Source organism: Dendrobates tinctorius, unplaced genomic scaffold, assembly GCF_039654945.1.
Source record: "Dendrobates tinctorius isolate UK_male_01 unplaced genomic scaffold, ASM3965494v1 ptg000133l, whole genome shotgun sequence".
NCBI classification, from domain to species: Eukaryota; Metazoa; Chordata; class Amphibia; order Anura; family Dendrobatidae; genus Dendrobates; species Dendrobates tinctorius.
In genome coordinates, this window is record NW_027361801.1 from 13,639,552 (window position 1) to 13,927,909 (window position 288,358).

The following is a 288,358-nucleotide window of genomic DNA, read 5'->3' on the forward strand; positions in this document are numbered from 1 at the left end:
TAATGACCCTTTCTATGCTGGTCAGAAAGATTCAGCTCCATTTTAACTGCTTCTGATCTGGTCGTTACCTCTCCCTATAAAACCTGGCCAGACCTTCTCTTCCTTGCCAGCGAAAGCTTTGCTTACTAGCTCATTGGAGACGCTGTTCTGATTTGGAGATCACTATGAATTATTTTTGGGTGTATGCCTTCCTCATTTACCTATTTTCATTTGGTTGGTACATTCCTATCCCTCCCTATATACTTTTCTACCTTTGTGGTGAGTATATGTTTGTAGCTTTCGTTTATCCCTGTCTGTCTTACATGTTGCTACACTATAATTTCTGTCCCAGTCCTCCTGGGGGCGGTGCAGCTTAGGCAATAACCGAAGAACAGTAAGACTGGTGGCCCAAACCTCCTCACTCTTTAAAAGGTACCTTTTGGGTGCAGGAATAGTTAAGGCTCCGGTCCTAGGGAAAGAGGCCCTGAACCGTCCCAATCATGAACAGTTACAGCATGACAAAAATACAATGTAAATAGCCTGAAGAGCAGCTAAATATAACTTATGGGCAGGATGTGGATCTTTTTTTTTCCAAAATACACAATAGCAATCTACTTTGATTATCCTTTTTTGAGTATTTTTTAAATTAACCCCTTCATGACCTTGCGATTTTCTGATTTTGTTTGTTTTTTCCTCCCCTTCTTCCAAGAGCCATAACTTCTTTATCTTTCTGTAAATATAGCCATATTAGAACTTTTTTTTTGGGTGACTATTTGTACTTTTGAATGACACTATTGATTGTACTGGAAAATGGGAAAAAACTGCGGTGCGGTGAAATTACAGAAATGAAAAATTGAATTTATAAAAGTTACATTCAGATTCCTTTTCCCCATATAAATATCAGAAAACGTAATCTTTGTTATATATTTTTTATTGTTCACGTTTCATACCAAGCAACCTGGTAAAATAATTCTCCAGGTTGTTACGGTCGTGTGGATACCAAATAATATGTAGGTTTTTAATTTTTTTTTTAATTTAATAAAATGTATTTAAAATGATAAAGAATTTTTTTTGCATTTATTTTTCCATAATTTGCCCCCTAATAAGACAAAGGAATCTAGGGAACATTTTTTCCCACCGTAACTGGGTCAGCCATAGGTGCCCCAGTTGCAGAAGAAAATAGCTCTCTTTTGTGACTGAAGTGCCAGAGCTGATCTTTATCTGCTAGTACCAAACAACTCTGCTATGCTGGGCAGAGACTCTCGTGATCGACAGGTCCTAGATAAGTGTTCGCCACGCCCATTGAGCTTTATTTAGGGGATGAAATAGAAGCGGTAATAAACAGCTTCTGCTGTCACGAAGCGACTGGCCTTGCGTGACACGACCCAGCAAGCGGTCGGTCACTAAACAACAAACAAGGGGACACCGGGGACACAATTACAACAGTGGGCCCTGTGATAGGGAACGGGGAAATGGACACCTCCTGCACTCTCCTGAAGCGGTGTCCTGGACTATCCTGACGTCCCTATACGGCTTTTTTCAAACCGTCGCTTAGCAGTATACCTTAGCTCTCGCTTTCCCTGCACCTATCCCTCAGTAGGGAATTGGCAAGTGCGGACACTGGTCCCATCGCTGCACTAATACAACACCAAGGGAAGAAATAACAGACAAGGAAAAAAAAAACAACACTTAGCTTTCTGCTGCAATGCACCGAACAGCAGATGTAGGCACCAGATCACAGCATTCAGCTGTACCACCACTGCACTCAGCCAGCTCCTGACTCCTGCTTGGTTGGACTCCAAAGAGGAAAAGTATCACCAACAGTTAGCTGCAGCACCTGGTGACCTTTTAAAGGAAAGGGGAGTGGTCACCACCTGCATAGCAAACAGACCAGCCATGTAATTACACCAGCAGCCACCGGGGGGAAAAACTTATATTAACCCCCGATGGCCTGAAAGGAAAAAAAGGTTTAATATGCAAAGCAAAATCTGCCATAGGTCAAAAAATGGATCGTGATATCTGTCTTCTCAAGATACCCAGTTATAGCTGATAGCCGGGCACTCGACCTGCTTCTGCTAGACTGCAAAAGAAAAATGAGAGACAAGTGCACAAAGGGTGATGCAATATGTGGAAAAGGAAGGAGGTGAGAGGGGTACGCACCTGACCAGGTTGTGCATGTCGCTACCCCATTATATGCCCGAAGAGAGGGTGCAATTGCTGCAGCCCTGCCTGTGGATAGAAAGACATCTTCATCTGCAAACATATTGAGAAGTAAAAGGAGATGGATGTTTCCAGTTGATAGCGCTGATTCTGGAAAAGTAGTAACTCCACACAGTAGTAGTATTTAATAGTAGCTTAATTACGTGTTTCAAGCTTGTACCCGACTTTAAAAAAAAAAAAGAGACTACATAAAGTTTAAAATACCGTAAGACATATTACAAAGTTTGTTACTGCGACAATGACTGCACGTAGGGGATCTCCTTAATAGGAAAACAGCTCCGGTCTGCTATTATGGCTAAAATAGGCCGCTTTTTGAAGGGCCACAACCGTGGTATTAACCTCTTCACTACCAAGGGTGGTTTGCACGTTAACTCCCGGGCCAATTTTTACAATTCTGACCACTGTCCCTTTATGAAGTAATAACTCTGAAACGCTTCCATGGATCCTGGTGATTCTGACAATGTTTTCTCGTGACATATTGTACTTCATGTCAGTGGTAAAATTTAATTCATATAACTTGTGTTTATTTGTGAAAAAAACAGAAATTTGGCGAAAATTTTGAAAATTTCGCAATTTTCCAACTTTGAATTTTTATGCCCTTAAATCACAGAGATACGGCACACAAAAAACTTAATAAGTAACATTTCCCACATGTTTACTTTATATCAGCACAAATTTGGAACAAACTTTTTTTTTGTTAGGAAGTTATAAGGGTTAAAAGTTGACCAGCGATTTCTCATTTTTACAACACCATTTTATTTTTACGGACCACATCACATTTGAAGCCATTTTGAGGGGTCTATATGATAGAAAATACCCAAAAGTGACACCATTCTAAAAACTGCACCCCTTAAGTTGCTCAAAACCACATTCAAGAAGTTTATTAACCCTTCAGGTGCTTCACAGGAATTTTTTGAATATTTAAAAAAAAAAAATGAACATTTAACTTTTTTTCACAAAAAAAATACTTCAGGTTCAATTTTTTTATTTTACCAAGGGTAACAGAAGAAATTGGACTGCAAAAGTTATTGTGCAATTTGTCCTGAGTACGCTGATACCTGATATGTGGGGGGGAACCACTGTTTCGGTGCCTGGCAGAGCTCAGAAGGGAAGGAGCGCCGTTTGACTTTTTCAATGCAAAATTGGCTGGAATTCAGATCGGATGCCATGTCACGTTTGGAGAGCCCCTGATGTACCTAAACAGTGGAAACCCCCCACAAGTGAACCCATTTTGGAAACTAGACCCCCCCAAGGAACTTATCTAGATATGTGGTGAGAACTTTGAACCCACAAGGGCTTCACAGAACTTTATAACGTACAACGGTACAATTAAAAAATCATTTTTTCCACAAAAATGATCTTTTCACCCCCAATTTTTATTTTCCCGAAGGTAACAGGACCCTAAAAGTTATTGTGCAATTTGTCCTGAGTACGCTGATACCCCATATGTGGGTGTAAACAACTATTTGGGTGCATGGCAGAGCTCGGAAGGGAAGCAGCGCCATTTGACTTTTTTGGCTGGAATTGAGATCGGACACCATGTTGCGTTTGGAAAGCCCCTGATGTACCAAAACAGTGGAAACCCCCCACAAATGACACCATTTTGGAAACTAGACCCCCCCAAGGAACATATGTAGATGTGTGGTGAGCACTTTGAACCCCCCCAGTGCTTCACAGAAGTTTATAATGCCAGGGCGTGAAAATAAAAAAATCGTATTTTTTCCACAAACATGATCTTTTAGTCCCTAATTTTTTTATTTTCCCAAGGGTACCAGGAGAAATTGGACCCCAAAAGTTGTTGTCCAATTTGTCCTGAGTACGCTGATACCCCATATGTGGGAGAAAACAACTGTATGGGCACACGTCGGGGCTCGGAAGGGAAGTAGTGACGTTTTGGAATGCAGACTTTGATGGAATGGTCTGCGGGTGTCATGTTGCGTTTGGAGAGCACCTGATGTACCTAAACAGTGGAAACCGCCTACAAATGACACCATTTTGGAAACTAGACCCCCTGAGGAACTTATCTAGATGTGTGGTGAGCACTTTGAACCCCCAAGGGCTTCACAGAAGTTTATAACGCCCAGGCATGAAAATAAAAAAATCATATTTTTTTCCGCAAGGAGAAATGATACTTCTTGGATATCGGTCAGACACCTCTCTCACAGCCAAACCAGATCTCACACTTTGCACTGACGAGGGGCAAAGTTTCCTGAATACCTTGAGTGCTGTCTCTTGGCCTTAAGGCATTGCCACTTCAGTGGCTTAAGCCGGTCGCTGCTTTTGGGAGATAGCCAGGAGGATTTGGGAGGAGATCCTTGGAGCTGTGGATGATGGGAGTCCAACTTCAGTTCTCTGGGACCGGTGATAGCCAGGTCAAAAATGGATTCAGGATTGACATCGCTGAAGATAACAAGTTGCATTTTTCTCTGGGATATTTGGTCAACATGGTGTTTTATGACATCCTGAAGATTTGGAAGTCTGATATAATATGCCTGCAGGAGTTTAGGAGGGAAGGCAGGTATGTACTGGTGCTATCTTCTATGGCGGCTTGCCAAAATTTTACTGCCCTGAAAAATGCAGTTGCAAATCCTTTGCTGGAAGGTCTTACCTTTACTGTGCTGTACTCTAAGGGAGATATCCCTCTTGTAGTTTTCATGCACAACCTTTTTGTTTCCCTGGAGGACATTACTTTATTTTTGAAAAGACATTGCATCTATGTTCAGTACTCCCACAGTGTCCTGAATGAAGAAGGGCTCTGGACTGGGAATTACACATTTTTTGTGAGATTTGGGATGGATCCCCAAGGTCCGGGAGGCATCCATTACCCCCTCTTAATTTTTCAATTGGGAAAAATAGTGGGTTTTTGTTCTTTCCAGATGCCCCAATGTATTGCAGGAGGTGTAAAAATTTCAGGCATACCCAGGATAATTGCAAGGAGATGCCAACTTGCAGGAATTGCAATGCTTCTGGCCATATGGCAAAAGACTGCACAAATCCTCTTATGTGTAATGCTTGTGGTGAGGAGGGCCATAAATATCAGGACTGTAACGTCAGGATCAGTCCTAGGTCTTACGCTGGGGTCTCAGGTGGGGCAGCTGCCCCCTGCGGCTGTTGTTGGCATTCCACAGGTTTCAGACCCCGATCTTATTGAGGAACCTGAAATCATGGATGCACATGAGGATGCCCTGCCCCAAATGGAGTCTCCTAGCCCAGAGGTGGCAATTTTGGAACTTGCTGATGTTGAATGTGAGCTCCCTCATCAGTCTGATGTCTGTGGGGAGGGGGAGTTGGAGGGTACTTCACTCTTGCAAGGTCCTCTGAGGATGAGGAGCCTGGAACTTCCGGTAAGAAGTCCAGAACGGATTGAGTAGACCCCGGTGAAGTTGGCTTAAGTCCGGTGAGTCAACGTAGTTACCCTCTGAATGTCTTCTCTCCTGACACCAAGGCTTTTTTAGGCATTCCCGAAGACGTAAACAGATTCAGGGAGTTGCAGTTCCAGATGGAAGACGAAAACGGCTGAAGAAGAAGTGGTGTGTTTGTCATCATGTAAATAACACAGTCATGTTATGGCTCCCCAAGGTGGTTGGGGCATTGCGTCCCTGAATGTCAGGCAAATTAGATCCAAATTCAGGAGGGCAATCGTTCTAGATTATATTAAACAGATGAATGCTCTCATCTTTTGTCTTCAGGAATGTGGGATATTGGACTCTCCAAGTGATAAGGACTGGCCTTACGGAGAGCATGTATGGTCTGGCTCATGTGTTAATATGAATGATGGTGTAGGGATATTAATGGGTAACAGGGAGATTAGTTTAGTTAGCTACACGGTGGTAGAGGTGGGCAGATGTATAATTGCACATGTTAGCTATAGGGGGTGGCGGGCTAGAATTATTAATGTGCACTGTCCATCAGGACACGACAAGAAAAAGGAGCGTCTGGCTCTTTTGGAAAAATTAAGTTTATTCCTTCCGTGAAAAATGCCTACAGTTTTAGTTGGAGACTTTAATTGCGTCACAGAAGGGAATTGTGACATAACTGGTAAAAAGTTATCCAATCTTATTTCTGACTTTTCCCTTCTAGATGCGGCTGCTCTGAAATTTGGCATCCCACCACCGCCAACGTACCACGCTGATAGGGGTGGTATTGCATCCAGGATAGATAAAATGTTGTTTTCCAAAAATATGTTGTGTAGGAATCTTGAACAAAATGCTGTACCTTTTTCTGATTATGATTGTTTGAGAGGTGTGTTTAGTGCGATTGATGACCGTGTGTATGGGGGTGGGGTTTGGAAGCTGAATGTAAGATTGTTAGAAGATGAGGATGTGATGAATGAATTAAAAATAAAGTATAAAGAGTGGAGAGTATGTAAGAGGGATTTTGTGTTTGTGCTGGAATGGTGGGACTGGGTTAAGGTGTGTTGCAAAAAATTAAAAAAATGGGGCTATAAAAAAGCTGCTATTTATCGGAGTAGATTTAATTATTTAAACAGGCGTTTAGACTGGATAAGGAAGTGTGGAGAAAGTGGGATGGATGTGTCTGATCTGCTAGCTGAGACAAAGCGTGAATTAAAGAGTGTTATGGATGAAAAAGGGAAAGAAATCATCTATCGCACCAAAATAGAACATCATGAGAAAGATGAAAAGTGCACAAGGTTCTTTTTTAAGAAAATGAACGAGAGAAAGGTTGATATGGATAAAATCCTGGATAGGAACGATTTGTGCGTGTCAGGTGAGAATGTGATAAAGGAGGTGAATAGGTTCTATAGCAAGTTATATGATAAAAAATGGATTGATTCTGGTCTTGTTTCAGAAGTGCTGAATGGGTTAGAGAACAAGCTGAATAGTGGAGAATGTGATATTTTGAATGAGGACGTAATTATGGATGAAGTAGAAAACGTGATGAAGAGTGCTAAAAAGAATAAGATTCCAGAGAAAGACGGATTGCCGGTAGAATTCTATGTGAAGGCGTGGGATTTTCTAGGTGCTGATTTGACTGAGATATGTAAGTATATGCGGGAGAGTGGTAAGTTGTGTGAATCAATGAAAGAGGGGGTGGTTCTGCTTGTGCATAAGAAAGGTGAGAGAAAGCGTTTAGAGAATTGGAGACCTATAACATTGCTGAATGCAGATTACAAAATCTATAGCAAATTGTTGGCGAATCGTATGCGTGAGGTGATTGGTAGTGTTGTGGATGAGGATCAAGTGTGTGCTGTGCCTGGAAGAAGTATGAGTGATAACTTATTGTTATTAAGGGATTTGATTGGAGACTGCATGGGAAGGAAATGGAAGTGTATGGTTCTGTCAATTGATTTTGAGAAAGTGTTTGATAGGGTCTCGCATGTGTTTTTGTTTAAAGTTCTGGAGAGAATGGGATTTCCTCAAAAATTTGTGAATGGGATAATGTCTTTGTATGATTGTGTGTCAAGTGAGTTTCTTGTTAATGGGTGGTTGAGTGAGAAAGTGAATATTAAGTCTGGTGTAAGGCAGGGGTGTCCCATGTCCCCTGTCTTGTTTGTATGTGTGATTGAACCTTTGTTGTGCTTGATGAGATGTGATAAAATGATGCGAGGTTTGTTGGTACCTGGCAGTGGTGGAAAGCATGTGAAAGTTCTTGGATATATGGATGATGTTGTGGCTATGAGTGAAAGTGTTGCATCTATGAATACGGTTAAGTTGCTTCTGGAGTTTTTCTTTGGTGCATCTGGCTTTAGAGTGAATTGGAATAAATGTAGTTGTAAATGTTTTGGGGATGACAGGGTTAAAATGGAGGGGGTAAAGTGTGAGGAGGGTGCTATCAAAGTGCTGGGAGTATTATTTAATAAGGACTTGGAAGGTAAGGAGAGCTGGGAGGAGTGTGGATTGCGCATAGAGTGTAAAGGTACTGTCACACTTAGCGATATCGCTCGCTATATCGCTATAACTTGTGACGCAGCAGCGATATTGCTAGCGATATCGCTGTGTCTGATACTTACCTACGACCCGCTCCCCCGCTGGTTATCGCTGATCGTGCGAGAACGTCCAGGACTGTTTCTCGTCGTCAGCTTCCTGTGGCGCTTCCTGTGGAGCGATGAGCGTGGAGCCGGGAGGGAGGACGTCAGGATCGCCTCGTCTGACAGGTAAGTAGCGGCCCCCAACCCCTGCAATGTCGCTAGTGAGATCTGCCTGTGTGGCAGCTCACTAGCGACCACTTAGCGATGTACCAGCGATCCTGACCGCATCATATCGCTGGTCGGGATCACTGGTACATCGCTAAGTGTGACAGTACCTTAAGTTAAATTTTTGGCGACTGAGAGACTTGACCTTGAGTGGTAAGATTTTGGTCATAAAAGCGGTGATTCTTCCGATTTTGGTTTTTATTGCAACAGTTTTTCCACCGTCATGTAGGAAAATAAAGAGAGTGGAAAAGTTAGTTTTTACTTTTTTCTGGAGCAGTAAAATAAAGAAACTTAAGAGAGAAAGTCTTTTTAAGGCGAGTCACCATGGTGGCATGGCCTTTCCAAACATTGAGATTTTTCAGGGGCTTCAGTATATCAAAACTGTTGTTATTTTGCTGAATAAAGGAAACAAGGGAGTGTATATGGCAAGCTATTCTGCTGGTTGGATATTATATGGCTTGTGTTGGAGAAAGAGGGATGCTAGAGTGCCTGTTGCTTTCCAGTGTCCGGTCTGGTATGGGGTGATTGAGAAGTTTGTGAGAAAGCATGATTTAGGGCAGTTTCACACGTCAGTGTCTCCGGTACGTGTAGTGACAGTTTTCTCACGTACCGGAGACACTGACACACGTAGACACATTCGAACGAATGTGTCTATGGAGATGCCAGCGTGTTTTCACGGACCGTGTGTCCATGTGCAAAACACGCTGACATGTCCATTTTTGTGCAACAGCACGGATCACACGGACCCATACAAGTCAATGGGTCCGTGTAAACACGTATCGCACACGGATGCTGTCCGTGTGCAATCCGTGTGCATTTTTAAAAGTCAAAGGGTTAACATTGAAAATTTTTCAAAAACACGGACAGCACACGGATGGTACACACGGATAGCACACGGATGGCATATGTATGCACACGGACACAAGGACACGGATAGCTCCGGTACCGGTTTTTCCGGTACCGGAATTATCTGGACGTGTGAAACTGCCCTTACTGAGTGTGCCAATGAATGATTTTAGAATGGCTAAGAATGTGATGAAAATAATATGTAAGAATGATGTGGAATGTAATATTGTGGGTTTGAGAGGGAATGAAGTTTTGGTTGCATGGAAGAATTTGGGAACACACGGGATGTCTAATAGACAAAGGGATATTGTATGGATGTCTTTGCACAATATTTTGCCTGTGCGACAGATTCAGAAGAGACGAGGTCTGACCAGAACTGATGTGTGCCCGAGGGAAGGATGTGGTGGATGTGAGACTGTGTGGCATACTATGTGGGACTGTGATTACGCCTGCAGTGTGTAGGTGGGTTGTGTAAGGAGTTAGCGGGTGTGAGTTTTATGGACTGGCGTGTTGCAATGTTTGGAATTGGTGCATGTGGTCGTGTGAAAAATAGAATCCTATGGTTAATTATGACTTGTGTGATGCAGAGTTTGTGGGATGTGAGGAATTTAGGAATTTAAGTGTGTCGGGCTGATCCTTTCTAGATTATACTTGATTTATAATTTAGATAGCGAAGGCGGTGGTGGTTCTGATGCAGAGGGTGTCTGAAAATTTAAAAAATGGCAGCACCTGATCAAATATCAGTGAATTTTAGTGATGTTTATTGATGTTTAGGATGTCTTTGTGTATACCCTTGGTTTGCTATACTAAAATAAATATGAACCATGATGATGAGAGTTGAAACAGCGACGTTTAAGTTGATGAGCTTATATTGAGTTGTTTATAACTAACCTGAGTGGTTTACAAAAGAAAAAAAAAAGCACAGTGTCTGCAAATTGAGATTCTGGTTTGGCTTTTATCCCAAGTCATGTAACAAGGCTCGTTAAAGGGTCAACATTGACTTTTAGGCTGTGTGCACACGCTGCGGATTAGGTGCGGATTCATCCTCGCGGATTTTGTAAAATCCGCAGGTGAAACCGCCGGTCAAAATACCTGCGGTTTTACCTGCGGATTGCTCTGCGGTTTTGCCCTGCGGTTTTTCATCTCCTCAATGGAGGAGATGGCAAACCGCAGCAGAATCCGCAGAAAGAATTGACATGTCAATTCTTTCTGCGGATTGAAAACCGCAGATAATCCGTGTGGAAAATTCCGCACCGTCTGCACTGCGGTTTTTGATTCCCATAGGGAATCATGGTCCTGTACACCGCAGCAGAAACTGCTGTGGGTCCGCAGCGGCCAAAACCGCTATTGTCTGTAGAGACAATTTGCATAATTAGGATATCTGAAATACTGCTTATTGGAAAACTGCAATTATTTCTATCCTTATTTTTAAGATGCAGGAATTCTCGATGGTCTTCATTTCCTGCCTTTTATCATTGCTGTCACAGTTGCAAGAAACCCTGTCACCAAAAACATAATGACAGGTCAATGACTCCAACAAGACCAAGACCCTTCTATGGCTGTCTGCTCTGTCCACTTCCTGCATTTTTGACAGAGAATAATGCATAGTGCAATTAGGGCAGTCTACAGGATGTGCAAATGTTGTGAAAACTGCAGGACTTTATCGTGAGCTTTATTATACCATTTTTGCAATAGCAAACAGAAAATTCAGACTCTGTAGGATACTTTATAAATAGTTACTTTATTTGCATTCAGAAAAAAAGCATTTTTAATCAAGTTAAAACACAACACACATTTCCCTGGGATTAGTTAAAAGGTTACTCAAAAAAAGTATCACTTATCGCAGTGATAGGTAATAACTTGCAGGTCAGTGGGTGTCTGATCACTGACCCTTTCATTGCTCCAAAGCCCTTGATGCACATGAGATTAAAGTTGGCTGAACCTGATGATATCGAGATCGTGTCACAGTCTATTATCTTTGTGGGCTTTTAGGAACAGTGGCAGTGCCAACAGTAGGTCACCCAAGATGTCAAGTTATTACCTACCCTGTGGATAATGGTGAGTTCAGCTGAAAAATGTGGAAGAAGTCCTCACCATCATCTGTCAGGAGATGGAAGGATTCGGTCGTTGACATTTCAAGGGCTGATCTTTTTATTAGGCCTCTTTCACACATCAGTATTTTTGATCAGTATTTCATCAGTATTTGTATGCCGAAACCAGGAGTGTCTCCAAAACAAAGAACAGACATCAGTCTTTCAATTATATTTTTTTCTTGGTAGGTTCCATTCCTGGCTTTGGCATACAAATACTGACCAAATACTGACGTGTGAATGAGCCTTTAGGCAGAGAGGTAATCCATGGCCAGAGGAATCTGGAAAAGGCTCTCAGGAAGATGGCAGTTGTCTAATGGGCTTTAGGGCTCATTCAGACTTCTGATTTTCATGTACAAGTGCTATCCTTTGTCATGAATAGCACTCGTTTCTGGGATGGTCTATGGGGCCATTCACATGCCCAATTTGTTCCTTGGACCGAGTGGCGGGGGAAAATATCAGAAACATGGGTCCATGAAAAAAAATCAGATTGCACTCGAATGACATCTGAGTGTAATTTGATTTTCAGAGACTGTATGGAGAAGAAGAATTTTTTTTTTTATTTCTTCACGTGCAAAGAAAATCAGATGACACTCTTAGCACACTCTGATGAAAACCTGATCTAACTCTGATCAGAGCCTGATCAGAATAATTGTCCGATTTTCTCATATGCAAAAACATTTGACGTCTACATTTAAAGACATGGCTCTGAAATGCCTCGTTGACTATCTTGGGCAGTTTCAGAGAATGAATGGAGCAGAATCATGCATGTGTGGCAGCTGCTTCTTTCTGCTGGGGAATTTCCTCCCGATCTGCAAGTTTTCAACTCTCCTTTGGATATATGATAACTTTAAATGATGGGAACAACCCTTTACATAATGTAACATGAGGTAAAAAGATAAAAAAAATGATACAAAAACAAACTTACATTGGCTTCATGAGATGTGGCACTCGAAAGATTAATGCAATGTACATTTCACATAGTTCATATACAGTAAATATATCTATGCACACACACATATACATACCAACACATATATATATATATATATATATATATATATATACACACACACATATATACATATTTGTTTAAACAATAGACTTTCTATTGAACAGGGTACATTATTCTAGTTAACAGATTTTATCTACATGGATGTCAATCTTTGTTTTTTAAAGACCTGATACCGCTCATCATATTATTTAAGCAGACACTAGTATTGCCCATTTTCATACAAATATTCAAAAAATATAATCATAATTATAGTGGCTAGAGACATATCAATATTAGTCTCCCCATTAATATTCAATTTATAAGATGTGGATTACTACATAATATAACCAACATATGAACAGAGAGTACTCATGAAAACCACTCACACAATATAAAATTTAATGTCGTTTTATTAGACAAAAAAAAAAAAGTTTAAAACCAGATCAACAGACCCGTGAGTGCTGCCACGACCGCCCCGGAGATGAGTGCCAAATGGTGATGGACCTGGGGATGGAGTGGGGGCATGCGCTGCTGTGATTGGCCCACATGTGAGTAGCGTCATATAAAAGGGTGATCACTCACCTTGAGAAAGCAATAGTGCGAAACATGCGTTAAAAGGGACGGTCGTGGCTGCACTCACGGTCTGTTGATCTCATCATGGTAAGCGATTAACTTAATTTTGCCTAAATATACTAGCCAGTTTTAATTAAATTTATCTAGACTATATACTTATTGGGATTCTGGCCAGTATCATCTGTTTGGCATTGCACAACAACTATTAGTATACCCATGGGCAGACCTGACTCAACACCTCCTTTACTTGATTTATCATCTTTTCTGAATCCTCATGCATGCATCATTTATTTTATGGTTCATGTTTTTAAATATTTTTTTGTGTAATAAAATAACATTTTTACAGTCATATGTAAAAGTTTGGGCACCCCTATTAATGTTAACCTTTTTTCTTTATAACAATTTTGGTTTTTGCAACAGCTATTTCAGTTTTATATATCTAATAACTGATGGACTCAGTTATATTTCTGGATTCAAACGAGGTTTATTGTACTAACAGAAAATGTGCAATCTGCATTTAAACAAAATTTGACCGGTGCAAAAGTATGGGCACCCTTATCATTTTCTTGATTTGAACACTCCTAACTACTTTTTACTGACTTCCTGAAGCACTAAATTGAGCTTTGAACTTCATAGCCAGGTGTATCAAATCATGAGAAAAGGTATTTAAAGTGGCCACTTGCAAGTAGTTCTCCTATTTGATTCTCCTATGAAGAGTGGCATCATGGGCTCCTCAAAACAACTCTCAAATGATCTGAAAACAAAGATTATTCAACATAGCTTTTCAGGGGAAGGATACAAAAAGTGGTCTCAGAGATTTAACCAGTCAGTTTCCACTGTGAGGAACATAGTAAGGAAATGGAAGAACACAGGTACAGTTCTTGTTAAGCCCAGAAGTGGCAGGCCAAGAAAAATATCAGAAAGGCAGAGAAGAAGAATGGTGAGAACAGTCAAGGACAATCCACAGACCACCTCCAAAGACCTGCAGCATCATCTTGCTGCAGATGGTGTCACTGTGCATCGGTCAACAATACAGCGCATGCATAACGCCTTTTTGTATGACCAAACAACTCAATCTTTGTTTCATCAGTCCACAGGACCTTCTTCCAAAATGTAACTGGCTTGTTCAAATGTGCTTTTGCATACCTCAGGCGACTCTGTTTGTGGCGTGCTTGCAGAAACGGCTTCTTTCGCATCACCCTCCCATACAGCTTCTCCTTGTGCAAAGTGCGCTGTATTGTTGACCGATGCACAGTGACACCATCTGCAGCAAGATGATGCTGTAGGTCTTTGGAGGTGGTCTGTGGATTGTCCTTGACTGTTCTCACCATTCTTCTTCTCTGCCTTTCTGATATTTTTCTTGGCCTGCCACTTCTGGGCTTAACAAGAACTGTACCTGTGTTCTTCCATTTCCTTACTATGTTCCTCACAGTGTAAACTGACAGGTTAAATCTCTGAGACAACTTTTTGTATCCTTCCCCTGAAAAGCTATGTTGAATAATCCTTGTTTTCAGATCATTTGAGAGTTGTTTTGAGGAGCCCATGATGCCACTCTTCAAAGGAGAATCAAATAGGAGAACTACTTGCAAGTGGCCACCTTAAATACCTTTTCTCATGATTTGATACACCTGGCTATGAAGATCAAAGCTCAATGAGGTTACAAAACCAATTTAGTGCTTCAGGAAGTCAGTAAAAAGTAGTTAGGAGTGTTCAAATCAAGAAAATGATAAGGGTGCCCATACTTTTGCACCGGTGAAATTTTGTTTAAATGCAGATTGCACATTTTCTGTTAGTACAATAAACCTCATTTGAATCCAGAAATATAACTGAGTCCATCAGTTATTAGATATATGAAATTGAAATACCTGTTGCAAAAACCAAAATTGTTATAAAGAAAAAAGGTTAACATTAATAGGGGTGCCCAAACTTTTACATATGACTGTATATTGTGTGAGTGGTTTTCATGAATACTCTGTATTCATATGTAGGTTATACTAGTGTTCCCCATAATATAAAAATTCTGGAACATTATTTCTCATAACCATACCTTGTGCTGTTCCTCTGTTATTCCTCATGGATATTTATTAATTAAGTACCATCTTGGTGTTACCATGTCAAGTGGTGCATTTCTTAGATGGTTTGAGGACAGGTGCAGAGGGTCGTATTATCAGTCCGAGTGCAATCCAACAAAACACCGGCTCACGCTCGGACCAATGTTAGTCTATAGGACCGTGAACCTGTCCAATTTTTTCCTCTGACAGAGTCTGTCCGGGGAATAAATCTCAGCATTCACGATTTGCATCTGATAATCGGATTGCAGTCAGCCATGCAAGTCACTGAGTGCATGATATAAATCGGACTGCACTCTGATGACAGCGGACCGACACAATGGAGGAGATGGAGAAATTTTGTTCTCCATCTTCTCATCTGAGAGAATCGGAGCACACTATGCTGAGACTCTGATCAGAATGTTATTTGCATAATTGGCCCGATTCTCTCTGATGAGAGGATCCACAGCCGTCTGCACAAGCCCTGACATTGCACCATTAGTGCTGCCAGTGTCGAGCTGTTTAGGGACCGCATTCCCCCAACTGGTAGCACACGCTTGTTGTTTATTTCGAAATTTCCAGGGGACGTAACAGGAACAGCATAATACAGAGTTCTAAGAACTAAACTGCACACGTTTGACCAGATGACATGTCCTCTTTAATAGGTGCAATGTTATTAGGTCCCCTCTAGCATGTTTATTATCTCAATATACTGCATCAATACGCCACATGCCCCAGCCAGCATGTCAGAGACCGTGTCTTAGATTTTTATACACAGGAACATATCCATGGGAGTGCTTGTATGGCACATTGTATACGGTCTAAGGGCAGTTTCACACGTCAGTGGCTCCGGTACGTGTAGTGACAGTTTTCTCACGTACCGGAGACACTGACACACGTAGACACATTCTCATGAATGTGTCTATGCAGACGTCAGCATGTTTTCACGGACCGTGTGTCCATGTGCAAAACACGCTGACATGTCCGTTTTTGTGCAACAGCACGAATCACACGGACCCATACAAGTCAATGGGTCCGTGTAAACACGTACCGCACACGGATGCTGTCCATGTGCGTTTTTAAAAGTCAAAGGGTTAACATTAAAAATAACTTTTCAAAAATACGGACACGGACAGCATACGGACAGCACACGGATGACCTCCATATGCACACGGATACACGGACAGCTCCGGTACCGGTTTTTCCGGTACTGGAATTATCTGGACGTGTGAAACTGCCCTAACATTGGGTTTTGTACCTTCTTAGCTACCATACTTTCTAATATCCAGGTTCCGGGATCCAGTATGTGACTTGTCGCACCAGATGTTGGGGCGTCCGTACTTAGCCTACTTTACAATACAAGTCTTTTTCACCAGCAGCTTCCAATCTCCTGGGCGATACAACATGGCGAGTGTCACTAGGCTCAATAGGGTCCGCTTTGAGCAAAACTAAAATGTCAGTATCTTGTTTTCATATTTTCCATTTCAACAAATACAAAACAAAAAAATTTTTTTTTAAAAAATAAACCCGCATAGAAAATTGAATTGGTTTTTAAGCTTCAAGCAAAGACACTGGACTTATATCCTCATTCTCTGGTGCCTCACAGATATTTGCAGGTCGTTCACTCTTGATCCAATTCTGAAGAGAAGAAAAAAAAAAAAAAAAAAAAGAGGCTTCCAACATCTTTTTGGGAGTAGTGTTTCATTATTGTTCAACATACTATATTTATTATAAAGGATTAAAAAATAATGCTTAGGTTTTGACTTACAAATACTGAAGAAACATTGACCGAACATAAGGATGTGAAAATAAGAAGGACTCAAGTGCATAACTATTCACGCCCCCTTACATCGTTTTTAGCATAGGTAACTTTTGTAGCACATGTCACTTTTAAGTTACCTGCCTCAACCTCTAGGATCTGTTCACACATCTTGCAGAAATCTTTTCCATGCATGTGAAAGTGGTTGTTTCTGTAATGTGTGCATGGATTAATGCAGGCCTCATTCAGAAAAATAGGATAGTCACAGAAATGTCTAAATTAAATCTGCTGTGTGAGAACACATTTTAAAACCATGAAAATATTAGGTCTAACATTCTGCACTGATTCATTTGTTAATGAAACTTTGAAGCAATTGAGGCTTTGGGGTTTTCTGATAAAGGGCAACACATCTTCTCCATAATCAATTGTGACTCTATAAACGGTATATGCCTGCACATAGTAGCAGGAATGTATATAAAAAGATTTTTTTTTTGTCCACTCCGTGATGGAAATTACTGGTGTCAAATATGCAAATTTTCTTAGTATTTAATAAAGTGTTTCATTCAGTGTTGTAACATCTATTTTCCTGCTGCTAAGTGCAGAAATATACAGTTTATAAAGTCATAGTTTGTGAAAAAAAATGTAGCTGTCTAAACTATTATATATTTACCTAAAATGGTCCGTCATCCACTTCCGTCCGGACGTCTTAGAATCCCACAATCCACCGCGCCGCACTGGAAGTACGCCCACAGCCATATTGGAATACCCAAGTGATGGGTATTCCAATATGGCACCCGCTGGTGGTACCAGGCCCTTCCGCAGTACCACCAGCGGGACACTGCCAGGACACCCACGCCAGCCCCCCCCCGCCGCCAGGACCCGCCGCTGCCTGCCCACCCACCTCCATGCAGTCACAGCCATCAGGAAAGACCGCAGCTTGCGGCCTGTGCTGGAGATGGGGTGCAGGAGCGCATTTCCAGCACATGCCGCAAACCACCATCTTTCCTGCCGGCTGTGACTGCACGGAGGTGGGTGGGCAGGCAGCGGCGGGACACACACCCCACACACACACATTGCCCTCCCGATGCGATAGCATCGGGTTCACCTCTAGTAGATAATAATCTAACAGTCTAATATTACATGGAAAACTACTTATGAAAACGGATTACTACAATCAACTCTTACCTGTAGATCATTTTGAAACATCTTTCCAGGGTGAGGAATTGGAGGAAAAATCATAACCTTCAATCTAGAGAAATTGCGGATAATAAATACACACACAGAAAAAAGTCAACATAAAATTCTGCAAACAAATTTTCAAATAAAAAAATATCAAACCACAAAGTCGGGGACAATAGGACAACATTTGCAAAGAATTTGTAGTTTTTTCCTGTGTTTGCACCAGGTTTCCAATGGCTGTGAGTGGTGACAATGCCTGCAGTGTGCGGCGGGATGCTAAGCAGTATCTAGTGCTACATTCCTTACACAAAGCTCCCAAGAAATGTTCTTTATCTGCACAGTGCTATACATTATCCATATAGTAGTATATTGTGGTGCACCTGGAGCAAAACATTCTAAGGGTGTGTGCAGACGCTGCGGAATCCGCTGCGGATTAATCCGCATGGATTTTGCAAAAACCGCAGATAATCCGCAGGTCAAAAGACCTGCGGTTTTGCCTGCGGTTTGGGCCTGCGGATTCACCATCTCCACAATGGTGGAGATAGGAACCCGCTGCGGATTCCGCAGAAAGAATTGACATGTCAATTCTTTCTGCGGTTTCAAAACCGCAGCAAATCCGCGCAGATTTTTCCGCAACGTCAGCACAGCGTTTTTTTTGTACCATTCATTTGAATGGTACTGTACACCGCAGCTAAAACTGCTGCAGGTCCGCAGCGGCCAAAACCGCTGCGGAAACGCAGCGGAATCCGCAGCGTGTGCACATACCCTAAGACTGGATACAACAGTCAAAAATAAAAATGAATTTTTTTACCTTTTTAGGTAGGCAAGCAGAATGACTGCCATGATGACAACAGCAGCTGGAATTAGGATGAGTAGCAATAAAGAGGTGTTTGGTTCTGCAAAATAGTAAAAAGTAGCCAGGTCAGCAGTTTCAATTTATTAACTAAAAATGGTCTTTGAGTTAATTTTGGAGAAAACCTTCCACCAGGCCTTCCTTCTTATCTACATATATACAGGGTGGGCCATTTGTATGGATACACCTAAATAAAATGGGAATGGTTGGCGATATCAACTTCCTGTTTGTGGCACATTAGTATATGGGAGGGAAAAAACTTTTCAAGATGGGTGGTGACCATGGCGGCCATTTTGAAGTCCGACAATTTGGATCCAACTTTATTTTTTTCAATGGGAAGAGGGTCATGTGACACAATCTTATTGAGACTTATTGAGAATTTCACAAGAAAAACAATGTTGTGCTTGGTTTTAACGTAACTTTATTCTTTCATGAGTTATTTACAAGTTTATGACCACTTATAAAATGTGTTCAAAGTGCTGCCCATTGTGTTGGATTGTCAATGTAACCCTCTTCCCTCACTCTTGACACACTGATATGTGTGTGTGTAGAATGTGAATTTAAGTGTGTGTGTGTGTGTGTGTGTGTGTGTGTGTGTGTGTGTGTGTATATATAACTTACTTTGAACTTTCCATTCTGAACTCCAGTCGCTCCACATTGATCTTTCAGCTTTAGTCTCTGATAACCTAACCCGTACTTTGACTGACCATGTGTCTTCACTATTATGGAGATTCACACACTTACTGATGTCTTCTGTTACCTGAAAACACACATTTGATAAACATAATAGAAATTATTTGGAATTTCTAAAAAACAAAAACACAAAAATAATTGCAGGGACAACAAATTTATATCTATATGCAGGGCCACTATCAAGGCATTACTGGCATATGGGGCTTGGTGAGCTGAAAGGTGCCTCTTTTTGCTTTGCTTTAGCTCACTGGGCACCAGGGCCAGCATCCTGCCAGTTCAGTAACTGAACGTGTGTCCTCTGACGCATGTTCAGTTAAATCTATTGGTGTATGGGAAGGCTTTCCACATGGCAATAGTAAACAGCTCATGTTCACATGCATGTCACCGGCATATGATGTCGTGTCCACGCCTCAAAATAGCTGAGGGAAAGAACGCTGCTTGACGGCTGCCAGTTAAGGAGAAATGTGTGTGTTTTTTTTGTTTATTGAAAGCTGCATTATGGGGGCAGGATAGGAGAACACATGGGGCAGGTTGGAGACATATGTTTCAGGATGGAAACAAATGGGGGCGGGATGGGAGAACATATGGGGCCTGGAATAAGACAAGATAATAAATTATTATTATTAATAGAATATGGATGCCTGATGCTATTGCATCAGGAGGGCGGTAATGTCATGATGGGGCAGGTTTTGCAGCATTGAGAATACCCCCCCCCATGTGCTCACCCACTTATCCACTCTCTCTTTCCCCATGTGCTGACTTCTACCATCTGTGCTCTGTTCTTTGACCTGTCTACCCCATGTACTATCCCTCGTCTGCTGTCTCTCTCCTTTCTATGCTGTATTCTCCCCTCATGTGCTTTCCCGGTTGAGCTGTCTCCCCCCTGTGCTTTCTCTCTCTTCCCCATCTGCTGTCATCTCTTCTTTGACCCGTGTACCCTATGTGCTCTTCCCTTTGTCTGCTCTATCTCGCTCTCCACCACTGCACTGATGTTTTTGTCCTAGCGATGCTGTTGCTCTTCAAGAGTCTCATTTGCCTGTGTCATGGTTAGGACATGGTTAATGTCCTGTTCTCACAGGGTTAACTTTTGCCGGCCTCTCTTTGGATCTGGGAGGGGTATTTATACTCACTCCAGACTAGGATTCCCTGTCAGCTATACTGTTATTCTGGCTGTCTGTCTGACCCCCCCTGGTGTGCGTGTATTCTGCATTGCTTGTTTGATTCCCGTGTATGACCCGGTCTGTCCCCTCACGCTGTTCTGTCACACGTTTTGGTACTATTGTCTTCTCCGGTTCTGACCTCCTGGCTTGGCTATTGTTACTCCGTTACAGTTTGTCCCTATTGTACCGTCCATTGCCCGTTCTGGTTTTCTGATCTATTGCTACGTCCTGACTATTCACTCTGTCTAACCCTTTGGTACTGTCCTGCTATCTCGTGCATTGACCCCGGCTTGATCTGGTTTCCGCCCCTGTCTATGCCCCTTGGTATCTTGTCCTGTAGTTACTTTTCTAGGAGTTTTCCTGCAGCTCCTAGCTCTGTGGAGCTTAGGCCACACCTCCAGCAGTCACATGCTTCAGGTCCTGATAGTCTGAAGCACGCATCGTAAACCGCTGCTGCCACGCTCCACAGGTATCTTTGAGCACTGTTTTTGCACTCAGGACACGCGCACTGGCTCAGTGAGCCAGTGCAGTGCGGTGTTCCTGACATTATAGCTGACCATTTCAGTTTGTTTTTTTTTCCTCTGAAGGAAAAAAAAAAAAAGTGTGTTATCCTCATGGATCCCATACAAGCTTTGACTGATCAGGTCAAGCACCTGACCCAAATGTTCCACAAACTTAATGTGGAACAGCGCACGATGGCCCATATCCAGCAACAGTTGGTGGATACTGTGCAGGGGGCTGTCGCTGCAGGGGCTCCCAGTGCTGGGGATAGAGATGTGTCATTGGCATCCCCCTAATCTCTGATCAAATTGCCAGACCCTTTCTCAGGAGATAAAAGGGAGTTCAGGTCGTTCAGAGAAGGATGCAAGCTTTTTTTTTCTCTGAGGCCCCGCTCCTCCGGGGATGGGTTCCAGAGGGTGGGGGTCGTCATTTCTCTACTTCTGGGGGCTCCACAGGCATGGGCGTTTTCTCTCTGTTCCTCTGCTCCTGAATGTATGTCTGTGAATTTGTTCTTTGAGGCTCTGGGGCACATTTATGATGAGCCTGATAGAGTGCGTCTGGCAGAGGATATGGTGATGGGTGTGACACAGGTGAGGCACTCTGCTGAATGGTTCTGCTCAGAGTTTAGACGTTGGACCGCCGAAGTATCCTGGAATGACGCCGCCCTGAGGGGGTTGTTCCGCAGGGGCCTGTCTGACCGTCTGCAGGACGCTCTGGCATTACATCCTCCTCCTGATACCCTGGAGGACGCCATGATGCAGGCGGCCCGTATGGACCGGAGACTCCATGCTAGAGGAATGATGCAACAAGAGTCTCCCTTGTACCCCAAATTGTGTGACACTGCACCTGTGTCTGAGCCCATGGAGGTTGGGTCAGTCTCTGTTAAGGAGAAAGAGAGAAGGCACCATGGAGACAACCTACTATGCTTTTACTGTTGAGCCTCTGGACATTGGAAAAGGTATTGCCCCTCGTGCCCTTCTTCAAAGAAACCATCAGAGAAACGACTGTGTCTGGGCAACAATCGAGGAGGTTGTCCAGACTCCCAGGTACATTTTTTCTCATGTACAAAGATGGTGCTAAAGGTTGAATTGGAACTTGCTGGCGGTCCTGTTATGACCACCGCCTTTGACTGTGGTTCCTCCATTAATCTGATTGATGCCCAAGTTGTGACTCTTAATAACATAGGGACAGTCAGGTTAAAAGACCCTGTTAAAATTGTGGCTGTGGATTCATCCCCTCTTACCCGGGTTGGAATTTGTTTTATGTCTGAAGTTTTTTCTATGAAAATGGGTTCCACTCATGTGGAAAAGTTAAGTTGTTTCATTCTGAATAATCTGCCTGCAGGACTGGTATTGGGGATGCCCTGGTTGCAACGCCACAATCCTCTCATTGATTGGGTGAAGGGGAAGATCACCCGATGGGGATGTAATGATAATGGTCTGTGTTGTAACCCGATTCCTCTTGTCAATCCGATAAGATCTGTATCTGTGTCGTCTGTCGGTCTGGAGGGTATTCCGGAGTACCTGAGAGACTTTAAAGATGTGTTTTCCGAAAGCAAGGCTGAGGCGCTAACACCACATAGATCATTTGATTGTGCTATCGATTTAGTACCTGGAGCCAAATTACCCAAGGCTTGTTTGTTTAATTTGTCCGGGCCTGAGCGCCAAGCTATGAAAGAGTACATCAAAGAGAGCCTTCGCAAGGGGCATATTTGGCCCTCGGTCTCACCCATGGCAGCGGGGTTTTTCTTTGTAAAGAAAAAAGATGGTGGGTTGCGACTGTGCCTCGACTTTCGGGAACTGAACAAAATTACTGTTAAGAACACGTACCCTCTCCCGTTGATTCCTGATCTATGCAACCAACTCACGGGGGCCAAATGGTTTTCTAAGCTCGATCTATGAGGGGCTTATAACCTTATAAGGATCCGGGAGGGAGACGAATGGAAAACAGCGTTCCTGACAACTGAGGGGCTGTTTGAAAACCTGGTTATGCCCTTCGGCCTCACTAACGCTCCGGCTGATTTTCGGAACTTCATTAATGTTGTTTTTTCTGACTTGATTGGGTGTTATGTAGTCATCTACTTGGATGACATCTTGATATACTCTGAGGACAGTCAGTCACACTTACACCATTTACGTACGGCTCTTATGAGACTCCGGGAGAACCATTTGTATGCTAAGCTGGAGAAGTGCTCATTTTTTTTATGCAACACCTGTCTTTTTTGGGTGTAATTGTATCCGGGGACAGATTCCACATGGATCCAGGGAAGGTTCAGGCCATTACCGATTGGGTGCAGCCTCATGACCTGAAGGGGTTGCAGCGATTTCTGAGCTTCGCTAATTATTATAGGAAGTTCATTAAAGGGTTCTCGTAGGTGGTGAAACCCTTGACGGACCTCACTCTTAAAGGGGCAGATGTAAAAAATTGGTCCATGGCCGCAAAAAATTCCTTCCTGGCATTAAAGAAGTGTTTTACCACAGCCCCTGTATTGGTACAACCTGACTCGTCAAGACCTTTTATCGTCGAGGTCGACGCTTCGGAGGTGGGGGCAGTATTGTCACAGGGCCGCTCTACCCTGACTAACCTCAAACCCTATTCTTTTTTTCTCAAAGAAGTTCTCTTCGGCCGAGAGAAACTATGATGTCGGTAACAGGGAATTGTTAGCGGTTAAATTGGCTTTCGAAAAATGGAGGCATTTTTTGGAGGGGGCCCCTCATCCCATTACGGTCATCACTGATCATAAAAACCTGGCCTATATCGAGTCTGCTAAGAGATTGACCCCCAGACAGGCTCGGTGGGCACGTTTTTTCTCGATTTCATTTTACCATCACGTTCCGACCAGGGTCTAAAAAATGTAAAGGCGGATGCCTTATCCCGAAGTTTTGATTCTGTGTCCCCTCCAGAACCTCCTTCCTTCATTCTTCAACCGGGAGTGGTTGTAGCCGAAATCTCCTCAGAGTTACAGAGAGATTCTGGAAGCACAAGCTCCCAGGAATAAACCCCCAGGTAAATTGTTTGTACCCGAACAATTCCATCTCACACTGCTTCAAGAATTTCATGATTCTGTGTTAAGTGCACACCCTGGTATTGCAGCTACCCGGGGGGCACTAGCCAGGGGTTTTTGGTGGCCCTCTATGGGTACTGATATAAAAAGGTTTCTAAATACTTGTGGGGTGTGCCCGCGCTCTTAAAGCTCTCAGGTCCGGCCGGGGAATTGGTGCCTTTGCCAATTCCGGATAAAACACGAACACACCTGTCCATGGACTTTATCACTAATCTTCCATCTTCCAAGGGCAACTCAGTGGTATGGGTAGTGGTTGATAGATTTTCTAAGCAAGCCCACTTTGTGCCATTACCTGTGTTACCATCTGCTGAAACCTTGGCCCGCTTGTTTATACAGCACATTGTTCGATTGCATGGAGTGCCCGTGAACGTGGTGTCGGACAGGGGTGTGCAATTTGTGGCCAGGTTTTGGAGAGCGTTTTGTATGAAGTTGGTGGTTACGTTGTCATTCTTCTCTGCCTATCACCCGGAATCCAATGGACAGACTGAACGCACCAACCAGTCGTTGGAGTAGATTCTGAGATGCCTGGCCTCCTCCAGACAGGAAGACTGGTGTGAGGTATTGCCCATGGCAGAATTTGCTTTCAACTGTCGTATTAATCAGTCTACCGGAAAGTCTCCCTTTCAGGTCAATTATGGGTTTGTTCCGCAGTTTGGGGAATTTTCCCGTATGGATTCGGATTGCCCTGGTGCCGAGGGGATGGTACAACATTTAAAAACCCTCTGGAGGGAGGTGCAGGGGAACATCTCCAAAGCCCAGAAGAAGTACAAACGTTTTGCGGACAGGAGGAGGGGGGGTGGTTCCTACGTTGACAGTGGGGGAAAAAGTCTGGTTGTCCACCCGTAACATCAAACTTAAAATATCCTCTATGAAGTTGGGCCCAAAATTTATTGGCCCATACAAGATTGTAGAGGTGATCAACCCGGTGGCATACAGATTACAGTTGCCCACCTCCTTCAAAATCTCTAACATCTTCCACAGGTCCCTATTAAAACCTGTGGGGACAGTTAGAGAAGATCCCTCATCTGTGGCTCCACCAGTGTTGGTAGAGGGTCAACTGGAGTACGAGGTAGGGCGCATCATTGATTCACGGTGGGTGCGCCGGAGACTTCAGTACCTTATTCATTGGAAGGGATATTCCGTTGAGGATCGGTCATGGGTTCCGGCCATTTCGGTGCACGCTGATCGACTGGTGCGAGCTTTTCATGCAAGATACCCTGAGAAACCTGGGGGTCCAGTGGCCCCCCATTAAGAGGGGGGTACTGTCATGGTTAGGACATGGTTAATTTCCTGTTCTCACAGGGTTAACTTTTGCTGGCCTCTCTTTGGATCTGGGAGGGGTATTTATACTCACTACAGACTAGGATTCCCTGTCAGCTATACTGTTATTCTGGCTGTGTGTCTGACCCCCCCTGGTGTGCGTGTAATCTGCATTGCTTGTAATTTGCATTGCTTGTATGACCCGGTCTGTCCCCTCACGCTGTTCTCTGTCTCATGTTTTGGTACTATTGTCTTCTCCGGGTTCTGACCTCCTGGCTTGGCTATTGTTACTCCGTTACAGTTTGTCCCTATTGTACCGTCCATTGCCCGTTCTGGTTTTCTTATCTATTGCTACGTCCTGACTATTCACTCTGTCTAACCCTTTGGTACTGTCCTGCTATCTCGTGCTTTGACCCGGCTTGATCTGTTTTACTTCTCTGTCTATGCCCCTTGGTATCTTGTCCCGTAGTTACTTTTCTAGGAGTTTCCATGCAGCTGCTAGCTCTGTGGAGCTTAGGTCACGCCCCCAGCAGTCACGTGCTTCAGGTCCTGATAGTCTGAAGCACGCATCGTCACGGCTGCTGCCCCGCTCCACAGGTATCTTTGAGCACTGTTTTTGTACTCAGGACACACGCACTTGGCTCAGTGAGCAAGTGCAGTGCGGTGTTCCTGACATTACAGCAGGAGATCGCAGAGGATACATTTTGTGAGGTAAAATATTGTTTAAAAACAGTCAGTGAAATATTTTACCTCACAAAATGAATCAGAATCAGCTGAATGACTCACTGCGCCTGCACGGAATTGGCGCAGCAAATCAGACCGCCGCCACCTTTGTGCAGACAGATAGCGGCGGGCACATTAAAACTGTGCATGCGCTCCTCCTGCACAAAGATGGCAGCGGTCAGTGAATCATTTGGCTGATCCCGCCTGCGGCGTGTTCGCGACTGTGTTCTGCTGGTGGTACTGTGCAAGAGACTGCATATGGCGTATACAGTGTGTGTGTGTGTGTGTGTGTGTGTGTGTGGTGTTCCGCTGGTGGTACTGTGCAAGAGGCTTGTACCACCAGCAGTTTCCATATTGAGACACCGATCACATAGGTGTCCCAATATGGTGGTCGGTGAACTTTCGCCGCTTGACATTCTGGGATCCGGGCGGAACAGGATGTGAAGACATTACAAGGTAAGTATATATTAAGAGGGCCAAGTTGGGGGACATTATCACTGTAGGGGCTAATTAAGGAATTAAGGTAATATGTGGTCAGGTCATAGTGTGGCGGTATTTGTTCCTTGTATGTGGTATTATTCGGTCACTAAGTGGTAGTATTATGTGGTCTGGTCATGGTGTGACTATATTTGTTCTTGCATGCTGTATTATTGGTCATTTAGAAAAAATGTATGTGGCATATTCCCTTAAAGAAACATAGATAAAAATAGAACTAAAAAAGTATTGGGTATTTTAACAAAAGTTTAATATGTTAGAGTAGGGCCCGGCCAAAAGAGTGTACCTTGTTGTGGTGGTGGCTTAAAAAAAATCTTTTGTCCAAAACAAATTCTGATGACTATGTATGTGACATGGTGTTTGATGGGAACGGTAAGGCTGGAGTCACACTAGCGTATAGCATCCGATGCGAGAGCATCGGAAGCAATATGCTAATGAAACTCAGCTCCCATCAGTGTTCTGTGCTCCGATCCTCTCGCATGAGAGAATAGCAGGACAGCTGCGGAGGAGATGGAAAAATTAATTTCTTCTTCTCCTCTGCTGCTGGCGTTGGCAGGAATCGCACCGGGGAATATCACCCTAGTGCATTGCAATGTTTCACACGCAGCCATAGACTGGGTGCGAACGATCTGAATTCAGCATGCAATCGCAGCATGCAGCGTTTTTTTCCTGTCCAATCGTGACCCAATCAGAGCAGGGGAAAAACAACGCAATTGAGAACAGAAAAATAGGATTAAATTGGTACAAATGCAATCCGAGTTTTAATTGGATTGCATTTATCTGATTTAATCGCAAGTGGGAGCGAGCCCTTAATGTGTGATTGGTGAGGACGTGGTGCAGAAGTGGAGTTGTTTTTCATGAGTGGGCTGTAGGACTGTATAAGGTTCGAGGGGTAGAGGAGGAGCTGGGGTGCAGCCTGGGCAGAGTCTCAAGGGGGCCCAAAAATTTAGCCAGTATAGCGCACTAAAATTCCTGGTGGCAGCCCTGTCTATATGTTGTATTTGACCTGTGTCTACATATAAAGAGGTTTTTAAATATTTTTTTTTTCAATTATTTAATGGGGGCATTCAGAATAAATGATAAAAAAAAACAAAGCAAAACATTTTTAATGATGTGGAAAACTATAAAATAACCCTCAAAAAACAATAAAACAAAATATCAACTACTATAATACTCACTAAATAAATCTCCCACAGCTTTAGTCTTGTATACTTTGCTGCAGTGATTACATACCAGGGGTCAAGTGTCCTACATTCAAGCATCATAGCTGAAACCAATAACTAGCCCTGGTCATATGAATGTACAGCTGTGGCCAAAAGTATTGACACCCCTGCAATTCTGTCAGATAATACTCAGTTTCTTCCTGAAAATGATTGCAAACACAAATTCTTTGGTATTATTATCTTCATTTAATTTGTCTTAAATGAAAAAGCACAAAAAGAATTGTCCTAAAGCCAAATTGGATATAATTCCACACCAAACATAAAAAAGAGGGTGGACAAAAGTATTGACTCTGTTCGAAAAATCATGTGATGCTTCTCTAATTTGTGTAATTAACAGCACCTGTAACTTACCTGTGGCACCTAACAGGTGTTGGCAATAACTAAATCACACTTGCAGCCAGTTGACATGGATTAAAGTTGACTCAACCTCTGTCCTGTGTCCTTGTGTGTACCACATTGAGCATGGAGAAAAGAAAGAAGACCAAAGAACTGTCTGAGGACTTGAGAAACCAAATCGTGAGGAAGCATGAGCAATCTCAAGGCTACAAGTCCATCTCCAAAGACCTGAATGTTCCTGTGTCTACCGTGTGCAGTGTCATCAAGAAGTTTAAAGCCCATGGCACTGTGGCTAACCTCCCTAGATGTGGACGGAAAAGAAAAATTGACAAGAGATTTCAACGCAAGATTATGCGGATTTTGGATAAAGAACCTCGACTAACATCCAAACAAGTTCAAGCTGCCCTGCAGTCCGAGGGTACAACAGTGTCAACCTGTACTATTTGTCGGCGTCTGAATGAAAAAGGACTGTATGGTAGGAGACCCAGGAAGAACCCACTTCTTACCCCGAGACATAAAAAAGCCAGGCTGGAGTTTGCCAAATCTTACCTGAAAAAGCCTAAAACGTTTTGGAAGAATGTTCTCTGGTCAGATGAGACAAAAGTAGAGCTTTTTGGGCAAAGGCATCAACATAGAGTTTACAGGAGAAAAAAAAGAGGCATTCAAAGAAAAGAACACGGTCCCTACAGTCAAACATGGCGGAGGTTCCCTGATGTCTTGGGGTTGCTTTGCTGCCTCTGGCACTGGACTGCTTGACCGTGTGCATGGCATTATGAAGTCAGAAGACTACCAACAAATTTTGCAGCATAATGTAGGGCCCAGTGTGAGAAAGCTGGGTCTCCCTCAGAGGTCATGGGCAGGACAATGACCCAAAACACACTTCAAAAAGCACTAGAAAATGGTTTGAGAGAAAGCACTGGAGACTTCTAAGGTGGCCAGCACTGAGTCCAGACCTGAATCCCATAGAACACCTGTGGAGAGATCTAAAAATGGCAGTTTGGAGAAGGCACCCTTCAAATATCAGGGACCTGGAGCAGTTTGCCAAAGAAGAATGGTCTAAAATTCCAGCAGAGCATTGTAAGAAACTCATTGATGGTTACCGGAAGTGGTTGGTCGCAGTTATTTTGGCAAAGGTTGTGCAACCAAGTATTAGGCTGAGGGTGCCAAAATTTTTGTCTGGCCCATTTTTGGAGTTTTGGGTGAAATGATCAATGTTTTGCTTCATTCTCTTTTGTGTTTCTTCATTTAAGACAAATTAATTGAAGATAATAATACCAAAGAATTTGTGTTTGCAATCATTTTCAGGAAGAAACTGAGTATTATCTGACAGAATTGCAGGGGTGTCAATACTTTTGGCCACAACTGTATGCCATTTGCCAGTTTATTGCTATAGCGAGGTAAATAGAGACAGGTGATGACCACAAGATCATGTGGTGCCAAAATAAGATGCAATTTATCAGGTTTATTTTTTGTGCCAATCACTGTTATTAGAAAAATAAATCTTAGATAAGTTTTAACCCCTTTAATACAGCATAATGCTGGAAAATATGAAAAGTAAGGTATTGATCTTTCATATTTTCATGTTGAACTGGACACAGGAAGTAATAGTGGCTGCAGAGGGGAATTTTTTTTTTTTTTAATTTGGCACCTAGTGATTTAAACATCTTGACTTAAATAATAAACACATCGCCAGAATAAAGTCCTGTAATTGAAAGAATGCCACAGACTCTCTTAATGATTCTAAATTAAACCTTACTCATGCCATCACTCATTCTATTGAAGCCCTCATCTCCTGTTATAAAACAAAAATAAAAAACGACCATATCCCTCACCTGTCCGTTGTTCTGTATCACACCGTAATCCTTGTCTGGGAGATCAAATGTTTCAATCTGAACGGTGCTTAGATGCGTCCGTCCAGTCTGAGAACCACTGAGGAATGAGCTGCTGCAAGTGCAGCATCAGTGACTAGCGGTGACGTCATCAAGGTTACCGCAGGTCACTGAGGGTTAGGGTTACCACCGGTCACTGAGGCTGCGTTCCCAGCCTGGCCCCTGAACTGCGGGGACCTCAGTGAAATCCCTGCTAGCAGTTTGAGAAAAAGCCTCATGGTGCAGCGGTGTGTTCATCGCAGTTCACCGGGAAAAATTTCTTACAGTGAACTGTGGTGAACTCTGAGCTCAATGCAGAACTGTGAGACTTTCTCACTGTGCTAGCGGGGATCTCACTGAGGTCATTACAGTTCGAGAGCCCGGCTGGGAATGCAGACTCAGTGACCGGTGGTAACCTTGATGACGTCAGTGCTAGTCACTGATGCTGCGCTCGCAGCAGCTCATTCTCCCAGTGGTTCTCCGCCTGGATTGCATCTTGGTATTGTCCAGGTTGAAAATGGTTTATCCCCAGACATGGATTACGGCGTGGGACAGAACGATGGACAGGTGAGGGATATGTTTTTTTATTTTTGTTTCATTACACGAGACAATGGCTTCAATGGAATTGGCGCTGATGTGAGTACGGTTTCATTTAGAATAAATACAAAGATGACAAAGTCTACAAATATGAACCCCACGTGCCACCGCTACAAGGAAAGTGTGAAGAGCCGGGCAAAGCGCATCTAAATAGATATACCTTTTCTGGACGGCTGCAAGCTTCTCTTTTTAGGCTGGGGGGGCCAATAACCTTGGCCCCTTACCAGCCCGAGGATACTAGACCCCAGCTGTCTGCTTTAGCAAGGCTGGCTGTCAAAAACGTATTTTTTAAAATTATTTAAATAACTAAAAAAAAAAATAGCGCTGGGACCCCTCTATTCTTGATAATCAACTTTGCTAATGCTAACAGCTAAGGGTTGTAGTCCCCAGCTGTCAGTTTTGCCTGGCTGGCTATCAAAAATACAGCGGGACCCATAGCGTTTTTTTTCTATTTTTATTATTATTTATATATTTGGAGCACAGGCATTGGCTGATGAATGCTCTCATCAGCTGCTCCTGCACTCAATGTTATTAGCGGCAGCAGACGAAGGCTGATGGGAGCAGTAGTCACATCAGCTGACGCCAGCATGGGATCACTGCTGTGTGACTGGGGGTATTGATTTTACCACTGTTCAGAAGGAGTGTTTGCGGCGTTGACTCCCATTAGGTACTGGAATGAGATCCTAAGACCCATTGTGAAACCATATGCAGTTGCAGTGGGACCTGGGTTACTTCTGATACATGACAATGCTAGGCCTCATATGGCTAAAATGTGTCAGCAGTTCCTGCATGATGAAGGCATTGATGTTATGGGCTGGCCTGCCGTTCCCCAGACCTGAATACAATCAAGCACTTCTGGAACATCTCGTTCCATCCACCAATGCCACGTTGAACCACAGACTGTCCAGGAGTTGACTGAGGCTTTAATCCATTTCTGCAAGGAGATCCTTCAGGAGAAAATCCACTGCCTTGTCAGGAGCATATCCAGGCATTGTAGGGAGGTCATACAAGCCATTGTTCCCCATCTCCAGTCCACAAGGCCCACCAACAGGTCATGTTTTCAGGATTTCCTTAGTATTGCCAAGGTGATAATTGTATCACCTGTGCAATACAAAGGAAATCTGGAAAACATGACCTCTTGGTGGGCATTGAGGACTGAAGTTGGGGAACACTGATATAGGCAATTTGAGTTCACACACACTACTGAGCATCATGTCCTGAAGTCGGATCATAGTGTAATTCGATTTTCCACTTTGATTTTGAGTATCATTCTAAAGCCAGACCTTCATGGGATATTAATTTTGATTTACATTGATCATTTATATGTTTTATTATTCTCAACGCATTCCACTATGTAATGAATAAAGATTTGCAACTGGAATATTTCATTCAGTGATATCTAGGATGTGGTATTTTAGTGTTCCCTTTTATTTTGTTTGAGCAGTGTATTATATCTGCTGTACTGAGACAATTTTTATTGGCTCTGCAGTGAGACCAGGGCTGTCATTACATCTCACACGAGAGTTACCAGCCTGTTCTGGACTACTCCTATGTGAGATGTAATGAGCCCCTGCTCTGATCTTACTTTAAAGCGAGTACATGTTGAATACAGCAGACATAAGTGTGATTACCAGAACTGACAAATCTCCGGAAATGCAGTGTGGCGGAAGGGGTATTACAGCAAAGGTGACCTCACTGTGAGAGGAAGATAGCTGATAGAAGGGTTTGTAATTCAACACAGCTAGTCTCAGCTGCACTGCCAGTCCCCCACACTGACTAATGCAGGAGGTTAGACCAGGTGACCAGAGCTGTATCATTACATAGCTATTTTAACCCTATAGTTGCAGGTAAATGTTTTCCGAAGTGACAGATTCCCTTGAAAAAAAAAGTATGTTAAAACACTAGTGTACACCTCTTACCTTTCCAATGTATACCTATCCAGGGCATCCTTCCATGTGAGGTATATCTTGGCAGTCCTCTTAAAGAGAATCTGTCATTTGACAGAGCAGCATGATTTACTTGAAGATACAACTAGTGTTTTATTGGAAGAAGATTATCACTACAGGACTAGATGCCCACTTGCCTCATAGTCCAACCATGCCCATAGCACCGATTAGCAGCTTTCTATCAATATACAGAGTACAGAGAAAGCTTCCAATCAGTGGTGTGGGTGGCGTTATACACAGCTCAGCAATTTGAGCTTTGCTAGATCTGCAATAGAAAAAACTGTAATTCTAAGTGATACATCACTGGAATCAGGGTCTCTGTCCCTACATCATGCTATCCTCGGATTACACAGCAAAACCTGCTGACGGATTCCATGTAATGTAAACCTAGGATAGAAGTCATGAAACATGATTATGTGAATACGGCCCGACATTGTAAGCGCTCACCGATGCCTCCATATTGCTTATCAGTAGGTCAGTAGAAATCAGGGTGCAAATGGAGGGGGAATAGTACATTCAATATCAAACCATATGCTGGGTCTAATTACCTAAATTCCACATAGTTTTCATGACAATAATGTTACCTTTAATGGCTCACCCCATGCACCAGAGGAGAACAAAAGAACTTCCGATATCAGGAAAATTCGTAAATATGACTCTGTCCAATTTATACACACTTGATTGTTTCTTGCTTCAGATACAAAGGTTATATTGGGACTTCTGAACTTTACTGTCATGAAAAAAGGCACATTAGTATGACCATTCTGAGCAGACTGCACAAACCGAACATTCCAGACACAATTGTGATGGGCTAATAGCTGCACACCTCATCCATTCATTATTGGTATACGAGTTTTCTATTAAACACCTTCACATATACAATAGGTCACTCGAATAATGAGAATGAGATCTGGGAGAGTTTCCTGGTACATGCCCCTTTGTGACATCTGTAAGAATGATTGTCCAGAGAAGAAAAGGTGACCACTGCCATGAGTCCTGCATCATGCCAACAGTAAGCATCCTGAGACCATTCATGTGTGGGTTTTCCTTTCATCTGAGGAAGTGGGCTCACTTTTTGCCTAACAACACTGCAATAAATAAAGAATGGGATCTAAACTTTCTCCAAGAAAAACCTTCTCCCAACAATCCAGGAGTAATTTGGTAATGAGCAATGCTTTTCTGGCATGATGGAGACCACATCACAAGGCAAAAATGATATCTAAGGGACCCAGTTACCAAAACATTGACATTTTAGGTTCATGCCCAGAAAAACTCACTGAATCTCAACTACCATTTGGAACCTATGATCAATTCTTAAAAAATAAGTGGATAAACCAAAAACACAGACATTGTGATAAACTTCAAGCACTGATGAGACTAGAATGGGTCATCAGTCAGGATTTGACACAGCTGCCAGGGAGAATTGATGACGTATTGAAAAACAAGGGTAAATATTGAGGGGGCGTGGCCTGGGCTCTGAGCATGTAGGCAGCAAGAGCTCTAAGCTCCCACAGTCACATTCTAAAGCTACAAAATAAGCGTGCATAGGGTTAACCAAAATAACCTTGCTGGACCCTTTTTTATTTATGAAGCTTGGGTGCCCATTTTGAGACAAAAAGCAGGACTCTGGTCCAAAGAGGACTCAAGAAATAAGCTTTTACAAGTCTGGATGGCTGCGGTGCAGCAGAAGCTGAGGGACATCACCCCACATCATCTGCCCTCCTGTGAAGAGACCGGAGTGCCAGCGCAGGCTTTACTGAAGCCAGGATTGATCTGGAGGATCATTATTGGTACCGGGGACTTTATTTGGACCCCCCAGTAAGGTACAACATAATTCCAACTGTCTGCACGGCTTTCTGTCTGTGGTGTGTGGAGGATAACAGTGTGGCTGTGGCGGAGGGATACAGACTCCTGCATGTTCATCCCTTTTGAATACACCTGATTGCCACTGAATTCTGCCTGATGTAACATCAGGGTGAGGATAGCGGGGACAGAGGAGCTTCCCTTGACATATTCTAGCGTGGCACGCTGAAGAGGAAAGCAAAGACACTGGCGGGGACTCTTTCTTTGCCAAGGAACTGAAGGGCGGAGGGATACCACCGGACTTCTAGGACCAGACCCCGGAATCGGCCAAGAACAGCGCTATACAGCCTCATAAAGGACCGGATCAGAGGCAACTAGCATCGGGGGAGCCACTAAAAACTGCTGAGGTGAGGCACAACTGAAATCCGGTCAGTAGAACCGGACGCTGCACACTGATCACAGCTGCAATAGGACTCAATGGGAAGTAGTTCCGGCTGTGTCCAGCCTGTCAGCGTTGCAGAAACCTGACATCACAGGCCCCGCAGCACACAGCAAGTGGCCCCCGGTACTACAGGCTCAGCTATACCCCAGAACTGTGCGGCGCAGCAGGTAGTCATCCCCAAGAGTACCGAGGAGAAGGATATAGATTGCGGGGAGGGCCCTCACTCTCCCCACACAATAAAGGAATACTGACTATTCTGCACTTACCAGCAGCGCAGACTTATAACACAATAGTGACCGCAGTTTATGGCTGGTGGCCCCGGTGCCCAATACTCATCTGTGCAGTGCACCATAATAGAGGATTATCCACTCTTCAAGCAAGGATCAGATCTACAGTGGACTGCTTGCATTATTATTATTGAGGAATTGTGTGACTTTTGGCGCTCTTACTGAGGGTTTCTCAGTTGACTCCTTTTCTGAAACTTGTTTTTAGACCATTTTACTTAACTTGTCTGCTTGATCAAGCTAAAAGGGTCATAGATCTGAGGCCAGGGAAGGCTGCGTGGCAAATTTAAGATGCAGTCAGGCAGGGACAGAATTAATAATAGCTCACACAGGGTGACGAGGCACAATTTGGGGGCATATTCAAAATCCTATGAGGATATCCCTAATGTGTTACGCCCCACAAAATCTAGGTCACCTTTGAAAAGAGGTGAGCCCAAAATGCCTTATATAAAACAATCCCATAGCCCTGCACCTGTCAAAGCTGCAAAGGGGGATAGGGTATCAATAACCCATTGACCAAAACACTGCCTAAACACAACCTGAAACACTTCAAAAAATGAAAAATTTGGGGGGGAAAATTAAAACTCCTCCTTCAAATCAGCTCCTCACGGAGGAAATGGACACTTCCAAATCAAACAAAAGGGCTCAGACGATCAGGAAAACACCGAGAGTCTTCTGAGAACTCCGACAGTGACTCAGCTGACTATACCCCAAACAAGCCCTAAAAGGCAGAGGCCTAGAAGGGACACTGGAGGTCCATTTCCTTCGTTTGAAGTTCCTCCTCCATCCATCAACCTGGGGGAATACAAGGGGTCCAATAAACAAGCCACCGAAGGATTCATGGTGGATCTCTTCCAGTCCTTCAGTGATGCCCTAAAAATAGGCTTTGAGACTCAGGCTAAGGCCCTACAGGAAACTTGCAGAAATCTTGGCCAAAAGGTTGAGAAATATGAGGTAAAGATGGTACAGGCGGAGAGGGACAGTCTACCTCTCAAAGGAAAATTCTCTCCTCAAAACTGAGGTTATTTCCCTTAAAAACAAATTAACGGATCTGGAGGACCGAAGCACGAGAAATAACTTAAAAATACGAGGTATTCCTGAGTCGGTCTCCCAGGCAGATCTTTCAGATTACACTAAAAATGTATTCAAAAAATTATCGCCAAAATTGACAGAATTAGAAGTAAATATTAATCGTATACACCGCCTCCCACGTCCAAAAGGGGTCCCACAGGAAAAGCCTAGGGACACTACCCTCAGTCCATTTTTTTGAAACAAAGGAGAAGGTTCTAAAATCTCAGAGAGCGAGGTTCACCTCCAGAGCCATATAAAGATTTTCCAAGACTTCTCCAAAGAGACAATGGACGCAAGAAGGTCCTTCAGAGATTTGACCTCTAAACTTAGAGAGCTCAGAGTGTCATATAGATAGGGTTTCCCTACCAAGCTATTAGTCTGGTATAATGACAAAAACTACCCCATCTACACTCCACACGAGGGTCAGAAGTTCCTTAAATTTCTGATGGATGACCCAGCATTTAGGGATAGGGATTAGGACTGATTTTTATCTTATGTTCGAATTTACATGGTGTATACTATTAATTTCCTTTTCAAGAATATGAATATCTTATGACCCGTATTTACGGTTTATTGATGTCACTGTGGGAACTTGCCACTTAATTTTTTCTCACTTTTTCCCCCACACTAAGGTGAGACACCAACCGGTTTGGAGTCCTCCAGGAGAACGCTCAAGTTCCTAATTTTTTTTTTTTTTTTCTGTATTTCACTGTTTTTCTTGTTTCCATTTTTCTGTTTTGATATTGCACTCTAACAATGAAAATCTTGTCATACAATGTTAGGGGGCTGAACAGTCCGAATAAGAGGTATGCGGTATGGATGGAGATCAACCGAACCCGTGCCGAATTGGTATGCCTCCAGGAGGTTAAACTGGCCTCCAATCAACACCCGATCTTCCAGCACAAGAACTTTCCACACATGTACAAGTCACTGTCTACAAAGAAAATGGCTGGGGTCATTACACTGGTAGGTGGCACCGTTCCTTTTCAGCTCATCAAAGGGATACCAGACTCATTGGGCAGGTTTCATATACTCATATGCTTACTCCATGAAAGGCCATGCACAATAGTGAAGGTATACGCACCAAAGAAGGGACACATTCGTTTCTTGAACAAGCTAATCAAAAAGTAGACAAAGTCAAAACAGGTGATCTGATCTTACTAGGCGATTTTAACCCCTTAACGACCGCCGATACGCCTTTTAACTGTGGTAATTAAGGGTACTAAAACCACAGCGCCGTTAATTCACGGCGTTGTGATTTAAGTGAATAGCGCCCCCCAGTGTCGGATTTTCTCCGGGGTCTCGGCTGCCAGGGGTAGCCGAGACCCCAGAGAACATGAATCGGTCGGTTTTATTGACCCCCGCTTTTGCGATCGCCGTTATTAACCCTATAACGGCGACCGCAAAAAAAAAAAAGCCGCGATTTTACATTTAATTTCTCTCTCTCCTCTGATGTGATCGCACATCAGAGGAGAGAGAAATAGGGTCCCCGATCCCCCCCCCGGTACCTCTCCGTGGCCCTCTGTCCCCTCCCGGTGGTCCCACGTCCCGCCGGCATCCTCCGATGGGCGCCGCCATCTTGAAAATGGCGGGCGCATGCGCAGTGCGCCCGCCGGGAATCTGCCGGCTCCGGCTGGCAGATTCCATTCATTATTTTGATCACTATGATAAACGATCATAGTGATCAAAATAAAAAAAATAGTACATAACCCCCCCGTTTATCACTCCCTTATACAGGCCAATATAATGAAATAAAGAAAATATTTTTTTTTTTCAGTTTTCCATTAGGGTTGGGCTAGGGTTAGGGTTGGGCTAGGGTTAGGGTTGGGCTAGGGTTAGGGCTCGGGTCACGACTAGGGTTAGGGCAAACTAGGATTAGGGATTAGGGTTGGGATTAGGGTTAGGGGTGTGTTGGGGTTAGGGTTGGAGCAAGAATTGAGGGGTTTCCACTATTTGCCAACTTTGGGGGTCTAAAAATTGGGGTCTAAAAAAAAAATCACTTTTGTGGAAATAAAAAAAGACTTTTTATTTTCACGGCTCTGCGTTTATAAACTTTTGTGAAGCGCTTGGGGGTTCAAAGTGCTCACCACACATCTAGATAAGTTCCTTAGGGGGTCTAATTTCCAAAATGGGGTCACTTGTGGGGGGTTTCCACTGTTTAGGCCCATCAGGGGCTCTGCAAGCGCAACATGATGCCCGCAGACCATTCCATCAAAGTCTGCATTCCAAAATCGCACTCCTTCCCTTCCGAGCTCTCCCATGCGCCCAAACAGTGGTTCCCCCCCACATATGGGGTATCGGCGTACTCAGGACAAATCGCATAACAACTGTGCGGGTATGATTTCTCCTGTTACCCTTGTAAAAAATAAAAATTTGGGGGCGAAAAGATCATCTTTGTGGAAAAAAATAGATTTCTTATTTTCACGGCTCTACGTTATAAACTTCTGTGAAGCCCTTGGGGGTTCAAAGTGCTCACCACACATCTAGATAAGTTCCTTAATGGGTCTAGTTTCCAAAATGGGGTCACTTGTTGGAGGTTTTCACTGTTTAGGCACATTAAGGGCTCTCCGAACGCAACATGGCATCCGATCTCAATTCCAGCCAATTCTGCATTGAAAAAGTCAAACGGCGCTCCATCCCTTGCGAGCTCTGCCGTGTGCTGAAATAGTGGTTTACCCCCACATATAGGGTATCGGCGTATTCAGGAGAAATTGTACAACAAATTTTGTGGTTGATTTTCTCTTTTAACACTTGTGAAAATAAAAAAAATTGGTTCTGAAGTAAATTTTTTGCAAAAAAAAGTTAAATATTAATTTTTTTCGTTCCACATTGCTTTAGTTCCTGTGAAGCACTTAAAGGGTTAATAAACTTCTTGAATGTGGTTTTGAGCACCTTGAGGGGTCTAGTGTTTAGAATGGTGCCACTTTTGGGTATTTTCTGTCATGTACACCCCTCAAAATGACTTTAAATATGATGTGGTCCCTAAAAAAAATGGTTTTGTAAATTTTGTTGTAAAAATGAGAAATCGCTGGTCAACTTTTAACCCTTATAACTTCCTAACAAAAAAAAATTTTGCTTCCAAAATTGTGCTGATGTAAAGTAGACATGTGGGAAATGTTATTTATTAAGAATTTTGTGTGACACATCTCTCTGATTTGAGGGCATAAAAATTTAAAGTTTTAAAATTGCAAAATTTTCAAAATTTTCACCATATTTCCATTTTTTTCATAAATAAACACAAGACTTATCGAAGAAATTTTACCACTAATATGAAGTACAATATGTCACGAAAAAAAACAGTCTTAGAATCAGCGGGATCCATTAAAGCGTTCCAGAGTTATAACCTCATAAAGGGACAGTGGTCAGAATTGTAAAAATTGGCCTGGTCATTAAGCTGCAAACTGGCTCTGTCGCTAAGGGGTTAATATTGTCCCGGATAGTAGCATGGATTCATCCTCATTGGTTCGCCACAAGGTTCCAGCTTTAACTGGTTAATTCAAAATGAGCTTTATGATGCTTTTCGTTGCTTGAACACATAGTCTCCTGAGTATTCTCACTTTTCAGATGTACATAAGACAGCATCTAGAATCGATCTACTACTTACTAATATATTTACTTTATCCAAAATTACAGATATACGGTTCATGCAAAAGACCATCTCGGATCATAGCCCGGTTCTCGCTGAGTTCCTCGTGGGTCCTCCCTCTGACAAGCCATTCCACTGGAGACTTAACCTAGCCTTGTTATATATACACCAGAGTACAAGCAAGAGATAGAAAACGTTCTTTTAACCCCCAAAGGTGGTTTGCATGTTCATGACCGGGCCAATGTTTACAATTCTGACCACTGTCCCTTTATGAGGTAATAACCCTGAAATGCTTCCATGGATCCCGGTGATTCTGACATTGTTTTCTCGTGACATATTGTACTTCATGCTAGTGGTAAAATTTAATTCATATAACTTGCGTTTATTTGTGAAAAAACGGAAATTTGGTGAAAATTTCGCAATTTTCCAACTTTGAATTTTTATGCCCTTAAATCACAGATACGGCACCCAAAAATTTAATAAGTAACATTTCCCACATGTTTACTTTACATCAGCACAATTTTGGAACCAAAATTTTTTTTGTTAGGAAGTTATAAGGGTTAAAAGTTGACCAGCGATTTCTCATTTTTGCAACACTATTTTATTTTTACGGACCACATCACATTTGAAGCCACTTTGAGGGGTCTATATGATAGAAAATACCCCAAAGTGACACCATTCTAAAAACTGCACCCCTTAAGGTGCTCAAAACCACATTCAAGAAGTTTATTAACCCTTCAGGTGCTTCACAGGAATTTTTTGAATATTTAAAAAAATGAACATTTAACTTTTTTTCACAAAAAAAATAATTCAGGTTCAATTTTTTTTATTTTACCAAGGGTAACAGGAGAAATTGGACTGCAAAAGTTATTGTGCAGTTTGTCCTGAGTACGCCGATACCTGATATGTGGGGGGGAACCACTGTTTCGGCGCATGGCAGAGCTCGGAAGGGAAGGAGCGCCGTTTGACTTTTTCAATGCAAAATTGGCTGGAATTCAGATCGGACGCCATGTCACGTTTGGAGAGCCCCTGATATACCTAGACAGTGGAAACCTCCCACAATTGACCCCATTTTGGAAACTAGACCTCCAAGGAATTTGTCTAGATATGTGGTGAGAACTTTGAACCCCCAAGGGCTTCACAGAAGTTTATAACGTACAGACGTACAATTATAAAATCATTTTTTCCACAAAAATGATCTTTTCACCCTCAATTCTTATTTTTCCAAGGGTAACAGGACCCTAAAAGTTATTGTGCAACTTGTCCTGAGTACGCTGATACCCCATATGTGGGGGTAAACCACTATTTGGGCGCATGGCAGAGCTCGGAAGGGAAGCAGCGTCATTTGACGTTTTTGGCTGGAATTGAGATCAGACACCATGCCGCGTTTGGAAAGCCCCTGATGTACCAAAACAGTGAAAACCCCCAACAAATGACACTATTTTGGAAACTAGACCCCCCAAGGAATTTATCTAGATGTGTGGTGAGCACTTTCAACCCCCCAGTGCTTCACAGAAGTTTATAAGCCCGGGCGTGAAAATAAAAAAATCATATTTTTTTTCCACAAAAATGATATTTTTGCCCCCAATTTTTTATTTTCTTAAGGGTAACAGGAGAAATTGGACCCCAAAAGTTGTTTTGCAATTTGTCCTGAGTAGGCTGATAGTCTATATGTGGGGGTAAAACACTGTTTGGACGCATGGCAGAGCTTGGAAGGGAAGGAGCACCATTTGACTTTTTTTCAACGCAGAATTGGCTGGAATTGAGATCAGACGCCATGTTGCATTTGGAGAGCACCTGATGTGCCCAAACAGTGGAAACCCCCCAATTATAATTCCAACCCTAACCCCAACACACCCCTAACCCTAATCTCAGCCCTAACCCTAATGGTAAAATGGAAATAAATACATTTTCTTTTAATTTTATTTATAATTTTTCCATATTTTGACCAACAGAGTCATGTGAGGTCTTATTTTTTGTGGGACAAGTTGACATTTTTATTGGTATCATTTTCGGGCACGTGACATCTTTTGATCGCTTTTTATTCTGATTTTTGGGACGCAGAATGAACAAAACCAGCGTTTCATGAATTTCTTTTGGGGGGTGCGTTTACACCGTTCCGCCTGCGGTAAAACTGATAAAGCGCTTTTATTCCTCGGGTCAGTACGGTTACAGCGATACCTCATTTAAGTCTTTTTTTTATGTTTTGGCGCTTTTATGCAATGAAAACAATTTTATATAAAAAAAATAATTACGGTATTTTTGCATCGCTTTATTCTGCGAGCTATAACTCGTTTTTTGTGGGACAAGATGACGTTTTCAGCGGTACCATGGATATTTATATGCGTCTTTTTGATCGCGCGTTAGTGCACTTTTTGTTTGGCAGTATGATAATAAATCATTATTTTTTGCTTCGTTTTTTATTTTTATTTTTTAAGGGGTTCGCTAAAGGGGTTAACTAATGGGACAGTTTTATAGGGCGGGTCGTTACAGACGCGGCGATACCAAATATGTGTACTTTTATTGTTTTGTATTTCCAAAAAATGAATTTATTAGGGAATATATTTTTATTTTTTTAGCTTTTTTTTTAATTATTTTTACACTTTTTTTTTAACCTTATTACATTGTCCCAGGGGGGACATAGCTGTCATGTGACAGATCGCTGATCTGTCACATCACAGATCACTGTGACAGATCAGCGATCTGTCACAGGCACTGCACAAGGCTTCCGCCTTGCCTGCGCTTTGCTCCCTGCAGGCCCCCGTCGCCATCTTGGATTCGGGGACCTGCAGGGATGGAGCCCCCCGCTGCAGCGCTGCACATTGCGCTGCTGTGGGGGGCTCAGGGAAGCACGGAGGGAGCCCCCTCCCCCTCCTTGCCGATGCTTCCTTTAACCCCCGGTACACTGCAATCGTGTTTGATCGTGGTGTGCAAGGGGTTAACGTGTCGAGGGCGGTCCGTGACCGCCCCTGACACATTGTGCCGGGTGTCAGCTGTGATAATCAGCTGACACCCGGCCGTGATCAGCGGCGCTCACCACGTGGGCGCCGCTGATCGCTATGATGTACTATCCCGTCCCTGGGCATTAAGTCCCAGGGCACATGGACGGGATAGTATGTCACATGACAGAAAGGGGTTAAACTACTTAAAGGAAAATGTATCTGGTGAAGTAGATCAGTTCACGGTCTGGAATGCCCATAAGGCGGTCCAGAGGGGATGCCTTATGCAGATCCTCTCTAAATATAAGAAGAGAAATAGGGAAAAATTACAAACCTACAGGCCCAAATTAATGATCTAGAAAAAAAACAAACGAACTTGAAAGTTCCTTCCAAAACCATCCAGGCTGAGATTTTGAGACTCAGAGTCTGAGATCTGAAATCTACCAGGAATACGATGCAGCCATCAAAGCATCTAGGTATAAAATCGTTTACATCTCTCAACAAGCCTACCAAGTTTATGATGAGGAAATTAAAAAGAGAGAGAATCAAAAAAAGGATAATTAAGATTGTATCTCCCTCAGGTGATCCCAAAATTCACCCTAGGGACATTGTCAACTCGTTTGCAGATTTCTTTAAAAATCTTTATAACCTGAAAGATGACCCCCAAACACCGGTGGTCAACTCGAATTTTGTGGATTCTTTTCTACAGAGTATCGATTTACCAAGAGTTGATGAGCTGGACGAATTTTATCAATAGCCCTTTTACAGAGAGTGAAATCGTTGACGTTATCAAGAAACTGCAGTCCCAAAAATCACCAGGGCTGGATGGCTTCTCTGGGGAATACTATAAATCCTTTTCAAAAATTCTGGCTCCACAGTTGGCTTCCGTCTTTGGTATGGCATCCTCTCGGGGTTCTTTCCCAAAGGAGATGTTAGAGGCAACAATTGTCATAATTCCAAAGAAGGGAGGAGACCCTGAGAGGATACAGAACTATAGGCCAATCTCGCTCATAAACAGCGATATTAAAATCTACTCAAAGATCATCGCAAACCGATTAAAAAACATCCTTCCACGTCTGTTGGTGGATGATCAAATAGGGATCACAGAGGGCCGCCAGGCCTCAGATGGGACTAGAAGGGTGTTGAACTTGATAAATTTAGCTAACAATTCGAGAACCGAAACTGCTCTTCTGGCACTGGACGCCGAGAAGGCGTTCGATAGACTAAACTGGCCATATTTAAAAACAACTCTCGCTAGATTTGGCTTTGACGAGAAGTTTCTATCAACAGTCTTCGCCCTATACTCGGGTCCTAGTGCCAGGATCTATACAAACAACTTCCTTTCTGACTCGTTCGACATTACTAATGGCACAAGACAGGGGTGCCCCCTGTCTCTCCTTCTATTTGTGCTTGCCATAGAGCCCCCAGCCGAAAAAATTTGATTAAACAATGATATTAAAGGCTTTGAACTGCCATCACGTAATTTTAAAATTAGGTTATTCGCAGATGATCTCTTCCTCACACTTCTTGATCCCGCAAATTCCACTAAAGCCCTTTCAGATGAACTAGAAAAATTCTCTAGAGCATCCTATTTTAAGATAAACCCACACAAATCCAAATTTATAACCCTAAACATGAAACAATCCGAAATTAACGAAATAAAGACTCAAACCCAGTTCATTTGGGAGGAAAAAGAGATTGTCTATCTAGGGATTAGAATAGCAGGATCAATCCAATCCACAGTTAGGGCCAATTTAGACAGCATTATAAAGACTATTACAGGCAATCTATCTTTTTTGGCTCAGTTAGAGACTTCCATTTTTGGGAAGATAATGGCAGTCAAAGCCTTTATCCTTCCCAAAATTTTATACATATTTAGGACTTTGCCAGTTAGCTTTCCACGCCATTCCATTGATAAAATTCAAGAGCTCATCCGACTATTTATTTGGAAAGGTAAGAAAGCAAGAATATCTGCAGACTTACTTTATAAAAATAAAAAACATGGGGTCGCAGGACTGCCCGACATATACGCTTATTATCAGGCCTCACTTATTAAACAGAGCTGGCACTGGTTTATGGAAAACATGACACATCCGCCTTGGTATGGCTTGGAGAGAGATGCTAGTGATAGAGGTCCCACGCAAAAGCTTTTCTTTTACTTCCTTCTGCAAAAGCACAGTGCGAACTCATCTCATCCTATATTCCGGCCGATAATCTCAGCCTGGAGGGATCTCATTAAGCCGACTAAACATATCAAAAAAGCAGAGCAAATCTTAAAGTTGCCTCTATCTTCATTCGCACTGATGGATGATCTCCCAATGCCGGAGGTATGGGGGAAATCTGTAATCAAAAAGGTGGGGGATGTTTTTAGTGGAGTGGAGTTCTTGAAATTCAGTGAGATCAAGGCTAAATATAATCTACCATCATCTGAGCTGGTCTTTTACACCATGTTGAAAGACAGAATTTTGAAAATCATAAAAGGGAAGACTTTAAATTATGAAATGCTAACTTCACTGTTGTGCAACCTTAAAAATTAAAACCTCTGGAGTCTGCGTAATTTGTATAGATCTGTCGTCAAGGACCTAACGAGCCACAAAAACATATACATGAAGAGATGGGAGTCCGATTTAGGTGCTGATATCCGTCTCAAGAATTGGAACGATGCCATCAAATTCACTTACAATTCCAACATATCAATGGGTCTTCACGAGGGTTATATTAAACTGTTAACCTTGTCGGGGTATAGTACCACCTATTTATCACATTTTAACACAGAAGTATCTTCCTTGTGCTGGAGAGGCTGTGGACATCAAGGGAACCTCTACCATATATTATGGGGTTGTTCAAAGATCAAAAACCTCTGGTTTCAGGTCACACAGCACATTAACCTCATTGCTAAGGACTTCACAATTACGCCTGAAAGAGCACTTCTTTCATTAGACATGGAACAGTTTGATGATTCGGTAAGATACATTATCATACACATCCTCTTAGTGACTAAGACCATGTTAGCACAATGGTGGAAGAAAGTCGAGGTTCCTAAGTTTTCAGACATATTTGATAAGATAGGCCAACATAGTGATTTAGAACTCAGATTTGCGATTAACAACAATCACATCCACAAATATACAAAAAAATGGAAGACTTGGAACAACAAATTCCATATCAAATAGACCTTTTAAGAGGTATTATATTTTGAGGCCTAAACATGGCCGTTGTAGTATCTCCTTCCAAGAATGTTACCCCATAATAAGGATTGGCGATTTTCTTTTCCTTTTATGTTGTTATTTGCTATATGCTATTTAATGCCTATTTGTGGGTTCTCTAGTTTTAATTTTTTTCCGTACCTGTACAAGGTTCTTTACTTCCCATTCCCTTTCCTCCCTTCCTACCTTCCTTCCCTTACCCTGTTTAATTACTGAAAACCAATAAAATTATTTGAAAAGAAAAATAAGGGTAAATATTGAGTCTTTGCATAAACTTAATGTGTTTGTCAATAAAAGTTTAAAAACTTACAAAATGCTGATAATTAACCCCTTCCCGTCAAGTGCCGTGCATATGTGATGATAGGGTCCGGGTGTCAGCTCCGTGTGAGTGCTTCCTGAGTGCTCCCACCATAACAACGCAATGCAATTGCGTTGTTCTGATGGTCTTCATGGAGACCCCCGGCCCCAAGATGGCCACAGGGTCCCTCAGAGTTCTGCAGGGAAGATGGCTTGTGAGCACATGCCTCCTACTCTGCCTGTCAGACGTTGATCTGATGCTCTGCAGTGCAGAAGCATTGCAGAGCATCATCTCAGCAATCTGATACTATACAGCTCTGGCAAAAATTAAGAGACCACTGCACAGTTTTATAAAAATCAACTTCTCTACATGTCTAACAGCAATTCCATTCCTGTGTCAGTTGAATTCCAACCAGAGTACACCTCATTCTATTTAATGTGCTTCTGATTAGGTGATCACCTGAACTAAATCTTATTTAACGAAGGAAAGTATAAAAAACCCTGCTGTGGTGTTCACAATCCTCTTGCAATAGGACAAGCTGGATGGCAAAACAAGTGCTAGTAATATCCCAAAAGTAATGGGAATGAAAAAATAACTTTTAACCATGCCAAAGGAGTTGAAAAGTATTGAGTGAGGAAAAGAAGGGCTCAATTCTGGCTTTACTAGCAGAGGGATACAGTGGGCATCATGTTGCCTCCATCCTTAAAATTTCTAAGACGGCAGTCCATTACAACAAGGTCAAGCAGCAGACATTGGGGACGACAAAGCTACAGACCGGCAAACGACGTTCCACTGACCGGGATGACCGTCATCTTATTCGAATGTCACTTAGCAACCGCAGGAAGACATCAAGTGACCTATAAAAGGAATGGCAAATGGCAGCTGGGGTGAAGTGCACGGCAAGAACAGTTTTTAACAGGCGCCTAGAGGCAGGGCTCAAGTAATGTAAAGCTAGAAAAAAGCCTTTCTTCAATGAAAAGCAAAGGAGAGCCAGGCTGAAGTTTGCCAAAGACCATAAGGATTGGACCATAGAGGACTGGAGTAAGGTAATCTTCTCTGATAAGTCTAATTTTCAGCTTTGCCCAACACCTGGTCATCTAATGGTTAGACGGAGATCTGGAGAGGCGTACAAGCCACAGTGTCTTGCACCCACTGTGAAATTTGGTGGAGGATTAATGAGCATCAGGGGATGCTTCAGCAAGGCTGGAATTGAGCAGGCTAATCTTTGCGAAGCATGAATCAAGCCGCATACAAGGTTATCCTGAAAAAAACAGTTGATTCCTTCTGCTCAGGCAATGTTCCCCAACTCTGAGGACTGTTTTTTCCAGCAAGACAATGCACCATGCCACACAGCTAGGTCAATCAATGTGTGGATGAAGGACCACCACATCAAATCCCTGTCATGGCCAGCCCAATTTCCAGATCTGAATCCCATTGAAAACCTCTGGAATGTAATCAAGAGGAAGATGAATAATTACAAGCCATCAAATAAAGAACTGCTTAAATTTTTGTACCAGGAGTGGCATAAGATCACCCAAAAGCAGTGTGAAAGACTGGTGGAAAGCATGCCAAGACGCATGAAAGCTGTGATTAAAAATCATGGTTATCCACAAAACATTGATTTCTGAACTCTTCCTGAGTTAAAACATTAGTATTGTTGTTTCTTTTTTTTTTTTTTATATAATTCTTTATTTAAAGACTCACAGCGAAATCCAGGTTAACATAATAATTGAAACCAGACAAGTAGACGAATACAAGCAATACAACTTAACTCCCGACCAGGACAATCGTCCATGAGTCCTTAACATCCGGGGACCTGGTAGTAGAGGTCAATGACCCAATTCGGAGAGTCTTCCATTTTTTAACTTTTAACAAACAGTATAGGAAAGAAAAGACAGAGCAGAGGAAGAAGAAGGAGTGCAGTTAAAGTGACAAAAGAGAGTGGGGGGAAATAAGTAGCGGAGCCAAGAGAGGCGGAAAAAACGAGAGGGTAAGGGAAGGAGTACCCACCCGATCAAGTCCACCACTCAGCCTGATGTTTTCAGTTAACCTCAAGGGGGGTTTGCCGCCAGCATTAGATCACTATACTCACTAGAAAAATATTCAGGATTGAGAGTCCTCAGTAGTTGATACCTTTTAATGGCTAACTGAAAAGATGGTAATACATTGCAAGCTTTCGAGACTACTCAGGTCTCTTCATCAGGCTAGACTAATACAAAATCTGAAGTCACATATTTATGCACAATACAGCCTAGAAAAAATGCAATAGATAAGACAAGTGACGTGAAGCAGAACTATCAATATGGGAGAGGGAGAAACATAAATATAAACATTGGACCAGTTCATAGATAAGGAGTCTGGATGTTTTATGGTCCTCTGATTGGGGTCTAGTTCTGTGTTGCCCCGCACACAGAACTAGACCCCAATCAGAGGACCATAAAACATCCAGACTCCTTATCTATGAACTGGTCCAATGTTTATATTTATGTTTCTCCCTCTCCCATATTGATAGTTCTGCTTCACGTCACTTGTCTTATCTATTGCATTTTTTCTAGGCTGTATTGTGCATAAATATGTGACTTCAGATTTTGTATTAGTCTAGCCTGATGAAGAGACCTGAGTAGTCTCGAAAGCTTGCAATGTATTACCATCTTTTCAGTTAGCCATTAAAAGGTATCAACTACTGAGGACTCTCAATCCTGAATATTTTTCTATCCACTGGCTAACACGGTACAAAGATATACATCTTTCCTATACTCACTAGAGCTTTGAAAATCCATCCATCCAAGCCAATTAGCCCAAAACTTTGGGTATGATTCATATATGGATGAGGTGAGGTCCTCCATATACATAATTTCATTGACTTTTGCGATCCATTGAGTTATGGTTGGAGGAGCGGGACTCTTCCATCTCTCAGGGATGCAAGCCCTCACTGCCATGATCAAAAATTTCAACAAAGAGGATTTATAGATCCGGAGAGGGATTTCATTATCTCGGAGTAGTATCAGAGCCGGAGTCAACTTTTCGGGACAGCCTGTAACCCGACAAATAATTTCCCACACCCCTATCCAAAATGATTGCAATACGTCACACAGCCAGAAAATATGAAAAATCGTGCCCTCTGTTCTTACACACCTCCAGCAGTAGGGGTCAACTTCAGGAAATATGGTGTGCAACCTCAAGGGCACTCTGTACCATCTGGACAAAATCTTATAGCCAGCCTCCTGGAACCTAGAGCTAATCGAGGCACAGAGTACAAGGGTAAAAATTTGAGTTCTCTGATCTTCCGTAAAAGATAATATTTAAATCTTTCTCCCACTGCGCAAGGAAAGAAGGGGGCGACCGGCTGCGGGGGTCCATCAACATAGAGTAGGTTTTAGCTAAGGTGTGTCTGATTGGGCCCGGCTATTACATTAAAGCTCAAATTGGGTTTTGGATCATCTAAATGAACTTTTAGGGGGAAGGCTGCTGAAAAAGTGGGTAAGTTGCAAACACCTCCAACTGCCCAGAGGTATTGGATCTGTTTTGGTGCTAAGGTCACTCAGAGAAGGCCAGGAGGCTCCCTCTCCCCAGTTTTCTACTCTATCCATCCCCGAATCTATCCACAGATGAAAAATGGAGTCCGGGAGGCTAGGGACAAATTTAGGATGAATCAACACCGGAGTGAGAGGAAAAGCCTCTGGGAGTAAATGTAAACGGACTTGTGCTGTATTGCAGTATTTTAGAGTGGATCCAATAGTCGGATGGGATATGATTTGCTCTGGGGCCGAAAGTAAAACCCATGGGAGGGTCTTCAATGGGGTCAGGCAAAAACTTTGTTCTATTTGAACCAGGGGCGTAAACACCGCTGTCACAGCTGCGACCGGGCCTGCAGTGCTTAGGGGCCCGATCGTGAGTTAGGGGAGTAGCAAGCTCTGGGAGCTACAGCCCCTCATTGGCTGTGCACTTGCTGCTCTGTGCGCACAGGACCTGTGATGAGGTTACAGGAGGGGAGGAGTCAGGGGTCACATGATCAGAAGCCTCGGTGATGCAGGACTCTGCTGTGCTGGTTGCCATGGTGCTGGATGAGGGTAAGTTTGTGTGAGGTCAGGGGGGGTTTACAGGGTAGATGTAGCAGAGCTGTGTGTATGAGGTGAGCGGAGTGGAGCTGCGTGTGTACAAGGTGTACGGAGCGGAGCAGCGTGTGTACAAGGTGTACGGAGCGGAGCCGCGTGTGTACGAGGTGTGCGTAGCGGAGCCGCGTGTGTACGAGGTGTACGGAGCGCAGCCACGTGTGTACGAGGTGTACGGAGCAGTGATGTGCATTTTTTTTGGCATGGGGGCCCCATTTGAAAGTTCGCACCAGGGCCCATAACTTTGATACATTTTTAGGTCCGGAAGCCCCACTCCCCGCAACCTCTTGGGTCTGCAGAGAACCTCCCTCTTTAGTCTAGCAGATTTTCTTCCCCATATAAATGAGACTTGAATGGACCCTAATTTTTTTAAAAAGTTATCAGGGATTTTGATGGGGAGAGCCTGTAGAATATACAGGACCCTTGGTAATATCTTAATCTTAAAAATTTGGCTTCTGCCAAACCAGGTGAAGGATATCTTGGACCACGTATCAGTCTGCTTGAATAGATGTTAAAAGGCTAGGGAAGTTCCATCGATATAGAGAATTGATGTCTGCAGATAGTCTTACTCCTAAATATTTCAGGTGTCGGGTAGCCCATTTGAGACTGAAGGACTTCTGTAAAGATCTTACAAGTTCTGGGGAAGAATTAATGTTATGCACCTCGGATTTTGATAAATTAATCTTGAAATTAGACAATTGGGCATATGTTCTGAATTCATTCATTAGGATAGGCAGGGAGATCTTAGGTGAGGTAACGAAGAAAAGAAGGTCATCAGCGTAGGCTGCTACTTTATAAGTGTTTTGAAGTACATGAATACCCAAGATATTGGGGTTGGCTCTAACATATCTAAGAAAGGGTTCAAGGGTGAGGATGAAAATGAGGGGGGACAGAGGGCATCCCTGTCGTGTGCCATTATAATAATAATAATAATATTTATTTTTATATAGCGCTAACATATTCCGCAGCGCTTTACAGTTTGCACAAATTATCATCACTGTCCCCGATGGGGCTCTACAATCTAAATTATAAATATAAAACAAATCTGAAAGTGCATCGTTCACCCGGACCCTGGCGGAAGGAACTGAATATAGAGACAGGATCCACTGGAGCATCCTTGTTCCCAGACCCAGGTGAATGAGTGTCTCTTCCATGAAAACCCAATTGACCCTATCAAATGCCTTCTCGGCATCAGTGGATGAGAGGATTGATCGGACATGCCGGGATTTAGCATGATGAATTAAGTTAATAGACTTAATAGTATTATCTCTAGCCTCTCGGCCTGGCATAAATCCAGCTTGGTCCGGGTGAATGATTCCCGAGAGAAGAGGAGCAAGTCTAGATGCAAGGATCTTGGCAAAGAGTTTTACATCAACATTTAACAGGGAAATGGGGCGGAAGCTAGCACACTGGGTCGGGTCTTTCCCTTCTTTATGTATCACCGCAATATGGGCCCTCAGAGAATCTGGATGTGGGGGGTTATTTTTAGACATTGACTTAAAGGAGGCTAACTGTCATGGTTAGGACATGGTTAATGTCCTGTTTTCACAGGGTTAACTTTTGCCGGCCTCTCTTTGGATCTGGGAGGGGTATTTATACTCACTCCAGACTAGCATTCTCTGTCAGCTATACTGTTATTCTGGCTGTGTGTCTGACTGACCCCCCTGGTGTGTGTGTACTGCATTGCTTGTTTGATTCCCGTGTATGACCCGGCCTGTCCCCTCACTCTGAACTCCGTCTCACGTTTTAGGTACGATTGTCTTCTCTGGTTCTGACCTCCAGGCTATTGTTACTCCGCTACCGTTTGCCCCTATTGTACTGTCTATTGCCCGTTCTGGTTTTCTGATCTATTGCTACGTCCTGACTATCCGCTCTGTCTAACCCTTTGGTACTGTCCTGCTATCTCGTGCATTGACCCCGGCTTGATCTGGTTTCTGCCCCTGTCTATGCCCCTTGGTAACTTGTCCCATAGTTATCTTTCTAGGAGTTTCCCTGCAACATCTAGCTCTGTGGAGCTTAGGCCATGCCCCCAGCAGTCACATGCTTCAGGTCCTGATAGTTTGAAACACACATTGTCACCGCTGCTGCCCTGCTCCACAGGTATCTTTGAGCACGGCTTTTTGTACTCAGGACATGTGCACTGGCTCAGTGAGCAAGTGTAGTGCGGCGTTCCTGACACTAACATTCCCGGGGTTAGTAAATCTCTGAATTTTTTGTAGTAAAGGGCCAGGAAGCCATCGGGACCTGGTGCCTTACCCGTTTTAGAGGCAGATAGATGAGTGCACTTCTTGTTCTGTTATGGGTTCCTCCAGCATCAAGATGTCACTGGAGATCAGCCTTGGTAAACCTGCCTTCGTAATATATTCCTTAACAAGGGGATGAAAACCGAGCGAGGCGGTGGCAGGATTTTTATTATCTGAGTTGTAAAGGGACGCATGAAATGTCTGAAAGGCTTTTGCAATGCCATGGGAGGATTGGACACGTTTAGCATGGGCGGTGGAGAATCTTTCTGGAATGTAAGACCTAGCTCTTTGCTGTCTTAATGCTTTTGCGAGGGATTTGCTACATTTGTTCCCATGTTTGTAGTAGTGTCGCCTACAGTGGGCTAGAATCCCCTTGGCCTTTTTATTAAGAAGGTTATGCAAATCGTCTCGCACCTTAAAGGGGTTGTCTGGGCTTTTCACATAATCTCAGTACATATCTGGGCTGCAGAATTATGACAATAAGTAATTTACTTTCTGTCACTAGTTTGCACAGTTTTCTAGATATTCTGAACAGAACATCCAAGGGGGGTGTGTTATGGCATCGAAATGAGAACTAGTCATAACCTCCTACTCTACTCCAGACATGCCCTCTATAGCAACAACCCCACCCTCCATAGCTACAGACCCTCCCCGTCCACATGAAGAAGCCCTCATCACACAGTAACAAATCCTCCCCCTCTAGCAGCCTCACTGCAGAGAGCAGACCACCCAGCTGCTCCTCCCCCAGACACACGCTGAACAGTGATCTATGGAAAGTGAAACTAGTGAGGAGGGAAAATCGTCCTGTATTCTGGGCCACTCCATGATTACAATACATAACTCATTATCAGTAATTCCTTCCCTCACTGTCCCAGGCTGCTGGCAGCAGTGAGAACAGACTGTGTGATGGCCAGTGATGGGGGTATGCAGCTTCTAATCTGCACAGGGGATGGCAGTCACTGATGTAATCTGTTGTGTGACAAAGCCTCTGCTGTGTGAATGAGACAACTCTGTGTCACTGATGTCTTCACGCAGCAACAGATTTGGTGCAGTGTATGTGTGAGCACTGTGTCTCTAATGACACAAATACTGATGGGAGCAGCCTGTCCCAGAATACAGGACGATTTTCCCTCCTCACTAGTTTCACTTTCCATAGATCACTGTTCAGCGTGTGTCTGGGGGAGGAGCAGCTGGGTGGTCTGCTCTCTGCAGTGAGGCTGCTAGAGGGAGAGGATTTGTTACTGTGTGATGAGGGCTTCTTCATGTGGACGGGGAGGGCCTGTAGCTATGGAGGGTGGGTTTGTTGCTATAGAGGGCATGTTTGGAGTAGAGTAGGAGGTTACGACTAGTTCTCATTTCAATGCCATAACACCCCCCCCTTGGACGTTCTGTTCAGAATATCTAGAAAATTGTGCAAACTAGTGACAGAAAGTAAATTACTTATTGTCAGAATTCTGCAGCCCAGATATGTACTGAGATTATGTGAAAAGCCCGGACAACCCCTTTAATGAGTGCAATTTTTGCTGCTTCTGTAGGAGAAGTTTTATGACTTGTCTCCAGTATTTTTAATTGGGTCAGAAGGGCATCAAGATCGGCTTCCCTCTCCCTCTTCCGCCTCGCCCCATGTTTTATCAATACTCCTCTGATCACGCATTTATGAGCCTCCCAAACAGTGTTGGGAGAAGTATCAGCACATTTGTTTAGTTCAAAAAATTCTCTCAAGGTTTTCGTAAATCTCCTGAGCAAACAGAGGATCATCCAGGAGAGACGATGGCAGGGCAAGCACGATAGAACAGAGCGCATGGTCCGAGAAGGTGATATGGAGTCTGTCAGTCTCCTGTATCTTAAAGATATCTTTGTGGTGTACGAAGAAATAGTCTAGTCTAGAATAAGAGTCATGGACTGACAAATAAAAAGAGAAGTCCCTTTCCGATGGGTGTAGTAGTCTCCAAGTGTTGATAAGTTGGTGATCATGTAATGTCCTTCTAAGTCTACGTATTGCTGCTAGGGAATGAGATGAATCTCAAGAAGATGTGTCTACAGATGGGTCAAGTGCGATATTGAGGTCGCCCCCCAGGACCAGAGTACCCTTCGAGAACTCAGCAATAGAATTCAGGAGACCCACTAATGCAGAGATGTGTCCGACATTAGGTAAATACACAGAGGTAAGAGTAAAGATGTGGGAAACTATTTTCCACTTTTCCAACATCATTCTACCCATGTTATCTGTGCAGAATCCATAAACTCCCATGGGAGAGCCGGGAAATCGGGATACCCATCCCTATAGATTTTGAGTCAGGAAAGCAGCTCTGATACTCCTCTGGGAACCAATGAGAAGATAGTTTGACTGGCTTGGCTGGGCTGTCATGTGTTTCTTGCAAGAAAGTGATTTGGATATGGGATTTTCTCAAAAAATTTGTCACAATGGCTCTCTTGCCTAAACTATGCAATCCCTTTACATTAAGTGAGCCACACTTTACCTCCAATGGGATGGCATGAGGCATAGTGAAAGCAGGTTGTGGGTCCCCGTGTGTGTATGGGGAAAATGTAGTACAAAAACTTGGCACTGAAAAAGAAAATTGATTTGACAGTTCCTTTATTGTAAACGGCATCCAGTTGAGTACATTCCTTTAAACGTTTTCGGTCATACAATTGAAGAACCGCTGTCGTGAGTAGGCACTAATCAGTACTGGGTATATTCATTAATGAATGTGGAGAAACAGACGTCTGAGAGGCAGCAGCTACCGGTATATCCCATAAATGGTGTGAGTGTCCAGAAATTAGCACTGTAATATGTTCAGGAAACTATCCTGTAATGAGAGACGTCTCTCATTCCAGCAGCACAAGCGTCCAGTCACAGACTAAGCACTATTCCTTTGCACTTTCGGTGCTCTTCCTAAACAGCGCGTTAACCCTCCCTGTGACACACGTGTCTCCCGGCCAGGACAGACCATTTGGATAATCACAGCACCCACTTGTGGACATCCATGCCTGTCAAAACAATACAGGATAGTTTCCTGAACATATTACAATGCTAATTTCTGGACACTCACAACATTTATGGGATATACTGGTCCCTGGATAACTTAAGGTGTCAATCCCATGGATCTAGTGATTTCCTACATGAATGGTGTCCTTCCATCCTCAGTAGCTGCTGCCTCTCAGATGTCTGTTTCTCCACATTCATTAATGAATATACCCAGTACTGATTAGTGCCTACTCATGACAGCGGTTCTTTAATAATAATATATGGAATTTTCCATTACAGCTCCTCTCAGTTAAAACCAACTGTGAAAAAATTTTGTTTCTGATGAAGGTCAATTGTATGACCGAAAACGTTTAAAGGAATGTACTCAACTGGATGTCGTTTACAATAAAGGATCTGTCAAATCAATTTTCCTTTTGAGTGCCAAGTTTTTGTACTACATTGCTAGGTGGCTGGATACCTGACTTGTGCACCTCTCTCCTCATTGAGTGCCGTGTTTTTCTATTTTGCATATGGGGAAAATGGGCAGGTGGGAGGAGGGGTGAAGGTAAGAAGGGAATAGATAGGGGGAAAAGAAAAATACAAAAATAGGGAAAGAAAGTAGAAAGTAGTTAATGCGAGACGCTAAAAAGAAGAATGGAGGAAGAAAATTCCTCCACCAGTAGTACTGGTGAGCTCTCCGCACCCCAAGCAAGTTGAGGTCAAGAGCCACCTAGCAAATCCAAATTGGACTTGCAAGTACTTTGGGGAACACAGAAAACCGTGAGGCAGTGCCCCGACAGACAAAGGACATAAGAACATACATTAACCAGACAAAATAAGATGATACAATTCAACCACAAGGACTCAACCCAATCCCAACTCGGGCAATATAACCTCAGGTTTCTTCCAGTTCACAGAGTATACAATTCTATCAGTCAGAACAGGGGGGAGGAGGCATTGTATCTCCTCTTTTTTAACCTATCAAATAAAAAAATATGAAATATCATCTTTGGATGTGAGTCCTGGGAAGCGCTGCCATTCATGGGCTGGATGTGCCTTTCTTGAATTTCGTTTAAGGCTTGCTTAAAACTGAGGGGATTGGGGATTAATCGTATTAGCCTAGGTAGTGAATTCCATAGAATCGGCACGGCACGTGAAAAGTCTTGGAGACGGGAGTGGGAGGTTCTGATTAATGAGGATGTTAACCTCAGGTCATTAGCAGAACGGAGGGCTTTGGTAGGGTGGGAAGCTGAGACTAGGGAGGAGATGTAGGGTGGTGCTGAGCCATGGAGTGCTTTGTGGGTGAGGGTAATAAGTTTATTGAAAAAAATATAAAAGGGGTATCACTGTAGTCATACAGACCAGAATAAAAAAAGCTGCCTTATCACGGAACAACATAAAAATAAAAAAAAAAATCCCTGAATTGCTGGTTTTTGTTTTTGATCATTCTGTCTGCCAAAAATCAGAATAAAAAGCGATCACAAAATGTCATGTGCCTGAAAATGTTACCAATAAAAACGTTAACTCGTCCCAAAAGAAACAAGCCAAACATGACTCTGTCGGCCACAATATGGAAAAACTATAGCTCTCAAAATATGGGGATGCTTAGTTTTTGCAATAAAAGGTGTCTTTTAGTGTGTGAAAGCAACCAAACATAAAAACACTATATAAATCTGGAATCGCTGTAATTGCACCGACCCAAAGAATAAAGTCGCCTAATAACTTATACCACACAAGGAATGGCATAAAAAATAAACAATTTTTCACCTGCTGATGATTTGTTCATTCTGTGTCCCAAAGATTGTAGTAAGACTTGCGCTCATTTATCCTGCGCTGAGTGCTTTAAGCCGGGGTTTCCGTGTAAATCTCTGAAATACATCATTCAGATGGAACCCCCGGCGGAAGATTCCCTATAATGAGGTAGATGGAGGCACTGTGGACACCATAGGACCTGTGATGTGGTGGTGTCCGTCTTCTTAGGATTGCATAAAAGTACCGTCGGCCACAGTTTTGCGCACTTCTGAAAAGGACACCGCTGAACAGAGGCCAGATGGAGTCCAGAGTAACTAATGCTGCCTCATAACATAGTGAATGGATCCATCGGGAGTTTCATCTGAATCACGTCACTCAGAGATTTAGATGGAAACCCCAATGTAAGTGCTCAGCATAGAGCACCAGATAAATGTGATCCCAAAACATTATGTAAAATGTTCTCAATAAAAGTTTAAATTCAATCCACAACAAATGCAAGTCCTCACTCACGTCTGTCATCTGTTAACTGAAATATAGGGGCTTCCACGTTACTGGTAGCACAAAGGCTCTGAAAAAGCGAAATGGCTCCTCACCATTCAAAAGAAATTCAGCAATTTCTGTGCTCCCAAAGCTAAATGCCCCCCTCCTTTCTGATCCCCAGTGTGTCTAAAATGCACACAGCACCACATTTTTGTAGTGATGAGAGTCCCCCTAATTTATGGGTGCATGTCTCCAGAAGCATGAACTGGAAATAACGTACTGGTCACTACAAGGTACCAGTCACTACAATGGCAGTTTGCAATTTTCACTCAGCAACATCCACTGCTGCCCGTTTCTGGAAAACATCCATGGAGTCAAAATAGTCACTACACCTGTAGGTAAATTCCCAAAGGGTTATAATTTCCAAAATGGGGTCACTTGAGGGAGGATTATGCTTTTCTAGCACTTAGGGGCTCTGCATATGGAGTCTTCAAACTATTCTAGGAAAAACTATGCTCCAGGTAGCAAATAGCGCTCTGCCACTCCCCAGTCTCTCCATATAGCTAAGCAATACTGTACAGCCACATATGGGACATTTCTACATTCAGCAAAAATTGTGGGACAAATTTTGGTGCCATTTTTACCTTTTTCCCAGTATGAAAATGTAAAATTTGGGGCTAACACACAATCTTGGTGGTAAAAATGTAAATTATTTTTTCTTCACTGCCCATTGGTCTAAAATTTTGTGACACACCTGTGGTGTCAAGTTGATCACTGCACCCCTAGGTGAATTCATTGAAAGGTTTAGTTTGTAAAATGGAGTTACTTATGTGGGGATTCTGCTGCTGTTCTGACACTTCAGGGGCTCTGCCAATGTGACATGGCACCCTCAAACCATAACAGTCAAATCTGAACTGCAATATTGTGCTACTTCCCTTCTAAGCTTTGCACTGTGTCTCAAAAGTAGTTTTCGACCACATATGGGGCATCGGTGAACTCAGGAGGAATTGCACAACAAATTTTTAGGTACATTTTCTCCTGTTACCCTTTTAAAAATATTACATTTTGGGCTAAAATAAATTATTGTGGGAAAAATGGGATTTCTTTTTATTTTCATGGCTCAACCTTATAAACTTCTATGAAGCACCTGAGGTTTCAAGGTGCTGAATACACATCTAGATAAGTTCCCTGAGGGGTCTAGTTTCGAAATTGGTGTCACTTGTGGGGGATTTCCACTGTTTAGGCACATCAGTGTCTCTCCAAACACGACATGGTGTCCACTAATTATTTAAGCAAATTTTACATACAAAAAGTAAAATGTCACTCCTTCCCTTCCGAGCCCTGCTGTGTGCCCAAACAGTGGTTTTCCCCCATATATGGGGTATGAGCATGCTAAGGAGAAATTGCACAACATAATAATAATAATAATAGTATGGTGCAATTTCTCCAGTTACCATTCTGAAAATGCAAAGTTTGGGGCTAAAATTCATTTTTGTGGGAAAGATGTGAGTTTTATTTTCACAGCTGGTGTCATTTGTGGGGAGCTTACACCGTTTAGGCACATCAGGGGTTCTCCAAGCGCGACATGGCATACACTAATTATCCCAGCAAATGTTACATTAAAAAAAAATCAAATAGCGCTCCTTCCCTTCCGAGCCCTCTCATGCACCCAAACAGTGTTTTTTCCCCCACATATGGAGTATCGGCATTCTCAGGAGAAATTGTACAACAAATTGTATAGTGCAATTTCTCCAGTTAACCTTATGAAAATAAAAAAATTGTGTCTAAAGAAAACATTTTTGTGAAAAAAAAGTTGCATATTTATTTTTTCCTTACACATTCCATAAATCCCTGTGAAGCACATGATGGGTTAATAAACTTCTTGAATGTGGTTTTGAGTACCTTGACGGGTGCAGTTTTTAGAATGGTGTAACTTTTGGTTATTTTCTGTCATATAGGCCCCCCAAAGTCACTTCAAATGTGATGTGGTCCCTAAAAAAATGGTTTTGTAAATTTTGTTGGAAAAATGATTACCGTAATTGTTGGTCAACTTTTAATCCTTATAACTTCCTAATAAAAAAAAAAAATGTTTAAAAAATTGTGCTGATGTAAAGTATACATGTGAGAAATGTTATTTACTATTTTGTGTGACGATTTAAAGGCATAAAAATTAAAAGTTTGAAAATTGCAAAATTTTAAAATTTTTTTGCTAAATTTCATTTTTTTTTACAAATAAATACAAGTCATAAGAAAGAAATTTTACCACTGTCTCAAAATCACTGGAATCCGTTGAAGCGTTTCAGAGTTAAGACCTCAAAGTGACAGTGGTCAGAATTGAAAAAATTGGTCTGGTCAGGAAGGTGAAAACAGGCTTACGGGAGAAGAGGTTAATTGTACTTCAGTAACCACAGAAACATCCAACTAAAAGATCTGAAAACATTGAAGTAGCATAAAACATAATTTATCAATCTCAAAACTTTTGGTCACAACTATGCATCATGGAACAATATGTTTTTCTAAGTTCAGTAAATTTTTAGGACATTTGGATATTGCAGCCACAAAATTATTCTTTATTATGATTGTCAGGAGGTGCACTTTTACAATTCAGGTGACTGTTACAATGGCTGATTTTGTGATTCATCTGCTTACCACAAACACAATCTTTTGCCATCTACTGTACTTGGAATAACACCTACCTATTGTTTTGGCTTCTGTATGATACAAGAACGGTTTTATTCTGTATGATGTGTCTGTTACGACAAACATGAGCTCCTTCACATCATCAATTGTGTACTCATATTTGAAATTGCATCCTAAATACAATCCACCATGGGGAAAATAATCCTTACATTCAGTTCCAGTGTGTAATAAATCTTGAAATCTATAATACAATTAAAAGAAACTTTGAGATGCTACCTTAAAGAGGACTGGTCATTATTATTATTATTATACATTTTTATAGCGCCATTTATTTATGTGAAAAGGGGCAAATATAGACAAGTGCAATAAACATGAGCAATACAAGATACACATAAGTACAGAAGGAGAGAGGACCCTGCCCACAAGGGCTCACAGTCTACAGGGGATGGATGAGGATACACTAGGAGAGGGTAGAGCTGGTCGTGCGGCGGTTCAGTAGACTGAGGATCACTGCAGGTTATAGGCTTGTCAGAAGAGGTGGGTCTTCAGGCTCTTTTTGAAGGTTTCCATGGTAGGCGAGAGTCTGAGGTGTTGGGGTAGAGAATTCCAGAGTATGGGGGAAGCACGGGAGAAGTCTTGCATGCGGTTGTGGGAAGAAGAGATAAGAGGAGAGTAGAGAAGGAGATCTTGAGAGGATCGAAGGTTGCGTGTGGGTAAGTACCAGAAGACCATGTCACAGATGTATGGAGGAGATAGGTTGTGGATGGCTTTGTATGTCATAGTTAGGGTTTTGAACTGGAGCCTCTGGATGATAGGACGTCAGTGAAGGGCTTTTCATAGGGGAGAGGCTGGGGAATAATGAGGAGACAGGTGGGTTAGTCGGGCAGCAGAATGTAGGATGGATTGGAGTGGTGCTGGAGGGGAGGCCAGAGAGTAAGAAGTTGCAGTAGTCAAGGCGGGAGATAAGGGCATGCACTAGTGTTTTTCTGGTGTCATGGTCAAGGAATGCACAGATCCGGGAAATATTTTTGAGTTTGAGACGGCGGCAGGAGGAGGCTAGGGTTTGGATATGTGGCTTGAAAGAGAGGGCAGAGTCGAGGATCACCCTGAGGCACCGAGCATGCGGGACTGGGGAAAGTGAGCAGCCATTGACATTGATGGATAGGTTTGGTGGAGGGATAGAGTGAGATGGGGGAAAGATTATGAATTCTGTTTTGTCCATGTTCAGTTTTAGAAAGCGAGCATAGAAGAAAGCTGAAATAGCGAACAGACCTTCTGGGATTTTGGTCATTAAGGAGGTGAGGTCAGGTCCAGATAGGTAGATCTGCATGTCATCGGCATAGAGATGATACTGCAAACCGCGGGATTCTATGAGCTGTCCCAGGCGGAAGGTGTAGATGGAGAAGAGTAGGGGTCCTAGAACTGAGCCCTGAGGAACACCGACAGAGAGGGGGCGAGGTGAGGAGGTGGTTCGGGAGAGAGAGACACTGAATGTTCGGTCAGTTAGATATGATGAGATCCAGGATAGGGCCAAGCCTGTGATGCCCAGAGATAAGAGAATCTGGAGCAGGAGGGAAAGGTCCACAGAGTCGAAGGCAGAAGACAGGTCCAGGAGAAGGAGGACAGAGTAGTGTCTCTTGCTCTTAGCGGTTAGTAGGTCGTTGGTGACTTTAGTTAGGGCAGTTTCAGTTGAGTGATGCAGTTGTAAGCCTGATTGTAAGCGGTCCAAGAGTGAGCAGGAGGCGAGGTGGGAGGACAGTTCAAAATGGACATGCTGTTCCAGTAGTTTTGAGGCATAAGGGAGAAGAGTTATTGGGCGATTGCTAGACACAGAGGATTGTTATAAATTGGTCACCGAGGAGGATGGCAAGAACAGGCTAAGCCACCAAAAGACCAGAGAGGTTGGTAACTAAGTGGATTGCAGACCCCTGATCCTATCCGCACAACTAGCAGTAGCAGTGGAGCGTTCCTACAATGCATTAGACGCTTCATCACAGCCAGAGGACTAACTAAGCCTAAAGACAGAAAGATGAAATCTAAACTGCCCCGGGGCAGATCCCCAAAGGAATAGGCAGCCCCCAAACGTACAGTATATTGCCGGTGAGACAAGATGAGACACAAACACAGGCAGAGAACAGACTGAGCAAACGGTGGGGCCCAAGCTGTCTAGACAGGACAGGACAGGACAGAAAAAGATACTGTCTGCAATCATGCACAAAACCCTGAAAAAGTCCAACACTTCTGATATACAAAAAACCCTGAGATCACATGATCTCACCCCCCGCTAGATACTCTGGTATAAACTGGCAGCAAGCAAAAAGATACTAACATAACAGGGGACTGAACAAGCTGCAACATATGAAGCAGGGCCCAGCGCTGCCCCCAGCAGGGAGCAAGCTGAACCCTAGCAGCAAAGCAAAAAAAGACACAACCAGATTAGATGCAAAGGATTAGCAAAAGAATCACTTAGCTGAACATGAAGATCAGGCAGAGGACAAAAGAGCTCCAAATGCACACAGGAAAAAAATCACCAGCAACCTTCAAGAGCAGCCAGCTCCATTATATGCTCTCATCCAGCAATCCCAGATTCCCAATTATCATCGTCAGGTGGAGAACCTCCATCCACCTGGCCAGCTCCACTACTCAGTAACAACCAGAGGGAGCAGAGGGAGCTTCGGCTCAGAAATCCGAGCAAGGGAGTTCACAACAGTACCCCCCTTGAGGAGGGGGTCACCGAACCCTCATCCACGCCACCAGGCTGATCAGGATTGGCCCGGTGAAAGGCACAAATCAATCTCTTGGCATGGATGTCAGAAACAGTGACCCAAGAATTATCCTCCTGGCCATAACCCTTCCACTTGACCAAGTACTGAAGCCAGACGAGAATCCAATATCTTCTCTACCTCATACTCCAAATTACCCTTAACCAGTACAGGGTCAGGGGGCACTGCCATGGGAACGACTGGCTCCACAAACCTTTTCAACAAAGATTTATGAAAGACGCTATGAATCTTAAACGTAACTGGAAGAGCCAAACGAAAAGAAACGGGGTTAAGGATTTCCAAAATCTTATAAGGTCCAATAAACCTTGGCTTGAATTTTGGAGATCCATCCTTCATGGGAATATTTTTTGAGGACAATCAAACCATATCACCCACTTTAAACTGGGGACCAATGGTCCTATGCCGGTTGGAAAACCGTTGGGCCTTTTCCTGAGAGTGGGACAACTTATCCACTACTTGGTCCCAAATCTGCTGCATTCTCTCTACCACAGAATTCACACTTGGGCAGGCAGAAGCTTCAACCTGCCCCGAAGAAAATCGAGGATGAAACCCAGAGTTACAAAAGAAAGGAGACATCAAAGTGGCAGAGCTAGCCCTATTATTTAGCGCGAATTCAGCCAAGGGCAAAAATGAGACCCAGTCATCCTGATCAGCAGATATGAAACATCTCAGATAGGACTCCAACGTCTGGTTTGTTCTCTCAGTCTGCCCATTGGTCTGAGGATGAAATGCAGATGAGAAAGACAACTGAATTCCCAGTTTGGAACAAAAAGCCCTCCAAAATCTGGAAACAAACTGGACCCCTCTGTCCGACACAATGTTCTCAGGAATCCCATGCAAACGAACCACTTGTTGTAAAAACAAGGGCACCAACTCAGAAAAAGATGGCAACTTTGGGAGTGTTAAAAGATGGACCATCTTAGAAAATCTATCACAGATCACCCAAATAACAGTCATTCTCTGGAGACATGGAGATCAGAGATAAAATCCATTGAGATATGGGTCCATGGCCTCCTGGGCACCATCAGGGGCATCAACAAACCACTAGTGCGAGAACAGGGCTTAGACCGAGAACAAGTCCCACAGGACTGCACAAAATTCCTGACATCACGAGATAAGGCAGACCACCAAAAAGACCGACTCACCAAATCTCTGGTACCAAAGATACCTGGATGACCAGCCAACACGGAGCAATGAATTTCAGACATTACTCTTTTCCTCCACTGGTCAGGGACATACAATTTTCCCATAGGGCATCGTTCAGGTTTATCCTCCTGAAATTCCTCCAGGGCACGTCTCAAATCAGGAGAGGTGGCGGAAAGAACTACACCCTCATTTAGAATGGTCATAGGCTCGGTCACGTCAAGAGAATCCGCAAAGAAACACCTAGAAAGGGCATCCGCCTTAACATTCTTAGTGCCCGGAAGAAAGGAGACCACAAAATTAAAATGCGTGAAAAACAAGGCCCACCTAGCCTGTCTAGGATTAAACACTTGGCTGATTCAAGATAAATCAAATTCTTGTCATCGGTGAGGACCACAACTTGATGTCCAGCTCCCTCCAACCAATGTCTCCACTCTTCAAATGCCCACTTCATGGCCAATGATTCCCCACGTCATAGTTACGTGCAGATGGAGAAAAGTTTCGAGAAAAGAAGGCACAGGAATTCATCTTAGAGGTTACCGGATCTCTTTGAGACAAAACGGCTCCTGCACCAATCTCAGAAGCATCTATCTCCACCTGAAAAGGGAGTGAAACATCAGGCTGCCGTAGAACCGGAGCAGAAGTGAATCTCTGCTTAAGCTCCTGAATTGCCGAGACTGCCTCTGGAGACCAATTTACCACATCAGCGCCCTTTTTGGTCAAATCCGTCAAAGATTTAACAATACCAGAAAAATTACTTATAAATTTACGGTAGAAATTAGCAAAACTTCTGAAGAGCCTTCAGAGAAGTGGGCTGAACCCAATCATAAATGGCCTGTACCTTGGCCAGGTCCATTTCAATAGCAGACGGGGACAAAATGAATCCCAAAAATGAAATCCTCTGTACACCAAAAAGACATTTCGATCCCTTAACATACAGAGTATTTTCCCTCAAAATTCGGAACACAGTCCAGACATGTTCCACATGAGAATCCCAATCACTGGAAAAAAATCAAAATATCATCCAGATAAATGATCAAAAACTTATCCACAACGTCCCGGAAAATATCACTCATAAAAGATTGGAAGACGGAAGGGCATTAGTGAGCCCAAAAGGCATCACCAGGTACTCAAAATGTCCCTCCGGAGTATTAAACGCCATCTTCCATTCATCCCTGTGCTTAATGCGAATACGATTATATGCCCCCCTGAGGTCAAGTTTGGTAAACCAACAAGCACTTTTAACTCTGGAAAATAAATCAGAAATCAAGGGTAACAGGTACTGATATTTAACAGTGATCTTGTTAAGGGAACGATAGTCAATACATGGCCTTAATGAGCCATCTTTTTTGGCCACAAAGAAAAAACCAGCACCCAAAGGCGAAGAGGATGGTCTGATATAACCCTTCTCCAATGATTCCTTGATATAAGATCGCATAGCATCATGTTCAGGTACAGATAACTTGAAAGCCGACCCTTGGGAAATTTACAACCGGGCATTAACTCAATTGTGCAGCATTAATTCCTATGAGGAGGCAAAGACGCGGACTTACTCTCACTAAATACATTAGAAAAATCAGCCAAATAGTCAGGAATGTCTTGAGACTGGGGAGAGGTGGAGAAAACAGGAGTGTCACTAAGAACACATTGACAACCCCAACTCAACACAGACAGAGATTTCCAATCTAAAACAGGATTATGGGTTTACAACCAAAGAAAACCCAGTACAATAGTATCATGTAAATTGTGCAACACCAAAAATTTACAATTCTCTTGATGATCCGGGGCGACCCACATTACCACATGGGTCCAAAACTGGAGTTTAGTCTCCGCCAAAGGGGTAGCATCAATCCTCCCTCAAGGGAATAGGGGTTCTCAGGGGCACCATGGGGAAACCACAACGCTTGGCAAAGTCAAGATCCATTAGATTCAAAGCTGCTCCTGAATCCACAAAGGCCTAAGCAGGAAAAGTGGACAAGGAGCAGATCAAGGTAACCGCCAAAAGGAACTTAGGCTGTACACTGCCCACCACAAATGCGTGAGCAAAACGTTTTTCTCGTTTAGGTCAGTCAGAAATAACATGAGAGGCGTCCCCACAAAAGAAGCATGACTTATTACGCCTTCTAAACTCTTGACGTTGTGTCCTAGACAGAACCCTATCACATTACATGGGTTCAGACGTTTATTCAAAAGACAGCACCGCCTCTCGCATACTTTTACGCTCATGTAAACGTCGATCAATTTGAATGGCTAATGACATGGAGTCGTTAAGACCAGAGGGGACAGGAAATTCCACCATAACATCTTTTACGGCTTCTGCCGGACCTTTCCAAAAGAGAGCTGCTAGGGCATCATCATTCCATTTAGTAAGGACCGCCCACTTTCGGAACTTCTGGCAGTATAACGCCGCAGCATCCTGATCCTGGTTCAATGCCACTAAGATCTTCTCAGCTTGATCAATAGTATTAGGTTCATCATACAACAACCCCAGGGCCTGAAAAAACACATCCACATTAGCCAGAATAGGATCTCCAGGTGTCAGGGAAAAAGCCCAATCCTGGTGATGGCCGCGCAACAGGGAGATGACAATTTTAACCTGCTGCACCGAGCTCCCCGATGAATTAGGCTTCAAGGCAAGAAATAGTTTACAGTTATTCTTGAAATTCAAAAATTTAGACCAATTCCCAGAAAACACATCAGGATTAGGGATCTTTGGTTCTACAGCAGATGATTGAGCGAGATAGGCAGAAATTCCTTGCACTTCAGCAGCAAGCTGCTCAACACGATCAGATAATTGCTTAGTCTCCATTAAACAAAAAATCCTCCTACAGCCCCAGAGAAAAAGATATATAAACAATTCTTTCCTTCTTTTGAGTACCCTAGAGTCTGCGGTTAGGCTGGTGATTCTGTTATGAATGGGTCACCGAGGAGGATGGCAGGAACAGGCTAAGCCACCAAAAGACCAGGGAGGTTGGTAACTAAGCGGATTGCAGACCCCTGATCCTATCCGCACAACTAGCAGTAGCAGTGGAGCATTCTTACGATGCCCTAGATGCTTTGTCACAGCCGGAGGACTAACTAAGCATAAAGACAGAAAGATGAAATCTAAAAGAGCTCCAAATGCACACAGAGGAAAAAAAAATCACCAGCAACCTTCAAGAGCAGCCAGCTCCATTATATGCTCCCAGCCAGCAATCCCAGATTCCCAATAAACATCGTCAAGTGGAGAACCTCCATCCATCTCGCCAGCTCCACTACTCTCAGTAACCACCAGAGGGAGCTTCGGCTCAGAAATATGTGCAAGGGAGTTCACAACAGAGGATGGGTCAAGGGAGGTCTTTTTGAGGATGGGTGTGATCGAAGCATGTTTGAAGGATGAGGGGAACACACAATTTGTGAGTGAGAGGTTAAAGAGGTGTGTTAGAATAGGGATGAAAACTGTGGCGAGGTTAGGGATGAGGTGGGACGGGAGCAGGTCAAGCGTGCAAGTGGTGAGATGTGATCTTGAAAGGAGGGTGGAGAGCTGATTTTCTGTCATGGTGGAGAAGTTGGTTTTGAGGAGCAGGGCTGAGCAGCTAAGAGGGGTATTGGGGGCTGTGGGCCAAAGCTTTCTCTGATCAATCTTCTGCTTAAAGAAGGAGGCAAAGTCTTCAGTGGTAATGAGATGAGAGGGAGGAGGTGCTGGGGGACAGAGTAGAGAATTGAAAGTGTTGAAGAGCTGTTTAGGGTTGTGAGACCGGGAGGATATGAGAGATGAGAAGTAAGTTTGCTTTGCGGCAGGGAGTGTGGATTTGAAGCTGGTGAGGGACTGCTTGTATGCGATTAAGTGCTCGGCATAACGGGATTTCTTCCATCTCCGCTCAGCAACCCTTGAAGCCCGTCTCAGTTCTTTGGTCAGGCTGATCATCCAGGGCTGCCTGTTGATTGTACGAATTTTGCTATGTGTGAGGGGGGCGGCCGAATCAAGTGCTGCTGTTATTGTGGTGTTATAAAAGGTGGCAGCAGCATCTGTGTCATGAAGTGAAACTATGTCTGTAAGAGGAAAGAGGGACTCAGAGAGCGATTGCAAATTGAGGTGTTTGAGATTTCTGCGAGGGTGAGTGAGTTTGTGGAGTGGGGGTTGCTCACTAGGAGAGGAGAGGGAAGAAAATGTCAGTAGGTTGTGGTCAGACAGGGGGCTCAAGACGATAGTAGCCAGTATTTTGCTCTTGTTTTCTTTTTTTTTTAGTGTATATTACATATTTTTTTCTTTTCATCTGCCAGTTCCAGATATATAGGCCTCCTTATTTGATGCAAATTTTTATGGTCTTTACTAATTGGATGTAGCTCACTAAGTGGGTGTTTTTAGGCTGCTCTGCAATCTTAGTAAAGACAATAAAAATTAACAAATATAACAAAAATATATTTTATCCCATTAAAAATTAAACAATTAAAAAAGTACACCTATTTGGTATTGCTGCATTCAGAAAAGTCATTTATGTCAAAAACTAAAATAAATTAATCAGATTGGTATATGGCTTAATGAAAGAATAAAATAAAAAAAAATCACATACCATATGCCAAGGCCTTCCCAAAACCCTGTCTGATGACAAATGCACATCTAGCAGGATGCAGCAGCCTCCACTAATAAAGGCAAGGGGCAGCACAGGTGCAAGCCACTGATAAAAACAGCCACACCTACCAGATTATGGAGGGGTTGGCTGCCTAGTAGAAAAAATTGCACATTGATATGGCTTGCATAGGACGCCAGTCACACAGGTAAGTGTGATGCAATGAGTCTGGCTTGCAGCCTATTTATGATGCCCTTATATTATCAGGCGGGCTGCCCAGCACTATAATATGCAACACACAGGGACAATGTTTCCTACTAGGCAGCTAACCCCTCCATAATCTGGTAGGTGTGGGAGTGGCTGTTTTTATCAGTAGTTTTGCACCTGTGCTGCCCCTTGCCTTTATTAGACAGGGTTTTGAGAAGGTCGTATCTTATGGTATATGTGTTTTTTTTATTTTTTTTTTTTATTTTTCTATGTTACCTGTTTTTGATATTAGTGTTAGGACTTGCAAATATGGGGACCCTTGACGTGGGTTGCGAGCTTATCTATTTTGGCCAAAATATTAACCAATACCTCATTTAAAGTATTTATCATATGCATAAATTTTTTGCACTTTTTATCATATCATTATTTGCAGGATGCAGCTAGGCCTCTTTTTGTTGGCTTGGCCTATTAGGGCATCTGTAATTGTTTTGGGAAGGCCATATCTTATGGTTTTTTTTGTTTGTTTTTTTTTTTTTAAATTTTTTTAATTTTTCTAAGAAATCGGAGCACCGTAGAAACATTGTAATAAATGCAATAAGAGGTGAACAAAATATTGTATCTCCCCCAAAATGCTATAAGTAAAAACATCAGCTCAGGGCACAAAAAATAAGCACTCACACTGCCCCATATCCGGAAAAATTAAATGCTACATTTCTCGGTGGCCAAAGCAAACTTTTTAGGCCATGTGCACACGATGCAGAAAATTTCTGCACAAAAACCTGAATCCCTTCCCAGAAACCGCACCTATTTTTCCGCGGCGGTTTTTGCGCGGTTTTGATGCGTTTTTGATGCGTTTTTTACCGCAGCGGTTTCTAAAAGCATGGCAGAAGCCTAAACCGCAAAATTAATGTGCATGCTGCGTTTTTTACCGCGATGCGGTTTTTTCGCGGTAAAAAACGCATCAATGTGCACAGAAAGTGCAAAATGCATAGAAATGAATGGGAAGCTTATTTTTAGCGGTTTTATAGTGAAAACCGCAGTAAAAACCGCTAAAAAAACGCTGTGTGTGAACACAGCCTTATCTTTCTTCCACATTTCCAATTTTATTTCTGCCACTTAAAAAATATATATATACCGTACATGCTTGGTATCTGTTTACTCATAACAAGCTGGGGAATCATATTGCCAGGTCAGTTTTACCATCTAGTGAACATGTTAAATGAAAATTTCCCCCCCCAAAATTGTGGATATGCACTTTTTTTTTTTTTTTTTTCCAATTTTTCAGTACACCATGTGTTGGAGTGAATGGTGTCATTCAAAACTACAACTAACTCATACTGCGAAAAAAAACAAGACCTCACACGGCTTTGTGGACGGAAAAAAATAGTTATGGCTTTTGGAAGAAGTGGAGGAAAAAACGAAAAAACTAAAAATATCCATGTCATGAAAGGTTTAATATAACAATGAGAGGCTAATATTTTTCTACCAACAAGTGGCACAGTGTGAACTAAATTTATATTACCGTAGAAGTGTACGGAGATATGTTTGTATTGCTGTGAGTATGACTTGGATACAATTAAACGATAATTGTTTTCTAGCCTTCAATTGAATGGCTCTAAGGGTTTGCTCTCACAATTCTTTTAAGGTGGAATCAGTCCTTTGTGGCATAAGCACTTCTATGTAAAAACAACTTTCTCTGCAGATATTCAGACTTTTGAATGTCTTTTAACTACTTTGGATTTTTAAAAGCACCAGGCAGTTAAAAGAAGTGACTTGTCCTTCCACCGTTTTCCGTTCTGTATTTTACAATATAAGGAAAGCTAAAAAAAAAAAATGCCAGGACCTCTTTGAGCATTTCAACATTTTTAGTTTTTCCTTAAAAACAAAAAAAACAAACACTGTTTCTTTATTATTCAATGGAATGAAAAAAAAGCAACCAGAAAGACCCCCTAAAAAACATCGATGGGCAAAACAGTCGGAAAAAATGCCCAAGAAATGACTAAAACAACAACAAAGGTCAAAAAACGCGATAGTTTCCTGAAGTTTCTTCTGATTAAGAACACGGCGCTCCACTTACAAATTCTCATGTTGCTTTAAACATGCGGCAAATGTGCCACTTACTTTGTGTCATTTGGATAAAATTCGATGCAAAATGCATTAGCATGGAGAAAAAAACCCTACTCCAAAAAACCTTGACTCCTATACCAACTTTTAAATTTTTCACACTTCTAAAGATTCACTTATTTATAGAACCTACCTAAGCAATTAAGTATGTTTACCTCATTTAATACTGCCTGCTAGTGGCCATTTGCAGCACTGCATGTTTATATTTTTTATAGCTTGATCAACATATTGTATTTAAAGGGGTTGTCCACTGCTTGGACAACCCCTTCTCAATCCCTATGTTTTCCTCTTGTAATATAATAAAACCTATACCCACCTTTGGCGCCAACACTGTCCCACCAATATTGACACTGGCTCTCCCAGTGTTTGCGTGGCATTGTTATGCCATGAAATTCCTGCGGTCAGTCAGCCATTTCTCTGTATGTAATTTGTCTGTAGGAGAGGAGAGTGAAGCCAATGCTGATTGACTGCGATCCCTGGGTGAATACGTGCTAACACCAAAGGTGAGTATAGGTGTTATTATTTTACAATGGGGGAAGTATAGGATTTGAGAAGGGGCTGTCTAAGTAGTGGACAACTCCTTTAAGCAATGATGTCTCCATGAAAAAAATATATATTTATTCAGTTTTGAGTAGTGGTATTATATAGGAATTTATTCTAAAGTGGTAACCCAACTTATACTTTCTAATTCTATAGGAATTAATTTACTTTGCTCTGGTTGCAAACACACCTTCCATATGCGGATTTTAAGTATTACCGTATTTTTTGGACTATAAGACGCACATTTTTCCTCCAAAAAATGTGGAGGAAAATGGGGGATGCGTTTTATAGTCTGGATATACCGGCTCTGGCTGTGGTGGGTAGGTGGGGAAGAGGCAACGGCGGAGCAGCGGGTCACATGGGGCTGGAGCCGGCAGCTGCGGCTAACTCCTGTGCCTGCTGCTAAAGAGAAATTAATATTCACTGCATTGCACGCCCATGGGATTGGAGGTAAAGGAATATTCATTTCTCTTTAATAGCGTCTTGATATGCATGGCCCTCACCCCCATTCTGGTATGCATGGCCCCATCAGAAAATATAAAAAAAATAAAAATTTAACTTACCTTCCCAGCGCTCCCTCGCAGTGTCCTGCCCTGATGCCAGCAGCTGCTTTACGCTTGTAAACAGCGCATGACATGGACATCATGCGCTACTTGCAAGCCGAAGAGAAGCTGCTGAAATACTCACTGCGTGCACGCCAGGACTGTGCACGCACAGAGCAGTGAGTATTCATTGCTCTTCAGTACAGCGCACAGTGTCAGCCGCTGGCTTCCTGCTGCTGCTGGCGGTGAAGTGTGCTGCTACTTAAGAAAAATGAATATTCACCTTTCTCCACGTGAATATTCATTTCCCTTAAGTAACGGCACACGTGACCACCGGCTGACACTGTGCGCACTACGGAAGAACAATGAATACTCTGCTCTCTGCGCACACAGTCCTGGCATGCAGAGCGATGAATATCCTTTGTGCTGCTTACAAGCATAAAGCAGCTGCTGGCATAGGAGCAGGATGCTGTGAGAGAGCTTTGGGAAGGTAAGTGTAATGGTTTGTTTGTTTGTTTGTTTTTTTAAATGTTTTCTGATGGTGCCATGCATACCAGAATAGGGATGGGGCCATGCATACTAGGATGAGATGGGGGGCCATGTATACCAGGATAGGGATGGGGCCATGCATATTTGGAAGAGATGGGGGCCCTGTATACCAGGATAGGGATGGGGCTATGCATATTTGGGCGAGATGGGGGCCATGCATAATAGTATAGGGATGAGGGCAATCATTCTGGCCAGGATAGGGATGAGGAGGACCATTCCTACCAAGATAGGGAAGAGGGGGCATGCATACCAGGATAGGAATGAGGGTGCCAAGTGTATCAGGATGGGGATGGGGGGACCAAATATACCAGGATAGGGGGATATTAAGTACAGAATTGACCACATTTTTTGTTTCAATGTTTTTTTTCTAATTTCCTCCTCTAAAACCTAGGTGAGTCTTATGGTCCGGTGCGTGTTATAGTAGGAAAAATACGGTATGTTCTACTTACTGCATTGATTCATTGACATTTCCGGGATTAGTGTCTTTTTCCCTGCATTGAAAGAAATAATAAAATTGAGTCAGTAAATGAGGTAGATTTTTATCCTGACAATCATTTCATCAGGATCTTGCGTAACTAAAAAAAAAATCATAATATTGAATTATACCAGGAAGATGCGTTGATTCACTAACACTATGTATCCCCGATGGTGCCCCTGCTTGACATTCCAATCCTGATGATAAAACATGTAGCTGTTAAATTTAATTGGTATGTGAGGCAAAATCTACTCAATTTTTTTTTTTTAGTACTGATTTTCAGTGTAGCCTTTCCTTTTTGGACATAGCCTGATATATTTTCGGTGTACAATTGGTAACATATCACAATGTAAAGGAAGCGAGTTTTACAAAATCAAATTCACGAAGCAGAAAAAGAAATCTCTACAGATTTCCTAGCATGCTATGCTATGTCGCAGTTTTGCTCCAGATTTTCATGTGAAATATATAGCAATATCTACATGTAAAATATATGGATTTTCCCATGATTTTCCATAAAGTGGTTGACCACCAAGGGCGTTACTACCACGGTCGCAGGAGTCGCCACTGCAACTGGGCCCGGGGGGAGTCAGAGGCCCAGCAGGCATATCTCCCAATCGTCCCAATTATCACAGGACAGTCTCATTTTTTACCCCCCCCACCCGCATCCCGCACTACACTGAGCCACCACGCCCCCCATACACCACATCCTCGCCCTCCCGCAGAGAACCCCCGCACTGACAGCAGCCCGTCGCTTGGCTGTTTTAACCAATGTGCGCACAGTACCTGTGATGGAGTCAGGGATCACATGATCAGGGGCCTCCGTGTCTGCAGGATTCTGCTGTGCTGGTTGTCATGGTACTGGATGAGGTAAAGTTTATGTGTGGGGTCAGGAGGGGTTTACAGTGTGGATGTAGCAGAGCTGTGTGTGTACAATTTTGGACGGAGCGGAGCCGTGTGTGTAGGATGTGTACGGAACGGAGCTGTGTGTGTAGGAGGTGTACGGAGTGGAGCCGTGTGTGTGTAGGAGGTGTACCGTGCGGAGCCGTGTGTACAAGGTGAACGGAGCGGAGCCGTGTGTACGAGGTGAACGGAGCGGAGCCACGTGTGTACGAGGTGAACGGAGCGGAGCCACGTGTGTACGAGGTGAACGGAGCGGAGCCACGTGTGTACGAGGTGAACGGAGCGGAGCCACGTGTGTACGAGGTGAACGGAGCGGAGCCACGTGTGTACGAGGTGTACGGAGCAAAGCCGTGTGTGTACGAGGTGTAGGGAGCGAAGCCGTATGTGTACGATGTTCCTGCGGTGTCAGCACTCACTCTCCATGGGGCTCTTCTGTGCTGTTGTGATACGTGATGCCTGTACCCAATCAGCGCTGGCATCATTGTCTCTGCCTTCGGACAAACTGAACATAAAGAGGAAGTCCAGGTAGCGGCTGCTCCCTGACATCCTCTTCATGTTCAGTTTGTCCAAAGGCAGAGGCAGTGATGCCAGCACTGATTGGCAACAAAGTCACGTGTCACAACACAGTAAAGGGGTTGGTTTGATAATGTTCATTGCTTATTTATGTCTGTTCGCTCATTGGGTATTGGTACATGTTTTATGTACTACCTAATTCAAATTATGGTACTGCTGCCCATTCTGGGTATTACCATTGCTGTGTTGTCATGTTCTTCACTGTATATAATGTTTACTATGTCTCATGAACAGTTTAGGGAAAGTGAAGTGCACCCTTCGGACATTAGAGGGGGGCACCTTAGTATTATAGTTCTCAAAGATGAGGGTAAGTGTAGTTTCTTTGTGGGCCACTAAATAGGGGCATACTAGTGTGCACGGTTAGAATAGGTTGTGGCTACACTATAGAGGGTTAAAGTAGGAGGGGCTGCCAGGTGGTAAGACAGGAGGTTTAGGAAGTAAAGTCAGAATGGGCCAGGGTGCCCGAAGTGTCCACATGGGCTATAGGCCCTGGACGGCTTGGCAGCCATGCAACGTTAAGAGCTTCAGCCCACATTAGCCACGGCCACTGGGCATCATAGCAGTTGGCCAGTACAGGAGTGGAAAGATGTGGAGACTCATAGCCTGGGCGGACGCCTTTAGGGCGGGAGTCGGTTGGAGTGAGGAACTGAAGGAAGTTGGAACTTCGACGGGAACGGTACAGATGGGCCAGATGCTTTACCAGATGCAACCAAACCAAGTGACTGATGATTTTGTGTCTGGGGCAGGAGGAATTGTCATCATGGCGAGGTTAGGCCAGGGAGGATCTGGGGAGCAGTCTCAGAAGGTCCAGTCTGGACGTGTGCCACACAGAAGCATCAGCAAAGTAGGGAAAGAATCAGCAAAGTAGGGACATATGAGAAAACAAGTGAATTCCATGATGTGCCAACTGTGGATGTAACATGTGAAGTACTAAGTAAAGAGAATGTTCAAGTTTTTCTTGACTGTGTCTCCATTCCTGGGGGTCACCTGGAAGAGGGGCCGTCGCTGCCTGGAAAGTGCTCAAGTGGACCTGAACCTGGAGATGCAGGTACGCTGAGAAGTGGAATACAGTTTTCTGTGAGGGAAGGTCAGGACACAGATGCTTCAGTGTCTCTGGCCATGACTACAGTCCTGGCCTTCCCTTACATTTGGCGTAGTCATCAGGATGTGACTACCTCGCAGTGCGGAGGACCCGCAGAAAGAAGAGCTGATGATGTGTGCGACTGCTGTACCCCTGGAAGATGACCGGGAGAAAGAGCAAATAGTTGCTGTATCTGGAGAAGATTTTGTGAATGAAACACTGGATTTGCCTATTACTGATTTTGTGACAACACTGGACTTGACTACTGAGTTGGACTTGACTTGTTTGAAGAAAAAGTCTAGCACTACTACTTTGACCAAGATGGCGGCTGTGGAATTGGTGGGAGATGGCGGAGAAGAAGCAAACAACAACAAGAGCAGCGTGCTTCATGGGCGTTGCCGATGACTCTTGGTGCCCAAACCTGCCTGTCAGTATGCCCTGGTCCGCCCCTGGTGGTTACGGATGAAGAAGAGAAAACCATGCCCCCTTTGACTGACCAATAACAGATGGGTGGAGCCGCTGTAAGCGGTCTCGCCTGGAAACGGGTGGGAACTAGAAAAACAAGACATGTATGGCTGTGTCTATTGGCATTGGTTGAAGAAGGCTGATGATATGGAGAAGTGGGAACCAGACAGCCAGTGGGGAACAGAGCTCTCCCCTGCAGAGTCCGAGTTTTTTCAACCTCTGGAGCCATTGTGAAAGAGCCCGGAGTCTCCCCTTCAACAGCCGGAACTGAGTTGCCAGGCGCAGAAGAGTGAAGAGCTGGAAGTGAAGAATGCCCTGGAGGGGCTCGTGCCGGAAGGATGGAGCGGTACAGTGCTGCGCCTCTGGAAGCCAGATCGCTCAGCCGCCGGTGCGGAGGAAGACAACAGCCGCGGGACCGGGGTCTGCAGGATGTTCTACCGGGGGGGTGGTGAGTACACCCCTACTCTGGCTCCGCCGGGCCTGGCCTATCCCGCCGCCATGTGACAAAGAGAGTGGTCCACTAGACCTGACGCTCAGCCACCGGGTGCAGGGAACCGAAACTGGGGACAATGCTGGGGTAAGGGTGGATAGGCCCTGTTCCGCACTAGCTGAAGAAAATCCGCTCTTGTTGGCGTTGCAGTTTGGCGCTGCTGCTGTTCTGCCCGGATGGTCTGTTGATTCTGCAGCTGCGGGATCCTCTGCGGCCTGTACCAGAATATGGGAACCGACAAAGAGAACACGGAGAGCGCGCCGTTGACGAATTTGGTAAGGGGAAAAAATAAATCATCAATTGAGTTGTGCACATTGCACCATGTTCTTAGTATGCGACTGTTACGTGTCCCCATAGGGCAAGGAGCCCTGTCATGCTCTGTGGATTAAAGAGCCACCTGGCCGTTGCGGCCTTTAAACAATGCTGGAGACGAAGCATTGTTTGTTTTTGTTTGTGTGTATATTTATTCATTTCGGCCTAGAGCACTGCAAGCTAGGCGGATTATATGGATTATATTTTCTTCATTGGGATTATATGGAGCCCATGGACTCTTTGTTTTTGTTGAGTCCATTCTGCTGGAAAAGGAGAGACTGTCTTCTTAGCTGGAGACCACCGAAAAAAGACTGTACTTCCCTCAAAGGAAGGGGGAGCTTATCCTCAGGACTGCTGTCCCATGCGTAGGATACGAACTTCGGTGTGTACCAGTTGTAGCTACCTCATATATCCTCCCTGTGCGGAGTATCTATTGTACATATTAAAGTTTTAAACATGTTTGGTCAGGGACGACCAGATTTAAAGAAAGGGAGAGTATAAAGGGGTTGGTTTGATAATGTCCATTGCTTTATTTATGTCTGTTCGCTCATTGGGTATTGCTACATGTTTTATGTACTACATACTGTAATTCATGTTATGGTACTGCTAGCCCTTCTGGGTATTTCCATTGCTGTGTTGTCATGTTTTTCACTGTATATAATGTAATAATATTTACTATGGCTCATGTAGAGTTTCGGGAAAGTGAAATACACCCTTCGGACATTAGAGGGGGGCACCTTAGTATTATCGTTCTCATAGATGAGGGTAAGTGTAGTTTATTTGTGGGCCGCTAGATGGAGGCATACTAGTATGCACAGTTAGAATAGGTTGCTAGGTTATAGATGGTTAAAGTAGGAGGGGCTGGTGGGTGGTAGGACAGGAGTTTAGGAAGTTGTCAGATGGGGCCAAGGTGCCCGAAGTGTTCACATGGGCTATAGGGGCCCTAGACAGATTGGCAGCCACACAACGTTAAGAGCTGCATCCCATGTTATCCACGGCCACTGGGCATCAAAGCAGTGGGCCAGTACAGGAGTGGAAAGATGTGGCGACTTGTAGCCTGGGAGGACGCCTTTAGGGTAGGAGTCGGTTGGAGTGAGGAAGTGACGGAAGTTGGAGCTTTGACGGGAACGGTATAGATGGGCCAGATGCTTTACCAGAGTCAACCAAACCGGGTGACTGATTTCAAGTCTGGGGTGAAACAGACAGGAGGAATTGTCATCATGGCGAGGTTAGGCCAGGAAGGGATCCGGGGAGCAGTCTCAGATGGTCCGGTCCGGACATGTGCCGCACGGAAGAATCAGCGAAGTAGGGAAAAATGAGGAAACAAGTGAATTCCATGATGTACCAACTGTGGATGTAATGTGTGAAGTACTAAGTAAAGAGAATGTTCAAGTTATTCTGGACTGTGTCTCCATTACTGGGGGTCGCCTGGAAGAGGGGCCGTCGCCGCCTGGGAAGTACTCAAGGGGACCTGAACATGGAGATGCAGGTACGCTGAGAAGTGGAATACAGTTTTCTGTGAGGGAAGGTTGGGACACAGATGCTTCAGTGTCTTTGGCCATGACTACAGTTCTGACCTTCCCTTACAACACCATACAAGAGCCTCGGGAATAGGGAATGCTGATACTGCGTGAGTATAGGCTTTATTTTCTCAGGGGCAAACATTTAGTTCAAGAAGGGGTTGTACTAATAGTGGACAACCACTTAAGGAATTTTTCCTGGATTTGTAGCATATTCTGCAATTAAAGATATTGAAATCACCAATTTTTGTTAACCCAAAGAGAATAGCATCAGAATCTTCTAAGTCAAATATGAGGATTCGAGGGAGGAGGCTTGAAGGGGTTGTCCACTACTCGGACAACATCTTTTCAATACCTTTTTTGTCTCCTTGTAAAATAATAATTATACTCACCACCGGTGCCGCTCCAGCAGTGTCAGTACTGGCTCTCTCAGGGATTGCATAACATTGTTTTGTCAGGTGATCCCAGCGGCCAATCAGTGCTGGATTCAGTCTTCACATTTTTGGATGTATTCTGCTCTCACTTTGTCTGGATGTATGTGATTTGTCCGAAGGCGGGGAGAATGGAGCCAGTGCTGATTAGCCGCTGGGATCATGTGACATAATGTTACAAAATCCACAGGTGAGCCAGTACCAACACTGCTGGAGCGGCACCGGCTCCGGGGGTGAGTATAAGTGTCATTTTACAAGGGGGAACTATGAGCATTGAGAAAGAGTTGTACGAGTAGTGAAGAGCCCCTTTGATGTAACATTTTCCAAAACATATTTGTTACAAATTTTTTTACTAATACCATGATATTTTACGGATTACACAATACTAAAGTGTTATTGTTACACTTGGACAGTTTCAGATACTCACCAATAAAGTAATTTATACTGTACGTTGGGTGGAGTCTCTTCTCCAGGCTGCCAAATGCAGGTTATATAATCTCTATAGTGCCAAACACAGGCGACATTTTTCACCAATGTTCTTCTGTTACCTGTAATTTCAGAGTAAGTAATAATCAATATAACAAAGGAGATTTCTCACCACATATCTGTGCCATCAGTATTTTAACCCCTTAACCCCCAAGGGTGGTTTTCACTTTAATGACCGGGCCAATTTTTACAATTCTGACCACTGTCCCTTTATGAGGTATTAACTCTGGAACGCTTCCTTGGATCCTTGTGATTCTGACATTGTTTTCTCATGACATATTGTACTTCATGCTAGTGGTAAAATTTCTTTGATATAACTTGCATTTATTTGTAAAAAAAAAACGGAAATTTGGTGAAAATTTTGCAATTTTCCAAATTTGAATTTTCATGCTCTTAAATCACAGAGATATGGAGCACAAAATACTTAATAAGAACATTTCCCACATGTTTACTTTACATCAGCACAATTTTTACAACACCATTTTTTTAGGGACCACATCACATTTGAAGTCACTTTGAGGGGTCTATATGATAGAAAATTCCCAAAATTGACACCATTCTAAAAACTGCACCCCTCAAGGTGCTCAAAACCACATTCAAGAGATTTATTAACCCTTCAGGTGCTTCACAGGAATTTTTTTGAATGTTTTAAAAAAAAATGAACATTTATCTTTTTTTCACAAAAAATTAATTCAGGTCCAATTTTTTTTATTTTAACAACAGTAAAAGGAGAAATAGGACCCCAAAAGTTATTGTGCAATTTGTCCTGAGTACGCTGATACCCCATATGTGGGGGGACCACTGTTTCGGAGAATGGCAGAGCATGGAAAGGAAGGAGCGCCGTTTGACTTTTCAACTCAAAATTGGCTGGAATTGAGATCATGTCGCATTTGGAGAGCCCCTGATGTGCCTAAACAGTGGAAACCCCCCACAAGTTACCCCATTTTGGAAACTAGACCCCCAAGCAACTTATCTAGATATATGATGAGAACTTTGAACCCCCAAGGGTTTCACAGAAGTTTATAACGTACAGCAGTAAAATTAAAAAAAATCAAATTTTTTCCCACAAAAATGATCTTTTCATCCCCAATTTTTATTTTCCCAAGGGAAACAGCACCCCAAAAGTTATTGTGAAATTTGTTCTGAGTAGGCTGATACCCCATATGTGGGGTAAACCACTGTTTGGGCGCATGGCAAAGCTCGGAAGGGAAGGAGCGCCGTTTGACTTTTCAATGCAAAATTGGCTGGAATTGAGATCGGACACCATGTTGTGTTTGGAGAGCCCCTGATGTGCCTAAACAGTGGAAACCCCCAATTCTAACTCCAACCCTAACACCAACACACTCCTAACCCTAATCCCAACCCTAACTACAAACCTAACCCTAATTCCAACCCTAACCCTAATTCCAACTCTAACCCTAATCCCAACTGTAACCCTAACTTTAGCACCATCTGACTTTTTCAACGCAGAATTGGCTGGAATGGAGATCAGACACCATGTCGCGTTTGGAGAACCCCTGATGTGCCAGAACAGTGGAACCCCCCCAATTCTAACTCCAACCCTAACCCCAACACACCCCTAACCCTAATCCCTAATCTTAACCCTAGTCCTAACTAAGCGGGTGATAAATGGGGGTTTGATTTACTATTTTATGGCGGGTTTTTATGTTTGGCAGCTGTCACATGCTAAAAGACGCTTTTTATTGCAAAAAATAGTTTTTGCATCACCACATTTTGAGAGCTATAATTTTCCATATTTTGGCCCACAAACTCATGTGGGGTCTTTTTTTTTGCGGACGTGTTGACGTTTTTATTGGTACCACTTTCGGGCACATGACATTTTTTGATCACTTTTTATTCCGATTTTTGGGAAGTAGAATGAACAAAAACCAGCAATTCATGATTTTTTTTTCTTTGGGGGGGCGTTTACACCATTCGGTGTGTGGTAAAATTGATAAAGCAGTTTTATTCTTCAGGTTAGTACGATGACAGCGATACCTCATTTATATTTTTTTTATGTTTTGGCGCTTTTATACAATAAAAACAATTTTATATACAAAATAATTATTTTTGCATCGCTTTATTCTGCGAGCTATAGCTTTAATTTTTTCACTGATTTTGCTATATCGCGGCTCGTTTTTTGCGGGACAAGATGACATTTTCAGCGGTACCATGTTTATTTATATCCTTCTTTTTGATCGCATGTTATTGCACTTTTTGTTCGGCGGTATGATGATAAAGCATTGTTTTTTGCCTTGGTTTTTTTTTTGAAGGAGTTCACTAAAGGGGTTAACTAGTGGGACAGTTTTATAGGGTGGGGTGTTACGGACGCGGCGATACCAAATATGTGTACTTTTATTTATTTTTTTTACTTACATAAAGAAATGAATTTATTGGGGAATATTTTTTTTTCTTCATTTAGGAATTGTTTAAAAATTATTTTGACACTTTTCTTTTTTTTTTTTTTTACTTTATTACATTGTCCCAGGGTGGGACATTAATATGTAAAGTTAGATCGCTGATCTGACACTGTGCACTGCAGTGTGCTGGGGGTTAAGGTGCCGTGAGTGGTCCGTGACTGCTCCTGGCACATAGTGCCAGGTGTCAGCTGTGATAATCAGCTGACACCCAGCCGTGATCAGCTGTGCTCCCCCCGTGAGCGCAGCTGATCGCTATGATGTACTATACTATCCAAGGGCATTAAGGCCCAGGGCACACGGACGGTATAGTACGTCAAATGTCAGGAAGGGGTTAATGATGCAGCTGATGTAGATCATATTCGCTGCTTCGGAGCTACAAAGAATTTTATTTGGGTACATTTACTCAATTCAGGAGGAAACTTTTGACTCTCATTAAATAAATTTGGCACAAATCGAATCTTTTGGGAAAGGGTTAAAGAAAGGAAACTCTACCTGATATTTGTTATGTAACATTACAAATGGTCAAGATGAGCACTTCATAACTGACATTACCAAAAAAGAGCAATTATTTGTGATATTTGGGTTATTTATGTAAGTCTGGGTTATTGTTAAAAATTCTCTGGTTCCTTGCAAGGAAGTAATTTTGAATATTGATCAAATCTTGTACTATTGGTTAATGTTTGCAATTATTTGAATGGCTGTTGTCAATGTATCTTCTTACTCTGGAACCAATAAAGTTTGTTACAAAAAAAACGGAAACTCTAACATTCACCTCTCCTTGGCTCTTCCTACACTTGTCATTCTGCTTTTATTCCTTCCTTCTTCTGTTCTAAATAATCTAGTGGGGGCTGCACTGATTAGGTACCATACGACCCAAGTGGGACCTAGGTGATGTGTGTCATGCCCCACGTGCCACATGGGACCTAGTCAGAGTCAGTGTCTACTGAGAGACTGAATGAAAACTGGACGTTGTGGGACAGACCTAAAGAGTGCCATAGGGAGGTAAATATTAAAGTTTATTGATTTTTGCTGAATTTGTGCAAATTGACACCCCCCCAAAAAAATAAAAAATTGTCAAAATCTAAATTTTGAGGAGAAATTTATAGCAAGTTCAGTTTGTTCAGAATGCTGACAATATTGGAAAATCTACACATCAGAGACTTCACCAGTTGTATTTTAATCATTTAAATTATTGTTGGGTATATCACATTACACATTTTAAATAGTTTATAATAAAAGAAATGTTTTACTCATGTGAGTGGATATGGTAGAACAACATTAACTTTTTTTGTCCATTCGGACAATTATATGTGATATGTGTTTGTCTCTTCTGGGATGGTATTTAACGTTGTACCAATGGATTTGGCAGAGCTGTGGAGGTATGTGGTGCTGCGATGTGTGGTGTTATTGGGTATTAATATAGAGCTGCACTGTGGAATGTGTTTGGTGCCTTTTCACAGGCATTTAATGTATAGGAAGATATTTTCTGCTACATTATGGCATATGGTGTTCTGGGGAGATATTTAGTGCTGCGCTGTGGTATATGTTTGTCACTGTTGGGGAGATATTTAGTGCTGCACTGTGGTATAGGTTTCTCACTGCTGGGGAGGTATTTAGTGCTGCACTGTGGTATATGTTTGCCACTGTTGGGGAGGTATTTAGTACTGCGCTGTGGTATATCTTTCTCACTGCTGGGGAGGTATTTAGTGCTGCACTGTGGTATAGGTTTCTCACTGCTGGGGAGGTATTTAGTGCCGCATTGTGGTATATGTTTGCCACTGTTGGGGAGGTATTTAGTACTGCGCTGTGGTATATCTTTCTCACTGCTGGGGAGGTATTTAGTGCTGCACTGTGGTATGTGTTTGTCACTGCTGGGGAGGTATTTAGTGCCGCATTGTGGTATGTGTTTCTCACTGCTGAGGAGGTAGCATTTAGTGCTGCGCTGTGGTATATGTTTGTCACTGTTGGGGAGATATTTAGTGCTGCACTGTGGTATAGGTTTCTCACTGCTGGGGAGGTATTTAGTGCTGCGCTGTGGTATAGGTTTCTCACTGCTGGGGAGGTATTTAGTGCTGCGCTGTGGTATATGTTTGCCACTGCTGGGGAGGTATTTAGTGCCGCATTGTGGTATGTGTTTCTCACTGCTGGGGAGGTATTTAGTGCTGCGCTGTGGTATATGTTTGTCACTGTTGGTGAGATATTTAGTGCTGCGCTGTGGTATAGGTTTCTCACTGCTGGGGAGGTATTTAGTGCTGCGCTGTGGTATAGGTTTCTCACTGCTGGGGAGGTATTTAGTGCTGCACTGTGGTATATGTTTGTCACTGCTGGGCAGGTATTTAGTGCCGCATTGTGGTATGTGTTTCTCACTGCTGGGGAGGTATTTAGTGCTGCGCTGTGGTATATGTTTGTCACTGTTGGTGAGATATTTAGTGCTGCGCTGTGGTATAGGTTTCTCACTGCTGGGGAGGTATTTAGTGCTGCACTGTGGTATATGTTTGTCACTGCTGGGCAGGTATTTAGTGCCGCATTGTGGTATGTGTTTCTCACTGCTGGGGAGGTATTTAGTGCTGCGCTGTGGTATATGTTTGTCACTGTTGGTGAGATATTTAGTGCTGCGCTGTGGTATAGGTTTCTCACTGCTGGGGAGGTATTTAGTGCTGCGCTGTGGTATAGGTTTCTCACTGCTGGGGAGGTATTTAGTGCTGCACAGGGGCATATATTTCTTGCTGCTGGGGAGGTATTTAGCAGCACTGTGGTATAGGTTTGTAACTGCTGGGGAAGCATTTAGTGCTGCACTGTGGAATATGTTTCTCACAGCTGAGGAGGTATTTAGTGCTGCGCTGTGGTATATGTTTCTCACTGTTGAGGAGATATTTTATTGCTGCATTGTGCTATATATTTGTCATTGCTGGGGAAGTATTTACTTCTGTGTAAGGCTGAGTTCACACGTGGCGTTTTTTTCGCATTTCCGCGGTGGTTTTAACCGCGCGATTTTGCCGCGAAAACGCGAAAAATAAGCATCCCATGCATTCCTATGGGATTCCGCAATGCTGTGCTAATGCTGCGGTTTTTACCGCAGCGGAATCGCTTCGCGGTAAAAACCGCAGCATGCTCATTAATTTGCGGAATCGCGGAGATCCCGCACCCATAGGAATGCATAGTTCCGCTTATTTCCCGCATGTGGCTGTGCACACCATGCAGAAAGTAAGCAGAACAATTGCGGATGGTACCCACGGTCCGGAGAAGAGGAGACTGTCCTCCGGGCTTTGGGTACCATATCCCTGTAAAAAATAGAATTTAAAAATAAAAAATATAGTTATTCTCACCCTCCGACGTCCCGCGCAGTCTTCCCGCTTCTCTTCACGCTCCCGGTCCCAGTAATCCTTTGCGAAAATGCCCGCGATGACGTCCGTTCTCGCGGTCATTCGCGCAACGTCATCGCGAATTACCGCGAGACGTCGCGATCCCGCGAGAACGGACGTCATCGCGGGCATTTTCGCAAAGGATTACTGGGAACGCCTGCACGGGACATCGGAAGGTAAGAATAACACCATTTTTTATTTTTTTTTTAAATTCTATCTTTTACTACTGATGCTGCATAGGCGGCCTCAATAGTAAAAAGTTGGTCACACTCGTCAAACACTATGTTTGACGAGTGTGACCTACCTGTCAATCAGTTCTCCAAGTGATGCTACAGATCGCTTGGAAAACGCTAGCATTCTGCAAGCTAATTACGCTTGCAAAATGCTAGTTTTTCCACAGGAAAATCGCGGGAATTTAAAATGCGATTTTCCCGCGGACTGGAATTCCGGAATTCTCGCGGTAATTTCCGCGAGAGTTCCGGTACGTGTGCACTTAGCCTAAGGTGGCGTTGCTATGGACAGTAGAGACAAGCTGTCACTTTAAGAGACAGCACCCCCTTGGTTATAACAATGGGACATTCTTGTTTCTCCTGCAGAAAAGACTGTGTGGATTGTTCTGCACTGGAGAGGGGAGGGTCTGCTTTTCTGTGTGTGTTGAGAGCCGAGATTTCTTCAGGAAGCTGACATGCCTGGATCTGAGAGGAAAAGAATGTACAGCCTGAAACTGACTGAACTTGCAGATTGTGTAGACTCTTCTGGGGATAACAAGGTGGCTTTACTGTGTTGCCATGAGGAGCCACGAAGAAATACAAGAAAGGAACCCAGAGGAGGGAATTCACCATTTCTAGGAGCATCTCTGGACCCACACACAAGGAAAAGACCACGTTGCACAAAGTTTCCAGGAAGACGTTGACACCATCTTGCAAAGCTGCAGGGTCCCCTGGGAATAGACTGAGACACCAATGCAACGCTACTGTAAGTGTTAACCCCTTCTGTGCACATGCTAGGGTTTAGGTTAGCCTGCAATAGAGCACGGTAGCCGTATGGCCGGCGGAGCAGAGGCCAGTTAAGCTATAGTTAGAGTAGCAGCATACTGTACTTTACTGTGTTGTTTTGCCTGTTGGATAAATACACTGAGCTGTCATAGTTGGTGCACCGTGCTATTTGACGGCCCAGTTAAAGAATATCACTCTTGTAAATTGTCTGTTTTCATTGCATACCCCTGTTTTGCACTTTCCTAACACTGCATTCCTTGCATGTCAGTAAACTAACCCTTTGTTGTTTGCACCTCATCTTGTGTACCGTAGTCTCCCTGCATTATGGTGTTCCCCCGGCAATCGCTTCATCTGCACTTTGGTATATGTTTGTCACTGCTGGGGAGGTATTTAGTGCTGCATTGTGGTATATGTTTGTCACTGCTAGGGAGGTATTTAGTGCTGCACTGTGGTATATGTTTCTCACTGCTGGGGAGGTTTTTAGCTTCAGACATACACACATCTCGTGTGCTGTGTGCTCTGCACTGACTAAACATCTTTCCACTTATATTTTTCTATAGCAAATTTGAGAATTACAGCTGACTCCTGACTGGTTGCTAACAGTAACATAACTATTTTTTTTTATTGTTAGGGTATATGCAAGCGGCATATTTAAGACACTCGTGGCACCACCATGTTTTCCAAGGTAAAAACACTTAAAGAAAATGCCAGTGTGCCAGTGGTGTCTTTTCAACAATTGAAGCCATTGGCTTCTTTGCGCTGCACGTTCAGGTATGAAGAGCATTATATAGTGTATAGCGCAAGTGACTGCCGTGTGTAAGCTGCCCGAAGAATGAACATGTTACTACTTTTAACCACTTCAAATTTTCCTTTCCCTGAAGCGGTTAAAATAAGTGAAATAAGACAGAACATTGGCACAGTGCTGACATTTTGACATTGCTTTGAATTATGTTAATTTTTTGCAGTGATTTTTCAGGCAGAATCTGTCATGTTTCTGGATACAAACCTTTGGGTCTGTGTTCTGTGGTCGGCCTCTCTTTCCGCTGAGCCACAACAGGTACACCTTTTCTCTTGGGGTTTTAGTTATGTTTTCTTTCTTTCTGCCAGTTTTGAGTAGTTTTTTTTTTTCATTTACTCTGTTTGTCCTGTCACCTTTTTGGTACAGCCTTAAATACCTTCCACCTACTGAGGTTTCCTGCTGGTGATAGACTTTGTTGCATTCATTCACTCTGCTGTAGTTTTCGTTGGTTGACGTTGCTTTGTGTGTTATTCATTTTCTCCTTCGGGAACTGCTACTCTAGCAATCCTAGTAGTGGCTAAAGGACATTCAGGGTAAGCCGCTGTTGAGTGGGGGCGCCATTGCGTTATCTTAGGGTGCCAATATCCACAGTCAGGCAGGGACCGACAAGAGCTTTTCCTAGTCTGAACAGGGACTTGTAAGATTCAGGTATTTGTCTCCCTGGTTTGTACATTACCTGTGTGAATGTGCTAAAATAGCAGTTCCCTAAGGAGAAAAGGAATGACACACAACACAAACGACAGCAAAGTAAATGAATCAAACAAAGTCTATCACCAGCAGCAAACACCAGTAGAGGAATGTTTTTAAGGCTGCACCTGAAAGGTTATAGTACAGACAAACAGAGTAAATGAAAAATACCTGTCACACAAAACCGACAGAAACAAAAAGAAAAGGTGTTATCTGTTGTGGCTCAGTGGGAAGAGACGCCAACCACAGACCCCAAGGGTTCAAATTCAGAAGCATGACAGATTCCAAGCGGAAAACCGCCTGAAAAAGATGACATTTGCCCATAGACTTTTTAGAAAGGGCAAGATTTCTGTTGTGAATGGCAACAAAAAATAATAAAACTTGTAAAGAGGGTAATTTATTATGTAGCTTAGTGACATTATACCCAGAATTTGACAATTTGAAGACTGACTATAGTGGGGTTCATTTTGGTTTCTGTTTAGGTGACTTGCCTTTTAAAAAAAAAAAAAAAAAAAAAAGATTCAGTGAGTTGTATTTTTTTTGGGGTAAAAGTAATAGAACATGCAATTGACTCAAATGTTTTTACCTGGTGTCAACTGCATATGACTTTTGTTGGTCAATTCACTTTCTGTGCCATTGCAAGAAGCCCGAATTTCGAATGAAAAGTAATCGTTCAGAGGAAAGTTATAAAATTCCAACTGATATGATGATTTCAGTGTGGTCTTCTGTTACAGAAAAGAACAATTAATTGTAAAATGATTATATAGCCATATATTAAATGTCCAGATATTACTTATTGTTACTTTGACGTGTGTACATATGCATCCTGTATAACCTTCACTGACCCTGCTTTCTCGACACTCGTAAGCTGATAAATGTATACATACACATAGTAATGTGTCCGTAAGAAAGAAAAAATGACTATCTACTAAACACTTAACCCCTATACAGTGCAGTAAAATAGCGCACTACATGCCAATTATAATCTGCAAAGATAAAACTGTCACATGTCTGATTTTAGTCCACTTTAGGGATCCAATTTCAGTCATTCAAGTGAGTTCACAAAAAAAAGACAGCTTACGAATGCTAACCTTGTTACATCTGTGAGCTGTCCATTTTTTTATTGATTAAAGGGAACCTGTCACCCCCCAGGAGTTTTTAAGTAAAAGAGCCACCTTGAGCAGCACTAATGCTGCATTCTGTCAAGGTGGCTCTTTCACTTAGCATCCCTTCCACCGCAGAAATAATAGTTTTTAAAATTGTTCAAAAATACCTGAATTTTGACAGGGGGGCAGGTCTTTCCCCCTCTGACAGACGCCTTGCCTCCATCAGTCATTTCTTTCTTCAGTATTTGGCGCCGCCTCCTCAGTGTTCTTTTGAAATGCTGGCGCCTGCGCTGTACTATAGTTTCATGGGCATGCGCAGTTAGCGCTGCCAGACGTGCCCGTGCTCTCAGATCAAATCCCGGCCTTCATATCGCGCGGCCAGAGATCTCGCCCCGCAGTCGCTTATGATTTATTCACACTGCGGGGCTGCGAATCTTGGGCATGAGAGCCGCAGAGAACTACTGTGCATGCCCAAGATTCTCAGCCCCGCAGTGTGAAAATTTTTTTTTGAATGGAACGTACTGTATATGTGCATAAACTTATGTTAAACTGATGTCCATTTGACATACTTTTTTCCGATTGTATTCTACACTTCTCAACAATGAAATCTCAAAACCAAAAAGGAAAAGTCTTGGTTTTATGAAAATCACAGAAAGGATAGACTCGTTATTGAAACTGTCAAAAGATCTTGATTTATTTAGTATCGTGTATGAGCACCAGGCACAGAAATCCCTGCACTTACATGCTTTGACTGCTATCGATGAGATTTTAATGGTTGTCTAAGGAATGTGCTGCCACGCAGAACGAAATTGGCTGCCAAATCATCAAGATCCGCTGCTGGCAGCTCCGTTTGCAATTATATTCAAATGATGTCCCAGATGTGCTAAATGGGCTACAAGTCTGGAGACGCTGCAGACCATGGAATAACATTTATGTCATGCAGGCTAATGACAGTAGCACAAGCAACATTTGGTCTGGCGTTGTTGTGTTAAAAAGCGGCTCCTGGGACATTTTCACATTTGGTGATTTGATTTAGTTGTTGGACCAGTAGTAAGGCTGTTTCTCCAAAATGTCCTTGGAGCAGTTTTTCAACACAATGACAGGCAGCATGTTGCTCATGCTACTGTGAACATACTCACCGCCCTGGCTGTATGGCATAGTCCCTGGCATGCTACAGTACCTGTATTTTTGAACGCCTCACTTACCTGTGGCACGTCTAGTGTGTGCACGATCCCCTGCTCTTAAATGGGTAACGCATACATAGTAAAATGCCCCCCAGCCAATGGTTGGGAGACATTTAGTATTAAGGCACCCTTCCCAGTAGGGAGGTGCCCAAGGAACATTGAGTCATTAGTGAGTGAAGTGTGAGTTATTACGTCCCTGGTCCTTGTCTGGCTAGGTCCTGATCCCGACCGCCTGGTCTGTGTGTTACCCGTACCTGAACCTTATCACCTGGTTCGTGTGTGGCCAATGCCCGAACCTCGTTTCCTAGTCCGTGTGTGGCCAGTGCCTGAACCTCGTTCACTGCTCAGCCTCATTGATAGCAGTCAAGGCATGCAAGTCAATGATTTCTGTGTGTGCTTCTAATGCTAGATATATTGAAAAAAAATCAAGATATTTTGAAAATTTTGTTTTCCTTTTTTCATCATTTGCATATCATTAACATGTCTATCCATCCTGTCATTTCTAGAATTCCACAATGTTTACTTCTTAGTATTAATTCACTGTTGAGAACTGTTGAATACAGTAGGAAAAAAAATGGGTATCATTTTGAGCACATATCCGTTTTGTTCATTTTTTGGAGGATGCAAAAAATGCATACTAGTGTGCTTTTTCATACTTTTTTAAGTTGGTCTATGCAAGACATGCTAAAATACTGCCATATGTTTGCATTAATTTTTTTAGCTGTCTTCATTTTTTTTCCCCCAGAAAACAAGTCACGTGATATTCTGAAATTCGTTCCTACATCTTTTTTTCATTTAAAAACCCCCCTGATGCAAACGGTTGCAACATATGTTAAAAAACAGATACCCCTGCTTCAATATCCATGTGTTTGCATCAGTTTTACATAAGAACAGTTTTTCTTGTGTTTATAGTAAAAAAAAGTGGTGTGAACCAGGCCCTAGTCATGCTTTCCTGAAAACAATTCATAGTACTTTCCATTAAAATTAATCTGTAGGGATTGTCAGTGTCTCTCCAATATTTCCCATACAAAAGAGACCACCCGAACCGTTAAACAATTTACCGGGATTGCTTGTTTGCTGGCATGTAGGAATGAAAATCTGAATTTATATCTTGGTGTGCAGTTGGATGCTATGGGATTCCATTGCAGAATAGCCTTAAACATACTGGCCATTCTCGCTGTGATGTTGCTTGGAGGAGGTAGAACATCTGCATGAAAACAAATGAAATAAACAATTTTTTTTTTCTTTACAATGCAATGTATAGTTAAAAGACAGTTAAAGGGAAAATGCCATAAAAAAAAAATGTTTTCAGCAATGAAAAAATGTAACATATTAATGTTTTAGTTTTGCTAAAAAATATCATCATTTGTTTTCAATTAAGTAAAATATAGAAAATAATTTAAATAGGTTTGGTATTTCCACTTTTAAACACTAGGGCAAGCAGCTGCTGAAATTTGCTGTGAATACATAGGGTACAACTAGCTCACATAACGACTGCAGTATATGTGGACGGGGTCTGATCACATGTGTGTGATGTCACCCCTCTCATCTCCTTCTGGGTGTTTGTAACAGGATAAGAGAGCATGAGGTTTAGGATCACGGCAAGGAGCCATTTTGTTGGTGACTGCCAGTGATACTGAAAAGTACAGTGTCACTGAGGACAGACGCAGCCCCGATTCTTAGTTGGTGCTGCTCACTGTATTGTAAACTGGGGTTAAAACATGGAGTGTATCTGTGAGATATGGGAAAATGATATCTACTTGATATCGATGGAATTTTTTATCAGATGCTGTGGCCCAAAATACTTGCTCCCAAACTCAGCCCCCCACCCTTGGGATTCCCCAGGACCAATGTTTTTCTTTAGTTAACTCTAGCAAGAATTCTTTTGAAGCCTCTCTCCAGGGGGGGCCAAAAAGCATAGACAATATGTCCCCAGCAATCAGAAGGGTGTGAACTCTTGTGCAGCTACAGCCAACTGGCTCCCTTTGTTCATTCAGGCTGACATCGTGGCACAACAGATCCCAGGCTAACCACTGCAAGGTTCTGAGATAAGGAATCTAGAGAATGACCTATAATAAAAGAATGCAATATTTCTGAACCTAGCCGAGCACATAATCGGAATCGGCATTCCTTTCCCCACATGCCCATACCATTTAGTCACCTACAGAACCCTGCATTATGGAGTTATAAAGCATAGCTAACAGGAATTAAAACAGTAGCTGTATTTGGTCTCCCTGCAAAGATAAAATCCAGCGGAACCCAGTGGCAGCACCGCCGCCCCATTTGGTGCTATGGGCGGAAAGTTATGGGCCATCCTCGGTTCTGGCTGGAAAATCATCCACTCAGATATAATAGGAGGGAGGCAGCCAAGGGGTGGGTGCAGAGTGTGGGAGGGAGCAGTCTAGGAGATATCAAGCAGCCCCTCATTTAGGATTTAGTTTTATATTGGCAGGAGGACCGTTTGCTGATGTGGCCAAGGCAATCACATAACTAAGATTTGGACCTGTGATTCATCAGCGCCTCCCTGTGGTCACATGCTACATAACACGGTAATTGAGAAAACCAGACAGGCCTAAATACATCTGCACTAACCAGGGTGCAGCGGACCCAAGTGAAATGGCAACTGCACAGGTGTAATAATACCAAATGAAATAGCCAGCCTACAATCAGGGATTGGCCATGTGGTACACCAGTGCAAAAAAATAATCCGCATGTGGCCTCTGTTTACACGGGATGCATTTTAGTTACCACTGGACAGCCCCCCCTCTATGGTGTTACTAAGAGGCTGAGAAACAGAAGCTCTGCATTCCCTGTGTGAACACTGCCACATGCGGATTATTTTTTTGCACTGGTGTTCCACATGGCCAATCCCTGATTGTAGGCTGGCTATTTCATTTGGTATTATTGCACCTGTGCAGTTGGCATTTTACTTGGGTCCGCTGCACCCTGATTAGTGCAGATGTATTTAGGCCTGTCTGGTTTTCTCTTGATTTTTTTTTTTTTTTTGGAGGATTTTTTTTTCCTTTCTGAGGTTTTAATTACACGGTAATTGTAAGTTATCTGTACCATAGCCTTGTACTACACTCTTGACTGTATACTTGTATATTGTTCTGTATATATGTATATCTGTACCTATCTAGTGCGCCTTTTCAGCGATTAAATAGAAAATTAGTCTTGGGCTGTTCTTTTATCTTGATACATGAATTCCCATGTCCACACAATCCATTTGTTATTGTTATCCATTGGTTATGCTACCCGGGTTGGTTTCTGACCTGATATAAGCCTGCTGTCAGACTGGGCTTATATCGAACGAGGAACTGGTGGCAGCATATCGTACTGTATTAGTGAGGAGCCCTGACAGTGACAGCTGGGAGGTTTATATATACTCTGCTCAAAAAAATAAAGGGAACACTTAAATAACAGAATATAACTCCAAGTGAATCAAACTTCTGTGAAATCAAACTGTCCACTTAGGAAGCAACACTGACCACATCTCAGTACCAATGCTTTCTGGCTGTTGTTTTGGTCACTTTTGAATGTTGGTTGTGCTTTCACACTCGTGGTAGCATGAGACGGACTCTACAACCCACACAAGTGGCTCAGGTAGTGCAGCTAATCCAGATTGGCACATCAGTGTGAGCTGTGGGGTTGTGCTCATAGCCCAACACCACGCAGGATGCTTGGCATTTGCCACAGAACACCAAGATTGGCAAATTCGCCACTGGCGCCCTGTGCTCTTCACAGATGAAAGCAGGTTCACACTGAGCACATGTGACAGACATGACATAGTCTGGAGATGCCGTGGAGAGCGATCTGCTGCCTGCAAGTTCCTTCAGCTTGACCGGTTTGGCAGTGGGTCAGTAATGGTGTGGGGTGGCATTTCTTTGGAGGGCTGCACGGTGTTGGGCTGTGATCACAACCCCGATCTGTGGACGTCGGGCACTCAGACCATCCTCATGGAGTCAGTTTCTAACCATTTGTGCAGACACATGCACACTTGTGGCCTGCTGAAGGTCATTTTGCAGGGCTCTGGCAGTGCTCCTCCTGTTCCTGCTTGCACAAATGCTGAGATAGCGGTCCTGCTGCTGGGTTGCTGCCCTCCTACGGCCCCCTCCATGTCTCCTGGTGTACTGCCCTATTTACTGGTAGCCCCTCCAGCCTCTGGACACTATGCTGACAGACATAGCAAACCTTCTTGCCACAGCTCGCATTGATGTGCCATCCTGGATGAGCTGCACTACCTGAGCCACTTGTGTGGGTTGTAGAGTCCGTCTCACGCTACCAAGAGTGTGAAAGCACAACCAACATTCAAAAGTGACCAAAACATCAGCCAAAAAGCATTGGCACTGAGATGTGGTCTGTGGACCCCACCTGCAGAAGCACTCCTTTATTGAGGGTGTCTTGATAATTGCCTATAATTTCCATCTGTTGTCTATTCCACTTGCACAACAGCATGTGAAATAGATTGTCAATCAGTGTTGCTTCCTAAGTGGACAGTTTGATTTTACTTGAAGTTATATTCTGCTGTTTAAGTGTTCCCATTATTTTTACGAGCAGTGCATATATCTCCAGCCTGGACTGGTGATGTATGTGCACCTCAATAACTCATACTTATAAGGGAAGTCATTCCGGCGACTATTTGCCCTCTGTGCAGTTCCCTGACTGACCTGGGGCAAGTGGTGGTGCCAGAGAGCCGGTCCCTGCTGGGGCCTTCTCTCCCCTCCCCAGAGAAGGCGACACACCCCTTTCCCTGTGCGATCCGTCACAGTATCACACACTGGGATTATTCACAGCTCGTGATACACTACACTGAGCACTGTATCACATGATAGGATTAAACATACCGATCTGTGGCGTAATTGAGCATGATTCGATAAGATACAGAGGCCTGGGACTTATTGCGCATGATAGGATGACGTACAGCAGTCTCGGGAGTATCATGCATGATGGGATTAAATACAGCCATCTGGGATGTATCATACATGATGGGATTTAGATACAGCGGTCTGAGTAGTATCACACATGGTGGAATTAGATACAGCGGTCTGAGTGTACATCCCCGCCCACTCCGCATAGCCACATTCACTATAATATCCCACATCATCCTGTCAGCCAGAGCCACCGGACTACTAATATCCCACATCATCCCATCAGCCAGAGCCACCGGACTACTAATATCCCACTTCATCCCATCAGCCAGAGCCACCGGACTACTAATATCCCACATCATCCCGTCAGCCAGAGCCACCGGACTACTACCTCTAATATCCCACATCATCACGTCAGAGCCACCGGACTACTACCACTAATATCCCACATCATCCCGTCAGCCAGAGCCACCGGACTACTACCCCTAATATCCCACATCATCCCATCAGCCAGAGCCACCGGACTACTAATATCCCACTTCATCCCGTCAGCCAGAGCCACCGGACTACTAATATCCCACATCATCCCGTCAGCCAGAGCCACCGGACTACTACCTCTAATATCCCACATCATCACGTCAGAGCCACCGGACTACTACCACTAATATCCCACATCATCCCATCAGCCAGAGCCACCGGACTACTACCCCTAATATCCCACATCATCCCGTCAGCCAGAGCCACCGGACTACTACCCCTAATATCCCACATCATCCCATCAGCCAGAGCCGCCGGACTACTAATATCCCACTTCATCCCGTCAGCCAGAGCCACCGGACTACTACCTCTAATATCCCACATCACGTCAGAGCCACCGGACTACTACCACTAATATCCCACATCATCCCGTCAGCCAGAGTCACTGGACTACTACCCCTAATATCCCACATCTTCACGTCAGAGCCACCGGACTACTACCACTAATATCCCACATCATCCCGTCAGCCAGAGCCACCGGACTACTAATATCCCACATCATCCCGTCAGCCAGAGCCACCGGACTACTAATATCCCACATCATCCCGTCAGCCAGAGCCACCGGACTACTAATATCCCACATCATACTGTCAGCCAGAGCCACCGGACTACTTCCTCTAATATCCCACATCATCACGTCAGAGCCACCGGACTACTACCACTAATATCCCACATCATCCCGTCAGCCAGAGCCACCGGACTACTATCCCTAATATCCCACATCATCCCATCAGCAAGAGCCACCGGACTACCACCCCTAATATCCCACATCATCCCGTCAGCCAAAGCCACAGGACTACTACCCCTAATATCCCACATCATCCCTTCAGCCAGAGCCACCGGACTATTACCCCTAATATCCCACATTATCCTGTCAGCCAGAGCCACCGGACTACTACCCCTAATATCCCACATTATCCCGTCAAAGCCACCGGACTACTACCCCTAATATCCCACATCATCCTGTCAGCCAGAGTCACCGGACTGCTACCCCTAATATCCCACATCATCCCGTCAGCCAGAGCCACCGGACTACTACCCCTAATATCCCACATCATCCCGTCAAAGCCACCGGACTACTACCCCTAATATCCCACATTATCCCGTTAGCCAGAGCCACCGGACTACTACCCCTAATATCCCACATTATCCCGTTAGCCAGAGCCACCGGACTACTACCCCTAATATCCCACATCATCCCGTCAGCCAGAGCCACTGGACAACTACCCCTAATATCCCACATCATCCCGTCAGCCAGAGCCACCGGACAACTACCACTAATACCCCACATCATCCCGTCACAGCCACTGTATATGGGCCCGGGAGAGGGTGATTATTTCTGTCCTGTGCTCTCTGCTCCTTTCAGGGGGGCAGACAATGGCTGGAGCTTATGTTCCCAGGGATGCTAGATTTCTCCCACCATGTCAGTGTCTGCTGAGGTGTTGTCAAGTGGGAAACCTTGTTCATAGAAACCAATCACAGCTCAGCTTCACTGCTGGCACAGCATTTAACTCGATGAAGTGATGTCATCTAGCGCCTGCTGAGTCACAAGCAGAGGGGGAATGATGGGAGAGGGAGTGAATGCTTGATGTGGGTGGTGGCTCCGGGCCCCTCTTACTCACAGGCCCCATAGTGGCCGCGTGATGTGCCACTATCAGCGGCACGCCACTGGCTGGGGGCCCCTGGAGGAGTGGGGACCCTATGCAGCTGCCTACCCCTAACACTGGCCCTGCACATGGGAAAATACACTTGTACATACACACAGGAAAATACACACGCACGCTCATACAAATGCACGCTCATATACACGAGAAAATACACACACGCTCACACAGGAAAAAAAGAATAGAGACTTTTGTTAGTGAGGTGAATAACATTCTGTCAATCCCTGTTTTACTCTCTCTCTCTCTACCACTTTCCATCTCCTGCTGCAATTTCTGCCCACTTTCCAGCAGTCACAGTATAATGGCCCCATATAGCACTCCACAGTATTCTACGGTAGTGTGACTCAGGCCTAAGTATTCTACTTGAAGATGCCATCTAATGTCTTTGTTCAGTATCTCTGAAAACAAGTAAAAATAACCTCGCCAAGTTGGCTGACCATCATATATAGCCTATGATCTAGGAGGAAAGTATAATGAGTACTTGGTAGCAGTTTATTTATAATTATACACCAATCATGATAACCGTTCAGCTGTTCAGCTGTCGTGTGACTGAAGTTCTGGTTCTGCTGCTACATCGTGGTGAATGGTGTAACCTTGTGGTCATCGCACACAGATAACTCATTTGGCATTCAATCTACTGGTGCAGAGTGAGTTCCATGAGACTGTCAGTGAGTTTGCTTTGACAGGAGAGCTTGTAAATCTTTTTCTGAGCTCTTCTTAACTGAACTATGACCACAGACCAAATCAAACTTGAATATGCAGAGAAAAATATTTATATATAATAGCAATAATTCATCTTGGCCCTCCAATGAAGCTCACATATAAGATGAGCTTTGTAGTAGAATCACAATTTCTCTATATACTGCAATTTCCATGGTATTGCAGTATACAGTATAGTAGAAGCGAACAATTACATCTGTAGAATAAAAAAATATATAAAAAGATGTAGAAATAGAAAAATAATAAAGAAAATAGAACAATTGGAACCACCCTTTTTTCCCCATTAAAAATGAAAAAAAACCCAAACATATTTGGTTTTGATATTCAAAGATCAAAAATAAGAGAATTGAAAAGACAGAATTACCACTTTTCAATCACTGCACTTAACCAAAAATCACAATACAATGCTATCAAAAATCTCATCTGTCCCCAAAAATTGCTAATAAACATATCAGATCAATGCTAAAAAAAAACAAGCCCTCATCTAGCTCCACACAATGAATGCCATAAAAAAAAAGCATAAAAAGTGATGCCAGAATTGCAGGGTTTATTTTTCGCAATATTTCTACACTTGGAATTTATTCCCATTTTCATTACATTATATGGTAAAATGAATAGTGCCATTCAAAACTAAAGCTTGTCCCACCCAAAAAAACAAGCCCTCACATGGTTATGCAGATGCAAAGATAATTTTTTTTATAGCTCTTGGATAAAGTAGAGGAAGACGTGAGTGAAAAATGAAAAATTCAATAGGTTAAGGGATAAAAATAACAATTGCCAATTGTTATATTGGCCACTGGATGCCAGCAGGGAAGAACTTAATATGAGAGAAAAAAAACTCTCAATCTCATTTTCATTGTTCAGACAACCCATTATTGTGAGAAGTTGGATGTAGTGATAGCTTGGGTAGTTGTTTTGGCTACAAATCAGGGGCAGACATGCCAATGGCTCAGGGGTTTAAGAGGTAAAAAGACACATTTTTACCTCAAGAGCATGGGGAATTATGCATTATGATGAGCTATTGGACTACCTCTGGCCCATATATTGTTCTTGCGCATGGGCCCTTTTGTCTGTGTCTGCTTCTGGCGAACCATTGTTGAAGGGAGGACTGGGCTGCCAGGGCTGCTGAAGTGCCGGGGCTGGAACTGCTGCGGCCGCACCTCTTGTTGCTGGAGGGAATGCAATTGCAGCCGTAGCGAGACGGTAACCTGGGTGAAGGGGTCGTGGCCCGGGTCAGTAAGCAAAAAGGGTCTGCACGGGAAAGGAAGGGGCTTCCCACCAGAACGCTGAGCCACAGCTAAGGGTTCAGCTCAGGGGGGGGGGCAAACATCTGAGTGGGCCCCTAACAGGAGGATATATCACTTGTGCAACCTGCGCAACCGCACATGGGCGTAAGACGTAAGGAGGCCCATATCTACCTCCAAGGAAGGTGCAATTTTGCATTTTAGCAGCTCCTGGGCTGCATAGAGGGCTCATATATACTGTAGTTCTTGCACAGGGGCCTTTTCTGTCTGTGTCTCCTTGTGGCCCCTAACTAGGTAATCATGATTATAACTATGGTGGTAGGGGAACCTCTGGAGATGACCGTGGGTCGCCCTCCCAGGGCTGCGGGGTACTCGGTACCGGGCCGGTATCAGTGGGATGTGTAACAGTAGCAGTGACCCGGACCGTGGCCCTGGGCGCCCAAGTAATAGAAAGATGTGAATGGTGAAATGTAGTTAAATGAATAGTTCGTGACTCCACCTGTGGTGTTCGGCAAGGGAGGTGTTAAGCCGACGCTGCAGACAGATCCTCTGGGACAGATGGTGTGGTGCAGCAAGGATGGTATAACCCTCCACAGGCAGGGCTGTTGTCCCAGGGCAGTGTAGATGTGGAGACACTTAGATGGTGTAGTATCCGGCGCAAGGGATGTAGCAGTGCCAGGCGGACGGACTCAGGAAGGAATGGAGGACACCAGGGCATGTAGTTCCAAAGCTTTACTCACAGTCTGTAATGCCCGCTTGTGTGCCGTGTCCTCCGGGTCAGGGACTCAGTCAACCTCCAGGCAAGATGGAACGCTCCCTTCCACATTCTGCCAACTTATGTGCCTTTTCTGAACGTCTCCTCTATAGTGCCTTTAAGTGTGAAGATCTCCTAGTACTGTGTTACACTGGAGTTCCTCCTGACAGATGTTCCCAAGAACTCTACTTGCACGGCAGACAGCTATAGCCTGCTTCAGGGACTCTCTACTCCTAAGTCCCGGCTCTATATCCTTGTTGCTGTTGTGCCCTCAAGTCTTAGATGGGAGTAGTGCATTTACAGCCCACTACTCCACCGATGTCTGCTGCAGAACCATTAGTGTCCATACAACCTCGGGGACCGGGCCCCGGCCTTGCGCTTAGAACTTCTAGGCAGGGTTCTTCCTCTAACCCACGTCCTCTGTGTTCCCTTTTACTCCTACGTTCCGTACTTGTCTTTTCCCTTCTATGGAAGCTCAGGCTTCAGTTCAATGTCCTTCTCCTTCTTTCCTTTCCCGTGCCAGCTGGCTCAGATCACTGAGGCAGCTGCAGCACTCCTTCCTCCATCCCTCTTCCAGTGATCCCCACTCCTCCTGAGTGGCTTCCTCTCTCCTACTCCACCTCTGAACTCAACTGAACTTATCCTGGAACTGTCCCGCTCTTTTATGTTCTCAACTCCACCCACCTCCCAGCACGTCTAGTGTTCCAAGCAGGGAACCACCAAATGTGCTCTGCTTCTCTCTAAGCAAGGAGCCACAATGTGGTTTTGCTGAACTACTCTATTGTGTGGGGTATGAGTGTTGGAGCGTGGTCAGGAGCCTCCAACTTACCTGGATGGTGGGGCACCACACCTTAGGAGAAAGTGCAGTACCTCTGTGGTGACTGAGCCTCAGGGGCGCCACAACCGCACTGTTATTGAAAATAAAAATCTATACAAAGACCAGCACTGATATTATCGCCACATGGTGACATATAGTGGTAGATACCAGTCCTGCAGGACATATAAGAGATTACTGCACAATTATAGATGGTGACTTACAGAGGACGTTCTTTCTGGTGGAGTCATTCACTTTTCCCGTCTTTTCCATCTGGCCCAGACCGACATGTCGACTTCTCCAGCCAGGACTCATCTGCAGAGATTACAACAAAGACACATCTGTCTTCTCACATTTCCAGCGCCGTTCACATGTAGAATCATAGGATCCTAGAATGTTCGAGTTGGAAGGGACCTCCAAGGTCATCGTGTCCAACTCCCTGCTCAATGCAGGATTCACTAAATCATCTGTCCAGCCTCTGTTTGAAGACCTCCATTGAAGTAAAACTCACCATCTCTCGTGGCCGCCTGTTCCACTCATTGATCACCCTCACTGTCAAAAAGTTTTTTCTAATATTTAATCTGTATCTTCTCCCTTTTAGTTTCATCCCATTGCTTCTTGTGTTTCCATGTGCAAATGTATTCCCAACCTGCACAAACTCCTCATCTCACTGATGCCCCAATACTGAGCCGCTGCTCCTGTATGTGTCCCTATTACCTGCTGTGTGGTACAAAAACAGAGCTTCTCTTCCCCACATAGTAATGCCACCACTGTGCCCCTTACATTGTAATAACGTCTCCTTTGTGATCTCTAGATGGTAAGATTGCCTGCAAGAAAATATTAATTTCCTGAACATGTGCCCTCCACATTTTGTCCCTAGAATGTAATAATACTCCATGTGCAACTTTGATGGTCACAATACTGAGTGCCCCTATAACAATAATGTTTAAGTGCTCACTTAATATTTAATTATCTCCCCTAAGTTCCCCATGTTCAACTCCCCTATATACAGTATGCTTAGCCCACAGCTCGCCTATACACAGAATGATGATCCCACAACTCCCCTATACACAGTATCATGATCCCACAGCTCCCTTATGCACAGTATGATGATCCCACTGATCCCCTATACACCATATGACAGGGGTCCGCAAAGTACGGCCCGCGGGCCGCCGAGTACTTTTATCCGGCCCCCTGGGCCCGGCCGACATTGAACTTCAGTGCAGTTCAATGCCGGCTGGCCCTGTAATCGCGGGCGGAACAACAAGGTGCCAAGGAAAGGCATTGAGCAGCCCTCCGTATGCAGCGAGCACACACAAACGACGTGATTGTCATCACACCGCCTGAGCGGCCTGATGTCACACTGCCTGTGCCGGAAGAAGACGGAGACGAGTGGGCGCCTCTTTAGAGCAGTGGGGGACATAGGTGAGTACTGTTTCTTTTTTTTGTTTTTCTGTTTTCTTTTTTTAACGCCTGGTCCTATTGGGGACATTTACCTGCCTATTGGGGACATATGCTGCCTATTGGGGACATTTACCTGCCTATTTGGACATTTACCTGCCTATTAGGAACCAATGCTGCCTATTGGGTACTCTCGCACCACACCAGTCTGAGCCTGAGGTTAACCCCTTAACGACCAGGGGTATTTTTGGTTTTACATTTTCATTTTTCCCTCCCCTTCTTTCCAGAGCCATAACTTTTTTATTTTTCCGTCTATATGGCCATGTGAGGGCTAATTTTTTGCGGGACGAGTTGTACTTTTAAATGACATCATTGGTTTTACCATATCGTGTACTCGAAAACGGGAAAAAAATTCCAAGTGCGGTGAAATTGCAAAAAAAAGTGTAATCCCACACTTGTTTTTTGCTTGGCTTTTTTGTTAGGTTCACTAGATGCAAAATCTGACCTGCCATTATGATTCTCCAGGTCATTACGAGTTCATAGACACCAAACATGTCTATGTCCTCTTTTATCTAAGTGGTGAAAAAAATGTCCAAAGTTTGCTAAAAAAAAAAAAAAAAAAAAAAAAAATTTGCGCAATTTTCCCGAGACCCGTAGCGTCTCCATTTTTCATGATCTGGGGTCGGGTGAGGGCTTATTTTTTCCGTGCCGGACTGACGTTTTTAATTATACCACTTTTGTGCAGATATGTTCTTTTGATCGCCCGTTATTGCATTTTAATGCAATGTCTTGGTGACCAAAAAAACGTAATTCTGGCGTTTTTAATTTTTTTTCTCGCTACGCCGTTTAGCGATCGGGTTAATGCTTTTTTTTTATTGATCGGGCGATTCTGAACGCGGCGATACCTAATATGTGTATGTGGGATTTTTTTTTTTACTGTTTTATTTTGATTGGGGCGAAAGGGGAGTGATTTGAACTTTTAGGTTTTTTTAATTTTTTTATTTTTAAACATTTTTTTTTTTTTACTTTTGGCATGCTTCAATAGCCTCCATAGGAGGCTAGAAGCTTGCGCAACCCGATCGGCTCTGCTACATATGGGCGATGAGCAGATCGCCCATATGTAGCAGATTTACTGCTGTGCTTTCAGCGCCGACCACTGGGTGGCGCTGAAAGCCATATGCCTGGAACAACCATAGAGGTCTCATAGAGACCTCTGGTTGTCCAGGCAACATGACGCCGACCCCTGATCACGTGACGAGGTCGGCGATGACGTCATTTCCGGCCCGGCGGCCGGAAATGCTATTTAAATGCCTGCTGTCAGCTTTGACAGTGGCATTTAACTAGTTAATAGGCGCGGGCGGACGGCGATTCCGCTCGCGCCTATTGCGGGCACATGTCAGCTGTTCATAACAGCTGACATGTCCCAGCTTTGATGCGGGCTCAGCGCCGGAGCCCTCATCAAAGCAGGGGAAATGCCTGATGACGGACTGTGTCCGTCATTGGACATTAAGGGGTTAAAGTGGAGTTCCACCAATATGGACACTGGTGAGGCTGAAATGATATGGACTGGCAAGGCTGCATTGATGGACACTGATCAGACTGCACTGATGGGCAGTGCAGTCTGTATGTCTCAGTGGGGGCAATTTTATTGCTGGTATATTGTTTTTGTAGCGCTGCATATATATATATTGCTATTTAACTAATAGTAATTTGGAATTCCTAGGAAACAATGATATCAAGAAAGAGAAAAGTTGCTTCACTTGTTACGACTAGCAGTGACAAATATGGAACCGAACATTGACCATCTCATTAGCCAAAAGCAGGCCCATAGTTCCCATTGAAATACCGGTAAGTTTGTTGATTTAACTTTACTTGTTCTTCATTTTACATATTGTATTTGTTCCTGTTTTTTTTTTTTTTTTTTTTTTACTTAAAATAAGATATGTGCAGTGTGCATAGGAATTTGTTCATTTTAAAAAAATATATATATTCTGGCCCTCCAATGGTCCGAGGGACCGTGAACTGGCCCCCTGTTTTAAAAAGTTTGCCATATGATGATTCCACAGCTCCCCTATGCACCACATGATGATCCCACAGCTCCCTCATACACAGTATGATGTGCCCCAGAGTTCCCCTATACATATAATGATGTCCCCACTGCTCCTCAATACACAGTATAATTGTTAATAGCGTTCTTGCTCTTCCAGTCATACTGGTTGTGCCAGCACGGTTTCATTCACCGCTCTGTGTATAGACCGTGGCGGCTGTAACAACACCACGACACTGACTAACATTGGCTCAGCTCCGTCTGCCACCCGGTAGTTACCCTACTGGTGCCCCTATAAATAATAATGCTTCTTAAGTTTCCACTTAATATTGAACGGAGTCCCCTCATGTACAGTAACATGGCCCCAGCATTGCTGATGTGAGCAGGGGGTCGTGTGATGACTCTTTTGGCTTCTACCAATTATCATGTATTGAGAGAAGTCAAACTTATCTAGTCGACACAGGCACAAACGTGATCACATGACCGCCAGATCGCACCAGAGGTATTGGGGTCTCATGACAGCAGGTGCACCATATCATGATTTGGCCTTCTTTAGTCTCAGAGTGACTGCAGACATTTATCCCGAGCCTTTATTCTCTCTATATAAAACTGAATGTGTGTGTGTGTGTATCACCAACCAATCACGAAGCACCTTTCATTTCACCAGAGCTGTTTAAAAGAAGCTGAGCTGTGATTGGTAGCTATGAGCAACAGTTTTCCCACTCCAGAAAACACCTCAGCAGACACTGACTGGGTGGGAGAAATCTAGCATCCCTGGGACATAAGCTCCCAGCCATTGTCTGCCCCCAAAAAAGTAGCAGAGAGCGCATGACAGAAATGAATCACCCCCTCCCTGCCCATATACCCATCACACATCCTCCATCCAATAGGCACATCTTCCCTCTTAAAGGGATTATTGATATGGATGTCAGGGCAAATTCATCCGGCGCTTTGATTTTGACCCCAGGGTCTCTTAAAGGGATCATTGGTATGGAAGTTAGGACAATACCACTAAGCGCTTTGGTTCTGACCCCAGGCCTCTCTTAAAGGGATCTCCGGTATGGAAGTTAGGACCATTCCACTCAGCTCTGTGGTTCTGACCACAGGGTCTCTTAAAGAGATCATTGGTATGGAAGTTGGGGCAATTCCACTAAGCGCTCTGTGTTGTGAATTCATTTTCTGGTCTGCCTCTGGTTTCTGGTGAGGGAACTGTTTATGCTGACAGAGGAGTTCCCTCTGGTGGTGGCAGGAGGTAATGAAGCTGATCTAATTTACAGAGACCTGCCACCTGATAATGAGGATGAGGAGTGGACATCTGGAGTCTCAGACTGGATTTAAGACAGCCTATTCCCATGCTGGTGATTTTTTTCCTTCCTCCTGAGGTCTTAGTTTCCAGCTCAGTTCCTGGCACATACAGTAACATAAGAGTGGAAATTCAGCACAGCCCCAGCCGGGGCTGGCTGACCACACAATTAAACTGAATAGACCAAACCAAATCAAATGTTAACAATAGCAGAGACAACTTAGCTTGAGATGGCAGGAACTGAGCTGGAAACTAAGACCTCAGGAGGAAGGAAAAAATCATCAGCATGGGAATAGGGAGTCGGCTGTCTTAAATCCAGTCTGAGACTCCAGATGTCCACTCCTCATCCTGGAGGATGCGCTGGAGCACAGGAAAGAAGGGTGAGTATAAATGTTTTTTTTTTTTTTATGTGTGTATTAGGAGTAAGGGGACCATGCATACCATGATAGGGGAGGTGAGAGGACCATGCATACCATGATAGGGGAGGTGAGAGGACCATGCATACCAGGATTGGGGGATGAGGGAGTACCATGCATACCAGGATTGGGGGATGAAGGGTACCATGCATACCAAGATTGGGGGATGAGGGGTACCATGCATACCAGGATAGGGTGGTGAGGGGACCATGCATACCAGGATTGGGTGATGAGGGGTACCATGCATACCAGGATTGGGGGATGAGGGGTACCATGCATACCAGGATAGGGGGTGAGGGGGCCATGCATGCCAGGATAGGGGGTGAGGGGGCCATGCATACCAGGATAGGGGGTGAGGGGACCATGCATATCAGGATAGGGGGTGGGGGACCATGCATAGCAGGATTGGGGGTGAGAGGACCATGAATACCAGGATTGCTGGGATGAGGGGTACCATGCATCACAGGATTGGGGGATGAGAGGAACATGCATACCAGGATAGGGGGTGAGGGGGCCATGCATACCAGAATAGGGGGTGAGGGGCCATGCATACCAGGATAGGGGGTGAGGGGACCAAGCTTCCCAGGATGAAGAATGGGGTGCCATGGATTGGAGGGAGAGGAGACGATACATACATAGAAGGAAGAATGGGGTGCCATACATACCAGGATTGGGGGGATGAGAGGACCATGCATACAAGGATTGGGGGATGAGAGGTACCATGCATACCAGGATTAGGGGATGAGGGGTACCATGCATACCAGGATTGGGGGATGAGGGGACCATGCATACCAGGATAGCAGGTCATACATACCAGGATAGGGATGAGGGAGTACCATGCATACCAGGATTGGGGAATGAGGGGTACCATGCATACCAGGATTGGGGGATGAGGGGTACCATGAATACCAGGATAGGGGGTGAGGGGACCATGCATACCATGATAGATATGAGGGAGTACCATGCATACCAGGATTGGGGGTGAGAGGACCATGCATACCAGGATTGGTGGGATGAGGGGTACCATGCATACCAGGTTGGGGGATGAGAGGACTATGCATACCAGGATAGGGGGTAAGGGGACCATACATACCAGGATAGGGGGTGAGGGGGCCATTATCAGGATCCTGTCAGCGCCGGCGGACTGCCGCGGCTGAGCAGGGTCACTCACCCAGACTATGGGAGGGCCCGGGGTCCGAAACTGCAGGGAAAATTCTGAGCACAGGACCTGCAACACTAAAGGTAGTATAGAGTACCAGGACCTACGATCATGTGACGACAGGGGGCGTGGCTTAGCGTCCTGCTGCCGTAGATGACTGTAGGATTCTATTACAGGAATCCTGGAGTGAAGATTAGGGGAACTCAGGTCAGACAAGCGGGGGGGTCATACACAGATAGGGCAGAGCGGTACCAGAGGAGCAAGCAGAGAATAGTCAGAACGTAAGCAATGAGTCTTACACAGAGATAGCAACGCAGTACAAGGGGGGCAGTCAGAGAGAAGTCAGGTCCAAGGCAAAAGAGTCATACACGGAAATAGCAGAGCAGTACAAAAGGAACAGGCAGAACTCGTAACAGGGACAGAACCGGGTCAAAACCAAACAAGCATAAAGTATCACAGTCACTAGGCACACCAGGGTCACAAACACTCGGCCAAGGATCTGAGTATAAGTGACGAGGAATGAGTCCACAATGAGGCTATAAAAAGCCTCCCAGAATCTCAGAGTGAGACCGTCAAGATTAACCTCTGAACTACCTAATCCCATGAACTAAGCAGATCATGACAGCCATGCATACCAGGATAGGGGGTGAGGGGAACATGCATACCAGGATAGGGGGTGGGGGACCATGCATACCAGGATAGAGATGAGGGAGCCATGCATACCAGGATAGGGGGTGAGAGGACCATGAATACCAGGATCAGGGGATGAGGGGTACCATGCATCACAGGATTGGGGGATGAGAGGACCATGCATACCAGGATAGGGGGTGAGGGGGCCATGCATACCAGGATTGGGGGTGAGGGGACCATGCATACCAGGATAGAGGGTGAGGGGACCACGCATACCAGGATAGGGGGTGAGGGGACCATGCTTCCCAGGATGAAGAATGGGGTGCCATACATACCAGGATTTGGGGATGAGAGGACCATGCATACCAGGATTGGGGGATGAGAGGTACCATGCTTACCAGGATTAGGGGATGAGGGGTACCATGCATACCAGGATAGGTGAGGGGACCATACATACCAGGATAGGGATGAGGGAGTACCATGCATACCAGGATTGGGGGATGAGGGGTACCATGCATGCCAGGATTGGGGGATGAGAGGACCATGCATACCAGGATAGGGGGTGAGGGGGCCATGCATACCAGGATTGGGGGTGAGAGGACCATGCATACCAGGATAGGGGGTGAGGGGGCCATGTGTACCAGGATTGGGGGTGAGGGGACCATGCATACCAGGATAGGGGGTGAAGGGACTATGCTAATAAATTAATTATGAAATAATTCAATAGAATGCAGCTCGTGGTTACTGTATTGTTATACTTCTTATGGGGCCAACAGATCGTATCGCAATCATCGGACTAACAGTTAGCTCTCCTGACCTGAATGTAACAGCTGCATAGTAATCCATCACATTGTCAGGCTCATGTCAGGAGCGATCCTTGTATGAGTTATATGGCCGTCTGCCTGCGCCCTTATTCTAAGGCCGGGGTCACACTTGCAATAAACTCGCACGAGTCACGCACCTGAATACCCGGCACAGCTGCTGGCACTCTGGACCGCCGGCGGCAGTGCCGGGTGTTGATGCGAGAGACATATATAATATACATATATAGTTATTTCAACTCACCCTGCTTGTCCCCTTATGCTATTGAGGTCAAGTAACTTTTCAAAGTGGTTTATGATCCATGTAGGCCTGGACACTTGTTTATAAACAATAAATACATTTATTGTGTCCTACTGTCCTAACCTAGTTTGATTGATTGCTAACGAGTAAGGAGCGAAAAGAAAAAAGGAAGATCTTAGAACTGGCCTTCTATAAATTAAGAGCTAGCCTGGGGATGCATTTATGCAGGGGGGCATTTATGTACATGTAATCGAAGTACATGTAACAAAGTACGCTGGCAGTTATAACATGGCAGTTAGACAGGGCAGGAGACAGGCAAGACAAATAAATCTATTCCCTGTACATTTGGACTACCACAAATATTTACCATATGCATTTGTATAATTTATATCCTGGCCGCTTTATTCACACACATCCACCGCCCTGGCATTAACTCTCTACACTCCATGCATATTGGCCCCTCACTCCTTTCCTCTCCTATGTATAGCACTCACGCTATTTTCACATTGCTACACTGCACAGATCCATTCAGTCCCACCATTCAACATCAGAGACGCTCTCACAAATCACTTAACCATCTGCTCACTCTGTCTATCCTCCTTCTCCTAGTCACAGGAGACATTGCTCCCAACCCTAGTCCCCCATGTTATAGAAAGTCAAACCCCCCCAACAGCTACACTCAGAAACCCCACTAATCTTATTAATATTCCCTGCATGCCATCTGTCTCTCTTAATTGTGCCCTTTGGAATTCTCGCTCAGTGTGTAACAAACTCGCCTTCATTCATGACTTTTTCCTTTCTAATTCTCTTAACCTTCAGGCTCTTACTGAAACCTGGATCCAGCAGTCAGACACTACCGCTGCTGCTGCTCTTTCATATGGTGGACTACACTTCTCTCATACCCCAAGATTAGACAATCGAGCAGGTGGAGGCGTTGGTCTGCTCCTATCACCAAAATGTACCCTCACTTGTCTTCCATTCTTTTGAGGTCCATGCTGTCAGACTCTACACCCCCTTCTCCATGCAAGTGGTGGTGGTATATCGTCCTCCCAGTCCCTCCCATCAGTTCCTGGATCATTTTGCTACTTGACTTCAACATTTTCTCTCCTGTGGCATCCCTACCCTCATCATGGGCGATTTCAACATCCCCATTGCTCTTCCTCTCTCCCCATCTGCTACTCATCTTTTATCTCTAACCTCCTCGTTTGGCCTTTTGCAGCTTACTAATTCTCCAACACATGAAGACGGAAACTCCCTTGACTTGGTCTTCTCTCGGCTTTGTGCAGTGGATGATTTTGCAAACTCCCCTCTCCCGCTCTCTGACCACAACCTTCTTTCATTCTCTTTCAAGAACTGCCAGGCTGCTCAGGTCACCCCCACTGTCCATATTTATAGAAACATACAGGCCATTAACACCCAGAAACTTATGAAGAAGAACTTGCAGTCTTCATTGGCCCCTATCTCCTCCCTCTCATGTCCTGATTTTGCATTGGAGCATTACAATGAAACACTTCAAAGTGCCCTGGATGAATTTGCACCTCCTATAGATAGAACACCACAACACAGATGGCGACAACCCTGGCACACCCTGCAAACACGTTTCCTGCAGCGGTGCTCCAGGTGCACCGAACATCTGTGGAGAAAATCCAATCTACCCGAAGATTTTCATCCATTATAAGTTTATGCTTCAAACATATAACCCTGCCCTTCACCTCTCAAAACAAACCTATTTCAACACCCTCATCACCTCACTGTCCAATAACCCTAAACGTTTCTTTGACACTTTTCATTCTCTACTCAACCCAAGAGTACAGGCCCCAACCACGGAGCTTCGAGCTGACGATCTGGCCAATTACTTCAAAGAAAAAATTGACCAGATCCGACAGGAAATTATCTCCCAATCACCTCATACTATGCACTGTCCTCCCTCCCCCACAGCATCTAGCTCACTCTCTGATTTTGAACCAGTCACAGAAGAAGTAAGCAGGCTCCTTGCATCTTCTCGCCCAACCACTTGCACCAGTGACCCATTTCCATCACTTCTCCTCCAGTCCCTTTCCTCTGCTGTCACCCCTCACCTAAGTAAAATATTTAACCTCTCTCTCTCTTCTGGTATCTTTCCCTCCTCATTTAAGCATGCCTTCATACATCCACTACTTAAAAAACCATCCCTCGACCAAAACTGTGCCGCTAACTATAGACCTGTCTCTAATCTTCCCTTCATCTCTAAACTCCTCGAACGCCTGGTCCACTCCCGTCTTATCCGCTATCTCTTTGATAACTCTCTTCTCGACCCTCTCCAATCCGGTTTCCGCTCTTTACATTCTACTAAAGTTTCTAATGATCTACTAATAGCTAAATCAAATGGTCATTACTTCATGCTAATTCTCTTGGATCTCTCTGCAGCATTCGACACTCTGGATCATCAGCTCCTCCTCATTATGTTCCGTTCCATTAGCCTCAAGAACACCATTCTCTCCTGGTTCTCCTCCTATCTCTCTGACCGCTCCTTTACTGTATCTTTTGCTGGCTCCTCCTCCTCTCATCTTCCCCTTACTGTTGGGGTTCCTCAAGGATCAGTCCTAGGCCCCCTCCTCTTCTCTTTGTACACTGCCCCTATTGGTCAAACAATCAGTAGACTTGGTTTCCAGTACCATCTCTATGCTGATGACACCCAATTATATGCTTCTTCTCCTGACATCACTCCTGCCTTTCTAGAAAACACCTGTCTAAATGCTGTGTCTAACATTATGTCCTCACTATATCTGAAACTGAACCTGTCAAAGACTGAACTCCTTGTGTTTCCTCCCGCTACTAATGTACCTATACCCGACATTGCCATTTCCGTGTGTGGTTCCACTATTATCCCCAGCAACATGCCCATTGTCTTGGGGTCATACTTGACTCCGAGCTTTCCTTTGTCCCCCACTTCCGATCACTGGCTCGCTCTTGTTATCTGCACCTCAAAAACATTTCTAGAATTCAACCTTTTCTTACTTTTGACTCCGCAAAAACTCTTACTGTTTCTCTTATTCATTCTCGTCTTGACTGTTGTAACTCTCTTCTAATCGGTCTCCCTCTTACTAAACTATCCCCCCTCCAATCTGTCTTGAATGCTGCTGCCAGGATCATATTCCTCGCCAATCGTTACACCGATGCCTCTACCTTGTGCCAGTCATTACACTGGCTACCCATCCACTCCAGAATCCAGTACAAGCTTATTACCCTCACCCACAAAGCTCTCCATGGCTCAGCACCACCCTACATCTCCTCCCTTGTTTCAGTATACCATCCTATTCAGTGCGACGTTTCGGTCCAGAAAGGGTGCGGACCTTTCTCAAGCAGGTCCGCACCCTTGAGAAAGGGTGCTTGAGAGAGGTCCGCACCCTTTCTGGACCAAAACGTCGCACTGAATGGGCACATAGCCCTATGGGCTGAATAAAACACCTTTATATTTTCTAATGCGTGCTGCTTTCCATTTTTCATGGATGTTTTAAAGGTTTGGTATATGCCTGAGAGCGTGCACCCACTTTTTTCCTCTTTTTTTTTTTTTATCTGTGCTGCTTTTTCATTCCTTCATAGTATACCATCCTACCCGCGCCCTCCGTTCTGCTGATGACCTGAGTTTAGCATCCTAAATAATCAGAACCTCCCACTCCCGTCTCCAAGACTATACACGTGCTGCGCCAATTCTTTGGAATGCACTTCCCAGGTCAATACGATTAGTCCCCAATCCCCACAATTTTAAGCATGCCCTGAAAACTCATTTATTCAGACTGGCCAACCACCTCAACACATTTACCTAATCTATCCCTGTGTGGCACAGCCAAAAGTTTTTACCATAGCCAGGTTCCCTGCATCATGTTCCCACCTGCTTTATACATCCATTAGCCCTCTGTGTCTGTACTGTTACACACTTAACATTATGGCTGGTCCATACAATCAGGGCAACTGTTACCACCCACCTTTCGTGTCTCCCTTTTTTTTCCTCATAGATTGTAAGCTTGCGAGCAGGGCCCTCATTCCTTTTGGTATCTGTTATGATCTATGTGATTATTGTTATGCTGTAATGTCTATTGTCTGTACAAGTCCCCTCTGAAATGTAAAGTGCTGCGGAATATGTCGGTGCTATAGAAATAAAATGTATTATTATTAGAGACTTGCGTGAGTTTCTCGCATCACACTCACAAGTCTGACTCCGGCCTTATACTTATTCAGGTTATACTAATACTTAGATATTAACCCCTTATTAATGTATTATTGCTATTAACCTGTATTGTTATGCTTATACTAATACTTATAAAAGACCCAGTTCGCAAGTATAAAAAGCCACCTATCTCCAAGACAGCAATTATTACATGTGATGGGAGTGTATATAATTTCATATCAAAACATCATAATAATCAGCCCCCAGTCCTCTGTCCCCCTCACCCACAATACCCCCATCCTCTCACATTCACCCCCAGTGTCCTGCCTCCTCTCTGCATAATACCCCCATCCTCTCACATTCACCCCCCAGTGCCCTGTCTCCTCTCTGCATAATAATCCCATCCTCTCACATTTACCCCCCAGTGCCCTGTCTCCTCCCCCCATAATACCCCATAATCTCACATACACCCCCAGTGCCCTGTCTCCTCTTCCCATAATACCCCCATCCTCTCGCATTCACCCCCAGTGCCCTGTCTCCTCTCTCCATAATACCCCCATCCTCTCGCATTCACCCCCAGTGCCCTGTCTCCTCTCCCCATAATACCCCCATCCTCTCACATTCACCCCCCAGTTCCCTGTCTCCTCTCCCCATAATACCCCCATCCTCTCACATTCACCCCCCAGTTTCCTGTCTCCTCTCCCCATAATACCCCCATTCAACCAGCAGTGATCATGACATGCCCAAACTAAATGAATCTAATGAATTCCATCCCCACTTACCGATGAAGTTTGCAGGCGCAGTGAGGCAGGACCAGGAAGTGTCCAGTTTAATGCGAGGAGGGCACAAGGACCCAGCATGCCTGAGCCAATCAAAGTCTGTACAGAGAGAAAGTAACTGCAGCTGCTGTGGCCAGGAAGGAGCTTCTAGGGTGAGATAGCAGCACACTGCAGGGACTGAGTCTCAGGCTCTGCAACTTAATATTGTGCAGTCTGTCAGACAGGGGAGCCGGCATTGTGCTGCTCTCTACCTACACCTCAGACACGGCCAAATGACATAAGTGGCCCTGTCTCCCAGTAGGCCCCTGCATGTGACTGGGCCCAGGGCAATGGCCCCCTCTGCCCCCCCAGTAGCTACGCTACTGCAGGTACGGACCGCTGTTGCAGTGAGAGGATTGATAGGCCGCAGCGAGCAGAGACAGCGCGGCCGTGTGAGAGACTTACCCATAACGGCGGGTGCACAGGGGAGTGTACGGCAGAGCATTGCAGTACGGACGTCCCGGTGTCAGCTGACACGCACAGAGGCACACGTCGGGCAGAGCAGCCATTCACTTGACGGCGGCTGCTCAGAGAGACACATGTCGAGTGGAACCCTGCGGAGAGCTCTACCCTTTTTATCCACAGTTAAATGGACTAGGGGGCTCAGCAGGCAAAACCGGAGACCGCCCGCTTCTGCCAGAAGCAGGACCGTGTGTTGGGCTGGGATATCTGGGAACGCTACACCGATCTCCACCAGCAACCTATTACCCACTGGACCTTCAGAGAGTGATGGACTGCAGAGCCATGATAAGTGTATCTGTTAACAAGACTGTTTAGTTTAATAACCATTATACCGTTTACTTTTGCATCCTTTTCCCTGTTATCGCCCTACGAAGAGTTAATTACTGTTAAACAATTAAATATAGCTAACCTCTGTTCTGCAGCATTTGTGCATCCCCGCATCTGCAAATTACATTTGTCATAGTTGGCAGGATACAGTCCATGGACACAGATGCTGCAGACGAGTCTAATATGGATACCCCCAGGTCCAGTTTGCCATCAGGGGCATTACTTCGTAACCTCCCAAAGTTCACGGGAGATAAAATGATGTTGTGGGATTGGACTGAACGGGTTAAGAGCATGCTGCGAATGCACCCCATGGCCCCTGCACTGCAGGCTGAGATAGCTTTAATGGCACTAGACTGTGAGGCCCAGTGTTCCGTGATGTTCCGCCCTCCACATGAGTGGAATACGTTGGAGAAGGTGGTACAGGTTTTGGAGGAGATGCACGGGGACCCCACTAACATTGGAGAGTTACTTTTGGTCGCCTTCAGCGAGAAGGGGAGACGGTGATGCAATATATCAGCGTGTTGCAGGAGGTGCATGTGCACTTTGCTAAAAGGGAAGATGAGGGAACTATGCGAGTGGGGCCCCCTGATAGAATTTTGAGGAAACAATTTGTGTCAGGTCTTAGGGATGCACCGCTGAAACAGGCATTGTGGGAACGCTTGTGCGCTAGCCCACATATGACCTTCTTAGAGGTGGAGGCGGAGGTGTACGTAAGAGAGATGGAACAGGGGGTGACAGCCCTGGCAGAGATGGTCCGTAGCAGTGAAGTACCTACCTCACCTGCAGTAGAGCTGGAGTGGGCCCAAGAGATTCGGAAAGAGATACAAGAGATGTGGAGAGAATGGTCCAATCTCAGGAGAGGGCCTGTTCTGGATCAAGAGCCACTAAGAGAAGACCCCTCAACCAGAGACAGAAAAGATACAGGATCTCACCTTACTACCAGATCCCGTCAGGGAGTGAGACCTCTTGCCGAAGGGGGACTGATGTGTTTCAATTGCGGGAAGACAGGACATTATGCTCGAGGCTGTGCGAGCCAGAGACGGCCCCCACCAAGGCAGCAGTTTTACCAGTGGGCTCCGTGGCTGAGGGACGCAGCCCGGAGTCGGGAAGATGGCAAAAGGGAGAAGGAAGTCCCGAAAATATAGTTTTTGCGAACCCTACAGTCTGGGCCAAAGTGACTGGATGAGCTGTTCTCTGCTGAATCGACACCAGTTCACAAGTGACTACTCTGCCGGAAGCCTACTTTAGACAGCACTTCACAGAGGTTTTGCAGCCAGAGTGGGGACCAGTAATAAGATTAACAGCGGCCAATCAGTTGCCCATTCCAGTGGCAGGAGTGGTCTGGATAGAAATTAAAGTATGCAGGAAGGATGTAGGCCACAAGGGGGGCCGTTTTGGTCACAGGAGATACCGGTTGTGGACCCGTAATGACTCTGGGAATGAATGTGCTGAGGGAGATGGGACAACTTCTTATTAGTCAGCTGCAGGAACCTTTCTTGAATCAATGGAGTCCACGAACCCCGCAACGGAAGGTGTTCCAGAAGTTAATTCGAACAGCTCAGGCCCAGGAGACATGGGGAGACAGAAGAGTCTTTGGGAAAGTGATGGTACCGGGGGCTACGAAGATTACCTTACCGCCTGGCCAGACAGTGATCACATTGTCAGTGCGAGCTTGTTCTCCCCTGGAGGGAGTGGAAGGGCAAATCAAACCAACAGCGATGGATCCCCTGGATACCCCCTGGATTGTTTGTTTCTCGGACACTAGCCATAGTTCAAGACGGCAATGTTGTAGTGTGGTGTGTCAACCTGGGAACCAAAAGTCTCACCCTTCTACTCAAGAGCGAAGTGGCCCAAATCATGGGCATGTCGGAGAAGCTAATGCCACCCGAAGTAGTTCAACTGACCATTGTGCGAGGGTATCCCCGGACTCGGTTACAGCCACACTGGAGTCCCCGTCTGGTACCAAGAAAGAGGGTCGTAGAATTTTATAGCGGATGCGGGTGGAACTGATGGAACTAACACCTCAACAAGTGCAGCAAGTAGAGGATGTACTGGAGCACCATCAGGAGGTTTTTGCCTGCCATGAAGATGACTTAGGAATTTCATGAGCGACGGTCTGAATGTAACCAATCGGGAATGCTGCACCAATCCGAGAAAGATATTCTCAAATACCTCCTCAGATGTATAACAAGGTGAAGGAGATGCTGGCTCATATACTGCAAAGTGGAGTGATATAATAGTCAGAGTCTGTAGGCAGCCTCCATTGTGCTGGTCCGAAAAAAAGATGGGACCCTACGGTTCTGTGTCGATTACAGGTGGCTGTACGCCTGCACAGTGCAAGAATCTTATCCATTGCCCCGAATTGAGGAATCCCTTTCTGCCCTGGGACGGGCAAATTATTTTTCCACCCTTTACCTGGCCAGTGGGAACTGGCAGGTGCCCATGGCAGAACACGACTGGCCGAAAACAGTATTTATATTGCCCATGGGACTTTTCCAGTTCAGTCGCATGCCATTTAGTCTGACTAATGCACCAGAGACATTCCAGCGCTTGATGGAGAGATGTTTAGGAGATTTGAATTTTGAGGCTACCTTGACCTACCTTGATGACCTCATCATCTACGTGCCCACCTTTGAGGAGCATCTACAGTGGCTCGAACAAGTGCTGAGTTGGTTACAGAGTCATGACCTGAAGGTGAAGATGCCATCTCTTCCGTAAAAAAATTGAGTATTTGGGGCATATTGTGTCGAGTGAAGGCGTAAGACCTGCACAAGAGAAAGTGGCGGCGGTGCAAGAATGGCACACTTCTACGACGGTAAAAGATGTATGGGCTTTCCTTGGGCTTACTGGCTACTACCAGAGATTTGTGAAAAATTTCACCCGTATAGCGAACCCCTTGCTGGAACTATTAAAGGGAGTGTCTGCTGGCTTGAAGAATCAAACCATCCAGTGGGGAGACTATCAAGAGGAAGCCTTTTGAGCCTTGAAAATGGCCCCCATACTGGCGTTTGCCGATCAGCCCTTCATCCTTCACACTGATGGAAGTCTACATGGCCTAGGAGCAGTCCTGTTGCAGGTGCAAGGAGGTAAAGAATGAGTGATAGCCTTCAAAAACCGGTCCCTGCATGATTCAGACTGAAACCCAGACAATTACAGCACTTTCAGGTTGGAGCTACTGGCCCTGGTATGGGCCCTGACTGAGAAGTTTGAGGAGTACTTATCCGGATCGGAGGTTCTGGCGAAGGTAAATAACAATTCCTTATCCCACCTCGAGAATGCAAAGCTAGGAACCCTGGGACAATGGTGGGTGGCCCGCATGGTGGAGTATCGGTACAAGATTGCCTACCGGGCCAAGGCCAAGAATACTCATGCCGACACCCTCTCCAGAGTGACGCAAGAACGTCCTGGCCATGATTGATATGAAGAGCTGGAAGCAGAGGAGATTCCGGGATTCCAGAACCTATTCACTTCATTGGTGATAACGCAGTGACAGATTGAAGAAGGGTCTGAAGAACAGGTGGTAGGGCGGGCTCAGGACGACTGGATCCAATTCCAGCAGATGGACAAGGAGACTGCTCAGCTGCGACAGTGGGTGAAGTTGAAGCAACTCCTTAGTCGGAGAGGAATACACTATCGTGGATGTAGAAGGGAGGACCAGGCTACTAGGGCTGCTGAAGTGCAGGAGCCAGAACTGCTGGGGCCGCACCTCCTGTTGCTGGAGGGAATACAATTGCAGCCGGGGGAAGCCAGTAAAATGGGTGAAGGGGACGTGGCCAGGGACAGTAAGCAAAAAGGGTCTGCGCGGGAAAGGAAGGGGGCTTCCCGCCTGAACATTGAGCAGGTGCAGATCGCGGCTGCAGTGAGAAGAGCGATAAGCCGCAGCGAACAGAGAGAGGGTGGCTGTGTGAGAGATTTACCCATATTGGCGGATGCACATGGGAGCATGCGACAGACAGAGCATCGCAGTATGAATGTCCTGATGTTGGCTGACACACAGAGAGGCACACGTCAGGCAGATCATTGCTGAGCAGCCATTCCAGTGATGGCGACTGCTCAGAGACACATGTCGAGTGGAACCCTTTGACTAGCTCTACCCTTTTGCTCCTCAGTAAAATAGACTAGGGGCTCAGTGGGTGAAACCAGAGACTGCCCACTGCCATCAGAAGGAGGACCATGTGTTGGGCACACCTGGGAACACTTCACCGATCTCTGCCAGCATCCTGTTACCCACTGGACCTTCAGAGAGTGACGGACTGCGGAGCCACGATAAGTGTATCTGTTATCAAAAGATTGTTCAGTTTAACAACCATTATATCGTTTAATTTTGCATCCTTATTCCCTGTTATCTCCCTGCGAGGAGTTATTTCCTGTTAAACAATTAAATATAGTTAAACCTCTGTTCTGCAGCATTTGTGTTACTACATCCCCACACCTGCATATTACACCATGAACACACTACAGCAGTGTCATATCTTGAGAGGTGGGACAGGGCAGAGGGCACTGTTGGGCTGTCTAACGGAGTAGACTGAAGTGTTTAGCAGCATTTTGCTGGTGCCCAGGAGTGTGATTAGCTTTTCTTCAAGCCAAGTGTCAAACTGACAGCTGGCTGAGAGAACATGTAAACCACAAACTTCCTGTATTCAACTGAATTCATGTCTTCCAGAAGCAAGTACAATTGAATCTCTGAGTGCTGGCACTTCCAGGTCGAGACAACATCAGCACCATGATCAGATCAACTGATTACACCACACTTACACCACTATTCTTTGAAGAGGCAATTTGCATACACCACTATTGTCACTGTCACGGTCCCGTCAGCGCCGGCGTGCAGCCACTGCTGAGCAGGGACTCACCCACACTGCAGGGGGGCCCGGGGTCAGATACGGCCGGGAAGCTCAAGCAAGCAGGACCTGAAGACGCTGAAGTTAGCAAGCAGCGAAGGGCCAATGGTCATGTGAATGCAAGGGGCGGGGCTTAGCGCCCTGCTGCCAGAGATCGGCAGGACACAACTACAGGAATGCTCAGGTCAGACAAATGGGGTCATACACAGAGATAGCAGTAAAGTACCAGGGATGAGACAGAACGGATAGTCGGGGCCAGGCAGCGGTCAAAGCCAAACAGACATAGACGGTACCAAGCAGAATCCAACAAGCAGTATCCAGAGAACAGACCGAGTCGAAACCAAAGTATCAGGCAAACAAGAACACAGCACAAACACACTCAGGGGTCAACACACTATGCCAAGGGGCGAAAGTATAACTGACGGGGATTGGAGCTTCCTGAGGCTATAAAAAGCTTTCCCAGAACCAAGGAGTGGCCACAATAATAAGACCCAGGTGTGCAGGTAAGAGCCTGCACTGAGATCATAACATTTAACCCCAGAAGTGCAGGTCCACCAGCACTGGTTCCAGACATTAACCCCAAGCGTGCGGGTCCAACCCGCACTGGGATCATGACAGTCACTCTGATGTTACTAGACATTATGGGAAGAAATTCGTGCGGTAGCAGTATGGCGGGAAGTGTAAGAGGACAGTATTGGAGAGAAAAGTGTGAAGGGACAGTATAGGGGAGGAAAATGTGAGGGGGCACAAAATAGAGACAGTAGAGCAGGGGAGGGAGCAGAATCAAGAGAGAGAAGTGTGGGGGGACAGTGTGAGGGCATTAATGGTTCTGGTGATGCATTTCTATACTAATGATGGTTCTATTGATTCTTGTACTAATTGTGGTTCTGTGGATGTATTTCTGTTCTGATTGTGGCTGTGATGAAGTATTTCTGTACAGTTCATGATTCTGCTGATGTATTCCTGTACTATTTGCTCTGATCCTGTACATGTGTATCAATGAATAACTTGTCAGTGTGACAGAGTCACTGGTGCCGTATGCGAGGGGAGACATGTGTCGCAAAGGTTGCTATCCTGCATGATGTGAAAGCCATTAGTTTTCCTCCATCATGATATGTGCAGAGAGCAATCCAGTCGCTATAGGAGTCTGGCTTTTCATGGCTTTCAGAGCAGAGATGAGCGGAACACTTACTCATCATATCTCCACCCGCAGGGTGTGGCTGGAGGGAGATAAATGTCCAGTTTTTATTTATCTATGTTGCTTGGAGAAAGGAAGCCTACAGACTGAAGCTCCTGCGAGAACTACCGTATGTGTTGTGCCAGAAGGTGGGAGCCATACTGCCTTACTAGGAAGGACTTTATATGAACTTTTCACTTTTATTTGAGCCACAAAGGCTGTTTCCTGTTATTAGTTTGGGCTTATTTGTTTATGATGCAGTGAACCACCCACAGACTTTAACCAAGCGTGTTCCTGTGTCTACCTTGGGGAGCAGCTAAGTGAGCCAACCTTCCACAAGGTGTTTTGGATGTGGGAAAACATTCCAGGAACAGTGATGGCAGCTGTGGACAGATTTTATGTCCTGGGTTAAGGCGGCTATGAAGATGGAGCAATGGTCGGATAAAATGGAGGAGCTAATCAAGCACCTGATCCTGAGTCAACAGCTGCAACATCAACTGCATCGTGGGCAGCAGCAGGTACAGCAGGAGACAAAAACTCCTGATGCAGCAGATTCAACAACAACAAAGGCAGATGGAACACCTGGTGTGAGATGTCTGCAGCAGAGAGACCGCCCCTCCCCCACATCAAGGTGATGACTAGAGATTAGTAAATATGTTCGGCGACCTCCTTAATCGGCAAGCTATAGCGCTTACCGAATAAGCTGTAGAGGGAACCCGGATAACTGGATCACTCCTGCTGATCAGCTGTCCGGCGCCGCAGCTGCATGTGTCGCGGTTGTTTCACTGTCACAACACATTCATGGAGAACCCAATAAACATATGGGTGTCTGCTGTATATATGAGGATGCCAAAGATTACTCTATTGCCAGTGTGTTGATAAAAACGAGCCGTTGGATGGAGTCCCATGAGATCAGGGTAGTCAGAGACTTGCTACACCCCGGAATAATCGGGCAGGACTTCAGCCTGCTCTTGAACTTGTTAGGAAAGGCAGGGGTGCCCACAAGTGACTCAGGCAGGATCCAGCGTAACCTTGATGAATCCTCGTCACAGTCGGAGGTGGAGGAATTACCCTTATGTGTCCTAGCTGGTGATGACAAATCGGTGACCAATGAGGCTGAGGTTTCTGAACTAGGGATTTCTGGGGAAAATTTTGGGACTGCTCAAATGTGGGATTTTACCCTAAATGTTGCCTTTGAAAATGTGTCTGTGATTGAGGGGGTTGCTCAAGAGCTGGGGCCTGACACTAGGTACTCACACTTTGCAGTCAATGGTGAATTGTTGCATCGAGTGACTACACAGAGGGGAGGTGATTTAGTGGAGCAACTGTTGGTTCCAGGACCCTACCAGTGGAGGGTTTTAGACATGGCCCATTCGCATGTTTTAGGGAGACATCTTGGGGGGGGGGGAGAGAAAATGTAGGAGAGAATATTGCAGAGTTTCTATTGGCCGGGATGTTACTGGGAGATCCTGAATTATTGTAGGTCCTGTCCCATCTGCCAGATAACCGTCCCTTCCTCTCACTTATATCCGAGTGGTCATGGACTATGCGACCCGGTACCCTGAAGCAGTAGCCCTGAGGAATGCTTCGGCTAAGATTATTGCTCAGGAACTTGTCCATATTTTTGCTGTGACAGACCAGGGAGCTCCCTTTATGAGCAAGGTAATGAAAAAACTGCAGGTTCCTCCAGATTGCCCAGCTGCGAACCTCCGTGTACCATCTCCAGACCAATGGCCTAGTAGAGCGCTTTAATAAAACTTTGAAAGCTATGCTCAAAAGGTTCATTGACACGGGTGTTTGAAACTGGGACTACCTGCTTCCATTTCTGCTTTTCTCTGTCAGAGAAGTTCCCCAAGCATCTACTGGCTTCTCGCCATTCGAGCTTCTGTATGGTAAACATCCGCGAGGGTTCCTGGACATCGCCAAAGAAACCTGTAACGCCGAGGTCACGCCACACCGGAGCATCATAGAGGCTGCAGGAGAGAATGGTGAAAGTAATTCCTATTGTGAAGAGCACCTTCTCCAGGCCCAGGAGGCACAGGCAAGGGTGTATAACTGATCAGCGAGGCTGAGGCAGTTCCAGCCCAGGGACCGTATGCTAGTGCTTACCCCCATGGTGGAGAGCAAGTTCCTAGCCAAGTGGCAAGGTTCATATGAGGTGGTGGAAATATTGGGCGTAGTTGATTACAAGGTAATTGTATTAATTACTATGCTGTAATATCTTGTCTGTAGAAGTCCCCTCTATAATGTAAAGTGCTGAGGAATACGTTGGCGCTATAGAAATAAAATTATTATTATTAAGGTACACCAGCCGGGTCGAAGAAAGCCGCACCAAGTCTATCATGTGAACTTGCTCAAACCCTGTCGAGCCCAAGAATTACTGGACACCCCTTTCCTGGGAGCCAGTCCCAAAGCCACAGTGGACGATGTCACCATTGCAGAGACTCTGATGCTGGCCCAAAGGCAACAGTGTGGGAGCTCTTGCAGCGGAACTGTTCTCGAAGCTGCCAGGGCATACCCAAGTGTTAGAGCATGGGCTAGTCATCTGCCAAAGATACAGGCAGTTCTGGATGCTTTAAGAAATGTGGGGTTCACCATAAATCCAAAAAAGCGTGCTATAGGGAAGGAAGAGGCTAAGTACCTAGGCTATGTCATTCACTGATTCACACTGTAGGAGGAAAGAGCGCAGAATAGGGTCTTCTCTGATGGATAAGTTAAAGAAAATATTCAGATTGCACTCACCTGATATGTGAGAAAAAAATGCACATAGAATCGTCAGTCAGCTGCCGCAGATCCACAGGTCAAACTAGTGACAGCAAATGTATTTAAAATACTGGAGATTTCGTGGATTTTTTTTGCGCTGCCATATATGACTCAGGAGCAAAACGTTCATAAAAGAGATGATGGTTTATTCATAATCTCAACGCATTTTGAAGTACAAGACTTCTTCCTCAGGAGTTCATATCACAGACCCCAAAGCGCGGGCCGCTGCTCCCCTTGGCAGATCTGTCCCCAGTTCCTTCTTAGATCATCATCGTCTGGTTCTTCTGTGAGAGAGTGTCTCTCTGCCATGTGCTGCTAGTTCTTAAGCATGCTGGGTCCATCCCCCTGTGTCAGAGGGTGGGCTAATAATCTCCACCCTTTAGCTCCCCGCAGAACTTATTCCTAATATCTAAGAAAGGGGGTAACTTTCTACAGCATGATCGGATCAGGACACGAGAGGTACCAGTGAATGCGGATTGTTTTGCCTGTCGTGTGGAGAGCAAACATGGCCCCATTGGGTCGCTGTGGAGGGCCAATCTCTATATCTCAGATCCCAGAGCCCTCACCGACTCAGGAGTCGCACTGCCAGATGCGCGATTTCCTCAGGGTCACATGGATATTTTTTATGAGTCTATAACTCGAAAGGTGCGCTCATAATCCATGATCCTAGGATGGAGCCGGAGAGGCTGGGAGAGACAATGGATGTGTATTTATGTGTATAGCTGACAGGTATATTCTAATTGAGGCCCCAGGCACCTTCCTGCCCCATGCTGACGTGGCTCCTACTCAAGCTTTGAAGTTCTGTTTTGGGCATTATCTCATTATCATATTAAAAGGCCTTGCTATTCAACATTGGAGCACTAAATCCTGCTTTCTTCAATATGCTTACAGGTCCTGGGGGGTAAGTAAGAGCAGTTAACTCCTTCTTCACACCTCCCTGCTTTATAGGGCGCTAGGGGGTATCACATTCCTGTGTTCCCCCATGCGCCCTTCCGCACCCTCTCCTTGCTGGGACAACCCATCAGCGTTACCATGGTCCCTGCCTCTTTTGTGGTGAACTGTGAAGTGATACTGCTGGAGAGTGAGGCTCCAGCGTAGCAACCTCCCATTCATCCCAGAGACCGTGTGTAACCAGCTGAGGGGGTTGTGGTCTGTTTCCATGGTGAATTGGCATCTGTACATGTATGGCTGCAGACGCTGCAGGGCCCACACAATTGCCAGACATTCCTTCTCCATCGTGGAATAGGCCACTTCCCTCAGCAAGAGATTCCGGCTCAGGTACAGAACGGGGTGTTCAAGGCCCGTAGTGTCAACCTGGCTGAGCACAGCACCGAGGCCGAAGTCGCTGGCATCGGTCTGCACTACAAACGGCAGCGTGAAGTCGGCTGCCTGTAGTACAGGAGAGCTAGAAAGGGCGGTCTTGAGCGCCTGGAAAGCTGTCTCGCAGGCGACTGTCCAGTCGACTGCGACGGGCAGCCTCTTCTTGGTGAGGTCCGTCAGGGGCTTGGCCAGGGCACTATAGTGTGGAACAAACCTCCTATAGTACCCGGCAGTCCCCAAGAAGGACATCACCTGCTTCTTGGTCCTGGGGGTGGGCCAGGATGCGATGGCATCCACCTTCCCGGGCTCTGGCTTCAGGTAGTGGACCTCACTCATACCCAGCTTTCATTTTTCCGGCTTAATGGTCAAGCCTGCTCGCTGGATCCGCCCGAGCACCTTCGCCAGGTGCCCTAGGTGATCCTCCCAGGTGGGACTGAAGATGGCAATGTCATCTAGGTACGCGGTCGCATACCCTTCCAGTCCCTCAAGCAGCGTGTTGACCATCCTCTGAAAAGTGGCAGGGGCATTCTTCATGCCGAATGGCATCACCGTGGACTCGTACAGTCCGAATGGGGTGATAAAGGCAGAGCGTTCCCGTGCCCCAGGGGTTAGGGGAATCTGCCAATACCCCCTGCTCAGATCCATGATGGTCAGGTACTTGGCCCCGGCCAGCTGATTGAGCAGGTCATCGATGCGCGGCATTGGGTACGCATCGGTGACCGTCACAGCGTTGAGCCCCTGGTAGTCCATGCAGAACCAAGTAGTTCGGTCCTTTTTAGGGATGAGGACTACAGGCGAAGCCCACGCGCTGATGGACACTTGGATCACCCCCAGCTTCAGCATCTCGTCTATCTCTTGGCGCATGTGCTGCTGCACCTCAAGAGAGACCCAATACGCTGAACGCCGGATCGGGGGGTGATTGCCGGTGTCCATGTCATGGACGGCTGTCTCAGTCCTTCCGGGCAGGCTGCTGGACAGCTCCCGAAAGGGGTGTAGGGTGACCCCCAGCTGGGAACGTTGGTCCTCTGAGAGCTGGTGGCCAACCCCCACATCCTCGATGGATCCACCCGCCTTGGCTTGGGTGAGCAAATCCAGGAGGGTTTCTACCTCTCCTTCATCGGGAAGGTTGCATACTGGGTGGGCACAAGCCTCCCGCTCATGATGGGCCTTCATCATGTTCACGTGGAAGGCCTTCCTCCTTCCACGGGCATGGTCCAGGGTGACCAGATAGGTGACAGCGTTGAGCCGCTGGTGCACGAGGTATGGACCCTCCCAGGCCGCCTGAAGTTTGTTTTGAGGTACGGGGACCAGTACCCACACCTTTTGACCCACCTGGTAGGTCTGCTCACAAGCATTCTGGTCGTACCACCGCTTCTGGTCAACCTGGGCTTGGGCCATATTGTCATGCACCAACCGTGTCAAGGCCATCATTCTGTCCTGGAAGCGCACGACATACTCAATGACCGACACTCCAGGGGTGGCCAAATCCCCTTCCCATGCTTCCTTCACCAGCGCAAGGGGCCCCCGTACAAGAGCTCAAAGGGGGGGAACCCCGTTGAGGCCTGTGGGACCTCGCAGTAGGCAAACAGCAGGTGTGGGAGATACCGCTCCCAGTCTCTCCCGTGGGAGTCGACCAACATCTTCAGCATCTGCTTTAAGGTGCCATTGAACCGCTCACACAGGCCATTGGTCTGTGGGTGGTACGGGCTGGCTACCAGATGTTCCACTTGTATCTGCTTACAGAGAGACTCCATCAGCAGCGACATGAACTGGGTCCCTCGGTCGGTGAGCATTTCCTGGGGGAACCTCACTCTGGAGAAAATCTCCAGTAACGCAGTGGCCACTTTATCAGCCCGAATGGACGACAAAGCTACCGCCTCCGGGTACCGGGTGGCATAGTCCACTACTGTTAGTATGAAGCATTTCCCGGAGCGGCTGGGAGTAGACAGAGGTCCAATGAGATCCACAGCCACCCTCGAGAAAGGCTCTTCGATGATGGGCAGAGTTACCAGTGGGGCTTTGGGGCGCTGCCCCGCCTTCCCCACCCTCTGACAGGTGTCACACGAACGGCAGTAGGCAATCACCTCGGTCCTCATTCCCGGCCAGTAGAAATGCTGAGTTAGCCTGGCCCTGGTTTTAGTGATCCCTAGGTGTCCGGTCATGGGAATCTCGTGTGCGATCCGCAACAATTCTGCCATGAACGGATAGGGTACCACTAACTGTCGGTCCCTGGGCCACGCCTCCTGTGAACCCTGCTGGACCATTACCCGGTACAGCCGTCCCTGGTCCCAGACCACTCGCTCGCAGTCGGACTCCAGGGGAGGCTGTGCCACCTGCTCCTTGAGAGTTTTCCGGCTAGCGTCCGCTTCCAACGCTGCCTGAAATCCCTGAGTCGATGTGGCAAGAATTGACGAAACGGCCACATCCTCTGTCAGCTCCCCGGGATCTGTCTCCTGGCCGCTGTCTGACTCGTCAGTCACTTGGTTGAAGGGGGGGAAACCGTCCGACCTCTGCAAGGTTCCCTGGGCTCCGGCGCTCCTACTCCTGGTAACAGTGGCCACGACCGCTGAGACCACAGGTAGCGCCTGCTTCCCCTCGGCCCCTGTCCAAGTCGCCGGGTCAGGCAGACTTCCCTGGCCTCCTGACATCCCGGATGCGGGGAACTCCTGCCCTGGGGTCTTACCTGGTGGCTCCTCTTCCAGGATGCCCCCTCCCCCCCATGGCCTGTTCCTCTTTCTGCAGAGGCCCTAGACTCAGCAGGCTGGATTCACTTAGGGGCCCTACACTGCCCATAGCAGCCCCTCCCTCCACCTCTGAGCTCTCCCCTGAAGTCTTCCCACCTGTCCTCACTGTGAGCCCTGTGTGTTTAGTGTCAGTGCATGGCTTACCATCAGGTTTCACTCCCTCCTCCACTGTTGGAGGCACATTCAACACATTAACATTAGCATTCACAGTAGAGTCATGACATTCTTGGGGAGCCGGACTTGGGGGTTCAGTGGCCACATACTGAGACACTAGCCGCCCCAAATCGGTCCCAAGCAACACATTGGCAGGAATATTTGGCGTTACTCCCACCTCCCGCATTCCCCTCCCGGCGCCCCAGTCCAAAAACACCTTGGTGACGGGCAGCGCCGGTTCAACGCCTCCAATTTCGGAGACGGAAAGGGTTTTCCCAGGCAGGCAGGACACCACCTCAGGACGTACCAGGGTTCGTTCAGCGCCTGTGTCCCGCAGTCCCATGACCACTGAGCGGCCGATGGTGACGGGTTGGTAATTGTCCAGGGACCTCCCACCACCCCCTCCCACACACAAAACAGTGGACGGTTTCTGGGACAGGGATGAGGCCTTATGGCGCTGGGGACACGCAGCCTTAAAGTGTCCTGGCAGGTTGCAATGATAACGTCTGGGTTCTGCTCCTGGCCTGGAGAGGGCAGCAGGTGGGTACACCCCTTGCACTCTGGGGGCTGGGGGGACAGGGGCAGGATTGGGCTTACCCCCTCTCCAGGTGCTGCTGGCAGGCTTCTTTGGCTCAGACGCCCTGTTGTTGGCATACTCGTCTGCCAGGGCGGCTGTAGCAGAAGCCCCCTTTGGTTTCCGGTCACGGAGGAACTGCTGGAGGTCCTCTGGGCAGTTCCACAAGAACTGCTCCGTGACGAACAGTTCCTGGACCTCCTGGCGGGTGGTGAGCTCTAGACTCGAGGTCCAGTGCTCCGCAGCTCTCAGCAATGCCCGAATGCGGTCGGTCCAGGTGTCCTTTGAGCCCCGCAGCAGGCTCCGGAACTTTCTGCGGTACAACTCCGGGGTGAGGTTGTAGTGCTGGTCAGGGCCCGCTTGATGCTGTTGTAGTCCTGCTCCTCCCCGGCAGGTAAGTCCCCCAAAACTTCCAGGGACTTACCCCTCAAACGGGGGGTCAGGTACCTTGCCCACTGATCCAGGGCCAGATGGTGTTGGAGGCAGGTTCTCTGAAAGGCCAGCAGAAAGGAATCCAGGTCTCCATCCTTTTCAAGCAGGGGGAAGTTCTCTGCCTGGACTTTGGAAGCCTTGGTCCCCTGTGGGGCTGGAGCGTCCAGCGGGAGCCCGTGCTGAGCCATCTACAGTCGGTGCCAGCGCTCCGCAGCTTCACAGCGTTCTGCAGCCTGCAGCACACGTTCGGCATGCTCACGCTTTGCCGCCGCTTGCTCACACTCCGCTGCTTTCTCTGCCAACACCAGGAGTCTGTCATGGGTGGCGTCGTTACCAGCCTCGAGCTGTGCCATAGCCGCTTGGAAAAGGGCCTCCAATCTGGACAGGCTGGGGCGGGCAGGTGGTGGACAGTCCACTGCGGAACTGAGCATGGGGGTCTGGCTCCTTGGGGTGCCCTGGCTGAGCTCCCCCTCGCCTTCAATGGTATTGTCCTCCACCACCTCCTCATAGACCATAGCATTGGCCTCCCCCTTTGCCTTACTCCTGGTGCCTTCCGCCATCTTGGGAACCTCTGGTTACTGACACAGCTGCAACCCTGACCTCGCACACAACCTACTATATTTGCACTTTGACCGTGTATTGCTGGGCTGACCTTAAGACCCCAGCACAGTGAAAGTTACCACTGGTAGTCTCTAGTGTCTGGGAGTAGAGGTCCCATGCACACTATTACTCTGATCCCACTGCTGCCACCAATGTGGAGGAAAGACCAGTTCCTCCCACGTCACCAATGCGATGTAACTACACAGGCACAGCTCTCCGGCGCCCCCTTTGTCTCTCAGGTCAGTATGGGAACTGCACCTAGAGCAAATGGTCGCCGGGGAGGATGTCCTGTTACCCGCTGGGTATTCTAAGATTCGTAATCAGAGTAAAAGCATCAGCCCAAGATTAATTTTATGGTTTAATTGCCTAGAGGGCGCACTAGATTATTACAGAAATATACTGTAAGCTATACAATGGAATTACAGTAGATTTGCAGTCAGAGTAAAATATAACAATAAGGGTACAAGACTTAGAGATATTAAGCTGGAGGTCAAATTACCAGGTTGTAGGTTGCATGTGGGTGCCGGGAGTTCTGCAGTCCACAGGTATAAGAATCTTAGTTGCCGGACAGACCCCAAAGCGCGGGCCGCTGCTCCCCTTGGCAGATCTGTCCCCAGTTCCTTCTTAGATCATCATCTGGTTCTTCTGTGAGAGAGTGTCTCTCTGCCATGTGCTGCTAGTTCTTAAGCATGCTGGGTCCCTCCCCCTGTGTCAGAGGGTGGGCTAATAATCTCCACCCTTTAGCTCCCTGCAGAACTTATTCCCAATATCTATAAGAAAGGGGGTAACTTTCTACAGCATGATCGGATCAGGACACGAGAGGTACCAGTGAATGCGTCTTGTTTTGCCTGTCGTGTGGAGAGCAAACATGGCCCCATTGGGTCACTGTGGAGGGCTAATCTCTATATCTCAGGTCCCAGAGCCCTCACCGACTCAGGAGTCGCACTGCAAGATGCGCGATTTCCTCAGGGTCACGTGGATATTTTTTTATGAGTCTATAACTCGAAAGGTGCGCTCATAATCCATGATCCTAGGATGTAGCCGGAGAGGCTGGGAGAGACAATGGATGTGTATTTATGTGTCTAGCTGACAGGTATATTCTAATTGAGGCCCCCAGGCACCTTCCTGCCCCATGCTGACGTGGCTTCTACTCAAGCTTTGAAGTTCTGTTTTGGGCCTTATCTCATTAACATACTAAAAGGCCTTGCTATTCAACATTGGAGCACTAAATCCTGCTTTCTTCAATATGCTTACAGGCCCTGGGGGGGTTAGGAGCAGTTAACTCCTTCATCACAGTTTTGCTCCTGAGTCATATATAGCAACACAAAAAAATCCACAAAATCGGCAGTATTTTAAATAGGCTATGTCATTGGGAGGGGCTACATTAGGCCGCAAATAAACAAGTTCGAGGTGACTCAAGAGTGGCTGCAACCGATTTCCAAGAAGCAAGTGACAGCGTTTCTTTGAATTGTGGGATATTATCAGTGATTCATTCCAATTTTCGCTATAATTGCTGCACCATTGACAGATCTTCTTAAGGGCACCAAATCGACGATGGTTAAATGGACTGAAGACATAGACATGGCATTCCAGGAGCTGAATCAGGCTCTGTGTATACATCCGGTTATGGTCGCACCAGACTTCAACAAAGAGTTTGTGGTCCAGATGGATGGGTCAGAAGTCGGCTTGGGAGCCATGCTGTCTCAAGAAGTAAATCAAGAACATCCCATGCTGCATTTGAGCCAGGAGCTTTCGTCAAGCGAGAAGAACTACGCAATAGCCGAGAAGGAGTGTCTAGCATACATTGAAGTATTATCTACAAGACCGGATGTTCAAACTGTCCGATCATTCCCTTCTGAGATGGTTAACAGAGAAAAAGGGTAAGAACATCCGGGTGACAAGGTGGTTCTTAGGTCTCCAGGATTCCAGGTTCAACGTAGAACACCGACCCGGGAAACTCAGATGCCCCCTTCTGAATCCCCTGTTTGGAGACTGAAGGTGCCAAAGCTCCAAGCTTTGGGCAGAAAGGGGGAATATGTGACAGGGTCACTAGCACCGTACGTGAGGGGAGATATGTGTCGCAAAGGTTGCTATCCTGCATGATGTGAAAGCTCTAAGTTTTCCTCCAGCATGATATGTGCTAAGAGCAATCCAGTCGCTATATGGGTCTGGCTTTCATGGAGGATAGGTCAGAGATGAGCGGGATGCCAACTCACCATATCTCCTCCTCAAGGGTGTGGCTGCAGGGAGACAAATGTCCAGACAGTTTCTTTTTTGTCTGTCTGTGTTGTTTGGAGGAAATAAGTATCCAGACTGAAGTTCCTGCGAGAGCTGTCATATGTGTTGTCCCAGAAGGTGGGAACCATACTGAGAAAGACATTTATATGAACTTTTTACTTTCAGTTGAGCCAGAAAGGCTGTTTTCTGTTATAAGTTTGGGCTTATTGGTTTATAACACAATAAACCACCCATAGACATTAACCAAACATATTCTTGTCTACCTCAGGGAGCAACTAAGTGAACCAACCTTCTACATCAGATAAAAAGATAAATGGCTATGTTAAGGGTTAATACATCTGTGTTTATGTTAGTAGCATTCATTATAAAATTGAGCTTTGTAGTATGCCAAATCCTAACAGCATGTAATATGTCCACTGTCAAGATTCAGCTCTGCTCGCCAAAATCAAGGGGTCTCCGGATGACCATTCATGTGCAATTTTCATAGTTACGGTCACATGCTGATTGCTTCATTAAAAGAATTAGGAAAATCAGATATTTAGCACGTGACTAGGTATGTAAAGTGATGATATTGTTTTTTCCATCCATCACAGGGAATGAAATACAAAACGTTTTTCATTGTGGCTCCATTAAAGTAGTCTCTTAATCATAGATAAAGTATATACAATTAAGAGTCAGCCTAGACTCGAAACGCATCAGTAATTTTTTCATGCTCATCTTACAATTATCTTGCCTTGTAAACATGCAACGCTTAATTATTGGGTCAAATGATTATTTATGCAGCAGAAAAGATCATTGTCGTTTGTAAACAGCACTCTCACTGCAGTGTCTAAACAGGCGTTTAAATGACCACTGATTAATAAAAGTTTAACAATTGGTAGGTGTATCTTGCCACTCGTGGTCTGTGTAAACAAACCCTAGGGTCCACTCGCCACACAATCACCAACCCATGTACCTGTGGCTGGACATTTCTGTGGTTCATCACACAATATAGGCAAAATGAAAATTGTCATTTAAAAAAGTAACTTCAAGTCACAAAGAGACCAAAGGTCTGGTAATACAAAGGATTTATGACTTACTACAACATTCAAGACATCTATTCCAGACACAGTGAGGGTTCTTATATCAATTTTGGGACAATAAAACTTTCACACAACTAATCTAAATTAATTAAAGGTGTGATCTCCCTAATATCTGTTTATTTATTGCAATAATCTAACTGCTATTCTAAATTGCTTTAATTCAAAGTATCCTATCATTCCCTCTCTAATTTCTTTAGCTGTCAATGTGCAATATTCTTTTCATTGCACAATCACAGTGCATTCCCTCCCCAGCTCTTATGAACAATGACAAGCCAGCAAGAGAGCACACTTTCAGTACACATTGCAAGGAGATAACTCAGAGAGCAGAAACGGAGAGAGCAGGCCTGGACTCTGTTTTCACTGCTCGCTGGATTCTCTCCTTTCTGTGTGGGCTCACTTGTCTGCTCATCACTTCTCATCAGAGCCAGTGAGGGAGCACACTGTCACTGTGCATTAAAAAAATATTGTACAGTGACAAGATCATACTGAGCATATGTCGGAATTCACAACTGATGCATGCTCAGTAGAGCAGAGACTAACCCAGCCTCTAAAACAGACGCCATTGATGACGCTTTACTCCAGTGTGGGAAAAAAGGCTGCCACAGTGACCACGGCCTCTGCTCCCAGATGACATCTCGTTTCAAAAGCCTTCTGGGATACTCAAAAAGAAATGTCTGAGCAACATGAATGTTCTGACTGATTCCCTTTTAAAAGAAAATAGTCAAAAGAAAAATATTAATAGTATTCCTAGGCAATATGATGCAAGCTTTCTTTGATGTTAAGCAATAGAGGTAACCACCAAGTGCAAGTACACAAAGGAAAAATAAAAGTGACAGCAACTGAAAGAGTAAAAGACCAAATTTGAGGAAGTGTAAATGTGGCATGTTATTGCAAAACATTAAGAGTGCATTTATACACAGCGTTTTTAGTAGCAATTTTTCTGATTTTGTGAAGAAAAAAAAATCTGCAAACTGATATATTAAATTGGGACTCAATATCTACATTTCTCACGATTTTATCAAGACCAGCATTTTTTAAGGCGGTCTTGATGAGGGGGAGCACTGGAGTTAGACACTCCTTATTAATTAGGAGGAGCACACCTCGTACTAAAAGTGCATTGATGGCACGGATTTTATTCTTCCCATTGAACTGGCTCTTCAGGACCTGTCTTACCCTTTGATGGTACAGTATTTGTATGTTACTGCTTTCCTTGCCTCCTCATCTTGGTTACCGTATCCCTGTGGGATGCCAAGGTGCTTGTAGCATGTCTGTATATCTGCTATGTGCCCTGCTGGTAATTTCACTCCAGTCTTGACTACCTTGCCTCTATTACCAACCGGCCGCACTTCACCAGTCCGAAAGATATCCCAGTGGCTTCGCTGTTGATCATTGGTGAATCAGTGAATTGATGTCTTGTTTGTTTTTCGCATACAGCTTGATGTCATCCATGTAGAGGAGGTGGCTGATGGTGCTTCCACTCTTGACCTTGTATCCATACCCAGACTCTGTAATTATCTGATTGAGGGGGTTCAAGCCTATGTAGAACAGCAATGGGGACAGTGCATTACCTTGGTATATACTGCATTTGAGGACCACTTGTGGTAGTTGTCTTGAGTTGACTTCCAATGTTGTTCTCCTTAGTTCCATTGAGTTTCTGAGGAAGGTTCTAAATTTCCTGTAGAGAGCCAAGCATTCACAAATCCATGTGTGTGGCATTGAGTCAAAGACTTTTCCTGTAGTTTATCCAAGCTGAGCTGAGATTGGTCTGTCTGGACCTTGAGTCTTGAGCTACTGCTCTAACAACTAGGAGCTGGTGCTTAGAGCCTCTGGTGTTGGTCCCAATGCCTTTCTGAGGTGGATTCATGTACTGGTTCATATGGTTCTGTAGCTTGGTGGCTATGATGCCTGATAGGAGTTTCCATGTTGTTGTAAGGCACGTTATTGAGGGTTAGTTGGATGGAACTGTTCCTTTGTGAGTATCCTTCATAATCAGGACTGCTATTCCTTGTGTTAGCTGAGCTGGGTGGTGCCCTGCTTCTAGCAGTTGGTTCATCTGCTTTGCAATACGTTCATGTACCACTGTTAATTTCTTTAACCAGTAGGTGTGGATCATGTCTGGGCCAGGTGCTGTCCAGCTCTTCATGTTCTTGACCCGCTGTTGGATGTCTGATTCTGTAATGGTGACTGGTTCTTGCTCTAGGTGGTTGCTATGTTTCATTCTCAGATCTTGCAGCCACAATGCACTTGTGTGTTTTTTCCTTCTCCCATATGTTCCTCCAGTATTGTTCAGTCTCTGCTGCTGGTGGAGTTGCTGCCTTTGTGCTGTTACTCTGTAGTTGGGAGTACACCTTGGATGGTTCTTTGGATAGCAAGGCATTTATCTCACTATTCTTGCAGTGTGTGCTGTGAGCCTTTGTTTAGCAGTCTCTAGGGCTTCAGTTGGGATCAGGCCTTTGTACTTGTCTACCTTGGTCGTAGTCTTGATATTTACACCCTTCTGTATTTCTGTTAGTTGGCTGACTTCCCTTCGTGTCACCTTGATCTTTGTCACCAGTCTTTTCCAATGGGGGCACATACTTCTATTGTTCTTGCTGGTTGTATAACCAAGCATTTCCTTGATTCCTGAGGTAGTAGCATACATCAGTTTATTAGTTTAAGTTATGGTGGTGGTAGGTATTGATGCGAGTGCTCTATTGGCATCTTCTAGCATACTGTCTGGTGGGGTTTCTTTGCTGAGCCTTGACACTTGATCTCTGGTATTGATGGTATTTAGTTTATCTAAGATCTTCTGTTTCAGATCAGCTGCAGTGCTCTCTAGTTGCAGGATTGGATCAGGATTTTCAGGGGGTTGCACACGTTCTTCCAGGTCATCATGTGGGGTGGATCTGCAGTACAGTTGATCCGTCTCAGGTTGTGATAATAGCTTTATCTTTATGACATTGAAACACTGAGTGACTAGTTGTTTCTCAGTCAGTGGACATGCAGGTCTTGTATCCATCCAGAGTTTCCTCATACACTTCATATATCCTCTTTCATTTGGGCTGCTGCTATAGTCGCATTTCATCAGATCCAGGTTCTCTTGCCTTGTGTTAGGGACGGCGGAACGCACTAAATATAAATAATAGGAAGTGCGTTCGCCGCCCGGGTCCACCGTGCAGTAGGTGTAACAACCGCTGCTGAGTAATGGCGGACTCGTTTATATGGCGGTATACTGCGCTCGGGTTAATCGTCACCCGGGGTGTGCAGAGCGGACTTTGTTAAACTCACAGAGGCCCTAAAGCATAAACGCCGAGCCTGTTGGCTTCACAGGTCTCAGCTGGCGTGCACACACGGTATATGGTCACAGGGTATAAGCGGGGGTCTATTTTACCAATACCGATCAATATTGTGTATAGCAAATTGGTATGGAGATAAATGTAAACTTATATTAAAACTTAGCTTTTAATCTTAAATGTCTATTTGAACTCCATAAACTCCCCTGATGAGTCCTGACTAGATGAAACGCGTTGGGAGAACGGTGTTGGACTAAGGCAGCCCGGATGAATGCAGACATGAAGTTCTTATAAGACTGGCGGCCTTATTCACTAGAGCGCATATACAGGCATCAGTGTATAGGACTAATACACATGAGATGAGTATAAGGACATATTAATAACGCATCATGAGAGTATTTAATATGCAGTATTTTTGTGGAATATAGGCACTACACTATACTGGACTCCATGGATGCGATATATTGTTTTTTCTGACCTGTAAAATATGCCAATGTAATAGATATCTGATTTTGGAGAAATAGATATCTTATATGTTTATGATTCGCAATTTAATGATAATTGTTCATAAATATTGGAAATGAGTATAGGATTAACGTTATAATTATTTAATATAACCTCTAAAAAGTGTTTTGATGTACATACTGAGCTGGTCTATGGCTAGTGTTTGGTATTATTAATACCTGGCCATATCTAGACAATAAAGAGGATTGTAATCCGCTCATTTTTGGACAATAGGAAGCGTTTTATTTTATGGGCACGGTTGCACAGACACTATCACTTTATGTATTTTTGGCACCTTAATTTTTAATTACAGTTTTTAATTTAAGATTAAAAGCTAAGTTTTAATATAAGTTTACATTTATCTCCATACCAATTTGCTATACACTATATGGTCACAGGACACGGCCCAAGACAGAGGTCGATGTCCGCCTTGACCTACCATGTGGCGTCGCAACCGCGGACGCCGGTAAGTGCTGCTAACTGCAGCGCAGTGGTAACTACTGCCACTATACGATAGTGCCGTGAGGCGTGACACCATCGGACGCTAGTGCAGAGGTGCGGTATGCACTGTGGCCTATAGCTTGCCACTGACTGGCGCTGACTATCTCTCTAGTTCCCTATCCCCATGCATAATATCAGAGGGAAGGGGTTTCAAATGAGTCAGTCACCAGAATCATACATCCGTCACCATTCACACATAGCAAGTATAGCCTATACTAGCGCATGGGCGAGCGGCCATGCGGGCCTTTTATAGCCATGCGCTTCCGGGACCTTCCAGACCTCTGAGATGGGCCAATCAGATCAGGACAAGGACCTGAGCATGTGACCCCCAATCTCCACTGGAAGATCGTCTCGTGGGCATGCCCAGTAGCGCGGCGAGAGGACTTAGCCTCTGGATTGGGTTCCTGCAAAGCAGGTTGCGCTACCATTACTGGTCCAGAGGTGGCAGCAACATCCAGACCCAGAGCGCTGGTCTGAGCAGGGCGCCTGGATCGCCGAGATTACTGTGCAGGTCCCTGAGCGGTCGGAAAGGAATGGAAGACCGCTGGATGTATGGCTCTGGATTCCTGCTGTGCAGCTGCAGGAATCCGACGCCTAACACCTTGTCCATGTATGGTTTGTTCCTGTAGCCCTTTTCATCAGAATGTCCTGGTTCCTCAACATTTGATGCGGACCTTGTTAATCCAGGAGGGAGATCTCCAAGCATGACTCACTCTGTTTGTGACACTCTCATGTTACTTATCTCCCAGTGCAGATCATAGATGACGATACAGTTGAAAGCAATAATGGAGGAGAGAGTGTCAGATGACGTTCCCTCTGACACGGCAGGTGCGCGATGATGTCACTTCATCATGTACCCGCTGTGTGTCGGGCAGACAGCAGTGCAGCTGCTGATACCAAAGCAGAGCCGGAATCAGAGTGTGAACGAAGAGAAGAGGTGAGTATTGTGGGTTCTATATTACACTACACTACACTATATGAGGGGGGGCTGCATAATACCCTAGGAGGGGGCTACGTTATATTCTATGGGGGCTGCATTATATTCTATGAGGGGGCTACTTTATATTCTATGAGAGGGTTACCCAACCCCTGCTACATGGTCTTGTATTTATTTCTTTATAGCTACACTAGCTGAAGAGCCCGGCGCTGCCCGGGCATAGTAACTAACTGTGGTTAGTTATAACAAATTATAATTATCCTCCATCCCATAGTCCCTTGCCCATATACCCATCATACATATCCACCATCCCATAGGCCCGTGCCCATATACCCATCATACATATCCTCCATCCCATAGGCCCATGCCCATATACCCATCATACATATTCTCCATCCCATAGTCGAGTGCACATATACCCATCACACATCCTTCATCTCATAGTCCCATGCCCATATACCCATCATACATATCCTCCATCCCATAGTCCCGTGCCCATAAACCCATCATACATATCCTCCATCCCATAGTCCAGTGCCCATATACCCATCACACATCCTCCATCCCATAGTCAACCATTATGACATCATAATGAGCGGCGGCAGGGCTTGCAACCTATGATGACATCAACGTCGCCATGGCAACCATTGTGACATCATAATGAGGGGCGGAGCTTGATGCGCACACACTGTTTCCCCAGTATGCAAATAGGGGCATTATGACATCATAATGAGGACGGGGCTTGACGTGCACACACTGTTTCCCCAGTATGTAGGTAGGGGCAAAATTGTTTGGTGAATTGGAATGTGTGGGGTTAAAATTTCGCCTCACAACATAGCTTAGGACGCTCTCGGGGTCCAGACGTGTGACTGTGCCAAATTTTGTGGCTGTAGCTGCGACGGTGTGGATGCCTGTCCCGGACATATACATACATACATACATACATACATACATACATACATACATACATACATACATACACACTTTGAGCTTTATATATTAGATGGTGGGCCCCAAGAATGATTTTCTCTGGTGGGTCCAAGATGCTCCAGTACGACGCTGCCCATACCCCATATGGAAAAAGCACTGTTTGGGTGCATGGCAGGGCTTGGAAGAGATGGAGGGCCATTTAACTTTTCGAATGCAAAATTTTCTGGAATAATTAGCATATACCATGTTGCTTTTGGAGAGCTCATGATGTGCCTAAACAGTGGAAACCCCTCACAAGTGACACCCACATATTTCCATTAACAGATGACGTACCTGAGTTGGGACTTTCTTTTTTTGTGGATTGATTTGAAGCTTTTGTTAGGAACATTTTACATAACTTTTGGGATCACATTTATCCGGCGCTCTACGCTGAGCACTTACATTGGGGTATCTATCTAAATCTCCAAATGACATGATTCAGATGAAACCCCCGAGAGATCCATTCACTATTATGAGGCAGCAGAGTTACTCTGGAGTCTGTCTGGCTTTTGTTCAGCATTTTTTTTTTTCAGCATTGGTCTTTTCAAAGGTGCACAAAACTGATGGCACTTTTATGCAGGCCTAAAAAGACGGATACTGCCGGATTATAGGCCAGACAGCATCCAAAGTGCCTCCATCTGCCTCATTATAGGGACTCTTTCACCGGGGGTTCTGTCTGAATCACGTATTTCAGAGATTTGCATGGAATCCCCGGTGTAAGCGCTTAGCATAGTGCGCAGGATAAACATGCACCGAGCCTTAATGCAATTTTTGGGAGGTAGAATGAACAAATTAACAGTAGGTGAACAATTGGTTTTATTTATTTTTTGTGCCATTCATCATGCGGTATAAGTGATTAAGCAACTTTATTCATATGGTTGGCACGATTACAGAGATACCAGATTTATATAGTTTTTTTTATGTTTGTCTGTTGTCACACACTAAAAGACGCTTTTTTTTGTTGCTAAAACAAGTTTTTGCATCCCCATATTTTGAGAGCTTTCATTTTTCCTTATTTGTGCCGACAGAGTCATGTGAGGACTTGTTTTTTCGGGATGAGTTGACGATTTATTGGTACCATTTTCGGGCACATGATAGTTTTTAGATCGCTTTCTATTCCAATTTTTTGGGTGGCAAAATAAACAAACACCAGCAATTTGAGGAGTTTTTTATGCCATTCCGCATGTGGTAAAATTGATAAGGCAGCTTTATTCTTTGGGTCAGTACGATTACAACGATACCACATTTTATATCATTTTTTTTTCTGTTTTGGCGCTTTTACACAAAAACTGTTTCATAAAAAAAAATTCTTTTAGCATTGGTTTATTCTGAGAGCTATAATTTCCTTAGTTTTCCGCTGATTGAGCTGTTTGGCAGCTTGTTTTTTTTTTGCTGGACAAGATGACGTTTTCAGCTATACCATTTTTATTTACATTCGCCTTTTTGAATGCGTTTTTTTCACTTTTTGTTAGGGGGTATGATGAAAAAGTACTTTTTACTGTTTTTTATTATTTTTTACGGTGTTCACTCAAGGTATTAACGGCTGGGACAGTTTAATAGGTTGTGTCGTTCCTTCCGGACACAGCAATACCAAATATTTGTACTTTTCTTTTTTAAAAAAAATATTTATTTTTGGGTACAGTATATATATTTTTTAATATTATTTTGTGACTTTTAAAAAAATATATTTTTGCTATTTTTTTTTTTTTAAATATCTCTGCTGGACTTTCACTTTCTGCAATCTGATCGCAGTTATAAAGCATAGCAATGGATGGACAAACATTGCTATACCTTATAACCTGTCAGCCCTGCAGACACAAGTTAGTTAGATCCTGCACTGTGCATAATCTAACTAACTTGTTAGTGCCTTCTGACCTGGATGTTGTCATGACGACATCGGGTCATCATGGCAACAATCGTGCCCCTGCGATGTCAGGGGGCGCTGATCAGAGTGCACAGTGGGCTACCTCCCTCTGCATGCCTGCTAAATGCTGCGATTGCAGTATTTAGGGGGTTAATGTGACACGGCTCCTGCACAGAGTGCCAGCTGTCAGAATCAGCTGACACCCAGCGGCAATAGCGCACACACAGCCTTGTGCATGCAAAATCGCTATGACGTATCTAATGTCAGTAAGTACTTAGCAACCTAGATGTATGGATACGTCGAAGGTTGGGAATGGGTTAACTTGGAAAAAACTGTGTAGGTCTAACATCAAGCCATTTATGAAAAACCCCACACCAGCTAAATAGCTATAAAACATCACTAAGCCTGATTTCACATTTGCGGTTGTGTCCGCAGCGTTTGATGGGCATGTATCCACATGCGTCCTGCGTGCCTATCTTTAACATGGGGTGTGCAGGGACATGCATTTGTATGCGTTCGGGTGCGTTTGTGTACGGTTGCATCGTTTCGCGGTATGCGGCCGAGTGCGGTAAAATGCATCGTGTTGCTTTTTTGGTGGCATCAAAAATCCGCAGCCAGATGACATGTGTAAAAAAAAAAAAAAAACACGCATTACTAGCTATGGTAACGCAAGCATACGCAACAACATGCGTACGCTTTGCATTTGCGAACGCAATAATTTACATAAGACACGCCCATTGGGCATGGCTTATGTAAATTCACAATTTGACGGGAAATAGCATTTGCCTATCGTCCGCAACCTCAAAAGCATGCATGCATTTGCATGAGTTTTTGCATGTGTTTGCAGTTGCGGATGAAACGCTACGGACTCAACCGCTAATGTGAACCTAGCCTAACAGACAAATAATCCTTCAACAAACTAGCTACAAACATACGGCAAGTTTTGCTTTAATAGAATTCCTTTTCTATTATTACCAAATAAACACCAGTTTCTCCATGCGGCTGTGTAGTCAGTTCAGGTCTTCACAGATACTGATTGCTTAATGTATTGTATAGCTATTTCCACTTCAAACGCCAAAAGCCTTATTCATTTGCTGACAGTATAAGCCATGGATTGGGGTGGGCTCCCCAGGATACAGCGAAGCCGTGGACAAAAAAGTTAATCTCACGCTGGGTACGCTTCCACCAATGAAAACAGCAAAAAAGCAGAGAGGTTTACCCGTCCAGGCCTCCAGACAAATGCACAATCAGGATGGAGTGGACCCATATAATTAAGATGGCAACACAGGTGCAAGAATACCAATAAAACAACCGCTTACAGTCCACCAATACATGGAGGGGGAAGTTGCCTGGTATGTTAATGCACAATAAAAAACTTGTATGCGGCGCTGTTCACACTATGGCCATGCACAGCATCCAGGCCAGCCTAGTAGTGACACCCTTCTATTAGCTCAGGCGGGCTGCCCAGTGCCAACAAAATGCATGCCATGTGAACAGACACCACAGTTTACAAGACCAAATGGGCCCAACTGCACCCTGAATAAAAAGTGCAAAAAACACATAAAAAATGTGGAGTATTAGCTGATATTTTGGCCAAAATACGTGAGCCCGTAACCTGCGCCAAAGGTCTCCACGTTTACGGGTACCTAACACTAAATCCTAACACGTAAATAGCACAGAAAGAGGACTTAAAAATCCTCCAATAATAAATGAAAACAGCAAAAAAGCAGGGTAAACCACTTTTTTGCTGTTTTTAGCTCCGAAGGGAAGGAGCTCCGTTTGACTTTTCAATGCAAAATTGGCTAGAATTGAGATCGGATGCCATGTCGCGTTTGGAGAGCCCCTGATGTGCCTAAACAGTGGAAACCCCCATTTCTAACTCCAACCCTAACACCAACACACTCCTAACCCTAATCCCAACCCTAACCCTAACTACAAACCTAACCCTAATTCCAACCCTAACCCTAATTCCAACCCTAACTGTTGTGAACTCATTTTCTGGTCTGCCTCTGGTTTCTGGTGAGGGAGCTGGTTGTGCTGACAGAGGAGTTGTGAGGTCTCTTTCTGGGCTCCCTCTGGTGGTGGCAGGAGGTAGTGAAGCTTATCTAATTAACAGAGACCTGCCACCTGATAATGAGGAAGAGGAGTGGACATCTGGAGTCTCAGACTGGATTTAAGACAGCCGACTCCCTATTCCCATGCTGGTGATTTTTTCCTGCCTCCTGAGGTCTTAGTTTCCTGCTCAGTTCCTGCCTTCTCAAGCTAAGTTATCTTTGCTAATGTTCACATTTGATTTGGGTTGGTCTAGTCAGTTTTTTCTGTGGTCAGCCAGCCCCGGCTGGGGCTGTGCTGAATTTCCACTCTTATGTCACTGTATGTGCCAGTTTGCTTTTTGTCCCTTATTAGATTGGCCTCTTTTTACTCTGGTCTCAGAATATGCCAGAGTGCTGATATAGTGGGAGAAATCTAGTGACTTCAGGGTATTTTTGCTATCAGAAGTGTTGGACATTTTTGCAGGGTTTTTGGCGTGATTGCAGACAGTATCTTTCCTTTCCTGTCCTTTCTAGCTAGTGTGGGCCCCATCGTTTGCTCAGCCTATTTTCCTACCTGTGTCCGTGTTTTCATCTTGTCTCACCGTCAATACATGTGTCATGTGTGGGGGCTGTCTATTCCTTTGGGGTCTGCTCTGGGGCAGTTTTAGATTTCCCCTTTTCTTGCTTTAGGCTTATTTAGTCCTCCGGCTGTGACGAGGCGTCTAGAATCATCGTAGGTACGCTCCACGGTTGCCTCTCTGGTTTTCTGAGACTTGGCTTGGTCTTGTTTTCCTCCTCGGTGACCCATTCATAACACCTAACCCTAATTCCAACCCTAACCCTAATTCCAACCCTAATTCCAACCCTAGCATCAAACCTAACCCTAATTCCAACCCTAACCCTAATTCCAACCCTAACCCTAGCACCAAACCTAACCATAACTTTAGCCCCAACACTTTCCCTAACTAAGGGGGTGATAAAGGGGCGTTTGAATTACTATTTATAGTGGGTTTTTATAGCGGGTTTTTATGTTTGGCAGCTGTCACACACTAAAAGACGCTTTTATTGCAAAAAATAGTTTTTGCATCACCACATTTTAAGAGCTACAATTTTCCCATATTTTGGTCTAGAGTCATGTGAGGTCTTGTTTTTTGGGGGACGAGATGACATTTTTATTGGTATCATTTTCGGGCACATGACATTTTTTGATTGCTTTTTATTCTGATTTTTGGGAGGCAGACGGAACAAAACCCAGCAATTCAGGAATTGCTATTTTTTTTTTAATAAATTTTTTTTATACCGTTCCGCGTGTGGTAAAATTGATAAAGCAGTTTTATTCTTCGAGTCAGTACGATGACAGCGATACCTCGTTTATATCTTTTTTTCATGTTTTGGCGCTTTTACACAATAAAAACTATTTTATAGAAAAATTAATTATTTTTGCGTCACTTTATTCTGAGAGCTATAACTTGTATTCTGCTGATGGCACTGTATTGTGGCTTGTTTTTTGCGGGACAAGATGACATTTTCAACGGACCATTATTTACATCCGTCTTTTTGATCGCGTTTTATTGCACTTTTTGCTCGGCGGTATGATGATAAAGCATTGTTTTTTGCCTCGTTTTTTTTTTGTTACGGCGTTCACTCATGAGGTTAACTAGTGGGACGTTACGGGTCATTACGGACGCGGCAATACCAAATATATGTACTTTTATTGTTTTTTTATTTACATAAATGGATTTATTGGAAAAATATTTTTTTTTTTTTTATTTGAGGATCAGATCAGCAATCTGACAAGCAGTGAAAGAGGCTTGCTCGCAAGCCACCTCCCTGCAGGAACATGGAGACCACCGGAGCAACGCGCTCGCATCGTGTTGTTCCAGTGGGAGCACGCAAAGAGCCCCCTCCCTGTACAATCTTTCTCTGTGCCGCTGTCACTACTGATGCTAGCATTGTGGGTATTGCTGTGGGGTGTAAGCTATCACATACAGCTGATACCCGCATGTGATCGCCGCGGGCTCAGCGTGAGGCTGCGCGATTGTCCCGCCATACTAATACTGTTTGCGGGAACGAAGTTCCCGCAGAGCAGTACTAGTATGGCGCATGTCAGGAAGTGGTTAATGCTGTAGACTCTGTAAGTCTCTAATGGTTCAGCAAGCTGAGTCTGGTGGGCACTGATGCATTCAAGTGCCTGTATCTCCCTGTCTGACTTTGGCGCCAAACTGTGTGTGCATGTGCACACTACCATCGTAATAATTATGGTGACCCTGAGCTCAGGACTTCCCGACCTGTGTCTACTCACTGTCATTGCAGAGATGAGCCCGCCTGGGCGATGGCTGTTTGAACAAGGTATGACGTGTTTCTGTCACGATCCATGTTTATATCTGTGGCAGATCCGGGCTCATATATAACCTTTTTTTCGTTCAAGCCTCTGACTTAATGTTCGTTTTTGCCCCCAGTGGCCGCCGGTGTTATTACAACCTTAGTTGCTCTGCTAATGGGTTTTTGCCCCCTGTGGCCGCTGGGGTTACTACACGTTTAAATTAGCCAGCAGGTGTCACCACCCCATCCTTCCTATAAAAGGTTGTCAGGTGCTCTGGATCACTGTTAGTGATATTGTTCATTTGCTAACCAACCTTGGTGAAGACTGGACCTACCTGGTGGAGAGGGGGTTCAGCTTATTTGGAGCAGTGGAGTTGCTGCTGGATGCTGATCGGATCCTTACTCTGTTGCCTCAGGAGCATTGGCAACAGAGGAAGCTAAGTTGTCTGTTTTTCCCTGTTCGTGATTTTCCCTTTTGTTATATTAGTACAGCGGTGGGACCAGTGTCCGCACTAGCCAGTTCCCTAGTAAGGGATAGGTGCAGGTCAGGTATCCTGGTCAGTGACAGGATGAAAGTGTTAGGGACGGCGGAACGCACTAAATATAAATAGGAAGTGCGTTTGCCGCCCGGGGTCCACCGTGCAATAGGTGTAACAACCGCTGTTGAGTAATGGCAGACTCGCTATAGGGCGGTATACTGCGCTCGGGTTAAACGTCACCCGAGGTGTGCAGAGCGGACTCTGTTAAACTCACAGAGGCGCTTTAGTATAAGTAAAGCATAAACGCCGAGCCTGTTAGCTTCACAGGTCTCAGCTGGCTTGCACACATGGTATACAGTCACAGGACACGGCCCAAGACAGAGGTCGGTGTCCATCTTGACCTACCGTGCGTGCGGCGTCGCAACTGCAGACGCCGGTAAGTGCTGCTAACTGCTGCATGGCGGTAACTACTGCCGCTGTACGAGAGTGCCGTGAGGCATAGCACTATCGGACGCTAGTGTAGTGGTGCGGTATGCACTGTGGCGTATGGCTTGCCACTGACTGGCGCTGACTATAACACTAATTCCCTAACCACGTACGTAATATCAGAGGGAAGGGTTTTCAAATGAGTCAGTCACCAGAATCATACATCCGTCACCATTCACACATAGCAAGTATAGTCTATACTAGCGCATGGCGGAATGGCCATGCGCGCTTTTTATAGCAGCCGGGACCTTCCGGAAGCTTCCAGATCTCCGAGATGGACCAATGAGATCTGGAGCAGGACCTGAGCACATGACTCCTGATCTCCAATGGGAAACTGTCTCATGAGCATGCTCAGTAGGAGGACAGAGGGACTTAGCCCCTGGAGAGATTTGCTGCAAGACAATCTCCTCTGCGGTAGATAAAGAGCAATAGACCGCAGAATCTAAGGATCTGGATTCCTGCAGAGCAGACGCAGGAACCTGACTCCTAACAGAAAGATCCTGTATAGGGAATGTGAGGAGTGTTCAGGGACACTGCCTCAGGAGAGTGCAGGAGGTGTCCACGTCCCCGTTCGCTATTGTAGGGCCCACCGTTGTAATTGTGTCCCCGGTGTCCCCGTTTGTCTTGTTTTAGTTGCCGACCGACTGGTCGCGTCACACAGGGCAAGTCACTTCGTGACAGTTTCTAACCTGTGCGTGGTACCACAACTAACTTGTTGGAGGGCCCTCCGGGAGTGTCACAGATGTTGGATCTGGGAGATTTCAGCTCTGCAGATGGCGTTTAATGGAGACGTAAGGGGGTGAGATATAATGTCTTTCTTGCTTCCCTTCCACAGATTACCCTTCGGTTGTTAATGTGTACATATTGTTGATTGACCATGTCTATGATAAATGTCTGCATTACTGCTATATAGAAATATGTATTATCGTTCATCTTTAATGGTATTGCCACATGTATGTGTTACCATTTTTGTAGAAAGCTGTAATATATTCTCTTGTGGTCCTTAATTGCAGAATGTAATATGTCTGTTGTGCATGTATAATTAGGGTAAGTTAGTGCATCCTTTTTTGGGGGACATTAGAGGAGGGCACTTTAGTATATAGTTCCTATAGACATGGGTAAGCGTAGTTCTGTTGAGAGCCACTAGATGGGGGTATACTAGTGGGCCTGATAAGTATAGCTGATAGGATGCTTATAGAGGGTTAATTGTAGGAGAGGCTGCCGCGTAGTAAGAGGTATATGCTAGGAAGTTAGGTCAGACGGGGCCAGGGTGCCCTAGTGTCCACATGGGCTATAGGCCCAGACAGCTTGGCAGCCATGTAACGTTCAAGTGCTGCAACCCACGTTACCCCTGGCCACTGTGTGTCATAGCAGTGAGCCAATGCAGGAAAGGAAGAATGCGGCGACTTATCACCTGGGCAGATGCTTTTAGGGCAGGAATTGGTTGGACAGCTGAGATGAATGAAGTTGGAGTTTCGACGAGATCAGTACAGGCAGGCCGGATACTTTACTAGAGGCAACCAAACTTTATGACTGATTTTGAGTCTGGAGCGAAACAGGCAGGAGGAATTGTCAACATGGTACGGTCAGGCCAGGAAGGCACTAAGGAGCAGTCTAGGAGAGTTCGGTCCGGGTGTGTACTGCACAGAAGTGACAGCCAGAAAGGGAGAGATGAGGAAACAAGTAAATGTCTTGATGTACCAACTGTGGATGTAACGTGTGAAGTACTCAGTAAAGAAAGTGTTAAGGTTAACTTGGACTGTGTCTCCATTGCTGGGGGTCGCCTGGAAGAGAGACCGTTATTGCCTGGGAAGTGCCCAGAGGAAGCTGAATCTGGAGATGCAGGTATGCAGAAGAGTACAGTTTTCTGTAGGGGAAGGACTAGACCTTGATATGGCAGTTATCCAGGTCACGACTACAATCCTGTCCCTCCCTTACAACGTCACACGTCCTCCTCCTTCCAGATCACACCAAGCTTTCCCAAGATGGCCACCAAACCACCCCCTTCCTGTCAGGCAATGCCTCCCAATTGCTTGTATTGCCTCCTGGACTGTAGCGCTGTTTGGTCTTGTCCAAACTGCAGTTCAAACCAGCAGCACTTAATCCATTCAACATAACACCAGACTCTGCCACCAGAATCGCTATTTTTATTTTTCCTCACAGAACTGGGGTCACCATCTCAGAATCGAAGTCCTGCACAAAGCAGTTTAACCCCTTCACCCCAAAGCCTGCTTTCACCTTCCTGACCAGGCCAATTTTTACAATTCTGACCACTGTCACTTTGAGGTAATTACTCTGGAATGCTTCAACGGATACTGCGGATTCTGAGATTGTTTTCTTGTGACATATTGTGCTGTATGGAAGTGGTAAAAATTCTTTGATATGACTTGCGTTTATTTTTTAAATTACGGAAAATTGGTGAAAATTTCATAATTTTCAAACTCGAGTCATATTGCACAAAATAGTTAATAAATAACATTTCACACATGTCTACTTTACATTGGTGCAAATTTGGAAACAGTTTTGTTTGTTAGGAAGTTATAAGGGTTAGAAATTGACCAGCAATTTCTCTTTTTTACAACAAAATTTGCAAAACTGTTTTTTTTTTTGTAGGGACCACCTCACATTTGAAGTAACTTTAAGGGGCCTATATGACAGAAAATACCCCAAAATGGAACCATTCTAAAAACTGCACCCCTAAAGGTACTCAAAACCACATTGAAGTTTATTAACCCTTCAGGTGCTTCACATGAGTTTTTGTAATGTGGAAGAAAAAATAAACATTTACTTTTCTTTCACAAAAATTTTCCTTTAGACGTAATTTTTTTTCTTTACTTTTCCAAGGGTAACAAAAGAAAATGGACCATACATTTTGTTGGGCAATTTCTCCTCAGCATACCAATACCCCATATGTGGGGTAAATCTACTGTTTGGGAGCACGGCAGGGCTCGGAAGAGAAGGAGCTCCATTTCACTTTTTGAATATAAAATTTGCTGGCATAAATAGTGGACACAATGTCATGTTTGCAGATCCCCTGATGTGCCTAAACAGTGGAAACCCCCCACAAGTTAAACAATTTTGGAAACTAGACACCATAGGGACTTTACCTAGATGTGTATTAAGCACCTTGAACCCACAGGTGCTTCACAGAAGTTTATAACATTAAGCTGTGAAAATTTTAAAAAAAAAAAATCACATTTTTCCCACAAAAAATATTTTTTAGTTACAAATTTTGTATTTTTACAAGGGAAAAAGGAGAAAATGGACCCCAAAGTTTGTTGTGCAATTTTCTCCTGAGTTGACCAGTACCCCATATGTGGTTGAAAACTACTTTTAAAGCACAGTGCAAAGCTCAGAAAGGAAGTAGCGCCAAATTACAGGGCAGATTTTGCTGCACTTAGAATCATAGAATTGTAGAGTTGGAAGGGACCTCCTGGGCCATCTGGTCTAACCCCTTGCTCAAAGCAGGATTCGCTAAATCATCCCAGTCAAATGTCTGTCCAGCCTCTGTTTGAAGACTTCCATTGAAGGAGAACTCACCACTTCTAGTGGCAGCCTGTTCCACTCATTGATCACTCTGTCAAAAAGTTTTTTCTATTATCTAATCTGTCTCCTCCCATTCAGTTTCATCCCATTGCTTCTAGTCTTTCCTTGTGCAAATGAGAATAAAGATGATCCTTCTACAATGTGACAGCCCTTGAGATATTTGTAGACAGCTATTAAGTCTCCTCTCAGTCTTCTCTTTTGCAAACTAAACATTCCCAAATCCTGCAACCTTTCCTCATAAGACAGGGTTTGCAGACCGGTCACCATTCTGGTCGCTCTTTTCTGAACTTGCTCCAGTTTGTTGATGTCTTTTTTAAAATGTGGTGCCCAAAACTGGACACAGTATTCCAGATGAGGTCTGACCAAAGAGGAGTAGAGGGCAATAATGACTTCGCGTGATCTAGACTGTATGCTTCTGGATCACGTGAAGTCATTATTGCCCTCTACTTGTTTGAGGGTGCCATGTTACATTGAGATGCCAGAACAGCAAAATCCCCCATAAGTGACCCCATTTTACCAATTAAACCTCTCAATTAGTTCATCTAGGGGTTCATCACTAGGTGTGCAGTGATTATATTGACAGCACAGGTGTGTCACAAATTTTTATACCATTGGGCATTGAAGAAAAAAATTATTTACATTTTTACACCAAGATTGTGTGATAGCCCCAAGTGTTACATTTGCACACTGGGAAATGGGTAAAAATGGCACCAGAATTTGTCCCACAATTTCTGATGAATGTAGAAATACCCCATATGTGGCTGAACAGTACTACTTTGCCATATGGAGTGACTCGGGAGGGACGGAGCGCTATTTGCCTCCCGGAACGCAGATTTTCCTAGACTAGTTTGCGGATTCCATATAAAGAGCCCCTAAGTGTTAGAAAAGCAGAATCCCCCTCAAGTGACCCCATTTTGGAAATTATAACTCTTTGGGAATTTATCTACAGATATAGTGACGATTTTAACTCTATGGGTGTTTTCCAGAAACAGGCAGCAGTTGATGTTGCTGAGTGAAAATTGCAAACTGCCATCGGTAGTGACCAGTTCGTTGCAGTCACCAGTACATTATGCCCAGCCCGTGCTTCTGGAGACATGCATCTGTAAATTAGGTGGGCTCTCATCACTACAGAAATGCCAAATATGTGGGTGCTAAATATTGATTAAGCACGCTGGGGCTCAGAAGAGAGGTGGGCATTTGGATTTGGGAGATGATAATTTGCTGAATTTCTTTTGGGGAGCAAGGAGCCATTTTGCTTTTCCAGAGCCTTTGTTCTACCAGTAACGTGGAAGCAGATGACAGATCTGAGTGGGGACTTGCTTTTTTGTGGATTATGTTGAAGCTTTTATTGGGAACATTTTACATAACGTTTGGGAACACATTTATCTGGAATGACCACTTATTTTGGGGTTTCCATCTAGATCTCCAAGTTACATGACAGAGGAAACCCCCGAGGGTTCATTATAATGAAGCAGCAGATTTGCTCTGGGCTCCATTTGGCCTCAGTTCAGCAGTGTCCTTTTCAGAAGTGCACAAAACTGTGTCCGACGGCACTTTTATGCAATCCTAAAATGACGGACACCACCTGATCACAGGTCCTATGCCGTCCACAGTGGCTCCATCTGCTTCATTATAGGGAATTTTCTGCTGTGGGTTCTGTCTGAATCACGTGTTTCAGAGATTTACACGGAAACCCCGGTGTAAGCACTCAAAGTAGAGCGCAGGATAAATGTGCACCGAGCCTTACTGAGATATTTGGGAAGCAGAATGAAAAAGTGAACAATAGGTGAAGAATTGGTTTTATTTATTTTTTACACCATTCCTCGTGCGGTATAAGTGATTAGGTGACTTTATTCTTCGGGTCGGTGCGATTACAGCGATACCAGATTTATATCGGATTTTTGTTTGGCTGCTGTCACACACAAAGCTTTTTATTGCGAAAACTAGTTTTTGCATCACCATATTTTGAGAGCTACAATATTTTTATATTTTGGCCAACAGAGTCATGTGAGAGCTTGTTTTTTTGCGGGACAAGCTGACGTTTTTATTGGTGCCATTTTCAGACACATGACTTTTTTTTATCACTTTCTATTCTGATTTTTGGGAGACAGAATGAACAAAAACCAGCAATTCAGGTATTGCTTTTTGTGTTTTTATACTGTTCCGTGTGTAGTAAAATTGGTAAGACAGCTTTATTCTTCGGGTCAGAACGGTTACAGCGATACCTCAGTTATATAGTTTTTATGTTTTGGCGTTTTTACACAATAAAAACAATTTTATAGAAAAAAATTCTTTTTGCATCGCTTTATTCTGAGGGCTATAAATTTTTTTTTTTATTTTTCTGCTGATGGAGCTGTATGGTGGCTTTTGTTTTGCAGGACCAGATGACATTTTCAGTGGTGCCATTTTTATTTACATCCGTCTTTTTGATCGCATTTTATTGCACTTTTTGTTCTGCGGTATGATAAAGCATTGCTTTTTTTGCCTCGTTTATAAAAAATGTTTGTTATGGTGTTCACTGAAGGGGTTAACTAGTGAGACAGTTTTATAGAGCGGGTCGTTACAGATGCAGCGATACCAAATATGTGTACTTTTATTGTTTTTTTATTTACATAAATGTATTTATTGGAAAAATATTTCTTTAGGAATTTTTTAAAAAACATTTTTACACTTTGTCATTTTTTTTAACTTTTTAACATTGTCCCAGGATGGGACATTACTATATTATATCAGATTGCTGATCTGACACTGCATTGCAGAGTATGAGATCAGGATCTGACAGCCAGGGAAGGAGGCTTCTCAGGTCCTGCTCTCAACAGGCGCTCACAAACCACCTTCCCTCCAGGAACTGGAAGGAACCCACAGCCATCTTGGTGTGGGGGATCTCCATGAAGACCATCAGGCCAACGCGATTGCATCACGTTGGCCTGATGGAAGCACGCAGGGAGCCCCCTCCCTCTATGATGCCTTTCTATGCTGCTGTCACTACTGACAGTGGCATTAGAGGGGTTAAATGCCCGCGATCAGTGCTAGCACCGATCGTGGGCATTACTCTGGGGTGTCAGCTGTCAAACAGCTGACACCTGCACGCGATCGCTGTGGCGTTCAGTGTCAGGCTGCGCGATCGTGCCGTCGTAGATACAGTGGGGAAAAAAAGTATTTAGTCAGTCAGCAATAGTGCAAGTTCCACCACTTAAAAAGATGAGAGGCGCCTGTAATTTACATCATAGGTAGACCTCAACTATGGGAGACAAACTGAGAAAAAAAAATCCAGAAAATCACATTGTCTGTTTTTTTTTCATTTTATTTGCATATTATGGTGGAAAATAAGTATTTGGTCAGAAACAAAATTTCATCTCAATACTTTATGATATATCCTTTGTTGGCAATGACAGAGGTCAAACGTTTTCTGTAAGTTTTCACAAGGTTGCCACACACTGTTGTTGGTATGTTGGCCCATTCCTCCATGCAGATCTCCTCTAGAGCAGTGATGTTTTTGGCTTTTCGCTTGGCAACACGGACTTTCAACTCCCTCCAAAGGTTTTCTATAGGGTTGAGATCTGGAGACTGGCTAGGCCACTCCAGGACCTTGAAATGCTTCTTACGAAGCCACTCCTTCGTTGCCCTGGCGGTGTGCTTTGGATCATTGTCATGTTGAAAGACCCAGCCACGTTTCATCTTCAATGCACTTGCTGATGGAAGGAGGTTTGCACTCAAAATCTCACGATACATGGCCCCATTCATTCTTTCATGTACCCGGATCAGTCGTCCTGGCCCCTTTGCAGAGAAACAGCCCCAAAGCATGATGTTTCCACCAACATGCTTTACAGTAGGTATGGTGTTTGATGGATGCAACTCGGTATTCTTTTTCCTCCAAACACGACAAGTTGTGTTTCTACCAAACAGTTCCAGTTTGGTTTCATCAGACCATAGGACATTCTCCCAAAACTCCTCTGGATCATCCAAATGCTCTCTAGCAAACTTCAGACGGGCCCAGACATGTACAGGCTTAAGCAGTGGGACACGTCTGGCACTGCAGGATCTGAGTCCATGGTGGCGTAGTGTGTTACTTATGGTAGGCCTTGTTACATTGGTCCCAGCTCTCTGCAGTTCATTCACTAGGTCCCCCCGCGTGGTTCTGGGATTTTTGCTCACCGTTCTTGTGATCATTCTGACCCCACGGGGTGGGATTTTGCGTGGAGCACCAGATCGAGGGAGATTATCAGTGGTCTTGTATGTCTTCCATTTTCTAATTATTGCTCCCACAGTTGATTTCTTCACTCCAAGCTGGTTGGCTATTGCAGATTCAGTCTTCCCAGCCTGGTGCAGGGCTACAATTTTGTTTCTGGTGTCCTTTGACAGCTCTTTGGTCTTCACCATAGTGGAGTTTGGAGTCAGACTGTTTGAGGGTGTGCACAGGTGTCTTTTTATACTGATAACAAGTTTAAACAGGTGCCATTACTACAGGTAATGAGTGGAGGAAAGAGGAGACTCTTAAAGAAGAAGTTACAGGTCTGTGAGAGCCAGAAATCTTGATTGCTTGTTTCTGACCAAATACTTATTTTCCACCATAATATGCAAATAAAATGAAAAAAAAACAGACAATGTGATTTTCTGGATTTTGTTTTCTCAGTTTGTCTCCCATAGTTGTGGTCTACCTATGATGTAAATTACAGACGCCTCTCATCTTTTTAAGTGGTGGAACTTGCACTATTGCTGACTGACTAAATACTTTTTTTCCCCACTGTATACTGCACCTCCCGCAGAGCAGTATATGTACGGCGCATGTCAGGAACGGGTTAAGCCAGAGTAATCCAGCAGTTGCAGGGGTAACAGTGGCTTCCTGTGGCTGGTGATTAGTACTGCAAGCAATAATATTGTAAATTCTACATTACTAACAAATAGAACAGCAGCTGCAAATTACATGCAAATTACATGCAAATGGTTAATAGTACATGACGATCAGCGGCATATTCCCCATCACCACACAACGGGACTAATTTTCCAAACTTTTCCATCAGACAACGGGAAATAAAGGTTAAATTAGTTTTATATTTTGATAGATGATATCAGACATGGCGATACCAATTACAGTATGTTTACAGATTATTTCTTTTTATATCTATTTTTAATGAGGGGAGGAAGGGGGGATTTTTTTACATTTTTATAAACACTTTTTTCTTAGCTCCTTTAGTGGACTTGAACATGTGATCGATTCATCACCTAAACTATATACTGCACTACAATGTTAATGCAGTCAATAGTAAAAACCATGGTCTTCTATGAAGTCAAGCTATCCACTGGTCCTAATAGGATGAATGCCCTTGCAGGCACAAGAGTCTTCAGCAGAAACCTGGCTTCTTTGGCAAACTATCAGTGCACTGTGAATGCGTTGCAAGGAGGCAAATGTGCATTTCCATATGATGGAAATGTCACTGTCACAGATTGAAAGTGGTATTTAATGGGTTAACAGCATTGGACAGAGATCAGCTCCTCCTGCAGCTGATCGAGACAGATGATAGCTTAATAACACAGCAGTCATCTTCCGGAAATGGTGTGGCCCAGTTCCTGAGTCGGCTCCATACACTAGCTCCCAATGTGCGCTGTACATGTGCAGTGCTTGTCATTAAGGAATTGAATGAAGAATAAGGTGCAACTTCAAACAGGCGAAAAACGTCAAAAACTAGACAAAAAAAGCAAAAAAAAGAGCAAGTGCATTAATGAATCTAGCCCATTATATTTTATTCCACTTTAATTTTTTAATTTTTTTTGGAATTTTAAAATGGATAAACTGGAAGTGAAGTCTGAGGTGTTACCGGAAAACTCATGAGGTCATTTACCCTTACTTATACAGTAAGTGCAGACTTTTACCTACTTTAATGGGGCCCCAGTTAACCAAAACCACTTAAAATGCTAGTGATTTTTTTTTTTAACTCCCTCAAGCACTAAAGCCAAACTGCTGCTGGCTATTCACCCTCAATAACTACAACCCTAAGTTAACTTGTTTTAGCAACTTTGCCTTGGATGAAAGTCATTTTTTTATGAATTGACTTCAACCTTTACTATTCCTGCCCAAGTTTTTACACATAAAGGTGAAAATATGCCACATCATAAATGACACTAATAGGCCATTTTTTTTTTTACAACTCTATGAAGTCATGAGAAATTTTTTTTATTGACTTACAACATGTGGCTGATGCATAGTGTATGTGTGTAAGGCCTATAAAAGCTAATGTTTACTACAACTGTTTTATTTGGACCCCATGACAGGACCACGAGAGAGTGCATCCGCCCTTCAGGATCAGGAAACCTACAGATACAAAAATGGCGACACCTCTCCCACGCATCAATTGACTTCCTGTTCCTGATGGGACGGGATCCTACAGACGTCGTTGGAGCACTGGATCCCAGGGGGGTCTCCTACCTTGACCGGTCCAGACTGCTGGAAGTGCCACGGTGGTCCTCGTTGGACTTCACGACAGTGTGTGGGCAACAGGGAGCAGAGGTCAGGAGGATAGATCATCTCCAGGAGTGGCCATGCACCGAGGTGAGTATATCCCGGCTGCATTCTCCGCGGTGTGGGCACCATGCGCGTGGGGTCCAACGATGCATGTGCACGGCGTGGCCGGGGGCTCAGGACGCGTGAGGCCTCTCTTCCGGCGTCCCTGGGCAGTCTCCTGGCGCATCCTGCATCGTCAGGCACCAGGTGACATCAGGGGTGGAGCCGACGAGCGTTTCTGGGTTCCTGGGGCCAGCTCCCTTCTGCGCATGCACGGGCCGCCGGTAAGATGGCGGCCCCCATTGGAAACCAGTGGTGGAGGCCGGTTCACCTGTGGGGTCGGGGTAGCCGGGGCAGAAGGCGAAGGCATCACCTGCTGACCCAGATACCAGGAAGGGAGCATTTGAGGAGGGTCTATGAACAACCTCATGCTTCTGGCCCATTTGCTGAATGATGGAAAAGTGAGCAACAGTAGCAGGTTCCACAGCAAGAGGAGCCTGCAAGTCCGCACGTCATGCAGAAGCCACAGACATGACCGAAAACCCGTGATTGTGCAGGTCATGGCCAGTCAAGTGATCGGTCCAGCCGCAGAAGCTCTTCCAAGCGGAAGTCTGCAGCATCTGCAGTCACTGGTCAGTGATCATTGTGAATGTTCACTTAGTGACGTAGCCTTCCCCTTATGTGTTTACCTCTAGGGGAAGAAGTGTACAACCAAGGCAAAGCACAGGGAATGTGCCCTATGTGGATGCCTCTTACCGGACTTGTGTCCGAAAAAATTATGCCCCTCCTGTATCCAGCAGATGATGAGGTCATGGGAAGGGGAAGGGGGAAGCAACATTACCTACCATGTAGGTTATGTGGCCTTACTATTCCCCCTCAGGTGGCAGAGGAGACTTCTGAATTCATCACGAGTTTAAAGGATATTATCAGAACAGAAGTGAGTGAGTCCATAAAGTCCCTTTCTCAAGGAGAGAGCTCTAGACAGAAAGAGCAGTACATAGGTTACCCGGAGTCAAATTCGTTGGCGGGTTGGAAGGAGAGTGAGGATTCCCATGATTCCTCACCATCATCGTCTGAAGAAGATTCTGGTCATTTCTACCTACCCCTAGACTGTGTAGACAAGTTAGTAAAGGCAGTCAGGGGATACGATGGCAATAGCAGAGTCTAGGCCAGAGTTATCCATGCAGGACGTTATGTTTAGGCGATTGGATCAAAGGATTCGGAGAACCTTTCCCTTGAATGAAAAAATTCGGGAGATAATTCTCCGAGAATGGAGAAGAGGGGCTCTTTACCTCCAGCCCTTAAGCAGAGGTATCCTTTTGATGACCCGGCAGTTAACAACTGGGATAAGGCCCCTAAACTACACCCCATGTTAGCCAAAGCATCCAAAAAGTTTTCACTGCCCTTTGAGGACATGGGATCCCTAAAAGAACCCTTAGATAGAAAAGCGGACATTTTCCTGAAGGGGACTTGGGAAATGGTGGCTGGATCCCTTAGACCAGCAGTGGCTTCGACTTGTGCGGCCAGATCAAGGATGGTCTGGCTGGACCAACTTGAGTTGCAGCTAAAGGAAAGAGTACCCAGGGAGACAATTCTGGGTGCTCTCCCAGTAATCCAGGAAGCTGCAGCCTTCCTGTCAGGTGCCTCAATAGGCTCAGTCAGGATGGCGGCAAGAGCAGCGGGTCTTTCCAACGCAGCCCGTAGAGCCCTGTGGTTAAAGTGCTGGCCAGGGGATATTCAGGCAAGATCAAAACTCTGCGCTATTCCATGTGAAGGAGAATACCTTTTTGGCCTGGTCTTGGATAAACTGCTGGAGAAGGCGGGGGATGAAAAGAAAAATTCCCCAATCTAGCCGCCTCTTCTTACCGTCGTCCCTTCAGCAGGAGAAAGTATGGTCAGCCAAGGTCGACAAGAGACCGTTCCAGGTGGCGTGACAGGAGAAAGAGAGGTACGGGGTTTATGTTCAGGCGTTCTTCTAGAGAACGCAAAAAACCGTCCCAATGACTAGAGGTCCCCATAGGCAGTAGATTGTCGGCCTTCTATCCAGCATGGTCACGAATCACCAACAGTGACTGTGTAAAGGGTGTGATATCGGCAGGACTGAAGTTTGAGTTTCTTTCAATACCAGCGGATAATTTCAGAGTGACTCCCCTTTGCTCCTCTCACTTAGAACAATCGGCCCTGGAGGCAGAGATTGCCAAATTATGTCTCAAGAGAGTCCTGGTGGCGGTTCCGGAATCTGACAGGGGTAGAGGGTTTTACTCTCCCCTGTTCTTGGTTCGGAAACCGGATAACTCCTTCAGAACCATCATCAACCTCCGTTCTCTCTATAAGTTTTTGGTTACGCACCACTTTAAAATGGAAACGATTGGCTCGGCAATAAAAATGGTGTTTCAAAACTGTTTCATGGCGGGTTTAGATTTAAAAGACGCATACTACCATGTCCCTATTCACGCAGATAACCAGCATTTCTTGAGGGTAGCAGTGTCCATAGGAGGCATAGTTCGACACTTCCAGTATAGAGCCCTCCCTTTCGGTCTCTCAATTGCCCCACGAGTAGTGTTGAGCATTCCAATACCGCAAATATCGGGTATCGGCCGATATTCGCGGTATTGGAATTCCGATACTGAGTTCCGATACTTTTAGCATATCGAATACCAGAATCGGAAGTTACCATAATGCTATGAGCCAGTTTGATTTGATTCAGCCAATGAGGAATCCTCAGAAGTGTGGGCACATCCTGTTAGGCATGTAGGCATGTTAACTAATGGCATGGCTGTGATTGGCTGCTGAAATGATGTCATGATGCACTATAAAAGCCGCCGCCATTTAGGGTTCACTCTGCTGTGAATTCAGTTAGGGACAGGCTGCTGTTCAAGACTCTGAGGGACAGTTAGAGATAGCGATTTGCTAAATAATATTGTGCTTTACCCAGGCTACATTATCAATCACTGTAGCTTTCTTTTGCCTTGCAGCGCTATTCACAGCTGTCTGCAAGGTCTGTGTGAGTGCAGCTCACGCTGTAGTGTGCCGTGCAGCCACCTCTGGTTGTAGGCCACTCAGCGTGCGTCACTGTCTCATACATATTTTTGTTTTATTGCTGCTCATTTTTCATTAATTCTCCTATTAGTGTGCATCCATCCGTATCCATCTACATTGGTTGCAAACACTATAGGAGTAGACAGTGGAGACTTTCTGCAGCCTTTCAGTGCTAGTGCCCAGTTCTCTGCACTGTTCACGGCTGTCTGTGAACTCACGTTGTAGTGTGTTCTGCAGCCACCTCTGGTTGTAGTCCGCTCAGCGTGCGTCACTGCCTCATGCATAGTCCTTCTTTTGTTTTATTGCAGCTCATTTTTCCTGATTTTTTTCTCCTATTAGTGTGCTTCCATCCGTATCCATCTACATTGGTTGGTTGCAAACACTATATAGGAGTAGATAGAGGAGCCTTTTTGCTGGCTTGTGCCCTGCAGCCGCATCTATTGCATTGTAGGTTTCCTTCCTGCATTGTAATAGCTCCAAAAAGTTTGTTATACTATCGCTTTCACATCTTTGGTTACATCCTTTTTGTTTTTTTGAAAAAAAAACACGTAAATAAAGTTCACCAAACACTCCACTTGACAGTTGTGTAGGCCACATTAGCTCATATTAAAGTGTAGTCCATATACTAAAATTAATGCTTCTTATACCTGTTAGCAGCTGTTCAGGAAAAAGTACACTAAGCCCCTCTTTGTACTTTTCTGCCTATCTTTATCAGTCTACCAAGATGAAGAAGGCAGGGAGTAAGGCACGTGGTCGTGGGCGTGGAGTTTCAGCAGGGAGAGGACGTGGGTATTCTGTGCCTGCTGCGGGCACCAGTGACTCAGCATCCCCCAGTTTTACCAGGCAACAGTCCTTTATGTGCAGCTTTGTAGGACCTCGCCGCACCCCACTGCTGCGGGAAGAACAAATTGAAGCCGTTGTCGGATGGATGGCAGCTAACGCATCAACTTCAATTACTTCCACATCCTCTCAGGGCCAGAGCACTGAAGAGCAACCATCTGTCTCTTCACCACCTGCCAAATTGCCCAGGCAGTCAGAGAGCCCTGGACAGGAGCCATCTCTACTTCTGTTCTCTGAATCTCTTGGCTTGGAAACGGGGCCAGCCAAGCAGCATTCTAGAATGTGAAGAAGAGGGAGTATGCAGTGATGCGCAACTGCTTTGTCCCTCTGAATCTGAAGAGGCGGGTGGGCCAGTGCCTATGGTCAGCATACCTCAGTACGCATCAGATGATGAGACTCGGGTGCCACTTTCTGGTGCGTACTGTGCTGGCGAGACTACCCAGGAGAAGCAAGTGTTTGAAGAGGGGAGTGTAGATGATGAGGTGCTTGACCCATCATGGCGTGAGGAACAGGAAGGTGGTGGGAGCAGCTCTGAGGAAGAGATTCCCCGAATGGCCAAAACAGGAGGGAGAGGGAGGGGGCAGACTTGGTTGCCTGTAGCCTCCACTTCGGCACCCGTTAGGAGCATTCCTCTTCCAAAACCCAAAACGGGCGCTCCCAGGACTTGCAGTGCGTGGTCCTTTTTTTACACAGTTGCAGATGACATTTGCTTTGTCAAATGCAAGCTGTGTCATCAGAAAGTCAAAAGAGGGAAAAGTGTCAACAACCTCAATACCACAAATATGTGGAAACATGTGCGGACCAAGCACGTAGTGGAGTTACAAAGACACACTGAAGACGTAGGCCCACCTACAGCACCACCTATCACCTCTTCAGCTCGTGTTGTAGCCTCTTCCTCCAGCTCACACACAGCTGCTTCGGCTTCCTCACAGGATCGCCATGGAAGAACCTCTGGCACTGTTGTCCAGAGACCCAGTGACATTCCACCCACAGCACCACGTTCCCTGTCATCCTCATAATCCCAGGCCACTCTACAGCCATCGGTAGCACAGGCATAGAAGAAAAGGTGGCCATACTCGGCAAACCATCCCTGAGCACAGTCTCTGAATGCTGGCATTGCAAAACTACTGGCCCTTGAAATGCTGTCATTCAGGCTGGTGGAGACTGACACCTTTCATAACTTCATGGCATTGGCAGTCCCACAATACACCATGCCCAGACGCTTTTATTTCAGCAGGCAAGCCGTCCCTGCCCTGCAAAAGCATGTGGAGGGAAAAATTAAACATGCGCTACTAAACGCCGTCAGTAGCAAGGTTCACCTGACCACCGATGCGTGGACCAGTAACCATGGACAGGGATGATACCTGTCCCTCACTGCCCATTGGGTCAATGTTGTGGAGCCGGGTACAGATCTTGAGAGTGGCGCTGTACGTGTTCTGCCAACTCCAAGGATTGCAGGAATCCAGTCTGTACACATTGAGTCCTCATACTCCAGTTCCTCTGAATTAGCGCTGCAGGAGCCGGTTACGACCGATATGAGCACAGCCGTGGTCAAACGTCAACAGGCCGTACTGAAATTAATTTCTTTGGGGAATCGAAGCCACACAGCACAGGAGCTCTGGAATGCCATCAAGCAAGGAGAGCGACATGTGGTTTGTGCCAGCGAATCTCCAGCCAGCCTTGGTAGTGTGTGACAATGGCCAAAATCTGGTGGCAGCTCTGGGCCTAGGCAACCTCACTCACATCCCATGTCTGGCACATGTGCTCAACTTGGTCGTGCAGAACTTTCTGAGGGACTATTCGGATCTTGATGCACTGCTGCACAAGGTCCGCATAGAGTGCGCTCACTTGCGGCGTTCCAGCATGGCAAGATCGCGCATTGCAGCTCTGCAGCGCCATTTCCGCTTTCCGGAACATCGCATCATATGTGACCTACCCACCAGGTGGAAGTCAACGTTACATATGTTGGCGCGGTTTTGTGAGCAGCAGGCAGCAGTAATGGAGTACCAGCTGCATCAGACGCAAACAAGTCGCACTGTGTGCCGGTCACACTTCAGCACCACTGAGTGGGCCTCTATGAAGGACATCTGCCACGTTTTGCGTGCCTTTGATGATTCCACGCGGATGGTGAGTGCAGATGATGCACTAGTCAGCATGACTGTCCCCCTTATCTGCCTGCTTCAAAAAACACTGCAAGCACTAAGGGAGGAGGTTTTGGAAGAGATGGAGGATGAGGAATCACAAATGCCATCTGCTTCTGGACAGCCTGCGCAACGTAGTTCCTCACAAAGGCCTAGGCAGGGGACACTTTGTGAGGAGGATGAGGAGGAGTCAATGGAGGAGAAAGACATCTCTCCAGAGGAGGGAGGTACACAATGCTCTAGTAGTCAGTATGTACAGCGAGGGTGGGGTGATGCAGAGCAGGCAGAGATGACGCCTCAAGCAGGGGACAGCGCTTCTTTGGCAGTTGGGAGTCTGCAAGCACATGGTTGATTTCTTGCTGCAGTGTCTGAGAAACGACCGCCGCATCGCCCACATTCTCAACACGGCTGATTATTGGGTGTACACCCTCCTAGATCCTTGCTACCGGGACAACTTACAAAGCCTCATAACACCGTTGAACCGGGAGCATAAAATGCGGGAGTATCAAGACACACTGGTGCATTCCATCATATTCTCCATTCCACCCGAGAGCAGTGCTGCTAGTGCTTTACAAAGCAGCTCTGTGCGTTGAGGCAGTGGAGGAAGCTCTGCCCAAAGAGGGAGCAGAGGCAGAGCCTCGGCACGAGGCAAGACCAGTATGGCCCAAATGTGGCAAAGTTTTGTGTGCCCGCCACAAATGTCTACACCATCACAGACGGCTCCAGTCAGCAGGAGGCAACGTTTCCGTTAGATGGTGACAGACTACATGTCTTGCCCTGTCAGTGTACTCCCAGATGGCTCTTCCCCCTTCAAGTTTTGGGTCTCTAAGCTGGATACATGGCCAGAGCTTAGCCAGTATGCATTGGAGGTGCTGGCTTGCCCTGCTGCTAGTGTATTATCGGAATGCGTCTTTAGTGCCGCAGGTGGTGTACTAACAGACCGTCGCACGCGACTATCCTCTGATAACGTTGACCGGCTTACTTTTCTGAAAATGAACAAGGCCTGGATCTTGCCAGAATTTGCCAGTCCTCTTCCAGAGTAAATAATTGGTTGGCAACAGTATCCAGGTCTCCTGTTGTGTTCATGTTTCTACCTCCTGAACTGTAATCCCTGGGCTCCAACACCGCCAGTTGTTGCTCAGAAGTGACATCTGCACAGAGGAAAACACATGCTCCAGTGTTAGTGGGGTTCAGTAACGCCAGCTGCTCCCCTGCTGTGTGTCCGGCAAAGTCTCCTGCTGCCTCCACATTCAAACTACATCAGATTTTACAATTGCTCCAAGTAGGCCTCAGCCTACTCCATGATTGACCCTGGGCTGCACAGAGAAAAACACTAGCTCCTGTGTTAGTGGGGTTCAGTAACACCAGCTGCTCCCCTGCTGTGTGCTCGGCAAAGTCTCCTGCTGCCTCCACATTCAAACTACATCAGATATAAAACTTGCTCCAAGTTAGCCTCAGCCTAAACCCTGATTGAACCTGGGCTCCAACACTGCCAGTTGCTGCTCAGAAGTGCCGTCTGCACAGAGAAAAACACTAGCTCCTGTGTTAGTGGGGTTTAGTAACGCCAGCTGCTCCCCTGCTGTGTGTCCGGCAAAGTCTCCTGCTGCCTCCACATTCAAACTACATCAGATTTTACACTTGCTCCAAGTAGGCCTCAGCCTACTCCATGATTGACAATGTCTCCTGCTCTGTCCCACATGTAGTGGGAATGTGGACAGAGCAGGAGACATTGCCGGACACACATCAGGGGATCAGCTGACGTTACTGAACCCCAGTAACACCGGAACAAGTGTTGATTGTGCAGACGGCACTTCTGAGCAGCAACTGGCGGTGTTGGAGGCCAGGGTAAATACTAGAGACAGAGTGGAGCCAGAGGCCTAATTGGAGCACGTTTGAAATCAGTAGTAGTCTACAACAGATATTAAACTTGATGAAATTAGGCCTCAGCCTACACCCTGATAGACCCTGGGCTCCAACACTGCCAGTTGCTGCTCAGAAGTGCAGTCTGCACAGTCAACATATGCTCCAGTGTTATTGGGGTTCAGAAATGTCATCTGATCCCCAGCTGTGTGTCCGGCAATTTGTCCTGCTCTGTCCACACTCACACAACTACAGATTTTAAACTTGCTCAAATTAGGCCTCTGTCTCCACTCTGTTTGTAGTATTTTCCCTGGGTTCCAGCACCGCCAGCTGTTTCCCGGCATTGTCTTTGGCACAGGTACTCCCTCCTGCCCAGCCTTGTTCCAGCACGCCTGCTGTTTCCGGGTAGTGTCAACGTCATTTTGCCACCAATACGTTGTCCTGTCGTGTTGCGGTCGGGTTAGCCGAGTCTATGGTGCTTGCAGTTTATGGGCTTCCTATGTGGGCTGCGGGATCTGGCAACAAAGGCTGGTTCCGTAGTGCCAATAGGACAAGCACCCCCTGTAGGACTGTGGGTTTCGGTAACTGCGGCCGGCTCGTGGCCTTGCAACGTTATTTTCAGGGGTATTTTCTGCTACCCCTCCGGGTTCCAGTACCGTCAGCTGGTTCTCGGTAGTGCCTTTGGCTTAGGTGCCTCCTTCTCGGTATCCGAGTTCTAGCAATGTCTGCTGGTCCTTGGTAGTGCTTTCTAGCACAGGTACCTCCTGCTTAGTAACCAGGTTCCAGCACCGTCAGCTGGTCCTCGGTAGTGCAATTGGCTCTTGTTCCTTCTGCTGCCCCTCCGGGTTCCAGCACCATCAGCTGGTCCTCGCTAGTTCCATTGGCTCTTGCAGCTTCTGCAACCCATCCAGGTTCCAGCACCGTCAGCTGGTTCTCGGTAGTGCCATTGGCTCTTGTTCCTTCTGCTGCCCCTCTGGGTTCCAGCACCGTCAGCTGGTCCTTGGTAGTGCCATTGGCTCTTGTTCCCTCTGCTACCCATCCGGGTTCCAGTACCGTCAGCTGGTCCTCGCTAGTTCCATTGGCTCTTGCAGCTTCTGCTACCCATCCGGGTTCCAGCACCGCCAGCTGGTTCTCGGCAGTGCCTTTGGCTTAGGTGCCTCCTTCTCGGTATCAGAGTTCCAGCAACGTCTGCTGGTCCTTGGTAGTGCTTTCTAGCACAGGTACCTCCTGCTTAGTAACCAGGTTCCAGCACCGTCAGCTGGTCCTCGGTAGTGCCATCGGCTCTTGTTCCTTCTGCTGCCCCTCCGGGTTCCAGCACCGTCAGCTGGTCCTCGGTAGTGCCATTGGCTCCTGTTCCTTCTGCTACCCATCCGGGTTCCAGCACCGCCAGCTGGTTCTCGGCAGTGCCTTTGGCTTAGGTGCCTCCTTCTCGGTATCAGAGTTCCAGCAACGTCTGCTGGTCCTTGGTAGTGCTTTCTAGCACAGGTACCTCCTGCTTAGTAACCAGGTTCCAGCACCGTCAGCTGGTCCTCGGTAGTGCCATCGGCTCTTGTTCCTTCTGCTGCCCCTCCGGGTTCCAGCACCGTCAGCTGGTCCTCGGTAGTGCCATTGGCTCCTGTTCCTTCTGCTACCCATCCGGGTTCCAGTACCGTCAGCTGGTTCTCGGTAGTTCCTCAGCCTTCTTGTACCTTCTGCTACATTTCCAAGTTCAAGCTTTTTGAAATGGTTTTTGGTAATCACTCTGGATCTCCCTGACGACGACCCTAAAGGCGACAACCCTGAAGACGACCTCGAAAACGACAACCCTGGAGACGACGACCCTGAAGACCACCCCGAAGAAGACGACGACCCCGAAGACGACGACCCTGAAGACCACCCCGAAGAAGACCAAGAATATGACCCTGAAGAAGATGACCAAGAGGACAAAGAACAAGAAGACAACCACCAAGATACAGAAGAACAAGAGACAGAAGACCAAGAAGCAGAAGAACAAGAAGCTGCAGAACAAAAAGCAGAAGAACATTAAGCATAAGACTAAAAATCAGAGCAAAAGATATTATCTAAATTATAAGCAGAAGACTAAGCAGTGTATGGGGGTGAGTCCATTCCTCCTCGTGGTGCCCCTGGAAAATGCCTGCTGCTGCAGGCCAAACTGAACACGAACAAATCCTGTTGTAAATCTTTTGTGACAGGCAGAACGGAAGGTGTAATCTTCAAACTTTTATAGATAACAACTACAGGAATGCCTGTCACAAATAAGAATATGATGAAGAAGAAGAATAGGAAGAAGATGAAAAAGTAGAATATGAAGAAGAATAATAGTTGAATAAGAAGAATATGAAGAATGTAAAAAAAAAAGAATAATAGGAAGAAGGTGAAGAAGATGAATAAGGTGATTTAGAAGTTGATGAAAAAGATGCTGCTGCTGCTGAGGATCATGAAGGAGAAAGTGTGGGAGAAGTAAAAAAGAAGGTGAAGAGCATAGAAGTAGTGAAACATACATATCTGACAAAATATAAAAAAGGTTAACATAGTCAATATCTTTGTAACTCCGAACGTCTTTAAAAAATTTTTTTATTCCTGCTATTCCATTTGATTGGGCTAAACCTCTATGCCTTTAATGTCTCCTCCACCTACCCCAATACATTCTACATTATTATTAGTTGTTTTTCTTCATGTAGAATTAACCTACATGGAAAGAAAGGGGTTTTTTTTATTCCGATATTTCTGTCCCATTGACTTGCATTGGTTTCCGGTATCGGAATAGGCGATACCCGATACTTTTTGGGTATCGGTCCGATCCGATATTTCACAATATCGGATGGTATCGCTCAACACTACCCACGAGTCTTCACAAAGGTAGTTGCCGAAGTCATCGCCCACTTATGAGAGTCGGACGTTTTGATTGTCCCCTATTTGGATGACTTTTTAATTATATTCAATTCAGCTGATCAATGCCTTTCGCTAGTGGAAAGATCTAAGTCCACTCTGGAGCATTTAGGTAGTAAACTCCGAAAAATCTTGCTTACAGCTCCTAAAAGTTCAGCAGTTTCTTGGTCTCATTTTAGACTCAGAGACAGAGGAATGTCGTCTACCATCTGACAAGATTATTCACATCCGTCACCAGGTGCTGTGGGCGGTAAATAGGCCCCCTATGTCCCTCAGGAAAGCCATGTCCCTATTGGGTTCATTATCTTCCTCTATTCCGGACATCAAGTGGGCTCAGTTCCACACTAGGACCCTGCAGAAGGAAGTTCTACTTAATGATAGGATCCTAGGGGGGGGTCCCTGCAGGAAAAATTAACATTAAGTCTGCTAGCAATAAAGTCCCTAAAATGGTGGCTTAACAAAGATAACTTGGCCTCAGGAGTTCCCTGGGAAAATCGCATATCCTGTATAATAACCACGGACGCCAGTTCCTCCGGGTGGGGGGCCATATGGGGGACATTGTAGTCCAGGTTCGATGGGATCATCAAGTTGAGAGTTCTTCAAAGCTGAAGGAATTATCGGCGGTAGAACTATCAGTCAAACTCCTTGTGTGCATACAGGGTCACCACGTCAGAATTCTATCGGACAACCAAGTGACGGTGGCCTACATCAACCACCAGGTGGCGGAAAGGCATTTTCTATCTTTGACAGCGCTACATATAAGAGGGAAAGACAATACCAAAGTGGACTTTCAAAGCCGCAACACACTAAGGAAGGGAGAATGGTCTCTAAATCAAGACATTTTCAACCAGATTGTCCACAAGTGGGGTCAACTGGAAGTAGACCTTTTTGCCACCAGAAAAAACAGAAAGGTAAAGCAGTTCTGTTCTCTGAACCCGGAGAAAAAACCTCTTATAGTAGATGCCTTCCTGATAAAGTGGGACTTCAACCTGGCCTATGCGTTCCCTCTGTTATCCCTATTACCTCTGGTGGTGAGGAAGATCAGAGAGGACAGGGCAAGAATTACACTGATTGCCCCCTTCTGGTCCAGACGGGCTTGGTTCTCATGGCTAAGAACTATGTCAGTCTGGGATCCCTGGGTACTGCCGGATCTTCCAGATCTCCTCTTCCAGGGACCAATCAACCATCCACAAGTAGCGGGGTTCCACCTGACAGCGTGGAGTTTGAAAGGTTTCTCCCCAAATCTAATAGCCACCCTTCTAAAAAGTAGGAAGGCAATTACAACAAAAATCTATGCCATGACCTGGAGAAAATTTTTGACCACTTCTGAATTTTGGGCAGAAGAGGGGTTACCTATAGAGGCCAGATTCTGGAATTTCTGCAGAAGGGCCTAGAATTAGGACTTGCCACTAGTACCCTGAAAGTGCAGGTTTGAGCCCTTGGTGCCTTATTCAACTGTGATATAGCTAAGAATTACTGGGTCTCCAGATTTATCAAAGCAGCTGGCAGATCTAGACCCATACACAAAGGAAGGTGCATACCCATGGGACTTAAACTTAGTCCTTACGGCCTTGACGGAGGCTCCTTTTGAACCCATGGTATCTGCCTCGATCAAGGTCTTATCCCTCAAAGTCACTTTTTTAGTAGCTATTACTTCAGCGCATAGAATAAGTGATATCCAAGCACTCTCTAGAATTCCTCCATACACACAGATTTTAGAGGATAGGGTAGTGCTTAGACCAGACCCTGCATACATGCCCAAGGTTGTCTCGGACTTCCACAGGTCACAAGAGATAGTCCTCCCCTCCTTCCTCCCTAACCCTATGTGGAGAAATGGGGTTAGTGGGTGCTCTCGTCCGCTGGCCTGGCTGTCTTTAGCAAGACTGCATGGACCAGGGCTCATACCACTGAACGCCCGCTCTATCTCCTTGTGGGCAGAACACTACACTACACAGACTACACAGGGTTAGGGTAAAATAGTGTGGCTAAGCTTTATTGAACCACAACACCCACTAGCAAACAGCAATTTCCCCAAGATGGTGCACATGACAAGATCTCACCCCTCCGCTGACTCACCGGTATACTAGTGGATGTTATGTCAGAGCTTCCAGGGTCGCTATTCCACCTGTGATAACACACAGAGAGGAGGTCACAACAAGCGTAGGGAGATTACCAAGAGCAGTCCTGTGTTCTTTCAGCCAGTCTGACATACCCTCAGCTGGGATCCTGAAGAGTTTCTTGTCCATTTGGTGTTGAGCAGAATGTTCGGCTGGTAGCTCTTTGTGATGATATGAGACCCCGTCTCTGTCTCAGGGTCTTTTTATACCCAAGGCAGGTAAGCTATTTTTAAAATTACCCAGTGTTCTTCAGTACACCCTCACAGCCTTTCCCTGTATACATTCAAAGTCAACAAACTGATTCCAGAATATAAACAAACATCAGATAAGCACACACTAAGTTACATGGTATATCATTGTGCAAGTCAGTCTTCTTGACCCACCAGAATCCACACTTAAATCCACAAGCCAAATATACAGACAAAAAGTCAATGCCTCCAGGCCTGCAAAAACATAGCCGTCTGGACAATTAAGATATACTCAGGTTTCTTCACACCCTACTAATCGGAAAGACGATAAGCTTCACACGTTGGACTTTAGGAGACGTCTATGTGAGTATCTATCTGTCACTAATCCCTGAAGAAGGGACAATGCCTTATTTATATCCTTCCAGGTCCCTAGGAAAGGTCTTGGGGTTTGAAATGTACGTTAGCAAGATGGATTAGGAGATCTGGAGTGTCCATCGACCAAATATGTAAGGCGGCCACATGGTCATCCCCTTCCACCTTTTTTAATCATTATAGGCTGGACATGGGTGCTTCCTCAGATCTCACCTTCGGGTTAAGGGTGCTGCAGGCTGTAGGCCCTCACTAAGATAGTGTTTACATCTCTGTAATTCTCATGGTGCTGTCATGGGGTCCGAATAAAGCATTTAGTTACGTACTGGTAACGGTATTTTTCGGATACCCATGACTGCACCCTTAGTTCCCTCCCTTCACGCAGGGGTGCGCACTTCCTCCGCTCATAAGTGGCCACGTCGTGAGATTGTTCAGGTTTTCGTGAATAGTTGTATATATTCTATATATTGTGTAGATATTGGTATATATTTTGTATATATTCTGTGTCATTAATCATGGAGGTCCTCACAAGCTCTGTAATACAACTGATGTGTGGGAGAGGTGCCGCCCTTTTTGTATCTGTAGGTTTCCTGTTCCTGAAGGGCGGATCCCCTCTCTCGTGGTGCTGTCATGGGTATCCGAAAAATACTGTTACCAGTACATAACTAAATGCTTTCATTTATAAATCATTTTAGTCACTTAGACTTGCCTACTTTCCGCCCTAAGGTCTAATGATTCAAGTTGGTATCTCAGGCATAGTTTTTGCAACAATTTTGGATACCAAAGGAATGAGTGGATTTGATGCTGATAAATAATAAAAATAAATAATTTAGGCTTGTGGCTACAGTTGGGTGGTAATGTACCTCTCAGCCGGGAACAACAAGATAAAACTGATTGTAATTTGCTGGTGCTTCCCAACAACTTCAATAGAATAATCGTGTTTTACCTGTTGTTGCCTCCTATATAGTAAACTAGAGTCCCAAATGGTATTACTGCATGGGAGCCAGTAGCTCAGTATTTCATATTAGTAAAAACTAAGCACTCATCCTCTGAACTAGTAGCCCAAATGGAATTTCTGTCTGGAGGTTCATTTAAATAAAGTACCTAGAGTTTCACCCATATGGTAAACCACTGGCTCATACGGTACTACTGGCTGTGAGTGGTTGGAAGCATTTCATTATTAGAGAATCTAGGGTTGCTAAACTAATTACCCAAAGCCAAAGGTATTCCTATTGGAGGCCGGTGACAGTTTTTTATATTAGTGGAGGACCAAGGTTTGTCACCCATTCGCTAAACTGGTGGCCCAATTTGTATTACTGGCTGGAGTGCAGTGGCAGTATTTTATATTAGTAGGGGACTAAGGAATGCCAGCTATCTACTATACTGTTTGAGAGCCAGAAGCAGTGTTTCATATTAATAGAGGGTAAAGGTTTGCCACCCATCTGCTAAACTGGCAGCCTAAATAGTATTACTGGCTGGAGGCCGGTTGCAGTATTTTATATTAGTAGGGAACCTAGGATTGTCACTTGTCATCCATGAGCTAAATTGGCTGTCACAAATCATTAAGGGATTTGTGGCAACTCTGAGTTTGCTGAAACTTAAATATTTTTTTTTCCTTTGGTCCACTAAGACTTGATGTCAGTCTCTTGCTGGCAGTTTCTTTTAGGCTGATCAGCTGAGGTTGGTTGGTATTCACTCCCACCTCCCTTTAAATAGTCACATGACCCATCAGCTGCTCGTCAGTTATAGTTTTTGCTCTATGCAGACCACTTAAGTGTGTGGAGCTCACCTGTGATGGTGGTGTTGCTGCTGTGGGAGTTGTGCTATCTTGGTGCCATTTACTCTGCTGCTGTGGAGCTTAGCAGCAGAGCTGTTTGCTTTTTTCTGTTCCCTGTTTGCCTCTTCCTTTGTGTGTTACCATCTGCAGTGGTGAAGCTAGAGTCCTTGCCGGCCACTGCATTAGCCAAGGTTCATAGAGGTGAAAGTCAGGGACTAGGCACATGATGGTGGAGGGGGGGAGGACCCACATAGAGCATTAGGGAAGCTTAGGGAGAGGCATAGAATGGTGTAAGAGGTGTCCCATCCCCTTCTCGCTATCATTAGGGCCTTCCTCTTCTTTTTCCATCCCGTTGTATTTATATGCTGTGTTGTCTGCCCAACGTAAATGTGTCCGAGTGTGACACTGGCAGCTGAAATTTGTATTTATGGTTGCAAGCCAGTGGCAGTATTTCATATGTACCAGCAATATTAATCACGTGTCCTCCACTGCTGTTGCAGGACAGGGACTCTTTCAAATATACTTTATTCTGCTCACTAAATTCGGGACCAGAAAATAAACTCAGGGTGGAGAAATTAGTGAGCCCTAACATGTTTACTGCTAGCTCAAGTAATCTCTCTCTCTCTTATTCCTTACACCGACCTCTGCGTATTGTTTCTAACTTGTGCAGATTCACAAGTTTCAGCAGTGAAGTGACTAATCCTTGCCATAGGAAAAAACTGTCTTTGAATTCACTGACCCGGGCCTGCTGTTCTGAATATTGTAGTAACATTCTGAAAATTTACGAAAATATCATCTAATCAGTTCAGTTATAGGTTTATGAATGGCCTTGATGGAGATGACATGATTCCTTTTAAGTCCCCAATAGATGAAACAATTGCAATTTTCAAAATTTGAATTTTCATGCCCTTAAATCAGAGAGATGTGTCACACAAAATACTTAATAAATAACATTTCCCACATGTCTACTTTACATCAGCACAATTTTTGAAACAAAATTTATTTTTGTTTGGAGGTTACAAGGGTTAAAAGTTTACCAGCAATTTCTCTTTTTTCCCCACAAAACTTACAAAACCATTTTTTTTAGAGACCACCTCACATTTGAAGTGACTTTGAGGGGTCTATATGATGGAAAAGAACCAAAAGTGACATCATTCTAAAAAGTGAACCCCTCAAGGTGCTCAAAACCTCATTCAAGAAGTTTATTAACCCTTCAGGTTCTACACAGGAATCTTTGGAATGGGCAAAAAAATGAACATTTCACTTTTTTTTCGCAAAAAATTATTTAGACCCAATTTTTTTTTTATTTTCACAAGGGTAACAGGAAAAAATAGACCCAAAAATTTGTTGTGCAATTTCTCCTGAGCATCTTGAGATCCCATATGTAGAGGAAAACCATTATTTGAGTGCACTGCAGAGCTCGGAAGGGAAGGAGCGCTATTTGACTTTTTTTTTTTTTTTTTTTTTTAAGCCAAAGATTTTTATTGAATTTTCAAACAACAAGAAAGGCAATGCACAAAACAAGACAAGGCATAACATCATACATTGCAAGAAAAGGGGGGCGGGGAGGTAACTTACAACAATACAGTAAGTACATTTATTGCACAGAAAAAGAGTTGTTCTAAACCACCGGTTATGGAACTACCTGTCCAACCTATTACAAGAGCAGGCTATCACCATTTTAGAGGGGGAGAGGCCCTGGGAGAGTCCGACCACATCGCCCAACGTTTTTGCATTTTTAAGGCCAAAGAGACACTGCTGGCTAATTGAGTTTCATAGTGGAAGTGCATGTTGATTTTAGCAATCACCTCCTCCAGAGCAGGAATTTCAGGGGACCTCCACCTAGCTGCTATACACTGTCTGGCCGAGATTAGGATGTGAGAGATGTATTGAGCAATGGGAGCAGGAAAGGCGTCCAAGCCCATGTGTAAAATCCCCATTTGAGGTGAGGGAGGGAGTCTAGTCTCACAAACCTCTGCCACTAGATCAAAGATCCGACCCCAGAAACTATAAATTAAAGGGCAAGACCACCAGAGATGCCCTATTGTCCCCACCATGCCACAACCCTTCCAACAGAGGGGAGAGTAATCCTCCGCAAACCTAGCTATCTGGGCTGGGCACCTATACCAACCCTTGTGTACTTTCTTAATCTGTTCCAAATGGTTAAGGCAGGCGGAGGACCCCAGTACCATCCGGGAGGCCACATGCCACTGCCGAGGCTATTTTGAATGCAAAATTTGAAAACTAAACCCCTCAAGGAATATATTTAGATGTGTAGTGAGTACCTTGAACCCCCAGGTACTTCACAGAAGTTTATAATGTTGAGCCGTGAAAATAAAAAAAAAATCACATTTTCCCAAAAACTAAGGTGTTATTTTAGCCCGAAATTTTGCATTTTCATAAGAGGAACATGAGAAATTGAACCATAAAATGTGTTGTGCAATTTCTTCTGAGTACACAGATACTTCATACTGTATGTGGGAGAAAACTACTGTTTGGGCACACGGCAGGCCTTGGAAGAGAAGGAGCGTCATTTGACTTTTTGAATGTAAGGCTACTTTCACACTTTTTTTTGCGCTGCGTGCGCAGCGCAAACGCGCATAAAAAACACCATGCGTTTTATGCATTTTCTTGTTTTTTTGCGCATGTTTTTACAAAAAAAGCATGCTTTTTTTTGCGCTGACGTGCGCATGACTATGCGCACGTCAGCGCTCCCATAGACTATAATGTGTTTTTGGGTGAATTCTGTGCGCATTGCGTGCGCATGCGTTTTTTTGAGACAGGTCGGATGCATCAAAAATGCAACAGGATGCATTTTGTGTGCCCGGGCGCACACTACAAAAAAAATGCACGCGCGTACAAACGCATGAAAATGCGCACCCATGTTAAATATAGGAAAAAATGCATGCGCATTTATGTGCAAAAACGCAAGTGTGAAACCAGCCTAAAATTTGCTGGAATCATTAGCGGACTCCATGTTGCGTTTGGAGAGCCCCTGATGTTCCTAAACAATGGAAACTCCCCACAAGTGACCCCATTTTGGAAACTAGACCCCTCAAAGAATGTATTTAGATGTGTAGTGAGCACCTTGAACTTCGCAAAAGTTTATAATGTTGAGCCGTGAAAATAAAAAAAAAATAAAAAAATCACATTTTCCCAAAAATTAAAATGTTATTTTAGACCCAGTTTTCTTATTTTCACAAGAGGAAATTCAACACGTGTGCACATAGCCTTACACCCTATTTGACTGCAAACTTGTGAATTTTCACATCGTATGCACTATGAGGATCCTCCAATGGTGGGAGCCCACAGTGCTATGTACACACTTCCGACCACATTCCAACTAGACTTGTCCAGCCTAGATCAATACACTGGCATTGAACAAGGTCGTGCACATCTAGTCTGCACTTAACTTCAGGTATCCAAATTATGGACTTGCGGTCTCGTCCCTGCATCTCCCAGCACTGGAGATTCCTCACAGTATGCAGTGCGCGTGATATGAGGATTCACAAGTCTGCAGTCACATTGAGTGACTGCAAACTTATAGCCTAAGGCAAGACAACCCCTTTAACTGTCATTGTAGTCTTGTCTGTAATGAAAATTAGATTTCTAAAAGTCCCCAGTCAAGAATAGGAAATAAGAGTCTAAATTTTCCCCAGTGGCCATTTGCAAATTGCAGGATCTGTGATTATTTTTCAAATGCAAATCGATACATGAAACGGTATAAAAACACATTTAGCATAAAACCTGATTACTGTAGGTAATTTTCGGATGACGCAATCCCTTTAAAATAAATATAAGTTAAGGTATACATTTTTATATTTTTTCTCTATTGGTATCACTTCTGATTATCTGCAGTTAGGGAGCTTGTACTTTATTCTTGCCTGTGGTTCTGGTACCATGAATCGCCTGACAGATTCTCCATGGACACATCAGTACGTGTCAGTAGGGGATTGTTTTGCACAAGTTCTGCTGAAGTGTTATCAGTTGGAAATACAAAACATTTTCAACTTGGTTTCCCCATTGTAATAACACAATACATTAAAGAGATACAAAAATAGATAAAAGTATCTTTGCACACATGCGGAAGAAATACTCCGAAGAAAGAAAGGCGTAACTCCAAAACAGCTTACTACAAAAGAGCTGAGATGCAATGGTAAAAGTGTATAATCAGATATGACATCTCTTGAAACAGGTTTAAAATATCACACCCATGAGACTGCTGAGAGATGTTCAGATTGTTTTGGCACATAGAGAGAAAAACATTGCTAAGATATAACAAAGAGCCATGAGTAGAGCCGAAACGCATAGGTTTGCTAAGATCTCTTGTGACTCTCTTTATACTATAATTTTTTAACCCACGGTTTTTCCAGCTAGATTTTAGAAATATGGACGCTTATAGAACAGAGTTACGTAGAACAAATTTCCACTCTAGTAGACTAGGCAGCTATTCACTTAATGGGTTATGTCGGACTTTGTTCTCTTGGACTAGTGGGCTATGAACATCCTAACAAGTAGTTGCTAACTACCTCCCTGTCCTGCAGCACAACAATCTGTTCCAGCTGAGGTGGTGATACTCTGTCTTTTTTGGACCTCACGTCAACAGAGCAGAGAATTCTCTGCCACTGCTGAGATCATGCAATTAGGCAGCGGGGAATCTGCTATCAACCAGTATGTCGACAGAACAGAGTGGAAGAGAAGGTTCTGCTCTGTCAACATGACATCACTGTAAGCAGAAGAATCGTCAGCAGGAACGGTCCATCACGGTTTCCCCAGCACCGGATTCCTGCAGCGGCTGGGGAGATCGTGTGTCCAGTGGAGGAAGCGGCAGGAGCAGGATGCCACAGGAAAGATCGCTGCAGTCACATACCTGACAGCACAGCGCGAGCTGTGCTGCTGCTGACTGCTCCCGTCATTATAGGACCTGTGGTGAGGTAGTGAAGAGGGCGGTCCTGCAGACATAGCACTAGAAAGAATGCAGCTTCCTCTTACAGGACCTGTGTTCAGGTAATAAGAGGGAGGTCAGCACTTTCAAACAGAAAAAGAAAAGTGAACGGGTGCAAGCAAAGAGAGACACTATATAACTAACAAATTAAAGCTGCACTCTGAAATGCTATAGTATGTATATATGCTAAATATATGTCGGTCAGCTTTTTTAGTATTTGCAGTACACGCCCTCCTACTGAGCACTCCTTCCATTGAAGTGGGTAGTAGTCCAGATAAGTGTTTCTGTCAGTGGATTGAAAACGCCAAAACAATACCAGAATGTCATCATGGACACCTTTTTCTACCACACTTTTTCCTTCCACTCAACTCTCCATTAATATGCTTGGATACAGCACTCTGTCAACAGCCAGTTTCTTTAGCAATGACCTTTTGTGGCTTATTCTCCTTGTGGAATGTGTCAATGACTGCCTTCTGGACATCTGTCATGTCAAGTCAGCAGTCTTCCTCATGATTGTGGAGCTACTGAAACAGACTAAGGGACCTTTTAAATGCTTATTCTAATTTACTGAGATAATGATTTTTGGGTTTTCATTGGCTGTGAGCCATAATCATCAACATTAACAGAAATAAACACTTGAAGTAGATCACTCTGTTTGCAATGTCCCTACATAATGAATTTCACTTTTTGTTCCGAAGAACTGAAATAAATTAACTTTTTGATGATATTCTAATTTTGTGAGAAGCACCTGTATATACACCTCCAATTCCAAACGCATAGAATACATATAGCCAGGTACTGTCATTTCCATCTCCACAGTAATACAAAAGAACCACTACTAGCTGCCACCACCAATTATTTATACAGACCGATTGGACACCTGCTACAGGTACGAATGGCTTCAGGGGTGCAGTTTACAGAGCAAGAAGAATAGCGCTATTAAATTTTAGATATTTAATCCAGAAAGGTAGGCAGTATTTAGAAAAAAAAATACAAAGATGTTACAAAATGGGAAGAAAACAATACTGTGATGACACCGGTGGTGTCACTGGCGCTGCCTAGGGGGCACTATCAGGGGGCACATGCATGAGCACAGGAGCAAGGCACGCTGTGCACAAGGACCTGAGACTAAGCGTGGAGCGGCGCACAGGACCTGGCACTGGGCAGTCAAGTGACCAGGGGGTGGAGTTACCGTGCGTGAGTGCAGGGAAGGCACCTAAATGCACAGAGTGCAAGCCAAAGATAGTACACGTGGTCAGGGAAAGCCATGGGTCAAGCCAGATAAGAGTGAAGTACCTAGGGATAAGACAAAGAGTAAACGGAGACAAGCCAAGGAGGTCAGATAACCAGTAGAGACAGGGCAGTACAAAGCACGATACAGAGGCGAGAGTAAGAGGACGGACCGGGTCATACACAGCAATGCACACAAGCCCAGAGGCACAACAATTACCTGGATCAGCAACCACTAGCCGAGCATACGGAAGTATCACCGACACCAGACCCAGGAACTGCCAGCACTAAATAGCTGCCCCAGAACCAAAGAGCGGCAAACTAAAGTTAACCCTGACCTGACCATGATGGAATAGGAACCATCCTGTCCAGGATCATGACAAATACAATATACAGTATACAATTACATAAAATAAAAAGGAATAACAAAACAGAATTACTAAACCTGATGTTGCGGGAATGATTCTCATCTTTATGGAGGGAAGCGCTCCGATTAAGAAAATGAAACACTCACAGTGAACTATAGCTTCCAGAATGACTGACAGCCAAATTCTGCTCTTTATTAGATTAAGGCTACGCCCTCATACCTCCTCTTGATGAGCTCATGTGGTGGCTGGTTGTGGGATGTGCAATGCCCCTTATAATTTTATGAGATCCCCAACTTACAGGATATCTTTTCCCCTGGAGATCGCCGGCGATTTATATTGTCATTATGTTTCTTATCTCAATTTTACCTGTCTATAGAAATTACATATGTCATGGATATCACCATCCACTAAACCAAAATTAAGTTGGAGGGCTTCCATTGGCCTTATGGTGATGTAAGTGAATGTGTTATGTATGTCCCTTCGCTACAATACTGAAAATATATCTCCCATAAGGCCGGTTTCACATTTGTGCTTTATGGCGCAGCGATGGCCCGCACACGGCCGCCACTAAGTCCAGCCCCCTGCCGGCTCCCTGCCCGCCCCATCCGGTCATCGCCTTCTACTAGCGCACATGGATGCTTGCGATCTGCGTACCCTATCTTTAGCATAGGGTGCGCAGATCGTGCGCTGGCCGTGCGCTAGCAGGATTTTGCCATGCGCTGCGCACTTTTGAAGGTGCGCTGTGCGCGCCGAAATGCAACATGCGTTCGGCACACACGGGCGAACCTTCAAAAGTGCGCAGCGCACGGCAAAATCCTGCTAGCGCACAATCTGCGCACCCTATGCTAAATATAGGGTGCGCAGATCGCAAGCGTCCATGTGCGCTAGTAGGAGGCGATAACCGGATGGGGCAGGCAGGGAGCCGACAGGGGGTGGGGCTTAGCGGCGGCCGTGCTCAGGCCGTCGCAGCGCCATAAAGCGCAAATGTGAAACCGGCCTTAGTATTGCATCGATCCATACCCCAATATTCATTACTGACTTCTGGCTCCTAAAGGTCTGCGATCCTGGCTTTCTTCAGAGGAAGCTTTTGCCTGAAAAGCATAGTTCCCTGCCTCTGATTAAACAAATCCCAGTCTTGCTGTTTGTCAAATAATTTATCTACTGTAGCTACCTGGACACTGTAGGAGATACCTACTTCAATGAAGTGTTAACCCCTTCCCGACAAGTGACACAGCGTATGCGTCATGAAATTCGGTGCCAATCCGACCTATGACGCATACCCTGTGTCATAAATTCAAAGCCCCCCTGCAGGTCGGGTGACCGGGGTGAATGAAAGGTCACCTGACCCGCAGATACAGGGGGCTTTGTAATTCACCACAGGGGGAGTGGCTTCGCCCCCACATGGCTACGATCGCTCTGATTGGCTGTTAAAAGTGAAACAGCCAATCAGAGCGATAGTAATATTTCATCAATGAAAATTTATGAAATATTACAATCCAGCCATGGCCGATGCTGCAATAGCATCGGACATGGCTGGAGACACCGATTCAAACCCCCCCCACCGGCGATCGCCCCCCCGCCAATGAATGACAGCGGCGATCTGCCGCCGCTGTCATCATCTGCCCCCCCTCCCATTCCCTCCGCTCCCCGCCAGCTTCCGATCCCCCCCTCACCCACTCTCACCGCCCCCGGCACCTTCTAAGTCCCCCTGTCGCTCCCGGTGTCCGGCGGGTCCGGTTCATGGGCGCCGCCATCTTAGAAATTGGCGGGCGCATGCGCAGTGTGCCCGCCCGAATCTGCCGGCTGCAGATTCCATTATTTCATTTTGATCACTCTCACAGTGATCAAAATGAAATAAAAAGTAAATGAACCCCCCGATTATCACACCCATAGGTAGGCATAACTAATAAAAGAAAGAAAATATTTTTAATTTTATTTTTCCATCAGGGTTAGGGTTAGGGTTGGAAAGAGGGTTAGGGTTGAAAAGAGGGTTAGGGTTGGAATTAGGGTTAGGGTTGGAATTAGGGTTAGAATTAGGGTTAGGCTTGTGGTTAGTGTTATGGTTAGTGTTGGGGTTAGGGGTGTGTTGGGGTTAGGTTTATGGTTAGGGTTGGGATTAGGGTTAGGGGTGTGTTGGGGTTAGGGTTGGAGTTAGAATTGAGGGGTTTCCACTGTTTAGGCACATCAGGGGGTCTCCAAACGCGCTATGGTGCAACCTTTGATTCCAGCCAATTTTGCGTTCAAAAAGTCAAACGGCGCTCCCTTCCAAGCCGCGACGTGTGCCCAAACAGTGGTTTACCCCCACATATGGGGTATCAGCGTACTCAGGAAAAATTGCACAACAACTTTTGGGGTCTAATTTCTCCTGTTACCCTTTGGAAAATAAAAAATTGGGGGCTAAAAAATTATTTTTGTGGAAAAAAAATATTTTTTTCATTTTCATGTCTCTGCATTATAAACTTCTGTGAAGCACTTGGGGGTTGAAAGTGCTCACCATACATCTACATAAGTTCCTTGGAAGGTCTAGTTTCCAAAATGGGGTCACTTGTGGGGGGTTTCCACTGTTTAGGCACATCAGGGGCTCTGCAAACGTAATGACGACTGCAGACTATTCCATCAAAGTCTGCATTTCAAAACGTCACTACTTCCATTCCGAGCCCTGACGTATGCCCAAACAATGGTTCCCCCACACATATGGGGTATCAGCATACTCAGGACAAACTGGACAACAACTTTTGGGGTCCTGTTACCCTTGTGAAAAAAAAATTGCGGGCTAAAAATCATTTTTTTTGAGGGAAAAAAATGATTTTTTATTTTCACGGCTCTGCGTTATAAACTTCTGTGAAGCACTTGGGGGTTCAAGGTGCTCACCACACATCTAGATAAGTTCCTTGGGGGGTCTAGTTTCCAAAATGGGGTCACTTGTGGGGGGTTTCTACTGTTTAGGCACACAGGGGCTCAGCAAATGTAACATGACGCCCGCAGACCATTCCATCAAAGTCAGCATTTCAAAATGTCACCACTTCCCTTCCGAGCCCCGACATGTGCCAAAACAGTGGTCCCCCCCCACATATGGGGTACCAGCGTACTCAGGACAAACTGGAAAACAACTTTTGGGGTCCAATTTATCCTGGTACCCTTGTGAAAATAAAAAATTGCCGACTAAAAAATTTTTTTTTTTAGGAAAAAAAAAAGATTTTTTATTTTCACTACTCTGCATTATAAACTTCTGTGAATCACCTGGGGGTTCAAAGTGCTCACTATGCATCTAGATAAGTTCCTTAGGGGGTCTAGTTTCCAAAATGGGGTTATTTGTGGGGGAGCTCCAAAGTTTAGGCACACAGGGGATCTCCACACACGACATGGTGTCCGCTAACGATTGGAGCTAATTTTCATTTCAAAAAGTCAAATGGCGCTCATTCCCTTCTGCACCCTGCCGTGCACCCAAACAGTGCCCCCCCCCCACATTTGGGGTACCAGCGTACTCAGGACAATCTGGACAACAACTATTGTGGTCCAATTCAGGGCCGGACTGGGACTAAAATTCAGCCCTGGCATTTGTAGTTACACAGGCCCACTAGTCACATGGTGACTATATAATATTTTTGTACAGTTGTAGGTTACAAGCAGTGAGAGGAGATTAACACGACTATATACCATGTAGTCACAGCTGTGTCCAGTATTTCAGCTCAGTCCTATTTATTGCTTTTAGGTACAGTACTCCTCCCAAAGCTCTGTCCCCTTTTGTACGCACGGTGACAGAATTCCTGGCAGAACTGCTATCCATTGGGCCACCAGACCCCCTGGTCATAGCTGCCCCTATCATACCTCCCAACTTTTGAGGAAGGGTAAGAGGGACAAAGACTGCGTCACACCCATGTCCACGCCTAATCGCACCCATTTAGCACTGCTGATCACACTGACTTGTACTGAGGGCACAGTGACTGGCATTATGGGCACACTGACTGGCACTAAGGAAGAGAGAAAACAGAGAGAGAGAGAAAAAAGAAAAAAAAAGAAAGAAAGAGGGGAAAAAAGAAAGAAAGAGCAGAGAGAGACAGTGAAAGAACAGAGAGAGAGAGAAAGAAAGAGGGGAAAGAAAGAACAGAGAGAGACAGAGAAAGAATAGAGAGAAAGAAAGAGGGGAAAGAAAGAACAGAGAGAGACAGAGAAAGAATAGAGAGAGAAAGAAGTAAAGAAAAGAAAGAAAGAACAGAGAGAAAGAAAGAGAGGAAAGAAAAAGAAAGAAAGAGGGGAAAGAAAGAACAGAGAGAGAAAGAAAAAAGAAAGATTAGAGAGAGAAAGAAAGAACAGAGAGAGAGAAAAAGAAAATGAGGGAAAGACAGAACAGAGAATGAGAACAGAGAAAGAAAGAAAAAGAGCGAAAGAAATAAAGAAAGATTCTATAAAGATACTATAGCAGCCCGGCTCCCATTGTAGTGCCCACCTGAGCCTCCTGATGCAGGACATATCATGATCCGCTCACATGGCCGACATCCCCGATTCCAAGGCGATCCTGCTGTCTGCGCTGTCGGAGGAGGACACGGTGATGGATCTGAAGCATTCCTGGTTCTGTTACATTCTCCTTAAGAAATTATCTCATTTCTGGTCAGCTTCAAGCACATCACTTCAGGTGGAACATCACGTGTGTGTTTTAAAATGCTCCTCGGGGCTCGGCCGTGTACTCCTGTGTCCGTGGGAAAAGCCCGCTTTGTATGCTTCGTACACACTTGGCTCCGCTCCGTACATCCCGTACACATAAGGCTCCGCTCCGTATACCCCAAACACATGCAGCTCCGCTCGGTACACCAAGTACATACGCGGCTCCGCTCCGTACACCTTGTACACGCGGCTCTGTTCCGTACACCTCATACACACACGGCTCCTCTCCATACACTTCGTACACACGCGGCTCCGCTCCGTACACCTCGTACACACACGGCTCCGCTCCGTACACCTCGTACACACGGCTCCGCTCTGTACACCTCGTACACGCGGCTCTGTTCCGTACACCGTGCACGCGGCTCTGTTCCGTACACCTCGTGCACGCGACTCCGCTCCATACACCTTGCGCACGCGGCTCCACTCCATACACCTCGCGCACGCGGCTCCACTCCATACACCTCATACACACACGGCTCCGCTCCGTACACCTCGTACACACACGGCTCCGCTCCATACACCTCATACACACACGACTCCGCTTAGTACACCCCATACACATACAGCCCTGCTACATCTACCCTGTAAACCCCTCCTGACCCCACACATACTTATCTCATCCAGCACCATGACAACAGCCAACAGCACAGCAGAGTCTTGCAGACACCAAGAGGCAAGGCTGTGCGCACAGGACCTGTGATGAGGTCACAGGAGGGGCGGAGTCAGGGGTCACATGATCAGGGGTCTGGACAAAGGCTCCTGATCATGTGACCCCCTGACTCCTCCCCTCCTGTGATCTCATCACAGGTCCTGCGAACAGAGAAGGCAAGCGACACTGTGAGTGGCTGCGGGGGGGAGGGGGTCTCATGCTACGGCGAGGATGGGGTGCGTGGGGGAGGCGTGGTGGCTTATCTCCCTGCAGTGCGGGAGGAACTTGGAAACTATCACCGCCGTGCCCACAGAGGGCCGGCGGCAGGAGCCACAGTGGCCGCAGCCGCTGGCAGGCGGCCAGTTGATCGGGCGCTGCCGCCCGCGGCCCACGTGACAGCGGCCCAGCGGGAAAATGCCCGGTTGGTTATATTGCCAATCCGGGCCTGGTCCAATTTCTCCTGTTACCCTTGTGAAAATAAAAAATAGCGTGCTAAAAAATCATTTTTGAGGAAAAAAAAATGATTTTTTATTTTCACTGCTCTATGTTATAAACTTTTGTGAGGCACTTGGGGGTTCAAAGTGTTCACTACACATCTAGATAAGTTCCTTAAGGGGTCTAGTTTCCAAAATGGTGTCACTTGTGGGGGAGCTCCAATGTTTAGGCACACAGGGGCTCTCCAAACGCGACATGGTGTCCGATAATGATTGGAGCTAATTTTCCATTCAAAAAGTCAAATGGCGCTCCTTCCCTCCCGTGCCCTGCCGTGCACCCAAACAGTGGTTTATGACCACATATGAGGTATTGGTGTGCTCAGGAGAAATTGCCCAACAAATTTTAGGATCCATTTTATCCTGTTGCCCATGTGAAAATGAAAAAACTGAGGCTAAAAGATAATTTTTGTGAAAAAAAAGTACTTTTTTTTTTTTTTACGGATCAATTTGAGAAGCACCTGGGGGTTCAAAGTGATCACTATGCATCTAGATAAGTTCCTTGGGGGGTCTAGTTTCCAAAATGGGGTCACTTGTGGGGGAGCTCCAGTGTTTAGGCACACAGCGACTCTCCAAACGCGACATGGCAAGCGCGAAATATTCCAGCATATTTTCCATTCAAAAAGTCAAATGGCGCTCCTTCCCTTCTGAGCCCTGCAGTGCGCCCAAACAGTGGTTTATGACCACATATGAGGTATCGGTGTACTCAGGGGAAATTGCCCAACAAATTTTAGGATCCATTTTATCCTGTTGCACATGTGAAAATGAAAAAATTGATGCTGAAAGGAAATTTGTGTTGGAAAAATTAAAATGTCCATTTTTTCCTTCCACATTGCCTTAGCTGCTGTGAAACACCTGAAGGGTTAATAATCTTCTTGAATGTGGTTTTGAGTAGCTTGAGGGGTGCAGTTTTTAGAATGGTGTCACTTTTCGGTATTTTCTGCCATATAGACCCCTCAAAGTGACTTCAAATGTGAGGTGGTCCCTAAAAAAAATGGTTTTTGCAAATTTTGTTGTAAAAATGAGAAATCACTGGTCAACTTTTAACCCTTATAACTTCCTAACAAAAAAATATTTTGCTTCCAAAATTGTGCTGATGTAAAGTAGATATGTGGGAAATGTTATTTAGTAACTATTTTGTGTCACATAACTCTCTAGTTTAACAGAATAAAAATTCAAAATTTGAAAATTGCGAAATTTTCAAAATTTTCGCCAAATTTCTGATTTTTTTACAAACGCAAAAATTATCAACCTAAATTTACCACTAACATGAAGCCCAATATGTCACAAAAAAACAATCTCAGAATCGCTAGGATGCGTTGAAGCGTTCCAGAGTTATTACCTCATAAAGGGACACTGGTCAGAATTGCAAAAAATGGCCAGGTCATTAAGGTCAAAATAGGCTGGGTCATGAAGGGGTTAATTCTTTTTCTCACTTCCCTAGTTATAATTACTTACTTTTTCCCCCAACTATAATTAAACGATTTAGATGAAGGAATTGAGGGTAAACTGATTAAATTTGCTGATGCCACAAAGCTAGGAGGGATAGCTAATACTAGAGAAGAGAGAGGATTCAAAAAGATATAAATAAACTGGAGCAGTGGGCAGCAACTAACACAATGGTTTTTAACAGGGAAAAATGCAAAGTACTACATCTGGGCAATAAAAATGAAAAAAGCATATACAGAATGGGAGGAATAGGGCTTAGCAGCAGCACATGTGAAAAAGACTTGGGTATACTAATAGATCACAGACTGAATATGAGTCAACAGTGTGATGCAGCAGCAAAAAAGGCAAATGCAATTCTAGGATGTATTAACAGAAGCATACAGTCTAGATCATGTGAAGTCATTTTTGCCCTCTACTCCTCTTTGGTCAGACCTCATCTGGAATACTGTGTCCAGTTTTGGGCGCCACATTTTAAAAAAGACATCAACAAACTGGAGCACGTTCAGAAAAGAGCGACCAGGATGGTGACCGGTCTGCAAACCCTGTCTTATGAGGAAAGGTTGCATGATTTGGGAATGTTTAGCTTGCAAAAGAGAAAACTGAGAGGAGACTTAATAGCTGTCTACAAATATCTAAAGGGCTGTCACATTGTAGAAGGATCATCTTTATTCTCATTTGCACAAGGAAAGACTAGAAGCAATGGGATGAAACTGAATGGGAGGAGACACAGTTTAGATATTAGAAAAAACTTTTTGACAGAGTGATCAATGAGTGGAACAGGCTGCCACGGGAAGTGGTGAGTTCTCCTTCAATGGAAGTCTTCAAACAGAGGCTGGACAGACATCTGTCTGGGATGATTTAGCGAATCCTGCTTTGAGCAGGGGGATGGACAAGATGGCCCAGGAAGTCCCTTCCAACTCTACGATTCTATGATTCTATAAACGCATATGTTCAATGTGGAGTTCTACTCCAATGGAGGTTGAAGTATTTAATCCCATATGTTCGATGTGAGAGTGATGTGTCCCCTCTCTGGAGATGTCTTTTGGATTATAATTTTTCTCTATGACATCCCTCAACATAATTTAGAGTTAAAACTTTGCTCTGTTGTTTTTTTGCAATGGAATAAAGGATTTATTTATATGCCTACTAGAATGCTGCAATACATCCTTTCTCTATTCTTGAGTTTCGGGCTTATAGGTCTAAGCCTGACATTGTGTGCACGCGCCATTTTGGATCTTTGCCTGGCTGCTGTTGTTTGGACGAGATTACGTGGCACTTTTTAATTTTTTTTTATACTTGCTTTGTAACAGAGTTTAAGAAACTAATAAGAAGCATAAGGCTTTAAATGTTGGCAGTGAGCTAAAGTGGTTATCTCAACTTCATTAATGGTTAAAATTGACTGCTGGTAAAGCCAAGAAACTGTAAAATCCTCTGTTCTCAGGAATGGAGGGATTATTAATTCCATTGTGTACAGCTCTGACACTGGCTGGATCTCTAGAACCAGCCAGCTTCAGTGACCTAGCTCTTCTCCCTGGCTATATAGGCAAAGCTGCCACTCTTAGCAGCATGGAAAGTTGTTCATTTCTGACCAATGGAGCGACCATGCTGCTGTTCAGGACTGTCAATCTTCAGGAGCACATCTTTCCCCGGCAAACAGGAAGCTGGGAGGCCAAGGAGCTGTGTGCTCCTGAAGAAAGAACGTGAGATTAACCTTTGTAGGCTTTTTTCAAGTTACTGCTGTTCCTTGATTTCTAGAAAGGATTAAAAATATAAGTGTAATGCAGATCCACTCTATAACAGATGCAAACAAAAGCAGAAAAGGACCTCTAACTACAGTGTGCCACATCTGGTTTCTGTTAGGTCCATTCATATTTCCTAGAACAAAAAGTACATTACACTGGACACAGAAGACAGAAGTTCTTGTCGTCCCTGTGACTACATGCTGTACCTTTTATAGACATGTGGTGCCCAAATAGAGAACCGCCTGATGAACATATGAGCTCCTGGAAACCATATATGAGGTCACATACAGGCACAGAAAACAGTGCAGTATGCAGATATATATTTCTGGAAAAATAAGATTTTTATGGAATTGGGAAAGACTGGAGCTTCATTTTGGTGTGAATTTGTACCTCATTTAACAAAAAACATGTGAACCAAGCTAAAAGGAATAGCTCAAAATATTGAGCAATACTTACAGTAAACATTTCACAGTAGTAATCCACAATAAGCACAAACAGGAAATGTGCAACCTCCTGTATTATTAATCCACTGACTCTACAGTTTTCCTTCTCTGCACTGATCTCAAAGTAAAATCATATTCATTGTCCACTTTCCACTGTTCGCTTGTCATGCAGACCTCCATTCTTGTGATATTCAACCTCTAGCATATTATATAGTAATACAGGCAATTTAAAGGTTAAAGTAATCTGGTTTATAATGACCACTACTCTTTTTCACCATTTATATTTCCTATGGATATATGATATGAAGAAAATATTGAGGCACAGATAATCATTGATGTCAGGTTTTTCATTCAATTCCATTGCCCCCCAGTGGAGCGCCCCGCGGGGCCTGGGGGAACTCGGTACCGGGCCCGTCGACTTCCATTGGGGACGGTGTCATGGCGGCGGCGACCCGGTCCGTGGCCCAGAGGCGTCCAGTAATAAAATAGGGGAAAGTTGTGTGGTATTTTTGTGGTAAAAATAAAGATAATGTTTATAGATGGTGAAATACGTGACACCACCTGTGGTATTCTAGTCAGAGGTGACCAGTGCTGCGGTGTTGTTCCTCTGGGATGGATGTTGGGTGCAGCTATGATGTTGTAGCCCTCCACAGGTAGGGCTGTAGTCCCAGGGCAAAGATGTTAAATAGTAAAAGTGGCTGTGACTGTTGGGGTGCAGATAAATGAGAGAAAGACACAGAGAGGTGCAGTTTCTTTACCTTTTACTGGTAATTGGTTGCAGTCCGGAGTACCACATACAGGTGATGGAATGAGTCCGGCTTGCCTGGAGGCATTCAGGGGATCCACCTTGCCAGGTGGGGATTTAGGACCTTCCTTTCTGCGCTATGTGTGTGGGTCTCCGCTGTATATAACTATGCTGCGACCCTCTATTCGTGATGGTTTCACTAACCTGTACGGCTGTCAGCATGAGCTTATTCCACGGGTACCCGTCCTTTTGACTGTCGGCCCCGGGCTCCTTATCCACTGCCATGCCCTCAGGTGATCAATGTGCACAGGAATTTACAATCCCCTGTACTTTCAGATTCGGCTATCAGGGTGTACAGCTCCTGTCAGCCTAGGACTCTGATGTCCCTTTTCTCTTTATTAGCGCTTCATTCAGGGGTCTGCTATATGCAGTATTTTAGCTTCCCTAGAGTCTCTTCTCTCTGCTCGTGTCTTCTTCACAGATCAGCTGCCTGTCTTGAACTGACAGGATCTTACAGAAAGATCTCTATTTCTCATCTCCTCACGTTTTAACTGTCATTATCATTTCTCCTCACAGGTCACAGCTGCTTCGTTTCCATGACAACCCCATGAGCTAATTTCTAGCTGACTCACCAACCCCCTCTGCTGCCAGAATTTATAAAGCATCTCCCTTTTCTGACCTGCAGCAGGAAATTGCTATTAAATCTCTGTTGCCTGGCATGGGGGTCCCTTTTCTGCCTCCAAGCATGACTTTACCCATTAGAGGGAGGTAATGTCACTGCGACAACCGGACTCTGGGGTGTCACACCAGTCTAATACATTCAACTCTTCTTTTTCAGGGACGGCCTAGGTCCATTTGTTCCTGTGTAGGGAAATCTTAATGACATTTTGGATAACTACAGCTCCCAATTTTGTGGGAACAGTTTGGGAAGACCCTTTTCTGTTCCAGCATGACTATGCCCTAGGACATAAAGCAAGGTCCATAAAGGCATGGTAGGGGGAATTTGCTGTGGAGATGCAACACTTGCCAAACGGATCCCTGATCTCAACCCCATCGAAGACCTTTGAGATTAAATAGAACACAAATTGTGAGCCCAGCCCTCTCCTACGACATCAGTGCCCTGAACTCATGAAAGCTTGTTTGGATGAATTGACAAATCTCCACAGTGACCTCCAAATGATTTTAGAATTTCTTTTCAGAAGTGTTGAAGCTATTATAGCTACAAAGGGGTAATGGCCTCCACATTACAGAGAAACTGCATTGTTAATTAACAGGAAATAAGACATTTCTTCAAGTTTCACAGGAATGACAATTGGACTATACTTTACATGTGTAGTAAAACCCTCAAACTATTAATTGATCTATGCTGGAGGCTCCTTACATCTATATTCAGTGCTGTGGTAAAGTTTTTATGCTTTGAAAAATGAAATTATTAAGAGCATACCAGTTAAACTGCAAAGTGAAAGAACAAAAGAGAAATCTAAATCAAATCAATATTTGGTGACTACCCTTTAACTTCAAAACAGCATCAAGGCATCAATTCTTCTTGGATGCACTTTTTGAAGGAACTTCGCAGGCAGGTTATTCCAAACATTTTGGAGAACTAACCACAGATCTTCTATGCATGAGGCTTGTGCAAATCCTTTTGACTCGTCATGTCATTCCAGACAGACTCATTGATGTTGAGATCAGGGCTCTGTGGGGACCATATCATCACTTCCAGAACTTTTTGTTCTTCCTCACGGTGAATGTAGATCTTAATGATATGGGCTGTATGTTTGGGGTCGTTGTTACACTGCAAAGTACACTGCCTGACAGAAGTTATGTCGCTTATCCATGTTATGTAAAATAAAAGCTTAGAACCTGACGTTAAATTCATCCATTGGTTGTATAAATTATTCTTTTGAAAGCTGAAACCCTCCGAAATGTGGCTTAGGTTAAGAAAATAAAACGGCATCAATGCAGAAATATTGATCATTTAATGGACACAGAATGGTCAGATTTTGGCAAGACAAAAGTTTTGTCGGCCACAGAAAGTAATGTGATATTCAAACAAATAATTAACTTAAAATATAAATATGTTGCATAACATTAGTGAATGAAGTTGTGGTGCTATTAGAGTCATATTTAATATTTTGCGGGACTTCCATGAGCTTGAAGGACTGCATCCATGCGTGCGGTTCAACAGTGATTCATACAATTTATTAATGAAGTCATCAGGAATAGCAAAGAATGCAGTCTTACATGCCTCCCAGAATTCATCTAGATTCTTTGGTTTTGTCTTCCAAGCTTCCTCTTTCATCCTACCCCAAACATGCTCAATGATGTTCATGTCTGGTGACTGGGCTGGCCAGTCCTTGAGCACCTTGATCTTTTTTTGCCTGGAGGAACTTTGTTGTAGAGATGGATGTATGAGATGGAGCACCATCAGGTTATAAGATTTTATTTACATAACATGCATAAGCGACATAGCTTCTGTCAGGGAGTGTAGATTGGGAGCCAATAAGATGTCTCCCTGATGGTATTACATGATGAACAAGTATCTTTCTGTATTTCTCAGCATTGAGGACACCAATAATTCAGGTCAAATCCCCAATTCCATTTGCCAAAATGCATCCACAAACTTGCAAGGAGCCTCCACCAAGCTTCACTGTTGCTTGCAGACACTCATTACCATAGCTCTCTCCTCCCTTCTGTTATAGCCAAATATTCCAGATTTTGACTTATCGGTCCAGAGCACCTGCTGACACATTTTTGCACCCATTTCTTATGTTTTGAGCTTCCTTGAGACTCTTGGCCTTTGTTTCCATGTTGAAGATATGGTTTTTGCCACAATTCTTCTATGAAGATCACTTCTGGCTAGACTTCTCTACAACAGTAGCTTTATGTAGCTGGGTTGAACTGGTTGCTTCCAGTTCTGAGCTGATGGCACTACTGGACATCTTACGATTTCAAAGAGAAGTGAGCACAAAGCCTGATCTCAACATCGAGTCTGTGCGGGATTGCATGAAGAGAGAAGGATTTGCTAGATCCACCTAAGATCGGTGGTTGAGTCTCAAAGATGTTTGAAACAACTTCCCTGCTGTGTTCCTTCAAAAACTGTGTGCAAGTATACACTGAGTTAGATTTATATACTTTTAGACATATAGGGTTGATTGCTTCTGCATGAAGAATGAAAAAAAAGCTGCACTAGAATCATCATCATGATCAACAACTGCTGCCAGCTCTTCTCTATTAGTGATGAGCGAGCATACTCGATAATGCTCGGTACTTGCCCGAGCATCGCTGTACTCGCGGTGCTCGGTAAGGGTCGAGCATTTCCAGGATTATTCGGCGGGAGCTCGGGTCCTCGCCCTGCATGTTTGGCGCTCTTTAAAGCACCAATCAACATGCAGGGATTGCCTGCCACGTGCTGTAATGCCGCAGCCATGTTGGTTGTGGCATTACAGTGATTGGTTGGCCGCACAGCGTCATCAGGTCTATAACAGACCTGTCGCTACCCTGCTTGTCCCAGTCAGCTCTGGAATCACCAATATAAGGAGAGTTGCTGCAGGGATAGGGAAACAATAGGTGGGGTATACAGTTACTGTGGGTATTCCATAATTGAATACATAAATCCAGCTAAATCAACAGTCCTTCTAAGGATTAATTACGGGGTATATAGATTGCAGTGCTAGGTAGGCAGGGAGCGTATGTGGGTATATACATATCAGTGCAAGGCATGCACGCACTGTATGTGGGTATATAGATATCAGTGCTAGTTGGGCAGACATTGTATGTGGCATACTTCATTGCATACATCAAGAGGGTCCATTCCATTACTGTCTGCTGCTGCCTATTACATATATTGACTGTATAATCCTGATTATTTTATTCAAAAGCACTCCAGAGCACACTTTTTTTTCCATTTGCTTGTTGACACTGCAGAATACAGCCAGATCCTTTTCATAGTACAGTGTAAAAATCCAACTATTTTAAACGGGTTTGCTCGTCCCAGCGAACACATCTGAGTGCGAAAGAAAATTTTGCCATTTTTGTGGTACTATAAAAATTTTTGGAGTGTCTTATATAATTTCTTGACACCATTTTGCTGCCAAAGAAATATTTAGCTACAGGGCAGATATTTTCCACGGGGTTTTGTCCGCCACACAGATCGCATATCATTGCGGTCAAAATTGTGCCATTTCAGGCCTCCATAGAATTGTTTTTGTTGTGTCTTAGCCTACTTATTGACACAATTTTACTGGCCAAAAAAAAAATACAGGCCAGATATTTGAAAGTGTGGTATCTCCTTCACACACCTCATCTATCTGTGGGCTAAAAATTGTGGCATATCAGGCCTCCATTCAACTGTTTTTGCTGTGTGTTGCCCTAGTTCTTGACACTATTTTCCTGTAAAAAATAAAAATACAGGCCACATATTTTACAGTGTAGTATCTCTGTCACACGCCTCATCTATCTGTGAGCTACAAATTGTGGCATTTGAGGCCTCCAACTGTTTTTGCTGTGTGTTACTCCAATTATTAACACTATTTTGCTGGAAAAAAATACAGGCAACATATTTTACAGTGTGGTATCTCCGTCACACGCCTCATCTATCTGTGAGCTACAAATTGTGGCATTTGAGGCCTCCAACTGTTTTTTCTGTGTGTTACTCCAATTATTAACACTATTTTGCTGGAAAAAAAATACAGGCAACATATTTTACAGTGTGGTATCTCCGTCACACGCCTCATCTATCTGTGGGATACAAATTGTGGCATTTGAGGCTTCCATTTAACTTTTTTCCTGTGTCTTAGCCTACTTATTGACACTAGTTTGCTGAAAAAAAAATTGTTACCTACAAGCCAGATATTTTAAACTGTGGTTTCCCCACGCACGAATCACATATAAGTTTGCTCCAAATTCAGCCATTTGTAGTGAACGTGGAAAATATTGTAGCCCATTTAAAATGGGCAAGGTGCATGGCAAGGGATGGGGAAGTGGATGTGATGGTGATGGTGCATGCAGGGGCCATGGGCAAGCTGAAATTGTGCCACAGCAAACACCCACATTTTCTCATCCGACCTTCCTGTCCTAATTACTAAGGGACCTCAGAACATCACTATTGAACCCAGAGCAGTGTCAAAAGGTTGATGGTTGGAGAGCAAATAATGCTTCCAGTCACTTTGCCGCCACCACCACCACCCTGTCTTCCACATGGTCAAGTCTGAGTAGCTGTGAGTATGGACCACATATTCCTCATCCTGATCCTCTTTCTTCCCAGCATGCTGAGTGCTCAGAGACAACTGATCCTACACTTGGACACTCTGAAGAGCTGTTCACTTTTCCATTTATAGATTTGGGCCACTCACCAGTCCACTTGAAGCGGGGCAAGATAAGATCGCATGTAGCGATGCCCAAATATTTGAGCAGCCATGGTCACACAAAGGCGATGGTGGGAACATGTCACAAGAGGTGGATGATGATGAAACACAATTGCCAGAAAGTCAGGAGGAGGACCAGGGTGCAGAAGTGGGCAACGAGGCGGTGGATTGTATAGTAACTGATCCAACCTGGCAGGAGGACATGCAGAGCGAGGACCGCAGCACACAGAGCGAGGGAGGTGTAGCACCCCAACAGGCAGGAAGAAGCAGCGTGGTGGCCACAAACAGAAGGCGGGCAAACATTCCTCGTAATACCATCACGACGGAAGTTGGCAGTACTACTGTTAGGTCTTCCCGAGTCTGGTTGTTTTTTAAAGACTCTGCCGATAACCCCAAACAGGCCATTTGCACTACCTGCCATGCTCGCATCAGCAGGGGTAGCAAAATTACCAGCCTGACCACCACAAGCATAATCAGGCACATGGCGGCAAAGCACCCGACTTTGTGGGCTGAACCCCAGGGTCCAGGAACACTGTCTGTGGGTGACACCACTGCTTCTTCCGCTGTTGTGTGTGGAAGCCAGTCCCCTGTCCATGGTGGCTGAGAAGATGCCTCCTGCCCTGCACCTGTCGTTGCACACACTCAACTAGCACCATCATCAAGCACGTTCACGTCCTAGTCCCAGCGTTCAGTTGAGCATACCCCAGGCCTTGGAATGTAAGCGTAAATACGCAGCCAACTCCCCACAGGCCACAGCACTAAATTTACACATTTCTCGTCTGCTTGCGCTCAAAATGTTACCTTTTTGCTCGTGGAGACATAAGCTTTCCGCAACCTGATGGCAGTGGCCTTCCCAAGGCACTTGGTCCCCAGCCGCCACTATTTACCTCGGTGTGCCATCCTGGCATTACAGAATCATGTGTCCCACAACATTACCTATGCCCTCAACAATGCTGTTACTGGGAAAGTCCACCTAACCACGGACACGTGGACAAGTACTTGTGGGCCCAGACGATACATCTCGCTGACGGCACACTGAGTTAACATAGTGGAAGCCGGGACAGAGTCGGACCCTGGGATGGAACACGGCCTCCCGACACTGAGGATTGCGGGCCCTAAGTCAATCACGGTTGCCCCCTCAGTTTACAGCTCCTGCACCTGCCCCTCCTCTTCAGTGTCCATCTCTGAAATGACCACATCAGTCACAAGCTGAAAGCACTGCCTCAGCCAAGCGGCAACAGGCTGTGCTGAAGCCAATATGCTTAGGTGACAAACCGCACAATGCTGAAGAGTTGTGGTCAGTTCTGAAAGAGCAGGCAGATCTGTGGCTGACACCACTGAATCTACAGTCAGGCATGGTCATGTGTGATAATGGCCGGAAACGGGTGGCGGCTCTGAAACAAGGCGAGCTCACACACATACCATGCCTGGCCCATGTGCTTAACTTCGTTGTTCAACAGTTTCTCAAAAGCTACCCAGAGCTGCTTGTCAAAGTACGCTGCCTGTGTGCCCATTTTAGAAAGTCAGCTGCAACTTCCGCCGCCCTTGCCATGCTTCAGCAACGTTTGCAGCTTCCGCCTCACAGACTGGTATGTGATGTCCCCACGCATTGGAACTTTACACTGCATATGTTGTAAAGGATTTGTAAGCAGAAGAAGGCAGTTGTTGACTACCAGCATCAACAAGGCCATCGGTATTCAGTTCAGACTCCACACTTAAGACCTCAGGAGTGGACATGTATGTCAGACATATGTACCATCCTACAAAACTTTGAGGCGTCCACCAAGATAGTAAGCGGCAATGATGCCATAATTAGCATCACCATCCCGTTTCTCTGTATTCTGAAAAGCTCTCTGCTCACAATAAAAGAGGATGTATTGCAGGCAGAGTACAATGAGATGGAGCAAGGAACCATACAGGGTGATTGCACACAGCCCAGCCTCATGTCATCCCAACGTGGATTGGTTGAAAATGAAGAAGAGGAGGAGGAGGAACAGGAGCTACTTTCATGTGCTATAGACGGTACTACAAGCACAACTGTCATACCGTCTGTTCAGCGGGGAGGGCCTGAGGACAGGGAGGAGGAGGAGAGCATGGTCAGTCATCCTCTTGGTGAGGACACAGAAGTCTTGCCTGTTAGTAGTCTGGCACGCATGACTGACTTTATGTTGCGCTGCTTTTCCAGTGACCCTCGTATTCTCCAAATTTTGGGTGACAGTCATTACTGGTTGGTGACACTTCTAGTCCTACGCTACAAGGAAAACTTTTAATCTCTTCTTCCAGAGACAGACAGGTGTACTAAAATGGTGCAGTACCAGAAGGTCATTGTTGCGGAACTAAAAAAATTTCCATCTGAAAACTCTTGCGGCAGAGGTCACAGTTCGTTGGCCAACCAAGGAGTACAGGTGAGAGAAACACAACTGCAATCCAGCAGAGGCAAGAGAACACTGGCAAAGTTCTGGGTGAGTTTTCTCAGATCCTCCCATCGCACTGGCCCTGAGGCGTGGGATACTCTCACAAGGAGTGCTAAGTTTTGGAAGATGCTGAGGGAATACCTTGCTGACCGTATGGCATGAACTGCCTCTCTACGCCTTGGAGGTCTTGGCCTGCCCTGCCGCTAACGTTTTGTCAGATCGGGTTTTTAGTGCCGCTGGTGGAATTATAACTGATAAGCACATCCGCCTGTCAACTGAAAATGCTGACAGGCTGACTCTTATAAAAATGAACAAGGGCTGGATAGTGCCAGACTTCTCTACACCACCGAATAAGAAATAACAGCGAAACATAACCTCAAATCCAGTGTCTTTTTTACGGAGGTATATTCCCATGCACCTCTTCACACCCACACATGGGTATGCGCTTCTTGATTTTGCCTATTTGCTGTTATCCTCATCCTCATCAGCCACCACCACTAGATCACCATAGTGACCGTGATCCGTGATGCAACAGTCACGTTATTGTGCTAAAGTGTGTTTTTGATGCCCGTAAATTTTTTTCTTTTTTAACGCATTGTTGATGTGTACCCCCCAGGGGGAAATGTTTGTCAGCCCATACACTTAGTGTATGCACATTACAAGTATAGGAGACCCGCTCCTTTAAATTGGGAAAGCATTTTTAGGAGGCCATCCTCCACGTCTCTTCCGACATCACCACTACATCACCACGGTGAGCGTGTTCCATGATGCAACAGCCAAGTAATTTTTTTTCCAAGTGTGTTTATGATGCCTGTACAAAAAAGTTTTCCACAGTATGTTGAGGTGTACCCTCCAGGGGCAAATATTTGGCATTACAAGTACAGGAGACCCGCTCCTTTAAACTGGAAAAACATTTTTCGTAGGCCATCATTCACATTTATTCCAAGGGTGATTGGGGTGTGTGTAAATTTGATGCAGGCCTTGCATTCACTTCATGGGCAAACTTTATGGGAGTACCAAATTACTAATAACGGGAACTTTGTTTTCATGTGGCCATTCAAGACGTCGGTTCAAAGGGTTATTGTGGTGCATGTAACTTTTTTGCAGGGCAGGCCTTGCATTCAATGCATAAGGAAACAATATGGGAGAACCAAATGAATAATGGAAAATTTGATTTCATGTGGACATCCAGGACGTCGGTTCAAAGGCTTATTGGGGTCCATGTAACTTTCGTGTAGGGCAGGCCTTGCATTCAATGCATAGGCAATCAGTATGGGAGTACCAAATGAATAATGGGAACTTTGTTTTCATGTGGCCATCCAGGACATCTGTTCAATGGGCTAATGGAGTGCATCCAAATTTGGAGCAGGCCTTGCATTCACTTCATGAGCATCATTATGGGAGTACCAAATGACTAATAATGGGAACTTTGGTTTCATGTGGCCATCTAGGACGTCTGTTCAGTGGGTTATTGGGGTGCGTCCAAATACGCAATAACAGTATAAGAGACCCACAGTTTAATAATGGGAACAACAAAGCATAGCCAGCTGATGGCTCTCTAAGAATACTGAGGGCCGACTGCTGGTCCTATAAAAATAGGCTTTGTGACTTTCAGAGTTCCTCTTTCATAAATGAAATAGGATGTTCAAATGACATTTCTGACATTTTCCAGTGAATGCATTTCTCTTGGTTGAAAGCAATGCTAAAGTTGAAAAATGCATCAAAAATGCTACCTGTGAACATTGCCCAAGTGGTGGAGGAACATTTTTGTTTTGGGGTATTTATTTTGCCTTACATACAAATCATTCCCCTGGAAAGGATGTTCCTTAACAAACAGCTCTGGCAAAAATTAAGAGACACTGCACAGTTTTATGAAAATTAGCTTCTCTACATGTCTGACAGTCATTCCATTCCAGTTTCATTTGAATTCCAACCAGAGTACACCTCATTCTACTTAATGTGCTTCTGATTAACCAAATCTTATTTAACAAAGGAAATTATAAAAAACCCTGCTGTGGTGTTCACAATCATCTTGCTATTGGACAAGCTGGGTGGCAAAACAAGTGCTAGTAATATCCCAAAAGTAATAGGAATAAAAAAACTTTGAACCATGCCAAAGGAGTTGAAAAGAAAAGTCTTGAGTGAAGAAAAGAAGGGCTCAATTTTGGCTTTACTAGCAGAGGGATACAGTGAGCGTCATATTGCCTCTATCCTTAAAATTTCTAAAGACGGCAGTCCATTACAACAATGTTAAGCAGCAGACATTGGGGACAACAAAGTTACAGTCCTGCAGAGGGCGAAAACGACTCTCCACTGACCGGGATGACCGTCATCTTAATCGAATGTCACTCAGCAACCGCAGGATAACATCATGTGACCTACAAAAGGAATGGCAAATGTCAGCTGGGTTGTATTGCACGGCAAGGTCGTAACAGGCTGCTAGAGGCAGGGCTCAAGTCATGTAAATGTAGAAAAAAAAATTTCATCAATGAGAAGCAAAGGAGAGCCAGGCTGAAGTTTGCCAAAGACCATAAGGATTGGACCATAGAGGACTGGAATAAGGTAATCTTCTCTGAAGAGTCTAATTTTCAGCTTTGCCCAACACCTGGTCGTGTAATGGTTAGACAGAGACCTGGAGAGGCGTACAAGCCACAATGTCTTGCACCCACTGTGAAATTTGGTGGAGGATCGATGATGATCTGGGGATGCTACAGCAAGGCTGGAATTGAGCAGGTTAATCTTTGCGAAGGATGTATGAATCAAGCCACATACAAGGTTATTCTGGAAAAACAGTTGATTCTTTCTGCTCAGGCAATGTTCCCCAACTCTGAGGACTGTTTTGAGGACTGTTTTTCCAGCAGGACAATGCACTATGCCACACAGCTAGGTCAATCAATGTGTGGATGAAGGACCACCACATCAAATCCCTGTCATGGCCAGCCCAATCTCCAGACCTGAACCCCATTGAAATCCTCTGGAATGTAATCAAGAATCTATCAAACAAAGAAGAACTGCTTAAATTTTTGTACCAGGAGTGGCATAAGGTTACCCAAAACCAATGCGAAAGATTGGTGGAAAGCCTGCCAAGACGCATGAAAGCTGTGATTAAAAAATCATGGCTGTTCCACAAAATATTGATTTCTGAACTCTTCCTGAGTTAAAACATTAGTATTGTTGTTTCTAAATGATTATGAACTTGTTTCCTTAGCATTATTTGAGGTCTGCAAGCACTGCATTTTTTGTTATTTTGACCATTTTCTGAAAATAAATCGAATTTCCAAGCACTAAATTTTCTAAGACATGTCGTCAGTAGTTTATAGAATAAAAGAGCAATTTACATTTTACTCAAAAATATACCTATAAAGAGAAAAATCAGACAAACTGAAAATTTTGCAGTGGTCAATTTTTTCCCAGAGCTCTATTTCCCAGGAAAATCCATTTTGGTTTAGTTTTTGTATGTTATAGTGTGCGCCAGTAAAAGGGGCATAACACTCTGACAACATTGTTCACAGCAGTGACCTAGGAGTCAGAAATGCTTCCAGGGGGGTCTTACCCAGGATGTTCCTATGTTATTTGAACACTGTCTGCATCAATTTCAGATGCCTTTAGACCCTAAAAGGGGGGGGTGTCGCTGCAAAATTACTTGGTTTTCCCATAGACTTACATTGGGCTTATTGCTTGGGTCGAGCACCCAAGCATTCCAATTTGCTCGACCCGAGCATTTTAATGCTCGCTCATCACTACTCTCTAACCTTATTGATAAAATGTCTGTATTAGTCTGACCTGTATATACATCATTTGAACTTTCTTGGCGTTCAGAATCTTTCTATGTGTTAACAGGTAAAGTATTAACCAGTGTTTGCTGTTGGTCACTGAATAACCATGCATACAGTGCCTTGCGAAAGTATTCGGTCCCCTGGAACTTTTCCCACATGTCATGCTTCAAACATAAAGATACCAAATGTAAATTTTTGGTGAAGAATCAACAACAAATGGGACACAATTGTGGAGTTGATCGAAATATATTGGTTATTTTAAATTTTTGTGGAAATTCAAAAACTGAAAAGTGGGGCGTGCAATATTATGCTACCCCTTTACTTTCAGTGCAGCAAACTCACTCCAGAAGTTCATTGTGGATCTCTGAATGATCTAATGTTGTCCTAAATGACTAATGATGATAAATATAATCCACCTGTGTGTAATCAAGTCTCCGTATAAATGCACCTGCTCTGATAGTCTCAGGGTTCTGTATGATGCACAGAGAGCATCATGAAGACCAAGGAACACAACAGGCAGGTCCGTGATACTGTTGTGGAGAAGTTTAAAGCTGGATTTGTATACAAAATGATTTCCAACACTTTAAACATCCCAAGGAGCACTGTGCAAGTGATCATATTGAAATGGAAGGAGTATCATACCACTGCAAATCTATCAAGACCCGGCCGACCCTCTAAACTTTCATCTCAAACAAGGAGAAGACTGATCAGAAATGCAACCAAGAGGCCCATGATCACTCTGGATGAACTGCAGAGATCTACAGCTGAGGTGGGACAGTCTGTCCATAGGACAACAATCAGTCGTACACTGCACAAATCAGGCCTTTATGGAAGAGTGGCAAGAAGAAAGCCATTTCTCAAAGATATCCATAAAAAGTGTCATTTAAAGTTTGCAACAAGCCACCTGGGAGACACACCAAACATGTGGAAGAAGGTGCTTTGGACAGATGAAACCAAAATTGAACTTTTTGGCAACAACGGTAAACGATATGTTTCACGCAAAGGCAACACAGCTCATCACCCTGAACACACCATCCCCACTGTCAAACATGGTGGTTGCAGCTGCATGGTTTGGGCCTGCTTTTCTTCAGCAGGGACAGGGAAGATGGTTAAAATTGATGGGAAGATGGATGTAGCCAAATACAAGACCATTCTTGAAGAAAACCTGTTGGAATCTGCAAAAGACCTTAGACTGGGACGGAGATTTGTCTTCCAACAAGACAATGATCCCAAACAAAAAGCAAAATCTACAATGGAATGGTTCACAAATAAACGTATCCAGGTGTTAGAATGGCCAAGCCAAAGTCCAGACCTGAATCCAATCGAGAATCTGTGGAAAGAGCTGAAAACTGCTGTTCACAAACGATCTTCATCAAACCTCACTGAGCTCGAGCTGTTTGCCTAGGAAGAATGGGCAAGAATTTCAGTCTCTCGATGTACAAAACTGATAGAGACATACCTCAAGCAACTTGCAGCTGTAATCACAGCACAAGGTGGCGCAACAAACTATTAAGTTAAAGGGGCCGAATAATATTGCACACCCCACTTTTCATTTTTGAATTTCCACAAAAATTTAAAAAAACTAATACATTTCGTTTTACAATTGTGTCCCACTTGTTGTTGATTCTTCACCAAAAATTTACATTTGGTATTTTTATGTTTGAAGCATGATATGTGGGAAAAGGTTGAAACATTCCAGGGGGCCGAATACTTTCGCAAGGCACTGTAGCTATAGTAATGACTTTAGAGTTGTTTTATGTAATGTGTCCAGACTGTGCTCCTCTAACTGCAAACTATAACAAATGCTGCAGAGAGAAGAACTGCTATTTTAGGGGCTTTTATCTGACACACAGAAATCTGCTGATTGAAGACAAATCACCACTTTCTGCTCTGCCTATATTGACTTTGCTAAATGTGGGTACCTTTTGTATGCATTAATTTATATGGACTAATGGTTTCAAGCCACATTAGCAGACTGGTGAATCATACAGGGGAAAGCAATGTGACCCTATATATAGTGCAGCCACATGCCCCCTATACAGCATTACTAATTGTCATCCAGAGCTATAGAAGACATAGAATAGGCTTAGAAGTGTTCACTCTCAAGTAAGCATGCATGCAATTTAATAAATATATTGGGTAAAACATGAGCCATTTGTCTGGTTATGTATTTAGCGTAAGAAGGCATTAAAAGGTGTCCAGCCACCTCAGATCACTGTCAGCCACACACTGTACTTCCCCCACCAAAAATAAATGCACGCTCAGATCAGCCAAGCATACAAAAGTTTTAAATGGAAAAGCAGCAGGCACTGGCAGACACTTCTAGAGGTGGTTTACGATCTGTCGTGTGAGACAGTGACCGGCATTATTGTGAATGGCCGGTTTGTGTCACAGAGGCTGAGGTCCTCTGCGCTGTAAGCCTGAAATGTTGCTCTGGGACCTGTAGTTCCATGAGTCATGTTTAGTTTATAAGGGACTGGGCTTGCAGGGTTAGCCGGAGAAGTGGGCGGGTCTGGCTAACCACACACCTCCCATCAATGGGTGTGTCTCATAGGATATAATGAGACTGTTGCTTGGTCACATGGTCTCTGTGTTTGAAGGTCCTGCAAGAGGACAGGTTTCCTGGAAACCACATGGTGAAGATCATGTACCTGCAGAGTCTGTGACAGCTAACTGCGTTGGGGAAGCTACAGTCCTTCTGAGGGTCTGGAACTGGTGGATTTTAGCTTATCAAGCAAGTCATAGTGTTGTGAGTTCATTTTCCCCTTCACTACTGAGGCCCGAGGAACTCCCTCTTCTGGTAAAGAAAGGTAGTGAGCCTGATTATCAAAGACCTGAGTCTGATGATGATGACTGGCTGAGTGGAGTTACTGACTGGATATAAGGCTGCCGACGCCCTTCTGCCCTGCGGGTGATTTCTCTGTGGGATCCTTGGAGACCAGTCTGAATTCCTGCTCCTCTAAAGCTAAGTTTTCTGCTCGGCCTTTTGCATTTGTGCTTAGACTTTGTTTTGCTTTGTTTTTCTGGATTTCTGCCATTCCCTGCTGGGGTGTGCTGAATTCCTTTAGCTCTGTCTTCTGAAAATACCTGAGTGCTGATTTAGTTTTTGAAGCCTAGCTGCTTCAGGGTCTTTTTCATATCAGCTTGTTGGCTTATGTCTTTGATAGGGTTTTGGCAGATTGCAGACAGCAACCTTCCTTTCCTGTTCTGTTTAGCTAGCTTGGGCCCCATCGTTTGCTCAGCCTATCTTTCTATCTGTGTGAGTGTTTTTTCATCTTGCTTCACCGTCATTATATGTTGGGGGCTGCCTGTTACTTTGGGGTCTGCTCTGGGGCAGTTTAGATTTCCTTTTCTGTCTTTAGGCTATTTAGCTCTCTGGCTGTGATCGAGGGGTCTAGGGCATCGTAGGAACCCCCCACGGCTACTGCTAGTTGTGTTGATTGGTTCAGGGGTCTGCAATCTGATAGTTGCCAACTTCTCTGGTTTTCTGGACGTAGCTTCTATTTTTGTGTCTGCCTCCTACGGTGACTCAATCATAACAGAATCACCCGCCATACCGCAGATCCTAGGGTACTCAATAGCAGGAGAGAATTGTAAAAAAAAAGAAAAAAAAAAAAGTGTGTATATTTTTTCCTCTATATCTCTGAGGCCGTAGGGGGATTTTTTTTTTTTCTCAATGGAGATAAAGCAATTGTCTGATCGTGTTGAGCAGCTCGCTGCGGAAGTGCGGGGAATTTCCGCCTACCTTGCTCATTCACATGCTGCTGAACCAAAGATTCCTACACCTGATGTATTTTTTGGGGATCGGTCTAAATTTTTGAATTTCAAAAATAATTGTAAATTATTTTTTGCCTTGAAGCCTAACTCGTCAGGGAGCTCCGCGCAGCAGGTTAAAATTGTCATCTCTTTGCTGTGTGGCAATCCCCAGGATTGGGCATTTTCTTTGAAGCCAGATGATCCTATTCTGACTAATGTGAACGCATTTTTTCAGGCCTTGGGGTTGTTGTATGACGAACCTAATGCCATTGATCAGGCTGAAAAGACCCTGCTGGCATTGAACCAGGGTCGTGATTCTGCAGAATTGTACTGTCAAAAATTCCGAAAGTGGGCAGTACTTACTACCTGGAATGATAATGCTTTGGCTGCTCTCTTTCGGAAGGGGTTGTCAGAAGCCGTAAAAGATACTATGGTGGGATTTCCTGTTCCCTCTGGTCTTGACGATTCTATGTCATTAGCCATTCAGGTTGATCGGCGTTTGCGCGAACGCAAAGCTGCACGAGAGGTGTTGCCACCTGTTGAACAAATGTCTGAACCTATGCAATGTGATAGAGTTTTTTCCAGAGAGCAGCGTCAGGAGTTCAGAAGGCGTAATAAGTTGTGTTTTTTCTGTGGAGATGCCTCGCATATTATTTCTGTCTGTCCTAAACGAGAGAAACGCTTTGCACACACGTTTTCTGTTGGTGGTGTTCAACCTAAGTTTCTTCTGGCTATTACTCTGATCTGCTCCCTGTCCACATTTTCCGCCAAGGCTTTTGTGGATTCGGGAGCAGCCCTAAACCTAATGGACTTGGATTTTGCTAAACGTTGTGGATTTCCGATGACACCTCTGCAGATGCCTATCCCTTTTAGGGGGATTGATGCTACTCCTTTGGCTAAAAATAAACCTCAGCTTTGGACACAGGTGGTAATGCGGGTCGCCCCAGACCATCAAGAAAATTGCAGATTTTTGGTGTTGCATAATCTGCATGATACTATTATTCTGGGGTTTCCCTGGTTACAAATTCATAATCCAGTTTTGGATTGGAAATCTGTGTCTGTGGTGAGTTGGGGTTGTCGGTGTGCCTTTAGTGAGGCTCCGGTGTTTTCCACCTCTCCTCAGTCGCATGATGTTCCTGATTATTTGGCGGACTTTTATGATGTATTTAGTGAGAATGAGTCTGCGTCTCTGCCTCCTCATAGGAGTTATGGCTGTGCAATTGAACTGAGCCCGGGGTGTAAATTTCCCAAGGGTCGGCTCTTCAATTTATCTGTACCCGAGCACGAGGCTATGCGATCCTATATTAAGGAGGCGTTGGAGAAGGGTCATATTAGACCATCCTCGTCACCCTTAGGTGCCGGGTTTTTTTTTTGTAGCCAAAAAGGATGGATCATTAAGACCTTGTATTGATTATTGTGCCCTCAACAAAATTACTGTTAAATATCAGTATCCGTTACCCCTGATTTCTGATCTATTCTCCAGAGTTAAAGGTGCTTGCTGGTTTACCAAGCTTGACCTCAGGGGGGCGTATAATCTTATTTGCATTAAGCATGGGGATGAATGGAAGACGGCGTTTAATACTCCGGAGGGACATTTTGAGTACCTGGTGATGCCTTTTGGGCTCCCTAATGCCCCTTCTGTCTTCCAGTGCTTCATGAACGATATTTTCCGAGATTTTGTCAATAAATTTTTGATTATCTATCTGGATGATATTTTGATCTTCTCCAAGGATTGGGATTCTCATGTGGAACATATTCGGACTGTGTTCCGGATCTTGAGGGAGAATTCCCTGTATGTCAAAGGATCTAAATGCCTTTTTGGAGTACAGAGGATTTCTTTTTTGGGATTTATTTTGTCCCCGTCAACTATTGAAATGGACCCGGCCAAGGTACAGGCCATTTACGATTGGGTTCAGCCCACTTCTTTGAAGGCCCTCCAGAAGTTTTTGGGTTTTATCAGAAATTTATAGCAAAATTTTCTAGTATTGCCAAGCCATTGACTGATTTGACTAAGAAGGGTGCTGATGTGTTAAATTGGTCTCCGGAGGCTGTTTCTTCCTTTCAGGAGCTGAAGCGAAGATTCACCTCCGCCCCGGTTTTGCGGCAACCTGATGTCTCACTTCCGTTCCAGGTAGAGGTGGATGCTTCTGAGATTGGTGCAGGAGCTGTTTTGTCCCAAAAGGATCCTGTAACATCTAAAATGAATCCCTGTGCTTTCTTTTCCCGAAAGTTCTCTCCATCTGAACGTAACTATGATGTGGGGAAGCGGGAACTGTTGGCCATGAAATGGGCATTTGAGGAGTGGAGACATTGGTTGGAGGGAGCTAAGCATCAAGTCGTGGTCCTCACTGACCACAAGAATTTGATTTACCTAGAGTCGGCTAAGCGCTTGAACCCTAGATAGGCTAGGTGGGCCTTGTTTTTTACACGTTTTGATTTTGTGGTTTCTTTTCTTCCTGGAACTAAGAATGTCAAGGCAGACGCCCTCTCAAGGAGCTTCTTTGCTGATTCTCCTGTGGTGACCAAGCCTGCTACCATCTTAGGCGAAGGGGTAGTTCTTTCTGCCATCTCGCCCGATTTGAGACGTGCTCTGGAAGAGTTCCAGGAGGACAAACCTGAGCGTTGTCCCAGTGGAAAGTTGTATGTTCCTGACCAGTGGAAGAAGAGAGTGATGTCTGAAGTTCATTGCTCTGCTTTGGCTGGTCATCCAGGTATTTTTGGTACTAGAGATCTGGTGAGTCGGTCTTTTTGGTGGCCCGCCTTGTCTCGTGATGTCAGGAATTTTGTGCAGTCCTGTGGGACGTGCTCCCGGTCTAAATCGTGTGCTCGCTCTAGTGGGTTGTTGATGCCTTTGCCTGTCCCCAAGAGGCCATGGACCCATATTTCAATGGATTTCATCTCTGATATGCCTGTCTCTCAAAGGATGACTGTCATTTGGGTGATTTGTGATAGGTTCTCTAAGATGGTTCATCTTGTACCACTCCCTAAGTTGCTGCCTTCCTCTGAGTTGGTGCCCCTGTTTTTACAACATGTGGTTCGCTTGCACGGGATTCCTGAGAACATTGTATCTGACAGAGGAGTCCAGTTTGTGTCTAGATTTAGGAGAACTTTCTGTTCCAAGCTGGGAATTCAGTTGTCCTTCTCCTCTGCTTTTCACCCTCAGACCAATGGGCAGACAGAGAGAACAAACCAGACCTTGGAGTCATTTGAGATGTTTTATTTCTGCTGATCAGGATGATTGGGTTTCATTTTTGCCCTTGGCCGAATTTGCTTTAAATAATAGAGCTAGTTCTGCCACTTTGATGTCACCTTTTTTTTGTAACTTTGGGTTTCATCCTCGATTTTCTTCAGGGCAGGTAGAGCCCTCTACCTGCCCAGGTGTTGACACTGTGGTGGAGAGAATGCACCAGATCTGGGACCAAGTGGTGGATAAGTTATCTCTCTCCCAGGAAAAAGCCCAGCGGTTTTCCAACCGACATAGGACCATTGGTCCCCAGTTTAAGGTTGGTGATATGGTGTGGTTATCATCAAAAAATATTGCTATGAAGGTGGCTTCTCCTAAGTTTAAGCCTAGATTTATTGGACCTTACAAGATTTTGGAGATTATTAATCCGGTCTCTTTTCGTTTGGCTCTTCCTGTCACATTTAAAATCCATAATGTGTTCCATAAATCTTTGTTGAAGAGGTTTGTTGAACCTGTTGTTCCGGGGGTGGCACGTCCACACCCTGTATTGGTTGAAGGTAACATGGAATATGAGGTAGAGAAAGTACTGGATTCCCGTCTGGCTAGACGGAGACTCCAGTATTTGGTTAAGTGGAAGGGTTATGGTCAGGAGGATAATTCCTGGGTCTCTGCCTCTGATATTCATGCCAAAAGATTGGTGCGTGCCTTTCATCGGGCTCACCCTGATCGCCCTGCTGGCGTGGTTGAGGGTTCGGTGACCCCTCCTCAAGGGGGAGGTACTGTTGTGAGTTCATTTTCCCCTTCACTACTGAGGCCCGAGGAACTCCCTCTTCTGGTAAAGAAAGGTAGTGAGCCTGATTATCAAACACCTGAGTCTGACGATGATGACTGGCTGAGTGGAGTTACTGACTGGATATAAGGCTGCCGACGCCCTTCTGCCCTGCGGGTGATTTCTCTGTGGGATCCTTGGAGACCAGTCTGAATTCCTGCTCCTCTAAAGCTAAGTTTTCTGCTCGGCCTTTTGCATTTGTGCTTAGACTTTGTTTTGCATATCAAGCCCCGCCCCTCATTATGATGTCACAATGGTTGCCATGGCGACGCTGATGTCATCATAGGTTGCAAGCCCTGCCGCCGCTCATTATGATGTCATAATGGTTGACTATGAGATGGGGGATGTGTGATGGGTATATGGGCACTGGACTATGGGATGGAGGATATGTATGACGGTATATGGGCTCAGGACTATGGTATGGCGGATGTGTATGACGGTTATATGGGCACTGGACTATGGGATGGAGGATATGTATGACGGGTATATGGGCACGGGACTATGGGATGGAGGATATGTATGACGGGTATATGGGCACGGGACTATGGGATGGAGGATATGTATGACGAGTATATGGGCACGGGATTATGGTATGAGGATATGTATGATGGGTATATGGGCATGGGACTGTGGGATGGAGGATATGTATGACGAGTATATGGGCACGGGACTATGGGATGGAGGATATGTATGACGAGTATATGGGCACGGAACTATGGGATGGAGGCTATGTATGACGGGTATATGGGCACGGGACTATGGGATGGAGGATGTGTGATGGGTATATGGGCACTCGACTATGGGATGGAGGATGTATGATGGGTATATGGGCACTCGACTATGGGATGGAGGATATGTATGATGGGTATATGGGCATGGGACTATGGGATGGAGAATATGTATGATGGGTATATGGGCATGGGACTATTGGATGGAGGATGGGTATATGGGCACTCGACTATGGGATGGAGGATATGTATGATGGGTATATAGGCACGGGACTATGGGATGGAGGATAATTATAATTTGTTATAACTAACCACAGTTAGTTACTATGCCCGGGCAGCGCTGGGCTCTTCAGCTAGTTTTATTATAATCTGTTATCAATCAGGTTAAACTAAACATATGCAGATACAATATACAGTAGACTTACTATTGTGGGATTATTTAGAAAAGGAATTCATCCTGCGGAGGTAATTGTGGTCAAGCAAGAAAGTCAGATAATATATTAGTGACAGGGTTACTGGCACAGTACAGTATATGCATGCTAGGTGCTGAAGGAGTCAATCAGCCATGTTATGGGAGGTTTGTAGGTGAGTAGGTAAGAGATGGGCGGGACACCTACTCACTATATCTCCACCTCAAGGGTGTCAATACAAAAAGGGTGGGGGAACAAGAGGCGCAATAGTGCCCTATCACTAGTGACACTACGATGTGAGTGGTGTAATGCAGTTCCACTCACCTATTCCAGTTGTGTGACCCACAACTGGCTTGAAGACATAACACAGTATCAGCTGCTGCAGGACCTCCACCGACCACTCCAAAGTGGAAAAATTGCCAGAGAATATGGGAAGCAAGTACTTCTTTATTCCTTCCTACGCGTTTCGGCGCCCTTCCTGGCACCTTCGATATCCTTGATATCCCTGAGGAAGGTGCCAGGAAGGGCGCCGAAACGCGTAGGAAGGAATAAAGAAGTACTTTGTTACTACATCTTGCATCCCAGGTGATTTTGTGGATTCAGCAGCGCGCACTGTGGCACATCTTGCTTCCCATATTCTCTGGCACCTCAAGGGTGTGGCTGAGATATTAAATGTACAGCCAGTGTTTTTTTCTCTGTTGTGGTTTGGAGAGGAAAGACTCCAAACGGTGGCTCCAGGTGGAGCTGAAGACACATGGTGGTCTGAGCGGGTGAATCTCTCAGAAATATGCACTTTGCTATACGTTATCTATTTGTTTTGCCATTATGCCAGAAAGATACCTAATAAACCAGCAGGTGATTTACCAATTTACCACAGGAAATATTCCTGAGTCTACCTTTGGAAGCAGCTGAGTGAGTTAACCCATCGCAATATTATATATATCATATACACTGCTCAAAAGAAAATAAAGGGAACACTCAAATAACACATCCTTGATCTCAATGAATGAAATATTCTCATTGAATACTTTGTTCTGTACAAAGTGGAATGTGCCGACAACAAAATCACACAAAAACCATCAATGGAAATCAAATTTATTAACCAATGGAGGCCTGGATTTGGAGTCACGCACAAAATTAAAGTGGAATGTAATGTCCTCAAAACAAGTCAAAATGAGGCTCAGTATTGTGTGTGGCCTCCATGTGCCTGTATGACCTCCCTACTGTACAACCCCTGGGCATGCTCCTGATGAGGCGGCGGATGGTCTCCTGAGGGATCTCCTCCCAGACCTGGACTAAAGCATCCACCAACTCCTGGACAGTCTGTGGTGCAACGTGACTTTGGTAGATGGAGCCAAAAAGAAAAGAGAAAGCAAGACCACTATATGAAGTGCACACCACCAATCTATATATATAAAACTGAATGTATGTATGTGTGTATCACCATCCAATCACGAAGCATCTTTCATTTCGCCAGAGCTGTTCAAAAGAAGCTGAGCTGTGATTGTTTGCTATGAGCAACAGTTTTCCTTGCAACCAATTCCTAAGCGTCTCTCATTTCACCAGAGCTGGTTAAAAGAAGCTGAGCTGTGATTGGTTGCTATGAGCAAGTTTTCCCACTTGACAACACCTCAGCAGGCACTGACTGGGTGGGAGAAATCTGGCATCCCTGGGAACATAAGCTCCCAGCCATTGTCTGCCCCACAGAAAGGAGCACAGAACACTTTGGTTTTGACCCCAGGCCTCTCTTAAAGGGATCTCCAGTATGGAAGTCAGGGCAAATCCATCCAGCGCTTTGGTTCTGACCCCAGACCTCTCTTAAAGGGATCCCCGGTATGGAAGTCAGGGCAATTGCCTTAAAATGCTCTGGTACTGACCCCAGGCTTTCTTAAAGGGATCTCCTGTATGCAACTCAGGGCAAATCCACTCAGAGCTCTGATTCTCACCCCAGGCCTCTCTTAAAGGGATCTCCGTTATGGAAGTCAGGGCAATTGCCTTCAAATGCTCTGGTACTGACCCCAGACTCTCTTAAAGGGATCTCCTGTATGCAAGTCAAAGCAAATCCACTCAACGCTCTGGTTCTGATCCAAGGCTCTCGTAAAGGGATCCCCAGTATGGAAGTCAGGGCAAATCCACTCTGCGCTTTGGTACTGACCCTAGGCCTCTCTTAAAGGGATCCCCGGTATGGAAGTTAGGGTAAATCCCTCAGCGCTCTGATTCTCACCCCATGCCTCTCTTAAGTGATCCCTGGTATGGAAGTTAGGACTGTTCCACTCAGCGCTCTGGTTTTGAAAACAAATTTATTCACTTCAGTCAATACAGGGTAGAGGTTAAAATGCCAGCATAGAAGATATAGATGTTTGTGTTCTCAATGCGTTTCTGGTGTCTTAGTTACTATGCCCGGGCAGCGCAGGGCTCTTCAGCTAGTACATTATAAAAGGGAAAAAGCTTTATTGACAACATGAATAAAAACCATCAAACAACCTGCATAAACCCTGCTTCCGCACCTTGTGCAGGCAATCATATATATATTTGTATATGTAAATAGATCATGCAAATAGATCAATATACAATATGGTCACGTGGGAATCCGTGACGAGGGTCACGAGCATACACATTTTGGCCAAAATATCAACTAATACCTCACATTTTCTATATGTTTTTTGCACTTAATTTTTCAGGGTGCAGTTGGGCCCATTTAGTCTTGTAAACTGTGGTGTCTGTTCACATAGGATGCATTTTGATAGCGCTGGGCAGCCCGCCTGATCTAATAGAAGGCCGTAACTAATAGGCTGTTAACCTGGATGCTGTGCATTGCCATAGTGTGAACAGCGCCGCATACAAGTCTTCATTGTGCATTAATATACCAAGCAACCGCCCCCTCCATGGATTGGTAGGATGTGAGCGGTTGTCTCATGGGTATTCTTGGACCTGTGTTGCCGCCATCTTAACTATATGGGTCCACACATCATTTGTTTGGAGGCCTGGGCAGGTAAGCATCTCTGCCTTTTGTGCTGTATTATTGAATTTTTGGAGGATTTTCAAGTCCTTTTTTTGTGCTATTGCTGTTTAGTGTTAGGACTCGTAAGCGTGGGGATCCGTGACGAGGGTTAAGAGCTTACATATTTTGGTCAAAATATCAACTAATACCTCACATTTTTTTATGTGTTTTTTGCACTTTATTTTTCAGGGTGCAGTTGGGCCCATTTGGTCTTGTAAACTATGGTGTCTGTTCACATGGGATGCATTTTGATAGCGCTTGGTCCACTGCATCCTGATAGTACATTTGTTTGGAGGCCTGGGCAGGTAAGCATCTCTACCTTTTTTGCTGTATTTTCAGACCTTAACCTTTCCATTGCACCAAGTACTGGAGGGAACGATGGATAAAACAAGAATCAACAATTTTTACTACCTGAAATTCTAAGTTACCGTCCACCATGACTGGTGATGTATCAGACAATGCAACATACTTTTTAAGCACACAGTGTAGGGTGCTTACACGTGCCTCCCCTCAGCAAAGCATCCCATTAGCTAAGCATCCAGAAGAAGCAGTTATTCCATGACAGTTAGTCAGGGCAGGAGTCAGGTATCCCACACTTTGTACTCCCTTTTATCCATGTGCTTTATTTCTATCCTTCTGTGTTCTCTTGCCTTCCACATTCACCGCCCCATCCCCCCTCCATCACGACTCATACACATATCAGCCCCTCTATACATCCCTCTCCCATGTACACCTCCCATGCACTTCTCATCTTCCGGAAAAACCTCAACCCATTTTGCCCAAACACATTAAACAAAAAAATTTCTGACAATTCCAATAACTCCAGTTGTGGCCAAAAGTATTGACACCCCTGCAATTCTGTCAGATAATACTCAGTTGCTTCCTGAAAATGATTGCAAACACAAATTCTTTGTTATTATTATCTTCATTTAATTTGTCTTAAATGGAAAAACACAAAAATAATTGTCCTAAAGCCAAATTGGATATACAGTAATTCCACACCAAACATAAAAAAGAGGGTGGACAAAAGTATTGGCACTGTTCGAAAAATCATGTGATGCTTCTCTAATTTGTGTAATTAAAAGCACCTGTAACTTAACTGTGGCACCTAACAGGTATTGGCAATAACTAAATCACACTTGCAGCCAGTTGACATGGATTATAGTTGACTCAACCTCTGTCCTGTGTCCTTGTGTGTACCACATTGAGCATGGAGAAAAGAAAGAAGACCAAAGAACTGTCTAAGGACTTGAGAAACCAAATTGTGAGGAAGCATGAGCAATCTCAAGGCTACAAGTCCATCTCCAAAGACCTGAATGTTTCTGTGTCTACCATGCGCAGTGTCATCAAGAAGTTTAAAGCCCATGGCACTGTGGCTAACCTCCCTAGATGTGGATGGAAAAGAAAAATTGACAAGAGATTTCAACGCAAGATTGTGCAGATGTTGGATAAAGAACCTCGACTAACATCCAAACAAGTTCAAGCTGCCCTGCAGTCCGAGGGTACAACAGTGTCAACCTGTACTATCCGTCGGCATCTGAATTAAAAGGGATTGTATGGTAGGAGACCCAGGAAGACCCCACTTCTTACCCCGAGACATAAAAAAGCCAGGCTGGAGTTTGCCAAAACTTACCTGAAAAAGCCTAAAACGTTTTGGAAGAACGTTCTCTGGTCAGATGAGACAAAAGTTGAGCTTTTTGGGCAAAGGCATCAACATAGAGTTTACAGGAGAAAAAAAGAGGCATTCAAAGAACAAAAACACGGTCCCTACAGTCAAACATGGCGGAGGTTCCCTGATGTTTTGGGGTTGTTTTGCTGCCTCTGGCACTGGACTGCTTGACCGTGTGCATGGCATTATGAAGTCTGAAGACTACCAACAAATTTTGCAGCATAATGTAGGGCCCAGTGTGAGAAAGCTGGGTCTCCCTCAGAGGTCATGGGTCTTCCAGCAGGACAATGACCCAAAACACACTTCAAAAAGCACTAGAAAATGGTTTGAGAGAAAGTACTGGAGACTTCTAAGGTGGCCAGCAATGAGTCCAGACCTGAATCCCAAAGAACACCTGTGGAGAGATCTAAAAATGGCAGTTTGGAGAAGGCACCCTTCAAATATCAGGGACCTGGAGCAGTTTGCCAAAGAAGAATGGTCTAAAATTCCAGCAGAGCATTGTAAGAAACTCATTGATGGTTACCGGAAGTGGTTGGTCGCAGTTATTTTGGCTAAAGGGTGTGCAACCAAGTATTAGGCTGAGGGAACCAATACTTTTGGCTGGCCCATTTTTGGAGTTTTGTGTGAAATGATCAATGTTTTTCTTTTTGCTTCATTCTCTTTTGTGTTTTTTCATTTAAGACAAATTAAATGAAGATAATAATACCAAAGAATTTGTGATTGCAATCATTTTCAGGAAGAAACTGAGTATTATCTGACAGAATTGCTGGGGTGTCAATACTTTTGGCCACAACTGTACTTGCTCTTTATCTTCCTACTCCTACTGATTTCAGGGGACATCTCCTCCAAACCTGCTCAACCATTCCCCCAACCTCAACCACTACCCTACCTCACATTGAAACTTTACTAACCTTATATTAATTGCACTCCTTCATCTCCTTTTAATTGTGCCCTCTGGAATCTGCGGTCAGTATGTAACAAGCTTCCTTTCCTGCACAACTACTTTATGAACAACTCTCTTAATCTGTTGGCCCTCACTGAAACCTGGATTCAGGATTCTGACACTGTCTCCCCTGCTGCCATCTCCCATGGTGGCTTACAATTCTTCCATTCCCCGAGACCCACAAACAGACTTGATGGTGGAGTCGGCATACTCCTGTTCCCACAATGCACTTTTCAGGTCATCCCCCAGCTCCATCACTCTCATTCCCTTCTTTTGAGGTCCACACCATCAGGCTCTTTCGTCCCCTCTCCCTCAGAGTAGCGGTCATATACCGGCCCCCAGGCTCACCCACCCAATTCCTTGACCACTTCTCAGTCTGGTTGCTGTACTTCATGTCCTCATTAATCCTACTCTCTAGGCTCCAATCACTAGCATTAAAGGGAATCTGTCATCCCGTTTTTGGAGTATCAGCTGCCAGCACTGCCATCAGGGGCTTATCTACAGGCACCAGACCAGACCGCTACACCCATCGGACCAAAACCGGACCCGGACCGCCCCTGGGTGAGTATAATATAACTCATTTTCTTATCTTTCAGGTTACATCGGGGGCTTATCTACAGCATAACAGAATGCTGTAGATAAGCCCCTGATGGCGGTGCCAGCAGCTGATAGTCCAAAAATGAGGTGACAGATTCCCTTTAAGGACACTGCTCTCTCCTGGTTCTCTTCCTATCTTTCTGACTCCTCCAGCGTCTTGTTCTCTGGCTCCACGTCATCTCCTCTTCCTCTCGCTGTCGGGGTACCTCAGGGCTCAGTCCTTGGCCCCCTTCTGTTCTCTCTCTACACGGCCCCAATTGGACAGATCATCAGCAAATTTGGCTTTCAGTACCATCTTTATGCTGATGACACACGACTATATAAGCCATCCCTGATATTACCCCCGCTGTACTACAGAACGCCAGTGACTGTCTGTCCGCAGTCTCCAACATCATGTCCGCTCTCTATCTGAAACTCAACCTTTCCAAAACTGAACTTCTACTCCTGCCATCTACCAACCTCCCTAAATCTGACATTTCCTTCTCCGTGAGTGGCATCATAGAATCATAGAATTGTAGAGTTGGAAGGGACCTCCTGGGCCATCTGGTCCAACCCCCTGCTCAAAGCAGGATTCGCTAAATCATCCCAGTCAGATGTCTGTCCAGCCTCTGTTTGAAGACTTCCATTGAAGGAGAACTCACCACTTCTCGTGGCAGCCTGTTCCACTCATTGATCACTCTAACTGTCAAAAAGTTTTTTCTAATATCTAATCTGTGTCTCCTCCCATTCAGTTTCATCCCATTGCTTCTAGTCTTTCCTTGTGCAAATGAGAATAAAGTTGATCCTTCTACAATGTGACAGCCCTTTAGATATTTGTAGACAGCTATTAAGTCTCCTCTCAGTCTTCTCTTTTGCAAACTAAACATTCCCAAATCCTGCAACCTTTCCTCATAAGACAGGGTTTGCAGACCGGTCACCATTCTGGTCGCTCTTTTCTGAACTTGCTCCAGTTTGTTGATGTCTTTTTTAAAATGTGGTGCCCAAAATTGGACACAATATTCCAGATGAGGTCTGACCAAAGAGGAGTAGAGGGAAATAATGACTTCACGTGATCTAGACTGTATGCTTCTGTTAATACATCCTAGAATTGCATTTGCCTTTTTTGCTGCTGCATCACACTGTTGACTCATATTCAGTCTGTGATCTATTAGTATACCCAAGTCTTTTTCACATGTGCTGTCACTTAGCCCTATTCCTCCCATTCTATATATGCTTTTTCCATTTTTATTGCCCAGATGTAGTACTTTGCATTTCTCCCTGTTAAAAACCATTCTGTTAGTTGCTGCCCACTTCTCCAGTTTATTTAAATCTTTTTGAATCCTCTCTCTCTCTTCTCTAGTATTAGCTATCCCTCCTAGCTTTGTGTCATCAGCAAATTTAATCAGTTTACCCTCAATTCCTTCATCTAAATCGTTGATAAAGATGTTGAACAATACAGGGCCCAGGACAGAGCCCTGTGGTACCCCACTTGAGACATTCTTCCAACTGGATGTGCAGCCATTTACGACCACTCTTTGGGTCCGATCACTAAGCCAGTTATGAATCCACCTAACAGTTGCCTTGTCCATTCCATACTTAATCATTTTTTCAATAAGGATTGTATGAGAGACTTTGTCAAATGCTTTGCTGAAGTCAAGATATACTATATCTACAGCATTTCCTTGATCCACCCAATCAGTGATACCGTCATAGAAGGAAATTAAGTTAGTCTGACATGACTTATTAGTTACAAACCCATGCTGACTCTGTTTAATCACTTCATTCTTATCCAGGTATTGACATACATGTTGTTTAATAATTTGTTCAAAGATCTTTCCTGGTATAGAAGTCAGACTCACCGGCCTATAGTTACCTGGGTCCACCTTCTTCCCCTTTTTGAAGATAGGAACAACATTTGCTCTTCTCCAGTCTTCTGGCACTTCTCCTGTTCTCCAAGAATTTTCAAAGATTATAGAGAGGGGTTCAAAAATTTCTTCTGCTATCTCCTTCAGTACTCTGGGGTGTAATTCATCTGGACCTGGAGACTTGAATTCATTTAGGTTAGCTAAGTGTTTCCTCACTATCTTTCTGTTTATAGATATCCTGGATTCTTCTATTCCCTTAATAGGACAGTGAATAACAGTTGATGTTACATTTCCTTTCTGAGAGAAAACAGATGCAAAATAGGAATTTAAAAGTTCAGCCTTCTCAACATCCTGTCTTACCATTTCATCATTTTCATCCTGTAAAAATCCTATAGCATCTTTGACTTTTCTTTTACTTTTGACATATCCCCAAAATCCTTTATTATTGCTTTTGACATCTCTTGCAAGCCTCAATTCATTTTCAGCTTTAGCTAATCTGATTTGTGCCCTGCAGGTTCTGCAGACAGCATTATATTCTTCTTTAGATATGCCTCCCTCTTTCCATTTTATAAACATTTTTTTCTTCCTTTTTAGCATGTGCTTAAGTTCTGTGTTCATCCATCCTGGTTTCCTTAACTGCTTCCTATTCTTCCCTCTTTTCGGAATTGTTAACAACTGTGCTTTGAGAATTTCATTTTTCAAGATTTCCCATCCTTCCTGGACATTTTTGTCTTTAAGGATATCCAGCCATTGGATCCCTCCAATTCTCTTTCTGAATCCCTTAAAATCTGCCTTTCTGAAATCTAACCTTGACGTCTGAGTCTTCACAGGTCTTCCGCCTCTAGTTATCCAAAATTCTAAAATAGCATGGTCGCTACCTCCTAGGGTCCCAGCCACTTTTACCTCCTCAACCATTTCCTCCCTGTTTATAAGGATTAGATCCAAGGTAGCAGTTCCCCTTGTTTTCTCCCTTACCTTTTGGAAGATAAAGTTGTCAGCAAGAGAGGATAAGAATTTCCTTGACCTGTTAGTTTTGCCTGAGAGAGATTCCCAACAAATGTCTGGATAGTTGAAATCTCCCATGACAACTATGTCATATTTTTTGGAGAACTTGGCCATTTGATGCATAAAGAGTTCATCCATATCTTCAGCTTGCACAGGCGGCCTGTAGTAAATGCCTACAATGGTGTCCTTTCCATTGTTCTGTCCTTGTATTCTTACCCAAACAGTTTCCACAGAACTCCCAGTCTCTGAAGCTTCAATCTCTGTGCAGATATACGCGTTTCTAACATACAATGCGACACCCCCTCCTCGTTTATCAAGTCTGTTTCTTGCAAATAAGTTGTATCCTTCTAGTCTTGTATTCCAATCATGTGTATTGTCCCACCAAGTTTCAGTGATTCCAATGACATCATATTTCTTTTCCTGTGTTAGTAGTTCCAATTCTCCTTGTTTGTTGCCCATGCTTTGTGCATTAGTATAGAAACATTTTAGTTTGTGATTGGTTTCTCTTTCTCCAATATTTTTATTAATTAGATTCTTTCGTTTTTGTTCTTCCTTTCCACTTCTAATAGCAGAGTTCTCAATAGCATTTGTCAGGTGTATGGCTTTTTCTGGTCTTTTGCTTCCCTTCCCATGTTGTTCTAGTTTAAAGCTCTCCTTACAAGTGTAGCAAGGCGACTTCCAAATACATGCTTTCCAGTCTTCGTAAGGTGCACCCCATCTCTAGCAAGTAGTCCATCGTATAAGTAGTTCACTCCGTGATCCAGAAATCCAAATCGTTGCTGACGGCACCATCGACGTAGCCAGTTGTTCACCTGCAGAATCTTATTCCACCTCCTTGTTCCATGGCCATCCACTGGGAGGATGGAAGAGAAGACCACCTTCTTCATAATAACACCTTGGCAGCAGACGTGCTGTCTGGGTGTTATGTTTGACACCAATCTCTCCTTTACCTCCCATATACAATCTCTTGCCTGCTCTTGTCGCTTACACCTAAAGAACATCTCTGAAATCCACCCTTTTCTTACCATGAAAACAACAATAACCCTCACTGTCGCCCTGATCAACTCCCGCCTGAACTAATGTAATGCTCTATTAATTGGCCTCCCCATCCCTCGACTTTCCCCTCTCCAGTCCATCCTTAATGCAGCAGCCAGGGTCATCCATCTGGCTAATCTGTACTTGGACACGTCCATTCTTCGCCAGTCGTTACACTGGCTGCCCATTCATTATAGGATCCAATTCAAAGTACTTTTTCTCACCCACAAAGCTCTCCACAGTGCAGCACCCCCCTACATCTCCTCCCTCATTTCTGTCTATTGGCCTAGCCGACCGCTGTGCTCTACCTATGCACTAATCCGTACCTCTCATTCCCGACTCCAAGACTTCTCCCGTGCTGCGCCAATCCTCTGGAATGCTCTACCCCAAGAAATTAGGACCAGCCACAACTTACACAGTTTTAGGCGCTATCTCAAAACACATTTGTTCAGAGCAGACTATCATGTTCCCTAATCAGTCATTTTATATGTAAGGGTGCGTGAGTAGATAGAGATAGTGAATGGGCTATCCCCCACTCCCTCAAGATGTCTGGACCATCATTGTAAATACATCAATGTAAATACACACCTGTACTTTGTATCTCCCCCACCTCATTGTAGATTGTAAAGTTCTCATGAGCAGGGCCATCTTATTTTGCTTTAATCATTGTATTATTGTTAAAGTTGTTACTTTTGACTGTTGTGTTTGAAACTGTAAAATTGTAAAGCACTGTGGAATATGTTGGCGCTTTACAAATAAAGATAATTATTATTATTAAGCAATGAACTGTGAAAGACATTGTGAATCTTAAGTGCTTGTGCTAGCTCAAGGAGAAAAGCTACAGGATTAATAACAGCGACCACCTTATACGGACCAATAAACCTGGTACGCAGTTTCCAGGAGGGAACTTTCTACTTGATGTTTCTGAAGGACAACCATACAGTCAGGCCTGTTTCACACTTCCGTTTTTGTGTCCGCCAAACGGATCCGTTTCCGTTTTTTTGACGGAAACGGATGCCAACGGATCCGTTTTTAAAAAAACGGATCCGTTTTTTTGACGGATCCGCGGTAACCGTAATGGAAGTCTATGGGACAAAAAAAACGGATCCTGCAAAAAATGGCGGATCCGTTTTTTTACGGAAAACAACGGATTTTGACGGATTTGAAAAAACGGAAGTGTGAAACAGGCCTAATTCACACAAAGGTCCAGACCTGTCATAAGCTTTTTTATCAGCGATATGTTTATATCTGTCTCCCATCACTTTCGAGTTGTTCTGTACCCCTTGGCATACGGAATAGAGAGACAAAGAAGAATGATCCTACTCAGGAACCCCCGAAGACTTATTCCTACTGAAAGCACAGAAATGAGGATAAAAACTATATGCACCAAAGAATAGTGACTGACGCGTGGACTCATGGCGACAATTATTTAGCGCAAATTCTGCCAAAGGTAAGTAACATAACCAATCTTCCTGGTTTTCAGAAACAAAACACCTAAGTATGTCTCTTAGGTTTGATTTATACTTTCGATTTGACTATTAGATTGTTGATGGAAAGCCGAAGAAAAAGATGGATGCACCCCTAGGCGAAAACAAAAAGCCCTCCAAAATGTTGACTGTTGTGAGTTCATTTTCCCCTTCACCATTGAGGTCTTATGAACTCCCTCTTCTGGTGAAGGAAGGTAGTGAGGCTGATTACAAAGCACCTGAGCAGAATGATGATGACTGGGTGACTAGGATTGCTGACTGGATATAAGGCAGCCAACGCCCTTCTGCCTTGCGGGTGATTTCTCTGAGGGATTCTTGGAGACCAGTCTGATTCCTGCTCCTCAAAAGCTAAGTTTTCTGCTTTACCTTCTGCATTTGTGTTTTGGTTTCGTTTTGCCTTGTTTTTCTGGATTTCTGCCTTTCCCTGCTGGGTGAGCTGAATTCCTTTTTGCTCTGTCTTCAGATAATACCTGAGTACTGATATAGTCTTTTTGAAGCCTAGCGTCTTCAGTGCTTTTTTCCCTATCAGCTGTTGGCTCTTGTTTTGATAGGGTTTTGGCGGATTACAGACAGCAGCTTTTCTATCCTGTCCTATCTAGTTAGCTTGGGCCCCATCATTTGCTCAGTCTATCTTTCTATCTGTGTGAGTGTTTTTTCATCTTGCTTCAGCATCATTATATGTTGGGGGCTGCCTATTGTTTTGGGGTCTGCTCTGGGGCAGTTTAGATTTCCCTTTCTGTCTTTAGGCTATGTAGTTCTCCGGCTGTGATCGAGGGGTCTAGAGCACCGTAGGAACCACCCACAGCTACTGCTAGTTGTTGTTGATAGGTTCAGGGGTCTGCAATCCGATAGCTGCCAACTTCTCTGGTTTTCTGGACTTAGCTAGTATTTCTGTTTTTGCCTCCTACGGTGACTCATTCATAACAGTTGACATATACAGGGTCCCCCGATCTGAGACCACATCGGATGGGAACCCCGTGAAGCTTCACAATCTTACTGATAAAATACCTGAGCCAAGGTTTTCGCATTTGGGAGAGCCGGTAATGCAATTAAGTGTGCCATATTGCTAAACCTATCCAACACCAACAAAATCACTATTTTTCCAGCATATGAAGGAAGGTTGGTAAAATCCTTATAAACATGCGTCCATAGTTTGTCAGGAATAACCAATGGTAGGAGAGCCCTGGGAGGACAAGTATGCGTGGTTTTAGAGCATGCACAAAAATTGCAGGTATACCCAAAATCAACAATGTCCTGATGCAACTTAGGCCACCAAAAATGACAACAGTGGAGGCCCAAAGTTGCTTTGCTACCTAGGTGATCTGCAAGAACTGAGCAAAGATGTTCTCCTAAGATTTTAAGACACAAATCAAGACACAAATCAATACCTTGCCCTCAAGATCTGACAAAAGTGACTCCATCATATAAATGGCTAACAAAGTGTGGGGGTTTCCTATTTAACTCCATCGACACCCAGAGATCATGATTGTGTGGTCCTGATGTTTGCCATGGCAATTAAAGGCCAAATAGCAGCCTTAGAGTCTGCTGGCTGTTGTAACCTGTTCAGAAGTGTGAGACATTTAGGGGGTAAAAATACACATCTTCATTCCTGTCATGCCACTTTGCATTAATTCCTGAAAAATCACCTGAGGGATTAATACACTACCTGTTTTCAATATGTTGAGGGGCGCTGTTTTTAAAAAGGTATTACTTTTGGGGGGTTTATAATATATATGACCCCCAAACTCACTTTAAAAATGGACAGGTCCCTAAAAAATTCATTTTGTACATTTCCTTTGTAAGGAGGCTAATGGAAGATATGTGTCGCAGAGACGGCTGCTCACTGCAATGCAATCTGAAGTATTTTGCTTTAGTGAACATAAGCACTAGGATGTTGTTTAGTGCACCTGGGTCAAGGTTGCGTGTAGCTATGATAGATGGGTGGGTCTGGCTACCGATATTCCTCACCTGTGGGTGTGGTTACAGCCTACAAAATGGACATGGTTTGTGGCTGGAGGTGTGGAGACCTCCATGGTCTGTGTGCAGAGAGGGAGAAGCCTTCCTGTGTGTGGGGTTCCAGACTGAGCCTACCTGCTGGACATTGCTCAGCCTGTGTGCCCACAGGCCTGAGGGAGCAGAGCCCGGCTAAGGACATTTTGTGTTTTGCCTGCTTTAAAGGCCGTTTACCATTTGTTGTTGCTTAGGGGTTTATGGAGCAAAGAAACCTGCACAGACTTTTTTAAAGAAGCACGCCTCCTGTTTTCCTCTGGCATACCTGAGTGAGTACAAATCCCTAATGAGAAATTGCTGCTGCATTTTTAAACCTCCTAAAATGCAAACAAAATAAAATAATATTTTACAAATGGTGCTGATGTGAAGCAGACATGAGGGAAATGTTATTTATTAATGTTTTCTGTGGTGTGAATATCTGGATTAAAGGGAAAATTAAAGTTTGAAAAATGTAACTTTTTTTTACATTTTTGTAAAATTTGATATTTTTTATAAATAAACCCAAAACATATTTACCTAAATTTACCATTATCAAAAAATATTATGTGCCATGAGAAAAACAAATCTCAAAATCACTGGGATTTGTTGAAGAATTCCAGTTATTACCACATAAAGTGACACAGGTCAGATTTGAAAAATTTGGCTTGGTCACACAGGGGTTAAAAGAAGTATTTAGAAATATAATTTTTATTGACACATAAAGAACATAAACACTGAAAAAAATAAGATGCTTCCAGTGTGAGAGACACACTATGCAGTGCATATGAGTGAAGACATCCTATACACCAATAGTGTCTCCCTACTTTAATCAGAATATAATGTTACACCTGTAAATTACTAGATGCAAATTAAGTAAGAAGTGTTGCTCAAAAGTGTGAAGGGCCCACAAGTGCTGTCTAATACATTAATAAAAGAATTACAGTGCATAGTGCATATTAGTGTGAATCCCCATTAACTCAAGTGATATAATGTAATCCTATGGTAAAGAAAACGAAAGAGACGATTAACTTGCATGAAGTCAATACACTACCAATAATATATACCACGGATTAGGAGATCAAAGGGTATTTGTGTGGATCATGAATGGATGTATCATTACAAGTGACAACCTGCGTTAGAACTGCTGTATGTAATGAAGAGAAAGACAGACAATTATGTCAGCTGTGAAGTTTGTAAATTAACAGTTATGAGCGTTAGAGATGGCCAGTATCGAGATTATCACTTAAGGGAGTGCCTCCGGCTGGATAAGTCACATTCATCAGGCATAGACTAATACAAAATCTGAAGAATCACATATATACATACATACATACAGTACATACATACACAGCAAAGAAATAATGCAATAGATAAGACAAGTGACGTGAACTAACAGAACTATCATTATGGAAGAGGGATAAACAGTTGTGGCCATAAATATTGGAACAGTTCATAGATAATGAGTGTGAAAAGCTACAGGAACCTTTCCTTGCAACAAGAAAAATGTAAAACCTGTCCAGTTATAATAATATATAAGATAAAGATCCCCAACTCACATCAGGACTACAAGATCTCATGTACTTTCAACTGCATCATATCTAATGTGGTGTACTTAATTATTCGTACCAAATGCCCAAGTGGGGGTCTGTATGTAGGGCAGATGGCGTGCCTCACAGGGCCGTAGGGTACTCGGTACCGGGCCGGTTCTTCAGGGAATGGTGCGGCGGCAATGACCCGGTCCGTGGCCCTGGGCGTCCATTAAAATAAATGAGGAAGAAAATTTGTGGGGTATTAATTCATGATGCCACCCGTGGTGTTCGGCAATAAGGGGATGGCTGACGCTGCCTAAGGAGACCGCTGGGGCCATTGGTGATGCAGCAGAGTTGTTACAGCTCTCCATGGGTAGAGCTAGGCCCCAGGGCAGTTATAGTTCTTATAAGAGATAGTGACATTGGTGTGCAGGACTGAGGGAATAAAGAATTACTGCAGACAAATGAACTGTAGTTTCCTTTACCTTTACTTGATGGTTTGGAATGCAGACGGGAGCACTGCTAACAGATGGAGATGGAGATCCGGACAGCCTGGAAGCAATTTAGGATCCCCTAAGCCAGATGGAGTTGGAGGCCTCCTTGCTGCGCTATCCTCTGAGGTCCTTGCTGCTTAAAGCTACGCTTGAGCCTCTGTTCCTTATGGTCCTAGTACTTGCCCGTATGGCAGGCAGCTTGAGCCTTTTGCAGGTGTCGCTCCTTTGTGGAGGCTTCGGGCTCTGATATGCTGCTATGCCCCTAGTGTCTGATGGGTCAGGGGACCTGCAGTTCCCTGCCCTCCTGATTTGTCTGCTGGGACTGTTGTACCCGTGCAGCCACGGACTCTGGTGTCCGGTTCTAGGGTGAGCTTGGTCACAGCTTCACTCCCCAGGTTTTCCTAGACTTCTCTCCTTCTCTATAACTCTTCTTTTACTCAGACTGCAACTCTCATCTGGGGGATGAGCTCCTCACTCTTCCAGTCCCCACCACTGACTGCCTAACCCTGCCTCCAGGCCAGAACTAATAGGGAAGCTCCCCTAAATCCGGGTTTTGAGCTCCACCTTCTGGTCTGGAGCCAGGAAAAGTGTTGAATGCTGATGTTACCTGACCAGGGAACTCCTCCTTGCTTCCAGGCATGACATCACCCCCTGTGAGGGAGGCAATGCCACAGTGGCAACCAGACTCCTGGGGTGCCACAAAGACATGGCAAAAACTTAGAACAAGGATGAATTCTCACGTCCACACAATAAGGAAAAAAAAAGAATGGATCTACCTGTGGCCAAACATTTTTGTATTCCAGATCACAACACCATGGACATGAAATTGCTTGTACTAAAAGGTAACTTCAAATTTGAGAGACAGGAGGGTCTGGAAGTATAAACTCATGACAACTAGAGTTGAGCGATACCGTCCGATACTTCAAAATATCGGATCGGAATGGATCGGCCGATCTTTAAAAAAAGTATCGGTATCGCCGATGCCGATACCGGAAGTCCCATTCAAGTCTATGAGACTTCCGGTATCGGAATTGTAAAAACCCTTTCCTGCCCTTGTACAGCCTCTCGGGGGTCTGTACGGGCCTTCCGGGGGCCTCTGCCGGCCTGCCGGGGGTCTGTGCCGGCCTGCCGGTGGGCTGTGGGGGTCTGTACCGGCCTGCCGGGGGGCTGTGCCGGCCTGCCGGGGGGCTGTGCTGATGTCGGGGGTCTGTGCCTGCCGGGGGTCTGTGCAGGCATCGTCCGATGGGACTACAAGTCCCATCGGGCGATGCCTGCTACCATGACAGTGATTGACACATTAGCCAATGATGGGACAGTAGTAGTCCCATCATCCGGCTAATGTGTTAAATGTAAAAAAAAAAAAAAAAAAAATACTACATACATACATACTACATGCATGCTACATACATACTACATGCTACATACATAGTACATATATACTACATGCATGCTACATACATACTACATGCTACATACATACTACATATATACTACATGCATGCTACATACATGCTACATACTACTATGTATGTAGCATGTAGTATGTATGTAGCATGCAGTATGTATGTAGCATGCATGTAGTATATATGTAGTATGTATGTAGCATGTAGTATGTATGTAGCATGTATGTAGTATGTATGTAGCATGCATGTAGTATATATGTAGTATGTATGTAGCATGTAGTATGTATGTAGCATGCATGTAGTATGTATGTAGCATGCATGTAGTATATATGTAGTATGTAGCATGTAGTATGTATGTAGCATGCATGTAGTATGTATGTAGTATTTTATTTTATTTTTTTTTAAACATTTAACACATTAGCCGGATGATGGGACTACTACTGTCCCATCATTGGCTAATGTGTCAAACACTGTCATGGTAGCAGGCATCGCCAGATGGGACTTGTAGTCCCATCGGACGATGCCTGCACAGACCCCCGGACATCAGCACAGCCCCCCGGCAGGCCGGTACAGACCCCCACAGGGTGCACAGACCACCGGCAGGCCGGCACAGCCCCCCGGCAGGCCGGTACAGACCCCAGGCAGTCCACACAGCCCCACGGCAGGCCAGCACAGCCCCCCGGCAGGCCGGCAGAGACCCCCGGAAGGCCCGAAATGACGGCGCATCATGATGCGCACACACCGCGCATCATGATGACGTCATTTCGGCTGTCAATCAACTTTGAACTTCCGATTCCGATGCCCGATATTGAAAAAATATCGGATGTCGGTATCGGAATTCCGATACAGCAAGTATCGGCCGATACCCGATACTTGCGGTATCGGAATGCTCAACACTAATGACAACCTTTGACACACTCAGTGCAGGAATGAATGTGTCACATGGATTTATGTCTTTTTACATCAATTAAGGAATTTGCTCATCAGACCTTGTGGGGGCATCACAACACAGAATCAGACCCCAATCAGAGGACAATAAAAGTTTCACACTTCTTAATTATGAACTGTTCCAATATTTAAGGCCACAACTGTCTTATTTATTGCATTATTTCTGTGCTATGTATAAATATGTGATTCTTCAGATTTTGCATTAGTCTATGCCTGATGAAGAGACCTGAGTAGTCTTAAAAGCTTGCAATGTTACCATCTTTTAAGTTAGCCATTAAAAGATATCAATTTGAAAGAGATAGATACACACATGGTCAAAATTGTTGGTACCCCTTGTTTAATGACAGAAAAACCCACAAAGGTCACAGAAATAACTCGAATCTGACAAAAGTAATAATAAATAAAAAATCTATGAAAATGAACAAATGAAAGTCAGACATTGCTTTTCAACTGTACTTCCCTCTATGTTAAACCTTTTGCTAATGTTATATTTGTCTTGTTTGCTTTAAGCTGCATAAAATTGGTTAAAAATAGTGAGAATTTCCCCACGGGCAAAGGAATATATTCTTTTTTATATATTTTGAATTGAATAAAGGGAGTTATATTCAATTTAAATGTGTGACGGACAGAAAAAAAGATCTAAAGATCCTGGCAGAGAAGTGCTTCCGATTTTGTACAGAATTAAGTAGAGGAAAACAGAGAGTCCTGCACAGCACAAGGGATCACATTATAATCATTGGGGCTCAGAGCTCTGGTACCCCCACATTTGGAAAACTGTGACAAGTTTTCTGATTTTCCCTGTGTCCCGACTATAGAATGCGTAGTGGCCAGCACTGGTAACACTCAAGCAAATGGAGTTCACTGTGATTTTCTACATACAATGGGGAAAATAATTGTCTGATACTCTGCCGATTTTCCAAGTTTTCTCACCAAGCTGGTTGCCTATTGTTCTGTAGACCATCCCAGCCTTGTGCAGGTCTACAATGTTGTCCCTGGTGTCCATAGACAACTCTTTGCCTTGGTGGAGAGGTTTGAGTGTGATTGATTGTGAGGACAGAGGTCATTTATACAGGTAACGAGTTAAAAACAGGTGCAATTAACACAGGTAATGAGTGCAGAGTAGGAGGGCTTCTTAAAGGAAAACAAACAAGTCTGGGAGACCCAAAATTTTTGGCGGTTTGCGGGTGATCAAATACTTATTTCATGCAATAAAATGCAATTATTTAAAAATCATACAATGCAATTTTTTTTTTTTTTTTAGATTTTGTTTCTTACTGTTGAATTGTACCTACAATAAAAATTACAGACTTCTTCAGCTCTGGTTTCCTACCACACTCCACAGACATGAGTATTGAAAATTTAGATTTTGAGCCCCAATGGAGACAGTGATGATGATGTCTGTGAAGTGCTGCGGAATATAATGGTGCTATACAAGTAAAGCATAACAGTAATAAGCATACATATATACATACACTGACATTTTCTAGCTGTTTCTTTTGCACATGTGCTAATTCATATATTTTGGGTAGAAGTAGTTACAGTTCTGTTATCTTAACCTTCACATGCTGAACACGTTTTTAAGAAGAAAAAAAATCACAAAATGAAAATAAAGATTTCAAGTGGAGATAAATTGTACTCACTCATTTCAGATGCCCTGGACTGTAAAACTAGGTTCAGTGGAAGCAGTAAGCATAAAAGAGCAGTAAAGCAGCAGATTGTTCTCATTTTTATGACCCGTTCCTATAACACCACAATCTTGAGAGTGTCTCCGTCATAGTCTAACACACGTTCTGTGAGTAGTAAATGAAGGAAAACTTTCATGTTCCCAAAAAACTGACTTCCTGGAATTTTCTACATAGTATCCACCCATTGACAGCTCTATTCCCTCCTACAAGTTTAGATGACTTCCTCCTGCAGAAATTGTGTTTTGCAGTCCTACAATATGACAAGTGCCTGCATTAAACAGGCTGCTCTGCCCCAGAGTCTGATAACGGATGCTGTGAAAAACTACAGAAACTGCAATCTTGTAGGCAAAAGAACACGGTACTCCAGAGAAAAAGGAAGGTTGTTCGGTGCTCAAGTAAGGTTTCCAACCCATAAATATGTACAAAAATACTTGGCACTCAAAAATGAAGAAGCAGTATATTCTTGCAATATATTCAAATGGTACAACTTCCCACCTCTGATTGCTGTCTCATCTGCTGCAATAGACTCTAATGGTAAAAATTCCCTCTGCTTGCTGTCTGTTGTGTCATCTGCTGCTTTACCATCTAGAAACATATTTTAATGTGTCTGCTAATTCATTGTTATAAATCATTTGGTGCATTGTACTTAAAACTCACAGTTGCATATCCATGACTGGGATCAGTGTAGATCTTATCTGGTGGAGGTGTTAAAACAGATGTTGCCAGACTGAATGTCTTTGATCACCTCAAGAAAAAAAAAACAAAAACCCTGGTGTGCTGACCCCAGCTGCCAAATTATCCTCAACCAGTTCCCACAATCCATCTCTTCTGACCCAGCAGTCTGGACTATAAATTTAGAACCATCCTTAGGAGTGCACGCATGTGGGGGTGCACACATCACAGAAGCAAAGCGGCACAAAGATAAGCGTCGTGATACAGCAGTTACTACATGGCAGTTAGTCATGGCAGGAGTCAGGTAACCCACAATTTGCTGTTCCTTTTATGCATGTGCTTTATTCCTATCCTCCTATGTAATCTTGCAATCCACTTTCACCGACCAATCCCCCCTCCATCACGACTCATATACATCAGCTCCTCTCTTTCCTTCTCCCATGTACAGCTCCCATGCACTTCTCACCTTCTTTAAAAACCTCAGCCCATCTTGCCCAAACACACTGCACAAACAATCTTCATACAATTCCAAAAACTACTTGCTCTTTATCTTCCTGCTCCTACTAATTTCAGGGGACATCTCCCCCAACCCCGGTCCACCATCCCCCAACCTCAACCCCTACCCTACCTCACATCTAAACCTTAATAATCTTACTAATATTATTTGCACTCCTTCATCTCCTTCTTTTAATTGTGCCCTTTGGAATCCATGGTCTGTATGCAACAAGCTTCCTTTCCTACACGATTACTTTCTGAAAAACTCTCTGAATCTGTTAGCCCTCATGGAAACCTGGATTCAGGATTCTGACACTGTCTCTCCTGCTGCCATTTCCCATGGTGGCTTACAATTCTCCCATTCCCCGAGACCGACAAACAGACCTGGTGGTGGAGTCGGCATACTCCTGTCCCCACAATGCACTTTCCAGGTCATCCCCCCAGTTCCATCACTCTGATTCCCTTCTTTTGAAGTCCACACCATCAGGCTCTTTTGTCCCCTCTCCCTCAGAGTAGCGGTCATATACCGGCCCCCAGGCTCACCCACCCACTTCCTGGACCATTTCTCTGCCTGGCTGCCGCACTTCATGTCCTCAGAACTACCAACCCTTATCCTGGGAGACTTCAACATCCCCATTAACAGCCCCATTTCCATATCTGCATCCCAGCTTCTATCACTAACCACTTCTCTAGGCCTCTCACAGCTCTCAACCTCTAAAACACACAAAGACGGTAACACCCTGGAGCTGGTTTTTGCCTGGCTCTACTCAATCTACCTAGATAACTCACCGCTTCCCCTCTCTGACCACAACATTCTCTCCTTTACACTCACAAATCCTCGCTCACCCCAGCACCCTCCTACCTACCATTCAGTCAGAAATCTACAAGCCATTAACCCTCATACACTTTAAGACTCCCTACACTCATCATTGTCCCCAATCTCTTCTTTGTCCTGTCCTGATCTAGCTGTACATCACTTCAATGACACTCTTAGAAGCACCCTTGACCAAGTAGCTCCCCTCACCCTCAGAACCTCCAAACACAGAGTGAAACAGCCCTGGCTCACATCACAAACCCGATTTCTCCAGCGATGCTCTAGGTGTGCTGAATGCTTATGGAGGAAAACTCGCACACCAGAAGACTTCATACACTTCAAATTTATGTTAAGGACATATAACTCTGCCCTTTACCTCGCCAAACAGACCTACTTCACCACCCTGATCTCCTCACTATCCAACAACCCCAAGAAACTTTTTCACACCTTTCACTCCCTCCTCAGGCCAAAAGCACAAGCCCCTATCACAGACATTTGTGCTGATGACCTGGCCTCCCACTTTATAGAGAAAATAGACAATATCCGCCAGGAAATCCGCTCCCAATCACCAAGTTCAGTGACTCCCATCCCTCCCTGCATTTCCCCTGGCTCACTCTCCACATTCGATCCCATCACAGAAGAATAAGTCTCCAGGCTCCTCTCCTCTTCTCGTCCGACTACATGCACAACCGACCCCATTCCCTCACATCTCCTCCAGTCTCTCCAGTCGTCACAACTCACCTAACTACAATCTTTAATCTCTCCCTCTCCTCTGGCATTTTCCCCTCCTCCTTCAAACACTCTATCATTACTCCATTACTAAAGAAACCCACCCTCGACCCATCCTGCACAAACAACTACAGACAAGTCTCCAATCTCCTTTTCATCTCTAAACTCTTGGAGCGCCCGATATACTCCCGCCTTACCCGTTACCTCTCCACTCACTCCCTCCTAGACCCTTCACAGTCCGGTTTCCGCCCCCTACATTCGACAGAAACTTCACTCATCAAAGTGACCAATGACCTTCTGACAGCAAAACGTAACGGTGACCACTCTCTGCTCATTCTTCTCAACCTTTCTGCAGCTTTCGACACTGTTGACCACCCTCTCCTACTCTCTAGGCTCCAGTCACTAGGCATTAAGGACACTGCTCTCTCCTGGTTCTCCTCCTATCTTTCTGACCGCTCCTTCAGTGTTCTGTTCTCTGGCTCCACTTCCTCTCCTCTTCCTCTCACTGTCGGGGTACCTCAAAGCTCAGTCCTTGGCCCCCTTCTCTTTTCTCTCTACACAGCCCCAATTGGACAGACCATCAGCAGATTTGGCTTTCAGTACCATCTTTATGCTGATGACACACAACTATACACATCATCCCCTGACCTTACCCCCACTGTACTACAGAACGCCACTGACTGTCTGTCTGCAGTCTTCAACATCATGTCTGCTCTCTATCTGAAACTCAACCTCTCCAAAACTGAACTACTTCTGCTCCCGCCATCTACTAACCTCCCTAAATCTGACATTTCCCTCTCTGTGGGTGGCACCATAATAACACTCCGACAGCAGGCGCGCTTTCTGGGTGTTATGTTTGACTCCCATCTCTCCTTCACCTCCCATATACAATCGCTTGCCCGCTCGTGCCGCTTACACCTAAAGAACATCTCTAGAATCCGCCCTTTCCTCACCATGGAAACAACAAAAACCCTCACTGTCGCCCTGATCCACTCCCGCCTGGACTACTGTAACGCTCTATTAATTGGCCTCCCCCTCACTCGACTATCCCCTCTCCAGTCCATCCTTAATGCAGCAGCCAGGCTCGCCCATCTGGCTAATCGTTTCTCAGACGTGTCCACTCTTCGCCAGTCGTTACACTGGCTGCCCATTCATTACAGGATACAATTCAAAGTACTTGTTCTCACCCACAAAGCTATCCACAGTGCAGCACCCCCTTACATCTCCTCCCTCATTTCTGTCTATCGGCCTAACCGACCACTGCGCTCTGCAAATGACTTTCGACTAACCTCTGCCCTAATCCGTACCTCCCACTCCCGACTCCAAGACTTCTCCCGTGCTGCGCCAATCCTCTGGAATGCTCTACCCCAAGATATTAGGACCATCCACAATTTGCATAGTTTTAGGCGCTCGCTCAAAACACATTTGTTCAGAGCGGCCTATCACATTCAGTAATCAAAGTCATTTTATGCTTGTGTGTGTGTGTAGCCCATTCACTATCTCCATCTATCCCCCACCCCCTGAAGATGGCTGGACCTTCATTGTAAATATACAATTGTAAATACACACCTGTACTTTGTATCTCCCCCACCTCATTGCAGATTGTAAGCTCTCACGAGCAGGGTCATCTTATTTCGCTTTAATTATTGTATTGTTAACGTTATTACTTATGACTGTTGTGTTTGAAACTGTTCAACTGTAAAGCGCTGCGGAATATGTTGGCGCTATATAAATAAAGATTATTATTATTATTATTATTATTTATTTAGCATCCAGAGAAAAATACACTCATATCGTATGATCATTTTCGGTCCAACAACGGACCTTCATCAGAAAGGGTTTTTCTTGTTTCTTTTGGTAGAAAACTGATATTATATAGAGGCTTTAGCACGAGTCTATCTGGTTGGAGTTGGATTAATATGACTAACTGGATAAAGCAGGGTTACAGGAATGGGTTAACAGCGCTAGGGGTGCAGGCTCTGCAAACAGATACAGCGCTTAGTGCCCGCAGGAGGAATCCAGGGTGCCGCCGTGTAAGGAGGACTCTGTGTGAGCCGTGCTTCCTTGGTGGTTTCCTTCATTGGAGACTGCCCTTCCCGTGGTTGTTCCTTCCCGGGGAAAGACCTGGCTAGTCATTGCTTGCGTTGAGAAACATGTGATGGTGTCTCCGCGGCTTGTGTTTTGCATGTTTTTACATATTTCCCATAAGGGATGGGGGCATTGCTCTAGAATCACTGCGCTGAGAAACATGTGATGGTGTCTCTGCAGTGTTGGATGTTGATCTCCATGAGTTCATTCATCCTCATTTTTCACAGTCTTCTACTAGGCATTGCTCCTACTGGCCAGTTTCCTACTCCACACTGATGAGGGGCAATACCCCGAAACAGCTGTCTGTGGATGGATACCATGTTTTGGCATAGGTGGTTTCCTTCATTGGAGACTGCCCTTCCCGTGGTTGTTCATTCCCGGGGACAGACCTGGCTAGTCATTGCTTGCGTTGAGAAACATGTGATGGTGTCTCCGCGGCTTGTGTTTTGCATGTTTTTACATATTTTCCATAAGGGATGGGGCATTGCTCTAGAATCACTGCGTTGAGAAACATGTGATGGTGTCTCCGCAGTGTTGGATGTTGATCTCCATGAGTTCATTCACCCTCATTTTTCACAAACTTTTCGAGCCAGGACTGAGCTGTAGAGATTACAACAAAGACACATCTGACTTCACATTTCAGTCACCGTCTACATCTATTCCCAACCTACCCAAACTACTTTTCCTGCTGATACCCCAATACTGAGCCACTGTTGCTATATGTGTCCCTATTACTGCACCTATTGTGTGGTACTGTGTGCCCTCTACAAGGTAAAACAAACCTCTAGAATATATTAATGCCCTGTGCAAGTGCTCTAGAAAACATTGGCCATATTATGAAAGTAATATTGGCCTCTGTGTACCCCTGTGTAAATTAACTTGGCACACACACGTATGAAATCCAATGAAGTGATATTTTAATAAAATACAGTACATACATTAAGATGTTTCGGTCTCCGCAACCTTATTCAATGTATTGGAAACAAAAATAGATATAAACAAATCAACAAAGGTATATACAGAAAAGGTATAGCTGGGTACAAATATATGCAAATAAGTACATTATGCCCCAAAACATCAAAAACATTATAGCTAATAATAGAGATAATCAATCCACAGAAATTTCAACAGCACTGGAGATCAAAAAAGAGAAAATAAGCACATACCCATATGATGTACTGTGTGCTCTTATTTATAAGGCAAGAAATCCTAAGAGGAAAGACATATGTATATGTGGTATACAGTGGTTGCACCCATATAATAGAAGTAAACCTGTTGTGGGGTGACGGTGATACATACCATTAAGCAATATAGAGGACATAAGGGGCCATCTGTCTGCAAAGTGAGAGAGCCTGCTGTTAGTGTGGTACTTATAACAAGTACTGTGACCAGGCTGTTTAGAACGGAGGTTCAGAAAAACAGTGCGCTATCTTACCGGTCCCGTGCATGAGGAGTGGCAGCAATGACACATTGTCCACCGTTTGTCCCACGTGCTGCCTGGTCTGTGCCGGTCGGCGTTTATATCGGGGAGGGTATGGCCGCTAAACAGGAAGTCCTTGGCCGGAAGTGGCTCGGCGTGCATTCCAGCAGCGCCATGTTTTCGTTCCACAGACCGGAAGGACGTGAAAAAGGGGACGTGTGCGTTTCAGACACGTCATTATGCGTTCCACTGTGTCTATGATGTTCTATAGAGAGCGCTACAGTGATAGAGAGGTGTCTTAGTGAAACAATGGGAGTATACCGGTGATTGGCATGGTGCTATATTTCAAGGAGGAAGGTGATCAATGTTGATCCATGCTCAAAGATAACAATTTAATAGATTTTAGCTTTGGCGGTTCTGTAACAAAAATACAGAATATTAGTTTTCAGGCAAAATCAAAGTTTTATAGCAAAATGAGCAAGAACATATATGACAATAATGCATACATTTATGACATTAAAAATGATTGGATGTCATCGCCTCCTCACTATGCTCCGTTCCATTGGCCTCAAGGACACCGTTCTCTCCTGGTTTTCCTCCTATCTCTCTGACCGCTCCTTTACTGTATCTTTTGCTGGCTCCTCCTCTCATCTTCCCCTTACTGTTGGGGTTCCTCAAGGATCAGTCCTAGGCCCCCTCCTCTTCTCTTTGTACACTGCCCCTATTGGTCAAACAATCAGTAGATTTGGTTTCCAGTACCATCTCTATGCTGATGACACCCAATTATATGTTTCTTCTCCTGACATCATGCCTGCCTTTCTAGAAAACACCAGCAATTGTCTAAACGCTGTGTCTAACATCATGTCCTCACCATATCTGAAACTGAACCTGTCAAAGCCTGAACTCCTTGTGTTTCCTCCCGCTACTAATGTACCTATACCCGATATTGCCATTTCCGTGTGTGGTTCCACTATTACTACCCAGCAACATGCCCGCTGTCTTGGGGTCATGCTTGACTCCGAGCTTTCCTTTGTCCCCCACATACGATCACTGGCTCGCTCTTGTTATCTGCACCTCAAAAACATTTCTAGAATTCGACCTTTTCTTACTTTTGACTCCGCAAAAACTCTTACTGTTTCTCTTATTTATTCTTGTCTCGACTATTGTAACTCTCTTCTAATTGGTCTCCCTCTTACCAAACTCTCCCCCCTCCAATCTGTCTTGAATGCTGCTGCCAGGATCATATTCCTCACCAATCGTTACACCGATGCCTCTACCTTGTGCCAGTCATTACACTGGCTACCCATCCACTCCAGAATTCAGTACAAACTTATTACCCTCACCCACAAAGCTCTTCATGGCTCAGCACCACCCTACATCTCCTCCCTTGTTTCAGTATACCATCCTACCCACGCCCTCTTCTGCTGATGACCTGAGGTTAACATCCTCAATAATCAGAACCTCCCACTCCCGTCTCCAAGACTATACACGTGCTGCGCCAATTCTTTGGAATGAACTTCCCAGGTCAATACGATTAGTCCCCAATCCCCACAATTTTAAGCGTGCCCTGAAAACTCATTTATTCAGACTGGCCTACCGCCTCAACACATTAACCTAATCTATCCCTATGTGGCACAGCCAAAAGTTTTCACCATAACCAGGTTCCCCGCATTATGTTCCCACATGCTTTATGCATCCATTAGCCCTCTGTGTCTGTACTGTTACACAATTAACATTATGGCTGGTCAATACAATCAGGGCAACTGTTACCACCCACCTTTCGTGTCTCTCTTTTTTCCTCACAGATTGTAAGCTTGCCAGCAGGGCCCTCATTCCTCTTGGTATCTGTTATGATCTATGTGATTATTGTTATGCTGTAATGTCTATTGTCTGTACAAGTCCCCTCTGAAATGTAAAGTGCTGCGGAATATGTCGGCGCTATAGAAATAAAATTTATTATTATTATTAGTATTAAGTGCATTCCTCTGTTATATGTGAATGAATATTTGTATGGTATTTTCTGTTTCCCCTGTTCGTGTTAATTGTTTGTCTGGTTGGTGTACTACGGTGCACTGCTACTCCTCTCTTCCCTGGTAGGGGAAGGGTACAGACGGAGGGCGGATTCAGGAGATAGGGCAAGCTAGATCACCCCGGCAATCTTCACCTTCAGAAGTAACCCAGAGAATTAGGTGAGCTAGGGTGCCTTCTAGCATAAGGGATAGGGAAGGAGCCTGTGGTCCCAGGTCACCCAACAACAGAGTCGTGACATTAGCTCTGACCGAAACAGTTTTCTTTTTTTCATTTATCCATTATGGATCCTATTACTGTTCTGATAGGGCAACTGCAGCAGCTCAGCCTGAAGGTGGCAGATTTACTTACTGTCATTTTGCCACACCCTAACACACCAAGTGTGGGAAACCATGACTCCCAGACAACCCTTAGTGGAGCCCCCAAGATCGCTTTGCCTGAAAGGTTCTCTGGGGGGGCATGACAAGTTTGATGTTTTCAAGGAGGCCTGTAAACTGTACTTTAGGTAACAACCTGGTTCCTCAGGAACAGAGGAGCGACGTGTGGGGATAATAATCTCATTCCTTCAGGGGGACCCGCAAGCAGGGACATTTTCTCTCCGGTCTGACTCCCAGTAGTTTCTGACGGTGGAGGAATTTTTTCTGGTGCTGGGTCTTATATACGATGAACCTGAGAGTGTCTGCTTGGCTAAGTCTACACTGCGTCAGCTTCAGCAAGGAGACCAGCTAGTGGAGGAGTATTGCTTCGAGTTTTGAAGGTGGTCCACTGTCATGGATGTGTCAGAGGCTGCAGACCATTGCACTGTATCTGTCTGCAGAAAGTGTCAGCAGTTTGCTTTGCAGACTTCTGCCTGGTCCTTCTGTTGCTAGGACCAAGTGGCCACCTCCCCCAACTCTAATAGTCACACCTGGATCTGTGTTTATAACTCCCAACTTGCTGTTGGGAGTTGCAGGTGATATTTTCCATTTGCACTTCCCTGTTGAGGCTTAGAGCTGCAGCAGTTGGCTAGTGTCTTATTTGGAGTTTGGAGGATGTTGGTGTTTCTCGCTTAGCTTGAGAAGACTAAATGTTCCCTTGTTTTGTGTATCCTAGCTGTCTTTAGCGGTAGTGAGGATTGACTAGCACTCATCCTGTCCTTCCCGGTGCAGGGCTTATCACCAGGGTCAGGCAGGGATTAGGGATTAGGTATCCTGCTTGGCGTTAGGTGCCAAACCTATATAGGGGCAAAAGGGCAGACAGAGTGACGTTAGATCTGTCTAGAATCTCCACTCACCCCTTCCCCAATGTTTGGTTCCCTTATCACTTTGTGTTGCACTTAGCCTTTCCTACACTGTGTGTGACATCCACAGGCACTAAGTGGAATGACCCTGCACTCCATAGCCTGTTCTGTGAGGGGCTATTAGTAAAGGTGAAAGATGCCTTAGCCCTGTATGAGACTCGAGGCAGCCATGTCTCTGGCTATCCAGATTGATCGCCATTTTTGCCAGAGACAAAGGGACAAAGGTCCGGGGCCAAGGGAAATCGGGTCTGAGTCATCTGGGGAACCCATGCAGTTAGGTGTGGTACTTCATCCTGGAAAGCAGTCTGTTGTTCGGCACAAAGGAGTGTGTCTTTACTGTGGTAAAAAGGGCCATTTGGTGGGCACGTGTTCTTCCCTATGTTATGGTAAAACAGCCGCCAGAAAACTAAGGAAGTCAGGTTGCGGGGAGGTTAGCAACCCGGGTGTACTTATCACCTACTTGTGTAGTACACAATTTTTTCTGCCAGCTGAGATTCATCTTGGTGAAATATTGTAATTCATATTAGTGGTAAAATTTCATTGATATAACTTGCGTTTATTTGTGAAAAAAAAGGAAATTTGGCAAAAATTTTGAAAAGTTCGCAATTTTCCAACTTTGAATTTTCATGTCCTTAAATCACAGAGATATGGCACGCAAAATAGTTAATAAGCAACATTTTCCACATGTTTACTTTACATCAGCACAATTTTGGAACCAATTTTTTTTTTTTTGTTAGGAAGTTATAAGGGTTAAAAGTTGACCATAGATTTCTCATTTTTACAACAATTTTTTTTTTTTAGGGACCACATCACATTTGAAATCACTTTGAGGGATCTATATGATAGAAAATACCCAAAAGTGACACCATTCTAAAAACTACACCCCTAAAGGTGCTCAAAATCACATTCAAGAAGTTTATTAACCATTCAGGTGCTTCACAGGGATTTTTTGAATGTTTAAAAAAGAAAATGAACATTTAACTTTTTTTTCACAAAAAAATTACTTCAGGTCCAATTTTTTTTATTTTACCAAGGGTAACAGGAGAAATTGGACTGCAAAAGTTATTGTACAATCTGTCCTGAGTACGCTGATACCTGATATGTGGGGAGGAACCACTGTTTCTGCGCATGGCAGAGCTTGGAAGGGAAGGAGAGCCGTTTGACTTTTTCAACGCAAAATTGGCTGGAATTGCGATCAGATACTATGTCGCGTTTGGAGAGCCCCTGATATGCTTAAACAGTGCAAACCCTTCACAAATGACACCATTTTGGAAACTAGACCCCCCAAGGAACTTATTTAGATGTGTTGTGAGAACTTTGAACCCCCAAGAGCTTCACAGAAGTTTATAACGTACAACCATAAAATTACAAAATCATATTTTTTTCCACAAAAATGATCTTTTCACCCCCAATTTTTATTTTCCCAAGGAAAACAGGACCCTAAAAGTTATTGTGCAATTTGTCCTGCGTACGCTGAAACCCTATATGTGGGGGTAAACCACTGTTTGGGCGCATGTCAGAGCTCGGAAGGGAAGGAGCGCCATTTGACTTTTGCAACGCAAAATTGGTTGGAATTGAGATCGGACACCATGAAAACCCCCCACAAGTGACGCAATTTTGGAAACTAGACTGCCTAAGGAACTTATCTAGATGTGTGGTGAGCACTTTGAACCCCAAAGTGCTTTACAGAAGTTTATAACTCCCGAGCGTGAAAATAAAAAAAAAATCATTTTTTCCACAAACATGATCTTTTAGTCTCCAATTTTTTTATTTTCCCAAGTGTAACAGGAGAAATTGGACCCCAAAAGTGGTTGTCTAATTTGTCCTGAGTATGCTGATACCCCATATGTGGGAGAAAACTACTGTGTGGGCACACATTCGGGCTCGGAAGGGAAGTAGTAACGTTTTGGAATGCAGACTTTGATGGAATGGTCTGAGGGTGTCATGTCACGTTTAGAGAGCCCCTGATGTGTCTAAACAGTTGAAACCCCATTTTGGAAACTAGACCCCCAAGGAACTTATCTAGATGTGTGGTGATCACTTTGAACCCCCAAGTGCTTCACAGAAGTTTATAACGTAGAGCCATAAAAATAAAAAAATCTTTTTTCCAAAAAAATAATATTTTTGCCCCTAATTTTTTATTTTCCCAAGGGTAACAGGAGAGATTGGAGCCCAAAAGTTGTTGTTCAATTTGTCTTGAGTAGGCTGATACCACATATGTGGGGGTAAACCACTGTTTGGGAGCATGGCAGAGCTTGGAAGGGAAGGAGCATCGTTTGACTTTTTCAACGCAGAATTGGCTGGAATTGAGATCAGATGCCACGTCGCGTTTGGAGAGCCCCTGATGTGCCTGAACAGTGGAAGCCCCCTGTTCTAACTCCAACCCTAACCCCAACACACCCCTAACCCTAATCCCAACCCTAACCCTAATGGGAAACAGAAATATACATTGCTTTTAATTTTATTATTTTTCCCTAACTAAGGGGGTGATAAAGGGGGGTTTGCTTTACTATTTATAGCGGGTGATTATGTTTGGCAGCTGTCACATGGTAAAAGACGCTTTTTATTGCAAAAAATAGTTTTTGCATCACCACAATTTGAGAGCTATAGTTTTTCCATATTTTTACCCACAGTCATGTGAGGTCTTATTTTTTGCGGGACGAGTTGTTTTTACTGGTACCATTTTCTGGCACATGATTGTCACAGACCCGCCGCTGACACCAGTATGTCACAGACGGAGGGATGCGACGCACTGCTGACACATGGCTATCACAGGCACAAGGGGGGCTTATCTTAGTTATCCCATCGCTGGCACCATGTGATAAAAAAACAGCAAGCTAGTCTTGCCCTAACAGTTTATCGCAGGGGGTTATTTTGGTTGTCCCACCACTGCCCACAATACTTAACGAAACTTTTCAGTTCCACTTTGGAACTCGCAGCTCTCCGGCGCCCCCCCTTATCCTCAGGTCAGTCAGGGAACTACACCTGGTATAATTGGTCACCGGCCGGCTGCTTCAACGAGGTCTGACCACTTGGCACGCTGCAGTGAGAGAATTATAAAATGCTCTGGCCGCAGCCACCCAATTAGCTTATAAAATCCCTTCCATCACTCTCAGCAGCACCCAGGGCCCAGATCACACTTTGCCACCACCAGCTCCAGAGTTTCTCTGATTAAGTTATAAACTTAATAGAGGGGTTCGAAGCCAACCCAATTCAGTAGCAATTATCTTAAAGGCACGTGTTCGTTTTTAGAGCATGAAGACAGACTAATAAAGTTGTAATTTATTCCCCAAAAGGGGGGCAGTGATTACACAGATAAATGATGTCACAAAGTTGAGACATTAGGTATGTACAATACAAATATAAAATAAATGGAATTAACATAGAGATCAACACTTACAGTTGCTTAATGGTCAAATGGGGAGGTGGGGCCACATGTCCCCCTGCATCTGGGGTCATTTTGGCATCAAACCTCCAGCTTGAATGACCAATTTTAGGGAGGAGTACCTTATAGCTTTGGGTTTGTGACATCACGAAAGGGGCAGTCTAGGGATGTTCCTCCCCCTGCTCTAGAAGTTACAATTCTGACTACAAAACTTATGACTATATCTCGCAGAGGGTACCTCGTATAAGCACACACATGGTATAATTCTTTTTAGGCTGTCAGAGGATATAATTCAAGTCCAAACATGCAGTAGTTGTGTCACACTGTTTAGGAAGAATCCAGTTCTCGGTGTAATTCTCATGTTTTTATCATAAACGCGCCGCGTTTATTGACTGAATGATTAGATCTCCAATATTTTCTATGAGAGTAGCTGAGCACATGGTTCAGAGATGAAGAGACCCCCCCGCTGCGAGGCAGGAAGGAGCTCACACTGGGGATTTAGGTTAGACTGGTTTTGTGTGTGAGGGAAAAGGAAGGGGTTGCAGCTACATGACAGGCAGAAGTCTCAGAGAATGGAAGATTCTGGAAGGTTCCAGAAGTCATATCTTACTTATCATTACAACTCCCCCTTTTAGAGTGCGCTACGGAGGCATAACCTTTCGGTAATCCGCCATGCGCACCTCAGCGGGTTCGCCCCAGCGGGACAACCCATCGACATTTCCATGCTCGCTGCCCTTTTTGTGTTTATATGGTAAAGTCGTACTGCTGGAGGGCAAGGCTCCAGCGTAGCAACCTTCCATTGGTTCCGGACACTGTGTGCATCCATCTCAGAGGGTTGTGGTCGGTTACCACCGTCAACGTGCGCCCATACAGGTAGGGCTGCAAACGTTGCAGTGTCCACACCATGGCCAGGCACTCCTTCTTGATGGTGGAGTATGCCACTTCCCTCGGCAAAAGTTTCCGGCTCAGGTACAACACGGGGTGCTCCTGGTTCCCTGAGTCGACCTGGCTGAGTATGATCCCCAATAAAACATCAGTGGGCAGGTTCTTGGGCACTCCCACTTCCCTCACCCCGCGCCAAGCACCCCAATCAAGAAACACCCGGGCCACTGGCAAGGGACAGCGGGTGCTCCTGATCCCGGTGACAGTCAGGCTTTTCCCCTCAATAAACTCTTCAGGGGCCGACAGTCCAGGACGGATGAGGGTTCGTTCAGCCCCGGTGTCCTTCAGGCCTGTAGCAAAATGGGTCCCCACCTGGACGTGTTGAACATTGTTGTCAATCTTCCCAACCACACCTCCCACCAAAAGAACAGAAGCGTTGGGCCCAGAGGCCTTGGCTGGGGGGTTCTTCTGCCTTTCCGGACAGGTGGCACTGATATGTCCAGTCCGTCTGCAGTTGTAACACTGACGACTGTCACTAGGAGACCTGGCGTTGGCAACAGGGACAGGGTCTCCGGATTGAAGGCTGGCAGGGGCACTGGGGCTGGTTGCAGGCTTACCCCCTCTCCAGCTGGCGGTGACTGACCTCCGTGTCTCTGGCTTCTGGTTGGCCTCATAGTTGTCGGCGATCTGCGCGGCTTTGTCCGTATTTGTTGGTTCTCGGTCCAGGATGAACTGCCGGACCTCAGCTGGGCAAAGATGCAGGAACTGGTCTTTGATCATCAGGTCCCGTAGCAGCTCAAAGAAAACAACTTACAGGACATGGATCCACTGGTCAAAGTGGGTCCTGAGTCCTTGCACCACATTGCTATAACTATCGTGTGGGCCACGTTGGAGGTTCTGGAACTTATTTCGCTATACCTCAGGTGTCAGCCGGTATTTGGCGATCAGGGCCTGCTTGATGGCATCATAGTCGTCATCATCTTCTGGCCGCAGAGAAGCAAACACCTCCAGGGCTTTGCCCTTTAGCCCTGGGGTCAGATACCTGGCCCATTGGTCCTTTTCCAGCCAGTACTGTCTGCAGGCTTTGTCAAAACCTCGCAGAAATGTGTCCAAGTCCCCATCCTTTTCCATCACAGGAAAATGCTCTGGCCAGGGCTTTGGATTTTGGGCGCTGTGACGCTCACTGCTCCGGGCTTTGGGGGCATTCCCCCCCCGCTGGAGCATCTCCAGTTCATGAGCTCTCTGGGCCTGGCGCTCGGCTCTCTCAGCCTCCCGCTCGGCTCTCTGCTCTTCTCGAGCTTGCTGGATCAGCTGCAGACGTCCAACATGGTCTTCGGCAGGGAGCTGCTGTAGGGCCATTTGCAGATAGCGGTCCATGACTTCCTGGCTGCAGGTCAGGCTGACCTGCACCAGCTGGACCTCTGCGGCTGCACCATCAGCACTGGTGCTGCCTTCCGTGCCCTGGCTCTCCTTCCATTGTACCAGAGCCGTGACCAACAGGGCTTTGGTCATGTCAGCGGCGTCAATCTAGTTTGCCGTGCACATGGCTCTGAGGGCATCCTTGTTAAACTGCTTATAATAGGTTTCTCCCCGCGTTGCCATGGTTGCCAAATAAAAGGTAGCATAGAAAAATGAAAGAGGTGGGAGGGGATACTTGCAAGTACACAGTTGTCTCAGGACTAGAAATCACTGAGTATGTTCTCCAAAACCTATGACGCAGGGCCCCAAAGGAACAGTGCAGGTTTTTAGTGAGAGGAATGATTGCTCAAATCAGATCACTAATGCTTTATGATTATCCCACCGCGCTGCCACCAATATGTCACAGACCCGCCGCTGACACCGGTATGTCACGGATGGAGGGATGCGATGCACTGCCGACACGCGGCTAACACAGGCACAGGGGGGCTTATCTTAGTTATCCCACCGCTGGCACCATGTGATAAAAAAACAGCAAGCTAGTCTTGCCCTAACAATATATCGCAGGTGGGTTATTTTGGTTGTCCCACCACTGCCCACAATACTTCATGAAACTTTTCAGTTCCACTTTGGAACTCGCAGCTCTCCAGGGCCCCCCTTACCCTCAGGTCAGTCAGGGAAATACACCTGGGATAATTGGTCACCAGCCAGCTGCTTCAATGAGGTCTGGGCACGCTGCAGTGAGGGAATTATAAAATGCTGTGGCCGCAGTCACCCAATCTAATATATAAAGCTCAAAGTGTGTGTGTGTGTGTGTGTGTGTGTGTGTGTATGTGTGTGTGTGTATGTCCGGGATTGGCATCTGCACCGTCGCAGCTACAGCCACAAAATTTGGCACAGTCACACGTCTGGGCCCCGAGAGCGTCCTAGGCTATCTTGTGAGGCGAAGTTTTAACCATGCATGTTCCAATTCACCAAACAATTTTGCCCGTCTACATAATGGGGAAAAAGTGTGTGCGTGTCAAGCCCCGCCCCTCATTATGATGTCATAATGCCCCTATCTACATAATGGGGAAACAGTGTGTGCGTATCAAGCCCTGCCCCTCATTATGATGTCATAATGGTTGCAATGGCAACGCTGATGTCGTCATAGGTTGCAAGCCCCGCCGCTCATTATGATGTCATAATGGTTGACTATGGGATGTAGAATGTGTGATTGGTATATGGGCACTGGACTATGGGATGGAGGATATGTATGACAGGTATATGGGCACGGAACTATGGGATGGAGGATGTGTGAAGGGTATATGGGCACGGGACTATGGGATGAAGGATATGTATGATGGGTATATGGGCATGGGACTATGAGATGAAGGATGTGTGATGGGTATATGGGCACTCGACTATGGGATGGCGAATATGTATGATGGATATATGGGCATGGGACTATGGGATGGAGGATGTGTGATGGGTATGTGGGCATGGGACTATGAGATGAAGGATGTGTGATGGGTATATGGGCACTCGACTATGGGATGGCGAATATGTATGATGGATATATGGGCATGGGACTATGGGATGGAGGATGTGTGATGGGTATGTGGGCATGGGACTATGGGATGGAGGATATGTATGATGGGTATATGGGCACGAGACTATGGGATGGTGGATATGTATATGGGCACGGGACTATGGGATGGAGGATGTGTGATGGGTATATGGGCACTGGACTATGGGATGGAGGATATGTATGACAGGTACATGGGCACGGGACTATGGGATGGTGGATATGTATGGTGGGTATATGGGCACGGGACTATGGGATGGAGGATAATTATAATTTGCTATAACTAACCACAGTTAGTTACTATGCCCGTTAGCTTATACAATCCCTTCCGTCACTCTCAGCAGTACCCAGGGCCCAGATCACACTTTGCCACCACCAGCTCCAGAGTTTCTCTGATTAAGTTATAACCGTAATAGAGGGGTTCGAAGCCAACCCAATTCAGTAGCAATTATCTTAAAGGCACATGTTAATTTTTAGAGCATGAAGACAGACTAATAAAGTTATTTATTCCCCAAAAGGGGGGCAGTGATTATACAAATAAAAGATGTTACAAAGTTGAGACATTAGGTATGTACAATATAAATATAAAATAAATGGAATTAACAGAGATCAACACTTACAGTTGCTTAATGGTCTTTAGGCTAACCATGTGGGGAGGCGGGGCCACACGTCCCTCTGCATGTGGTGTCTTTTTGGCATCAAACCTCCAGCTCGAATGACCAATTTTAGGGAGGGAGTATCTGATAGCTTTGGGTTTGTGACATCACAAAAGGGGAGGTCTAGGGATGTTCCTACCACTGCTCTAGGAGTTACAATTCTGACTCCAAAACTTATAATGACTATATCTCCCAGAGGGTACCTCGTATAAACACGCACATGGTATCATTCTTTTTAGGCTGTCGGAGGGTATAATTCAAGTCCAGACATGCAGTAGTTGTGTCACACTGTTTAGGAAGAATCCAGTTCTTGGTTTCTGTGGGTGCTGGAACCATGAAAATTATGGGCCAGAACGCTGGTTTCGTGCATTTTGCAGAAATGTAATTCTCATGTTTTTATCATAAATGCGCCTAGTTTTATGACCGAATGATTAGATCTCCATTACTTTCTTTGAGACTAGCTGAGCACATGGTTCAGAGACGAAGAGACCCCCCGCCATGAGGCAGGAAGGAGCTCACACAGGGGATTCAGGTTAGACTGGTTTTGTGTGTGAGGGAAAAGAAGGAAGGGGTTGCAGCTATGTGAAAGGCAGAAGTCTCAGAGAATGGAAGATTCTGGAAGATTCCAGAAGTCATATCTTACTTATCATTACAAAGAAATTTTTTGTTCGCATTTATTACGATTTTTAGGACGCAGAAAGAACAAAAATCAGCAATTCATGAATTTCTTTGGGGGGGAGGCATTTACACCATTCCACATGTGGAATTGATAAAGCAGTTTTACGCTTCAGGTTAGTATGATTACAGCGATGCCTCAGTTATATCATTTTTTTATGTTTTGGCGCGTTTATACAATAAAAACAATTTTATATAAAAAATAATTATTTTTACATTGCTTTATTCTGTGAGCTATAACTTTTTTATTTTTTCACTGATGATGCTGTATGGTACCTCGATTTTTGCAGGACAGGATGACATTTTCAGTGGTACCATGACTATGTATATTTGTCTTTTTGATCGCATGTTATTGCACTTTTTGTTTGGCGGTATGATGATAAAGAATTGTTTTTTGCCTTTTTTTTTGAAGGGGTTCACTAAAGGGGTTAACTGGTGGGACAGTTTTATAGGGCGGGTTGCTACGGATGTGGCGATATTAACCCCTTTCCGACCTTTGACGCCACGTAGGCATCATGAAAGTCTGTGCCAATCCAACTCATGACGCCTATGTGGCATCATGAATTGATAGCCCCCTGCGGGTCGGGTGACCGGGGTCACTAAAAGGTTACCCGACCCGCACACACAGGACACTTGATGGTTAACCCCAGGGGGCGTGGCTTAGCCCCCACGTGCCTACGATCGTTCTGATTGGCTGTTAAAAGTGAAACAGCCAATAAGAGCGATTGTAATATTTCACCAATGAAATTTGATGAAATATTACAATCCAGCCGTGGCCGATGCTGAAATAGCATCGGACATGGCTGGAGACCGAGACCCGACCCCCCCCCACTGACTTACGGCACCGATCAGCTGCCGCCACCGACTGATGGCACCGATCGGCAGCCGCCATCATAATCTGCTCCCCCTGCCTTACCTCTGCTCCCCCCGCCCTCCGATCACCCCCCTCTCCCCCTCCAGGGTGCCTTCGAACTCCCTCTGGCTGTCCCGGTGTCCCGCCGTCCAGGATCATGGGCGCTGCCATCTTGGAAAATGGCGGGCGCATGCGCAGTTCGCCGAATCGATTCTGCAACACTGCAGATTCTTTCATTTATTTTGATCACTATGATAAACTTTCACAGTGATCAAAATAAAAAAAAGTAAATCACCGCCCCCCTTATCACCCCCATAGGTAGGGACAAATAATAAAATAAAGAAAATATTTTTATTTTTCCATTAGGGTTAGGGCTAGGATTGGAATTAGGGTTAGGGTTAGAAATAGGGTTAGGGCTAGAAATAGGGTTAGGGTTAGAAATAGGGTTAGGGTTGGAATTACGGTTACTGTTGGAATTAGGGTTGGGGTTGTAATTAGGATTGAGATTAGGGTTAAGGGTGGGTTGGGATTACGGTTAGGCTTGTGGTTAGGGTTAGAGTTGGGATTAGGGTTAGGGGTGTGTTGGGGTTAGTGTTGGAGATAGAATTGAGGGGTTTCCACTGTTTAGGCACATCACGGGGTCTCCAAACGCGACATGGCGCCACCATTTATTCAAGCCAATTTTGCGTTCAAAAAGTCAAACAGTGCTCCCTCCATTTCGAGCCCTGACGTGTGCCCAAACAGTGGTTTACCCGTACTCAGGAAAAATTGCACAACAACTTTGGGGGTCTAATTTCTCCTGTTACCCTTGGAAAAATAAAACATTGGGTGCTAAAATAATTATTTTTGTGGAAAAAAAAATTATTTTTTATTTTCACGGCTCTGCGTTATAAACTTCTGTGAAGCACTTGGGGTTCAAAGTGCTCAACTCACATCTAGATTAGTTCCTTGGGTGGTCTAGTTTCCAAAATGGGGTCACTTGTGGGGGGTTTCCACTGTTTAGGTACATCAGGGGCTCTACAAACGTAACATGACGCCCGCAGACCATTCCATCAAGTCGGCATTTCAAAATGTCACTACTTCCCTTCCGAGCCCCAACGTGTGCCCAAACAGTGGTTCCCCCCCACACATGGGGTACAGCGTACTTAGTACAAACTGGACAACAACTTCTGGGTCCAATTTATCCTGTAACCGTTGTGAAAATAAAAAATAGTGGGCTAAAAATCATTTTATGAGGGAAAAAAATATTTTTATTTTCACGGCCTGCGTTATAAACATCTGTGAAGCACCTGGGGGTTCAAAGTGCTCACTATGCATCTAGATAAGTTTCTTAGGGGGTCTAGTTTCCAAAATGGAGTCATTTGTGGGGGAGCTCCAAAGTTTAGGCACACAGGGGCTCTGCAAACACGACATGGTGTCCGCTAACGATTGGAGCTAATTTTCCATTCAAAAAGTCAAATGACGCTCCTTCCCTTCTGAGCCCTGCCGTGCGCCCAAACAGTGGTTCCCCCCACATATGGGGTACCACCGTACTCAGGACAAATTGGACAACAACTTTTGGGGTTCAATTTATCCTGTTACCCTTGGGAAAATAAAAAATAGCGGGCTAAAAAATAATTTTTGAGGAAAAAATAATAATTTTTTATTTTCATGGCTCTGCATTTATAAACTTCTGTGAAGCACTTGGGGGTTCAGAGTGCTCACTATACATCTAGATAAGTTTCTTGGGGGTTCTACTTTCCAAAATGGGGTCACTTTTGGGGGGTTGTACTGTTTAGGCACATCAGGGGCTCTGCAAACGCAACATGACGCCATCAGAACATTCCATCAAAGTCCGCATTCCAAAATGGCGCTCCTTCCCTTCTGAGCTCTCCCATGCTCCCAAACAGTGGTTCCCCCCACATATGGGGTATCATTGAACTCAGGACAAATTGGACAACAACTTTTGTGGTTCAATTTCTCCTGTTAGCCTTGTGAAAATAAAAAATAGCGGGCTAAAAAATAATTTTGGAGCAAAAAAAATTTTTTTTATTTTCACTGCTCTGTGTTATAAACTTCTGGGAAGCATTTGAGGGTTCAAAGTGCTCACCACACATCTAGATAAGTTCCCTTGGGGGTCTAGTTTCCAAAATGGGGTCACTTGTGGGGGAGCTCCAATGTTTAGGCACACAGGGTCTCTCCAAACGCGACATGGTGTCCGCTAACGATTGGAGCTAATTTTCCAATCAAAAAGTCAAATGCCGCTCCTTCCCTTCCGGGGCCTGCCGTGCGCCCAAACAGTGGTTTATGACCATATATGAGGTATCGGTATACTCAGGAGAAATTTCCCAACAAATTTTAGGATCCATTTTATCCTGTTGCCCATGTGAAAATGAAAAAACTGAGGATAAATAAATTTTTTGTGAAAAAAAGTACTTTTTTTTTTTTTTTACAGATCAATTTGTGAAGCACCTGGGGGTGCAAAGTGCTCACTATGCATCTTGATAAGTTCCTTGGAGGGTCTAGTTTCCAAAATTGGGTCACTTGTGGGGGAGCTCCAATGTTTAGGCGCACAGTGGCTCTCCAAGCACAACATGGCAACCACTAAATATTCAAGCATATTTTCCATTCAAAAAGTCAAATTGCGCTCCTTCCTTTCTAAGCCCTGCCGTGCGCCCAAATAGTGGTTTATAACCACAAATGAGGTATCGGTGTACTCAGGAGAAATTGCCCAGAAAATTTTAGGATCCATTTCTTCCTGTCACCCATGTGAAAATGAAAAAACTGATGCTAAAAGAAAATTTTTGTTGGAAAAATTAAAATGTCCATTTTTTCCTTCCACGTTGCTTTAGTTCCTGTGAAGCACCTGAAGGGTTAATAATCTTCTTGAATGTAGTTTTGAGTAGCTTGAGGGGTTCAGTTTTTAGAATGGTGTCACTTTTGGGTATTTTCTGCCATATAGACCCCTCAAAGTGACTTCAAATGTGAGGTGGTCCCTAAAAAAAAATGGTTTTGTAAATTTTGTTGTAAAAATGAGAAATCGCTGGTCAACTTTTAACCCTTATAACTTCCTAACAAAAAAAAAATTTTGTTTCCAAAATTGTGTTGATGTAAAGTAGACATGTGGAAAATGTTACAACAGAATAAAAATTCAAAATTTGAAAATTGCAAAATGTTCAAAATTTTTGCCAAATTTCTGTTTTTTTTCCCACAAATAAACGCAAAAATGATCGACATAAATTTACCACTAACATGAAGCCCAATATGTCACGAAAAAACAGTCTCGGAATCGCTAGGATGCATTGAAGCGTTCCTGAGTTATTACCACATAAAGGGACACTGGTCTGAATTGCAAAAAATGGCCAGGTCATTAAAGTCAAAATAGGCTGGGTCATGAAGGGGTTAAATACGTGGGCTTTTATTGTTTTTTTTACATTTTTATTTGCAAAAAAAATAATTTATTAGGGAATTTTTTTTATTAGGAATTTTTTAAATACTATTTTTACACATTTTTTTTTTTTTACTTTATTACATTGTCCCGGGGGGGACATCTATAATATAACGCTGTTAGCGTCACTCTGTCCGAAGCCTTTATAGACTGTGCAAGCGCGAACAGCCTGCACAGTGTGGCTCCAGACAGAGTGAGGTAGCCAGCGGCGAGGAGTGTGTATGGCGCCAGAGATGGCGGTACCGTACACACTGCATACCGCCATCGCCGACGCCATACTTACATACTTACCGGAGTGGGAGGAGCGTTGCCGCGGCGCTTCTCTTTGGGGCAGGAGACCGGGGCTGGAGTGCGGGCGAAATCGCGCTGCGCATGTGAGATCTGGCGCCATTTTACTGAAGACACACTTGCAGTGTGTCTTCAGCAATATGGCGCCGGGGCACGAGTGTGGCTGGAATCGCGCACGCGCATAGCATGATCCGGCGCCATTTTACTGAAGACACACTTGCAGTGTGTCGTCAGCAATATGGCGACGGACAGCGCTATGGGCATGCACGATTCCGGCCGCACTCCTGCCCCGGCCTCCAGCAGAACAGCGCTAGAGCTCAGGAAAGAAGGATGACTATAAATGTTTGGTTTTTTTTGTGTACTTTTAATAGGAGTGAGGGGACCATGCATACCAGGATAGGGGAGGGGAGAGGACCATGCATACCAGGATAGGGGGTGAGGGAGTACCATGCATATCAGGATAGGGGGGTGATGGGGTCATGCATACCAGGATTGGGGGGTGAGAGGACCATGCATACCAGAATTGGGGGATGAGAGGTACCATGCATACCAGGATAGGGGGTGAGGGGACCATACATACCAGGATAGGGGGTGAGGGGACCATGCATACCAGGATTGGGGGATAAGGGGTACCGTGCATACCAGGATTGGGGGATGAGGGGTACCATGCATACCAGGAATGGAGGATGAGGGGTACCATGCATACCAGGATACGGGATGAGGGAACCATGCATACCAGGATACGGGGTGAGGGGACCAAGCATACCAGGATAGGGGGGTGACAAGACCATGCATACCAGAATTGGGGGATGAGGGGTACCATGCATACCAGGATTGGGGGATGAGGGGTACCATGCATACCAGGATAGGGGGTGAGGGGACCATACATACCAGGATACGGATGAGGGAGTACCATGCATACCAAGATTGGGGGATGAGGGGTACCATGCATACCAGGATTGGGGGTGAGGGGACCATGCATTCCAGGATAGGGGGGTGAGAGGACCATGCATACCAACTGATCACGATGACGTACTATCCTGTCCATGAGCATTAAGGCCCAGGGCACATGGATGGGATAGTACATCAAATGTCAGGAAGGGATTAAGGAACATCATGATTCGGTCTTGGCTGGACATCCTGGTAATAAAACCACCACTGATCCGCTTATTCTGCATTTTTGGTGGCCAGGGGTTCATCTGGATGTCCGGGAGTATGTAGCCACCTGCAGTGTCTGTGCAAATTCTAAGACCTCTCATACTCGTCCGTCGGGGTCTCTCCAGCCATTGGAGATTCCCAGTAGACCTTGGACTCACTTGTCGGTCAATTTTATAACGGATCTATCCGTGTCGGCGGGGAATCTGTAACTTTGGTGGTGGTGGATATATTTAGTAAGATCTTATTGCATTACCAGCTTTACATGACGTCAAGACCTTGGTGCAAATTTTCATAAGGGAAATTGTAAAATTAAATTAAATCCCAACCGATATTGTTTCTGACCAGGGGGTGTAGTTTATTTTCAAGTTTTGGAGGGCATTTTGCACCTGTTTGGGGATCAAGCTGTCATTCTCTTCTACATTTCAACTGCAGTCTAATAGGCAAACTGAATGGGTTAACCAGAATCTGAACCAGGCAGGTGTTACAATTTTGCAAAATAAAAAACTGTGTGCAAAGTTGGAAAAATGTGTATTCACTGTACAAGAGATTCAATTCCTGGTTTCATAGTGTCTGCGGCAGGTTTCTGGATGGATCCTGAAAAGGTCCATGCAGTTCTGTAATTAAATCTGCCAGAAAATCTGACAGCGTTGCAATGTTTTTTAGGCTTTACTATTATCGAAAGTTTATCAAAAACTTCTCGGCAATTGTCAAACCCCTTACTAACATTACAAAGAAAGGTATGAACTTCTTGAGGTGGCCTGACTGTGCCCGGCCGGCATTGTCTTCTTTGAAGAAATACTTTTCCACTGCCCCTGTACTCATGCAACCTTATGTTTCAAAACCATTTATTGTTGAAGTTAATGTATCTGAACGCGGCAGTGTTGTCTCAAGGGTCATCCACTGTTAAATGGCATCCATGTGCCTTTTTTCTCTAGAAAATTATCATATGCTGAAAGGAACTATGATGTAGGCAATAGAAAACTTTTGGCCATCAAGTTGGCTTTTGAGGAATAGCGTACGTTTTTGGAGGGTGCAGTCCACCCTGTCACTGTCATTACTGATCATAAAAATCTTATACATTAAATTTGCTAAACTTCTTAATTCTAGACAAGCTAGATGGTCTTTGTTTTTTACTAGGTTAAATTTTATTGTCCTGGGATTAAGAATGTTAAAGCTGATGCTTTTTCTCAAAGTTTCCCTTTCAGCTGAGTGCAGACGGACTTTTTAGCCCTGAGGATTTTTCCGCGCAGAATGGAAGAAATCCGCAGGTCAAATGACCTGCATTTTTCCTGCGGGTTTCTTCCATTTTTCCTGCGGTTTTATTGCGGTTTTTGTGCGGTTTTCCACTGCGGACTCCCCCTTTCGGATTTGGTGACAGGGGAGATGGAAAACTGCACAAAAGACGTAACATGCTGCGGATTTTGTACCGCAGGAAAACCGCGCGGAAAAATCCGCAGGGTCTGCACAGCGGTTTTTTTTTTCCATTGATTTTAAGGCTACTGTACATCACAATGCGGATATGCAACGTTTCTGCGCGGTAAAATCCGCTGCAGATCCGCTGCAAATCTGCATCGTGTGCACACAGCCTTCCTTCAGTGTTCAATGGGTTAAGGACTCTTTTGATGCTGGCTGAGACCATAGATCCTGGTTGTTCTCAACTGCAACTGTCATGCCTTTATACAAATGCATATAATCAGTTATGCTATGCTTTGTATTGAATTGTAGTGTATTGATAACATTGAAGTGTACTGTATTGTGATAACTTATCCAACAGCGCCATCTATGGACCATGTTCAAATTACAGTTTACTTTCTGTTTCATTGCTTACTGTGCAATTTAATATTTAAGGCTCATCAAGGCTTCTGTAGTTCCCCATCAGCCTCTGCTTTAGCCTTGCCCCCTTCTTCTCCATCAGCCATTTTGGCCTCATGGATACTGACATGCTGATCATCTCTCACTGAATTTCAGCCCATCTGGTTGTTTACCTCCACGTAGCAGTCGGTGAGTTATTTCCTCCTTGTTAGAGCTCACCATGTTGTATTATGTAGCTACTCTGTTCCATATGTTTTATATCAAAGTAAACCTTTGATAGTACAGATGTTTATACTACCGTCATATTGTGCAATTACCCTGTGAATGTCCTGTACTATGCATAATACTATGTATTTAGATATGTTGTATGCCTTGTACTGAGTAATTTCATTTTTCTTATAGTTTTACACTGATCCTATCAATAAAAGTTGTTAAGGACCCCCTGCGTCTACCTCAATGCATCGATGGGAAAGAGTTTAGCTCTCTGTCAACTCACTTTTCTTAAGCACAAGGTTGAGGATGCCAGAACAGCAACTTATCATTTACTCCCTTAATACAGGGCCGGCATTAGGGGCAGGCAGACCAGGCAGCTGCCTAGGGCCCCCACTCCCCCAGGGGCCCCTAGCTAGTGGCACATCATGCAGCCACTATGGGGCCCCTGTGAGGCAGGGGGGCCCGCCTGCCCCCAGCACCGACTGCCCCCGCCGCTGCACTGTACCAGCATCATAGATGCCGGTAGAGTTCACAGCAATAATGGAGGAGAGAGCATCAGCTGACGCTCCCTTTCCCATCATTCCCCGCTCTGCCTCTGACACTGCGGGTGGGTGCGCTGACATCATCGCGCACTCACTGTGTACCAGGCAATGCAGGAGACAGGAGCCGGGAGGGAGCAGCGCGGGCACGAGGAGGTGAGGAGTGTTTTTTTTTTTTTTCATGCAACAGTGAGTACTGTACCATGGTGCTGTATACCACTGTGCTGTGCTGTGCTGGGGGGGAGCTGAATATCATGGTGCTGTGCTGGGGGGAGGGGGGCTCTATACCATGGTGCTGTGCTGTATACCATTGTGCTGTGCTGGGAGCTCTGCTGTATACCATGGTGCTATGCTAGGGGGACTGTGCTGTATACTATGGTGCTGTGCTAGGGGGACTGTGCTGTACACCATGGTGCTGGGGGGCTGTGCTGTATACCATGGTGCTGTGCTGGGGGCTGTGCTGTATACCATGGTGCTGTGCTGTATACCATGTGGGGCTGTACTGTATACCATGCTTCTGTGCTGGGGTGTGGGACTGTGCTGGGGGAGAGGGGGGCTGTGCTGTATACCATGTGGGGTTGTGCTGTATACTATGGTGCTGTGCTGGGTAGGGGGGCTGTGCTGTATACCATGTGGAGCTGTGCTATATACCATGTGGGGCTGTGCTGTATAACATGGTGCTGTTCTGTATACCATGTGATGCTGTGCTATCTACCATGTGGGCTGTCCTATATTCTATGTGGGCTGTACTATATACTATGTGGGCTGTGCTATATACCATGGGGGGTACATTATATTCTATGGGGGAGACTGTTATATAATATGGGGGGCTACATTATATTCTATGGGGAGGTGAGCTGTATTAGATTGTATTCGGGTCTACATTATATTCAATGGGGGCTGTATTCTATTTATTTTATTCTATGGGGGGTTATTGCATCATACTCTATGAGGGGGCTCCGTTATACTACATGAGGAGGCTACATTGTATTCTACGGAGGGGCTACATTATACTATATAAGGGGCTGCATTATATTCTATGGGAGGCTGCATTGTACTCTATGGAGGGGCTGCATTATATTCTATGGGGGATTACATTATATTCTGTGGGGTGGCTGCATTATACTATAAGAGGGGGGCTGCATTATATTCTATGGGGGGTTACATTATATTCTATGGCGGGGCTGCATTATACTCTGTGGGGTGGTTGCATGAGGCTCTATGGGGTGGCTGCATTATACTATATGTGGGCTGCATTATCTGTATTGAGGACTATGGGGAATACATTATACCATGTGAAGAACTATGGGGTGCATTATACTATGGGAAGTGAATTGTACTACATGGATGACTGGCGGTGTATTATACTATATGGAGCACTATGAGGAGTGTATTATACCATATGGAGGACTGAGCAGTGTATTTTAACATATAGAGGACTATGAGGAGTGTATTACATTATATATTGAGGACTGAGTGTATTTTAGTATATGGAGGACTATGGGGCACATTATATTATATGGAGGACTATGGGGTGTAAACTGCAGATATGCTGCTGATAACATGATACTGTATGGGGACAGATTTATCCATTAGTGATAGTTCTGCCCCCATCATTCTTTCTCAGACGGTGGAAAGAGGCCGGGAAACAAGTGTTGAATTACATAAATATTGTCGATCACACTCGTTTAGCGGCCTGAACTCAGCGCATGTAACTACAATCGAAATGCTTCTGTGTGATGTGCAATATGTTAGCATTTGGGCCCCATTTTAAACTTTGCCTAGGGACCCACTTTGCCTAAAACCGGCCCTGCCTTAAAGGGAACCTGTCACCCCCCAGGGTGTTTTTCAGTTAAAGAGCCACATTCAGCAGCACTAAGGCTGCATTCTGTGAAGGTGGCTCTTCTTTTTCTGACCCCAAGTAACGCTGAAATATTGACTTTTATAAATAGCTCCTCATACCTATAATGTGTCCCATAGGTATGGTGTGCCCCCCTGTATCAGCCTCCTACCATCCGTCCATCATGCCTGTCCGGTGCCTCGGCACCGCCCACCATCTGTCCATCATGATGCCCCTGTGCGTCGCTGCATCCTCCTGTTTTGAATGCCGGCGCCTACTCTGTGACAAGAGTTCTCGGGCATGCGCAGTGCGCGCTGCCCGAGAACCGACATCAGGCTATTGCGCCTGCGTGTTGCTTTGATTCATGGAGATTTCCTAACTCTTGTAATAGAGAATATACCCATTGACTCCTGGTCTAGAATAGATTATCTCTTAGGCCTGTTTCACACAAAAAACGGATCTGACGGATTTGCTTGGCGGATGGCCTTCCGTTGGCTCCGTCGTGCGACGGATCCGTCATAAAATTGGCGTCCGTCAGCCAGAAAAAACGTCCCTAGGAACGTTTTTTGTCTGCTTCGAAAAGACGGCTGGTGACGGGTCCGTCGTCTGGTATAATGGACGCCTATTGGCGGCGGATCCGTCGCAGGATGGATTCCGTTTCTCCATACTGAGCATGCCCGAAAGAATTTCCCTTCCATAAACTTAACCCCAAAATCCGTTCTGGCACAGAAAACTCTCTCTCCAGAATTCTGTAGCTTTAAATTTCCTACACTAACTGCTGTGATGGATCCGTCAAAAAAACGAATCCGGTTCATCAGTTTTTTCCAAATATGTAACGGATTCGTTTTGTGAAACAGGCCTTAGTTTCTTCCTCCCTGTTGACCAAACTAATTAGGATAAACAATAACATTGCCATCTCACACCACACACCAGTAATTATGGAATTGTCAAGAGTTTTTCCACAGGGCTGACTTTTTGTGCAAATTATTCCAAATTATTTCTGCAGAGATTAATCCTTTTTTCTACTCTCTCAAATTATGGTGGCAGGAATTGATATCGGATAACTCGGCACACAAGGATGACCCTATGTTGTTATGGGAGTCGGCTAACGCGGCACTTCGTGGGAAAATTTTGGCGTATACATTCACCCATAAAAGTCTTAAAAAATATGGTGAACTCTCTAATGAATTGAGGAAAGCCTATACCAAATTCTTACTCAACCCATCTCTCATAAATAAAAATCACTAGAAACAAAAACAAACAGATTTTATCTATCTAAATCAGAGGTCTACTTTTATAGGTTTGGACATAAATCTGGTAGTCTGTTGGCTAACTTGGCTAAAGAGGTAAGAAAACCTCAAGGAATTTTACAGTTAAAAGATATTAATGGAGAAATTCATACCAATCCTAAAACAATTAATGATATTCTGGGCTCCTATTATAAAAACGTATCTAATAATCCACGGCAGTCCCCTTCGTTTACAGATGCACTATTAGACAAGCTGTAACAATTATGTGGGTACTATAAGCCATATGTTGTAAATACCTTAGATATGATCTCTACCATCCCTCCTGTTGAGACATGGCTTATGCCATGGCTCAATACTGTGGCATATCTTAGGAGGTTAATGGGCAGTTTATACATATAGACCAGGGGTCTCAAACTCAGCAGAGTAAATGGGCCGCACATAAAAAAAAAAAAATTTGAGCTGGGGGCTGCATTCTTTTCAAACTTAATACACCTCATACACACACGGCTCCGCTCTGCACACCTCGTACACACACGGCTCCGCTCCGTACACCTCGTAGACACACACGGCTCCGCTCCGTACACCTCGTAGACACACACGGCTCCGCTCCGTACACCTCGTAGACACACACGGCTCCGCTCCGTACACCTCATAGACACACACGGCTCCGCTCCGTACACCTCGTAGACACACACGGCTCCGCTCCGTACACCTCGTAGACACACACGGCTCCGCTCCGTACACCTCGTAGACACACACGGCTCCGCTCCGTACACCTCGTAGACACACACGGCTCCGTTCCGTACACCTCGTAGACACACACGGCTCCGCTCTGTACACCTCGTAGACACACATGGCTCCGCTCCGTACACCTTGTACACACACGGCTCCGCTCCGTACATCTCGTACACACACGGCTCCGCTCCGTACACCTCGTACACACACGGCTCCGCTCCGTACACCTCGTACACACACGGCTCCGCTCCGTACACCTCGTACACACACGGCTCCGCTCCGTACACCTCGTACACACACGGCTCCGCTCCGTACACCTCGTACACACACGGCTCCGCTCCGTACACCTCGTACACACACGGCTCCGCTCCGTACACCTCGTACACACACGGCTCCGCTCCGTACACCTCGTACACACACGGCTCCGCTCCGTACACCTCGTACACACACGGCTCCGCTCCGTACACCTCGTACACACACGGCTCCGCTCCGTACACCTCGTACACACACGGCTCCGCTCCGTACACCTCGTACACACACGGCTCCGCTCCGTACACCTCGTACACACACGGCTCCGCTCCGTACACCTCGTACACACACGGCTCCGCTCTGCACACCTCGTACACACACGGCTCCGCTCTGCACACCTCGTACACACACGGCTCCGCTCTGCACACCTCGTACACACACGGCTCCGCTCCATACACTTTGTACACACACGGCTCGGCTCCGTACACACAGCTCTGCTACACCCACCCTGTAAACCTCTCCTGACCCCACACATAAACTTACCTTCATCCAGCACCATGACAATCAGCAGACAGCAGCGTCCTGAATACATTGAGGCCCCTGATCATGTGACCCCTGACTCCTCCCCCTCCTGTTACCTCATCCCAGGTCCTGTGCAGTGTGTGTACACAGAACAGCCATAGCGCACTGCTGAATGCGCGCCTTTCCCACTGCCTCAGGGAGTGAGAGATGTGGTGCACCGCAGGCCACAGATGCCTGCCTCAGGGTGGGCCACGTGTTTGAGACCTCTGATATAGACCATCTTTGAAGATCACCCCTTTTGTTACCGATTTAGGTTTTTTTCACCTATTAATTCCAATGTCATCCACATATAAGAGTATCTGGCTACCTTCTGGTGTCTCACATTGAGCTAGGTTAGCCGACATTACCTAGGAAACAATAGTAGGTAATTCTGAGTACCCTTGTGGGATTCTGGTGAATGTATACCTTTTCCTCTTATATGTGAATGCAAACCAAAACTGGCTATCTGGATGTACCAGGATGCTGAAGAAGACATTACTGATATCTATCACTGTAAAGACCTTATTTTCCGGCTTCCAGTCATTCAGCAGAGTGTGAGGGTTTGGCACTGTGGAAGCTCTTGGAATCCCAGCCTTGTTTACAGCCTGAAGGTCCTACACCAAGCGCCATCCAACAGATGTGGGCGCCCTCTTGACTGGAAACAAGGTTCTGTTACAAGGTGAGCTGGGACAGGGTATAATCACCCTTTTATCAATCCCACATGTGCAGGTCATGTGGACCACAAAGATTCTGGTATGTGGTAAATTCTTCCTCTAATTCTGGGAGAGGATTAACATCTCTCTACTCCTTCCCCTGCCTCACTGCAGGTGGACACTGGGCTTAGAATACTTGTAAATATGCCTGCAGTCTGGCATTGCAAAATGAGCCATCACCCAAATCCTCCCATTGTTTACTTTCCCTTACACTCTTCAACAAATTCACCAAGGAATTTCCATGATTTACCTTTACATCTGGAGAAGGAAACATGTGGCACGGTACCTCTAAAAAGCAAACAATTCAATTTGTTCTCACAGTTTACAACTGGCAACAAAGTTCCCTTTCTAATCCCAGTATAGAATGTCCAAGAACAATCTAGAGCATGAATATTCTCATATTTTACATCAGGACCCCTAAAATACTTGTAGTACATGGTGCAGTGTAGTTCTTCTGGTGTGTGAAAATCTACATTTGTGTACCTTTATCTCTTGCTTCATTGATGAAGGACTCAGTAACTGAAGATGGTCCTGCAGTTATTAGATCTGGACTGTAATAAGATCTGGATTCCCCATACCCTTGGAGCACCATTGTCTCAGCCATGGATTTTACCTATAGTCCTGCAGAAGTAGGAATTATTCCCAGGCTCAGGGCTTGCATCTTATCCCTCCCACACAGTTGATAATATAATTTGTGCAATTGCACTTTTACCTGTGCCGGAGTCCCGTATCTCCACTGGTGTAGACAATGGTTCTCTGTGTGCCTCATCATGAGCTCCTTTTATGACTATGCAGGCAACAGACAGTCCAATAATGGGTATCTCTTCTGGATGTTCTAAGGTTCTAGTGGCTCCTGAATCAACAAGAAATGTGACCTCATGGCTTTCCACGAGGACGGTTACATCTGGAAATGCAGTGTTTTATAAATGTATTTCTACTTTAGCCAAATTAAATTTTTCCTCTCATTATACTTTTCCATTTTTAGTACCAAATTTTCACTTTTTAGCAAAGTAAGTTTACCATCAAATACAACCCTGTTATACAATCTGTCAAGGTACTTCACTCATACAGGGTCTATTTTAAGCATATGCTTAATATTCCCTTCTAGTTGTCCCTTCTTAACATCACAGACAACTGTGGCGCCCCTGAGGGTTAAGTCGCCACAGAGGTACTGCACCTCCTCCTGAGGTGTGGTATCCCACCATCCAGGTAAGGTGGAGACCAGGGCCGCACCTATAATGAGGCCATTTGAGCGACCTGCTCAAGCGGCATAAACAATATAGAGTCACTGCACACGCTGGTTATGCTTAATGTGAAATAAATTTATTGCTTGACGGTGAGGAAGCGACATCTAACGACGTTTCGGCCACATCGGCCTTTATCACAAAGTCGCTGTAATAAAATACATACATAAAAATATCAAAAAATGTACACTTTATACAAAATATATACACATAGTATCGAGAGAGCATGGAATATAAGCACTAGAATTACTTGGGAGGATGTGGAGACATTAAACACGTGAGAATGAGAGAGAACGCGGTAGATAAGAAACTGTATGGAACAACATGAAGGAGCGTGGTCATACCCTTTTCAATTGAATGTAGGGTCTGTTTTCACCAAATCGATAGTGTTACTGCTAGGCGTAAATGAGTTGATAGCATATTCTGTAAGTAGGGATAGACGAACATATCGTTAGGGTAATGTAAATAAAGTAAAAATGAGAAATAAAAATTAAAAATAAAAAATAAAAAATAAAAATTGAAAATAGATAAAGTATTGAACTGGGTGTCTGGAGGCCAGATGGATAGAACAGATTAACCAGCGTAAATGATGTAGCTAGTTATATATACAAAAGACTGTGAGGGACTATAAAGATATGCCTAGGTATCTAGCCATCCAGACAAAAGCTATATTCTATTTAGGGAAAACAAAGAAATATACCAGAGTTGCCGATAATCTTGTTCCTTGAGGAGGTAGTGGACTGGTGAGTATGCCACAGCTAAATGAAGGAGAAGGGGTACATTAGGGATACTGGTGGTCCTGGGTTGGGACCATATTCAAGTTGGTGGTACAGCGGTGGTCCTGGGTTGGGACCATATTCAGGTTGGTGGTACAGCGGTGGTCCCTATGGGACGGTACTTACAATTATTGGTGGCGCAGTGAAGTATGAAGTCTGCACAGTGGTGCCAGAGCAGTGAGTGGACGCTGAATCGCAGGTTGTACTTTTTATCCTGTCCGGTCCGGTCATGTGACCGGAAGTGACGTCAGACGCCGGCGCGTGCGCATTGGAGCACGGCCGTGGTGTCTCACAGTGATCCCCACCAAGAAGATGGCGCTGGCTGTCAACACATGCGCAGTAAAGCGCAGTCAGAAAAAATCTAATGAAGCCACGCAGAGGCTGCTGTGGCTCTTAATGTGACACACGCATCTGGGGCGGAGGTGCAGTGTGCTGTAAATAAAAAAGGCTGGGCAGTTGATATATGCAATCAGATATGAACGAACAGTATTATTGAAAATCATATACATAGATATATAGCATTTAAATTATGTAGGAGTCCAAACTTAAATAAACATAGAAAATAAAAGAAATGAAAAGAGTAATATATGACCTAGGGGTGAGAAGGTGATGTGGATGGGAAAGGTTGTGAACTCAAATCAAATGAATGATGTAAAATAGGAAAAATAAAAAAAGGAAAAAATTCAAAATAATAGTAAAAATAAAAAGGAAAAAAGGGGAAAAAAAGGGGGAAAAAAAAGCAAAAAGGGAAAATGTAAGGAAAAATATACATGCAAGGAAAAAAAAGGAAAAAAATATATAGGGGGAAAAAAAGGAAAAAAATTTTTTATAAAAATAAAAAAGGTAAATAAAAGAAACAAATTGGCAAAGAAAAAGTGGAAATAAATTGTAAAGTAAAACACCCTCAAGAAAAGGAAGGAAAAAGAGGGGGGGGGGGATGGCAAAAAAAAATTGCAAACTTGAAAAAGAAAACTTGAAAAAGAAAAACCGAAAACACATTATGTTTCATTATCTTACCGCTTGGGTTAGATGTAAAAAGAGAGACTCAAGAAGGCAACCACTCAATGGGTCTAAAGGAAAAAAGGAGGAAAAAAATTTTTTTATTAGATTAACCAATCAATTTCTCGGTTGAGACCCCTCGGATGTAAGGTGTCTAGTGTGTAGATCCAGAATGTCTCCCGTTGCTTTAAAAGGCGAACATGATTCCCACCTCTTTTGGGTCTAGGGACTTTTTCAATAATTTGGAACCGTAGTTGTGATACGTTATGTCGTGCTTCCTTGAAATGGGCAGGAAGTGGGAGCCATGTTTTCCCGCATCTAATCGTAGACTTGTGACTGGATATTCTGTCCCTAATAGCCTGGGTGGTTTCACCCACATACAGTAAACCACAAGGACATTTGATGATGTAAATGACAAAATTAGTTTCACAAGTGAAGTAATCCCTAATTGGATAGGATTTGCCAGAACGTGGGTGAACTATTTCATTGCCTTTGATGATATTGGAACAGCTCATGCAGTTTAGGCAAGGAAATATACCAGTTCTTTTCTGTCCTGTTAGAGTATGCGTATTGATGTGACTGGAGGTACCCAGGTCAGTCCAGACAAGCTTGTCCTTAAGATTTTGAGGTCTCCTCAGGCACATCAACGGTGGAGATTTAAAAAGGTTAATTCTAGGATAGGCTCTGGTCAATAAAGGCCAATGTTTGTGGATGAGATTATGTATTCTTTGCATGGACGGGTGGTGACCATGAACGAATGGGAGTCTGGGTGGTTTGATTGTTGTGGTTCTGGTGGTGTCAGTGTCAGTCCGTGCTTTGGTCATCTCAGAAGCCAGAAGTGTGGATGGATAATGTCTAGATTCAAATCTAACAGACATTTCTTGTAATCTGAGGTCTCTAGTTGAAGGATCTGATACAATCCTGGTGACCCTTTTAAACTGTGATCGTGGGAGACTATTGCGGGTGGACCGTGGATGGCAACTGTCTGTCATACAGAAGGAGATTATTGCAATCGGTGGGTTTAGTGTAAAGATCGGATGACAGTCTTCCTTGTGTGTCTTTGTTGACCCTAGTGTCCAAAAAACTGATTGATTCCAGGCTATGGGACATTGTAAATCCATGCAAAGAATACATAATCTCATCCACAAACATTGGCCTTTATTGACCAGAGCCTATCCTAGAATTAACCTTTTTAAATCTCCACCGTTGATGTGCCTGAGGAGACCTCAAAATCTTAAGGACAAGCTTGTCCGGGCTGACCTGGGTACCTCCAGTCACATCAATACGCATACTCTAACAGGACAGAAAAGAACTGGTACATTTCCTTGCCTAAACTGCATGAGCTGTTCCAATATCATCAAAGGCAATGAAATAGTTCACCCACGTTCTGGCAAATCCTATCCAATTAGGGATTACTTCACTTGTGAAACTAATTTCGTCATTTACATCATCAAATGTCCTTGTGGTTTACTGTATGTGGGTGAAACCACCCAGGCTATTAGGGACAGAATATCCAGTCACAAGTCTACGATTAGATGCGGGAAAACATGGCTCCCACTTCCTGCCCATTTCAAGGAAGCACGACATAACGTATCACAACTACGGTTCCAAATTATTGAAAAAGTCCCTAGACCCAAAAGAGGTGGGAATCATGTTCGCCTTTTAAAGCAACGGGAGACATTCTGGATCTACACACTAGACACCTTACATCCGAGGGGTCTCAACCGAGAAATTGATTGGTTAATCTAATAAAAAAAATTTTTTCCTCCTTTTTTCCTTTAGACCCATTGAGTGGTTGCCTTCTTGAGTCTCTCTTTTTACATCTAACCCAAGCGGTAAGATAATGAAACATAATGTGTTTTCGGTTTTTCTTTTTCAAGTTTGCAATTTTTTTTGCCTCCCCCCCCCCCCCCCCCTTTTTTTCCTTCCTTTTCTTGAGGGTGTTTTACTTTACAATTTATTTCCACTTTTTCTTTGCCAATTTGTTTCTTTTATTTACCTTTTTTATTTTTAAAAAAAATTTTTTTCCTTTTTTTCCCCCTATATATTTTTTGCCTTTTTTTTTCCTTGCATGTATATTTTTCCTTACATTTTTCCCTTTTTGCTTTTTTTTCCCCCTTTTTTTTTCCCCTTTTTTCCTTTTTATTTTTACTATTATTTTGAATTTTTTCCTTTTTTTATTTTTCCTATTTTACATCATTCATTTGATTTGAGTTCACAACCTTTCCCATCCACATCACCTTCTCACCCCTAGGTCATATATTACTCTTTTCATTTCTTTTATTTTCTATGTTTATTTAAGTTTGGACTCCTACATAATTTAAATGCTATATATCTATGTATATGATTTGCAATAATACTGTTCGTTCATATCTGATTGCATATATCAACTGCCCAGCCTTTTTATTTACAGCACACTGCACCTCCGCCCCAGATGCGTGTGTCCCATTCAGAGCCACAGCAGCCTCTGCGTGGCTTCATTAGATTTTTTCTGACGGCGCTTTACTGCGCATGTGTTGACAGCCAGCGCCATCTTCTTGGTGGGGATCACTGTGAGACACCACGGCTGTGCTCCAATGTGCACGCGCCGGCGTCTGACGTCACTTCCGGTCACATGACCGGACCGGACAGGATAAAAAGTACAACCTGCGATTCAGCGTCCACTCACTGCTCTGGCACCACTGTGCAGACTTCATACTTCACTGCGCCACCAATAATTGTAAGTACCGTCCCATAGGGACCACCGCTGTGCCACCAACCTGAATATGGTCCCAACCCAGGACCACCGCTGTACCACCAACTTGAATATGGTCCCAACCCAGGACCACCAGTATCCCTAATGTACCCCTTCTCCTTCATTTAGCTGTGGCATATTCACCAGTCTACTACCTCCTCAAGGAACAAGATTATCGGCAACTCTGGTATATTTCTTTGTTTTCCCTAAATAGAATATAGCTTTTGTCTGGATGGCTAGATACCTAGGCATATCTTTTTAGTCCCTCACAGTCTTTTGTATATATAACTAGCTACATCATTTACGCTGGTTAATCTGTTCTATCCATCTGGCCTCCAGACACCCAGTTCAATACTTTATCTATTTTCAATTTTTATTTTTTATTTCTCATTTTTACTTTATTTACATTACCCTAACAATATGTTCGTCTATCCCTACTTACAGAATATGCTATCAACTCATTTACGCCTAGCAGTGACACTATCGATTTGGTGAAAACAGACCCTACATTCAATTGAAAAGGGTATGACCACGCTCCTTCATGTTGTTCCATACAGTTTCTTATCTACTGCGTTATCTCTCATTCTCACGTGTTTAATGTCTCCACATCCTCCCAAGTAATTCTAGTGCTTATATTCCATGCTCTCTCGATACTATGTGTATATATTTTGTATAAAGTGTACATTTTTTGATATTTTTATGTATGTATTTTATTACAGCGACTTTGTGATAAAGGCCGATGTGGCCGAAACGTCGTTAGATGTCGCTTCCTCACCGTCAAGCAATAAATTTATTTCACATTAAGCATAACCAGCGTGTGCAGTGACTCTATATTGTTTATGCAATCCTGGGACTATCCGTTCCTTTTCACTGGCACCGCGAACTCAAAACTCTCTGGTCGAGTGCTAACCATCTACATTATCTGCTCAAGCGGCAGGCAGCAGGGGGCGGCATTATGCGCTCTGCTACCAGCAGCACCTACAATTTAGCCTGCACGCTGGTGCTGCTGGTAGCGTGCAAAGGCTTTTAAGGCCTCTTTCACACATCAGGTTTTCGCTGTCAGGCGCGATCCGGCGCTTTTGACTTGCATTTACGCTGGATCGCGCCGGATGGCCATGCGTTTCATCCGTTTTTCGCCGGATCCGTTTTTTTTGGTGTGAGCATGCTCAGTAGCTCTGCCCACAAGACAAATATATAAAAGCATGACAGTGGGACCCTCAGCCACACCCAACATGCCACCCAAGACAGGAACCAGGCGCAGGAGAAGGCAGGAGGCCACTGCAGCAGCACCATCAGCACCACCACCACCCCAAATGGAGCAGCATGCTGAACAACAGGAGGGGAGTCCAGCAGCAGATGAGAGATGGTAATTATCAAATCCCCCATTCCTCCAAACTAGGGCCATGGAATATCAAGATATTCATTGGCCCTTTGTTTCTATTTATTCAACAGCCGCCCAAGAGATGCAGCAGCAGCAACAGTGGCAGCACTGGCAGCACTGGCAGCAGCAGTAACACCACCCACAGGCATGGAGTGTGGCCACCAGGAAGACAGCACATCATCTTCTGGGAGCCCTCCCTCGCATCGTCAGCGTTTGACGGTAAGTTTTTATTTCCAAAATCCATCATCTCTGTAATATATGTCTATTCATTGCCTTTTATTTCAAAACAGGAATCACAAGATGAAGAGGAGCTCCCAGAAGAAGAAGGAAGGGGTGGACAGACACCTGGAGTGGGCTCACAATTGGTAAGTTTTTTGCATCAAACGCAGAAACACAACATCACACTACACACAACACATAGAAAACAATGTTCTGCAGACCACACACAGCAAACAAATGCCTACATCCAAAGACATAACATTTTTTGTTTTCTTCTCTAGTCTTCCCAATCTGGTGCTCGGCCAAGAGGTCCTCGCAGTGCCTCCCAGGGTCGTCGGCGACAGCAACGCGGCGGTCACCAGCGTGTAAGTATAAATATTTTTCCTTTTTTTTTTTTGCACTTTTTATTTCATTTTTTTTGTGGAGGCTAATTATGTTATTTTTGTCTTTTTCTTTAACAGCCTTCACAGCGTGCTCCCGACTCTGACGGTGAGGATGGAGGGATTGACGTGGACCACCTCATCGATCTCGTCAGAGAAAGGGAGCCGCTATGGAATATGGCTGACCGCCGCCATGCTGACCTGATCGTTACCCGACGACTCTGGGAGGAAATATGTTCGCTCCTTGTGGACCGCTGGGAGGACCTCGATGCTCGGGCCCAGATTAAAGAGCGTAAGTATATACACTACCGGTTGCTTGATGTAAAGCAGTGTTTCCCGAACTCCAGTCCTCGTGGTCCCCACGGATCATGTGTTCAGGATTTCCATTTACTATGGAAATCCTGAAAACATGACCCCTGGGGACCATGAGGACTGGAGTTTGGGAAACACTGATGTTGTATACTAACCACTCCTTTCTCGTTTCAGGGGACAGAATTGTGAAGCGGTGGCGGTCTGTGAGGGATCGTTTCAAGAAGGAGTTCAATAAAGAGATGCGGGCCCCGAGTGGATCTGGAGGACGCAGGAGCAAGTACAAGTACGCACAAGCCCTGTCGTTCCTCCGGGATACAACGGTCACCAGAAGGTAAATATTACACAGCACATGTGAAAAAAAATGTTTCTATGTAACTTTTTTTTTCAGCCAGGGCCATACCATGTCACTGTTTTAATTGTTTTTTTTTCTCTTTATTCCACAGCACGGTGAGCTGCACTCGGGAGCCTGCACGATTGGACCCTTCTGAGGCGATCCCTGAGGAGACCGGCACCGAGGGACACTTCGACCGCCCCGGTACATCTGCACCTTCCCAGCCTTCCCACACATTCGACCCATCTGTCCCATCCACCAGCACAGGAGCATCGTGGCCGCCTACATTACATGAAGCTGCTGGTGATGAGATCGCTTTCTCTTTACCCCACCCTTCTGCCCCTGCCACCTCTAGTACACCTGCGGGTACTGGGCGGCAGCGGCAGAGGGGTCAGGAAAAGACTTATGCGCCAGAGTTCTTGCATCTGAATGCATCTTTCCAGAACTGTCTAAAAGTCTTGTCCGAGCAAATCTCCGCAGGCTTTCAGCAGATCAACTCCAGCATTCTGGAGGTGAAGACACTTCTGCAAACCATGCATTCAGAAGCAAGATCTTCGCCAAACCACACCTTTTTCAGGTCTGTTGTGGAGCGCATGGAAACGCTCTCTCCTACCCAGCAGATGCATGTAATGCATTCATGCCACGGTGCTCTCCAGAACATTACCTCCCAACCTCCTCCCACCACAGTAGTTCCTCCACCTGCACCCCCTCCAGCCACTTTCCATCCTCCCCCTCCTATTACATACCAGCCACCTCCCCAGTACCAGCCACCTCCCCAGTACCAGCAACCTCCCCAGTACCAGCAACCTCCCCAGTACCAGCAACCTCCCCAGTACCAGACATCTCCCCACTTCCAGCAACCTGCCCCGTACCAAACTCCTTCCCCCTACCAAACTCCTTCCCCATACAACTTGCCATCAACATCATCTGCTCCTACAGTCCCTGCCCAACCCTCCACTCCACCGCCCACCATCTCTTCTGCCTCCCACATGTCCACCCATTCTGTAGCTTTTTCCACACCTTCACCTCTAACTGTTCCTTCCCCACCACGATCCCAGTCCTCTCTCCACACTCCCAGTGTCGAAGTGTCCCGCAGCCCCTCCAGCAGTATTTCCACCCCACACTACACAGATTTGTAATGTGTTTTTTAATAAAAATGGCTATTGTTTTTAAAACCTTTATTAAAAAAGTTTTTTGCACATTAAAAACATTTTACAAAAAAAAAATATTTTAAATAAAAGTTAAATTATCGTTTCACAATGGTTGTCTGTCATTTCTTTCTGCAGCGAACTATGTTTAAACAAAAGGTTAAATACAGGGTGTTTCAAAGGTAAAAAGGTATTCAAAACCAGGTATATAACTGTGGGTACATTTTACCTTTTTGCCACAGTTGTGTTCCTGGTTGTGTTTGAAGCAAAGTATTTCACCTAAAAAGTTGTGTTTATTGTTGGTGATTTCCTAACAATGTACACAACGTATGTTACAAGGTGAAATACTTTGCATAAAACACAACCAGGTACACACCTGTGGCCTAAAGGTAAAAATAGTAAGACCATGACAAGATAGCCAACTTTGGTTGGCAAAGGTATATACTGTTGGTACAGAAGGTACACAAGTTTGGTTAGGCACAAATCTTTCACACTCTGTCATCCTGCCAGTGTACTCTGCCTTGAGGTGACATAAAGTATAGTGCAAAATTGTCCCTCATTACTGAAACCGTCACAGAACTTCTAGTGGTAATGTCATGGTAATCTTGCAAGGTGGTTTCTTCAGAGGTGTCCTCAATGGAAATGGGTTCCTTGCAGATAACAAAATTGTGGAGTACCACGCAAGCTTTGATCACCTCGTCAACAGTTTCTGTCTTGAGGTTGATCGCAGTCAATAGGACCCGCCATTTGGCTGTCAGAATACCAAAGGTACATTCAACCATTCTTCTTGCTCTTGTGAGGCGGTAATTAAAAATGCGTTTTGGTCTTGTCAATCCTCTGCTAGAGTATGGTTTCAAAAGGTGTTCTGACAGCTGGAAGGCTTCATCCCCTACACAGACAAATGGCATAGGTGGACCAGATGTTTGCGGCAGCGGTCTAGGGGGTGGGAACTGGAAGGTGTTTCCATACAGTTTACGCCCCATGGCAGACAGTTTGAAAACTTGAGAGTCATTGGAGCGGCCATAGGCCCCAATATCAACAGCAATAAATTTGTATTCCGTGTCAGCGATGGCCATGAGGACAATGGAAAAATATTTCTTGTAATTGAAATATTCCGATCCCGATCCGGCTGGCTTTACAATGCGGATATGTTTCCCGTCCACAGCGCCCAAGCAGTTCGGAAACTGACATATCTGTAGAAACTTTTCAGAAATTTCAATCCACCTCTCTGTTGTGGGCTCTGGTAAAAACTCTTCCCCTAAGGAGTCCCACAGTGCACGGCATGTGTACTTCACTATTCCAGATATGGTGGAAATCCCGAGTCTGTACTGGAAATGCAGTGACGAAAGGGATTCTCCAGTTGCAAGAAATCTGTGGGGAATTAAAAAACAATCAATTAGTTTTAAATCACAGCATTACATACCAAAACTCAGCTATAACACTTGGAGATACAAACTACCACCAACAAGATTGCAGTGAAAGCGTGCTCTGATGCGAGCATATCCAATAAATGTGGCTTACCTAAAAGTCACCATCAGACGCTCTGCGGGTGAAACAGAGAAGCGGCAATATGTGTCCGCTTTTCTTATGAGGTGTGCAATGCGCTCCACCAAGTAATCAAAATTCTCCATTTTCATCCGAACATATCCAAAAAATTTATCTGGGTTTCGTCGAAGGTCCATGCAGAGTGTAGAATAGACCCCACGCGTCATTCTCTTGGCTGTGATGGGGTGGATCCACAAACGTCGTCTACGATGCCTGATGCGCTGCTGTCTCGCTCTCTCCTTCTCCAGAACAATCACCCTCAAACGATTCGCCTCCGCTATAAAATCCGCCAAATTCTTCAAAATATTTCCAATGACAACATCCATCTTCGCCAGTAACTTGCTCTTCTCTCCAACCTGCACTTTCTCCTCTACAACCTGTCAAAGAAGGGCTGTAGGAACACTCTATATATAGTTTTTCAGTAGCCAATCCCGTTCGGAAGGCAACAAGGGTCAAATTTAAAAACCGGATCCGGCGTAATCCGTCAAAAAACGGAACAAAAACCGGATTAACCGGATGAGACGGATCCGGTTTTGTCTGTCAAGAACAAGACGGATCCGGCAGAAAAACGGATCCGTCACATCCGGTTTTACAAAATATTTGCCGGATCCGGCGCTCCGGCACGACGCCGGATCGCGCCTGACGCCGAAAACCTGATGTGTGAAAGTAGCCTTAGTGATGAGATCACAGGAGGGAAGGAGTCAGGGCTCCCGATCATGTGACCCCTGTCTCCTCCCCTCCTGTGACCTCATCACAGGTCCTGTGCGCACAGCACAGAGCACTGAGAGCAGCCATATATGTGGAGTGCGGCTCAGCGGGTGGAGGTTGGTGCCGGAGGCTCCATTATTCTCTATGTGGAGTGCGGCTCTGCAGGTGGAGGTTGGTGCCGGAGGCTCCATTATTCTCTATGTGGAGTGCGGCTCTGCAGGTGGAGGTCGGTGCTGGAGGCTCCATTATTCTCTATGTGGAGTGGGGTTCTGTGGGTGGAGGTCGGTGCTGGAGGCTCCAATATTCTCTATGTGGAGTGCGGCTCTGTGGGTGGAGGTCGGTGCCAGAGGCTCCATTATTCTCTATGTGGAGTGCGGCTCTGCGGGTGGAGGTCGGTGCCGGAGTCTCCATTATTCTCTATGTGGAGTGCGGCTCTGTGGGTGGAGGTCGGTGCCGGAGGCTCCATTATTCTCTATGTGGAGTGGGGCTCTGCGGGTGGAGGTCGGTACTGGAGGCCCCATTATTCTCTATGTGGAGTGCGGCTCTGTGGGTGGAGGTCGGTGCCGGAGGCCCCATTATTCTCTATGTGGAGTGGGGCTCTGCGGGTGGAGGTCGGTGCTGGAGGCTCCATTATTCTCTATGTGGAGTGGGGCTCTGCGGGTGGAGGTCGGTGCCGGAGGCTCCATTATTCTCTGTGGAGTGCAGCTCTGCTGGTGGAGGTAGGTGCCGGAGGTTCATTTATTCTCTATGTGGAGTGCGGCTCTGCGGGTGGAGGTCGGTGCCAGAGGCCCCATTATTCTCTATGTAGAGTGCGGCTCTGCGGGTGGAGGTCGGTGCCGGAGGCTCCATTATTCTCTATGTAGAGTGCGGCTCTGCGGGTGGAGGTCGGTGCTGGAGGCCCCATTATTCTCTATGTGGAGTGTGGCTCTGCGGGTGGAGGTCGGTGCCGGAGGCTCCATTATTCTCTATGTGGAGTGCGGGTGGAGGTCGGTGCCGGAGGCTCCATTATTCTCTATGTGGAGTGCGGCTCTGCGGGTGGAGGTAGGTGCCAGAGGCAACATTATTCTCTATATGGAGTGGGGCTCTGCAGGTGGAGGTAGGTGCTGGAGATTCCCCATTACTGGGCACAAGGGGCAGTAACCTTTTCAGAGCTGAGACTATCTTGGTGCTTTTTTGTTGTCACTTTCTAAGAATCATAGCATTTTGCTCCTTTTCCTCTGGTAGATACATGTGACCCAAGTATGGAAAACAGGAAGTAACGAAACACATATTACAATGTCCCTTTCCTGTCCCCACACACAGTATAATGTTCCCACAGTATCGCCATCCCCCACACGAAGTATAATGTTCCCCACTACTGTCATCCCCACACACAGTATAATATTCCCACAGTACCCCCATCCCCCCCATACACAGTATAATATTCCCCCAGTACCCAGTATCAGCCCTTGGTTTATGAAGGACTCTGCTGTCTGTGCTGGTTCTCACCATCCTGGATGAGGTGAAGTTTATGTGTGGGGTCAGGGAGGGTTTACAGGGTGGATGTAGCAGAGCCGAGTGTGCGTGAGGTGTACGGAGCGGAGCCGTGTGTGTGTGTACGAGGTGTACGGAGCAGAGCCGCGAGTGTGTGAGGTGTACGGAGCGGAGTTGCATGTGTGTGTATGGAGCGGAGCCGCATGTGTGCGAGGTGTATGGAGCGGAACCGCATGTGTACAAGGTTTACGGAGCGTGGCCACGTGCGTACAAGGTGTACGGAGCAGAGCCGCACGTGTATGAGATTTACGGAGCATACATACTTCCCAGTGGGACAGTCACGATTTTGAGAGAGATAGTGCCCCGGCTGGGAGCTTACTTTTCGCGCGGACACAGGAGTACGCGGCGGAGCCCCGAGGAGCACTTTAAAATTCGCACGTGACGTCCACCGGAAGTGATGTGCTAGAAGCTGACCGGAAATGAGGTAATTTCAGGTGGAGATTGTGACGGAACCATGGAGGCACTTCAGGGAATGCTTCAGATCCATCACCGTGTCCTCCTCCAACGGCGCGGACAGCAGAATGGCCTTGAACTCGGGGATGCCGGCCATGTGAGCGGATCATGATATGTCCTGCATCGGGAGGCTCAGGTGGGCACTACAGTGGGAGCCGGGCTGCTATAGTATCTTTATAGAATCTTTCTTTCTCTCTCTGTTTCTTTATCTCTCTAATCTTTCTTTTTTTCTTTCTCTGTTCTTTCTTTTCTTCTTTCTTTTCTTTCTTTCTCTGTTCTTTCTTTCTTTCCCTTCTTTCTCTCTCTCTGTTCTTTCTCTCTCTGTGTTTTCTTTTTTCTCTGTTCTTTCTTTCTTTTCCTCAGTACCAGTCAGCGTGCCCACAGTACCAGTAGAATAAGGGGGTAGGAAACTAGGTGGCACTGGTCACTTTGAGCCTTTCATACTTTTTACTGGTGTATAATCATATGCCCTGAACACCCCCATAAAGAGGGCCAGCCCCAGACAACGGGGTACAAACAAATCACTATTACTATCAGTCCAAGTGGACAATTATATATGTAAAGTTAATGATGTCCCTGTGCCAAGCAGTGCAGAGGATCAGAATACACTGAGGAGACCAGAGTAGCGGGGTTTGGGGAGAAGAATTATATGGGGACCATTACACTGTATGAAGTAATATATGGTGCCCATTATGCTGTATGAAGTAATATATGGTGCTCATTATGCTGTATGAAGTAATATATGGTGCCCATTTACTGTATGCAGTAATATATGGGGCCCATAATACTGTATGGAGCATTATGTGGGGATAGGGGATGACTTTTTGTTTGTTGTGGATCTGACCGCTGGGACCCCCATGATCCTAGGAAACGTAGCTTTGAAGAGCACCATGTAAATGGAGCTGTGGTCAATCATACACACTGTGGTGCCATTCACATGTGGCTCTTCAAATAAGGTCAATCATACGCACTGTGGTGCCATTCACATGTGGCTCTTCAAATAAGGTCAATCATACGCACTGTGGTGCCATTCACATGTGGCTCTTCAAATAATTCCTTAAAGAGAGTGATGAGGGGACGACAAAGTATAGGAAAAATTCACTGATCGGGGTGAGGAGTGCTATAGTTTGTGGTCTGGTGGGATTTGTGTGGCAGAGCTGCATTTTTGTCCCAGTTCGGCCCTGTGCCAGGCCTACCATTGCCATTATTGATCCTTGTTCTGGATACTTCTGTGTTGTTCTTGTATGTGCGTGTGATGGTTCTGACATCCTTGTGTTTGGACACCTTTTTTTTTCTATTTATCTAAATCAAAATGTCCACTATTGAACTCAGTTTTACAGGATAGATAGGAAAATTTACTTTGTGTGCGGTGGGGGGCGTCATTTTGCTGTTCGCCTCAGGCAGCAGAGAGGTTAGGTTCACCCCTGGTGGAGAAACCTGACCATGCTCCAACACCTGCATCCCACACAACATAGTAGTGTAGCAAAGCACCCTTTGGTGGCTCCCTGCTTGGAACACGAAGCGTGCTGGGAGGTGGGTGGAGTTAGTTTGCACTCAAAAGAGCGGGAAGAGTTTAGGATTTAGTCAGTCAGTGAGTGAGAGTCTGACAGGGAAGTGAGAGAGAGAGAAGATAAGATCCCCAGAGAGGGATGGATGAAGGAGGTGCATCCGACCTCAGTGACCTGGGTCAGCTGGCACAGGGAAGAGACATTAGAACAAAAGCCTGATTCTCCATATGAAAGAAAGGATTGTACGGAACGTAAGGAGAAAAGGAGGACTAAGGATTAGGGTTAGAGGAGAACCCTTCCCAAGTTCACAGAGCAAGGCCGGGGTCCGGTCCCCGAGGTTGTATGGATACTAATGGTCCTGCAGCAGACACCGGAGGAACAGAAGTAGTCACCACTTTATTCCCACACAAGACTTGGGGGCACAACAGCAACGATAGTGAGCCGGGACTTAGCAGCAAGGAGTCCCCGAAGTAGGCTACAGCTGTCTGCCGTACAAGTAGAGTTCATAAGAACATCGGACAGGAGGAATCTGTCACGCTCGCGTCTTGGCTGAGTGGCGCGAGCCAGGGGGTTGTGGCCCCACTGTGCCACAAACCAGACTACCCTGGAAGGGGAGTAACTACGGCAGCTACCTCGGTCTTCACTGGAGCCTCTGATGGTGAGGTCAGGCTTGGGCGGCAGGTAGCTTCCGGGTGCCACTCCAGAGTGGTGTCTGGCTGTGGCTTCTGATCCCACTCGGGAACAGGACACCTGGACAGGTGCGAGTGACAAGCAGGGTGAGACACAGGACAGGCGGGCACGGCTTGGAGACACAGGACAGGCGGGCACGGCTTGGAGACACAGGACAGGTGGGCACGGCTTGGAGACACAGGACAGGCGGGCACGGCTTGGAGACACAGGACAGGCGGGCACGGCTTGGAAACACAGGACAGGCGGGCACGGCTTGGAGACACAGGACAGGCGGGCGTGGTATGAGAAGGGACAGGTAGGGACCTGTTCACACAGCAGGTGCAGGCAGGAGGGAGTGGTGTATGTTGGAACAGGATTTGGACCTGTTCACACAGGAGGTGCAGGTATGGATATAGGCAGGAGTGTGGAGTAGGCAGAGCCGCAGGAGTGCGGAGTAGGCTGGGCGGCTAGAGAGCCGTGCAGGCTGAGCGGCTAGAGAGCCGTGCAGGCTGAGCGGCTAGGGAGCCGTGCAGGCTGAGCGGCTAGGGAGCCGTGCAGGCTGAGCGGCTAGGGAGCCGTGCAGGCTGAGCGGCTAGGGAGCCGTGCAGGCTGAGCGGCTAGGGAGCCGTGCAGGCTGAGCGGCTAGGGAGCCGTGCAGGCTGAGCGGCTAGGGAGCCGTGCTGGCTGAGCGGCTAGGGAGCCGTGCAGACAGAGCGGCAAGGGTGCAGATGCACAGATAGAGCTGCAAGGGTGCAGATGCACAGACAGGGAGGACACAAGGAAAGATACAGCAAGGGCCAGGATATTCAGCCTCCTGGCAGGCAGACAAGGTACAAGGCAAGACAAGAAGTATTCCTCTAGAGAAGGAGGAAATACACAGAACGGGGCCTGGCTTCCTCAGCAGCAAGATACTAACTGAGATTAGACATTGCTCAGGCAATGTTCCAGTGGGTGTGGCAGGGTTAAATAGTCCAGGGCTCTAGGTGATTGGTCAGGGACCCATTAGCCAGGTGCACCCTGACTGCATAAGAACCAGAGAGTTCAGACGCCGCCCCCCTATACACACAGTCAGGAAACATGGAGAGCAGAGGCACAGAGCTGGCAACAGACAGAATTCACAGCATGGCTTGAAGCAGAAAGTAAGTTGGTGTGCGGGGGATGGGAGGCTATGCAGTGATGCCAGCAGGGTTGTTACAGAACCCCAGTGTAACTCAGTGCTGGAGTACTTCATTTTAAAGGCGCTATAAGAGGAGACGTTCAGAAAAGGCACATATGTTGGCGGAATGTTGGGAGTACTTCATCTTGCCTGGAGGTTGACTGAGCTCCTGACCCGGAGGACACGGCACGGATGCGGGCACCTGTACCACAACAGACTGTGAGTAAAGCTTTGGAACTACATGCCCTGGTGTCCTCCACTTATTCCTGCGTTAACCTACTCCGCACTACTACATCACCTGCGTCTGACACTACATCATCTACGTGTCACTTCACCTACACTGCCCTGGGACTACAGCCCTGCCTGTGGAGGGCTATAACATCACTGCAGCACCCCACCATCTGTCCCAGAGGATTTGTCTGCAGCGTCGGCAAAACATCTTCATTGCCTAACACCACAGGTGGTGTCACGAATCACTTATAAACTTTCACCACAATAAGCACACTGCCACAAACCCCTTTTACAATGGGCGCCCAGGGCCACGGACTAGGTCACAGCTGCTGTGACAACTCCCGTTGAGAAGATCAACCGGCTCGGTACCGAGTACCCCACTGCCCTGGCGTGTGAGTGCGCTCAACAACCACATTCCACTTTTGCCTCAAACATTTCTCATGTTCACAGATTATCTCACAACCTCAAGACTGTTTGCTCGACTTGGGTGGTGTCTTCTCCTGGTTGTTCAAGATTAGAGACACCTGAATGGCCTATTTTCAGGGATGTACAATTTTTACTCTCTATTTGGTGTAAGAGTTAGGCCTATAAGTTTGTGACTACAAAGGACACAATGCACATTTGATCTGAAGCCTGTTGTCTCTGGGTACCTGATGAAAAAGGACCATATCCAGTATCATTCAAGGGATACCCTCTTAGTACAATCTTAATAAAACTATCCAGCCATCAGATGAAATGCCCAATAATAATCCTTCCTTGCAATGAAGACATGACTTTAAAATATAGCTATGGGATAAGGTCCCAAAAAGATGTTACATGAAATTCTTAAACTTAAGGAATATAAGGAGTGCTCACTGTACGTCAGATGCGGTGCTCCAAAGTATGGAGTAGTACTCAATAACAAAAAAACTTGGGCACTCAAATGATAGCTTTATTGTCCAATGTAGACCGATGAGGCAAACACCACCATCATACAAAAAAATGGAAAGCAAAATATGACCCATGAAAAGTATGACAGATATACTTCTGCAACGTTTCGGCATGAACATGCCTTTTTCAAGCTGAATCTGTTGTGGAAAGGGGTCTCGGGTAATGGGAATTAGTCTCCATTTATGCCTTGGACAATAAAGCTATCATTTGAGTGCCCGAGTGTTTTTGTTATAATTTTCTTAAAGCCAAACAACAAGATGAGGACTATACACAATATAAATCCAGGAGCACAATGGATTTCTACCCACTTGTAAGAAGTCTAACAAATATCAGTGAAATTCATATGTCAACAAGAAGATAAGAGAGCAGTAACAACAATTCATTTACTGTTACTAATACCCAGGATCTAAACAATCCTCACTGATTACACTATGTCCTAGGTATTTACCAGCTTGTATCAATGTAGGATGTAGGATGGGTGGAGGAGAGGAGAGATAGACCAACAGGTATGGGGGGGTGACCCGCTTCTTGCCGCCAACAGACATGAGACTGAGACAGAGGTTGTATTCAACAGGTCCGTTATTATTGGCCGCCTCTCAGACGACCACCGCAATTCATCACAGGTATCTCACACTTCTTTTGTACACAGGCCTGGGTACCTTCATTTCTTTATTATTATTGTCGTGGCGTCCTTTGTGGCTGCCCTAGGCCCATCCACCACAGCGCTTCAATCTAAGTACACTGTCCGTTTGGTACCCCCAGACTCTCTTCGTCTGCGACTATCCTCTGGGCCATCCCCCGTGACCGCCTCAACTGTCAGTCCTCTCTGGAGCCTTTCTACCGTCTCTCTCTCTCTCTCTCTACAGCAGAACCTCCTTATTAGTGTGCTCCCTTCGCTGACTGGACCTTCCAGAACCTTCCCTCAGCCTTTTGTACTCCCAGTCCTGGTAGCTCCGCCCACTATCACCTGACAGTTTCCTTTGACCAATGGCAGTTAGGCAGCCCTACTCTTACACTCTCCACTGCCCTCTAATGGTCAAACTACAATACGGCACCCTTTCCGTTAATCTCAGCGCTTTCATACCTACACTGAGCTACCCCTCTGCCTCTCACTACAGGCAGACCTGTCCGCAGGTCAACTTCCCTACTTCTCCATATCCTGCCACCTCCGTCCAATGAAGGCCTGTAAGGGACGAGTGTGGTAACACAGTGTAACAAGAAAGGTCCCCAAGGAATACGGTTACTGATATGACAGATACATATGCTCACAAGGACTTTTGACTAGTGTAACATTACAAACACATAATATAAAACAAGTTTCACAGTTAGGAACTGGACATACACAGAGACATACAAGACAAGAGATTAAAGTTCCCTCCTACTCCTAGACTTGAAGTGCTGAGATAAAAGTCTAATGACACCGCCTCTTTATATCCAGAGACGTTCTCATTCTTAAAATCAGCTATTCAGAGCACCATAGGCGCTGACTCTCCTCAGTGATCGTGATAAGATATTACTTGACCGCCACAAATCTGACTTTGTGTCCACTTTTTAAACGAGGAGGGTTCAGTCACTCTGTGTTAGTAAAAGAAAAACACATAACAATGCAACATGGAATATTCTCTATATGGGAATCAGGTGGCGTGTACCTAGGTGTTTTATACCACTATAATAACCTATGATTTGTCTCCAGTCCACACATGACCGTCAACCACACCTAACTGGACTCCCTTATACACTCAGGATTTTATATTTCAATCCTTATGCATTCACTCAAGAGATCATTCAAGGAGTCTCATATGTAATATAAAACATATATTTATGGCATTTTAGTTCTATAATTTTAAAAGACAGACAGAACAGCACATTTACCAGGAAACAACATTCAACTAGTGATGGGCAGTCCGGCTCTTTTTGGTGATCCAGCTCTCATGGCTCCGCTCACCAAAAAGAGCCGACTCTTTTTTTGGCTCTTTTTGGATCCTAAATGGATCCCTATTGCATATGTGTTCGGGCATCTGAAACTCCACCCACCTACCGCATAAACCCGCCCACTTGCTAGGAACCAATTAGATTGCTGAGTGGGCGGAGTTTTGTTCTGGTGGGCGGGGTTACATCTGCCAAACACTGGGATTTTACGCCCAGTGAGAGCCATTCAAGGATTTTAGTGGCTCTCACTGGGGTGCCGGCTCCCATCATTCACAGCAGGGAGCCGGCTCTTTGTGTCGGATGCGAACGACACATCACTACATTCAACAATAGTACAGAAGACAAAACAATACCGGCAAAAATTAATCTTATACTGGGTTCTATTTTAGGTTAATCCAGTGGATTCCTCAATCCCCGAGAGTCTCCCATCTAGAGAAATTTACCGTGCACACGGAGTTTTTTAATCCACAGTAGCCTTCTCACACTGGCTTTGTACCCATTCTACAGAATATCTTAAAAGAACTGACAAAACCCAATCACATCTATGGAGCTTCGCAACTTACAGGAGTTTTACAACCCCAATTGCATATAAACAACTTCCAACTTACAGGAGACTACAACCTCCAATTGGAAATGTTCACAATCCCAGTCCCCAAATCAATTTCTAGAATAACGTTAATACTGGATAAACAAGGTTACCGAATATGATGAAAATTATTAAATGTTCTTACGTGTATTCAGATACAGACGATTCCCAGAGATCCTTGGACTATACGAAAGCAGTCACTTCCCCTCAGTCTGGGATAACTGGTAATGCCTCTGTTGATACCTGATGTTAAGACGGAGGACTTAAGGAGTTCCAGACTCCGCCCCCCCCCGTGCACGGTTTACAGTCCTCACCGGTGAGGGAAAGATGTTGGATTTCCCGACCAAATGTCAGTGGAGTTTTAGTCTTCCAATTAGAAAACGTCCAGACCTGAATAAGTAAGATGATTTGTTCTTATTGATCATGCCGGCATTGAGTGAGAATAATGGCTGCACCAGATGTGAGCAGTCACCTGTCTGCCCCAATACAGATTCTTTGAGTTTTTAAATAGAACAACAGAAGGGCGTTCAAAATACAAAGTTTTCAGAATAGTACCTATGTTGGAATATGCTCAACTGTCAGCAATCCTTATCTACTTACATGCAATATATATATTATATATATATATATATATACACACAGTACCTTGCAAAAGTATTCGGCTCCCTGGAACTTTTCAACCTTTTCCCACATATCATGCTTCAAACATAAACTATCACAGAGCAGGTGAATTTATATGGAGACTTGATTACACACAGGTGCAGGCTTGGACTGGCCCACAGGGTAACAGGGGAATCCCTCGGTGGGCCCCCGTGCAGATCTGGGCCCCCAACCCCACAGCATGGGCAGTACTTGGCATAATTCACATGTTTTACACAATAAAGCAGCATCTCATCATTCCTTAACCAAACTACCTATCTTATTATTATATAGAGATATAGGTACATTTGTGAATGAGGGTAGTGTAATATTTGTATACAGGTGAAAAGTGGACCCCCCAAAGTCAATGTTACTGGTGGGCCCTTGGCACCCCAGTCCGACACTGCACGGGTGGATTATATTTGTCATCATTAGTCATTTAGGACAACATTGGATCATTCAGAGATCCGCAATGAACTCCTGGAATGAGTTTGCTGCACTGAAAGTAAAGGGGCCGAATAATATTGCACGCCCCACTTTTCAGTTTTTGAGTTTCCACAAAAATTTAAAATAACCAATATATTTCATTCAACTTCACAATTATGTCCCACTTGTTGTTGATTCTTCACCAAAAATTTACATTTAGTATCTTTATGTTTGAAGCATGATATGTGGGAAAAGGTTGAAAAGTCCCAGGGGGCCGAATACTTTCACAAGGCACTGTATATATTATATATATACACATACATACACATAAAGAAAAGACTTTATTACAATTATTATAATAGAAAATCTGTTTATTTCATTTTACACAGGTGGAAACGGATGTATGAATGAAGCCCAAGTCAGAGGTGGAGCAGGGATCAGCCCTGGGCATCACATATTGCTTCATGTGCTAATACATCATCTTTATCTAATACACAATACACATACTTGGTAATGGCAGGTGTGACTAAGAGATTGTAGTAAAGTACTTTATTAGCAATTGTTACTTTCATTCATTCTCCAAGCTGACACTTATCCTGTGTCATGATCCCTCTAGTGGCTGCATTGAGAACAGCAGTGTCGAGAGTTATGGAATAAGGCTACTTTCACACATCCGGTGTGTGGGGTCCGGCGGCGTGTGGCCGGCCTGCAGCCGTGACACCGGATGTGTGTGCGGCGAGAGATACGGCTCGGACGTGATTTAAAGGAGCCGCAGGACGAGGTGGACAGAGGCAGCCGATGAGAGACAGCTGCTGAAAGGGAGGTGAAGGGAGGGGAGGAGAGGAGAGGATAGGGGAGGGGAGGGGAGAGGGGGTGGAGAGAGAGAGACATGGGGGGTTAACACTTAGTGTCCAGGCGAGAGAATCTCTCTTGCCGGGCACTTGTGGGGTTAACCCCACAGAGAGATCTCTTTCTCTCATCCAGACACTGTGAGTGTTAACCCCACAAGTGCCCGGCGAGAGAGATCTCTCACAAGTGTCCGGGTGACAGAGAGAGATCTCTCTCTCGCTCGCCGGGCACTTGTGGGGTTAACATTCACAGAGTCCGGGCATGCGCGGTGGAAAAAGCCGGTCCGGCGCTGACAAAAAACGTTGCAGGGAACGTTTTTTGCAGATGCCGGACGGCTAATTTATGCCGTGTCCGGCAACAACCGGACACGACGCATAACCATCCGGCACGATGCGGCGACCATGAAAGCTTATGGGACAAAACCGGATCCGGTGCTGGATCTGGTTATTAAAAATTTCGCCGCATTGTGCCGGATTAAAAAAACCGGATGTTTGAAAGAGGCCTAAGCGCTGAGACAATCTGATTTATTTACCTGCCAATTTTCTTAAAAGGAGTGCAAAGCATAATCTAATGCTGTTTATTAGGAGGTATAATACAATAAATAAAAAACTACTTTTCACTATGTAGCATCTCAGCATCACTCTCTTATCCATCATAAATTTAGGAAAAAAAAACAAACATCTATTTATTATGACTGTTATTTCCCAGTTTTAATGATAAGATTTGCAGCATTTTATCAGTTACTGCTGGAGTAATTTTTTTGATGCAAAAGTGTAAAAAATAAAAGGGGGCAATTCCCATGAATTTGACTCATGGGTACCCCAACCCTGCTAATTCCCAGCTTTGCTCATTTTGACGGGCCTACTTGAAGCTATTGTAAAAATGCCACAAGTCGCAAAAGATTTGCATCAGCTTTCTGGTGTAAACATGTTGTAAAACATTCCGGGTCTCACAATATGGCTAGACAACTGACATTTAAAAAAAAAAAATACAAATTTTCTTTCACCATTTAAAATAAAGCAAAACACACACAATTGTGGGATTGTAGGTTTTTACATTTTGCAACACTTTAAATCTTTTTCCTGCTTTCCATTACGTCACATGATTAACATGAATGGTGTAATTAAAAAATACAACTTGTCCCTAAATAAATCAAGCCCTCATTCATCTGTGAATGGAAAAATAAAAAAATTAAGGGGAGAAAAAAAAAAAGAAAAAAAAAAAAAACATCTGTAAAAAAATAAAAATGGCGTGAACATGTACACCGCTGGAGTGTTGCTAATGCTCAGATTGCACGGTCATCTGCCTGGATCCACAGACTTTTAATTCCCAAGCCTAGAAAGAGTCCAGCATGGCAAACATGACCTCATAAGACTTAGCGTTTATGCCATCATAATTAAAATAAGGTATCAAAGAACACAGGAACCCATGATCTGGCCACATGTTTCAGAAGATTCCACACTCTTCACGTCCAACAGATTTCTGTCCCTCTGTAGCCCAAGGGCTTGCTAACACGACCTTAAAATGCGGCTAAATGCTGTTTGATGTTTTATTGGCTAGCAATCAGACCAAAGTTATTCTATAGAGCAGTGCCAAGCAGCGCTTTTTTCTCATGCCGATTGTTTTCATAATTGGCCTGATTATCTCGTATGGCAGAATAGATGGCCGTGTGACCCCAGCCTTAGTGCTCATACTCACATACGAGAAACTCGGACGAGTCTCGCACGTCACAATACCTGGCACTGCTGCCGACACTCGGATCGGAGCGTTCAGCTGCATGTATTTCTATGCAGCTGAGCGCTTCGGTCCCGAGTGCCGGTGGCAGTGCCTGGTATTGACGTGCAAGACTCATCCAAGTTTCTCGCCTGTGAGTATAAGCCCTTAGGCCAGTTTCACACGTCCAGATAATTCCGGTACTGGAAAAACCGGTACCGGAGCTATCCGTGTGTCCATGTGGACACATGGTACCTCCGTGTGGCAACCATGTGCCGCAAGTGAGCCACATCAGGACCACACGGATGGCGCCGGGAAGAAGCGCTACAGTAAGCGCTGTTCCCGGCGGCTGGTGCTGACCGCAGCTGTTATTCTTCTCTCCTGCTCTGCCAGCAGGAGAGAAGAATGAATGAAAACCTGACGTGGGGTCCCCTGTTGTGAATTCGCTTTCTGGCCTTCCTCTGGTTACTAGTGAAGGTAGTGGAGCTGGTTCTCTTTCCGGGCTCCCTCTGGTGGCTACTGGAGGTAATGGAGCTGATCTAATTAACAGAGGCCTGCCACCTGATGATGAGGAGGATGACTGGAGATCTGGAGTTTCTGAGTGGATTTACGACAGCCGACTCCCTCTATCCCTGCTGGTGATTTTTTCCTGCCTCCTGAGGTCTTAGTTTCCAGCTCAGTCCCTGCATGCTCAAGCTAAGTGTTCTTTTGCTATTATTCTTATTTGATTTGGTTTTGTCTATTTCAGTTTTATGTGGTCAGCCAGCCCCGGCTGGGGCTGTGCTGAATTTCCATCCTTATGCCACTGTTTGTGCCATTTTATTTTTGTCTCTTATTAGATTGGCCTCTTTTTGCTCTGCATTCAGAATATACCAGAGTGCTGATATAGTGGGCAAAGTCTAGTGACTTCAGTATTTTTCTATCAGACGTGTTGGACATTTTTTGCAGGTTTTTTTGCGTGATTGCAGACAGTCTTTCCTTTCCTGTCCTGTCTAGTTAGTGTGGGCCCCATCATTTGCTCAGTCTATTTTCCTACCTGCGTTTGTGTTTTCATCTTGTCTCACCGACAATATATGTTTGGGGGCTATCTATTCCTTTGGGGTCTGCTCTGGGGCAGTTTAGATTTCCCCTTTCTTGCTTTAGGCTTATTTAGTTCTCCGGCTGTGTCAAAGCATCTAGGATCATCGTAGGTACGCTCCACAGCTACTACTAGTTGTGTGGATAGGATCAGGGGTCTTAAATCCGCTTAGTTACCAACCTCACTGGTTTTCTGTGGCTTGGCTTGGTCTTGCTTTCCTCCTCGGTGACCCAATCATAACAGACCCCCTCATTTTATGAACCAACCAGACAAAACTTACAGCTGGGGGCTGCAACCCTCAGCTGTCAGCTTCATCAAGGTTGGTTCTCAAGAATAGAAGGGTCCCCATGCTGTTTTTTTAATTATTTAAATAAATAATTGAAAAAACTGTGTAGGGTCCCCCCTATTTTTGACAACTAACCTGACTAAAGCTGACAGCTGAGGGCTGATATTCTCAGGCTGGTAAGGGGCCATTGATCTTAGCCCCCCACAGCCTAAAAACAGCAGCCCCCAGCTGCCCAGAAAAGGCACATCTATTAGATGCGCCTATTCTGGAGCTTTGCCCGGTTCTTTTCACTTGCCCTGTAGCAGTGGCAAGTGGGGTAATAAGGGGTTAATGTCACCTTGCTATTGTAAGGTGACATTAAGCCTGGATTAGTAATGGAGAGGTGTCAATAAGACACCTCTCCATTACTAATCCTATAATAAATAAAGGGGTAAAAATAAACACACAATAAGAATAAAGTATTTTAATGAAAGAAGACAACACACACATTGTTTAAATCTTTATTACACTGGTAATTCCTTTGCGACGCCCTTGTTCAGGAAAAAAGGTTAAAATAATAAACCAACAATATACATTACCTGTCCGGCGCTTAGTCACGTCCCGCGGCGTAAATCCATCTCGGGGGGTTAATAAGTTTAATGGAAGCAGAGCGCAGACTCAGTGATGAGCGGTGACGTCACTGCTAGTTACTGAGCATGCGCTGGCTGCTTCCATTTATTCTACAGCCGTTTACAGTCGGGAGCGGCTGTGTTAGCAGAGCGCCGGCTGTAAACGTATTACAGCTGTCTGGTTGGTTCATAAAATGAGGGGAACCCCATGTTGGGTTTTTTCATTCATTCTCTCCTGCTTGCTGTAGCCGGCAGAGCAGGAGAGAAGAATCACAGCCGCTGTCAGCACCAGCCGCCGGGAACAGCGCTTACAGTAGACGCTTCTTCCTGGCGGCCGTCTGTGAGCACGGAGGACAGTGTGAACCTGTGCAGCATGTGTTGAGGGCCGTGTGTCCATGTTAAAACGGACATGTCTCTGTGTTTTGCACACGGGCACACGGTCCGTGAAAACACTCTGACATATGCATAGACCCTTTCATTTGAATGGGTCTACGTGTGTCAGTGTCTCCGGTACGTGAGTAAACTGTCACTAAATGTACCGGAAACACTGACGTATGAATGAGGTCTTATGGTGAGACATGGGGCCAAGCGAACCTCCTCCACCTTGTCTTCATATGATCAATTATATCAGTGAGAGAGAGAGTATGTGCACACGTTGAGTATTTGCACAGTTTTATGTGCATTTTTACTTGCATATTTTTCCCATTCATTTGTATGGGAGAAAAATTATGCAAAAAACGATGAAAGAATTGACACACGGCAGACTTGAAAAAAAACACTTTGGTTCAAATTCTCAAACAAATAAGCATAAAATTTCTGAAATCTCTTTCACTACACCAATACAGTAAAATTCATCAGAAAAAAAAGTGAAAAAAAACAGAGGTAAAAACAAAACAGGTGAAGAAGCCCAAACAGTTAAAACAAATTCACAAAATAATATAAAACATGTATCTATACATTAACGAGACAAATAAAGACTAGTGCCCAAAGTTCATAAACATGAAAGTCTATGATAGTAACGCGTTCACACTACTCATTGAATAATCCTAAAATTCAAGTTCTCTTGAATAGAGAATTGCATTGCCTGTGAATAATGTTGAAGGTCACGCACAAACATTCAGTATTTGATCAGTACTTTACATCAGTATTTGTAAGCAAAAATTAGGAATGGCTGATACATACAGAAGTGGTGACTTGTTTCTACAGGGTGGACTACTTGTATGGATGCACCTAAATTAAATGGGAATGGTTCGTGATATCAACTTCCTGTTTGTGGCACATTAGTATATGGGAGGGGGGAAATTTTCAAGATGGGTGTTGACCATAGCAGCCATTTTGGATCCAACTTTATTTTTTCCAATGGGAAGAGGGTCATGTGACACATCAAACTTCTTGAGAATTTCACAAGAAAAACAATGGTGTGCTTGGTTTTAAAGTATCTTTATTCTTTCATGAGTTATTTACAAGTTTATGACCACTTACAAAATGTGTTCAAAGTGCTGCCCATTGTGTTGGATTGTCAATCGAACCCTCTTCTCCCACTCTTGACACACTGATAGCAACACTGCAGATGAAATGCTAGTCTTTAGGCTATTTTCAGACTTGCGTTATGAGGCGCAGCGCAGTGCCGCCGCTAAGCTCCACCCTCCGGTCAGCTCCTCCTATGGGTGTATGATGCTGCATGCTACCGGCGTACCTTATATTTAGCGATGGGTATGCTGGTCGTGCGCTGGTATGCTTTTGCCGGTGCATGCGCCCTTTTGGCGCTGCGCCGAGGGCACAAAAATGCAACACAGTGCGTTTGGCACATGTCGGCGCAGCACCAAAAGGTGACCGCCCGCTGCCACCAGAAGTGAGACCAACTTGATAGGCAGGGAAGTCGGATGAACCCAGCACAGGCCTCAGCCGGCCACCAACCAATCATCTGACTCAGGAGAAGGAACGGACAACCGAGTTATGCTAAGTGGAACGAATATATAGACTGCCATTTTGAACTACTCTTTCCATATTTACCCCTCAGCATTTACCTGTTTATTCCCTGTTGCTCCCTGCGAGGAGGTACCTATAAAACAAGTAATTGTTAACCCCTGCTCTGTTCTTCTGTGTCACTGCATCCGAATACCTGAATTACAAATATGCGCCATAACACAGCTCTAATACTTCTGGAACCTTGAAAACTTGCAATAAAACCAACTATAGAAAGGTTGGATAACCATATGCAAAGGTAAGCCATCACCTGCAAAAATGCCATCTCTCCACAGAAAGAGTCACAATTTGCAAGCAAACATTGTCCAGATCACATTAGGCCGGTCCACCTGAAAGGCTATCAATAGGGAAATCACTAGAGATGCGTTTACACATTTGAGTGGAATTTAAATTGTACTCGAAT

At 44.9% G+C, this 288,358-nt stretch overlaps 1 protein-coding gene across 2 annotated transcripts; it reads right to left on the reverse strand.

The window, feature by feature from the left end:
- Positions 1–15,539: 15,539 nt before the first annotated feature.
- On the reverse strand, positions 15,540–228,026 carry LOC141048096 (interleukin-13 receptor subunit alpha-1-like). 2 transcript variants are annotated; one of them, XM_073543490.1, is made up of 11 exons: positions 227,810–228,026; positions 91,171–91,316; positions 88,406–88,544; positions 79,498–79,618; positions 73,273–73,314; positions 60,595–60,626; positions 33,146–33,291; positions 19,317–19,455; positions 18,654–18,738; positions 17,849–17,912; positions 15,540–16,542 (listed from the first exon to the last, which is right to left on the reverse strand). In XM_073543490.1, exons 1-11 carry the CDS (start codon positions 227,892–227,894, stop codon positions 16,456–16,458), a joined length of 1,086 nt encoding a protein of 361 aa, XP_073399591.1. In that variant the 5' UTR covers positions 227,895–228,026; the 3' UTR covers positions 15,540–16,455. The 2 variants fall into 2 exon arrangements, with proteins under 2 accessions (XP_073399591.1, XP_073399590.1); XM_073543489.1 differs by having other exon boundaries at positions 60,442–60,626; positions 227,810–228,025.
- Between the last annotated feature and the right edge of the window lie 60,332 nt (positions 228,027–288,358).

What these genes read in the sequence shown, in the direction of transcription:
- LOC141048096 (XM_073543489.1), bottom strand. Translation starts at nt 227,894, where the DNA reads ATGAGAACAATCTGCTGCTTTACTGCTCTTTTATGCTTACTGCTTCCA. An exon ending in CAGTATAAATTACTTTATTG is followed by an intron (nt 73,315 to 79,497) that starts GTGAGTATCTGA and finishes CTTTCAATGCAG; the next exon opens with GGAAAAAGACACTAATCCCG. An exon ending in CATGGGGTGAGCCATTAAAG is followed by an intron (nt 19,456 to 33,145) that starts GTAACATTATTG and finishes GTGTGTTTTCAG; the next exon opens with GTAACAGAAGACATCAGTAA.